The sequence below is a fragment of the Astyanax mexicanus genome, chromosome 19 (genome assembly GCF_023375975.1).
Source record: "Astyanax mexicanus isolate ESR-SI-001 chromosome 19, AstMex3_surface, whole genome shotgun sequence".
NCBI classification, from domain to species: Eukaryota; Metazoa; Chordata; class Actinopteri; order Characiformes; family Acestrorhamphidae; genus Astyanax; species Astyanax mexicanus.
Window position 1 is genome coordinate 8,390,410 of NC_064426.1, and position 263,960 is coordinate 8,654,369.

The 263,960-nt window shown below is 35.6% G+C and overlaps 3 protein-coding genes, 2 long non-coding RNA genes and 10 gene segments (V, D, J or C); all 15 read right to left on the bottom strand.

The window, feature by feature from the left end:
- gtf2f1 (general transcription factor IIF, polypeptide 1) overlaps positions 1-1,723 on the bottom strand; it is a 13,895-nt gene extending 12,172 nt beyond the window's left edge. Inside the window, exons 1-2 of the mRNA XM_007239176.4 lie at positions 1,528-1,723; positions 125-190 (exon numbers count right to left, since the gene is read on the bottom strand). Coding sequence (XP_007239238.2) covers positions 125-136 — 12 coding nt within the window. The 5' untranslated portion in view covers positions 137-190; positions 1,528-1,723. The remainder of the gene's footprint in view (positions 1-124; positions 191-1,527) is intronic.
- Positions 1,724-4,480: 2,757 nt separating this feature from the next.
- ighd (immunoglobulin heavy constant delta) lies at positions 4,481-105,369 on the bottom strand. 18 transcript variants are annotated; one of them, XM_049467694.1, is made up of 20 exons: positions 74,137-74,326; positions 71,662-71,961; positions 61,767-62,057; positions 60,863-61,174; positions 57,478-57,774; positions 56,379-56,648; positions 55,744-56,052; positions 55,267-55,563; positions 54,342-54,611; positions 53,520-53,669; positions 28,115-28,273; positions 27,623-27,931; positions 15,340-15,630; positions 14,536-14,847; positions 13,734-14,030; positions 8,860-9,138; positions 8,329-8,652; positions 6,883-7,200; positions 6,276-6,560; positions 4,481-4,915 (listed from the first exon to the last, which is right to left on the bottom strand). In XM_049467694.1, the coding sequence occupies exons 1-20, from the start codon at positions 74,153-74,155 to the stop codon at positions 4,716-4,718; spliced, it is 5,289 nt and encodes a 1,762-aa protein (XP_049323651.1). In that variant the 5' UTR covers positions 74,156-74,326; the 3' UTR covers positions 4,481-4,715. The 18 variants fall into 18 exon arrangements, with proteins under 18 accessions (XP_049323651.1, XP_049323653.1, XP_049323652.1 ...); XM_049467696.1 differs by lacking the exons at positions 53,520-53,669; positions 74,137-74,326 and adding an exon at positions 105,264-105,369 and having other exon boundaries at positions 28,115-28,423; XM_049467695.1 differs by lacking the exons at positions 53,520-53,669; positions 74,137-74,326 and adding an exon at positions 74,844-75,017 and having other exon boundaries at positions 28,115-28,423.
- Positions 11,700-12,696, bottom strand: LOC125784368 (uncharacterized). Its single transcript, XR_007427147.1, has 2 exons — positions 12,120-12,696; positions 11,700-12,089 (listed from the first exon to the last, which is right to left on the bottom strand). It is a non-coding gene; the product is annotated as an uncharacterized LOC125784368 (long non-coding RNA).
- Positions 96,302-104,743, bottom strand: LOC103025439 (immunoglobulin heavy constant gamma 2B-like). The segment is given in 7 exon segments: positions 96,302-96,540; positions 97,800-97,951; positions 99,880-100,179; positions 100,273-100,587; positions 100,839-101,105; positions 101,920-102,207; positions 104,538-104,743. Coding segments are annotated over 7 exon segments (1,350 nt in total).
- Positions 105,370-112,812: 7,443 nt separating the features above from the next.
- On the bottom strand, positions 112,813-189,367 carry LOC103038942 (Ig gamma-1 chain C region, membrane-bound form-like). The segment is given in 7 exon segments: positions 112,813-113,008; positions 183,040-183,191; positions 184,371-184,664; positions 184,764-185,078; positions 185,767-186,048; positions 186,169-186,444; positions 189,253-189,367. Coding segments are annotated over 7 exon segments (1,443 nt in total).
- Positions 162,016-165,722, bottom strand: LOC103039569 (Ig heavy chain Mem5-like). Its single transcript, XM_049467717.1, has 2 exons — positions 165,668-165,722; positions 162,016-162,358 (listed from the first exon to the last, which is right to left on the bottom strand). The coding sequence occupies exons 1-2, from the start codon at positions 165,684-165,686 to the stop codon at positions 162,045-162,047; spliced, it is 333 nt and encodes a 110-aa protein (XP_049323674.1). The 5' UTR covers positions 165,687-165,722; the 3' UTR covers positions 162,016-162,044.
- Positions 189,368-193,568: 4,201 nt separating the features above from the next.
- Positions 193,569-194,223, bottom strand: LOC125784490 (immunoglobulin heavy variable 4-61-like). The segment is given in 2 exon segments: positions 193,569-193,972; positions 194,076-194,223. Coding segments are annotated over 2 exon segments (444 nt in total).
- Positions 194,224-196,965: 2,742 nt separating this feature from the next.
- LOC111190825 (Ig heavy chain V region 914-like) lies at positions 196,966-201,034 on the bottom strand. The segment is given in 3 exon segments: positions 196,966-197,098; positions 200,580-200,830; positions 200,925-201,034. Coding segments are annotated over 3 exon segments (390 nt in total).
- Positions 201,035-203,737: 2,703 nt separating this feature from the next.
- LOC111190823 (Ig heavy chain V region 914-like) lies at positions 203,738-204,553 on the bottom strand. The segment is given in 2 exon segments: positions 203,738-204,242; positions 204,338-204,553. Coding segments are annotated over 2 exon segments (429 nt in total).
- Positions 204,554-210,513: 5,960 nt separating this feature from the next.
- LOC111190826 (immunoglobulin heavy variable 1-46-like) lies at positions 210,514-225,840 on the bottom strand. The segment is given in 2 exon segments: positions 210,514-210,836; positions 225,757-225,840. Coding segments are annotated over 2 exon segments (369 nt in total).
- Positions 214,284-214,861, bottom strand: LOC125784370 (uncharacterized). The gene is made up of 2 exons (XR_007427149.1): positions 214,569-214,861; positions 214,284-214,530 (listed from the first exon to the last, which is right to left on the bottom strand). It is a non-coding gene; the product is annotated as an uncharacterized LOC125784370 (long non-coding RNA).
- Positions 219,473-224,465, bottom strand: LOC111190827 (Ig heavy chain V region 914-like). The segment is given in 3 exon segments: positions 219,473-219,745; positions 223,957-224,207; positions 224,310-224,465. Coding segments are annotated over 3 exon segments (375 nt in total).
- Positions 225,841-234,888: 9,048 nt separating the features above from the next.
- Positions 234,889-235,376, bottom strand: LOC111190832 (immunoglobulin heavy variable 3-74-like). The segment is given in 2 exon segments: positions 234,889-235,193; positions 235,283-235,376. Coding segments are annotated over 2 exon segments (345 nt in total).
- A 4,030-nt stretch (positions 235,377-239,406) lies between these two features.
- On the bottom strand, positions 239,407-239,863 carry LOC125784491 (immunoglobulin heavy variable 3-30-3-like). The segment is given in 2 exon segments: positions 239,407-239,720; positions 239,812-239,863. Coding segments are annotated over 2 exon segments (366 nt in total).
- Positions 239,864-260,981: 21,118 nt separating this feature from the next.
- LOC125784360 (immunoglobulin heavy variable 3-7-like) lies at positions 260,982-261,599 on the bottom strand. The segment is given in 2 exon segments: positions 260,982-261,418; positions 261,512-261,599. Coding segments are annotated over 2 exon segments (366 nt in total).
- Positions 261,600-263,960: the final 2,361 nt, after the last annotated feature.

Genomic DNA, 263,960 nt, shown 5'->3' on the forward strand with positions numbered 1-263,960 from the left:
AGTTTACAAATATGCTGCCAGATAAAAGTATCATATACATTTCTGACAACAATATGTACCTAGCTTACAACTATTTTATCATTATCAAACACCATTTCATTCACATAAATAAATTACTCATTACCAGTGAAGTCATAGCGGCAGATCTCCTCTTGTCGTTCTCTCAGAAGCGAGTGCTGTCCGTCACCAACTGATGAGTATAGAAAAGACTTATTAGAATTTAAAAATTGTAGAATCACTGTTTAATCCTATGAAATACCCATTTTCAATACTTATGTTTTAAAAATGTAATTTACAGCTTGAAATGTTCTCAAATTCAGAGGTAAATACTGTTCCACAGCACTGTAAAGGTAAAACTCTTTGGATACTGCTATTGTATTTCTCAGTTTTTAGTCATTTGAAAAAAGCAGGTTGCTCAGTTTGACAAATTTCACACCATTCAGGCTGTCCATCTCCCTTCCCCAGTCACCTTGCTGTGTAGTGGTGGTGTAGACGAGAAACCTGGACTGCTTTAGACCTGAACCATATAATTTTAAGTGTGGAATCCAGGTTCTGTTAAGGATCTGACAATGTCAGGTTTGAATAGAGGCCTTGTGGTAAGCATGTTAAATACAGTAATTGCTCATATCAAACCTAGTAGTGATACAAAGGACACTAACAGTTCAAGAATATGTGCAGACCATCCTGGGATCACATGTTTTCTTTTATGGCAGGGCTTCCAACAGGCATTTTCAGCAGGATAATGCTCGTCCATGCATAGCAAGGCTTTCCCAGAAATGTCTTTGCCAGAGTGGCCGATGGAAGTTGTGAACATTTGTGGGCTGAAGCTGAAACCTGTATGCATCCTAACAGGGTACTTGAGCCCCCTTTTAATTGTACATGTTTGCTTTCTGTCAATAATTTAATTCTGTTTCACTAATATTGTCATTTTTACATACACTTACATGTACCATGTTTAATACCATATCTTATTTACTTATTTTTTTTAAATATACACATCTATATATAATATACATATCTACATCCAATAAAATGAGGCTTTTTATAGTCTTATTTTTTTAAGTTTTATGTATTATGTAGATTACCTTTTTAGAGTCATCATGACTGAAAAAGATCCCAAAGAAAAGATCTCCCAAACAGTGGTGTGATTTTTTTTTCCTCCCAAAAATATAATTCATGCCATAGAGGATTAAATAAAAATGTAAATGTCAGAATGACAAATAAACACTCAATCATTGGAGTTGTTTTTATGGTTTATGCTGTAGAGGCTTAACTTAACTAGCAAACTAATGTGTAGAAAAACAAAGCATATAAAATACTGAAATAATACAGCACAACCACTAACCCAGCAAACTTATTCCAAACATGAGCTGTATTTAGCTTAATGTGTGTACCGGTTTATTTAACTGATAAACGACATGTAAATAAAGAATAAAGCTGTACATATATATATACACCAAGAGACTCCGCAGCAGCACATTAAGGATTATTAAAACTCATCAGGTTAATAATCCGCTGAAAACTCACCGGACTCTCCAGCAGCCGCTACCCGGCGAAAAGCTCAACAATCCCGGCCTTCAGTTCCCGCAAAGCCGAGGCTGACCTCAACACCAGCAGCAGCAAAATTCTCCTAAAACAGAAGCAAAAAATCGTGTTAAAAGAAACGAAGCGACGCGAGAGAAACACAGAAAGAGACACGGAGCTGCTCACAGAACCGACCTGCAGCACAGCTCTGACCGGCCAGCAGCTCTTTCTCCCGGCTACAGCAGCGCGTGGAGCGGTGGGTTCGCACCGCCGCCTGGTGGTCTGGAGCAGCGGCCTGCACAATTAGGCCCAATCTCATTTCACCCCATGGCCCTACCACTTACCCCTACCCCTTCTTTTCTAGTGTAACACCTAGGGCTTGATTATTTTCCTTGTTAAAAAATATGATAATTACTATATTACCATAGTTTAATATGTAGTTTCAACATTTTGTGGCCATTTTCTTTATGACAAGCATTAAAAAAACGCTAGTGTAACAGTGTTAAAAATGCGTTTTTAATATTTAACAGATCTAATCAACTAAATAATGCATGTGCATGTGTTAGTTAAAAGCATTAAGTGTAATTAGTTAGTAATTAGTAACTCTGTTGCTAATGCTCGCTTATTCTGTCTAGGCTGGCTAGCTGACAAATTCAAAATTAGCACAAATTCTAATCCAGCAAGCTACCTATTGAGCCATCTACTACTTTCATCTACTGTTTTTTCCTTCAAACTGCAGACACACAGTCACTGTGCTAAAGGCACTCTCTCTCTCTTTATCTCACTCACACACATAAAATATAATATAAAACTCAGTTCAATTAAATAAACTTAAGATGAATAAGGACCTGTAAAGTTAATTAAAAATTGTCAAATATAAAAGATATTTTGAGGTTTTGGTGAGCTGTTTCCACAATTTGAAACTTAAACTAATGTCAGGTTTTCTGAATCAGAAAGCTTGTGAGTTTACATTTTTATTATTTTAAAATTTGAATTTGTTTTATTTCTTTATTTATCAAATAAGTTTTGTTTTATTGTGTTTTTTTTATTTCCATGTTCTTAGTTTAATATTATGCATTTTATCATTTATCATTCTTATCATTTTACGCATTTTTACGTATATATTTTATTCATCTACATTAAATATTGGCATAAAATATGTATTTATTTTATTTATTATGTTTTTTTTACTATTTGATTCCTTGTTATTTATAATTAAATATTTTCAATCCCTTTTATACTGTAAATGCTGAAGGTTACCCTCAATGTATTCCCAAGTGAAAATAAAGGTTGATTGATTGATTGATATTTATTGTTGCAAACCCAGCTTTTACATAAACAATAAACAGAATAAAGAATAAAATAGCACTGCTTTTCCCTTAAATGAGCTGTGTACCTTCACAGTGTGAAGGCGCAGTCAGTCCTCTCCGTCAAGACATAAAAAAGCTGCGCTCTTAAGATGCCAGTGAACAAAAGTCAGCATGCACCTGCCTCTTAAAGGGAATGAATACTGCAACACTGATTGGTTTATTTCACATTACGCCCAAAACACACTCATTTGAAACTGTGCAGGACACGCCCCTAAATCCAGCGGCGCAAAGCACAATTAACTAGTGCGCTATAGGCCGCTAAAATTGGGCCCAAGTTCTGTTCTCGCCAAAATAGGATAATTGTTTTATGTATTGTAATATACCGCATTGTCATTGGGGATATGGGCGTGGGCGTCTTGGCCTAACAGTCAGAAGCGTACCTTTATTAAATAATGTCCTCCACCACAACAAAATAAACTTACACAAACATGATAGCCTTTAGTCTCTGTAACTAGAGAACCATGGGTCAGTCCTCGCCTCAGCCTCCCTATGCCTGTGTTTTCTATTTTGTGAGGGCTGATATTGACACTTTAGCCACCTCTGTATTGGATTATATTAATCACCATGCAGAAACAGACATACCTAAATCAGAAGTTGGATCAATGCATGAATAGGGAGGTGCAGCTGCTAAAGGATTGTAACATCACCTTCAGAACAGGTGATGCACATGCCTACAGCATATCCAGGTCTAATCTGAGGAAGGGCATTAAAAAGGCCAAGCTCTGCTAAAAACTAAAGATAAAAGAAAACCTGACCAGATCATCACTGATTACCAGCACAACAACTCAACACCTGTAACTGCTCATATTTGTTTCCTAAACGAGCTAAACAACTTTCATGCTTGCTTTAAAAAATACATAAGTACATTTGAGGGTGAGCAGTAACATGACTAAAAAAGTGGGAGTGGGAAGGAGCAGGTTTTAAAAATCAGTCCTGTGCAGACCTCTAATAACATGTTTTAAACCCACCTCGGTTGTAAGCATAGGCGTCGCTAGTTCTTTTAAGAGGGGCTCAAGCCCCCCTAAAATGAGTCCCAGCACCCCTAAATGTGATAGCAGAAAGTTTCTGCTGTTTTTATCAGTGTCTCTGATAAGCTAAAAATATATTACAATCTTAGAAAGTAGATCATTAAACAAAAATTGCGGAATGAAAACACCCTAAAAAAGGCAAATGGTAATTCACTTTCTCTGCACTGAGTACTCTTTATGCTGTTGTTGTTTGATATGATGTCTCACCACTGATACGTCCTGTGTGTGTGTGTGTGTGTGTGTGTGTGTGTGTGTTTGTGTGTGGCCAGCCAGTCAGCCATGGTTATTGGGTTATTTTCTAAAGTAAAGAGCAGGTTCAGGTGAAATAATAAGTTTAAAAAAAAAGTTAAAAGATGGAACCTAATTGCTCAGCATGTTTGTTGGGTACTGATCACCCCTAAACCTCTGTTCCTAGAATCGCTCCTGATTGTACCTGTGCCAACCTACCTGTGCTTTTTTCTACAAATACAGGTAATTACAAATATACAAATATATGTATTATATAAAAAATTACAATACATCCATACATTTGTGTTTTAAGATAGTTTAATGGAAGAACAATTTTATTGATACTAAGCAAAAGTGGAGTGATTTAACACAGGCTAGGAAAGAAACATAAGCTAAGCAATGTTGTTTGATTTGCACACAGCATCATGCAGCAAGGTCATGTTTTATTTAATTATTTAATATTTTATCATATTTTTGTTTTCCACTCCTGAACTAATGCATGCAACAGTAAGTAATAATAAAAGTAATAATAATAATAATAATAAGTGAGGCTTTGTTTCTTTAATTATTTAAAATCCCGTGAGTGAAACGGACGTGCTGGACGCGCAGTGTTCACTTTAACCAGCGTCACTGAGCATCCGTAAATCAGAGAGAGGAGGAAGAGTACGATGAAGGCACACGCCATGTTCCACGTCTCCTCAGCCGTGTCCTCTATGATGGCATCAGACAGGTTCTCATTATAGTATATATTCTGCTCAATAATTTCTGAAAAAACAAAGAATATATTATTTATCATTTTGTTCCATTCAACCAACAAACACATCTTAAGGTATGAAACAATTTGGGGTCGAACTTTTAATTTTGAAACTCTCCACACATCCCAGTCCAGTACCCATACCCTCTTCTTCCACTGCCATGTCTTTGCAATGCGTGCAGCATGCATTTTGCATGGACTTGTTGAAAAAATGCACTGAAGATATTTTGTCTCAATGTATGTTTCTGCATTAATGTTGCATCACATGAGTGTACTAATAAAACCCTTTATCATGACAGAACCTGGCTTTTGGACATGGGCTTTTGCTGAGAGGAGTCTGGATTTTCCTTTTTGACTTTGGTACAGAGCACACAGCACCTGTTTCTTTCAAAAAATATCTGGAGTACTGATTCACCTGACCACAAAAGACATTCATTTACACTGTGTGACGATGGATCTATAAAATCCCCTTCACGTGCATGCTCATCAAGCCATGTGCAATGTGCAGTCACTAAACTGCAGTAGGAAAACACAACTAACCAGACCAAAAATATTAACCTTGACTCTGACTTGCTTTTACACTTTATAGCTGTAAAAACTACTTACCATGATCACCTGTTAACCTCACCTGATTGAAATAACATCATAATTTATTTTCCCTCATTACTATACTTAAATTGTCTCCACCCCAATTTTTCGTAATGTGACCAGGAAAAAAAACATGAAATATCTTGGATCGACTAAAAAAATTGACTAAAAGTCAATATAAATAAAAGTAAATTAAATATACATTAACATGCATTTTTTCATTCAGTTGAAAGTGTTTTCTTTCTTTGTATGATGTTTTACATTGTAATTTAATATTGAAGACAATAAGGCTAAACAGGAACAGGAATTAATTTGTAAAGAAAAAGTGTTAAGCAAACCAGAATATGTTTCTTACTTTTCTAATTTTTCTAAATAGCACATTTAGCATTAAGCACAGATCTGCACACTCTTGGTATTTTCTTGGTCACTTGGATAGTTTTCTCAGTGTTTTGAAGGAGTTCCTGCAAGTGCTGAACAGTAGTTGCTGCTTTTTCTTCATGCTGTGAAGCTCCAGCTTATCCCAAATCAAGATCTGAGTTGATCAGGTTAGGTAAGGTATTTTGGAGAACTAACACCTTTTTTACTATTTATTTTTACTTTGTAAATCTAGTTCATGTCCAGACTTTTGACTGGTACTGTACTTTTTTCATTTACCATATTTAGCTATTTTGATTTGTCGGTGTATCAACCTGAGGTACGATTCAAAAACACATACTGATATCTGAGGTTTCAGGGAGGTAGAATACTTTTTAAAGCGGACGATTACCTGATGCAAATAATTACCTTCTTTGGAAATGTTTTGAGTAGAAGAGCCAGTGACGTGTTGAACCAGACAGGTGTATTTAGATCCAGGTGCCCATTCGGAAGCCAGGACATGCAGCTGACTTTTAACACTGAATTTCCCGTCAGGCCCTTTGGCAGGTCTGGTGGTGTGTTTGTGCGGTACTTTCACACCATCCAGCAGCCAGGTAATGTTAATGACAGATGGGCTGTAGTCATACACCAAACAGACAAGCTCATCGCGGGCCTGCATTAACTCCACTGCTGGGACAGAGTTAATAACTGAGGCTAGAGGAAACACAAGGGAGTGAGAAATGAAAAAAGAAGTAATTGGAACACATCAGTAAACCTGTTCAATCAAATGATATCAAGCCGGATATGGATTCAAGGTTAGCTTTGTCCATGTCATTTACTGCCCCTATATATTTAACTGTTGCTAACACAATGCAATTGGAGGGCTGAACATGCTTGGACATTATATTTATAAAACAAACAGCTAATTGTGATGCGATTTTATTATGCATCAATTTGTTCCATAAATAATCTACATCAAATTCCTATAATGAGCGTGTTTTCACCTTTAACCTTTTTATAATAACATGACACCCACCATGTATGCTATCCACTGTGCTGATGATCGGGTTTGGGGATGACTGATGCTCGACTATGCAGGAAAACGTGCCATGCTCACGTTCTGATTCTGGTAAAGTCAGTGCACTGTGCATGGAGAATTCTCGACCAGAAGAATGACTTCCCAGTGGACTATTGTTCCAGCGAGACGCAGGCAGCTTCCTCCCATTCAGCCCCCAGTGGACAGAGATATCAGCAGGATAGAACCCAGTGATCAGACATAGAAGAGTCGAGTCATGAGAATCTGAAAAGTCACTGTCACTGGGTTTAAAGACTTGGACAGTGGGACGTTTGGGATCTGTGTGCACAAATCAAACAGAAGAGTATAGAATGAAAATTTTAAATATAGGTCCTTATGCTTTTTATTTAGTATCAAAACTATTAAATGATTTCTCTAGCATTTTTCAAACATGGATAATTATTTTGACCTTAAAAAACAATGCATGAATCTTATCTTGTTGACTTGAATCTTATATATATATATATAGAAAACATTACTTTAGCTATGTGTTTGGTATCAAACGCTTTTCAGAAAAAAATATGCGACTGGCAGTTGGTTCTTAGAGCCAATCAGTTCATATTCACAATTTATGAAGGTAACAGGGTTAGAAACTGCTAACTGGAACTACATAGCTGGTGGACAGCTGCAGATGCCCATTATTGTATTGAAACACTACTACATATGCTTGCTCTGTTCCAAAAGTTTTTAGGAGTTGTTTAGAAGAGCACTGCAAACAAAGGATATGTTGGCTGGCCGACAGGAAGGCACAAAATAGATTAAACTGATTATCCTGCTTCTCTCAGTCCAATTATATATTACGTTTGTCAGCTAAACAACTTGTCTTCGAGTGTATCATAGAGGCATGCTTATCAGTCTCTCAGATCTCTCACCAAGAAGAACACTACCCAAAAGTTGTTTCTTTTTTATATGGAAGTGGGAGAAGCAGTTTTATGTCCTCTAGTGACAAGAAACAATGACTAATCAGACTACACCTGTAACCATTTACACATCTGCCTGAGATGTAACTGTACGCAGAGTTTTGCAGCAATCTGGTGTGCATAGTTTTTGTTGTTAATGAGTGTATTTTAACATGCGCATAACTGCTGATATCCACAGCATTTTTTTAAAGATCTTTTTAACAATCAAAAAATGCAACATGCAAATGTTAGCCTCGTTTGACTAATCACTGTTACTTCTTCTCTTGCCATTGTGATGAACCATCAGCTGTGTTCTAGCAAATAACCACTAGAACTCACCAACTGTATACTGAGTTTTGTTATATCGCTAAAGTTTCAAGTTAACAGGTTTGTATAATGTATTACTACAATGAGGAAAGAATCAATCATATGCTTTAAAAGAGTCAGACAGATAATATCAAAAACCACTAGAGTTTTCTGTTAAGGTTGGTCTAATATGATCACTTACCTCTGATCTTGGAGATGTTCACATACTGTGCTTTCTTCATGCACCGGTGTTTAACCTCACAGGAGACATCATATTTATCCCATAATTGCTCTGATAACATTAGAACGCTCTGGACACTCTGGCTTCCATTGTTGTGGTTTCTAGGAAATTCCTGAATAACATCCTGAGAGGTGACACGATTTTCCACTCTCCAAGTGATTGTGAAGTCCTTGACCTTGTGGGCAATTACCAGACAGGTCACAGGTGCACGACCATCCGACTTCATAACAGTGAAGGAAGGACCCCACAGATATTGCTGTGGCGGCTGAGCCAAATGTTCACCAACTAGAGAAGAGAGAAAATTAGCATAAGTAAAAAAATATGTGCATGCTTTTAATTGTCTGTTCACACCAGAATACTTAGTATATAAGTATAAGATTTAGTTACAGTGAACTGCATTTTTAATAAAGTAAAAGTCAAATGTTCACACACATCCTAGCCACATCCATTTAAACTCACATTTAATCAGATCTGGTCCATATTTCTCCATACCTTTACAATCACTGATGCTCTTCCAGACTGTGGAAAAATCGTTGATCTTGCAGGTATATACTACCCCTTCCCTCCACTCATCCAGTGGCACTGTTACATAACTTGACACTTTCACACGTCCATCTGCTTGCATGGTGGTTTCTTGAGCAACAGCATTCTTTTCTGTAGAACCAGCGAGCCACGTGATCTTAGGGTTAAATCCAGTTCCATAACACTGAAGAGTCTGTGCTTCTGAGTCAGGGTTCCTGGGAACCACTGAGAGCTCTACAGAAGACTCACCTGGAGAGAAGTTCAAACTGTAAGCAAGAGACAAGGATCTGCAAACCTAAGCATGTGGTATTAGCATTTTAGTAGTCATAAGGCTTATTATTAAGTATCTACAATACTATAACGCAAACATAAACAAACAGTGATTAATAACAAAAGAAACAAACGAGGAACTGAAATAACACAGAACTAAACAGGGAAGGGATATAAACAAGGAATAAAATAGGACTTTAAACTAGAGCAAATAACTAGAAAACGTGGAATAACAAAACAACAGAGGAAGGTGCAAAGACCGACAAATAAACACAGACATAAGGGAACTATATATACACACAGGAACCACACAACTGGGGAAACAGGCAATGAGGGGCGAAGCTACAAATTACACACACGTGATGGAAAATTACTGGGGAACACACTGGGAAAAGCAGAAACACAGGGCAAACAAGGCAAGGGCATGACATTGTTTGAAAAGTCTACGTTGCATTTTGTCTGGCATTAGTTTGTGTTGTGCTTCACCCTGCCAAGATTTAGAAATTCCTCACCAAAAATATTTCCAGTAAAACCTGATGGCCAGTGTTTGGAAGGGCTTTGCTGAACTTTACATGTGAAGCTGTATTCTTTCTTCTGGTGTGATGCAGGAATAGTGAAGCGTGTGATCAAAGTGCTTTGGCCTCGGGGCAGATCCACATATGTAACTTCAGGGAATTGATGTCCGTTGTTTGTCAGGAAGGTGACAGAAACTTCACCAGAGGGAAGATCTCTAGCAGAGCATTCCAGAACAGCGTAGTCTCCCTTTAGTACATCAGCAAGAGACCTCCTAATCTGTACTGTAGGAGTTTTTACCGGAACATCTGAGGAACATAAAGACATTACATCACAATCTCTAAATTCACAACAAATTGCTATTACGTGTCTTTACAAAACTATTAAATGCTTTAATAAAACAAGAACAAGAAATGCAAACATGTACAGGGGTATCCAGCATCTGTAGTTAATTTTTTTTATATAATTTTGGATTTTTAAAAACGCTTACCTAGAATATTAACAGTCTCCTGATGTTCGCTGCTACATGGCTGTTTAACTCGACACTGCACATTCTGATGTTTTTCCCATTCTGATGCTTTCAGAGTCAGAGTGCTGGTAATGAGCTGGGTTTTGCTGCCGGGTTTATCAACTGGTTGGCTGGTGCTACCTTCCTTTACATTTCCATTTAAAACCCATGAAACTTTGGTGTTTGGTGCAGCTTCAACAGAACAAGTAGCTGTTATCTGTTCTGATCCCTGCTTTGCTGCTGCGAGACGAGGTTTCCTTAGATTGATCAGTGGTGTGATCGGTTCAGAAGCTGTCCAACAGTCAAAAAAGAAGAATTTATGCTCAATATTTATAGTTTCTCATTGGTTCTTAAAACATTTTCATGCATGCCTAAGTAATAAAATAACAATTTAACAAACAACAATATGGAAGTATTTAAATCAATATGATCTCACACAGAAACATCACTATAGACAGAGTGTTCCAGTCCAAAAATACAAATTCACGTTTTTTTTCTGAACACAACACTGAGTTATTTTACATGACAATAACAAAATATCAATGTGGATGTTTTCACCAAGACATCAGACTGATTTTATACAGTTACTGTAAAGATCAGTGGAAAGAGATAATCACCCATGTGTTTAAAGCTCACCTGTACAAACACTGATGCTCTTCTCTACTGACTTGCGTTGATCAGTGACCTGGCAGGTATATTCCTCCGCTTCATTCCACTTTAGTTGTCGGACAATAATCTGGCTGGACACTTTCACACGTCCATCTGCTGCTTGCATTACAGTTTTAGCAGTCTCCACAGACGTGGGTTTCCATGTGATCGTAGGGTTTAAACCAGTTCCATAACACACAAGTGTCTGGTCTGTTTTTCCTGTGTTGGGAACCATCAAGAGCTCCACAGAGGGTTCACCTGCAAAAAAAAAAAAAAACACATATAGCATTGTTCAGTAATTATGATTAAAAAGCATTGTAGATGGTTAATTATTATTCCACCGTTACAATGTAAAAAAAAAAACGACTACTGAGCCAGTAAACTTGAAAAAATGAGATTTTACCTAAAATGATCGTTTGTGAAATTTGCTCAATTAAAATAGCAAGTACAGCCTAATATTGTTTGTGCTTATTTTGTTTAGAATTTTGTAGAAACATTGTTTATAAATTGGAGTAAAAGGTAACGTGATTTGAGCCCAGCAGTCTTTGCTCATTATAGTGAGAATATTTTTTTACCTAAAATTATATCCTTTAAACTTTGCCTAAACTAAACTAAAATACATCCCAATATGTTATGTATGTTGTGTAGACTTTTGCAGAAACATGAGTATTTATTTTAAGTGTGTGTATTTTACGTTGGTCTTTATAGACACAAACTTAAATTGGTGGCTAGCTAGCTATGCTACAGGTAGTTAGCTAGGAAATACACAATACATGTTCCTGAATTTAGCCAATAAGCTAATGTTGGAAAAGCTTTCTGTTAGCTTTCCTGTTGAATGTTCGTTGATCCAGGGATTCAGACGACACGGAGATTGAGAATGAACAAGTATGATTTTATTTCAGAATTCTGGAGAAGAACAATTACAGGCATGCATTCTAAGACGTTACCCCAGTTCTTCTGAACCTCGGCCTTTCTGACTCCATCCTTATACCCTTGGGTGACGTATACCCTTCTGTGACGTACCTTGTTGCTAGGTGGCTTCTAATTTTTATGCTATCCTTCCAAATATGGTATATCATATTGTTTACTTCATTTTTCCAGACTTCTGAGGAACTTGAAAGTTGTCTTAACCTTTACTTCTGAGAAAACGTAGGTGTCCGTTACTTCCCTTGCCAAGGTGACAAGGCATGTCTTAAGGTCAGCAAGGCACAGTTCCTCTTTAGTTCATACTCTGTTTTATTGATAATAATTTTGCTACATTCTACAGTCAGATTAATTAGTTCTACTAGACCTACAGTAAGATTAATTAGTTAGTATATTTTAACATAGCTTGAAGCTGCATGTATAATTTTGTTAGACGCAATCTTTAACTGTAAGGCTAGAAAATGTATGTTTTTTACTGGTGTGTTAATCGTCTCTCCTGTTGCTGACCTTTCCTAGAACGTAGGCGGAAAAGAGGAACTCCTCTAGAGCCCAGGAGTAAAAGAGGAACTCTTTTAGTCTGCTAGCCTCTGTAACCTCAAGATGTTTACCAGTAAGACGAGGAAGCGTGCTTTCTCGGTTGAGCCATTCAAATGTCAGAGACACACACACAAGTCATTGCTTGTTTAATATGAGAGGCATTTAGTGATTCAATTAATCAAATATAAAAATATAAAATGTATACGTGTAAATTAGTGGCTAATTCTTGATTCAGTAATTTAATGATTAGTAGAGTATAGATTTGTAGCTTTCATAGATCTATTTGTGTAATATGTGTTTTAATCATAGTTAAGGCTTATATGTGTTTTAATCATTAGGTAAGCATTAGGTTAAGGTTTTAGCAAGCATGATTATCTTAAGCTAAGCTTGTTATTTTATAATCTTCCACACTAACAAGCTAGCTGAAAGCTTTTCACATGGTCAAATGGCTCATTCAATAAATTCTGGTCCAAGTTTGATTACTGGGGACATGAATGTCGCTAGCCAGACGCTAATTATGCTAGCATGCTGCTAATAGACCACTGCAGTTGTGTTGTGATTTTGTAGTCGGAGACATGTTGTTTATGCCAATATTTGGGATTCCGAGTCTAAGCGGCTTTTGTACATGGCCAAAATTAATGGCCTTTTCAAAAACTCCCCTCTATCACATTCTGTGTTAAATAAATATGTTCAGAACCCTGTACATTTTATTTTGTGTTAATTTTCCCCCTGAACATAACTGGATCCTCTGAATTACGAGATCGTTTAATAGTTGTAATAAGAAAAATGCTAGCTTATATCTAATGCTACAGCACAGTGAACAAACATCACAGCACAGCGGCACAGAACGTGAAGAGGCCAGCTGAGATATGACACCAGCTGTAGAGTTCTGGTTGGATCACGTTTTGGATTATTATCCTTCATCACAGAGGAGCATTAAAGCCTTCAGAGCGGTGAAAACACTTTTAGTCTCGTTGTGTTGAGCAGTGTAGCCTGTGTTAGAGCTTTAAAAGTAAAATAATAAGATAAAGTGAGCTTTAGCTGCTCAGTGGTTCTCAGTCCTGGCTCAGGAGTAACGCTTCCCCCACAGGGTTTATTATTTAATTACAATCATTGTTTTAGACTAAATACAGCACACCTGATTCAACTACTTAAATCCTTAAGCCATGTTAAGATTTCAGTGGAAATAAACCCACATTAAGCATTTTTACATTAAGTGTTTTAGACTCTTATTGGTGCTTCAGTTAGCAAAATACTTCAGTTGAAAATGAATGTATTTTAGCAAAAAGAAAATATGTAAAAAAATTGGGGAATTTTCGCTCAAGATCTCTGCACAGATCATCTTTATACTAGGCTACATACGTCTCCTATGTTCTTGCTGGAGTGTGGGCGTGACGTGTGCAGGTGTGATGGTCTCTGAACCACAATCATAGACATTCCTCACCAAAAATATTTCCAGTGGAAGTTGATTGCCAGACTCTGGAAGGGCTTTGCTGAACTTTACATTTGAAGCTGTATTCTTTCCTCCGGTGTGTTGTAGGAATAGTGAAGCGTGTGATCAAAGTGCTTTGGCCTCGGGGCAGATCCACATATGTAACTTCAGGGAATTGATGTCCGGTGTTTGTCAGGAAGGTGACAGAAACTTCACCAGAGGGAAGATCTCTAGCAGAGCATTCCAGAACAGCACTGTCTCCCTCTAGAGGTCTCCTAATCTCTACTGTAGGAATTTTTACCACAGGCTCTGAGGAACATAAAGACATTACATCAGAAATCCACTGAATAATTTATGAAACCATTTGCAAAAATTTAACACATCTGAATATAATAAAATAATACAAAAATACACATTTCTAGCATATCCAATGGCCACAAGCACCTGTACACTGTAACGTATCTTCTAGCTGGTTTTCACACCATTATTACTGCATACTGAAAAAGTTCTTAATGTAGAACATGTAAACATGTTACTGCAGACTTACAAAGCATTATGTTTGAAATTAAGTAAAAGGTAAATACTATAGTAAACATATTTCTCATGTAATTCACAGTACAGTAATTCACAGTTTTATTACAGCAGCTTATTACTGTCATAATAATATCTGTCCTGTGATTATTATTGTAATATAAATTACAGCTTTTATAGATGCTGTAAATAATTGTTCAATGCGCATACTCTAAAATTACAAGTTTATTTCACGTTATTTTCTACAGTGTAGTTAAATTGTTTTAATTTTTTTTATTCTTACCTAGAATAATAACAGTCTCCTCATGTATGTTGTTACATGGCTGTAAAACTCGACACTTGACTTTCAGATTTTTTTCCCAATCTGATGCTTTTAGAGTCAGAGTGCTGGTAGTGAGCTGGGTTTTGCTGCCACGATTGTCACTTGTCATTTTTATGTCACTTGTCATCTCTCTGTTATCAGTTGAAACCCATGAAACTTTGGTGTTGGGTTCAACTTCAACAGAACAAGTAGCTGATATTTGTTCTGATCCCTGCTTTGCTGCTGCCAGACGAGGTTTCTTCACATTTATCAGTGGCCTGAGCAATGGACGTGCTGAAATGTTCAAGAGATTGTAGAGTTCAGGTTAGTGATTGTAGAACTGTACTCAGATAAAAAAAGGTCACATTCGGCTGCACATAAATAAAATATAGGCTACACGGTAATCCTTCAAAAAAGAGGACATAAGCATGCCTTTGTAATGCCATTATAAAGCATAAATAAGTAAAGCATTATTATTTTTTATACCAGTAGCAATGTGACAATAAGCTGCATATCCGTGACACATTTTAGGGTAAATCTAATCTAAAAGTCACAATAAAAGTACAAACCCAAATCAGAAAAAGTTGGGACAGTATGGGAAATACCAAAACATTTATTTGTCGTTTCTAATATTTGTTTTTTATTTCATTACAGACAGTAAGCTTAATTTAATTAGTAGCCATTACCAACTAATGCAATTTTTAAGGACAGTATTATAATATGTAATTATAAATGTTTGCTTATGCTATAAAATGAGCAAATGTACCACATTATTTGCTGTCTTACCTTTGCAGCTGCTCCATGTTGAGCTGATGTCTTGGCTTGCCTGACAGGTGTATTCCGAGTAGTCATTTAACTGCTGTGCATCGATGTGTATTTCACTTATTTGAGTGAAAATTCTTTTCCCTGCAGCTTCTAGAGTTCTTGTCACTGGACTCCCACTGAATGGACTTTTGTTCTTTAACCACTTCACTTCTTGATGTTTCTTAGGAACAAAACCATCCAGCAAACAAAGTAACTTAACTGTGTTATCATCCACTTTAGCCAGCAGAGTGATGTTGGGATCCACTGCAGGCTCTGGTAGAAACAATGAGATATACTGTAATTAGATTCGCATAAAAGTCACATTAAATTCAGTGCTTAATGGAGCTTATTATTAAATAGAGGGAGTGGTATGTGTTACTGAACATTTACACACAGAACACACAATTTAACCCATTAGAGCCTAGACCCAGATCTGAATGTGATGCAAAATGTAAAACAGAATCAGTTTCATTAACTGAGCAGCTAATTCATATTTTCTTATTATTGTGATAAAGAGGGCAAATTACTGTACATATTTTATGGTTCAAATCCCTATGTCATGTAAGTAATTTAAATTGTTAAAATTGTTAAAACAGACCCCCGCTCATGCAGCCTTGCCATTAGCTGCGGCTGCTCAGAGGGAGCAAAATTGGCCCTAATTATATATATATTTTAACTAACTCACTCAGTTAGTTTACATTTTAATGCCAATTATTACATCTTGGCCTGTAATTCATAACAATAAGAAATGACTACAAAGATCTGACATAAAAATTATATTTGGAAAAGGATGAAAAACTGGTAGAAAATGCACCAGCAGGAGGCACTGCTTACCTTTCAGAAAGACAACTGTTTCTCTGTGTGTGTATACATAGTCTTATGCAAAGTTAGGGGATACATGATCAAACAGTTGCACAGTTTCCTGATTTTCTAAGTGTAAAATTGTGAGCTGAAGTTTGGGCACACCTCTTTTCATTCAATACGTTTCTTTTTTTTTTCGTTATAAATGTATTATTGAAGTGTCACGGTGGGGACGGAATACAGACACTCGCGACACCAGTTTTGAGATTTTATTAAAAGTTCACAGGGTACAGAGTTAGTCAAAAACAGAAAGCATATAACGCCAGCAAACAGGTACCTGGAGGCTAAGACCATACCAGAGTCGGGAGACAGTCCAGAGATCATACACGAAGTAGCCAGTATCAGAGATAATCCAAAAATCAGAAACGTGAACAGTCCAGGTAATACACGAGATAATCTACAGTGAAGGCAAAGGCAAAAATCGAAGTCGAGAACAAAAAGCAAGATATATATATTTTTTCTTCTTTTTTTTCAAAACACAAGGTATGTTTTTTCAGTTTGGAGCCGACTGTGACCTTTCATAAACATACAGGAGAGTCCAATAAAACAAAGGTTGTAATGAAATAACTAAAACTAAAGATGAGTCTATGTAGGATGCCAGGTGTTTTTACCAACTGCCAAAGAAGTTTTCCTCTTTTTTTTTTTTTAGATTTTGACTAAGCTTTGTTTAAATATATCCTATATTAAACAAATTATGACACTCCTTTTATTGCACAATTTATATATGTTGTATTCGGTTTTGTATTTTGCAACAGTAAACACAACAGCTACTTTTCAGACTACATAAAAAGATGTATAAAATAAAGAAAATTAAGAAATAACGAAAAACACTGAATGGAAGGTGTGTCCAAACTTTCGACTGGTACTCTATACTGGGTTCCCATACTTTTGCGTAATCCTTGTATATCCAAAATTGTATCTTATATTCATATCATTCCATTTAAATCAATCAGTCAATGTAAAAATGTATTCCTAGTTATTTTGGAGCAATAAATTGAATTTTTTTTGTGACAGATGTGTTTCAGAACGATGGCAAAATTTCTCAACCCTGTCAAAAATGCAAATGTGTCTATTGCTGTTGTTTCAGCATAACCGTTATTTTCATCTTTTAGGCTGTGGTGCAGAGAGGAAGGAGTGCCGGACAGGCTTCAGCGAGTGCAGCATACAGCAGGTGGAAGCGTTAAGCAACAGTCAGGCCCAAAATAACCCCCAAAAGTCTCCAAAAGCAGAAGTGAAAGACCATATGTGTCCGTGAGACACCTGCACAGGAAGGACCACTACATTTGCATGTATGTAACTGATTATGTAACCGCTGCTTTGCTTTCTTCACTGATGGATGCACTGGAATGGTTTTATACAGCTTAAAAAACAAAAATTCAGCATTACTCTTCAGAATCAACAATCATATAGAATAAATGAAAACATGGAATATCATATTGTTTCTCAAAACATATGTTTATTAACTTTTGTAAGAAACTTTTGTAAGGCTGTACTCATACAAACGCACAAAAATAACAAAAAACAAGACAGATTTTGGAAATATTTACAGATTAACGGAGTAAAGTGTTGAGGAACAGCAAAATAAGCTCAGTCTTAGAGCACAGTGATGAGAGACAGATCTGCATTTCCATTTTCAGTCTTCTACATGCTCATTTCACCTGAAATTTAAAATAATTTTACACTGGTTAGAACACAGTCCATATGCAATACATCCAGAAAATATATGAATGTGCTTTAAATACATAAACTAACCTCAAACTACATTTCACTAAATGCAGATCTGCATGCATTTAAATACATTTTTTTTTACATTCACTCAGTATCTGTCATGTATATACTGTTGATCCATCAACATTTTACATGCATTAATAAGATTAAAAAATACATATATTAATGCATTTCTCATAACCCACCAGAAGAATGACATCTGACTGCAGGTCATATGTTTTCAGTTAGCACTGTTTGCAGATTTTATGCAGTTTTGTAACAAGAACAAAGGAAAATACATATTTTAATTAATAAAATGACATTCTGCAGACAGTTGATATTCTATGATTGTATAACAGTTAATACTGTAAATTAGACTTAATTAGTTTATGTATAATTCACACTTTATGTATAAATCAGAAGGTGGGAGTCATTTAATTCAAATTTTATATAAATTCTTAAATATACATCAATAATTTTAGTGAAAATTAATTATATTATTTATTTTATTCAAAAATGTTAAGTATAATAATAATAATAATAATAATAATAATAATAATAATAATAATAATAATAATAATTATTATTATTATTATTATTATTATTACTATTAATATTATTATTATCATTATTATTATCATTGTTATTCAAAACTGAGTAAAAAAATAGGTTTGAAATTGAACACATGAAGTGTAACCAAAATAAATCAATGAATAAGTAAATATTCTTTTTACATTTTGACAGCATCTCACCTTGATAACAGTGACTCCGATGCAGTAGAACAGGGAGAAGATGAAGAGGAAGATAAAAGTTAAGGCCATATTACAATCATTTTCCTCTTTTGGGTTATACCGATCCAAATCATCACACAGGACACAACCTGAAAAACACATTAATTAACATTTCTGTTCATTCTGATCATTTACTATATTTCTAAAAAGAATAAATATGTTTTGTTCAAATGTAATGCCACATTACATACAGTGATGTGAAAAAAAATCCAATTTTAATATCAGACAAAGATAACCAAAAGCAGATTTTAGATGATGATTTCATTTGTTAAGGTAAAACAACTATGCAAACCAACCCGGTATATGTGTTTCATGAGTTAACTGTGATTAACCTTATGTATTGGAAAGCTGAGTTCAGTTTCATTAGCCATGACAAGGTTTGATTACTGCAAGCCCTGTAGGATCAAGAAGTAACTTAAACAAATCCTCTCTGACAACATAAAGCAGCTAAAAAAATCAAGAACAGATGAGGAAACAAAGGGCCCTATTTTAGTTAGTTAGTTAGTTTTTTAGTGCAGCTTAATTTAGGGAGTTTCAGTGTGTCTTTGCTATCATAAGGATGGGAAAAGTATGCCATGCATGGTTTGAAATGCATAAAAGGCATGTACTAATTATTTTGATTAATCAGGTGTGTTCTGGGCATAATGTAGGATAAACCAATTAGCGTGTCACTTGCCATTCCCTTTAAGATCCAGGTGAGCTCTGACTCTGGCTGTTTGTACAGTGCAAACAGTGTAACAGTGCAGCACTTCTGCGCTTTACAGCAGAGGAAACTGACCTGCTCATTCACAATATGGAGGTGCGTAAGCAGGTAATTTACAGGAACAGTACATCTTTTTGGAAGGTGTGTGTCTCTTAACATCGACTTGCTGTAATTGCTGGAACCATTAATTCTGTGCTCTACCAGAAAATCCTAAAGGAGAATGGCTGGCCATCAGCTTGTGACCTTAAGCTCAGGGGTACTTGGGTTCTGCAGCAGGACAATGATCCTAAGCACACCGAAGCAAGTCCTGAATGGTTAAAAACTAGAGGCCTTGGAGCCTGGTCAAAGTCCAAACCTAAATCGGACTGAGATGCTGTGGCATGATCTGAAACAGGCCAGTCATGCTTGAAAACCCTTGCTTGAAAAAGTATTTGCCCCCTAAACCTAATCACTGGTTGTGCCACCCTTGGTGGCAAAACGGCAACAAATCGTTTATATCACTGTGAAGGATGTGACAGATTTTTAAATGGAATTATTCATATTTAAAAACTTTAAAAGCTTTTTGTATTTACTCAGATTTTATCAGATCTTTGTCTGATATTAACATTTATTTGATCATCTGAAAAATGTAAATATGAGGCAAAAAATATGTAACATTCAGAATGGATAGAGGATGTCATTTATTTTCACTTAAAAAAATGTACAAATTATGTTATGTGTAAACAAGGTGCCTTTTATGTGCTTACTGAATACAGCACTGTACCAAAAGACTTTAAATGTGCATTTAAATGCTGTGGATCTAGGAAGTATTGCCTAATTATCTCAGCAGCACACAAGTGAATTTTATTTTATTTTATTTATTTAGCTTCATTTTAGTTTTTATTTTCTGACCATTTCTATGTCCAACACTGTGTAACCCAGTTTACATTTGAATGCATACTAATGTAAAATAAAATACAGCACCAATTTATAGTAAGAACATTCTCATAACAAGCTTAAATGTGTTTATTATTGAATATGAATTGTGTTAAAACACCTTTAAATCATTAGCTTTACTTTGTTGCTTTCTTTTTTGGAATTCTATGGCAGCGTATTGAGCAATTTATCAGTCAGTGTTTTATCTATGTCAGCTTTAGCAAATATCAGATTTTATTATTCACATTCACATTCTAAAATTTAAATAATATTTTTACCCTCATGTTCTCAGCATAGTTAATGTTAATGTTTGTGTTTATAAGTGTTAATAACTTGCATTACAATGTAAAAATTACCTGACCTGTACGATTTGAGCCTTAAGAGTGTAGATCAGTGCTATAATTGCTTGATTAACCTAACCTACTGACCTAAAAATGAAACAAATGCTAAACCATTTACAAAGCTTTTTAATATAGTTTTATTGGTGTATAGTACACAAATCTACAATATTTTATTTAACTGAATATAGTAACTGCAAAAGATATGATTATGCTTTGTCACAGAAATATTCTAAATTATTTGTCATTACTTTGTTTTTTTATTGCAGATGAATAAAACAGTATTATTTATGTGAACAGACTAGATTTGTTTAGTGAATAATTAAATTGTACTATTAAATAGTAAAGTAGCACCTTAATTATTTTTAAATAGATTTTCTCTTTACAGTAAAATTACCTTTATTAGAGTGTTAAAGCCTTATTACAATATACACACCATTTATTAAAAATCAAAACATGTATTTCTTTATGCTGCATGTCTTTGTGGCTATTTATAAGTATGAATGCCTATTGTATATTGTACTTTGTTGGCAGCTTTTCTCTTGTTGATGTTTTACTAACTGAGGATCTTAGAAGTAATGTTAACTATGCTCCTTCAAACAAAGAAATATTGTTTTATTGCAAATTGTTAAAAGTCTAATCAACATCTCAAACTATTCTAAACCTTTTAACTCCTAAACGTGGAGTCTCTAAACAGGAGCAAGGTGACCCTGAGTTGATATAGTTCTGTTAGACAAAGCTAGGGATCTATTACCAGCAGAGACCCAGATTATTACTGCCTTCTTAAAAACACAAAATAGACAGGAAATGTTGAGCTTAAGCAAAAATACTCACTAACACTTACAAAACACAAGCTTGACATGTGACATACAGACACATATAGGCACACAAACATTGTCAATGTGTGATAAAAGGATGTTTTTTTTAGATTTGCAACATCCTCACTTTCTGCTTCAGTTTTAGTGAACATGCTGTTTGCAATCTAAGGATGGATAGTTTATATATCTATTTGCTTTTCTGCATAAATCTGCAGCACATCAACTATAATATGATATATTCTGACCAAAACATATTATATTAGTTTACTATTAGTATAGTATTTGCTCGTACTTCACTTGTAAAGTGTGATCATTACTTGAAAGGATGATGAACTGTTTCCAAGAGTCATACCTTACAGTAATGGCAATGGGTTACGACATATAAAGGTAGTGTAATAAAATATTACCATACTCCACAAGTCATATGCTTTTGCTTTTTTATTTTACTTGTTTAAAATGTGTAATACTTCATCATATATTTTCAACAAAGCAACAACACACAAGCATCAAACACACTCAAAGACAAAGACATGGCACTGATTAAAGTAAAAAATAACGACAGAACAAGAAGACCAAATAAAACAGGCCTAGCACACACAACACACATTTTAAGCTCCGCAGGTTTGGACTGAGGGAACGTTCATGCTGAGGCTCACTAAGGTGGGTTTGTTGTTCTGATTGTCAATTGACCTGGCTATCATGCGGACAGTTGGATCAATGGCCTCATGGTACACTAAGCAGCTGAATGTGGTCCCGCTCAGCCATTCACCTGCGTCCACAACCAGCTGACTGTAAACGGAAAAGAGTTGCTCGTTCTCGACCTCAAGCACACTAGTGGTATTCTGCTGGTACTGTTCCGTATTGTTCAGCTTTTCATCATTAGCAAGCCAATACACAACCACGTCTTTAGGGTAGAAGCGTTTCACATAGCAAGTCAGGGTCACCAAGTTATCCTGGGTGTTCTCGGGTGGAGGGAGCAAGTAAACGGAGGGGCTGGTTGGATCACGTCCTAAGAACATCAAATCACAGTGAGGGTCAAAATACCAAAAGACTGAAACACAGTCCTTGTAATGAAGCACTATTGAGTCTGGATTGGTTTTCCCAGAGAAAGTTGTATAATGCAATGTTTGGAATTTAATTGTCCAGCTGTTCGGAGATCAGATTGCTCATATTGATTAAGGGTCATAAGATCTTATAGATCTTATAGATACAGACACTGTACTGACAAAAATATTGGGACACACCTCAAAATCACAGAATTCAAGTTTTTCATTTCAGTGTTCTAACACTATTAGAGCTGCATAGTCATTATTTGGACCAACTCCATAAAAAAGGCCCAATTCCATTTCACCCCTTGGCCCTACCCCTCTGTTTTGTGCACGTTGAGGGCTACGGGGAGTCCTGATTCTTGTTAGACTGGAGGGGTAGGGGGAAGGGATAGGGATTGTTAGCCCTTCACACAGAGATTTTAAGATGCACACTTCAAACAAAGGTATATGAGAATCACTGGTACAAAACTCACAAATGTAAGTATTTTCCTTATTAAAAGTGATGATTAGCAATATATTACCATAATTTTATGTGTGGTTTAAATGTTTTATGGCCAAAGTCTTCATAATAAGAATAAAAAGATTGCTAGTAGTTTGTCTTAGTAGCTAGCTACCTAACTTTCCCATTCCTGGTGCAACAGACGTCAGGGGCTGCAGCATTTTAGGGCGGAACGGAAAAATAAAATAAAATAAAAGCTAAGCAAAGATAACTCCTCTTCACAGAGCTAACTCCCCTTCACAGAGAAATTAAGAAATTGGCAATAATAATTAATTTCTGCACCATCTGCACCATTTTTGTAGATAGACAATAAAGCCCTAAAGTTTACTAATTAACAAGCAGCTAGTTTATTAACTTTGGAGCTCCTGATGAGATATCGGGTTGTCTCAATCCTTAGGCTGAAAGACTTATCCTTTTGTAACTCTGTTCCAAGGGGAAGGGTTACACTCAAAAACAAGGGGTAGGGGTGAGTAGTAATAAGTTCCCTTAGGTACAATGTAGGTGTCCCAATATTTCTGACAATACTTCTCAACAACAACAGCACAGAGAAAAGCTATATCTATTGTTACTGAGGGAGCTTCAGGTTTAGCAAATTCCGGGCCATTTTATTTACAGTCAGATACATTCAGACTGTTAGAAACTACACAATGAATATATAAACAGGATTAAAACAATAGAAATGTAACATATGTACAAGTAAAATCAATGCGGAATCAGTCTTTGTTCTAAGTGGCTAGATGCATAGATACAAACATTTGGTTCAAGTTAATTAGAAGTAAAAACATTTCCTACCGTTTTCTCTTTGGTAAGTGTAAGTCTTGGCCAGTTCAACGAAGCTACTGTGCTTCACCTCACAGATGTATTCTGTGCCATTGCTCCATTCAATGTAAGTGATTTTAGTTTTAGCTGACATGGAGGTACCCGCATCAGATTTCTTATCTGTGGACGGAAGTTCTTGTCCATTTCGGATCCATCGGATGCCATTGAAACCTTTAGGTCCAGTAGCTTTGCACTCAAGGTAACCTGCTCCCAAAACCAACATGTCCTCACTGGAGGGGGGGATTATATCTACCTGAATTTCATCAACTGCTAGTACTGCACAAAAAAAGAGACACAGGGGACTTGGCAAGAAGCACAGACGTAGGCATGTACAAAAGTAGGCACATTTTGAATGGCTTTTTTTTTTATTACATCTAGATGTAAAGGGATTTAACCCTTCAAGGTTCAAGCTTATTTTGACTTAAATATATATCAAAAACATTGTTATTAATGGAACCAAAGTGATTCACCTTTAACAAATTTATACAGAAAGCAACAGTATACATACCTTCATATTTGGCCTCTTTGATTTGGGGCGAACCAGAACTCTCGAACTCACACTTGACAGGGGAATAACTGTATATCCATTCATTGGCAGCGATTTCCAAAATGCTTACGGCAGTGAAGGTTTTAGTGCTTTTGTCCTCTGTTACAATTTCTTGTCTGTTCTTGCCAGAGAGCACATCATGACCGAGCTTCCAGGTAAACGTGAATTTATTGGGCGAAAATTGACTGGCTATGCAGATGAAAGTAGCGTTTCCTGTTTCCAACTCCGCATTGGTGGGAGTTGTTAGAAGCAGACTTGCAGGCTTAGGCTCAGCTGGAAAACAAACAAACAAACATAGAGATGTATGCAGCAGCTAGCACAGCAGATGAAACCAGGCCTAGATCATGTTGCCACAGCATTGGAGGGTCATTTTCTGACTCAGAACTGTTGCAGCTAATAGTTATGTGATTCGCTGTTGTAAACGGCAGTTGCATTTATTGATGCCACAGCACCATACTGATAAGAGCATACTGTGGCAACCAGCAAGCAAGAAACTGTAAGCAACAGGGAACAGATTGGCAGAGAAGGATCACAGCATGTGTATAGGCCTAGGATTGTGGTTACACAGTAACAATGCTCCAGTTATGAAGTCAACCGATGTAGACACTTTTGGGGTAAAAGGCCAAAGCAGCATATGTCTCAGTGATGACGGTCTGGTTCTGTAAAAATACTGACCCAATAGAACCCCAAAGACAGGGGACATAACATGTAAGAGAAATTATTTAAATGTAGGAAGTGGTTGCAAACCGTTACTGACTATCACCAAAATGGCTGGGGAAAAAAAAAATAACTTTCAATGGAAAAACTTTCATTTAATGCTCCAATCAGTCTAAATCTATTAACAACATGGCTTATTCAATTGATGTCCAAAACATATTTAATAACGTAAGTTCTGTCAAGAAAAAGTGCTATATAAATCAAATTGAATTGAATTAAGACTAACCAGTAGCTAAACGATTAATGATTTTTGCATTTAGGTTGGAAAAATTTAAGGATCACTTTCCTAATTAGCCTTATTTTAAATCTTTATTGAGTTCTATGTAAAACCCTTATTAAGCTAAAAAGAATATACCTGTCAGTAGACCTACACTTTTACTTTATTTTTTATTTTTCTAATTTATTTTAAATCCAGAGAGGCTGTGGAGTAAACAGGCTGGTTGAGTGGATCTTGAACAGCACAGATGTACTTTGAGTTTCATGGTGTAGCTGGTTTGTCAGTATAATCAGGGTAGTTGGTCAGTATGATTAGTGCTCATACCGATAGAGTAGCTCGTAGAACAGCGTAGACTCTGCTTCTCTAATTAAACACGCTAATACCACTCGTCTCAGATACATTGGTAAAACTACAGTGATTAAACCAAGTTCTGGAGTAACGATCTTGTAATTTAGAGGATCTGGTGATGAACATATAAAACATGTGACAGAGGTGAGTTTCATTTTGTCCATTTACAAAATCCGCTTACACACAGAACCCCAAATATAGGCATACGAGGACTACAGAATGATGCAACTGCAGTGGTCTATGGCGCTTTGTGCACAAATCCACAGCAGGTATTTTCTGGGTGCCACTGCAGTGATACTGGCTTAGTCTTGCATACTTAAAAAAATAAAATAAATGAAGTTAATTTGAAATTATCTAAGATTTATGTTCAGTACATGGACTTAATAATTGTAGCTTAATATAGCAGATATAGGCCTTCTGCTGTTTGAGAATTTTATCGGATGCTCATTCTCTCTCAAATCCTGCAGTTTCAGAAAAAAAAAATGAAAAGACAAAGGCACTTTGACTGAACAAATTTATATTAACTCACTATGCTATTATTTGAATGAAATTCAATTTTCTGTCTTTTATATTTGAAAAACATCAAAGCAATTTGCCACCGCACTCTGGCATCTGGTGCTGCCCCTCAATTATATAAACGTAAAAAAAGATGAAATACACAGATCTATAAAGCTATATGTTAGCGTTCGTTTCTTATCACCAGGTCAACTTTATTAAAAATAAAATATATTAATTCATTAATTAAAATCTCATCCAGCGCTCTAAAATGCTGCAGGCATGAATGGCGGAGCACGTCATTGCGCGTGATTGCCTCTGTTTTCCTAGAAAAAAATTGTTTTAATAAATAATGTTGGATCAAGTGTAGTTCAAACAGCAAAGCAATGGTATAAAACACACTATAACCTCCATCTTTACTGAAATGTTATTTAAAGACAAAATCAGGCAAAATGCACTGCTCCTCTCTCTTTTGCAGCCCACAGAGTTCAGAGTGAGGCTACAAAAATAAAAAAATAAATATATATATAGTTCAGATAAATAAAATGAAAATGACTAAGGACCTGTAAAGTTAAACAAATATAGTCTAATATTAAGGATAGGTTGCGGTTTTGGTGAACACCATCAGGAAGCCCGTGAATGTTTTAAATTAGTTTTTTAATGAGTTTATCTTTTTTATTAGTTTTATTTTCATTTATTTATTATTGGGTTTCTTTATTTTTATTAATGTATTTATATATATTTTCAATCCTTTTTAAACTGTAAATGCTCATCAGAATTGTAAATGAGGGTCACCCTCAATGTATTCTGGAGTAAAAATAAAGGTTGATTAATTGATTGATATTCAGTGTTGCAAACCAAGCTTTTAAATAAACAATAAACAAAATAAAGAAAAAAATAACATTGCTATTCCCTTAAAGGAGCTGCTGGAGCACCTTCACAGTGTGAACAGTATCTTCAGCTGAGACGCACAAAGCAGTGCTCTTAAGATAGGAACGCACAAAAATCAGTGTTATTTTTTTATCCATATTGCACAGCCATACTACAGAATTAGTTTTATGTCTGTAGTAGTCAGTTGAAGCAGTAATGTAAATTCTTACACTTATTCATCTTACAATAGAAACAGCTTGATTTTATTTACTGGAGAAACACATTTTTCTATTAAAGGCATGTAGAGAAACTTATCAGCACTCAGCTGATGCAATAGATAGCTATATCCAAAGGTGTCACCTAAGTATAGATAGTAGGGTTTAAAAATACTTCTGTAGAAGTTGAAGTATCAAGCTTTTTACTCAAGTAAAAGTGTAAAAGTACTGGTTTCTAAACTATTTAAGTATAAAAGTAAAAGTAATGTAAGGGGAAAAAAATGCCACTAAGGACAAAATCACAAGGTCCTTTAGAGCACAATCTATGAAAAGTATGAGATTTAGAAATTCCTCACCAAAAATGTATCCAGTGGAAGTTGATTGCCACAGTTTGGAAGGGCTTTGCTGAACTTTACATGTGAAGCTGTGTTCTTTCTTCCGGTGTGTTGTAGGAATAGTGAAGCGTGTGATCAAAGTGCTTTGGCCTCGGGGCAGATCCACATATGTAACTTCAGGGAATTGATGTCCGGTGTTTGTCAGGATGGTGACAGAAACTTCACCAGAGGGAAGATCTCTAGCAGAGCATTCCAGAACAGCGTAGTCTCCCTTTAGTACATCAGCAAGAGGCCTAATAATCTCTACTGTTGGAGTTTTTACCACAGGCTCTGAGGAACATAAATACATTACATCAGAATCTCTTAATTCAAAACAAATTGCTATTACGTGTCTTTACAAAACTATTGAATGCTCTAATAAAACAAGAACATGAAATGCAAACATGTACAGGGGTATCCAGCATCTGTAGTTAATTTTTTTTTGTATTATTTTGGATTTTTAAAAACGCTTACCTAGAATATTAACAGTCTCCTGCTGTTCGCTGCTACATGGCTGTTTAACTCGACACTGTACATTCTGATGTTTTTCCCATTCTGATGCTTTCAGAGTCAGAGTGCTGGTAATAATCTGGGTTTTGCTGCCGGGTTTATCAACTGGTGGCTTTGTGTTACCTTCCTTTACATTTCCATTTAAAACCCATGCTACTTTGGTGTTTGGTGCAGCTTCAACAGAACAAGTAGCTGTTATCTGTTCTGATCCCTGCTTTGCTGCTGCGAGACGAGGTTTCCTTAGATTGATCAGTGGTGTGATCGGTTCAGAAGCTGTCCAACAGTCAAAAAGAAGAATTTATACTCAATATTTATAGGTTCTCATTGGTTCTGAAAACATTTTAATGCATGCTTAATCAATAAATTAAGAATTGAACAAACAACAATTTGGAAGTATTTATATCAACATGATCAACACAGAAACATCACTATAGACAGAGTGTTCCAGTCCAAAAATACAAATAATTTAATTTAATTTTACCTGTTCACTGACAGATTAAGGTGTAGGCTAAGTGTAAATTAAGGCTAGGAATAGGTGTAGATTAAGGTGTATGGTTACATCAGGTTGGACTGCTGTAGCCATTTTAATTCTCTTTCATTTCGTACTGATCACTCCTTTAAGACGGGCTTTATGTGTAGATTAGGGTTAAAGTGTGGTTAAGATTATTAAGGAGTAGGTAAAGATTAGGTTTAGATGTAGATTATGGTGTAGGGTAATGTTAGGTTTAGATTGGCTTTATGTGAAGGTTAAGGTATATATTTGGAGTAAAGTTGTTGCCTGAAGTAATTTCTTTGTTTCTAGTAATGTTATTTTACATGAGAATAACACAAGATCAATGTGGATGTTTTCACCAAGACATCAGACTGATTTTATACAGTTACTGTAAAGATCAGCAGAAAGTGCTAATCACCCATGTGTTTAAAGCTCACCTGTACAAACACTGATGCTCTTCTCTACTGACTTGCGTTGATCAGTGACCTGGCAGGTATATACCTGCCCTTCATTCCACTTTGGTCGTGGGGCATTAATCTGGCTGGACACTTTCACACGTCCATCTGCTGCTTGCATTACAGTTTTAGTCTCCACAGACGTGGGTTTCCATGTGATCGTAGGGTTTAAACCAGTTCCATAACACACAAGTGTCTGGTCTGTTTTTCCTGTGTTGGGAACCATCAAGAGCTCCACAGAAGATTCACCTGCAAAAAAAATGCATATAGCATTGTTCAGTAAGTATGATTAGAAATCATTGTAGATGGTGTATTGTAAGTTGGTCTCTATAGACACAAACTTCAATTAGTGGCTATCTAGCGAGCTAGCTATGCTATAGGGATAGTTACTTAGGAAATGCACAATACACATTCCTGAATTTATCAGCCAATAAGCTAACAAGCTAGCTGAAAGGTTTTCACATGGTCAAATGGCTCATTTGTCCAAGTTAGCATACTGGCTTGTCGCCAAGAGCCTGATAAATGCATGTCCAAGTTAGATTGCTGAGGACATGAATGTCGCTAGCCAGGCACTAGGGGTGTGACGAGATCTCGTGGCATGAGATCTCGCGAGATTAAAACGTGACGATATTTCTGTTTTATCAATATATTTTCATATGAGATATAGGACTAGACAATAACGGTTAAATTGATATTGACTATGCTGCGTTCCAAAAAGCTCAGACACCTTTTCTCTCTCTCTCTCTCTCTCTCTCTCTCTCTCTCTCTCTCTCTATATATATATATATATATATATATATATATATACATAGAATATTTATTTTTTATTTATTATCGCACAGCCCTACTATAGAATTAGTTTTATGTCTGTGGTAGTCAGTTGAAGCAGTAATGCAAATTCTTACTCTTATTCATCTTGCAATAGAAACAGCTTAATTTTACTTAGTGGAGAAACATACTTTTATATTAAGGTATGTAGTGAAAGTGTAGTGTAGTGATCCAAAGTATAAGACTTAGAAATTCCTCACCAAAAATACTTCCAGTGGAAGCTGATTGCCACAGTTTGGAAGGGCTTTGCTGAACTTTACATTTGAAGCTGTGTTCTTTCTTCTGGTGTGTTGTAGGAATAGTGAAGCGTGTGATCAAAGTGCTTTGGCCTCGGGGCAGATCCACATGTAACTTCAGGGAATTGATGTCCGCTGGTTGTCAGGAAGGTGACAGAAACTTCACCAGAGGGAAGATCTCTAGCAGAGCATTCCAGAACAGCACTATCTCCCCCTAGAGGTCTCTTAATCTCCACTATAGGAGTTTTTACTACAGGCTCTGAGGAACATAAATACATTACATCAGAATCTCAGACTGTTCCACAAATCAATAATAGCTTTATACAGGTCTTTAGAAACACAATTCATGCATACTTCAATAAAATAATACATTTCTAGCATGTCCAATGGCCACAAGCACCTGTACACACATCATCTAGCTAGATTTCACACCATTATTACTGTATACTGAAAAAGTTCTTAATGTAGAACATGTAAACATGTTACTACAGATCTACAAGGCATTATGGTTGACATTAAGTAAAAGGTGAATAATACAGTAAACATATTTCTTAGGTAATTCACAGTACAGTAATTCACATTTTTTTCATTATGCATTATTTCCAACTTTAATTTGATTTGATTTTATTATCATGCAGAAAGAATGACATCTATATATCTTCCATAACATATATAAACACAGAGAACAGCTAACACATTTAGATAGTATATAGATGAAATGTGCAGGTAAAGGCAGCCAGTCTTTATGGCATATTTAGCTTATGCAGACATATGCTAGTGGTCAGTTAGCTATCTCAGTGTGCTAACAGTGAGTGAACAGTGAACAGTTAGTCTGTGTCTGTGAAGTTGTAGTAACTAAGTGTAAAAAGTAGATTTAAAAAATATTTCCTTTAGTTTATCAGTAAAGAATATAAATTTAACTTGACGTTTGTTGACTCCTTGCTACTGTTCTGTGGTACTGCTTTGCTACATAGCTAACGCTAGCTGGCTGAGGAAAAACTTTAAAGAGATGCACCTTCCTTAGGTAGTAAGCATATCGTTACCGAAATAAACAGGTCATGGAACAGGTCATTTGAATATATTTTGTTGTCTGGCAGATGTATTTAATAATGTCATCAGTTTGGTGTTGGAGTAGCACTACTGGATAAATGTTTCTGTGTGTGTCAGGGTAGGCCTATATTGCGTATATTGTGTGTCGGTGTAACCTTAACTAGCTAAGCTCCGTTTGGTGAGGATTATCCCAGAAAGATAATTTCAGGAAAGTCATTCTTAGACATTTTATAATTTAATTCACATTTAACTAAAATTTTTACTGCTTTCGCTACCAAAATGATTAAGTATTGATGTTAAAGAAATACTTACAAATCTATGGTCTGACAAAATATGTTGTTTGAAAAAAATGGGTCTTCAAGGTTGCTTTGAAAGGCAAATCATGGTTTTAAATGATTTCACATAAAACTTTTCTTATATTATTCTTATATTGAATGCCGATATGTTTACTTTTATGATTTTTTTATGTTTGGATTAACAGTGTTTTACGAAATATAAAAGGTTTCCAAAATAAAACCACAAACAAAGCTATTATGTACTTACTACATGTTTTCAAATGTTGTTAATGATGCAATAGATGAAGTTTGTGACAAAAAAGGACACTTTATTGTATATGATAATTTATACTATAAACTGTGATTATTATTGTAATAAAAATTACAGTTTTTATAGGTGCTGTGAACAATTATACAGTGTGCATACTGTAAAATTACAAGTTTATTTCACATTATTTTCTACAGTGTAGTTAATTTTTTTTATTTGTAAAAATTCTTACCTAGAATAATAACAGTCTCCTCATGTTTAATGTTACATGGCTGTATAACTCGACACTTGACTTTCGGATTTTTTTCCCATTCTGATGCTTTTAGAGTCAGAGTGCTGGTAGTGGTCTGGGTTTTGCTGCCACGATTTGTTTAAATTTTCATCTCTCTGTTATCAGTTAAAACCCATGAAACTTTGGTGTTGGGTTCAACTTCAACAGAACAAGTAGCTGATATTTGTTCTGATCCATCCTTTGCTGCTGCGAGACGAGGTTTCTTCACATTTATCAGTGGCTTGAGCAATGGACGTGCTGAAATGTTCAAGAGATTGGAGAGTTCGGGTTAGTGATTGTAAAACTGTACTCAGATAAAAAAAAAAGTCACATTCGGCTGCACATAAATAAAATATAGACTACAAGGTAATGCTTCAAAGAAAAGGGCATAATAATGCCTTTTTAATGCCATTATAAAGCATAAATAATAAGCGCAGAAAATTTGCCAGTGCAATAATTCTCATCTTGTCATGCCAGTTGTTGTTTTATTTTTTTATACCAGTAGCAATGTGACAATGAGCTGCATATCCATGACACATTTCAGGCTAAAGCTAATCTAAAAGTCACAATAAAAGTACAAACCCAAATCAGAAAAAGTTGGGACAGTATGGAAAATACCAAAAAAATTGAAATTGCCATTTATAATATATTATGTGTTCTTTATTTCATTACAGACAGTATGCACCCAAGAAATGTCTTGTCATCTCAGCTTCATTTAATTAGTAGCCATGACCAACTAATGTAATTGTTAATAATATGTAATTATAAATGTTTACTTATGCTATAAATGAGCAAATGTACCACATTATTTGCTGTCTTACCTTTGCAACTGCTCCATGTTGAGCTGATGTCTTGGCTTGCCTGACAGGTGTATTCCGAGTAATCATTTAACTGCTGTGCATCGATGTGTATTTCACTTATTTGAGTGAAAATTCTTTTCCCTGCAGCTTCTAGAGTTCTTGTCACTGGACTCCCACTGAATGGACTTTTGTTCTTTAACCACTTCACTTGATGTTTCTTAGAAACAAAACCATCCAGCAAACAAAGTAGCTTAACTGTGTTATCATCCACTTTAGCCAGCAGAGTGATGTTGGAATCCACTATAGGCACTGGTAGAAACAATGAGATATACTGTAATTAGATTCACATAAAAGTCACGTAAAATTCAGTGCTTAAAGCTTATTACCACACAGAACACACAATTTAACCCATTAGAGGCCAGACTCAGAATCAGTTTCATTAACTGAGCAGCTAATTCATATTTTTTTCTTATTGTGATAAAGAGAACAAATTACTGTCAATATTTTATGGTTAAAATTCCTATGTCATTTAAGTCATTTAAATTGTTAAAATTGTAGAAGCAAAAATTTAAACTGATTTTATGTGGTACCCATTATAGTTATTTCACTAGAACCGTCACATTGCCGCTGCTACTTCTCTTCTACCTTATTTGTCTTGGCCTGTAGGCCAAGAATATTATAATCAGGCAGATCTGGAACTGCACAGTGAGCACTGCACACAGCTCCTCCCTTGACCACATTACACGCTTGACTTGCAGGTGAGCTAACTTTGGCTCAATCCGAAGGAAAGTCAGAGGTATGGTGCTACTTCAAGTTGGTTGTTGATAACAACACTTTGTAGAGTGTGTAAATTCAGCATGCTCCTAGCATTCCACGCACATAACCAATATTGCTGTTTTTGTTTTTTTACATGTATGCTATATGCTTAATACACACTTAGTAAAGAAAAGTATTTTCTATTTTAAAACATTGTTAATTATATTAGAGTAGACAAAAAAATTACACATTATTGTTCTTGGTCTATATCTGTTTAATTATTGTGCAGTGCATAGCCTTATTGTTGTTTTTTTGTGTTGTCGTTTGTTAAGAAATTGTTTTATATTGCACAGTTTTATATTTTTTATTGCACATAAAAATAAAAAGAGAAAGCACCTTGACTAAACATGAATTTATTTTATTTCACTTTTCTATTATATAACTGCAATTCGCTTTTATATTTTTTTATATTTGAAAAACATCAAAGCGCTTTGTCACGGCTGCGCTGCTCATCAGTTTAATACAACTTCCGGTGAAAGCAGCGGTGAAATACTCTATATCAATCTATAAAGATATTTGTTAGTGCTTGTATTTCATCACCAGGTCAGATTAAAAAAAAAAAAAAAAAAAAATATATATATATATATATATATAATGAGCATGGCATTGTGCGGCAATGCACCTCATCTTTTTCACAGCGCTCGGAACTGAGCTCAGACAAAGATAACCATATAAAACATTATATAACATTAAAAAAATTTTAATATTATTTTAATGTTTTTCTACTGCTGTATTTAGTTTTTATCTACGTTTTTATGTTTGAAATTCATTAGATTATATTTTTGTTAGTTTTTTTTAGGTTTAGTTTAGTTGGGTATTTTCCAAGTCATTATTAAATTGTGTTATTAATCTTTCATATAATCCGGTGCGCCTATGTCCACATACAGTCTATGTATGAAAATAGACTGAAAATAGACCTGGCTTGAAAAATATGACTATCAACATGCTCACCCATTATGTTCTACTGACCCCCCCAAGCAAAGCAGTCTAGAACTGGGGCTGCTTATGATTATTGTGTGTTCTAAGTTGTCCAGTATGAGAGGTCTTTGCTTACATGGTGTGTATTGTATAGTTGTCTGCCGAAATCCTGCTTGATTTGTCGCCTTGCATGTGAACGACTTCTTCGCATCCCAGTCTGATTTCTTGACCTGCACTTGACTCACAGCCAAGTATGCTCCGTTGGACTGCATAGCTGGATAATCCACCTTTCCTGTCACAGCACCTGTCCAGGAAAACGTGAGAGACTCCGCGGGAGAGAAACCGCTGGTGACGCAGCCGAGAGTTTGGTAAGCACCTGAAGTGCCACATGAGGACACGGCAAAGATCGAGATTGGCGGAGTCTGACATCCTGTAAAACACACACACACATTTAGAACTAGAAGAGATACTAGAAATATATATATATATATATATATATATAGGAGATCGTACCAACAGCGATCACACTATTCAATACTTCTTCACCCTGTCGGGCAGCAGCAATAGACATTTAAGCATGAACACTTTAGTACTAACAGACTGTGCACCAGATGGCCTTACACTATATTTTCCCCTGCAGGCTAGGATTGGTCATCTATTTATTTATTTATCTATAATAATTTATAATATTCTCTTAAGATTATTTATACATTCAATATGCAATATGAGTATATTATTACTGTATGTTATTTATACTTAATGTTTCTGTGATTAGGTTGCTGCAATTTATGATTTTCCTTCTGGGATTAATAAAGTGATCTATCTATCTATCTATCTATCTATCTATCTATCTATCTATCTATCTATCTATCTATCTATCTATCTATCTATCTATCTATCTATCTATCTATCTATATATTACAGATTAATTATAGTGTAATTACTGCACGAATGAAGTGTATTTTTATGGTGTTATTTCTAGAATTATTAGGGTTCCAGTTACAATGTTTATATTATAGTAATTTAATATTCAAGTGTTTATTCATGAATTTATATGTAAGGTAATTTTTCATTTCCTTTTTTTTAAATATTAAAATATTATATTTCTTTAAATAATTTGCTATACCAATTTAAATGCATTTTCAAAATTTTAGATTATACTATAATTCCATCAATCATGTAACAACACATTACTGTATTTTTGACTGCATTAATATTTTAAAGCAAAAACTGAAAAAAAAGTTTAGAATATAATAAAATATTACAGCCAATATTTGAACTCCTTTAAGCAGTTCTCAATAAATTTAAGGAATTTTGCTATGACATTTTTCCTGTTGTTATACAAATGTGACAATATAGAATCTTAGTAATATAGCATCTTCAATTACACATTTAATGTCTCAATGAATATATTAGTGCTAATAAAGTAAAACATAAAAACATTCAGTCCTAATTAATCGTATATGTATATTTCATCCAGCAAGTAAAGAAAGATGGGCACTTAAAACATTTAAATAATTTTGTTTTGACAGACAGTATTTTGAAGATTACAAAATTGAATATGGCAATATAGAACGAGTTAAAGTAATATGATTGACATTGTAATCTAAATTATACATCATTAATTCTTCATTAAGTTCTTGCTAAGTGAAATTTAAAAGTGATTCATTGGTACATTTTTGCATTATTCTGTGTAATTTAAAGTCATTTTAAAATAGCAAAACATTTGTTAGTTTAACAATCATCAGCTGAGCGAATTGTTGAACAAAAATATTTTAGAACTTTTAGTAATTTAATTTAATAGAAATACCATACCAATATCATTGAGTCTCTTAATTATAATAACTGTAAAATGTGTTTCTTGATATTACTTCAATTACAACTGATCTCTCTGAATAAAATAAGTAATACGAATAAGCATTATTGCTAGATAAGAATATATTATGTAGTAATATTTAAGTAATGAAGAAGTAATAAATATGTAAATACACAGGCTACATAAATAGACATGTAGATGCACAGTTTGAGTAAAATATGGTCTATTAGTTTATATGACCTTTAAAAAAAATATTAGTAGTTTACATCTATATCTATAACATTTTAAGACAATCTGAACGATTCAGTGTGTAAAATCTTAATGTGAATGTTTTAGAAGAATTTAGTGCCATCTGAACTGCTACAGTTTGAACTAAATGTTTTCCTCACATCAGCCAATCTGAGTTTGACTTGTTTTAAAACAGCAAATGTTTTAATAGTATAACAACCAACAGTCTATATATATCATCCTTGTTACTCAAAACCAGTGTATTTTCTCCAGTCTTTTCTTTTTTACCATAAAGTGAATTTGGCAGTTGCTCTTTACAGTATGTCTAATCTTTTCACATAGACTTACAATTCCAAACATTACAGTTTTTTAGATGCAGGGTTTTTGCATTACAGTGGTAATAAGTACAAAAAATCCCCAGTCCAAGAAATCTGGGTATTTTGCCTTTTTGTTGTCACACACCAATCTACAGGGTTGATATAGTTTTTTTTACACAGACTCAAAATAAATAGATAAATTAAAAAATAAAACAATCTGAATTATTTTAGTAATCTTTAGTTTTTCATGATCAGAATGAATAAGATAGTTTGTCTTACCAGATGATACGGTGACCATTGTTCCTTTGCCCCAGTAGTCAAAAGCACCATCACAGTGACAGACTATAACTACTACATTGTACAAAAAGACTTGACTGGGTGTAAACTATCGTTCTGTAATAATGACTAAATTGGATCCACTTATGATATTTTAGAACGTATTAATGATTACCTTCTAATTTTCTTTATTAAATTAGTTAGAAGTAAATTTTGAATTAATATTTTCCAAATCTAGAGACTGTTTACATGCAATTCAGATCAGTACAGATAGTGCAGATAGTACAGATTGTACTATTATTTTGAGAATTCGATTTCCTTGGTGTTTCTATAGTTCTTCATTTCATCAACACTGAATACTGAATTATTAGTGTTGGATAGAATTTTGGTTTATTTCTTACCTGAAGACACGGTTACCATCGTTCCTTTCCCCCAGTAGTCAAAAGCGTTGTCACAGTGACAAACTATCCATCACTACCCGTACAATATTCTCACGCCAACCAAGAGTTCCTAACCTTTTCTTAATGTACCAAATTACTCTACATATACTGTAGGTAAAATGATGCAGTTTAAAACTTGTAGGTATAAAAGCATCTGTTTCTAATCACCACTACCCGTACAATATACTGACACCAAACAATTTCTAACATTTCTTAAATGAACTGAATTATTTTATATTTACTATGGGCAAAATAATATAAAACCAGCTGTTTCTAATAAATGTGTTCCTACTTGAAGACACGGTCACTGATGTTCCTTTCCCCCAGTAGTCAAAATAGTTATCACAGCGAATAAACGGACTAATACGCTGTACAAAAAATACCTAGTCCCAGGATCAGCCCAAGGTCTCACTTTAATGCTCTCTCTATTTATGCAGCTTTCCCTACCTCAGTTCTCTCTTCTTTGAGACTAGATGGCTTTTTCTACTGAAATGTTTAAAACAGAACTTGGAGAAAAACTAAAAGCACAACAACAGAGAGAAGAAAAGCTACTTACCAGAGGAAACAGTCACTTGGGTTCCTTTCCCCCAGTAGTCAAAGTAGCCATCACCGTGGTTGAAGGTGTGGAGCAACTTATCAAAAAACTGAGCTATACCTGTGTGGAAATTCACCTGACTGACTAAAACAGCTCTATCTATATCTGAAATTCTTCTAGGCTTCTGCAATTTGGATCAGACTAAACTTCTACAGTTATATACTAATAGTAACATCAGAGTTTTACTTGAATTTGAGTTTTTACAGAATTTTACTAAACATGTATTTATTTATTATATGTTATATATGGTATGTACTTTTAGCTTTAGTGTACACACACCTTTACTGACATTGCTATTCTGTTTTATCGTTTTTTTTTTTTTTTTCATTAGATTTTTGGTAACATTTTATAATACTGTTCCACAGGTAATAGGTAACTTAGCAGGAACTAAGCAGGAACTAATTAATAGTGCTGCATTAACACCTCTTCTAAATATCTTCTAATAACCACCAGTGAGTACTTAATAATTACTCAGTAGATAGTACTGAATTAATGCTTATAGTAGTTCACTAATAACTCCAAATTAATTACTGAGACTTCCATGTCTCCTGGAGAACTATACTTACTAATTATGTCTCCTTTATAGTAACTACTCATTAATTACTGCTCAAGTCAACATCTTACATGTCACCGGGGGAACTATTGATTTAAATCAATGTACTTAAAAAAAAATATTTGATCAGATGGTGATATTAAAGGCATATTTGAATGAAGCCAGCAACACCATTTGTAGTAATAGTAACAGTAATTACCTTATTATCCTCAGTATTTTCTAAATATTAGCAACACACTCTATTAGAGTAATTACAGTAATTTCAAAGCAGACGCAACTCTCCATCCTCAGTGTATATTCTCTGCTGTGCTGCTTATATATGTGTTAGTTAGCTAGCTGAGTTAGCTAGGTTATATGTGTGTTAGTTAGCTACATTATATGTGTGTTAGTTAGCTAGGTTATATGTGTGTTAGTTAGCTACATTATATGTGTGTTAGTTAGCTAGGTTATATGTGTGTTAGTTAGCTACATTATATGTGTGTTAGTTAGCTAGGTTATATGTGTGTTAGTTAGCTAGGTTATATGTGTGTTAGTTAGCTAGGTTATATGTGTGTTAGTTAGCTAGATTATATATGTGTTAGTTAGCTAGGTTATATGTGTGTTAGTTAGCTAGGTTATATGTGTGTTAGTTAGCTAGGTTATATGTGTGTTAGTTAGCTAGGTTATATGTGTGTTAGTTAGCTAGATTATATATGTGTTAGTTAGCTAGGTTATATGTGTGTTAGTTAGCTAGGTTATATGTGTGTTAGTTAGCTAGGTTATATGTGTGTTAGTTAGCTAGGTTATATGTGTGTTAGTTAGCTACATTATATGTGTGTTAGTTAGCTATGTTATATGTGTTAGTTAGCTAGGTTATATGTGTGTTAGTTAGCTAGGTTATATGTGTGTTAGTTAGCTAGGTTATATGTGTGTTAGTTAGCTAGGTTATATGTGTGTTAGTTAGCTAGATTATATATGTGTTAGTTAGCTAGGTTATATGTGTGTTAGTTAGCTAGGTTATATGTGTGTTAGTTAGCTAGGTTATATGTGTGTTAGTTAGCTAGGTTATATGTGTGTTAGTTAGCTACATTATATGTGTGTTAGTTAGCTATGTTATATGTGTTAGTTAGCTAGGTTATATGTGTGTTAGTTAGCTAGGTTATATGTGTGTTAGTTAGCTAGGTTATATGTGTGTTAGTTAGCTAGGTTATATGTGTGTTAGTTAGCTAGGTTATATGTGTGTTAGTTAGCTAGGTTATATGTGTGTTAGTTAGCTAGGTTATATGTGTGTTAGTTAGCTAGGTTATATGTGTGTTAGTTAGCTAGGTTATATGTGTGTTAGCTAGCTAGGTTATATGTGTGTTAGTTAGCTAGGTTATATGTGTGTTAGCTAGCTAGGTTATATGTCCAAACAGCACCATCAATAATCAATTCAAATTGGTAAACTCAGTTATCAGGGACTAATTCTATGCCACTAAAATTCCCACCAGGCCGGGAATTACTGGACAATACAATAGATTTCCATGCCACTGGGAATGTGTTGTAGGTGCCGAGGATGTGACACTTTTCCCTATACACACTTCCAGCCTTTAAATCCACCTACATGTATCGTAAAGGGTACTCTGTAGTGAATTTGCAGATAATATGAAATTATTAGAAGCTATTGACTGACATTGTGTCCGTTCATCTGGGCAAACTGTAGGGTGTCAACTTGGAAAAAAAATGTGTTAAGTATGTCCTGTTGTTATTTACATTTCATAATGTTTACAATACTATTGATTACAACACATAATAGTAATAGTTGTAATAGTAATTAAATACAGTATAATTTACTGAGCACTCTGTATCAGGGAGGAGTCCACAAAGACCTTCTTTAAACTACTGCATTTCATTAGTTCATCTTTGTGCAACACTTGCAGAACTGTCCATCTTTTCTCACGTCATGTGTTAGTTTGGTTGTTATTCACTTAGCTTGGTAGCCCTGCTTGCTAGTATCTTGTCCCTTTTGCTCATAACAACTGAATTAGGTAATTCAGTTCAGCCATCTGAACGATTGAGAACTCATTGCCGGTATTATTAGCCTTCTTCTTCTTCTCTGAACCCCAGCCATAAAGTCAGAATGCACAATTTACATCTGGGAGTGAGGGCGCAGTTGTTTCCAGTCACCAGTCATCCATGCTAACTGATAAGAGAATTGTTCTTGCTGTATACAAGCTGGACACTTGTCTGGGCTAGTATGGGAAGTGTAGTATATGGCGTATATAAAATATAACATAGGGTAGTAGGGTATTGGGGAAACATTTGACATAAGCATAACTTCTTGATACAAATCATTTATTAAAAAAAAAAAAATCTTCAAAAGTACTCTTTAACATTTCACTATTAGTGGTAGGCTAACTTTTTTACCTCATCCTAGCAACCTGGTCCTTTTGCAGAATTATGTTAGGTTTATGTGTATTGTCAAAAAACTTCTAATGACTTAATGATGTCAAGATTTAGAAAGAAATGTGAAACGTTTCTACCACATTTAAGATGCTAACACTGGAAGGTCACTGTACTCAATTAGTAATGTAATTTAAGTACCTTTTCTTGTCATATTTACACACTTGTGCATTGCACACATTAGTGTCACTGCATTTTCAGGCTTAAAAATTCAGTCAGAGCGCAGAGTCAGCCATACTATGCCACCCATATATCAGAGGTCAGCATAGCAAACCTAAAGATTGTAAAGACTATGGATCAAATTCTCCATGAGCTGAGGGAAATAGTAATTCTGGAGAAAACGATTTCAGTTAATTTTGAACTGCAGGCTGATGGTAAGTAAAGAGGCTCTAAAGTCTTAACAGGAAACACCTGTTTCAAAGAGGACAAGCTAAATTTCCGGCCAATTACCAAATATTACATAAACAAGCCACAGAGAATTCACCACTTTAGAATCAGTGTAGAAAATGAATAATAGGAATTGCAAGTGTATTGTATTGAATAAAATTCAATAAAATACACTTTGCTTTAAATTATTTTAAAACATTACTCTTGTAAAAAAAAGTGTCTATAAAGCTAATTGAAACAATGAATCAACCATAACATTTGTACCATTGACAGCGAAACTGAAAAATAAGGATAATCTTTAATTCTCAAATTTGCTGTGTTAAAAGTAAAACGGGCAAGCATAAATATCTGTGGTCATTATGACAAGGGTAATAATGTGATAGGTAGATGACTGAGTCATAACTTGGCAATAGCAAGCAGGGTGTTCCTGGTTGTGGAGCTGTGAATTTTTAAAAGCAAGTCACAAAGCTGACAGCGCCCCGTCATCTCCCATGCCAACCTGGGTGTTGTAGGCGCTTCGGTTTTTCCCCTACACCCAGCTCTACCTGCGTTTCGCCGTCACGCGAGTGCAACACCCAGGATGCACTGCTCAGTGATGCTGCACACGCTCACGCAACTGATACGTCACATGACTCTCTCCAGGAACTGACTGTGCCTGATTACTAGCCCCATTTAATGGGCTCATTTTGCCTTTGTTCTCTGCCGAGTATTGTTTGCTTCTTCCTCGTACAAAGTGGTTCTGAATCTCTTGTTTTCTGTTCCATGTATGACCTTGTTTTGTTTAACTGACCTCGCTTTTTGTCTTGCCTCTGATATTGCCCTGCCATGTATTAACCTGGATAGTACCGCCTCTCTGGTTATATCTGTTTGCCAGTATTGACCTTCTTCTGTCTGACTATCCCTCTGCCTACCGTTAATTGTAATAGATCATCCTTTTATCAGTATCTGCACGTGTCTAAATTTTGTGATATCATGACATCAGTATACACATTTGATAACATTTTATAAAATGCTTCTCAGGTCAGGAATATACTTTAAATCTCTCTCTCTCATTGTTTGAGGGATAAAACACTGTAGAGAAGCGTGCTCACCACATCTGCCCCAGAGATACAATGCAAATCTGCTGAAGAGGATTTTGTCACAGTTCCTATCACTGTGCGCTGCTATATGCACAGTGAATCACACCATGACAAATAGTCCTCTGCACAACACCTCTCCTCAATAAGACAATCCTCTGGATCAGTGCTTTACAGCTTTTATTGCTGTCCAAGGAGTAAAATCCATGTACTCTAATTCCATATCTAGGAAAAGTGAAGGATTAAATTGATTAACTGAGAATAACTAAACATAGTAAGTCTTAGATATAGAAAGCATACGTTGCTAAAATACACACCACAGTATAAAATAATAAAATAATCTTTTTTTTGAGAAATCAGTTTAGTAGGTCATCCCTTTAGAGAGATGATCATGACACGTCCCTCTCTTCTCCTCCAGTTCAACCTGTTTTGTTGTGGCATCTCCCAAACCCTGATTTCTTAGCCTGGAGGTTTTTGTCATCCTGTAAATCACAGTGGTCGTAGTTATCACATTCAAATACTGCTGTACAAAAACCCCAGTCTGTACAGCACAGTCTGCACAGTCTGTACATCCTCCGTCCACTGTTCTTATTCCATCTCATATTCTTAATTTACTGCAACAAATAAAACTCCAGTAATTTTCCAGTATCTCACTGTTAAAATCCAGATCATATATTGCAAATATTTGAGGTTCTTCACCTTGATCCTGTATTTTGGTCCATCATGTAGAAGAGTCTTCAGGAGAGATGTCAGTACTGGTCATGTTCACAGGAGAAAACTCTTTCTTTCTGATAAATATCTTCATCAGTAGAGAAAACAAATAGTACAGTTCCAGCTCACCGCTTCTCTGGCCTCTCTTCAGCGGACAGATGTTGCTCAACTCAGCCGGAAACGCTGGGCTTCTCAACACTGCAGTGTCTCCACTGCTGCTTTATAAATAAATAAATAATAAAATAAAACTAAAAGAAGACATGGCTGCTTAGAATGATGATTTTAACTCATTATATAAATAATATGAGATAATGACATCTCAATTATGATGTTTCTGTTAAACCCCTTATATTTGTTTTACAGAAGTGATATGAATACAATAGCACATTTTTATTTCACATTTCTTCAAATATAGATTTAGATTTCATTCAGAAATATTTTATTTAAAAAAGAATCAACAACAACAGCAAAAAATTGCAGCAGTATACTAATAACAGCAATAATTTATTGTTGGTATTTAAAATAAGCCCTAATAATAATAACAATAATAACAACAACAACAACAATAATAATAATAATAATAATAATAATAATAATAATAATAATAATAATAATAATAATAATAACTTTTAATTTACTAATTTGCCAGTGTTAAATTAACACTGCATGGGTTAATTTATTCATACTAAAAGCATTGATTTAAGTGTATAAGTATATAATATATTACATATTTTACAGTACATGATTATTTTATGTTAGCATTTAGCAATGTGTCTTAAATTTTCCTGACAAAGATTTTTTTTTTTTTGCAACATGACTTTATCTCTCAATGTTTTACACTTTCTGAAATCTTGATAACTGTCTTATTTATATTACAGGAATCTACTACAGGCAACTACTACTTGAAATGCTTTACTGTTTTCTTAAAAAAAAAAAAATCTGCTTTGTGCGTGTACATATTTATTTACACATTTGTTTGCATTGAATCTTTATATTTTACCTAAAATCCAAATCTCCAGTTTCCAGTAATACACATAAGTGTTCAGATATTAGCACACAGTGCTTTTCAACCCTTCAAGAAGTTTTTGTAAAGGCTTTAATCACTGTGGCCCCCACTATACACAGTCATATGACAAAAACCACCCTCCAGTTTACATTACCAGTTTATCTACTAAATCATAGAAGATAAATTCATTTATTATTAGGATTACCTGACAACTGTTGCTGTTTTATATTAAGCAGTATTTGTAAATGTTCATACAAGTCTTTATGCTTTTAAAATAATAGAAATAAAATCAAGCAAAGAATCTTTTTTTCTAGAATTGTTATCATTTTAGCTCACTCTACCTCTCAAAGACACAATTTACAGTGATTATGCTCACAAGTCTGAATTCTTTTTGACACAATATAATATATATTTTTATCTTTATTTTCTGATGTATTTCATACATATGGAAGGACCTGAATGTCCATATTGTTGTATTTGTTTTTAGACACATAATAAATACAACATCATAATGCTATTGTTTTTTCAATGTTGTTTTTTAGTTAATTGTTAATTAACTAGTTTAATATAAGCTCAAATTGATTGTGGTGCCTATGTTTCACTGTTACACTATGTCTCTTTCCTTTTTTTTTTTTTTTTGGCGACATGGGTTTCCAAATTGCAAATAAATATACAGTGCAGTGTCATTATTCTTGCCGAGAACAGCAGCGACCTCAGACAATAATAACTGTTTTACTTTGTTTGTCTAAAATTTGTTACAAATCTCCTGATTATTTTCTTACAGTAGGGATTGCTAAAGTTGTGAATTACTGCCATGCCCATATTAGGACCACCAGATCTCTATGACAAAAATAAATACGATTTTCTAAATTCACTGCTTTTAAGCTCTGTCATAAACCTATGTGTGTACTTTTCTTTTTCTGATTCTTCCATAGAGTTCTCGGGCATGAGGCTAACTACAGGATGACACCTCCAGCTGAATCAAGCAATTAACAAACAGACAGACTTGGCTATCAATGCACTTATTTTAAACTAAGCTTTAAGATGTTTTTCTTGCTTAATACTTATACATTACACTTATAAAATAAAGAACCATTTTTATAATAAAGATATATATATATATGTCCAGTTATGAAATTTCCTCACTACTGAATATTCCACAGTCAATCGTCAGTGATATTATAAAAAGTGGAAGAGACTGGGAAGGAAAGCTCATCCAACGTAAAATGACAGAGGTCACCAGCTTTCTGCAGACAGAGTCAATCACTACAGACCTCCAATCTTCATGTGACCTTCAGATTAGCTAAAGAACAGTAGAGCGTAGAGAGTGAGCAGATACTTATATAGTGTACTAGACTCTACAGCAGATTAAACACAAATCAGCCATAACATTAAAACCACTGACGCTGCAAGTGATTAACACTGATTATCTGTTTACTATGAAAACTGTCAAAGGGTGGGGTATCATGTACCTAATAGGCAGTGTCATAATCTGAGTCATTTTGATGAGACCCAATTTGCTTTGGCTGTTTAGATTAATCAGAACATCAACAAAACATTAGGCAGGTCTTGTGGGAAGTATCTGGTACAGAGTGGACAGTACCTACAGTGCAGTACAGAAAAAAGTTAATGAAGTCCAATCACAATGAGATAAAATATTTCCAATATTATGAGATCATGTGGTTTTAATGTTATGACTGATTGATGTACACACTCTACTTTATATATAGGCGATGCCAATACTGTAGATCGGTTTTGTCCAACTGAGGTGAGGTCTGCCCATAATTTTTACACTGTATTGTCTCTTACTGTCAGTGAGCAGCATTCCCATTGTGTTTTACTGAAAAATAGGTTTATGATTTAAGCATGTCATTGGTCACACATGAATGAAACAAGTCAGTCGAGGCTGTTGGGAGTTTACTTGGTTATTTACATTAGTTTACGTATTTTATTACAAACTCTGTCATTGTCGCACAGTTGATCAACCTCAGCATGGGTAGTGCATTTTCTTTAAATGGCGTTTGAGATTTCCCACAATAAAACACAACACAACAGTAAACAGCAGTAAATATACAATTGTGACACTAGAGGGTTTATGTATTTAATGCTGTTTAGTAGGAGGTGAGTTTTGTCACCAGAGGGAGCCAATGTATTGTTTTTGTGGAGGATGTCTGCTGATTCCCAGTTAAAAATTTTACAATTTAAAAGTCTTTCATTGTAGCAGCAAACCCTCGAAGGGAGTGCATATTTAAGGTACAGTAATAATGCTGATAAACTATATCTCTGTTACCATTTCACTCAGTAATAGCTGTTCTGTGGATATAGACCGTTTCAGAGGAATATTCATCAGCGTAGGAAGTGACGTAGCTGTCCCTAGGACACTTCCGTTTAGAGGTAAACAGCGTTCAAAACAGTGGACGTAACTTTTTAATTTAACATGAATGCAAACTTCACCTAATCTGAGAGTCACAAACATTGAAAATCAGGTCAAATTGTTCTTTAAACAAGTAAACTATGGAGGACCAAAAATTACATAAGTATAATAAATAAATATACATATAAATGTATAAATATATTAATAAATTAATAAATAAATTAATGTTGAAGTTAATAAATATATAAACAAATGCACATATAAATGAACAAATAAATGAATATATAAATAAATAAATACGTGCACAAATAATTGTATAGGCAAATAAATCAATTAATAAGTACATTTCTTATTTATATATTTATTTATTCGTGCATTTTTTATGTCGACATTTATTTATTTATTCATTTATTTATTTCAACATTTATTTATTTATACTTATGTAATTTTTGGTCCTCCATAGTAAACATGCCTGCTTTCGTTTTTCACACTGCTGACCTGCCATGCAGTTACAGTGTCCGCTCACAACTTCTCCCTCCTTCTTATCTATAAATCATGCAGAGTACGTGTTGGATAGCGTCTGACTTGCTCCAACCTCACCATACACTATAGTGATGCTTCTCTACTACAGGAACAAATATTCCCAACTTTTCCACTGAGAAAGTAATTATATCCGTCCAAACTGCGGTACGCTTTCACTGCCTCCGTTTCAACAAGATAGTGATGCACATCTGGGTAGGTCACCTCTGGAAGGTGGCATTAAAGGAAAAAACTTCCCCCTTAAATTCTTTATCAAAAGGATCAGGAGAAGAGTTTTGATCACTTTTTACTAATTTCTGACAATATGTTTGCTCTGTTTTCGGGACACTTGCGAAATATGTGCTCTCATTTTGACAGCTGTATACATGACATGCGCAGTAGCTTTGTTATTGTTTTCCTCATTGAAACGTTCTATAAAGGAAAAAACATTTTTTTTGTATATTTATTTTATTTATATATAGTTTCAAGATTTGTATAAAGGATTTCGTTTTTTATATAAAGAATTTGGCCTAAATGTTAATGTATCACTTGTTTGCAAAAATGCAATTTATAAAATGAAACAAAAAGGATATTCTAAGCTTGTGTTTTGTAGCTTGACGGGTTTTTATAGTTACGTGCTGTTGGCATTAAAGGTATAACTCCCCATTTAATACCGTGTATATAAAAAGGAAACATATTTTATTACAAACCTGAGGTAAATCTAGCCATGTTGTGACAAGTCTGAAAATAACGGACTTCAGTTAAATGTTGTCAGTGTAAAAGTGGTGCAGATAGCATTTAAGTTACTGAGTGAAATGGTAACAGATATATAGTTTATCAGCATCATTACTGTACCTTAAATCCACTTCAGCTTTATTAAACTATAGGGGAACCACTTTTCCCAGACTCTAGTTAAATATGTTCCCCCTGTGTTTTCAGAGTTAAAGTGGTGAAGATAGTGTTAAAATTAATGGGTGAAATGGTAACAGATATATCGTTTATCAGCATCATTAATGTAACTTTTTATCCTCTCCAGCTGAAATAACTTTTCTCAGGTTCTGGTATGTTCCCCCCATGTTCTCAGAGTAAAAGAGGTAGTAATTGACACAGTTTATCAGCATGATTACTGAACCCATAATCCTCTCCAGCAGGGGGGACCAACTTTCTTAGATTCTGATTAAAAATGATAATGATAATGATAATCAGCATGATTACTGTATCTGAATATTCCCACTAGCTTACCTAACCCATGTTCCCTTGATCTACTGAAAACAGCAGCATCGATTCAAATATAAAGTAAGAGGCAGGGTTTGTTGGGTACTCATCATATTTTAATGGAAGAACAATTTTATTGATGCTAACCAAAGGTTGAGAGATTAAACATAGGCTAAGCAATGTTGTTTGATTTGCAAACACAGCACCACGCAGCAAGGTCATGTTTTATTTAATTATTTAATATTTTATCATATTTTTTCCCACTCCAGAACTAATGCATAAAACAATATAATAAAACAAAAATAATAATAAAACAAAAATAATAATAAGTAAGGCTTTGTTTCCCTAGTTATCTAAAATCCCGTGAGTGAAACGGACGTGCTGGACGCGCAGTGTTCACTTTAACCAGCGTCACTGAGCATCCGTAAATCAGAGAGAGGAGGAAGAGTGCGATGAAGGCACACGCCATGTTCCACGTCTCCTCAGCCGTGTCCTCTACGATGGCATCAGACAGGTTCTCATTATAGTATATATTCTGCTCAATAATTTCTGAAAAAACAAAGAATATATTATTTATCATTTTGTTCCATTCAACCAACAAACATATCTTAACAGTGTGGGGTCGAACTTTTAATTTTCACATTCTCCACACATCCCAGTCAAGTACCCATACCCTCTTCTTCCACTGCCATGTCTTTGCAATGCGTGCAGCATGCATTTTGCATGGACTTGTTGAAAAAATGCACTGAAGATAGTTTGTCTCAATGTGTGTTTCTGCATTAATGTTGCATCACATGAGTGTACTAATAAAACCCTTTATCATGACAGAACCTGGCTTTTGGACATGGGCTTTTGCTGAGAGGAGTCTGGATTCTCCTTTTTGACTTTAGTACAGAGCACACAGCACCTGTTTCTTTCAAAACATATCTGGAGTACTGATTCACCTGACCACAATAGACATTCATTTACATTGTGTGACGATGGATCTATAAAATCCCCTTCACGTGCATGCTTATCAAGCCATGTGCAATGTGTACTCACTAAACTGCAGTAGGAAAACACAACTAACCAGACCAAAAATATTAACCTTGATTCTGACTTGCTTTTACACTTTATAGCTGTAAAAACTACTTACCATGATCACCTGTTAACCTCACCTGCTTGAAATAACATCATAATTTATTTTCCCTCATTACTATACTTAAATTGTCTCCATCCCAATTTTTCGTAATGTGACCAGGAAAAAAAACATGAAATATCTTGGATCGACTAAAAGTCAATATAAATAATAGTAAATGAAATATACATTAATATGCATTAACTAACTAAATAATTACCTTCTTTGGAAATGTTTTGAGTATAAGAGCCAGTGACGTGTTGAACCAGACAGGTGTATTTAGATCCAGGTGCCCATTCGGAAGCCAGGACATGCAGCTGACTTTTAACACTGAATTTCCCGTCAGGCCCTTTGGCAGGTCTGGTGGTGTGTTTGTGCGGTACTTTCACACCATCCAGCAGCCAGGTAATGTTAATGGCAGATGGGCTGTAGTCATACACCAAACAGACAAGCTCATCGCGGGCCTGCATTAACTCCACTGATGGGACAGAGTTAATAACTGAGGCTAGAGGAAACACAAGGGAGTGAGAAATGAAAAAAGAAGTAATTGGAACACATCAGTAAACCTGTTCAATCAAATGATATCAAGCCGGATATGGATTCAAGGTTAGCTTTGTCCATGTCATTTACTGCCCCTATATATTTTTTCAAACTGTTGCTAACACAATGCAATTGGAGGGCTGAACATGCTTGGACATTATATTTATAAAACAAACAGCTAATTGTGATGCGATTTTATTATGCATCAATTTGTTCCATAAATAATCTACATCAAATTCCTATAATGAGCGTGTTTTCACCTTTAACCTTTTTATAATTACATGACACCCACCATGTATGCTATCCACTGTGCTGATGATAGGGTTTGGGGATGACTGATGCTCGACTATGCAGGAAAACGCGCCATGCTCACGTTCTGATTCTGGTAAAGTCAGTGCACTGTGCATGGAGAATTCTCGACCAGAAGAATGACTTCCCAGTGGACTATTGTTCCAGCGAGACACAGGCAGCTTCCTCCCATTCAGCCCCCAGTGGACAGAGATATCAGCAGGATAGAACCCAGTGATCAGACATAGAAGAGTCGAGTCATGAGAATCTGAAAAGTCACTGTCACTGGGTTTAAAGACTTGGACAGTGGGACGTTTGGGATCTGTGTGCACAAATCAAACAGAAGAGTATAGAATGAAATTTTTAAATATAGTTCCTTATGCTTTTTATTTAGTATCAAAACTATTAAATGATTTCTCTAGCATTTTTCAACCATGGATAATTATTTTGACCTTAAAAACATTAATCTTATCTTGTTGACTTGAATCTTATTATAATAGAAAACATTACTTTAGCTATGTGTTTGGTTTCATAGGCTTTTCAGAAAAAAATCTGGTGTGCATAGTTTTTGTTGTTAATGAGTGTATTTTAACATGCGCATAACTGCTGATATCCATAGCATTTTTTAAAATATCTTTTTAACAATCAAAAAATGCAACATGCAAATGTTAGCCTCGTTTGACTAATCACTGTTACTTCTTCTCTTGCCATTGTGATGAACCATCAGCTGTGTTCTAGCAAATAACCACTAGAACTCACCAACTGTATACTGAGTTTTGTTATATAGCTAAAGTTTCAAGTTACCAGGTTTGTATAATGTATTTCTACACTGAGGAAAGAATCAATCATATGCTTTAAAATAGTCAGACAGATAATATCAAAAAACGCTAGAGTTTTCTGTTAAGGTTGGTCTAATATGATCCCTTACCTCTGATCTTGGAGATGTTCACATACTGTGCTTTGTTGATGCACCGGTGTTTAACCTCACAGGAGACATCATATTTATCCCATAATTGCTCTGATAACATTAGAACGCTCTGGACACTCTGGCTTCCATTGTTGTGGTTTCTAGGAGATTCCTGAATAACATCCTGAGAGGTGACACGATTTTCCACTCTCCAAGTGATTGTGAAGTCCCTGACCTTGTGGGCAATTACCAGACAGGTCACAGGTACATGACCATCCGACTTCATAACAGTGAAGGAAGGACCCCACAGATATTGCTGTGGCGGCTGAGCCAAATGTTCACCAACTAAAGAAGAGAGAAAATTAGCATAAGTAAAAAATATGTGCATGCTTTTAATTGTCTGTTCACACCAGAATACTTAGTATATAAGTATAAGATTTAGTTACAGTGAACTGCATTTTTAATAAAGTAGAAGTCAAATGTTCACACACATCCTAGCCACATCCATTTAAACTCACATTTAATCACTACTATAAGTAACTGCAGTGTATCTCAGTCACAGCACAGCCAAAAACTAGGAATATTTGGTTTCAGATCTAGTCCATATTCTCCATACCTTTACAATCACTGATGCTCTTCCAGACTGTGGAAAAATCGTTGATCTTGCAGGTATATACTACCCCTTCCCTCCACTCATCCAGTGGCACTGTTACATAACTTGACACTTTCACACGTCCATCTGCTTGCATGGTGGTTTCTTGAGCAACAGCATTCTTTTCTGTAGAACCAGCGAGCCACGTGATCTTAGGGTTAAATCCAGTTCCGTAACACTGAAGAGTCTGTGCTTCTGAGTCAGGGTTCCTGGGAACCACTGAGAGCTCTACAGAAGACTCACCTGGAGAGAAGTTCAAACTGTAAGCAATAGACAAGGATCTGCAAACCTAAGCATGTGGTATTAGCATTTTAGTAGTCATAAGGCTTATTATTCAGTATCTACAATTCTTCTGATTATCATATTTTTAAAACTTTCAGAAATCTGGCGGGTGTTTAAGGCCTCTGCATACTTCCTTTAGAATTAAAACTGCGAGCTCTGCATGAAGAAGAATCACAGCTACAAGCTACAAGAAACAAACGAGAGATAACGCAAACATAAACAAACAGGGAGGAATAACAAAAGAAACAAACGAGGAACTGAAATAACACAGAACTAAAATAGGACTTTAAACTAGAGCAAATAACTAGAAAATGTGGAATAACAAAACAACAGAGGAAGGTGCAAAGACCGACGAATAAACACAGACGTAAGGGGAATATATATACACACAACTGGGGAAACAGGCAACGAGGGGCGGAGCTACAAATTACACACACGTGATGGGAAATTACTGGGGAACACTGGGAAACGCAGAAACACAGGGCAAACAAGGCAAGGGCATGACATTGTTTGAAAAGTCTACGTTGCATTTTGTCTGGCATTAGTTTGTGTTGTGCTTCACCCTGCCAAGATTTAGAAATTCCTCACCAAAAATGTTTCCAGTAAAACCTGATTGCCAGTGTTTGGAAGGGCTTTGCTGAACTTTACATGTGAAGCTGTATTCTTTCTTCTGGTGTGATGCAGGAATAGTGAAGCGTGTGATCAAAGTGCTTTGGCCTCGGGGCAGATCCACATATGTAACTTCAGGGAATTGATGTCCGGTGTTTGTCAGGAAGGTGACAGAAACTTCACCAGAGGGAAGATCTCTAGCAGAGCATTCCAGAACAGTGTATTCTCCCTTTAGTACATCAGCAAGAGACCTCCTAATCTGTACTGTAGGTGTATTTACCGGAACATCTGAGGAACATAAAGACATTAAATTACAATCTCTAAATTCACAACAAATTGATATTACATGTCTTTACATAACTATTAAATGCTTTAATAAAACAAGAATAAGAAATGCAAACATGTACAGGGGTATCCAGCATCTGTAGTTACATTTTTTAAATATTATTTTGGATTTTTAAAAACGCTTACCTAGAATATTAACAGTCTCCTGATGTTCGCTGCTACATGGCTGTTTAACTCGACACTGTACGTTCTGATGTTTTTCCCATTCTGATGCTTTCAGAGTCAGAGTGCTGGTAATAATCTGGGTTTTGCTGCCGGGTTTATTAACTGGTGGGTTTGTGTTACCTTCCTTTCCATTTCCATTTAAAACCCATGAAACTTTGGTGTTTGGTGCAGCTTCAACAGAACAAGTAGCTGTTATCTGTTCTGATCCCTGCTTTGCTGCTGCGAGACGAGGTTTCCTTAGATTGATCAGTGGTGTGATCGGTTCAGAAGCTGTCCAACAGTCAAAAAAGAAGAATTTATGCTTAATATGTATAGTTTCTCATTGGTTCTTAAAACATTTTCATGCATGCCTAATTAATAAAATAACAATTTAACAAACAACAATATGGAAGTATTTAAATCAATATGATTTCACACAGAAACATCACTATAGACAGAGTGTTCCAGTCCAAAAATACAAATAATTTAATTTAATTTTATCTGTCCTCTGGTAGTGCAGCTGAGTGAAATAGACTGATTAAGGTGTAGGATAAGATTAGATTAAGGTTAAATTAAGATTAGAGGTTAACTTATCTGGTAAAAAAATACAATATTTCCGACAATTGGACAGGCAGCATGGCAGCACTCCAGCTAAGGAGTCAGGGCTCATTTCTATTCACTTAAATTCAATAAAATTTTATTTATATAGCCCTTTTTTACAACAAAGGTTGTCACAAAGCAATTTCTACAAATGTTATCTTATTTAAAATGTTAGTTTATTTTTTCTATTTGGGACAGTTTACGAACTATTTATATAACATATGAAGTAACATTGTTAAACAACTAACATAAAAAAAAAACGATAAAAAAATTATATTGGATTTTGTTTTTGTGTATTACTGTCTGAAAACAGCATTCCTATTATGTCTCATTAATGGAAAATAATTTTGGTCTGAAACTCACCTGTACAAACACTGATGCTCTTCTCTACTGACTTGCGTTGATCAGTGACCTGGCAGGTATATTCCTCCCCTTCATTCCACTTTAGTTGTCGGACAATAATCTGACTGGACACTTTCACACGTCCATCTGCTGCTTGCATTACAGTTTTAGCAGTCTCCACAGACGTGGGTTTCCATGTGATCGTAGGGTTTAAACCAGTTCCATAACACACAAGTGTCTGATCTGTTTTTCCTGTGTTGGGAACCATCAAGAGCTCCACAGAAGGTTCACCTGCAAAAAAAATTAGTTAAGTAATTATTATCAGTGTTATACTCGATTGAGAATAAATTGTAGTAGATGGTTATTATTTATATTGTACAATTGTTAGCTCCGACCCTACAATGCGATTCACTGAAAGACGTTCTGTGAGTGCCATTATTACACAAAAATGCAACTGTAACCGAAGCCAAAGTCTCCAACATTAAATCAGAACAAGTATATAACATCTGTGAAGAACTGAATTTGCTCTGTTTCAGAAGTGAAAGACAGCTTTAAGCTACACAATTTCAAGGAGGTGGAGGTTCTGCTACTGAAAAACCTTTATATTTTTATATAATACTTTTTAAAAATGTACAATTGGTGCCAATGGTTTAAAAAAGGGCAGAATAAATGCAATATTGCTTCGACTTGCCTATGGAAATAAATTACTATAATCTGAAAACTTGTGTCTGTCTCCAGTCTTTTTGGTGTAGCAGTGTGTTTGGCTGGGGTTATAGTTGCAAAGCTGAGTAAAAGTGTTTACAAACTGTTACATCTTTGCAGAGTTTGTTAGCACATTGCTTGGCAAATAATGCAAATAATGCAAGGTATTCATACCATTATTATGTGATGTATATGCCTATCTGACATTAGTATGTGAAAAGTGTAAGATTTAGAAATTCCTCACCAAAAATGTTTCCAGTAAAACTTGATTGCCAGTGTTTGGAAGGGCTTTGCTGAACTTTACATTTGAAGCTGTGTTCTTTCTTCTGGTGTGATGCAGGAATAGTGAAGTGTGTGATCAAAGTGCTTTGGCCTCGGGGCAGATCCACATATGTAACTTCAGGGAATTGATGTCCGGTGTTTGTCAGGAAGGTGACAGAAACTTCACCAGAGGGAAGATCTCTAGCAGAGCATTCCAGAACAGCATTATCTCCCTCTAGAGGTCTCCTAATCTCCACTGTAGGAGTTTTTACCGTAGACTCTGAGGAACATAAAGACATTACATCACAATCTCTAAATTCACAACAAATTGATATTACATGTCTTTACAAAACTATTAAATGCTTTAATAAAACAAGAACAAGAAATGCAAACATGTACAGGGGTATCCAGCATCTGTAGTTACATTTTTTATATAATTTGGATTTTTAAAAACGCTTACCTAGAATATTAACAGTCTCCTGATGTTCGCTGCTACATGGCTGTTTAACTCGACACTGTACATTCTGATGTTTTTCCCATTCTGATGCTTTCAGAGTCAGAGTGCCGGTAAAAACCTGGGTTTTGCTGCCGGGTTTATCAACTGGTTGGCTGGTGCTACCTTCCTTTACATTTCCATTTAAAACCCATGAAACTTTGGTGTTTGGTGCAGCTTCAACAGAACAAGTAGCTGTTATCTGTTCTGATCCCCGCTTTGCTGCTGCGAGACGAGGTTTCCTTAGATTGATCAGTGGTGTGATTGGTTCAGAAGCTGTCCAACAGTCAAAAAGAAGAATTTATACTCAATATTTATAGTTTCTTATTGGTTCTTAAAACATTTTCATGCATGCCTAATTAATAAAATAACAATTTAACAAACAACAATATGGAAGTATTTAAATCAACATGATCTCACACAGAAACATCACTATAGACTATAGAGTGTTCCAGTCCAAAAATACAAATTCACGTTTTTTTCTGAACACAACACAGTTATTTTACATGCCAGTAACAAAAGATTAATGTGGATGTTTTCACCAAGAGATCAGACAGATTTTATACAGTTACTGTAAAGATCATCCTGTGTTTAAAGCTCACCTGTACAAACACTGATGCTCTTCTGTACTGACTTGCGTAGATCAGTGACCTGGCAGGTATATTCCTCCCCTTCATTCCACTTTAGTTGTCGAACAATAATCTGACTGGACACTTTCACACGTCCATCTGCTGCTTGCATTACAGTTTTAGCAGTCCCCACAGACGTGGGTTTCCATGTGATCGTAGGGTTTAAACCAGTTCCATAACACACAAGTGTCTGGTCTGTTTTTCCTGTGTTGGGAACCATCAAGAGCTCCACAGAAGGTTCACCTGCAAAAAAAAAAACAAACAAAAAAAACAAAACACATATAGCATTCTTCAGTAATTATGATTAGAAAGCATAGTAGATGGTTATTTATTATTCCACAGTTACAATAAAAAAAAACAATTACTGAGCCCAGTAAACCTGAAAATAAAATGATCATTTGTGAAATGAGAGAATATCTTTACCTAAAATTATATTCTTTGCCTGAACTAAACTAAAATACATCCCAATATGTTATGTATGCTGTGTAGACTTTTGCAGAAACATTTTTACATTAAGTGTTTTAGACTCTTATTAGTGCTTCAGTTAGCAAAATACTTCAGTTGAAAATTTTCACTCAAGTTCTCAAGAGTCTCTAAATGGTAGTATATGTTTATACTTCTCATCCAACCACAATCAGATTCACTCTATCTGGATGGAGAGTTTATCTGGATAGGGTTTTTTTTAAGAATGAGAAGCCGGAATGAAAACAAGTTGAAATGAAACACCAGTAACGTGGCTATTCTTAAAATGTAAGGAGTAGAAAGTTCAGATAAATGTGTGAAAATGCAAGAAGTAGAATTAAACAGTCGGCTGAGAAATAATTACTCCAGTATAGTATAGATGAACAAAAGTTCTGCTTAAGAAGGGAAACAAAGTGTTTGTACTTTGTTACTTGACACCTCTGTCTACATCAAGTGAAACTATTATAAACCTTTAAACATTTGTAAGCATGGACTCACTGTATTTATTAAGATAGTTAAGAGTATTTGCTGTACAAGATTATGCAAGCAGATAGACAAAAACATATCTGACTTTATTCTGTGAAAAGTATAAGATTTAGGCATTCCTCACCAAAAATGTTTCCAGTAAAACCTGATTGCCAGTCTCTGGAAGGGCTTTGCTGAACTTTACATTTGAAGCTGTGTTCTTTCTTCTGGTGTGATGTAGGAATAGTGAAGCGTGTGATCAAAGTGCTTTGGCCTCGGGGCAGATCCACATATGTAACTTCAGGGAATTGATGTCCGGTGTTTGTCAGGAAGGTGACAGAAACTTCACCAGAGGGAAGATCTCTAGCAGAGCATTCCAGAACAGCATTATCTCCCTCTAGAGGTCTTCTAATCTCCACTGTAGGAGTTTTTACCGGAACATCTGAGGAACATAAAGACATTACATCACAATCTCAGACTGTTCCATGAATCAATAATATCTTTATACAGGTCTTTAGAAATTCACTAAATAATTTATAAAAAAAAAAACATTTGCAAAAATTTAACACATCTGAATATAATAAAATAATACAAAAATACACATTTCTAGCATATCCAACGGCCACAAGCACCTGTACACTGTAACGTATGGTCTAGCTGGTTTTCACACCATTATTACTGCATACTGATTTTTTTTTAAACGTAAAACATGTAAACATGTTACTACAGATCTACAAGGCATTGTGGCTGGAATTAAGTAAAAGGTAAATACTATAGTAAACATATTTTTCATATAATTCACAGTACAGTAATTCACAGTTTTTTCATTATGCATTATTTCCAACTTTAATAGTTTTTATTATCATGCAGAAATAATGACAAGTATAAATGCTCTATAATATATATATATATATATATATATATATATATATATATATATATATATATACACTACCGTTCAAAAGTTTAGGGTCACTCAAACAATTTTGTGTTTTCCATGAAAAGTCACACTTATTCACCACCATACGTTGTGAAATGAATAGAAAATAGAGTCAAGACATTCACAAGGTTAGAAATAATGATTTGTATTTGAAATAACATTGTTTTTACATCAAACTTTGCTTTCATCAAAGAATCCTCCATTTGCAGCAATTACAGCATTGCACACCTTTGGCATTCTAGCTGTTAATTTGTTGAGGTAAGCTGGAGAAATTGCACCCCACGCTTCTAGAAGGAGCTCCCACAAGTTGGATTGGTTGGATGGGCACTTTTGGCGTACCATACGGTCAAGCTGCTCCCACAACAGCTCAATGGGGTTCAGATCTGGTGACTGCGCTGGCCACTCCATTACCAACAGAATACCAGCTGCCTGCTTCTGCTGTAAATAGTTCTTGCACAATTTGGAGGTGTGTTTAGGGTCATTGTCCTGTTGTAGGACGAAATTGGCTCCGATCAGGCGCTGTCCACTGGGTATGGCATGGCGTTGCAAAATGGAGTGATAGCCTTCCTTATTCAGAATCCCTTTTACCCTGTACAAATCTCCCACCTTACCAGCACCAAAGCAACCCCAGACCATCACATTACCTCCACCATGCTTAACAGATGGCGTCAGGCATTCTTCCAGCATCTTTTCATTTGTTCTGCGTCTCACAAACGTTCTTCTTTGTGATCCAAACACCTCAAATTTGGATTCATCCGTCCACAACACTTTTTTCCAGTCTTCCTCTGTCCAATGTCTGTGTTCTTTTGCCCATCTTAATCTTTTTCTTTTATTAGCCAGTCTCAGATATGGCTTTTTCTTTGCCACTCTGCCCTGAAGCCCAAAATCCCGCAGCCGCCTCTTCACTGTAGATGTTGACACTGGTGTTTTGCGGGTACTCTGATGTACTTATCTTCTTGCTTAGTTGTGCAACGCGGCCTCCCACTTCTTTTTCTACTCTGGTTAGAGCCTGTTTGTGCTGTCCTCTGAAGGGAGTAGTACACACCGTTGTAGGAAATCTTCAATTTCTTAGCAATTTCTCGCATGGAATAGCCTTCATTTCTAAGAACAAGAATAGACTGTCGAGTTTCAGATGAAAGTTCTCTTTTTCTGGCCTTTTTGAGCGTTTAATTGACCCCACAAATGTGATGCTCCAGAAACTCAATCTGCTCAAAGGAAGGTCAGTTTTGTAGCTTCTGTAATGAGCTAGACTGTTTTCAGGTGTGTGAACATGATTGCACAAGGGTTTTCTAATCATCAATTAGCCTTCTGAGCCAATGAGCAAACACATTGTACCATTAGAACACTGGAGTGATAGTTGCTGGAAATGGGCCTCTATACACCTATGTAGATATTGCACCAAAACCAGACATTTGCAGCTAGAATAGTCATTTACCACATTAGCAATGTACAGAGTGTATTTGTTTAAAGTTAGGACTAGTTTAAAGTTATCTTCATTGAAAAGTACAGTGCTTTTCCTTCAAAAATAAGGACGTTTCAATGTGACCCCAAACTTTTGAACGGTAGTGTGTATATATATATATATATATATATATATATAAACACAGAGAACAGCTAACAAATTAAGATGGTATGTAGATGAAATGTGCAGGTAAAAGCAGCTAGTCCTTTTAGCTTATTTAGCTTATGCAGACATATGCTAGTGCTCAGTAAGCTATCTCAGTGTGCTAACATTTAGCAAGCCCTTTTATAGCTCATATCTTTTAGGTGGTAAACAGTCAGTCTGTGTCTGTGAAGATGTAGTAACTCATACCAAGTGTAAAAAGTAGATAAAAAAATGTATTTCCTTTAGTTTATCAGTTTATTGACTCCTTGCTACTGTTCTGTGGTACTGCTGTGCTACATAGCTAACGCTAGCTGCACTGGCTGAGGAAACACAATGAAGAGGTACCTTAGGTTTCCTTAGGTAGTAAGCATTTCATTCCCAAAATAAACAGGTCATATATGGAATTTGAATATATTTTGCTATCTGGCAGATGTATTTAATAATGTCATCAGTTTGGTGTTGGAGTAGCATTACTGGATAAATGTTTCTGTGTGTGTCAGGGTATATTGCGTATATAGTGTGTTGGTGTAACCTTAACTAGCTAAGCTAAGTTTGTTGTGGATTTGAACCCAAATAAGTCAATTTCAGGGAAAAAAAGGTAATTCTAAGACATTTTGTCGTTTTAATTCGTATTTCATTGGTGTGTTTCCATGTGTTTGTACATTTAACTAAAAACTTTATTGCTTCCGCTACCTAACGTTAAATTATTAAGTATTGACGGTAAAAAAAAATACTTGCAAATCTACAGACTGACTAAATATATTGTCTGAAAAAAAGGACATTTTATAGTATATGATTATTTTATTATGATAATAGTCTAATATTTGCTGTGTCCAGCAACTTATTACTGTCATAATAATATCTGTCCTGTGATTATTATTGTAATAAAAAATACAGCTTTTATAGGTGCTGTGAATAATTGTATAATGTGCATACTGTAAAATGTACTGTACAGTGTAGATAATGTTTTTTCTTTATGCTTACCTAGTATAATAACAGTCTCCTCATGTATATTGTTACATGGCTGTATAACTCGACACTTGACTTTAAGATTTTTTTCCCAATCTAAAGCATTTAGAGTCAGAGTGCTGGTAATGAGCTGGGTTTTGCTGCCACTATTGTCACTTGTCATTTTTGTGTCACTTTCCATCTCTCTGTTTTCAGTAGAAGCCCATGAAACTTTGGTGTTGGGTTCAGCTTCAACAGAACAAGTAGCTGTTATTTGTTCTAATCCATCCTTTGCTGCCGCCAAACGAGGTTTCTTCACATTTATCAGTGGCCTGAGCACTGGACGTGCTGAAATGTTCAAGAGATTGGAGAGTTGGGGTTAGTGATTGTAGAACTGTACTAAAAAAAAAAGTCACATTCGGCTGCACATAAATAAAATATAGGCTACACGAAATGCCTCAAAGAAAAAAGCATAATAATGCCTTTTTAAAGCCTTAATAAAGCATAAATAAGCTAAGTAAAGCAGTAAATAAAGCAAATTTTCCAGTTCACTCAGTCTCATCATGTCATATATATATATATATAGTGGCATTACAAAGGCATTATTATTTTTTATACCAGTAGCAATGTGACAATGAGCTGCATATCCGTGACACATTTCAGGCTAAATCTAATCTAAAAGTCAAACCCAAATTGGAAAAAGTTGAGACAGTATGGAAAATACAAAAAAAAATTAGTTGGTGTTTCTAATATATTATTTGTTTTTTATTTAATTACAGACACTATGAACCCAAGTGTCTGGTTTTGTCATCTTAGCTTCATTTAATTAGAAGCCATTACCAACTAATGCAATTTCTAAGGACAGTATCATAATATGTAATTATAAATGTTTGCTTATGCTTTAAAATAAGCAAATGTACCACATTATTTGCTGTCTTACCTTTGCAACTGCTCCATGTTGAGCTGATGTTTTGGCTTGCCTCACAGGTGTATTCCGAGTAATCATTTAACTGCTGTGCATCGATGTGTATTTCACTTATTTGAGTGAAAATTCTTTTCCCTTTAGCTTCTAGAGTCCTTGTCACTGGACTCCCACTGAATGGACTTTTGTTCTTTAACCACTTCACTTCTTGATGTTTCTTAGGAACAAAACCATCCACCAAACAAAGTAGCTGAATTGTGTTATCATCCACTTTAGCCAGCAGAGTGATGTTGGGATCCACTGCAGGCTCTGGTAGAAACAATGAGACATACTGAAATTAGATTCGCATAAATGTTGTGCTTGAGTCCACAAAGAACATCTAATTAAACCCATTAGAGCCCAGACCCAGATCTGTATGAGACGCAAAATGTAAAACAGAATCAGTTTCATTATTTGAGCAGCTAATTTATGTTTACTACTACTATTATTATTATTATTAATATTTTTATTGCGATAAAGAGCTAGTTTTATCTGCAGCACTAATCTAGCACTCCTACATTCTATATTTAAGGTAACACATTCACGCACTGTTCTGGGTTGTGCTCAGGATGTTCAGTATATTTTATCAAATATGGGCCCTATTTTAGCAATCTACAGTGCAGTTTGATTTAGGGTGTGTCAGTGTGTCTTTGCTGTAGTAATGACATGAAAAGTATGCCTTGCGCATCTTAAAATGTGTAAAAGACATGTACCGGCACTAATTATCTTTAATAATCATGGGTTTTATTTTGGGCATAAAGTAAAATAAACCAATCAGCGTGTCACTTCCCATTCACTTTAAAAGCTAGGTAGCAGATTTCATATTGCATATTTTTGTTCCACCATTCTGTTGATTTCTGTGTTTTTGGACTAAAGTAAGACACATTTATTCATATGTACTAAACAAATCTGACAATCTGAAGGGTTTTAGAGGCAAGTATTTAAACACGATGAATTGGTAATTAGTCCAGTTATATAGTTATATATATATATATATATATAATAAATGAAATTAATTATTCCAACTTCTAACTTCTCCCACTGGGTTAGTATTAGTTAACATGTTGTTGGCCTGTAATAGTCAGTGGACATAATGGTTTTTAAAATATTTTAACAAAAAGCAATGACTACAAAAGATCCGACATAAAAATGACATTTAAACAAAAATAAAATTCACCAGCAGGGGGCACTCCTTACCTTTCAGAAAGACAACTGTTTCTCTGTGTGTGTATACATAGTCTTATGCAAAGTTTGGGGATACATGATCAAACAGTTACACAGTTTTCTGATTTTCTATGTGTAAAATTGTGAGCTAAAGTTTGGACACACCTCTTTTCATTCAATACGTTTTCTTTCTTTTATGTTTTTTTACATTATACATTTAATATTTAAGACATTAAAGCTATACAGGAACATGTGGAATTATTGTGTGAACAAAAATGGTTAAACAAACCAGAATATATTTTACATTTTAGATTCTTTAGTACCACATTTATCTTTGAGGACAGATCTTCACACTCTTGATATTTTAATCTCAGTGTTGTGAAGCTCCAGCTCATCCCAAATCACCTCAAATCACTATCTCAGTTGGGTTTACAAACCCTTATCAAGTCCTGCACTTTATATATATATATTTTTTTTTCAAAACACAAGATATGTTTTTTTCAACCGACTGTGACCTTTCATAAACATACAGGAGAGTCCAATAAAACAAAGGTTTTATTATTATAATAACAATAACTAAAGATGAGACTATGCAGAATACCAGGTGTTTTTATCTACTGCCAAAGAACTTTTCCTTTTTTTTTTTAGATTTTGGCTAAGCTTTGTTTAAAAATATCCTATATTGAATAAATTATGAAACTCCTTTCATTGCACAAGCTATATATTTTCTATTCGGTTTTGCATTTTGCAACAGGAAAGACAAGAGCTACTTTTCAGACTAGATAAAAGTATATAAAAATAATCAATATGCTTTCATTTTTCAATTTTTTTGCTTTTCCTTAAAAATGTGCAGTTTAGCCCAAATCGCCCATCTCAGTTGAGTTTAGGCCAGGGGATTGTGGAAGACAAACTCTTTTTCTGTTTCCTACATAATACCATATGTGTCCCTTAATTGTTTTTTAGGTGTTTAATATAAATCTACAATGTATAAAATAAAGAAATAACGAAAAACACTAAACGGAAGGTGTGTCCAAACTTTTGACTGGTACTCTATACTGGGTTCCCATACTTTTGCGTAATCCTTGTATATCCAAAATTGTATCTTATATTCGTATCATTCCATTTAAATCAATCAGTCAATGTAAAAATGTATTCCTAGTTATTTTGGAGCAATAAATTGAATTTTTTTTGTGACAGATGTGTTTCAGAAAGATGGCTAAATTTCTCAACCCCGTCAAAAATGCAAATGGTGTCTATTGCTGTTGTTTCAGCATAACCGTTATTTTCATCTTTTAGGCTGTGGTGCAGAGAGGAAGGAGTGCAGGACAGGCTTCAGCGAGTGCAGCATACAGCAGGTGGAAGCGTTAAGCAACAGTCAGGCTCAAAATAACCCCCAAAAGTCTCCAAAAGCAGAAGTGAAAGACCATGTGTGTCCATGGGACACCTGCACAGGAAGGACCACTACATTTGCATGTATGTAACTGATTATGTAACCGCTGCTTTGCTTTCTTCACTGATGGATGCACTGGAATGGTTTTATACATCTTAAAAAACTTAAAAAATCAGCATTACTCTTCAGAATCAATCATATAGAATAAATACAAAATAGAATATCATATTGTTTCTCAAAACATATGTTTATTAACTTTTGTAAGAGGCTATACTCACACAAACGCACAAAAAGAACAAAAATAAGACAGATTTTGGAAATATGTACAGATTAAATGAGTAAAGTGTTGAGGAACAGCAAAATAAGCTCAGTCTTAGAGCACAGTGATGAGAGACAGATCTGCATTTCCATTTTCAGTCTTCTACATGCTCATTTAACCTGAAATTTTAAATAATTTTACACTGGTTAGAACACAGTCCATATGCAATACATCCAGAAAATACATGAATGTGCTTTAAATACATAAACTAACCTCAAACTACATTTCACTAAATGCAGATCTGCATGCATTTAAATACATTTCTTTTAGATTCACTCAGTATCTGTTATATATATACTGTTGATCCATCAACATTTTACATGCATTAATAAGATTAAAAAATACATATCTTATACATGCCTTTCAATTATCACTGTTTGCAGATTTTATGCAGTTTTGTAACAATAACAAAGAAAAATATATAAAATATGTATTTTTAATTAACAAAATGACATTCTGCAGACAAATGATATTCTATGATTGTATAACTGTGAATACTGTTAAATAGACTTAATTTTATTTTATGTATAATTCACACTTTATGTATAAATCAGGAGGTGGGAATCATTTAGTTTAAAGATTGTGTAAGTTGTGCCTTAAAATATATATTCTATTATATTTTTTTATAGTGAAAATCAATCATATAATGTAATATATCTAAAAACAATAAAAATAATCATTATTAATTAATTAATAAGTAAATATTTTAAAAATTTTGACAGCATCTCACCTTGATAACAGTGACTCCGATGCAGTAGAACAGGGAGAAGATGAAGAGGAAGATAAAAGTTAAGGCCATATTACAATCATTTTCCTCTTTTGGATTATTCCAAACCAACTCATCATACAGGACACAACCTGAAAAACACATTAATTAACATTTCTGTTCATTCAGATAATTTACTATATTTCTATAAAGAATAAATATGTTTTGTTTAAATGTAATGCCACATACAGTGATGTGACAAAAACTCCACCTTGCAAATTTTAATATCAGACAAAGAGAACCAAAAGCAGATTTTAGAGTTTTGTTTGTTAACTGTGATTAACCTTATGTATTGGAAAGCTGAGTTCAGTTTCATTAGCCATGACAAGGCTTGATTACTGCAAACCCTGTAGGATCAAGAAATAACTTAAACAAAATCTCTCTGACAAAATAAAGCAGCTAAAAAAATCAAGAACAGATGAGGAAACAAAGGGCCCTATTTTAGTGATCAAGTGCAGCTATATTTATGGAGTTTCAGTGTGTCTTTGCTATCGTAACGATGGGAAAATTATGCCATGCATGGCTCAAAATGCACAGAAGGCATGTACTAATACTTTTTAATGAATTAGGTGTGTTTTAGGCGTAATGTAGGATAAACCAATTAGCGTGTCACTTGCCATTCCCTTTAAAAGCCAGGTGAGCTCTGACTGGCTATTTGTACAGTGCAAACAGTGTAACAATGCAGCACTTCTGCGCTAGTGAACCTCATTGGGAGCTAATATTCACAAATGGAGAAAACACTGAACAGTGGTGATCCTTCCCAAAAGTGACCTGCCTACAGAATTTACTCCAAAAGGGCATAGACAAGTCATCCAAGAGACCACAAAAGAAACCAGAACATCATCTAAAGAACTGCAGGGTTCACTTTGGCTCAGTTAAGGTGTTATTCAATTACTAAAAAGAGACTGGGAGAAAATGGTTTCCATTGGAGAGTTCCAAGGCATAAAACACTGTTGACCAAAAAGATCACAAAGGCCTGTCTCACGTTTGCTAAAAAACATATTTATGATTCCTAAATTGTTTGGGAAAATATTATGTGCACCAATAAGACCCTGAGGGAAACTTTTTGGAAAGGGTGTGTCTCTTAACGTCGACTTGCTGTAATTGCTAGAACCATTAATTCTGCTCTCTACCAGAAAATCCTAACGGAGAATGTCTGGCCATCAGGTCTTAGAGCCTGGTCAAAGTCCAAACTTAAATTTGCCCCAAAAAGTATTTGCCCCCTAAACCTGGTTGTGCCACCCTTGGTGGCAAAAACTGCAACAAATTGTTGTGAGCTTTTTATACCCATTGAAGGATGTGACAGTTTTTAAATGGAATTATTAATATTTAAAAACTGCTTTTGTATTTACTCAGGTTATCTTTGTCTGATATTAACATCCATTTGAACATCTGAATCATGCAAATATGAGTCAAAAAAACTGTTACATTTAGAATGGACAGAGGATGTCATTTATTTTCATAAAACAAAAAATCAACAAATAATTTTATGTGTAAACAAGGTGCATTTTATGTGCTTACTGAATACAGCACTGTACCAAAAAACTTTAAATGTGCAGTTAAATGCTGTGGGTCTAGGCATTATTGCGTAATTTTCTCAGAAGCACACAAGTGAAGCTCTGAATAATGTAATTTAATTTTATTTTTGAATTATGTGTTATTAAATAAATATTATTATATTTTATTTATTTATCTTCATTTTAGTTTTTATTTACTGACCATTCTATGTCCAAAACTGTTTAACACAGTTTCCATTTGAATGTATATTAATGTAAAATAAAATACAGCACCACTTTATAGTAAGAACATGCTTAAAATGTGTTTATTATTGAATATGAATACACCTTTAAATCATTAGCATTACTCTGTTGTTTTGGCATCCTATGGCAGCGTAATGAGCAATTTATCAGTCAGTGTTCAATCTGTCAGCTTCAGCAAATATCAGATTTTATTATTTCGATTTTATTAGTCAAAATTTCAATTCACATTCTAAAATTTAAATAATATTGTTACCCTCATGTTTGTAACTGGCTTTCTTTTTTGTGTTTATGAGTGTCAATATCTTGCATTACAATGTAAAAGTGACCAGTACAATTTGGTGTAGATCTATCTGTAGTGCTATAACTGCTTGATTAACTTAAACTACTGATCTAATAATCAAACAATGCTTAACCATTTACAAAGCGTTTTAATATAGTTTTATTGGTGTATATTACACAAATCTACAATATTTTATTTAACTGAATATAGTAACTGCAAAAGATATGATTAGGCTTGTCACAAAACTATTCTAAATTATTTGTCATTACTTTGGTTATTTATTGCAGATGAATAAAAAAGTATTATTTATGTGAACAGAACTAGATTTGTTCAGTGAATAATAAAATAGTACTATTAACTAGTAAATTAGCACCTTAATGATTTTTAAATAGATTTTCAGTTTACAGTAAAATGACCTTTTAAGAGTGTTAATAGCTTATTACACTATACGCACCATTTATTAAAAACCAAGCACCAAAACATGTATTTCTTACTGCTGCATATTTTTTGGCTCTATATAAGTATGAATGCCTGTTGTATATTGTACTTTGTTGGCAGCTTTTCTCTTGTTGATGTTTTACTAAACTAAGATTTTAGAAGTAATGTTAACTATGCTCCTTCAACCAAAACTTTTTTTTATTGCAAATTGTTAAAAGTGTAATCAGCATCTCAAATGATTCTAAACCTTTAAACTCCTAAACGTGGAGTCTCTAAACAGGAGCAAGGTGACCCTGAGTTGATATAGTTCTGTTAGACAAAGCTAGGGATCTATTACCAGCAGAGACCCAGATTATTACTGCCTTCTTAAATAAACTAGTAATCACAAACGCAAAATAGACAGGACATTTTGAGCTTACAAAACACAAGCTTGACATGTGACATACAGACACATATAGGCACACAAACATTGTCAATGTGTGATAAAAGGATGTTTTTTTAGATTTGCAACATCCTCACTTTCTGCTTCAGTTTTAGTGAACATGCTGTTTGCAATCTAAGGATGGATAGTTTATATATCTATTTGCTTTTCTGCATAAATCTGCAGCTATAATATGATATATTCTGACCAAAACATATTATATTAGTTTACTATTAGTATAATATTTGCTCGTACTTCACTTGTAAAGTGTGATCATTTCTTGAAAGGATGATGTACTGTTTCCAAGAGTCATACCTTACAGTAATGGCAATGGGTTACGACATATAAAGGTAGTGTAATAAAATATTACCATACTCCACAAGTCATATGCTTTTGCTTTTTTATTTTACTTGTTTAAAATGTGTAATATTTCATCATATATTTTCAACAAAGCAACAACACACAAGCATCAAACACACTCAAAGACAAAGACATGGCACTGATTAAAGTAAAAAATAACGACAGAACAAGAAGACCAAATAAAACAGGCCTAGCACACACAACACACATTTTAAGCTCCGCAGGTTTGGACTGAGGGAACATTCATGCTGAGGCTCACTAAGGTGGGTTTGTTGTTCTGATTGTCAATTGACCTGGCTATCATGCGGACAGTTGGATCAATGGCCTCATGGTAAACTAAGCAGCTGAATGTTGTGCCATTCTTCCATTCACCTGCGTCCACAACCAGCTGACTGTAAACCGAATAGAGTTGCTCATTCTCGACCTCAAGCACACTAGTGGTATTCTGCTGGTACTGTTCCGTATTGTTCAGCTTTTCATCATTAGCAAGCCAATACACAACCACGTCTTTAGGGTAGAAGCGTTTCACATAGCAAGTCAGGGTCACCAAGTTATCCTGGGTGTTCTCGGGTGGAGGGAGCAAGTAAACAGAGGGGCTGGTTGGATCACGTCCTAAGAACATCAAACCACAGTGAGGGTCAAAATACCAAAAGACCGAAAAACAGTCCTTGTAATAAAGCACTATTGAGTCTGGATTGGTTTTTCCCAGAGAAATTGTATGATGCAATGTTTGGAATTTAATTGTCCAGCTGTTCAGAGATCAGACTGCTCATATTGATTAAGGGTCATAAGATCTTATAGATACACTCTATTGACAAAAATATTGGGACACACCTCACAATCACAGAATTCAAGTGTTTCATTCCATCCCATGTCACCAATGCTGTTCTAACACTATTAGAGCTGCATAGTCATTATTTGGACCATCTCCATAAAAAAGTGGTAATAAAAGTTCCCTTAGGTATAATGTAGGTGTCCCAATATTTCTGACAATACTTCTCAACAACAACAGCACAGAGAAAAGCTATATCTATTGTTACTGAGAGAGCTCCAGGTTTAGCCAATTTATTGCCATTTTATTTACAGACAGATACATTCAGACTGTTAAGAACTACACACTGAATATATAAACAGGATTAAAACAATAGAAATGTAGCATATGTACAAGTAAAATCAATCCAGAATCAGGTCTTTGTTCTAAGTGGCTAGTTGCATAGATACATACATTTGGTTCAATTTACTTCAAATAAATGAGAAATAAGAAGTAAAAAAAAGGCCTACCGTTTTCTCTTTGGTAAGGGTAAGTCTTGACCTCTTGTACAAAGGTACTGTGCTTCACCTCACAGATGTATTCTGTGCCACTGCTCCATTCAATGTAAGTGATTTTAGTTTTAGCTGACATGGAGGTACCCGCATCAGATTTCTCATCTGTGGACGGAAGTTCTTGTCCATTTCGGATCCATCGGATGCCATTGAAACCTTTAGGTCCAGTAGCTTTGCACTCAAGGTAACCTGCTCCCGAAACCAACATGTCCTCACTGGAGGGGGGGATTATATCTACCTGAATTTCATCAACTGCTAGTACTGCACAAAAAAAGAGACACAGGGGACTTGGCAAGAAGCACAGATGTAGGCATGTACAAAAGTAGGCACATTTTGAATGGCTTTTTTTTTATTACATCTAGATGTAAAGGGGTTTAACCCTTCAAGGTTCAAGCTTATTTTGACTTAAATATATATCAAAAACATTGTTATTAATGGAACCAAAGTGATTCACCTTTAACAAATTTATACAGAAAGCAACAGTATACATACCTTCATATTTGGCCTCTAAGCTTTCGATCGAACCCGAATGCTCGAACTCACACTTGACAGGGGAATAACTGTATATCCATTCATTGGCAGCGATTTCCAAAATGCTTACGGCAGTGAAGGTTTTAGTGCTTTTTTCCTCTGTTACAATTTCTTGTCTGTTCTTGCCAGAGAGCACACCATCACCGAGCTTCCAGGTAAACTTGAATTTATTGGGCGAAAATTGACTGGCTACGCAGATGAAAGTAGCGTTTCCTGTTTCCAACTCCGCATTGGTGGGAGTTGTTAGAAGCAGAGTTGCAGGCTTAGGCTCAGCTGGAAAACAAACAAACAAACATAGAGATGTATGCAGCAGCTAGCACAGCAGATGAAACCAGGCCTAGATCATGTTGCCACAGCATTGGAGGGTCTGACTAATAGTTATGTGATACGCTGTTGTAAACGGCAGTTGAATTTATTGATGCCACAGCACCATACTGATAAGAGCATACTGTGGCAACCAGCAAGCAAGAAACTGTAAGCAACAGGGAACAGATTGGCAGAGAAGGATCACAGCATGAGTATAGGCCTAGGATTGTGGTTACACAGTTACAATGCTCCAGTTATGTAGTCAACCGATGTAGACACTTTTGGGGTAAAAGGCCAAAGCAGCATATGTCTCAGTGATGACGGTCTGGTTCTGTAAAAATACTGACCCAATAGAACCCCAAAGACAGGGGACATAACATGTAAGAGAAATTATTTAAATGTAAGAAGTGGATGCAAACCGTCACTGACTATCATCACCAAAATGGCTGGGGAAAAAAAATGAAATCTTCAATTTTCAAAATTCATATATGACAAATTAATAATATATGTTTTAAATATTTCATAAAGTTTACAAGTTCTAGCAAGAACTGTGTAAGACTAATAAGACCAACCGGTAGCTAATCGATTTAGGATTTTTAAAATTAAGTTGGAAAGATTTAAGAATCACTGTCCTAATTAGCCTTATTTTTAACCCTTATTGAGTTCTATGTAAAACCCTTATTGAGCTAAAAAGAAGATACCTTTCATTAGACCTACACTTAAGTAGTTTGCTTTTACACCATGGTAAAATGACGTAAAATAATCTTTTAATTATTGTGTGTTCTAAGTTGTCCAGTATCAGTAGTCTTTGCTTACCTCGCAGGAATTGTATAGGCTTTGACTCCAGAGATCCTGCTTGATTTGTTGCCTTGCATGTGAACGACTTCTTCGCCTCCCAGTCTGAGTTCTTGACCTGCACTTGGCTCACAGCCGTGTATGCGTCGCTGGACTTCATAGCTGGATAATCCACCTTTCCCGTCACGTCACCTGTCCAGGAAAACGTGAGAGACTCTGCGGGAGAGAAACCGCTGGTGACGCAGCCGAGAGTTTGGAAACCATCTGAGGAAGCGCCACATGAGGACACGGCAAAGATCGAGGATGGCTTAGTTTGACCTCCTGTAAAAAAAACAAAAAAACAAACACACACACACACACACACACACACACACAAACACATTTAGACATAGAAAAAAAATATATATATATATATATATATATATATATATATTTATATATATATATATATATACACACACACTATTATATATATTGTTTAAGTACAGTGTAATTATATTTTAATGATGTTATTTCCTCATGAACTCCTTCTTACTGTCTTTTTTAAATATATCATGTATATTCAGTTTTTAAGCTGTTATTTGTAAATTGTGTGTTATAATGTGCATAAATAAAAATATCAGTAAAAGTTATTAATATGTGAAACATAAACTAAAATATTTCATCATTTCCGGTTAGAATTTGTACATTCAAGTAATTTAAACTCTGTGAGTGATAAATCATGAATTTATGTGCAAGGCAATTATTACAACACATATTCACTTCAACTTTCTACTTCTACTTTTTTTTGCCAAATAGTAAAATATATTATTGCCTTAGATCATTTGATATAGCAGTTTAAATGCACTTTTAAAATGTTAGATTATTCTATAATTTCAGCAATCATACAACAACAACAACAAATTACTTTATTTCTGACTGTATGAATATTTTATAGCAACTTGCAAGAAAAATATGACTAAAACAACTAAAACTGAAAGAATATGTTTAAAAAATATATGTTTCGAATTTCGTACCGGATAACGGCTAGTTTGAACTGGCTGAGTTTAAGCAGTTCTCAATAATTAGGAATTTTGCAATGACATTTATTTTTTTTTCCTGTTTCCTACAAATGCGACAATATAGAAAGAGAACAGTATAGAAACTCAGTAGTATAGCATTTCAATTACACATTTTTAATGTCTCACGGAATATATTAGTGCTAATAAACAAGTATATATTTACGTTAACCCGACATAATATAGCTGCTATATACATACTATTTATTCATTATTTTTATGATTATTGCCTTTAGCGTATGGAAGTTTCTTAATACATGAGGACTACATCTTGTATTTATATTTCATCCAGCTGCTATGCATATTCTTTATTCTGTATTTATATTCATATCAATGATAAATATTGCCCTTTTGAATTCATATATATATATGTATATATATTAAAATATTAATATAGTAATATTAAGTAAAGACAGATGGGCAAATTTAAACACCACATAATACATTTAAGGAATTTTGCATTGACAGATTGACAGAATATTTTTTATAGGAAAATTGAAAAAAATACAAAATTGAAAGAGGGCAATATAGAACAAGGTAAAGTAATATGATTGACATTGTAATCTAAATGACACATCATTAATGTCTTGCTGAATTAAATTAAAAAATGATTCATTAGTACATTTTTGCATTTTTCTTTGTAATTTAAGGTCATTTTTAAATCGCAAAACACTTGTTAGCTTAAAAATCATCAGCTAAGTGAATTGTTGAACAAAAATATTTTAGAAATTTCAGTAATTTAATGAAATAGAAATACCATACCAATATCAATGAGTATCTTAATCATAATAATTATAAAACATGTTTCTTAATATTACTTCAATTACGCCTGATCTCTCTGAATAAAATAAGTAATTTAAAAAAGTAGTAATAAGTAGGTAAAAACACAGGCTACATAAATAGACATGTAGATACACAGTTAGAGTAAACTTTATGTGAATGTTTTAGAAAAAAATAGTGCCATCTGAACTGCTACAGTTTGGACAAATTGCAATGTTTTCCTCACATCAGCCAATCTGAGTTTGACTTGTTTTAAAACAGCAAATGTTTTATTAGTATAACAACCAATAGTCTGTATATATCATCCTTGTTACTCAAAACCAGTGTATTTTCTCCAGTCTTTTCTTTTTACCATAAAGTGAATTTGGCAGTTGCTCTTTACATTATGTCTAATCTTTTCACATAGACTTACAATTCCAAACATTACAGTTTTTTAGATGCAGGGTTTTTGCATTACAGTGGTAATAAGTACAAAAAATCCCCAGTCCAAGAAATCTGGATATTTTGCCTTTTTGTTGTCACACACCAATCTACAGGGTTGATATAGTTTTTTACACAGACTCATAATAAATAGATCAATTAAAAAATAAAACAATCTGAATTATTTTAGTAATCTTTAGTTTTTCATGATCAGAATGAATAAGATAGTTTGTCTTACCAGATGATACGGTGACCATTGTTCCTTTGCCCCAATAGTCAAAAGCACCGTCACAGTGACAGACTATAACTATTACATTGTACAAAAAGACTTGACTGGGTGTAAACTATCGTTCTGTAATAATGACTAAATTGGATCCACTTATGATATTTTAGAACGTATTAATGATTACCTTCTAATTTTCTTTATTAAATTAGTTAGCAGTAAATTTTGAATGTATTTTTTCCAAATCTAGAGACTGTTTACATGCAATTGAGATCAGTTTTTTGTACTATTATTTTGAGAATTCGATTTCCTTGGTGTTTCTCTAGTTTTTCATTTCATTTAATGTTATTTTATGTATTGCTTCACTTGGTCATCACTAGGCTAAAGTTTAATCACTAGGATTAAGTTAAGACTGGACTTAAATATTTAAACTGCAATTTTTGCACAAAAAACATTAAATACTGAATTATTAGTGTTGGATAGAATTTTGTTTTATTTCTTACCTGAAGACACGGTTACCATCGTTCCTTTCCCCCAGTAGTCAAAAGCGTTGTCACAGTGACAAACTATCCATCACTACCCGTACAATATTCTCACGCCAACCAAGAGTTCCTAACCTTTTCTTAATGTACCAAATTACTCTACATATACTGTAGGTAAAATGATGCAGTTTAAAAGCTTGTAGATATAAAAGCATCTGTTTGTAATCAAATTGATCCTACCTGAAGAGACGGTCACCATCGTTCCTTTTCCCCAGTAGTCGAAAGCGTAGTCACAGTGAAATACTACCCACCACTACCCGTACAATATACTGACACCAAACAATTTCTAACATTTCTTAAATTAACTGAATTATTTTACATTTACTATGGGCAAAATAATATAAAACCAGCTGTTTTTAATAAATTTGTTCCTACCTGAAGACACGGTCACTGATGTTCCTTTCCCCCAGTAGTCAAAGTAGTTATCACAGCGAATAAACGGACTAATATGCTGTACAAAAAATACCTAGTCCCAGGATCAGCCCAAGGTCTCACTTTAATGCTCTCTCTATTTAGGCAGCTTTCCCTACCTCAGTTCTCTCTTCTTTGAGACTAGATGGCTTTTTCTACTGAAATGTTTAAAACAGAACTTGGAGAAAAACTAAAAGCACAACAACAGAGAGAAGAAAAGCTACTTACCAGAGGAAACTGTCACTTGGGTTCCTTTCCCCCAGTAGTCAAAGTAGCCATCACCGTGGTTGAAGGTGTGGAGCAACTTATCAAAAACTGAGCTATACCTGTGTGGAAATACAATTGACTGACTAAAACAGCTCTATCTATATCTGAAATTCTCCTAGGCTTCTGCAATTTGGAGTAGACTCAACTTTTAACAGTTAAATATTAATAGTAACATGAATATAAAATAGTAAAATTAATATATGTTATATACGGCATGAGCATGGACAAACCAAAGCAAACCATGCACTGTTTTTGAAAGCAACAAGTGCTGGAAAACTAACAAATGTTTCAACACAGGGGAAAAAATATGTTTTAATAGTTTCTGAATTAAGCTAATAATGCTACTAGACATTTTAGCCTTAGTGTACACACACCTTTACTGATTAATTATTAGATATTAGTAGCATGTTATAGATCTTCCTGCTAGTGGTCATTTTGTTTTCTTAGTTTTTTGATTAAGCTTCTGCTAATTTAGTTGTTTGTAAATTAATAATATTTGAATAGCAATGAAGAATATTTAGCTTGTGTATCACAGTGTGAGTTTAAAAAGGCCTTTGTTGCCAATGTAACCTAAACACCTTCAATAGGTTCAAACATTTGTTTTTTCTAACTCAAGATAACACTTTGAATGAACACAGTTTCCTTTAAGTCATTTCAACCTAATTATCTGATTGTTTTCAAGTTAACAGTTTGCATTAACGCAACTTAAATGTAATGCAAGCCAACTTACGGTAAATAATTTAAGTGTTAGTAACTTAGATGGTTTGAGCTTAAACAAGACTTAAGGACATTAAGTTAACTGTACTTATTTCATGTTAACATACTCAAAAACTATTTTACACCTGGACCTTTAATCCAAGATCCAGTCCTGGATTTGTAATATTTGGAAGGTTTGGTGCTGGCCAATCAAACACATGAACTGTTCCTTTAAATTTCAGCAAGAACAAAATCCAGGACTGGAATATGTATTAAAAGTTCTGATTTTAAAACATGACCAGAACTGGGAACACAGCTTAGCGAAATAAGACTTAAATATATCATGAAACAGGTATAGATATCATAATATTGCATAAATCACTGCTGTAAAATTCAGCAAACATAAGGTGACTGTCTGCAGCAGAGAAAAGGGTAACTTGCTCTTACAGCCTTTAACACTGAGACCAGGCAGCTGTACCATCTTATATACTAAAAGTACAAATATGCGAAGGTAGCCTGGGGGGGATAGCTGATCATGGATGTCAGAAAAGGTGGGGGGGGGGACCCAGTATGCAAATTAATGGGCGCAGGAGCCGATAGGAAATCTGTTTTACTCTGTTTTAATGCTGCACTACAATGCAAAACACACCCTAAAGTTTACCATATTTTACTGAAATGAATCACATCTGTTAGTGTAACGGAACTAAATTAATCCACCTTAAGTCAAACAATGTCAAAAAGTCAAACTTATACAAATGATCTGAGTGTGTATCTCAAATAATTATTTTTGAGTTAGTTTGATATATTCAGGACATACTGTAAGTGTTCCCAAATTTCTGTGGTATTAAAGTTACAATATATTTTTTTTTAATTCAGGCAGTAGTGCAGTTATATTTTACCTTGTTCTCATTTAAAATATTGCATTACGTTAACTACTACTCAAATACACTTTTTATAGTGTAATAATAATTGATTGCACATACCCCTTGTAGACATTGAGCAACAAGAACCTAACATGAATCGTATCAAACCTTTAATTTCATTGTTAGATATGTTGTGTGCACAGCCTGCCTCCATACGTTTGAAGGCAACATTAGCTTTCTTTTTCCTAAATATCTTGGTGGCTAAAACTCCCCTGACAGCAAAGGACATTAACATTAGAGAACATTAATATCTATAAATATGTCAATTATACTAGGTCACTGTAAATTAAGCTTGTGTTTCCAATAGTCCTATATAATTGTATTTTCTATTAAAGAGCCAGTTTGGCCCTGTTAAGTGAAGTTAGAGCCTCTTATAGATTGATGCCAGTTAAATGAGCTACAGTTGATAGGAGTTATGAGTTTTAAATAAACACATAGTAGTGAGCTAGTAGTTTTTAGTAGTAAGTTAAGGGTCATGTATATATGGCTGTTTTCTGTGATAAACAGGTTTATGTTATATGAGAAGTTGAAATTAGCTTCTTTGTGAATCTGTGTGAAGTGCAGATATCATGCAACATTATGATGTGAAACAGCAAAGAGTTCAATTGTAAGTGAAAATAGTAAATGTGACTTCAAGTTTTTATATAGTTGAATAAAGGAGAAAAAAAAAGATCAATCTGAGCGCTCAAACTGAACACCCTGTCTCATTGTGTTTTCACTATAGCATGATGCACATATCCGCACATGCTCAGAAATTTAACTATGCATTGTGAGGATTCTGACCACAACAATTGCTCTGGGCTGCGTTTCTCAAAAGCTTTGTAACGCTAAGTAATTAGCAAAATCGTACTTAAGATTAATAACAAATTAAACAGTGTTTGCCAAACCCTTACACACCAGAGGCCACCATTCCCAAAGGGACCAAACATCACAATCAATAATCATGTTTTTTTTTATGGAGGTTTCATATTATATTATACTATATATATTATAATATATTATACTATACTATAACAGTCCTAGTCTGTAGCTTGTAGTAAAATTGGTGAACTCAGTTATCAGGGACTACTTCTATGCTACTAAATTTCCCACCAGGCTGGGAATTTGGGGGTGTTGTAGGTGCCGACGATGAGACGCTTATCCCTATACACACTATCAGCGTTTTAATCCACCTACATGTATCGTAAAGGGCACTCTGTAGTGAATTTGCAGATAATATGAAATTATTAGAAGCTATTGACTGACATTGTGTCCGTTCATCTGGGCAAACTGTAGGGTGTCAACTAGGGGTGTGCGATCTGACAATATAAAATCGTCAATGGCGAGGACGAGTGGAGAATCGCAGGCGATCTACCAAATTAGAGAAATCGTATAGATCGCCTTTGCCAATCAGCGCAATTACTTTTTTTAATGCTGGTTCCCGCCGCAACCCAGTCTCATTTCCCATGCGTACGAAATGGTACGCAAAACTAAACACAGGCATGCGTACTAATACACACGCATAGTGCTGCGTGCACATGCTACGCTGCTATTAAATATATGTAAAGGGCGAGAGAGAGAGCATAGGACACAGCGGGCGAGAGAGAGAGAGAGAGAGAGAGAGAGAGAGAGAGAGAGAGAGAGAGAGAGCGAAAGAGCGCCTGTAACATAGCGAGAGAGAGATGAATTAAACAGTGATTGAACAGCTTCAACTTATGCAGGTTTCCACTCAGTTTTTTGTTTCCGGATCTGTCATAAAGCAAGGATGTAACAGATGTAGAGCCCTAGAAGAGAGGCATCCTAGAGCAGCTCTGTGATGCATTTTTTTTTACGGTCCGGTAAACATTTTTATTGTAATTAAATACAAAATTATTTGTCTGTTTTAATAAGCACAATTTTAAAATACCTAATACAAATAAGAGTGATTAATATACATAATAATAATATATATATATATATATATATATATATATATATATATATATATTTATGTATATATATATATATATATATATATATATATATATAGTATATTTATATATTTATTGTATATTAAATGTAATATATGCATTATTTATTCGCTCTTATCTGTATTAGGTATTTTAAATATGAGAATGAGTAAATAAAAAAAAATAAAAATATTAAATTTTATTTAAAATTGTGCTTATTAAAACAGACAAATAATATCTTGCATTTTGTATTTAATTACAATAAAAATGTTTACCGGACCGTAAAAAAAAAAATCATTTTTTTTGGATGGAAGATCGTGATAAAAAATCGAAATGGTGATTTTATGCAAAAAATCGTGATACAATTTTTTCCCATATCGCCCACCCCTAGTGTTAACTTAGAAAAAAAGTGTTTCACAATGCATAAGTATGTCCTGTTGTTACTTACATAATGTTTAAAATAATAATGATTAAAACACATTTCTATGTTTTTTGGTTTGTTGGTGTTAGTTTGTTTGTTATTTACCTAGATTGATCGCTTTTCAGAAACGCAGTTGTCCCTTTTGCAGCCACTTGAACAAACTGAATTATTTAATTTGGTTCAGCCATCTGAATGATTGATACTTCACTGCCGATGTTGTTAGCCTTCTTCTTCTTCTCTGAACCCCAGCCCTAAAATGTATATTTCAAAACAACAAGTCAGAAATGTGAAATCGTAGAGAAAATATATACGTTTCTACCACATTAAAAATGCTAACACTTGAAATCCACTGTATTTAACTAGTAAAGCAATTAAAGTAACTTTTCTTGTCATGATATTTATACACTTGTGCATTGCACACATTTGTTTCACTGCATTGTCAGGCTTAAAAATTCACAGTCAGAGCGCAGGGTCAGCCATACTATGCCACCCATATTTCAGAGAGAGTTCATCATAGCAAACCTAAAGATTGTAAAGACTATGGATCGAATTCTCCATGAGCTGAGGGAAATAGTAATTCTGGAGAAAACGATTTCAGTTAGTTTTGAACTGCAGACTGATGGTAAGTAGAGAGGCTCTAAAGTCTTAACAGGAAACACCTGTTTCAAAGAGGACAAGCTAAATTTCCGGCCAATTACCAAATATTACATAAACAAGCCACAGAGAATTCACCACTTTAGAATTTCTTTTTTATTAATCAGTGTAGAAAGTGAATAATAGGAATTGTAAGTGTTTTGTATTAAATGGAATTCAATAAAATACACTTTGCTTTTGTAACATTTCTCAGTGTCTATTAAGCTAACTGAAACAATGGTAATGTGAAAGATTAAATATAAATAAATAAATAAATAAATAAATACAAATCAACCATAACATTAGTACCACTGACAGCGAAACTGAAAAATAGGGAAAAATGTAATTCTCAAATTTGCTGTGTTAAAAGTAGTAAGTTGGGCAAGAATAAATATCTATGGTTACTATGACAAGGGTAATAATGTAATAGGTAGATGTCATAACATAGTATTAGCAAGCAGGGTGTTCCCGGTATGCAGCATGGCCAACATCTATTAAAAGTGATAGGTACTGATTAATTATGACAACTTTTCCAACAAATGCATGAACATGTATTCAAATGTTTCCAAACAGTTTTTGCAAAAGAAATATTTGCATATGCCCTTATATGCAACTTATATGCAACTTATATTCCTCCAGATTCCTTTAATGGTTTGATTATATTATGTATGTAGATAAAGACATATTTGCATATGTCTTTATCTACATACATAATATAATCAAACCATTAAAGGAATCTGGAGGAATATAAGTTTGTAAAGGGCAAGGGAATTAAACTAAGGTGAACTACAGCAAGAACCCTCATTCAACAATAGCTGATAGAACCACACAGACAATGGATTACTTTAATAAACATTTGGCAAGAATGGAGAGGAATTAGTGCCAAATTAAAAAGCAAAGACTACCATGGAAAAATGTAAATGCTTTTCCACAATACCATGCAGAATGTGTGCCAAAATAAAATGCAGAACCACTATTACATTACATTTTACTCTACTTGATCTCTTTACTGAAAAAACCATACACAACAAGAAATTTACATTTTCAAAACCAAATGCTAAATTCGTATCAGAATTGCACACACTCCCCTGTGTGAAGCTGTGAATTTTTAAAAGCAATCACAATGCACAGGATTACATTTCCTCTAGGAGCAACACTATATTTATGCCAAAATTAAATGTAATAACTGTCCAATCAGAACCCACTAATGAACTGGAGATGGAGCTGAGAAACCAGTCAGAAATGAGCTTTCATAGCTGTACTTTTGTACTATTGCGACAGGATATAAGAGAAAATAAACAGACGACTGTGTGCTTTTGTTAGAGTTGATCATATTTTAAAACAGGCTCGGTTCTTACGGTTGGGGTGTTTTTTACAATGGCCTTTTTCAGAGTGTAAATGTGCTTCCTCCACAGATTCAGTACGTTTGTTCCAGCATAAACATTGTTTATGACATTATTCTGTTGTGAAGCTGTGTTTTTCATGGGTTCATAGGGAAGAGCTTTCTGTTTGCAATCATTTTAGGATTTATTTGTCAATTATTTATCAATTATTTGCATATATATTTAACTGATACATGTTAGGGAATGGGGTCAACAAGACCTCGACTAAAAAACCTTATTAAAACACTAAAAAAAATCTTGTTCCTGTCATTGAAAAAACATATAGCCAGAATCATATCTGTACAGGTTCATTTATCATAACATTTTGAGACAGCATGAAATGGACAAATAGTCAAATTGAAATAGACAAAATGTGAAAAATAAAAATAGTAGGTTATTGTGTTACAGGGATTATAGTATTTTTTAAGGAGTGTGCAGTACTAAGCCATAATGGTATGTCTATTATGTTCCTGTAACAAAAAATATGAATGTTTAGTTATGAGTCTTCAGAGCAGAATACTTCAGCCACAGCAGAAGGTTTTTGTCATGGTTTAAATCACTGTGACCCCCCGTATACACAGTGATACACCCTATAACAAAAACATCTTCCTGAATGACTTTAAAGAACTAAAATGAGGATCCACTGTTCATATTTAATATATTTAATAATTCTAACCTCATTAAGGTCACCTAAGTCAGTCTATGCCAAACATGTTTTATAGAACTTCTCTTGATCTTATATAAAAAAAATATTTATTAAATTATTTACACTTAGCAAATAAGTAGACATTCTTAATGGATTTACAGGGCATTGTTAATCAATTAGAACAATAAGACCAGTTAAAGAAACATTTATTTTTTTTTTTTGTAAAAGTGTGTATTAACGTGGGTTTACATGAAAAAATATATACATCGGTTGCAACAAGGTTATGTTTTTATGCAATAAAAATGGATGTATTCATGCTGAAGACTTACATCTTTTAATTTGTTAAACCAAAATGATTTGTAACCTAAATTTAAAGCGATTCCTTCATGTAAAATATAGTCAATTCTAATTTGTTCAACCATTATGACTTTTATATGCTAATTGAAAGCTAAACTGAATAAAATAGTCTTAAATAAAATAAAATAGACTTATTCATCTAATATTATAGAATTTACACCTTCACAAGTGATAATTGCAGCACTTAAATATAGCCACTCTCAGCAGCAGAATAAGTGTTAATTTGTTCTTATAGCCTTCAACACAGAGGAACACCGAGGTATAAAGAATAAGCTTTATATGTATTAAATGTAAATGTTTAAATAGTCACCAATGCCCTGGTATGTACACTTACAGTTCGAAGTTTGAATTACATTTAATTGAACAATAGGCCTAAACAAAGGCTAAGTTGAGTCAGCAAGAAAATATTTGGGCATTTACTACCAATTTTTTGTTGCACGTAATACTTAATAATAATAAATTAAATAATAAAATTACAGTGTATGTAAACACTACAGTTCATGAATCGTAAAAATATAAAATATAAAAATACACAGTACATGTGCAAAAGTTTTAGGCACCTAAGCCAAATACACGAATCAATTTATCTCAGCAATACGAGTGTTTTTGCCTGAAAAAAGCACCACATATGATTTAAACCAGGGCTACAACTGCGCACTCTTGCCACATTTGGACTCTTTGACCCGTTTTCTGCACTAAAACTGTGCATTCTCGCCCCTTTTAGACTCTTTTGCCCGTTTTCTGCGCTAAAACTGTGCATCCCTGCCCCTTTTAGACTCTTTTGCCCGTTTTTCTGCGCTAAAACTGGGCACTCATGCCCCTTTTAGACTCTTTGGCCTGTTTTCTGCGCTAAAACTGTGCATTCTCGCCCCTTTTAGACTCTTTTGCCCGGTTTTCTGCGCTAAAACTGTGCATTCTCGCCCCTTTTAGACACTTTTGCCTGGATTTCTGCGCTAAAACTGTGCATTCTTGCCGCTTTTAGACTCTTTGGCCCGTTTTCTGCACTTAAATTGTGCATTCTCACCGCTTTTAGACTCTTTGGCCTGTTTTCTGCACTAAAACTGCGCATTCTTGTCCCTTTTAGACTCTTTGGCCCATTTTCTGTGCTAAAACTGTGCATTCTCGCCCCTTTTAGACACTTTTGCCCGGATTTCTGCGCTAAAACTGCGCATTCTTGCCGCTTTTAGACTCTTTGGCCTGTTTTCTGCGCTTAAACTGTGCATTCTTGCCGCTTTTTGACACTTTGGCCCGGTTTCTGCACTTAAACTGTGCATTCTCGCCGCTTTTAGACTCTTTTGCCTGTTTTCTGCACTAAAACTGCGTAATCTCGCCGCTTTTAGACTTATTGGCCTTATTTTTGATTATTAAACATAACAGTTTAATCACTGCAATCAAACATTATTTTGTGAAGCTAGAGTGCTGTGTTTTCCTTTTGAATTAATGGAGGACATCAGGTTCAACATGAGGACAGATAAACCTTCACCAACTAGCAAAATTAACTTTGTTATTTATTCATTTTAAATAAGCTACACTTTATTTATTTTTTATACTACACTACTTATCCTTACAGCCACAGTAATCATATGGTAACTGCCAAGTTAGGATTTACTGTATTTGTGTAAAATAACCAAGAACAGTTAATGCTAATGCCGGTAAACTAGACCAGAACCACAGAAAAATGTAAACACTTTAGTGCTGGTAAATTATCTGGCTTTTATTTATATGGCTGATATAAGTTTTTCTTTCAGTTTGGGGGATAATAAGACATGTTCTTGTCTATAATTGTGTTCTTGTGGTCTTGAAAAATGTCATTGGTTGTAGGCCAAGAACAGTTCCATTTAAAATTACGGTGCAAATACCCGGATGTGTTCTTGATCCTTCTGCGTTATAGGTGATGCATCAGGAGTTGATTTGTTTGAACTTCAGTCTGATATAAAAGAATTCACCAGTACTGTCTTAATGACGAAGGAGAAAGCTCACACCAAGCTCATGCACAACTGATATGTGTTAAAAACTGTAATGCTGTGGAACAAAATTAAGTTTTAAGTTATTTTTGGAAAGAATGTAGTTGTTTCAAATGTGCCTATGTGAAAACTTGATCCTTGAAAACTTTTGCATGACATAAATTATAAAATAAAATAAAGAGAACAGAAAACTGTATTTTATTGTATGACAAGTTCAATCAATAAATATTCATTCATTTAAAAGTAAATAAATAAATATAAAATCTAAATGATAAAAACACTGTAGATAAGCGTGCCCACCACGTCCGCCCCCGAGACACACCACAAATCTGCTGAAGAGGATTTTGTCACAGTTCCTATCACGGTGCGCTGTTATATGCACAGTGAATCACACCATGACAAATAGTCCGCTGCACAACACCTCCCCTCAATAAGACTGACTGTAGGAGCAGATCTGCATGAACAATCAACTTTTTAAAGTGATAAGAGTACAGTTCTCTGGATCAGTGCTTTAGAGCTTTTATTGCCTTTTCCTTACTTTTCTTTCTTTTTACAACCAACTATGAGAGGGATCAACTAGAGAAGGTAGTGCATACTGCTTCAAAAATCATTATCTCTGAATTTCCATCTGTTGCCTCCATATACCTTAGTAAAATTTAAAAATGTGTATCTAAGATTTACACAGATCAGACTTTTTATATAGAACATCAAGGGTTTGTAACAGAATTTACCCATCAGCTGTTTAAATGCTACACTCCTCTTTATTATCATAATGTTGTAAATTACTGTCTCTCTGTAATCTATTGTATTATTCAGCAATTAATTCACTTGTCGATAGCTTGTGGTCTAATTAGTCATATATGAACTAATCAATTAAACCCAATAATTCAGAAAATGATAAAGAAAAATACAAATATGGTCAATCTGGACTGAAATAAAATCACCCAAGGACCCAAGAGAGAGAATTATAATCCATGTCACAATAGTTTTATACTGTATTAAGTTAGCTAACGAGCTTCCAGAATTCTTAAGCAACAACTATTTAAATACTTAGATTGTCCTTTGTTTGAACTGATCTTTGTGGCTCTGCAACAATGGTTCTATACGCCATATAAATGTTTTCATCATGAAAACATCTCAAAACCTTTTTTTATACTGCATATAATCACGGTTTATCAGTGTGTAGAACACAATTACCCAATGTAGACTACATTCAGTATTTTCATCATTCCGGTAGCATTATATCAAATGATGTAAATAATGGTTCTATATTGTCCCATTGAGAATAACATATTAAAAGGCCTATTAATTTAATCCTGGGCTGTCCAAGGAGTACAATCCCTTTACTCTAATTCCATATCTAGGAAAAGTGAATGATTAAATTGATTAATTGAGAGTAACTAAACATAGCAAAAGAAAACATTGCTAACATACACACCACAGTATAAAATCATAAAAACATCTTTTTTTGTTTGTGATAGGTCACATGGGTGATTCCTTTAGAGATGATCATGACACGTCCCTCTCTTCTCCTCCATTTCAACCTGTTTTGCTGTGGCATCTCCCAAACCCTGATTTCTTAGCCTGGAGGTTTTTGTCATCCTGTAAATCACAGTGGTCGTAGTTATCACAGTCAAATACTGCTGTACAAAAACCCCAGTCTGTACAGCACAGTCTGCACAGTCTGTACGTCCTCCGTCCACTGTTCTTATTCCATCTCATATTCTTAATTTACTGCAACAAGTAAAACTCCACTTTTCCAGTATCTCACTGTTAAAATCCAGATCATATATTGCAAATATTTGAGGTTCTTCACCTTGATCCTGTATTTTGGTCCATCATGTAGAAGAGTCTTCAGGAGAGTTGTCCGTATTGGTCATGTTCACAGGAGAAAACTCTTTCTTTCTGATAAATATCTTCATCAGTAGAGAAAAGAAATACAGTACAGTTCCAGCTCACCGCTTCTCTGGCCTCTCTTCAGCGGACAGATGTTGCTCAACTCAGCCGGAAACGCTGGGCTTCTCAACACTGCAGTGTCTCCACTGCTGCTTTATGAATAAATAAAAACAAAAAACTAAAAGAAGACATTTGGCTGCTTAAAATAATGATCGTAGCTCTTTAATTACATAAATAATATAATATAATGACATCGCAATTATGATCGTTCTGTTAAAATCCTTATAATTTCTTTTACAGAGTAATATTGATTAAGATTTAATGTAAAAATATTTTATTAATCAGCCACAACAGCAAAAAAAAAATAAAATTACAACAGTACTAATAACAATAATTATTTATTCACCAAATTTATATAATATTAGAAATATTATATTGTATTATATTATTATTGGTATTTATAATAATCCTGACTAATAATAATAATAATAATAATAATAATAATAATAATAGTTTATAATAAAGGTTTTCGTAGTACTACTAGTACTAATACACAGCTAATCTGCCACTGTTAAATTAACACTGCATTGGTTGATTGTTACGATACTAAAATAATTGATTTAAGAGTATTAGTACGTAATAAATTACATACAATTTGAGTTATGTACCAAAAACTTTAAATAGTGTCTAATCTAATATTGCATCAGGTTTTTGTAATGGTTTAAATCACTGTGGCTCCCATCACACAGTCATACAACATATGACAAAAACCGCCCTCCAGTTCATTCCTCATTCCCAGCTTATCCACTGATCCAGCTTTAGACTGTTTAAGCTTCTAAATACAGAAAAGTGTGTTCCTGTTTCTGTTTTATTATTAGCAGTTTTGTAAATGTTCTTCTAAAAACAAGGATAATTTAAATATAATAAATATAATATAATAAAAGACTGGATATAAAGTTATAGTTATCATTTTAGCTCACTATGTCTTCAAATGATCTTTACTGTAATATTTATCACTGGATTAAATTTTTTCATTGTTTTTTTGGATAAAACATCATAATAAATACAGTATATTATTTATTAAATAGGTGGACAAATTATTATTAATGTTGTGATTGTGGTAATATATCTCTTTTAATAGAACTAATCAACACCAAAATGACTTATTACTTATACATTATATATAATTTATTTTTATAGTAAATAAGTATTTAATTTAATTTAATTTAATTTTATTTTAGTGGTGGTATTGTGTTATTATATTGTTTTTATTGCACTGCTTGTTCCTGTAATTGTGCATACAGTATTTGTAAAGGTGTGTATCACTGTGGCCACTCCAGTCACAGTGATACACATCATCACAAAAACAGAGACATTTCAAATGCACCATATTTACAGGAACTGTAAACTTGTATATATTTAAGCATATTATATATTTTTTACTGAACCAATCAAAAGTTTGTACACACATCTTCTCAGTCAGTGTGTTTTCTTTCTTTTTATGATTTTGTACATTGTAAATGTAATATTGAAGACTATATTAAAGCTATACAGGAACACAGGCAGAAATATACTGTAAACAAAAAGTGTTAAAAAAACAGAATCTGTTTTATTGTTTAGATTCATCTATGTACCACATCTGCACACTCTTGGTTTTAATTTTAATCTCAGTGTCTTCATGAGGAAGAATCACCTGGAATAGTTTTCTCAGCATCTTGAATGAAGGAGTTCCTGGAGGTGCTGAACAATAGCTGCTGCTTTTCCTTCACACTGTGAAGCTTCAGCTCATCCCAATTAATTCACCTCAAATCACCATCTCAGTTCATCAGATTTAGATCAGGAGATTAATGTGGAGGAATAACACTTTTTTTACTGTTTACTACGTAATAACATGTGTGAGAGAAATGTTAGAGAGGCACAATTTCCATAGCTAATAAGCATATAATTACCAAAATAAACTATTTGTAAATTATATTTTATAATTTTTTTTACCAGAGACATTTAATTGATAATGTAATCAGTTTGTTGTAGGCATAAGTGGATAAAGGCTTGTGTGTGTTCAGGTATATCGCTAGCTTGCTTGCTGTGTGTTGGTGCGCTAGCTCTAGATCTAGTTTAAACCACAGCAGCTCCGCGCACTTTTATTCTGTAATGGCACTTTATTCTAATTCATTTTATTAATTTTAATTATTTTAAATATATTATTTTAATCATGTTTGAATTATGTTTCATTTGTATGAAATGTTTTATTGTTATTCTTTTACATGTTTTTTTTTTTACAGTTTTTCTCAGTTGCTTTGGAGCATTTCTCATGTCAGAATTGAATCTTAAAACCAGTTCAATTTGCACATCATCTTGTCATTTGTGCTCATCACAGAAGCCATTTCTCATTTATTTTATACAAACCTGAAATTATTTTGTACAACTCTCTGCTGTTTTACAAACTATTAATTGCTTCTGTCATACAGATCACAATATATTATACATTATTCTGCTGGACTGGTTTACCCACCAGCAAAGTTCACTGGGAACATCCTTACATTTAATTCAGTTAAACTAGTTATTAGAGTCTGTAAAGCAGATTTTATACATTTCTATTAGAATTTCTTTCTGGTAAATATCCCCTGAACTGATGTCTTTGTGTTCTGTGGTAAAATGGCATGCTCTCTGAATAAATTACTGTATAAACAATAAGATCATAAAAGTGAATTCTGTCCAATTTCTTGTAGTCAGGTTCTCATAAACAGTAATTGGTATTTTTGTACAGCTGAAACTGATTTATGATTCACAGGAAAAAGTGCATAATTTTTTAATAATTCTCACTCAGACATCAAAACTTTTATTTTGTAAAGTCCTTATAGAGTTAACTGAAAGACGATCACATGACTAATCATTTTGACTGACTTGTTAATAATCAATGACTAAAGAACTGTTTATTCTGATGACTCGTTCACATTCACTGATATAAATATCTACCTTTGGGGAATGGATAAAGAATTTAGAGTGCAGTACAAGCATTTGCTGCTCATCTATTATGTGGTGCTGTTTATACAAACTGTTTGAGAAATGCTCACAGTGTGGTGCAAATATTAATTCTGATTTGAGAAATGCATCAAAGCGACTGAGAAAAGAACTAATTTGACTTCTCTTGGTATTTTCTAGTTTGTAAAGCACTTTGAATGACATGTTGTGTATGAAAGGTGCTATATACATAAACTTGCCTTGCTTTGCCTAGCTCCACTTAACGGTCATCTCTTATTTTGTATTTCTGCTTCCAGCAACAATACAATAATTTAAAAACAGTGTCTTCATTTTACAGAACATGATTATTTTATGTTAGCAATGTGTCTTACATTTTCCTGACAAAGATTTTCTTTGTTTTTTGTTGCAACATGAGTGTGTCTCTCAATGTTTTCCACTTTCTGAGATCTGAATCTGTCTTAATAATATTAAAACCTGAGGAATCTACTAACTAAAATGCTTTACTATTATCTTTTAACCTTATGTTTAACCTAAAATCCAGTCCTCCAGTTTCAAAATACCTACATTAGATTAGAACAATACACACAACTCTTCAGATATTAGCACACAGTGCTTTTCAACCCTAGAAGAAGTTTTTGTAAAGGCTTTAATCACTGTGGCCCCCGCTATATACACAGTCATACACCATATGACAAAAACCGCCCTCCAGTTTACATTACCAGTGTATCTACTAAATCAAAGAACATGAATTAATTTAATATTAGGATTACCTGAAAACTGTATGGCATATTGCTGTTTTATACTAAGCAGTATTTGTAAATGTTCATACAAGTCTTTATGACTGCTTTTTAAATAATATAAATAAAATCAAATACATCATTTACAGTGATTATTCTCACGGGTCTGGATTCTTTTTGACATGTTAAAATGCGTTTCTCGTATCTTGTCGTATCTCTATTTTCTGATTTATTTCATACATATGGAAAGACCCGAATGTCCATATTATTGTATTTGTTTTTAGACACATAATAAACACAACATAATAATACTATTACTTTTTTTTATTCTTCATTGTTAATGAACTAGTTTATCACCAGCACTGTAAAATAAAAACGTCTTCCACAATACCAGTATTTGGGAAATCACCTTTAAATGACAAGATTGTTTGTTCATTGTTTATTGTATTTTGTCAGGTGATTTAACTAAAACATTTGTAACATCTGTTTTCAAAAGCAGTGTTTAACTAAACGTTATAAAAAGGACAAAGTATACTTTAATTTTATTAAAAGCTTTTTAATAAAATTTTACACAAAATTAACTGTTATTATTATGTGGACGTATTTGTTTAATACAAGTTATAATGTTATTATATAGTGCAAGACAATATGCAATATGCAGAAAACATGTCAGTAGGTGTTTATATATATATATATATATATATATATATATATATATATATATATATATATATATATATATATATATATATATATATATATATATAATTTACTTTTTTCTGAAGTTATGAAGCATGGGATATCACTGTTAAACATAAGCATTTCTTTAATGCCATGTACTGCATGACATTTTTTATTGTTCAACAAAATCTGCAGAGACACAGTAACTAATACTCTTTACAACAGTTTAGTCTAATTGTTTTGCCAGTTAAACGTTGAAGTCCCTTGTGAAAGAAATGACGCATGGATTCATATCTGATGTTTTCGCTTTACAGTTCTTCCAGTTTTCCGGCTTTTCTTGAACTTTTCACTGCACTTGCTGGAGTCAGGATTCATTCTGACAAGAAACCAAACAGAAATGAAAATGAAGGTTAATATACACAATCACCAAACTGATTTATTAAGCACATCATGTTAATAAGAGGCTCCCAGGGCAAGTCAATTTTTTATAGAAAAATAAAACTCTTAATTGAAAAATATAGAACAAACACAGAAGATTTAAGAGCAAGTTTCAAAGTTAAACAGGCCAGGCTGGCAAACGTTAGATCTAATTAAAATTTAGCTTAGCTAAGTTTTATTTTTTGCTTTTTCATCTAGCAGCCTTATTCTGATTTCATTACTTTGACTACTGTGATATTAAAACATAATTAGATTTAGATTTTAGTTAGTCAAGAAACAGCATTGCGCTATATAATTTTTTAAAACTTTTCAAACTTCTTCTTCTTCTTTTTCTTCTTATTCTTCCAAATAACTACTGCCCCCTTTGACTGTCCATTAGTGGATTATTACAGTGTATTACTGTAATTTTCTACAGTAGTAAGATTATTACTGCGATTTTATCATTTTATTAGAATATAATACTGTAAAAGTATTTACAGTAGTTAATCGTGCAAGAACACAGTATACTACTGCGGATTTCACAGCATGTTTTATACAGTGCAGGTGTATTAAACCAAGCCTATAGTCATGCAGACTGCTCCAACAAACATTAGTGCAATGTTATGATTGATTGATGTACATTGATTTACACACTTTATGTATAGGGGAGGTTAATATTGTAAAGCTGATTTTGTCCAACTAAAGATCTGTCAATAATTTTGGGCAATAACCAATTTTTTGGTTATTTACATAAGTTTACGTATTTTATTACAAACTCTGCCATTGTCGCACTGTTTATCAAATGCAGTATTAATAGAGCATTTTCTTTAAATGGCGTTTGAGATTTCCCACGGTAAAACACAACACAGCAGTAAACAGCAGTAAATACACAATTGTGACACTAGAGGGCGCCAAACTCTTTTTTTTTTAGTTTATGTATTTAATGCTGTTTAGTAGGAAGTAAAAAACTTATAGCTCGGTTTCGTCACCAGAGGGCGCCAGTGTATTGTTTTTGTGGGGATATTTTTTTTTTTTTTTTTTTTTTTTTTTACAGCTGTTCACATTTTATTTCCTGTCATACATCCATCCACCAGGTTTTATTGAAGTATGGAGGCGCTGTGAGAAATATTATTAATGTAATATGTAAAATTAATAGAATTAATTGCACAATATGCAGAAAGGGCTTTTAGTTCTTTGAAAAATAAAACAGTGTGAAAGTTTATTTCACTGATGTAAAAGATTACTTTTGTAAAGGGGTGGGATTATCCCAAAAGGACAGAGTGGACAGGGAATTCTTGCTTCATGTTTAAATAGCCTTATTCCCCCCCCAATTTCCATATCCTACTAGACAGTGTTGCTGTTTTAAGGGAGTCAAACTGACACAGTATGAAGATATTTAGCAGAATATTTTGTACTAGGCTCTGCTAGAGTTGTTTTTTTATCCTAGAGCCCCCCCTCCCATTATTTATTAATTATTCCACATTTTTATACAGCTACTTCTCTTTCAGTATTCGAGATTTAAACCTCATTCCAACCCTGACAACCTGATCAGGAACAGTGTGCTTCTATCTTTATTATTAAACAAAAATTCAAACCTCTCAACAGGACACATTTTTCGAGCTGCAAGCACCAAACGCCAAATTTGGCACAATTGTTAATAATACCATGAATTTATGCTGATGGCAAAATTGTGCTTCTCTCCATTTAGTATCCCACATTTAGTATCCTTATGAACACAGTTTTATTACCCAAAGTTGTTTCCATGTTTTTTTAACTCCACCATTTGAACAAAAGTATTAGCTTACAACATTTGTATCCCGCTATTCTCCTCAATTTAGCTATACTGATTACCCCATCCACTCAGCTACACTCCCCCTATCACTAGCAATGCCCCAAACACTAGGAGGGTTAAGACTAGCACATGCCTCCTCCGATACATGTAAAGTCAGCCACCGCCTCTTTATATACTTCTGTTGATGTAACATTACTAAATAGCCAGCGTACTGAGAGGAAAGCGCAGCTACTCAGCTCTGATACATCAGCTAACAGACGTCTGTGCTGACCACCATCACCTTGGGAGTAATGTGGGAAGAGAGCTTCACCAACCCACCCATAGAAAGCAAGGCCAATCGTGCTCTCTCAGACTCCGGCTGCTGACAGCAAGCAGCATGACCGAGATTCAAACCGATGGTCCTCGCAGCACCCCCAGCATACAATATTTTACAATACGTGCAACATTTTAACAACCACCTAGCAAACACATTAACAACCATCTAAAAACTACGGAGCCCTTAAGGTGACATTGTGTAAAAAAAATAAATAAATAAAAAGCGTGGCCACGCCTTAGAAACGAGATAATTAAGGCGTGGGAACGAGATGGTTAAGGCGTGGGAATGAGATACTAATGCGTGGGAATGAGATAATTAAGGCGTGAGACCGAGTTAATTAAATCACGCTGGAGAATAATACAGCTTGCTTTTCTGTAAATTAAGACTTATGAAGAAACTGAATATTACATCAATGCTCCTTTAATCCAAGGATAATCTTTATTAAAAAAAAATTTAAAAAAAATTAATAAATAATATGGTGATGTTTTGGAGTCTCTTTCTGTGAGACATTGTGTAATTGTAAATAAAAGACTCTCAATTCTCATACTAAAAGCTGATTGGCTCAGATGCTCTTATCAACAGCCTAGCAACACCAAGCAAAAACCGATTAGCTTAGTCAACCCCTAGTAACACCACTTTAAAAAACACCTATACTATATCACAGCACCACTGCTGAGCTCCAATTTTCAGCAGGGAATTCAAATTCTAGTTGGGCTTTTTATATCTTTATCTCCAATTTATTATTATTATTATTATTATTATTATTATTATTATTATTATTATTATTATTATTATTATTATTATTATTATTATTATTATTGATGAAAGTTACATTTCAGATATACTCCCTAATAAAATGTGCAATAGGTCAGTACAGTTTAATTAGACCAAGGGCAACCATTTAGCAATTTTATCACTTTCATTGCGAATTCAGTTTGTTAAGACCAACAATAAGGCACAATAGTTTTCTGTGGAAAGCAAGGCAGCTAAATGTCTAATATTGATGCCCCAATGTTCAAATTCCCTACAATTAGTGGAAACAATTCATGTTTTCTCTCTGATTTTATTGGGATGATCATAGAAATATCTCTCAAAGTTACAGCAAATTACATGAATATATGTAAATAAGTAAATTAGCTAAATATAAACCTTTAAGTACAAAACAGTCAAAGGGTGCTGTCTCTGAAAGTCTTTGCCCAGATGCAAAATACTTGCTTTTTCTATTTCAATAACTCAACTTAACCTTTCAGTGCGTAACTGAAAGCAGGTGCAGAGATGGTTTTCAGGGTCCCCTGAGATTAAAGATTCAAATATATGAGAAAATCCCTTGAGACCGCATATTCAAATACACAACAGGATACAGACAGTAAGACAATACAGGGGAAAATTCTTGTTTAAACATCGCAAATAATAAGATAAAAAAATTAAACACATTTAAATGTATTTTGTCCGTTTCATTTTTCATATCTGCTGCACTCTGTAGTCTGCATCTGTGGAGCAATATCACATATAGCCATGCTTGGTTCTGTACAGAACCTTTTAAACGTTCTAGTTCTTTAGAAAAACATTGTGTTTTTTTTCACATTAAAATAACATCAGTATGCAGCTGAGTGAAGGTTTCAAACCAGTTATGTTTCTTATTTATCCAAGCCAAGAACATTTTCTCTAGCCAATATTACTTACACATACTCTTTTTTAAATACACTAATTTAATTATACTACTGTACTTTCTTAGTACTTTTATTTTAGAGAACACTCAAGTGTAAAATACCAATTTAATTATTTATTTACAAAACACAAGATCATAGCTTTTTAATTTTATATTGAACTTTAAATTCTTTGGACACAAATCACTGAATTATTGTCTTCTTGATTAAATATTGTATGTTCAGTAAACCTAAAAAGCTATATTTTATTTTCTAAAAAAATAAAATAAAACAATATATCTTTTTAGTTGCATAATAAATCTTAAGCATTAGGCTACTTTAATACTATTTTAGTGTTTATAGAGGGAGTGATTCTTGCAATCTGGCATATAACATACTATATCATGGTGTAGCAGCTTAGTTTTAAATGAAGTTCCTGGAAATATGGTTGATGCTTTGGAGGCAACACCTGTTTTTTTTTTCTTTTTTTTTTTTCAGCTCTTTCTGTTGATCAAAATTAGCATGTGAGAGCCCATTGCTTTTCAGGCTGTCTGTTTCACTTCCTGTTTGTGCTCACAACAGCAAAACAGGTGCTTCTATCAACTTTCTAGAAACATCTTTACCATCAGCACCTCGTTTCTGTGCTGCAGTGTTTTATTAGATACAGATATAAAAGTAGTTTACTAATAGATTACAGAAATGTAATATGCCTTATTTCTTATCATTACAGTACTGCAAATACCCTGTAAATAAAAAGAAATAGCTGCACTATTGTAGTAAAACATAACAAGGTGTGCAATCAAACATTTCTATTTTAAATTTGTTTTTGTTTTTTGCAGAGGTGCTTTTGTTTTCGTGTTACAAATCTAACCGACAAAAGCATTTTTATATTTGTGCACATTTGTGACATATTTAAGATATATTTTACAACATCACTTTTGTAAAAAAGAAAATTGGTTTTCATAGAACATAAAATACACAATATAAAAAAATTTAAACAAATATTACAAACTTTCATTCTAAACTTATTTACACAACTCATGATTCAAAATTGCTTCATTTTCTTATTAGTAGTTCAAAAAGTTCCATCCATTTGCAGTTATTTAACAAGAAAGTCAACTTAATTTAAAACTTTAATATCAAAATATGTTTTACTTCAATAAGGGTTACTGTTTTTAAGACAAATGAAATAAAAAATTGTATTGAATTTCAAATTAAACATACAGAATATTTGTTAATAGGTTTTCTGTGAACATTTTTTAAGCCGACTAAATAAATAATAATAATTATAATAATAAAAATTACTTTCCCAATAGTGTAGTAAATCCTTTACACATTTTATAGTAGGGGTGACTTTCAAAGTAGACCAGATGCCAATCATTAATACAAAATGAAAATTAATCATTTTATGAACTTAAACATAACAAATATCTATTTTTTTGAGAAATGTTCTTTCAAATTAAATAACATTAATTTGCTACACAAAGTGTCTACATTTAATACAACTCATTTCATTTAAAAATACAGACAACCATAGTGTAATCCATTACAATTTTATTGATTTACTAAGGCAACATCATTTTTCATCTTCATATATTTTAGTCTTGAATTAAAATAGTACATAAAAAATAATTATTGCTGACACACAAACAATACACACATGCATATACAGCACAGACCAGAAAACATACAGATTAAACAATACCAGAAAACAGTTTTAGAAGATTTAGGAAAATAGATACTGAATCTCTTCATTTGTTTTTCAGTTCAGCATTACTTCATCTGAAAAACACAAACAAGAAAAAGAGAAGTTACACACAGTTACACTCACGTCATTTATCAGACGTTCTAATACAACATGCGCTTAATAAATGTGAATTATGTGGTAGTTTGGGCATCCCTGATACTTTTTTATGATTTTCCTTTATAAATCATTGGTTGTTTGGATCAGCAATTTCAGTTCAGTTAAATATATCATATATGAGATGAACACAGTGATATTTGAGAAGTGAAATGAAGTTTATAGGATTTACAGTGTGCAATAATTCTTTACACCAAAATAGGCAGGTGCATACATTTTGGCACCTCAACTTAAAAATTACATCAATATTTAGTAGATCCTCCTTTTGCAGAAATAACAGCCTCTAAAAGCTTCCTATAGCTTCCAATGAAAGTCTGGCTTCTGGATCATTTTTCTTTAAAAAACCAGTTCAGTCAGGTTTGATGGTTTCTGATCATGAACAGCCTGCTTTAAATCACACCACAGATTTATAATAATATTCAGGTCTGGGGACTGAGATGATCTGAGATGATCATTTCAGAATGTTGAACTTGTTCCTCTGCATGAACTCTTTAGTAGATTTAAAGCAGTGTTTAGTGTTTAGGGTCGTCGTCTTGTTGAAGTATGCAGCCACCGGCGCTTTAACTTCAACTTTCTCACTGATTCTTCAATATTGTTCTGAAGAATCTGCTGATATTAACTGAAATCTATGCGAATGCGACCCTCAGCTTTAACAAGATTCCCAGTACCTGCACTGACCACACAGCCCCACAGCATGATGAACCATTTAAGAGTAGTTTTGAGGCTCTTGTGTTGCCACTATTCAGAGACGATGTAAAGAGTAGAAAAACTTACAATTGTCCACCTTAAACCTTTCTCATAATTGGATTCACCTGTGTATGTAGGTCAAGGGTCAATGAGCTTACCAAACACATTTTGTGTTCCAATAATTAGTGCTAAACATATTCAAATGAATAAAACGACAAGGGTGCCTAAATGTATGCACCTGCCTAATTCTGTTTCAAGAATTATTGCACACTTTCTGTACACTGTCCTATAAACTTCATTTCACTTCTCAAATATCACTGTGTTCATCTGCTATATGATATATTTAACTGAAACTGCTGATCTGAACAAGGAAAATCATAAAAATGATCAGAGGTGCCCAAACTTCTTTATACCACTGTATATTGGTGTACAGTGCTGTGTTTGCCTGCTATTATTATATATTTTTTTATTTTAACACTGCAAAGGTTTTTACCTTGGAGAGGCTGAGGACAGTGCTGTAGACAATGGTGAAGAGGAAGAGGAAGATGAAGGACGAGGCGGTGGACCACAAACTGTTGTAATCGTCTTCACCTGTAATGTCCTTAACACAATCCATATACAATCCTGGATCTGGTGCTGAAGGCTCTGTTGAAATGCAAAAATACAAAAAAGGGCAAATATGTATTGAAAATAATGGAAATAGAATAGAAAATAAAGAAAATAATTAACCAATTAAGCGTTTCATTTTAAAATGCCTTAAAATATTACACATGCATTTTAGAAAAAAACACCCCATTTTAGACTATGTATTATATAATAATGTTTTTTAACAGTAACCAGTAGGATTTGATGCATTTTGCAATCATAATAATATGTAATAATTATATTATATTTAGTTTGAACAGCCAAAAGTTTGGACACACCTTTATTGTTACAAGTTTTAAAACTCTAAAGCTACACAGCCAAGTCCCAGTATTAGTTATTACACAATCCCTGTCCACTTTATTAGACACTCCTACCTATAGCTGCTTCACCTTGTGGATGTGAAATCAGATAAACTGAAGCTCTGAATCTGTTGCTGCACAGTTTGTGTTGATCATCCTCTAGACATTCATCAGTGCTTAAATGGAGCTGCCCACAGGATACCTTTGGCTGGATAGTTTTGGTTGGTTTTATATTCTTATGGTTTGTTCTTAAGGTATTAAAAACTCCAGCAGCACTGCTGTGTCCTGACACACACTATCACACCACCACCATGTTAATGTCACTGCAGGGCTGAGAATAACCCACCCCCCAAATAATAGCTGCTCTGTGGTGGTTCTGACCAGAAACAGAAGGACTACAGTCTGTATTTACAGAACTACAAAGTGTCCTATATGTTCATTGGAGCTGATAAAATTATTTATTATATAGTAAAACAAAAAAAGTGTTGGGCCTTTACAATCACCTGACTTAAACCCAAAAAACATGGCGTAAGACTTAACTGGTTACTGATAAAACTAGTTTAACAATTATTGATTACTATATATTTACATATGTGTTCCTTCATAGTTCGGATGCCTTTAATATAAATCTATATAGTAGAAAATCATATAAATAAAGAAACAATATTGACTGATAAGGGGTGTATCCAAACTTTTGTCTGGTACTCTGTTGTCTGTGTATATAGTATATATTGCACATGTACACATACACACGAACAAAAAGATTTGAAACATATAGGCATGCACAGGCACAAACACATATTTTTAAAGGCCGCCTCACACTGGCAAAAAACATAAAGGACAATTTAATCTACACTATAAACTGTATGTGCTTACATATCTTTTCACAAAATACTGACACGTTATGACAATTATTAGTCAGCATTTCAGATAGACACAGACAGTATTCTTTAATTCCATTAAAATCGTATTATTTTATGCCACAATGTTGATGTGACAGATTGAATATGCAGATATATTCTATCTAGTTATTACTAGCAATATATATATATATAAATCAGTGACACCAAAAGAGAATGTAAGAAAGCTGATATCATATGCAGTTATGCTGATTTATTGCGTTAGACATTGCAAGACAAATAATAATATTGAAACATTCATTAATACAAAAATGCTAATATTTTTTAAACTGGGTACATTTCAGCTGCAGTGTTCCCATCAAATTTCGGGAATACGTACTGAAATTTAGTCTAATATAATCTAAAATAGCAAAGCACACAGAACATGAGTACATAATGAACAAGATTAGATACAGCATTAGAGAAAACAAAGCACAACCAGGACAAGAAACACACATGCAGAGGCCAGGATATAAATTATGTGGTTGGTTACAAATTCAATTTTTTTCACTGTTGTTAAGACCATGGCCAGTGCAATACCATAATAGAAACAATAAGCACACACAGTGATACAGAGCAGACAGATGCATCAGAGGCCTCTCAGATCTTTCAGGTGAACTGAAGGAAATATCTCAATCAGACAGATACAGCTACCAGAGATACTTCCTGATCACACAGATCTGAGAGGACTCTCAGTCTGCAGGACACGGAGGACAGGGAGGGAGTTTACTCGCAGATGTAGAGTTTATCCTCGGCGTGGTGTCATTCTCCTTGTTGGCGTCTTTGGCTGCACAAGTGAACTTATTGTTCTTATTTTTGTAATCTCTTCCAGGCATGGTTAAGTAGCTGAGGACAGTATTATCATTGACGCGAACTGTGCTGCTGCCTTCCATGTATGGATCATTATTCTTTTGCCACACGATGTACACATTCCCCAGATCAGAGCTGCTGACCTCACACAACAGAGAGACTTTATCAGCGTCAGAGACATGCTTCTCAGGTTTGTAGAAGAGAACAGAGGGGCGTTTACCTGCACAAGGAAATTACAATACATTACTACATTAGAACATCCACAACAGAAGATTCAGAACAAAGAACAGCACATTCAAACAGCTGATCTTACCTCCTTTCTTCACTTTAATTGTCTCTGAGAATGGTGTTTTATCTCTTAAAGTAGAGCACTTTACTTCTGACCCTGAAAACCATTCAGATTCATTGAGGGTTAAAGTACTGGTTTTAGTAAATGGTGGTGTCGTCTCTTTAACATTATCTGTTGCGGTACTTTCTGCTGCTGCTGGGTGTTTCCCAATTGTCCATGTCATGTTTGCTGCTTCCACTTCGTTTTTATTATCACCAGTTATGACACAGGTGATTACTGTTTTATTATGTACAAAAAGCTCCTTTACTGATGGTGGATTGATCTTTAGAGAGAACTTAGCTATATAAAAAAAGAAAAATAAATACATATTACTTAAATCAAACATTACTATTACATATTATAAGGCTAATTATATATATAGTCAGGTAGACCAAATCATTGCTTATTGATCCTCTCTAACAATAGAATGTGTAAATGCATGCAAGGAATCTGGTAGAGTTGGCTTTTTGGTAGAACACAATGAGCCAACAGAATTTTAGGCTGGTGGTTATTAGTACCTCACTGGTATATCAGTCGTGACACTACATTACCTTTAGATGAGAGTTGCTGTACATATGTGACATCTGCATTTGTGACTTCACAGCTGTATTTGGTTTCCTTGCTTGTTTTGTTGGCTTGAAGCAAACTAATAGCTTTGAAAGAGCCTGTAGGATTTTCAGTAGTTTTCCAGTCAATGCCTTTGACTTCCTGGTTGTCCTCTTTCCACTTAATACTTAGCTTTTCAGGGAGGAAGTCCTCAATCAAACACATAATTGATTGGCCAACTTCACCCACGTGGATGACTGGTGGAGAGTATCCTTTAACAAAAAAATAAATAAATAAATAAACTGCAGTTTTGACCCATATTGCATGTTAGTTATTCAGAACAATGTTTTCTTTGTGTTTTTTATCTTTGCTTTTTGATTGAAACAGTATAATAAACTGTGTGATTATAACATAGAAATGGCGCTTCCTCTCCCTGGAACAAAATGAATAGTATGAATAACACCTGCTCAGGTGATATACTAATAATAACTAACTAATTTGACCTATGAACTATGTTGACCTGTAGGTACAACATAAATAAATAAACTGTATTCTCTTAAAAATTAAGGCAATGACGGTAGTTCAAAGGGCTTTTGAGACAAATATTTTTTGTGTTCCATAAACAATAATTTTCATAAGCCCTTTGAACCACCGTCATTGCCTTAATTTTTAAGAGAATACAGTTTATTTATTTATGTTGTACCTACAGGTCAACATAGTTCATAGGTCAAATAAGTAATTATTAGTATATCACCTGAGCAGGTGTTATTCATGCTATTCATTTTGTTCCAGGGAGAGGAAGCGCCATTTCTATGTTATAATCACACATTAAGGCAATGACGTCATTAAGGCAATGACGGTAGTTCAAAGGGCTTTTGAGCCAAATATTTTTTTGTTCCATAAACAATAATTTTCATAAGCCAGATGTGTGAATGTGAAGAAGATTAAAATGGACTAAATACCAAGTTGATATCTATCTTTCTGTCTGTCTGTCTGTCTGTCTGTCTGTCAATAGATTGATTTACAACAACTATAATAATAATAATAATATCAACAACAGTGTGATCATATATAATTTTCTCCTACCCTTCACAGTTTCTGAGCCGGCAGGATGCTTCACAGTGCAGGTCAGGGAGTTCTTAGTCCAGTCTGTGGCACTGATCTGCAACTGACTCACCGCTGTGAACGAATTACTTTGCGACTTCACAGCCGGGAACTGCACCTCATTACTCTTACTGCCGGAAGCAAGAGTCCACTCCATCTCCAGCGATTCAGGAAAGAAACCACTAGTGATGCAGCCGAATGTCCGGAGACCGTCTGTTGGAGTTCCGCACTGGGATACAATGAAGGGAACTGAGGGCTTAGTCTGAGACTCTGAGAGAGAAAGAGAGAGAGAGAGAGAGAGGCTCAGAAATAAATTTATTTATTTATTTACTAACAAGAGTTACTGAAAAAGCAACGATACAAGTAATAGCAGGTCCTAAATGCACTGTTTAAATGCTGAGAATATAGACGGATACATGGATACCCTCAAACGTGCAAGTGTTGTGTAGTTGTAAAAACCTGAATGACGGTTCTAGTTCGGTTCTAGCCTATTTCTAGCCTAACAATGACTGACAGCTATCTATAGCAAATCACATACAACCTTTTAAACTCTTGTGCATTATATTAATTATCTGAACATTTTGTAATTATTTAGGATTGTAAACAGAAATACATTAATAAATAAAATAGCCAAAATAAATTTACAATGAGCTACATGTTTTTGAGTGGGCAGAGAACATTATATTCCCTCCATAAAATGTTTAATTACGTTTATTTCTGCATATTAATTGATATAATACCGAGCAGTAAACCCAGAGCATGATTTGGCGTGGTGCAGGTGAAGTGAGCATTACACAGTGCAAAAATTAAGTAATGAACCAATACAATTACATTGAAAATCAGCAAATGAGTGGAGAAACTGTCACGTGCCCAAATTCTTCCTGCTGTTTAAGATAAAGATTTTTTGCAGGAATTTTTTATATCGTGTACCGACAGTCTTTCAGAGCATGTGTTTAGTAATGGTTTAGAATATGGGGACATTAAGCATGTAGGCTCCTCTTTACTTCGCTGGTTGGACTATCACATAGTTCTTTAACTTTTATATCTACTTCATTGTTTCACACACATCATTTTGCATTTTTTTTATTTGGTCTCTTGGCCTTCGTTAAGCTTTAGGAGCATATATATATATATATATATATATATATATATATATATATATATATATATATATATATATATAAATTCTATGAGATATTTATATTATTTATATCATTTTAAACTCCTGTCTTTTTTGTGTAATTTGCTGTCACATCTTAACCGTTTCTATGTTCTTTCAGAATTACTGCTTTGCAAGGTCTCCAAGATTATTTTAGAACTGGACAGAAAAGCTTTTTTTTTAAGTTTTTTGTATGTTTTAATCTCAAGGGATTAATAAAGGTTAAATAAATGTTTAAAAAAATATTTACCGAACGATGCACATTTAACAAACACTTATTACATGAGTGTATTTGAGTGCAATGTCTTTAAAAATATAATGTCTTTAAAATGTTATATATATATATATATATATGTACATATATGTACTAATGAAAAAATGCTAGGAATTCACACTATTAACATGTCTTAATTACACATAAATCAATTGTCAAAGCAATCGATGTCCAAAGAAACAAATATAAAGACGTCACTGTCATGCAAAAAAATGTATCTTCTTTTTTTCAGTTGTCTCACAGTTGTTTAGAACGTGTTTTCCTTCTCTTGTACAATTGTAGAAATCTAGATAAGCAATATAATAGATAGCCAACATATAGCCAATTCATCTTGAAATTTACTTTTAGAATGGCTATTTTTTATTTTTAAAAATGGTGAAAAGTGCAAGGTATTATACTGGCTACATAAATGTAACAAATAGCTTGCTTTAAAAAAAAACATAAAATGTGAAACAAAATAATATTAAATATACCATATAAATGCCATAATAAAGCATTAAAATAAACATTAAACGGAAGCGTTATTAACACTTTAAATTACCACTGCAATGTTTCATTTCATTTACAATGTTAATTTAACAGAAATAGTGTTGATTTAATACTGGCAAATTTACTATGCGTTTGACCTTTCACAATTAATTAAGTGCATTAGATAAAACATTATGCCTGATTGTAAATATATTCAAAATTAGTTATGTCTCACTTAGGGACGACTATGACCAGATAAGATATGAAAACGTCCAACTAAATAAAAAAAACAAAACAAAACATGGCATTGTTATTTTAGGGGCTACAAAACTCCATAATGCTACATTAAAAAGAATTGAACGCTAGTGCATTATTGATTTTTTTTTTTTTTTTACAGTCATGGCATATAAAATCATATAAATTCTAAGAGCGTTTTTGTAGATTAATCAACAACTAATAATCCCAGTCCGCTCACAATTAGGAGCTTTTGTTTGTCTTTTCCATATTCTAAATTTATTTCTGTGCTACTTTAATCAAGTGCTTGCAGCAATTAATAAAATGTTACATACGAGTAGTTATGTTTGTTGCATTTTAAACATTTTAGTTAAATACATTAAAGTATTTTAGTTTTAGATCAATTATGCATTTATTTATAAAATAATTCATCAGGAACAGAGTGAGTAAGGTATTTTCTCTTACCAGATGACACGGTGACCATCGTTCCTTTTCCCCAGTAGTCAAAAGCAGCATCACAGTGATAGAGAACTACTTGTACATTGTGCAAAAATAGTCGACTATATCTGATCTATCATGATCTGAAATCGACTGACTATGCTACATTTAATCGACAGTAAGAGCCAAGATAAAAGCCTTCCTTCTCTAAAAAGTCTATTATGGGTTAACAGTACATGATGTTTGGAAACACTTTTCAATAAGCGTAAATTAATTAACAATACTTAGGACTGAATGCCTTAACTAATTGTTAATTGACATAAGTTAATACATTATTAATCATTACAGACATTTTAAGTTTAAAAATGTCCTAAGTAATGTTAACTAATAGTTAGTTGAGACATTTTTTACACATTTGACAGTGTTTATTTATGTTGTAGGCATTGCTATTACTGCTTTTAACCAGTATTGATCTAACCTAAATGTGAAATGAGCCTAAACATGGAGGAGTTAAGCACGGAAAAACAGTGCAGCATATAAATATCAACTAAAAAAATACCAAAAAAACTGTTTTCTAAAACGACTGTAACAAGATCTGGAGCTGACAGTCAATGCAGTTCAGTCGCTAAAATTCAGCAGGGTTTCATGAAACTGAATTTCATTTTCTTGCAATTAAACAAAATCCCCCGAACCTAGAAAGTCTTAGCAATAATCTGCACATGTTTGTTAGTGTTTATTGGAATTGTTTCTTACCTGAAGACACGGTCACCATCGTTCCTTTCCCCCAGTAGTCAAAAGCATTGTCACAGTGAGATACTACCCACTACTGCCCGTACAATATACTGACACCACCCAAGAGTTCCTAATGTCCCTAATGCACTGAAATACTGTACAATCATTGTGGCAATATAATGCCATTTTAAGGTTTGATGTTTGTTTCTAATAAATTGCACTGCATTCTATTCTTTAGAGCAAAATATTGTAATTTGAAGGTTATTCCTAATATTTTCTGGTGTCTATTTTAACTTGTTTTCTCAAACCCTCTCATTAATTAATTTATTTTCAGACATTTTAACAAACCAAAAAGCACAGAAAATAATAAGATGGAGCTACTTACCAGATGAAACAGTCACTTGAGTTCCTTTCCCCCAGTAGTCAAAGTAGCCATCACCATGGTTGAAGCTGTGGAGTAACCCATCAAAAACTGAGGACTGATGGGGTATTGATACTGCTGTAGTGTTGAAGTCATTTTCACAAAACAGAACAAAACAAAAAATTGTTGATTTTCGAGGGGAAATTAATTTTATTGTCTATAGACAAACACATCAACACACTTCTAAAGCATAATTGCTGCTAATTAGTTTAATTTGTCGTTGTTAAAAGGCAGTAAGTTGTGTAAGAGAAATAGCAGATTAAATACATTTTCCTAAATTAATTCCATTTAGAAAGTAAATAACAAAGTGCAGAAATGTTTCATATTTAAGTTTGCTCATGATATTTTGAAAATCAGTACAATCTGTAATTTGACCAGGATAGCCAAATCGTTTGCACAAGATATGAAAAGCAATGAAAGGCTTTACCATAGATCAGTCCCAGTAATATGATTGTGATCAAGGCTTGAAGATAAAACATTTATATTTTGGATGCAAGTTTTTGCAATGGATTTATTTACCTTCTTTTAATAAGAAAATTAGATTTGTTAATAATTTAATATATATATACATGATTTAACCCAAAAAATTAGTCAGAATTTATTTGATAAAAAATATTTAATTTATTGAAAAAACAAAACTTGACATTTTCCATTTGCTAAAAATTTTATTTTCAATTGTGTTCCACTGTGATGCAGAACAGAGGCAACATAAGTTCCATACCTCTTTTATAGCTTTCTGCAAAAAAGAAAAAATAATCAATTAAATTGTAGTGATGGTGTTGATAGTACTACTACTGCTACTAATACCACTGCTACGCCTTCTACTACTACTACTGCTACTACTACTACTACTAATAATAATAATAATGAAAAACATTAAAGTTATTTCTCTCTAAATAATTATCAGTGTCCGTTTATCATTATTTGATTTGGCCAAATCTTTATTAGTGGTGCCTAATACCATGAAAAACCCACAAAAACAAACTAATTAAGTGTGCAGATTTTGGTTTGTACCCCGGTAGGGTGGGAGGACCCAGTGGTATTTACCATGCACAAAGAGAGTCCCTAGCTGGAATGTTTGAGACTGCAGTTGTAAAATGCAGCCTAAAATTCCTTCCAGTTAGCTAGCTCGTTGCTAACGTTAGCCGGCTCACCAATAAAGTAAGTATGCAAGCTAGATTGCCACTAAAGTTAGCTAGCTCTCTGCTAACCTTAGTTCTGTTAGCTAACTTGCTGCTAAAGTTAATAGTTAGCTAACTGCCCGGTAACGTTAGTATGCTACTTAGTTAACATTAGTATGTTAGCTGCTAAAGTGAGTAGGTAAACCAACTCGCCGCTAAAGTTAGCATGTTAGCTAGCTCCCCGTTAACCATAGTTCTCTCCCTGGTAACATTAGCTAACTTGCCATTAAAGTTAGTATGGATTAGTTTACAGCCACTGTATTCCCACCAGCATTAAATTTAGAGTAAATTTAAGATAATTTAAGAGCTTACCTACCCAGATTTGAATTTAAGACATTTTCAGTCCTGCGGGAAACCTGACAGTACCTGTAGGTCCTGAGATGACATTTTAGGGTTGTTGGAGACTGTTAGCAACCAAGGCTCATGTGTAAGAGGGACCAATCCTCCTCTGGTCGGAGTACTTATAAATTACTGATAAAGAGTCACTGTACATTCACATAGGTCTTATATATTCAAATGAGTATCCACAACAGCAGTGGAAGCGATTAGAAAAGTGCTAGCTAGAGTTCATGTAAACATCAGTGTAGTTGGTATCGGAGAATAAACAACGAGTGCAAGGTGGCATAAATTGGATGTGGGCCAAGTGGTCCTTTGTAGGTGACAGAGTCAAATCAAATATCCATATGTTTAGATGTGTTAAAAACAATATTTTTTATTGGTTGTCTTTGTTTATTTGTTTATATGTCTGTGGTTTAATTAATGCATGTTATATAGACACTGCAGGGGGATCTTATTGGGCTTTAAGAGGCAATACTCAATACTGCCACACATTTCAATTCCCTTACAATGTTTGAGGTCAAAACACATTTCCTTCTTCTTTAAGGTGGGTTCAGCTGTTGTTGTTTTTACTGAAATAAAAGTACAAATTCAGCATTTATCATTAGTAAATCTGCAATAATTTTACATTCATTTTTGGAATCATCAACAACTTTTGCATTATAAATGCAAACATGGTAGTATATATATATATATATATATATATATATATATTTATGAACCTTGACATAGGCATGATCTAAGGACACTAATGAAACTGGCCAAGCTTGTATGCTTCAGTTACTTGTTGTGGTGGAGGAAGTGTGAAGACTCTAAAGTTTCACCAGGAAACACCTGCATTACTGTACATCACACCCTTACTGCTGAACACTTTATTAGAAACACTATCATTCTACTGGGTAGGGCCTTTGTTTACTCTTTTCTTAAATTATTCACTGTGTGGAAGCATTTCTTTCTAAAGATTCAGGTACATGTTGACATGATTCCTTTATAAAAATTCTGATGATGTAATGGAAATCTCATATTTTACCACTTTTAAGCGGTGATCTAATCAATAAGATTAAATGGTGAAATGTGGTCATGAAGTGATGCACATGGTCATCAACACTACTCAAATAGTCTGTGGCACTATGACTGATTGGTATTTATCAGTATTCCAATAAAATATTGCTCATACAGTGTTTCACAAAAGTGAGTGCACCCCTTACATTTCTGCAGATGTTTAAGTATATCTTTTCATGGGAAACACTGACAAAATGACACTCTGACACAACGAAAAGTAGTCTGTGTGCAGCTTATATAACAGTGTAAATTTATTCTTCCCTCAAAATAACTCAATATACAGCTATTAACGTCTAAACCACCAGCAACATAAGTGAGTACACCCCTAAGAGCACTGTTTCTTATTTTCCATTCAAAATGTCATGTGACTCATTAGTGTTACTAGGTCTCAGGTGTACATAAGTAGCTGTGTGTGTAATTTTGTAGTACAGTTCTCACACTCTCTCATACTGGTCACTAAAAGTTTCAACATGGCACCTCATGGCAAAGAACTCTCTGAGGATCCTAAAAGATGAATTGTTAAGCTACGTGAAGATGGCCAAGGCTACAAGAAGTTTGCCAACACCCTAAAACTGAGCTGCAGCACAGTGGCCAAGATCATCCAGTGTTTTAAAAGAACAGGGTTCACTCAGAACAGACCAACAGGGTTTAATCCTGAGAAATACATTGTATTCAGTGTCAACAGCAGGTTTTTGTAATGACTTAAATCATTGTGACCCCCCAGCCCACGTACACAATGATACAAGCAATGACAAAAAACAAACACACACTAACCCTCAAAAATGTGAATCTGTTTTGCTGGTTCTTTCATAGGCATACGCAATATAATGTTCATGCATTTTTTATATGAATTTTATTTTTTATTTTTCCCTTTGGGATCAATAAAATATCTACTAATATTCTAATCTTTAGATTGTATATTTTCATGTTATGGAATTTGGTATTGCAAAGTGGATATATTCCTATTTACTGTAGACTGCACTCTACCCATCTGCCTGGTAAATATGTTATGCAATACATTTAGATTAAATACTTTTTTAATATTAGTGTTTGATCATATGTAAAAATATTTTTTATTGTTGGCATTTAAACAATATTTTTTGCACTAATAATCTATAAACACTATTGACATTACCCATTTAGACTGCAACAAACAAACATTGACTAAACACCTAAAACACTGGAAAAGCAAATGCAGTTATTTGAGAGGTATTGAAACCAATGATAAATATAAACAGAAAAAAGAGAACTATGATAAATAATTTTTCCTATGGCTTTCCTCAAATAACAATTTACACCATTTATATTTCAGAGTTTACAGAGACACTGATGTGCATTGGAGTAAATGAACCATGCAGTGGTTTGCCTGAAATGTTGATCTTTATTTATTCATAAAATTAATATACAAATCCTCAGTAAAATAACATAATGTATGGAAGAAAGATGGAAGATGGAAGAAATGTAAGATGTTCATATAAATGTGTGTCATTATGTACAGTTTTATTTGTGTTATGGTGGTAAGGTAGTGTTTTTGTTACAGTTTGAATCACTGTGCCACCCCCACACAGTCATATATGCCATGCCAAAAACACAGAGACACAAACTAATGCAGTTCCTTTAATATGTTTGTCCTGTTTAAGTCTGCATATACAGCATACGAACTTCACACAAAACAGAAAAATACAAGCTAATAATATTTTCTGATGAACATCTCATTCTGCTATTGAATATTGAGTTCATTCCAACAATACGAGAAATTAATAAAACAACATGTACTGGGCTGTGTCTCCTTAGAGAAGTAATTAAACATTTTAGAGAAGTATAGCTTTTAAGAAATCATTTTCCAGACAAAAGCTTTAGAATCTGAAGTCATTTGATTTTGACATTTTTGTTCTTTTTCTGTTTGTCTCTTTACTTTTAGTACTTGTGTTGTTATGTAATATGAACTACCCTTCAAAAAAACACATTTTCATGCAATTCACAAACAATATTGTTCATTTCACAATTAATTTAGGTGTATCAGATAATTTTTAAAGAATAAAAGTGTTTGTATTCAGACACACCTCAAAACACAATATTTAAGAAATAAGGAATCAGCTATAGTTCTGACTGTAATGGAGAAGATCAGCACAGTCTCCGGATCTGAACCCTATTGAGCGGTTCTGGGATCAGCTCGACCATACAGTACGGAGGAAGACTGCATTTAGCCAATCAATGTTGTGGGAGATGAAGCTACAGGAAGCACGGAAGTGAAATCACATCAGATTACCTCCAAAAGTTGACAGCTAGAATGTCTAGAGTCTGCCAGGATGCAATTGCTGCAAAAGGTGGCTTCTTTGATGAAGGCAAAATTTAAAGTACAAAGTCATCATTTTAGGTAAAATCAATATTTCTTACTCTGACAATGGAGAATGTGCAAGAGCTTGGGTTGGGATGGATGTTTTGGGGCGATCCAAGCTCTCACAGGAAAAGGAAGCAACAAAGCTAATTGTTGTGCTGTTGTTGGTTATATATAAATTAAGTGATATATATATAAATTAAGTGATATATACAAATTAAGTGACCACTTCAAAATAATCAGTTTCTCTGATTTATATATTTATAGGTATATGTTTGGGTAAAATGAATCATTGCATCATTGTCTTATTGACTATTTTTTTTTCTAAAAGCAAAAATAAAATGATATATAATTTTAGTAGCATAATAAATCTTAAGCATTAGGCTATTTTAATACAATTTTAGTATTTATAGAGTCCTTAACACCACTGGCAGAGAGGAGAACCCTCAGCAAGCTGCTGAACATCATGTACAATGTTCCCCACCCTCTGCACAGCACCATCACCAGGCAGAGGAGCTCATTCAGCGGCAGACTGCTGTCCCAGTCCTGCTCCACCGACAGACTCCGAAAGTCTTTTGTCCCTCAGGCCATAAGACTGTTCAACTCCTCTCAGCACAGCAAACTGAAGACTCTGTGACACTTTTTTCACTCTGGCCACTCTGGTCACTACATGGACACACCCCTTATCTCAGCAGACACACTCTCAGAGATGCCCGTTTACATTACATTATTTTGCACTAGTAGTTTTTGCACAAGCTTGCACTGTAAATTTAAAAGATTACATAACTGTGTATTTGCACTTTTTGTATGGCTGGCATCAGATACCCTCATTATATGCACATCAACTGGTGTTCATTATCTACTGTGTTCAACTGCATCTACTGTTCAACCATTACACACTACTGATTGTACTTTTGTACTTTTATACTTTGTATATTTTATTGTATTTGTATTTTTTGTATTTGTTTACAAATTTTTGTATTTGTTTACAAATAAAAAATATACACATTTTTTGGTATTTGTATTTTTCTAAGCTCTGTTTTATCTTATCCTTCCTAGTTACTTTTGTGTACTGTGTATACGCGCTGCTGGATGTCCAAAATTTCTATCTATCTATCCATCCATCCATCCATCCATCCATCCACCCACCCACCCACCCATCCATCCATCCATCCATCGGTATTGATTCTTGGCATATAGTTTAGTTTTAAATGAAGTTCCTGGAAATGTGGTTGATGCTTTTGAGGAAACATCAGTTTTTTTGTTTCAGCTCTTTCTGTTTAATTAGAATGTGAGAGCCCTTTGCTTTTCAGGCTGTCTGTTTCACTTCCTGTTTGTGCTCCCAACAGCTTTTATCAACTTTCTAGAAACATCTTTACCATCAACACCTGCTTTTTATGCTGCAGTGTTTTACTAGATACAGATATAAAATATTGATAAAAATGAATATTGTTTCATGTGTTTTGCAAAGTTGCTTTTGTTTTTGTGTTACAAATCCACCAACAAAAACATTTATATGTATGTGCACATGATTTATGACATATTTGAAATTTTACTACATCGAGCAGCAGAAAAAAAACAATAATTAAAGTTTTAGAATAGAATACAATGGATTAAAAATAAAGAAAAGGAAAATAAAGTTGCCTATGGGACTCTGAAATATGTTTTGTTTTTTAAATAAATGAACAGAAGCTCTTGATTCCAACAAAACACAAAAATCTAAAATATCTTCATAAAATCATATATATTGTACTTCAAAATACCTGAATTGTTTAATTAAAGAAAGCATGTTCTGACTATAAATAAAGGGAAAATAGAGCAATGTAGAAAATAAAGCATACAAGTATAAACGTACACAAATACTATATTTATAAATTAACATTTTAAGCAAATTTAATTAAAATTTTATTGTTTATGTACACTTTAAAAAAATGGTTTCAATAGAGCAACTCTTATAAAGTACACAATATATAAAAAAATAAAAAATATTACGTATTAAAAATCAACTTAATTTAAAACATTTTTAATATCAAAATATGTTTTGTTAAAATATTTTTTTAAGAGTGAACTTAAACAAAACAAATATCTTATTTATCAATTTTCATTTACAATCAAATGAAATTAATATGTGTAGTCTTTTCCTACACAATGTGTCCACATTTAACAAAATACAGACAACCATAGTGTATTTCATTACAATTTTATTAATTTTTTAAGGCAACATCATTTTTCTTCTTCATAAATTCTAGTCTTGAGTAGTACATAAACATAATTATTGCTGACACACAAACAACATACACATATACATACATGTACAGCACAGACCAGAAAACATGCAGATTAAAGAATACCAGAGAACAGTTTTAGAAGATTTAGGAAAATAGATACTGAATCTCTTCATTTGTTTTTCAGTTCAGCATTACTTCATCTGAAAAACACAAACAAAAAAAAGAGAAGTTACACACATTCACACTCACTTCATTTATCAGACAGTTCTTATATAACATGTATTTGATTCATGTGAATCATGTGATAAGAGAACTGGTACAGCGGTATAAAAAATTTGGGCACCCTTGATCATTTTCATGATTTTCCTTTATAAATCATTAGTTGTTCAGATCAGCAGTTTCAGTAAAATATATCACATGAAAATAGATGAAAAGATGAAAATAGTTATATTTGAGAAGTGAAATGAATGTTATAGGATTTACAGAAAGTGTACAATAATTCTTTAAGCAAAAATAGGCAGGTGTCCAAACTTTTTCATACCACTGTATATTGGTGTACAGTGGTGTGTTTGCCCAGCCTGGAACATAAAGGGTTTTTACCTTGGAGAGGCTGAGGACAGTGCTGTAGACGATGGTGAAGAGGAAGAGGAAGATGAAGGACGAGGCGGTGGACCACAAACTGTTGTAATCGTCTTCACCTGTAATGTCCTTAACACAATCCATATACAATCCTGGATCTGGCGCTGAAGGCTCTTCTGAAATGCACAAACATAAACAAAGACGAACAATGTATTAAAATAATAGAAATAAAAAAAATAAAATTAATTTCAAAATGCCTTAAAATATTACACATATATATTTTTAGCAAAACACCATATTTTAGACTGTTTCTTGTATAATAATGTTTTTAACAGTAACCAATAGCATTTGACACATATGTTATAATTATATAATATTTAGTTTAAACAGCCAAAAGTTTGGACACACCTTTATTGTTACAAGTTTTAAAACTCTAAAGCTACACAGCCAAGTCCCAGTACTAGTTATTACACAATCACTGTCCACTTTATTAGACACTCCTACCTATAGCTGCTTCACCTTGTGGATGTGAAATCAGATAAACTGAAGCTCTAAATCTGTTGCTGCACAGTTTGTGTTGATCATCCTCTAGTCCTTCATCGGTGCTCACAGGGAGCTGCCCACATGATACCTTAGGCTGGATAGTTCTGGTTGATTGATTATTTTTATTCTTATTTTATATTCTTACACCACCACCATGCCAATGTCACTGCAGGGCTGAGAATAACCTACCCCCCAAATAATAGCTGCTCTGTGGTGGTTCTGACCAGAAACAGAAGGACTACAGTCTGTATTTACAGAACTACAAAGTGTCTGGAGCTGATCAAATGGTTAACTACATAATAAAACAAAAAAAAAAAGTGTTGGGCCTTTACAATCACCTGACTTAAACCCAAAAAACATGGCGTAAGACTTAACTGGTTACTGATAAAACTAGTATAACAATTATTGATTACTATATATTTACATATGTGTTCCTTCATAGTTCGGATGCCTTTAATATAAATCTATATAGTAGAAAATCATACAAATAAAGAAACAATATTGACTGATAAGGGGTGTATCCAAACTTTTGTCTGGTACTCTGTTGTCTGTGTATATAGTATATATTGCACATGTACACATACACACGAACAAAAATATTTGAAACATATAGGCATGCACAGGCACAAAAACATATTTTTAAAGGCCGGCTCGCACTGGCAAAAAACATAAAGGACAATTTAATCTAAACTATAAACTGTATGTGCTTACATATCTTTTCACAAATACTGACACGTTATGACAATTATTAGTCAGCATTTCAGATAGACACAGACAGTATTCTTTAATTCCATTAAAATCTTATTATTTTATGCCACAATGTTGATGTGACAGATTGAATATGCAGATATATTCTATCTAGTTATTACTAGCAATATATATCTATAAATCAGTGACACCAAAAGAGAATGTAAGAAAGCTGATATCATATGCAGTTATGCTGATTTATTGCGTTATTTATTTATTGCAAGACAAATAATAATATTGAAACATGCATTAATACAAAAATGCTAATATTTTTTAAACTGGGTACATTTCAGCTGCAGTGTTCCCATCAAATTTTGGGAATACATACTGAAACGTAGTCTAATGTAATCTACAATAGCAAAGCACACAGAACATAAGAACACAATGAACAATATTAGATACAAAGCACAACCAGGACAAGAAACACAAGTAACACACATGCAGAGGCCAGGATATAAATTATGTGGTTGGTTACAAATTCAATTTTTTTCACTGTTGTTAAGACCATGGCCAGTGCAATACCATAATAGAAACAATAAGCACACACACACAGTGAACACAGTGATACAGAGCAGACAGATGCATCAGAGGCCTCTCAGATCATTCAGGTGAACTGAAGGAAATATCTCAATCAGCCAGATACAGCTACCAGAGATACTTTCTAATCACACAGATCTGAGAGGACTCTCAATCTGCAGGACACGGAGGACTGGGAGGGAGTTTACTCGCAGATGTAGAGTTTATCCTCGGGGTGGTGTCATTCTTCATGTTGGCGTCTTTAGCTGCACAAGTGAACTTATTGTTCTTATTGTTGTACTCTTTTCCAGACATGGTTAAGTAGCTGAGGACAGTATTATCATTGACGCGAACTGTGCTGCTGCCTTCCATGTATTCACCACCATTCTTTTGCCACATGATGTACACATCCCCCAGATCAGAGCTGCTGACCTCACACAATAGAGAGACTTTGTCAGTGTCAGAGACATTCTTCTCAGGTCTGTAGAAGAGAACAGAGGGGCGTTCACCTGCACAAGGAAATTACCATACATTACTACATTAGAACAGCCACAACAGAAGATTCAGAACAAAAGAACAGCACATTCAAACAGCTGATCTTACCTCTTTTCTTCACGTTGATTGTCTCTGAGAATGGTGTTTTATCTCTTTCAGAAGAGCACTTTACTTCTTTCCCTGAAAACCATTCAGATTCACTGAGGGTCAACGTACTGTTTTTAGTAAATGGTGCTGTCGTCTCTTTAACGTTATCTGTTACGGTACTTCCTGCTGATGCTGGTTGTTCCCCAACTGTCCACGACACGTTTGCTGCTTTCACTTCATTTTCATTATCACCAGTTATGACACAGGTGATTATTGCTCTATTCTGTACAAAAAGATCCTTTGCTGATGGTGGGTTGATCTTTAGAGAGAACGTAGCTATGGATAAAAGAAAATGGAATAATGAGGTGAATTCATTGTGAATTGTGATATGTATCATAACCCAACATAATATACAATACAATATATACATGTATATTTCTTATGAAATCAAGGGTTTTCAAAAAGAGTTTATCCTGCATTTTGTTGGATCAACTGTAAATAATTAAGTGTCCAGATTTCATTCAGTGAAAAACGATTAGTGTTTGGCTGGTCAGGATGTAGGATGATCACCACCTCATCCTCTCTGAATCATTCCAGAATCATTGGATGGAGCACCATCATTCCAGAAACCACATTTGCACTGTTCCACAGTTCAGTGTTTTATACCCCTGTAGCCATGGTTGGAATTAGACATGGGGCCAAAGGTACATGAGTACCTGAGGTACTTACTGCAGTCTTATACTATTTAATACACACACACACACACACACACACACACACAATCTAGACCTTTAAGTTCAGGATTATGCATTTTCCATGTGATGTTGAGCTTGGGTGGGTAGAAATTCTCAATCAAACATATTATAGATTGGCCAAATTCCATCAGATGTACACACACACACACACACACACACACACCCACGCCCTTACTCCTCCCACTCTCCATATATAAACCGTCACTTCCTCTCTACCTGCGTGTCGAACAACCTCGCAACCCACCTCCTCCCCATCTTCCTCCTTTGTTCATTTTCTCCCTTTCTCTTCCCGTATCTTGTGTGGGGGGGCTTCAGCTTCACGCTTTTTCAGCGAAGCAGCCCCAAACTCCTGCCCAATCATCTGAGTTCGCCCCCCTCTCTCTTTTCCTTCTCTTTCAGTAAGGCCGTGGGGAAATACTAGCAAACTCACCTTTAAATGTGGATTCTTTGTTGTATTTTGTGCCTCCATGTGTGCCTCCATGTGTGCCTCCATGTGTGCCTCCATGTGTGCCTCCACGTGGTTCTGAGTCATCTATAAATACAAAAACATGATAATGTTATTTGAAAGTTAATAAATGTTTGTTTAATTGCTAACATCCTTTTTTCTTAACTATAGTTACATTTTCAGAACTCTAGATACACTTAAAACAACATCTGTGTGTTGGGGACTATGCTATTTACACAAATCAGTTGCATTCATACAGCATGTCTCTACAAAAACAAGATTACCCACTAACAAAATTATGGATCTTTCTTATCTTACAAATGTTTGCCTTCAGCATGCCAAAATTATATAATTATATATATACTCATGTTCCAAACTTTTATTAGACAACTGCCTATTTAAAGCTATGAAAACTGATACACAAAATTGAATGTACAGATTATTTATAATAAATAAAAGGCTTTGATAAGCTAACAACTGCTGGTCCGGTCAAAGCATGAGACACAGCCAGGTGCTGACAGAGGCATGGAAATATATAATAGGATTGTTTGGCCTGAGTGTGGCCAGTGTAGCTATAGGTGCAGATAGAGAGAAAGAGAAAAAAAAAATTAGGGAGAGTAATAGTTGGGTGAGGATAAGAGAGAGGAACAGTTGGGTCAAGATAAGGAAGAAGTATAGTTCAATCAGGATAAGGAAGAAGAATATTTGGGTCTGGATAAGGAAGAAGAATAGTTAAGTCAGGATAAGAAAGAGGGAGAGGAGTACAAATGTGTGGTGATGTTCAAAGAAGTATAGTAATTATTTTTGTATTTGGGTAGTTTAATTTTGCACATATGGGACTATATTTGTTAGTTTGGAAACAATTTCATGTTTTTTTTACTGAATGACTGCCACACACTCGTTTTTTTTCTGCTCTATAGTTCTATATAATAAATATCATTCAATCACTTGTAGACAATATTTGGACAAAATGGCAAACAATTGACACAAGTGAAAAAAAAATTGAAAAGTAATGAGTAATGCTGTTTTTATAATGTAAACAGCTTTAAGTTTTTGGAGAGTGGTTGCACTGTGATTGACTATAGTAGCTCTGGAACATAAAACACTGTTAGTGTTTTTAAAAATAGTTCATATTGATTAAGGTTTTGTGCTGTGGCAATAAAATTTACTTTTGTGCAGAAAAATTCTATTTGGTTAATTGTATGAGGTAAGTGTTGCTGGATTAAGAATTCAGAAAAAGACACTTCTTAGCAGTTGTAACGATCTGGTAAGGAAAATAAATTATACAACAAATACAACATACAAATAAGCAAAAAACTTCAGCTTATAAAAAATACACTCATATGTTTTTCTTAGCTTAGTTAAAACTATATTGTTTGGCTGTTATGACACAGGTGATTATTGCTCTATTCTGTACAAAAAGATCCTTTGCTGATGGTGGGTTGATCTTTAGAGAGAACGTAGCTATGGATAAAAGAAAATGGAATAATGAGGTGAATTCATTGTGAATTGTGATATGTATCATAACCCAACATAATATACAATACAATATATACATGTATATTTCTTGTGAAATCAAGGGTTTTCAAAAAGAGTTTATCCTGCATTTTGTTGGATCAACTGTAAATAATTAAGTGTCCAGATTTCATTCAGTGAAAAACGATTAGTGTTTGGCTGGTCAGGATGTAGGATGATCACCACCTCATCCTCTCTGAATCATTCCAGAATCATTGGATGGAGCACCATCATTCCAGAAACCACATTTGCACTGTTCCACAGTTCAGTGTTTTATACCCCTGTAGCCATGGTTGGAATTAGACATGGGGCCAAAGGTACATGAGTACCTGAGGTACTTACTGCAGTCTTATACTATTTAATACACACACACACACACACACACACACACAATCTAGACCTTTAAGTTCAGGATTATGCATTTTCCATGTGATGTTGAGCTTGGGTGGGTAGAAATTCTCAATCAAACATATTATAGATTGGCCAAATTCCATCAGATGTACACACACACACACACACACACACACACACCCACGCCCTTACTCCTCCCACTCTCCATATATAAACCGTCACTTCCTCTCTACCTGCGTGTCGAACAACCTCGCAACCCACCTCCTCCCCATCTTCCTCCTTTGTTCATTTTCTCCCTTTCTCTTCCCGTATCTTGTGTGGGGGGGCTTCAGCTTCACGCTTTTTCAGCGAAGCAGCCCCGAACTCCTGCCCAATCATCTGAGTTCGCCCCCCTCTCTCTTTTCCTTCTCTTTCAGTGAGGCCGTGGGGAAATACTAGCAAACTCACCTTTAAATGTGGATTCTTTGTTGTATTTTGTGCCTCCATGTGTGCCTCCATGTGTGCCTCCATGTGTGCCTCCATGTGTGCCTCCATGTGTGCCTCCATGTGGTTCTGAGTCATCTATAAATACAAAAACATGATAATGTTATTTGAAAGTTAATAAATGTTTGTTTAATTGCTAACATCCTTTTTTCTTAACTATAGTTACATTTTCAGAACTCTAGATACACTTAAAACAACATCTGTGTGTTGGGGACTATGCTATTTACACAAATCAGTTGCATTCATACAGCATGTCTCTACAAAAACAAGATTACCCACTAACAAAATTATGGATCTTTCTTATCTTACAAATGTTTGCCTTCAGCATGCCAAAATTATATAATTATATATATACTCATGTTCCAAACTTTTATTAGACAACTGCCTATTTAAAGCTATGAAAACTGATACACAAAATTGAATGTACAGATTATTTATAATAAATAAAAGGCTTTGATAAGCTAACAACTGCTGGTCCGGTCAAAGCATGAGACACAGCCAGGTGCTGACAGAGGCATGGAAATATATAATAGGATTGTTTGGCCTGAGTGTGGCCAGTGTAGCTATAGGTGCAGATAGAGAGAAAGAGAAAAAAAAAATTAGGGAGAGTAATAGTTGGGTGAGGATAAGAGAGAGGAACAGTTGGGTCAAGATAAGGAAGAAGTATAGTTCAATCAGGATAAGGAAGAAGAATATTTGGGTCTGGATAAGGAAGAAGAATAGTTAAGTCAGGATAAGAAAGAGGGAGAGGAGTACAAATGTGTGGTGATGTTCAAAGAAGTATAGTAATTATTTTTGTATTTGGGTAGTTTAATTTTGCACATATGGGACTATATTTGTTAGTTTGGAAACAATTTCATGTTTTTTTTTACTGAATGACTGCCACACACTCGTTTTTTTTCTGCTCTATAGTTCTATATAATAAATATCATTCAATCACTTGTAGACAATATTTGGACAAAATGGCAAACAATTGACACAAGTGAAAAAAAATTTGAAAAGTAATGAGTAATGCTGTTTTTATAATGTAAACAGCTTTAAGTTTTTGGAGAGTGGTTGCACTGTGATTGACTATAGTAGCTCTGGAACATAAAACACTGTTAGTGTTTTTAAAAATAGTTCATATTGATTAAGGTTTTGTGCTGTGGCAATAAAATTTACTTTTGTGCAGAAAAATTCTATTTGGTTAATTGTATGAGGTAAGTGTTGCTGGATTAAGAATTCAGAAAAAGACACTTCTTAGCAGTTGTAACGATCTGGTAAGGAAAATAAATTATACAACAAATACAACATACAAATAAGCAAAAAACTTCAGCTTATAAAAAATACACTCATATGTTTTTCTTAGCTTAGTTAAAACTATATTGTTTGGCTGTTATGACACAGGTGATTATTGCTCTATTCTGTACAAAAAGATCCTTTGCTGATGGTGGGTTGATCTTTAGAGAGAACGTAGCTATGGATAAAAGAAAATGGAATAATGAGGTGAATTCATTGTGAATTGTGATATGTATCATAACCCAACATAATATACAATACAATATATACATGTATATTTCTTGTGAAATCAAGGGTTTTCAAAAAGAGTTTATCCTGCATTTTGTTGGATCAACTGTAAATAATTAAGTGTCCAGATTTCATTCAGTGAAAAACGATTAGTGTTTGGCTGGTCAGGATGTAGGATGATCACCACCTCATCCTCTCTGAATCATTCCAGAATCATTGGATGGAGCACCATCATTCCAGAAACCACATTTGCACTGTTCCACAGTTCAGTGTTTTATACCCCTGTAGCCATGGTTGGAATTAGACATGGGGCCAAAGGTACATGAGTACCTGAGGTACTTACTGCAGTCTTATACTATTTAATACACACACACACACACACACACACACAATCTAGACCTTTAAGTTCAGGATTATGCATTTTCCATGTGATGTTGAGCTTGGGTGGGTAGAAATTCTCAATCAAACATATTATAGATTGGCCAAATTCCATCAGATGTACACACACACACACACACACACACACACCCACGCCCTTACTCCTCCCACTCTCCATATATAAACCGTCACTTCCTCTCTACCTGCGTGTCGAACAACCTCGCAACCCACCTCCTCCCCATCTTCCTCCTTTGTTCATTTTCTCCCTTTCTCTTCCCGTATCTTGTGTGGGGGGGCTTCAGCTTCACGCTTTTTCAGCGAAGCAGCCCCGAACTCCTGCCCAATCATCTGAGTTCGCCCCCCTCTCTCTTTTCCTTCTCTTTCAGTAAGGCCGTGGGGAAATACTAGCAAACTCACCTTTAAATGTGGATTCTTTGTTGTATTTTGTGCCTCCATGTGTGACTCCATGTGTGCCTCCATGTGTGCCTCCATGTGTGCCTCCATGTGGTTCTGAGTCATCTATAAATACAAAAACATGATAATGTTATTTGAAAGTTAATAAATGTTTGTTTAATTGCTAACATCCTTTTTTCTTAACTATAGTTACATTTTCAGAACTCTAGATACACTTAAAACAACATCTGTGTGTTGGGGACTATGCTATTTACACAAATCAGTTGCATTCATACAGCATGTCTCTACAAAAACAAGATTACCCACTAACAAAATTATGGATCTTTCTTATCTTACAAATGTTTGCCTTCAGCATGCCAAAATTATATAATTATATATATACTCATGTTCCAAACTTTTATTAGACAACTGCCTATTTAAAGCTATGAAAACTGATACACAAAATTGAATGTACAGATTATTTATAATAAATAAAAGGCTTTGATAAGCTAACAACTGCTGGTCCGGTCAAAGCATGAGACACAGCCAGGTGCTGACAGAGGCATGGAAATATATAATAGGATTGTTTGGCCTGAGTGTGGCCAGTGTAGCTATAGGTGCAGATAGAGAGAAAGAGAAAAAAAAATTAGGGAGAGTAATAGTTGGGTGAGGATAAGAGAGAGGAACAGTTGGGTCAAGATAAGGAAGAAGTATAGTTCAATCAGGATAAGGAAGAAGAATATTTGGGTCTGGATAAGGAAGAAGAATAGTTAAGTCAGGATAAGAAAGAGGGAGAGGAGTACAAATGTGTGGTGATGTTCAAAGAAGTATAGTAATTATTTTTGTATTTGGGTAGTTTAATTTTGCACATATGGGACTATATTTGTTAGTTTGGAAACAATTTCATGTTTTTTTTACTGAATGACTGCCACACACTCGTTTTTTTTCTGCTCTATAGTTCTATATAATAAATATCATTCAATCACTTGTAGACAATATTTGGACAAAATGGCAAACAATTGACACAAGTGAAAAAAAATTTGAAAAGTAATGAGTAATGCTGTTTTTATAATGTAAACAGCTTTAAGTTTTTGGAGAGTGGTTGCACTGTGATTGACTATAGTAGCTCTGGAACATAAAACACTGTTAGTGTTTTTAAAAATAGTTCATATTGATTAAGGTTTTGTGCTGTGGCAATAAAATTTACTTTTGTGCAGAAAAATTCTATTTGGTTAATTGTATGAGGTAAGTGTTGCTGGATTAAGAATTCAGAAAAAGACACTTCTTAGCAGTTGTAACGATCTGGTAAGGAAAATAAATTATACAACAAATACAACATACAAATAAGCAAAAAACTTCAGCTTATAAAAAATACACTCATATGTTTTTCTTAGCTTAGTTAAAACTATATTGTTTGGCTGTTATGACACAGGTGATTATTGCTCTATTCTGTACAAAAAGATCCTTTGCTGATGGTGGGTTGATCTTTAGAGAGAACGTAGCTATGGATAAAAGAAAATGGAATAATGAGGTGAATTCATTGTGAATTGTGATATGTATCATAACCCAACATAATATACAATACAATATATACATGTATATTTCTTGTGAAATCAAGGGTTTTCAAAAAGAGTTTATCCTGCATTTTGTTGGATCAACTGTAAATAATTAAGTGTCCAGATTTCATTCAGTGAAAAACGATTAGTGTTTGGCTGGTCAGGATGTAGGATGATCACCACCTCATCCTCTCTGAATCATTCCAGAATCATTGGATGGAGCACCATCATTCCAGAAACCACATTTGCACTGTTCCACAGTTCAGTGTTTTATACCCCTGTAGCCATGGTTGGAATTAGACATGGGGCCAAAGGTACATGAGTACCTGAGGTACTTACTGCAGTCTTATACTATTTAATACACACACACACACACACACACACACAATCTAGACCTTTAAGTTCAGGATTATGCATTTTCCATGTGATGTTGAGCTTGGGTGGGTAGAAATTCTCAATCAAACATATTATAGATTGGCCAAATTCCATCAGATGTACACACACACACACACACACACACACACCCACGCCCTTACTCCTCCCACTCTCCATATATAAACCGTCACTTCCTCTCTACCTGCGTGTCGAACAACCTCGCAACCCACCTCCTCCCCATCTTCCTCCTTTGTTCATTTTCTCCCTTTCTCTTCCCGTATCTTGTGTGGGGGGGCTTCAGCTTCACGCTTTTTCAGCGAAGCAGCCCCGAACTCCTGCCCAATCATCTGAGTTCGCCCCCCTCTCTCTTTTCCTTCTCTTTCAGTGAGGCCGTGGGGAAATACTAGCAAACTCACCTTTAAATGTGGATTCTTTGTTGTATTTTGTGCCTCCATGTGTGCCTCCATGTGTGCCTCCATGTGTGCCTCCATGTGTGCCTCCATGTGTGCCTCCATGTGGTTCTGAGTCATCTATAAATACAAAAACATGATAATGTTATTTGAAAGTTAATAAATGTTTGTTTAATTGCTAACATCCTTTTTTCTTAACTATAGTTACATTTTCAGAACTCTAGATACACTTAAAACAACATCTGTGTGTTGGGGACTATGCTATTTACACAAATCAGTTGCATTCATACAGCATGTCTCTACAAAAACAAGATTACCCACTAACAAAATTATGGATCTTTCTTATCTTACAAATGTTTGCCTTCAGCATGCCAAAATTATATAATTATATATATACTCATGTTCCAAACTTTTATTAGACAACTGCCTATTTAAAGCTATGAAAACTGATACACAAAATTGAATGTACAGATTATTTATAATAAATAAAAGGCTTTGATAAGCTAACAACTGCTGGTCTGGTCAAAGCATGAGACACAGCCAGGTGCTGACAGAGGCATGGAAATATATAATAGGATTGTTTGGCCTGAGTGTGGCCAGTGTAGCTATAGGTGCAGATAGAGAGAAAGAGAAAAAAAAAATTAGGGAGAGTAATAGTTGGGTGAGGATAAGAGAGAGGAACAGTTGGGTCAAGATAAGGAAGAAGTATAGTTCAATCAGGATAAGGAAGAAGAATATTTGGGTCTGGATAAGGAAGAAGAATAGTTAAGTCAGGATAAGAAAGAGGGAGAGGAGTACAAATGTGTGGTGATGTTCAAAGAAGTATAGTAATTATTTTTGTATTTGGGTAGTTTAATTTTGCACATATGGGACTATATTTGTTAGTTTGGAAACAATTTCATGTTTTTTTTACTGAATGACTGCCACACACTCGTTTTTTTTCTGCTCTATAGTTCTATATAATAAATATCATTCAATCACTTGTAGACAATATTTGGACAAAATGGCAAACAATTGACACAAGTGAAAAAAAATTTGAAAAGTAATGAGTAATGCTGTTTTTATAATGTAAACAGCTTTAAGTTTTTGGAGAGTGGTTGCACTGTGATTGACTATAGTAGCTCTGGAACATAAAACACTGTTAGTGTTTTTAAAAATAGTTCATATTGATTAAGGTTTTGTGCTGTGGCAATAAAATTTACTTTTGTGCAGAAAAATTCTATTTGGTTAATTGTATGAGGTAAGTGTTGCTGGATTAAGAATTCAGAAAAAGACACTTCTTAGCAGTTGTAACGATCTGGTAAGGAAAATAAATTATACAACAAATACAACATACAAATAAGCAAAAAACTTCAGCTTATAAAAAATACACTCATATGTTTTTCTTAGCTTAGTTAAAACTATATTGTTTGGCTGTTATGACACAGGTGATTATTGCTCTATTCTGTACAAAAAGATCCTTTGCTGATGGTGGGTTGATCTTTAGAGAGAACGTAGCTATGGATAAAAGAAAATGGAATAATGAGGTGAATTCATTGTGAATTGTGATATGTATCATAACCCAACATAATATACAATACAATATATACATGTATATTTCTTGTGAAATCAAGGGTTTTCAAAAAGAGTTTATCCTGCATTTTGTTGGATCAACTGTAAATAATTAAGTGTCCAGATTTCATTCAGTGAAAAACGATTAGTGTTTGGCTGGTCAGGATGTAGGATGATCACCACCTCATCCTCTCTGAATCATTCCAGAATCATTGGATGGAGCACCATCATTCCAGAAACCACATTTGCACTGTTCCACAGTTCAGTGTTTTATACCCCTGTAGCCATGGTTGGAATTAGACATGGGGCCAAAGGTACATGAGTACCTGAGGTACTTACTGCAGTCTTATACTATTTAATACACACACACACACACACACACACACACAATCTAGACCTTTAAGTTCAGGATTATGCATTTTCCATGTGATGTTGAGCTTGGGTGGGTAGAAATTCTCAATCAAACATATTATAGATTGGCCAAATTCCATCAGATGTACACACACACACACACACACACACACACCCACGCCCTTACTCCTCCCACTCTCCATATATAAACCGTCACTTCCTCTCTACCTGCGTGTCGAACAACCTCGCAACCCACCTCCTCCCCATCTTCCTCCTTTGTTCATTTTCTCCCTTTCTCTTCCCGTATCTTGTGTGGGGGGGCTTCAGCTTCACGCTTTTTCAGCGAAGCAGCCCCGAACTCCTGCCCAATCATCTGAGTTCGCCCCCCTCTCTCTTTTCCTTCTCTTTCAGTAAGGCCGTGGGGAAATACTAGCAAACTCACCTTTAAATGTGGATTCTTTGTTGTATTTTGTGCCTCCATGTGTGACTCCATGTGTGCCTCCATGTGTGCCTCCATGTGTGCCTCCATGTGGTTCTGAGTCATCTATAAATACAAAAACATGATAATGTTATTTGAAAGTTAATAAATGTTTGTTTAATTGCTAACATCCTTTTTTCTTAACTATAGTTACATTTTCAGAACTCTAGATACACTTAAAACAACATCTGTGTGTTGGGGACTATGCTATTTACACAAATCAGTTGCATTCATACAGCATGTCTCTACAAAAACAAGATTACCCACTAACAAAATTATGGATCTTTCTTATCTTACAAATGTTTGCCTTCAGCATGCCAAAATTATATAATTATATATATACTCATGTTCCAAACTTTTATTAGACAACTGCCTATTTAAAGCTATGAAAACTGATACACAAAATTGAATGTACAGATTATTTATAATAAATAAAAGGCTTTGATAAGCTAACAACTGCTGGTCCGGTCAAAGCATGAGACACAGCCAGGTGCTGACAGAGGCATGGAAATATATAATAGGATTGTTTGGCCTGAGTGTGGCCAGTGTAGCTATAGGTGCAGATAGAGAGAAAGAGAAAAAAAAATTAGGGAGAGTAATAGTTGGGTGAGGATAAGAGAGAGGAACAGTTGGGTCAAGATAAGGAAGAAGTATAGTTCAATCAGGATAAGGAAGAAGAATATTTGGGTCTGGATAAGGAAGAAGAATAGTTAAGTCAGGATAAGAAAGAGGGAGAGGAGTACAAATGTGTGGTGATGTTCAAAGAAGTATAGTAATTATTTTTGTATTTGGGTAGTTTAATTTTGCACATATGGGACTATATTTGTTAGTTTGGAAACAATTTCATGTTTTTTTTACTGAATGACTGCCACACACTCGTTTTTTTTCTGCTCTATAGTTCTATATAATAAATATCATTCAATCACTTGTAGACAATATTTGGACAAAATGGCAAACAATTGACACAAGTGAAAAAAAATTTGAAAAGTAATGAGTAATGCTGTTTTTATAATGTAAACAGCTTTAAGTTTTTGGAGAGTGGTTGCACTGTGATTGACTATAGTAGCTCTGGAACATAAAACACTGTTAGTGTTTTTAAAAATAGTTCATATTGATTAAGGTTTTGTGCTGTGGCAATAAAATTTACTTTTGTGCAGAAAAATTCTATTTGGTTAATTGTATGAGGTAAGTGTTGCTGGATTAAGAATTCAGAAAAAGACACTTCTTAGCAGTTGTAACGATCTGGTAAGGAAAATAAATTATACAACAAATACAACATACAAATAAGCAAAAAACTTCAGCTTATAAAAAATACACTCATATGTTTTTCTTAGCTTAGTTAAAACTATATTGTTTGGCTGTTATGACACAGGTGATTATTGCTCTATTCTGTACAAAAAGATCCTTTGCTGATGGTGGGTTGATCTTTAGAGAGAACGTAGCTATGGATAAAAGAAAATGGAATAATGAGGTGAATTCATTGTGAATTGTGATATGTATCATAACCCAACATAATATACAATACAATATATACATGTATATTTCTTGTGAAATCAAGGGTTTTCAAAAAGAGTTTATCCTGCATTTTGTTGGATCAACTGTAAATAATTAAGTGTCCAGATTTCATTCAGTGAAAAACGATTAGTGTTTGGCTGGTCAGGATGTAGGATGATCACCACCTCATCCTCTCTGAATCATTCCAGAATCATTGGATGGAGCACCATCATTCCAGAAACCACATTTGCACTGTTCCACAGTTCAGTGTTTTATACCCCTGTAGCCATGGTTGGAATTAGACATGGGGCCAAAGGTACATGAGTACCTGAGGTACTTACTGCAGTCTTATACTATTTAATACACACACACACACACACACACACACAATCTAGACCTTTAAGTTCAGGATTATGCATTTTCCATGTGATGTTGAGCTTGGGTGGGTAGAAATTCTCAATCAAACATATTATAGATTGGCCAAATTCCATCAGATGTACACACACACACACACACACACACACACCCACGCCCTTACTCCTCCCACTCTCCATATATAAACCGTTACTTCCTCTCTACCTGCGTGTCGAACAACCTCGCAACCCACCTCCTCCCCATCTTCCTCCTTTGTTCATTTTCTCCCTTTCTCTTCCCGTATCTTGTGTGGGGGGGCTTCAGCTTCACGCTTTTTCAGCGAAGCAGCCCCGAACTCCTGCCCAATCATCTGAGTTCGCCCCCCTCTCTCTTTTCCTTCTCTTTCAGTGAGGCCGTGGGGAAATACTAGCAAACTCACCTTTAAATGTGGATTCTTTGTTGTATTTTGTGCCTCCATGTGTGCCTCCATGTGTGCCTCCATGTGTGCCTCCATGTGTGCCTCCATGTGTGCCTCCATGTGGTTCTGAGTCATCTATAAATACAAAAACATGATAATGTTATTTGAAAGTTAATAAATGTTTGTTTAATTGCTAACATCCTTTTTTCTTAACTATAGTTACATTTTCAGAACTCTAGATACACTTAAAACAACATCTGTGTGTTGGGGACTATGCTATTTACACAAATCAGTTGCATTCATACAGCATGTCTCTACAAAAACAAGATTACCCACTAACAAAATTATGGATCTTTCTTATCTTACAAATGTTTGCCTTCAGCATGCCAAAATTATATAATTATATATATACTCATGTTCCAAACTTTTATTAGACAACTGCCTATTTAAAGCTATGAAAACTGATACACAAAATTGAATGTACAGATTATTTATAATAAATAAAAGGCTTTGATAAGCTAACAACTGCTGGTCCGGTCAAAGCATGAGACACAGCCAGGTGCTGACAGAGGCATGGAAATATATAATAGGATTGTTTGGCCTGAGTGTGGCCAGTGTAGCTATAGGTGCAGATAGAGAGAAAGAGAAAAAAAAATTAGGGAGAGTAATAGTTGGGTGAGGATAAGAGAGAGGAACAGTTGGGTCAAGATAAGGAAGAAGTATAGTTCAATCAGGATAAGGAAGAAGAATATTTGGGTCTGGATAAGGAAGAAGAATAGTTAAGTCAGGATAAGAAAGAGGGAGAGGAGTACAAATGTGTGGTGATGTTCAAAGAAGTATAGTAATTATTTTTGTATTTGGGTAGTTTAATTTTGCACATATGGGACTATATTTGTTAGTTTGGAAACAATTTCATGTTTTTTTTACTGAATGACTGCCACACACTCGTTTTTTTTCTGCTCTATAGTTCTATATAATAAATATCATTCAATCACTTGTAGACAATATTTGGACAAAATGGCAAACAATTGACACAAGTGAAAAAAAATATGAAAAGTAATGAGTAATGCTGTTTTTATAATGTAAACAGCTTTAAGTTTTTGGAGAGTGGTTGCACTGTGATTGACTATAGTAGCTCTGGAACATAAAACACTGTTAGTGTTTTTAAAAATAGTTCATATTGATTAAGGTTTTGTGCTGTGGCAATAAAATTTACTTTTGTGCAGAAAAATTCTATTTGGTTAATTGTATGAGGTAAGTGTTGCTGGATTAAGAATTCAGAAAAAGACACTTCTTAGCAGTTGTAACGATCTGGTAAGGAAAATAAATTATACAACAAATACAACATACAAATAAGCAAAAAACTTCAGCTTATAAAAAATACACTCATATGTTTTTCTTAGCTTAGTTAAAACTATATTGTTTGGCTGTTATGACACAGGTGATTATTGCTCTATTCTGTACAAAAAGATCCTTTGCTGATGGTGGGTTGATCTTTAGAGAGAACGTAGCTATGGATAAAAGAAAATGGAATAATGAGGTGAATTCATTGTGAATTGTGATATGTATCATAACCCAACATAATATACAATACAATATATACATGTATATTTCTTGTGAAATCAAGGGTTTTCAAAAAGAGTTTATCCTGCATTTTGTTGGATCAACTGTAAATAATTAAGTGTCCAGATTTCATTCAGTGAAAAACGATTAGTGTTTGGCTGGTCAGGATGTAGGATGATCACCACCTCATCCTCTCTGAATCATTCCAGAATCATTGGATGGAGCACCATCATTCCAGAAACCACATTTGCACTGTTCCACAGTTCAGTGTTTTATACCCCTGTAGCCATGGTTGGAATTAGACATGGGGCCAAAGGTACATGAGTACCTGAGGTACTTACTGCAGTCTTATACTATTTAATACACACACACACACACACACACACACACAATCTAGACCTTTAAGTTCAGGATTATGCATTTTCCATGTGATGTTGAGCTTGGGTGGGTAGAAATTCTCAATCAAACATATTATAGATTGGCCAAATTCCATCAGATGTACACACACACACACACACACACACACACACCCACGCCCTTACTCCTCCCACTCTCCATATATAAACCGTCACTTCCTCTCTACCTGCGTGTCGAACAACCTCGCAACCCACCTCCTCCCCATCTTCCTCCTTTGTTCATTTTCTCCCTTTCTCTTCCCGTATCTTGTGTGGGGGGGCTTCAGCTTCACGCTTTTTCAGCGAAGCAGCCCCGAACTCCTGCCCAATCATCTGAGTTCGCCCCCCTCTCTCTTTTCCTTCTCTTTCAGTGAGGCCGTGGGGAAATACTAGCAAACTCACCTTTAAATGTGGATTCTTTGTTGTATTTTGTGCCTCCATGTGTGCCTCCATGTGTGCCTCCATGTGTGCCTCCATGTGTGCCTCCATGTGGTTCTGAGTCATCTATAAATACAAAAACATGATAATGTTATTTGAAAGTTAATAAATGTTTGTTTAATTGCTAACATCCTTTTTTCTTAACTATAGTTACATTTTCAGAACTCTAGATACACTTAAAACAACATCTGTGTGTTGGGGACTATGCTATTTACACAAATCAGTTGCATTCATACAGCATGTCTCTACAAAAACAAGATTACCCACTAACAAAATTATGGATCTTTCTTATCTTACAAATGTTTGCCTTCAGCATGCCAAAATTATATAATTATATATATACTCATGTTCCAAACTTTTATTAGACAACTGCCTATTTAAAGCTATGAAAACTGATACACAAAATTGAATGTACAGATTATTTATAATAAATAAAAGGCTTTGATAAGCTAACAACTGCTGGTCCGGTCAAAGCATGAGACACAGCCAGGTGCTGACAGAGGCATGGAAATATATAATAGGATTGTTTGGCCTGAGTGTGGCCAGTGTAGCTATAGGTGCAGATAGAGAGAAAGAGAAAAAAAAATTAGGGAGAGTAATAGTTGGGTGAGGATAAGAGAGAGGAACAGTTGGGTCAAGATAAGGAAGAAGTATAGTTCAATCAGGATAAGGAAGAAGAATATTTGGGTCTGGATAAGGAAGAAGAATAGTTAAGTCAGGATAAGAAAGAGGGAGAGGAGTACAAATGTGTGGTGATGTTCAAAGAAGTATAGTAATTATTTTTGTATTTGGGTAGTTTAATTTTGCACATATGGGACTATATTTGTTAGTTTGGAAACAATTTCATGTTTTTTTTACTGAATGACTGCCACACACTCGTTTTTTTTCTGCTCTATAGTTCTATATAATAAATATCATTCAATCACTTGTAGACAATATTTGGACAAAATGGCAAACAATTGACACAAGTGAAAAAAAATATGAAAAGTAATGAGTAATGCTGTTTTTATAATGTAAACAGCTTTAAGTTTTTGGAGAGTGGTTGCACTGTGATTGACTATAGTAGCTCTGGAACATAAAACACTGTTAGTGTTTTTAAAAATAGTTCATATTGATTAAGGTTTTGTGCTGTGGCAATAAAATTTACTTTTGTGCAGAAAAATTCTATTTGCTTAATTGTATGAGGTAAGTGTTGCTGGATTAAGAATTCAGAAAAAGACACTTCTTAGCAGTTGTAACGATCTGGTAAGGAAAATAAATTATACAACAAATACAACATACAAATAAGCAAAAAACTTCAGCTTATAAAAAATACACTCATATGTTTTTCTTAGCTTAGTTAAAACTATATTGTTTGGCTGTTATGACACAGGTGATTATTGCTCTATTCTGTACAAAAAGATCCTTTGCTGATGGTGGGTTGATCTTTAGAGAGAACGTAGCTATGGATAAAAGAAAATGGAATAATGAGGTGAATTCATTGTGAATTGTGATATGTATCATAACCCAACATAATATACAATACAATATATACATGTATATTTCTTGTGAAATCAAGGGTTTTCAAAAAGAGTTTATCCTGCATTTTGTTGGATCAACTGTAAATAATTAAGTGTCCAGATTTCATTCAGTGAAAAACGATTAGTGTTTGGCTGGTCAGGATGTAGGATGATCACTACCTCATCCTCTCTGAATCATTCCAGAATCATTGGATGGAGCACCATCATTCCAGAAACCACATTTGCACTGTTCCACAGTTCAGTGTTTTATACCCCTGTAGCCATGGTTGGAATTAGACATGGGGCCAAAGGTACATGAGTACCTGAGGTACTTACTGCAGTCTTATACTATTTAATACACACACACACACACACACACAATCTAGACCTTTAAGTTCAGGATTATGCATTTTCCATGTGATGTTGAGCTTGGGTGGGTAGAAATTCTCAATCAAACATATTATAGATTGGCCAAATTCCATCAGATGTACACACACACACACACACACACACACACCCACGCCCTTACTCCTCCCACTCTCCATATATAAACCGTCACTTCCTCTCTACCTGCGTGTCGAACAACCTCGCAACCCACCTCCTCCCCATCTTCCTCCTTTGTTCATTTTCTCCCTTTCTCTTCCCGTATCTTGTGTGGGGGGGCTTCAGCTTCACGCTTTTTCAGCGAAGCAGCCCCGAACTCCTGCCCAATCATCTGAGTTCGCCCCCCCTCTCTCTTTTCCTTCTCTTTCAGTAAGGCCGTGGGGAAATACTAGCAAACTCACCTTTAAATGTGGATTCTTTGTTGTATTTTGTGCCTCCATGTGTGCCTCCATGTGTGCCTCCATGTGTGCCTCCATGTGTGCCTCCATGTGGTTCTGAGTCATCTATAAATACAAAAACATGATAATGTTATTTGAAAGTTAATAAATGTTTGTTTAATTGCTAACATCCTTTTTTCTTAACTATAGTTACATTTTCAGAACTCTAGATACACTTAAAACAACATCTGTGTGTTGGGGACTATGCTATTTACACAAATCAGTTGCATTCATACAGCATGTCTCTACAAAAACAAGATTACCCACTAACAAAATTATGGATCTTTCTTATCTTACAAATGTTTGCCTTCAGCATGCCAAAATTATATAATTATATATATACTCATGTTCCAAACTTTTATTAGACAACTGCCTATTTAAAGCTATGAAAACTGATACACAAAATTGAATGTACAGATTATTTATAATAAATAAAAGGCTTTGATAAGCTAAAACTGCTGGTCCGGTCAAAGCATGAGACACAGCCAGGTGCTGCCAGAGGCATGGAAATATATAATAGGATTGTTTGGCCTGAGTGTGGCCAGTGTAGCTATAGGTGCAGATAGAGAGAAAGAGAAAAAAAAAATTAGGGAGAGTAATAGTTGGGTGAGGATAAGAGAGAGGAACAGTTGGGTCAAGATAAGGAAGAAGTATAGTTCAATCAGGATAAGGAAGAAGAATATTTGGGTCTGGATAAGGAAGAAGAATAGTTAAGTCAGGATAAGAAAGAGGGAGAGGAGTACAAATGTGTGGTGATGTTCAAAGAAGTATAGTAATTATTTTTGTATTTGGGTAGTTTAATTTTGCACATATGGGACTATATTTGTTAGTTTGGAAACAATTTCATGTTTTTTTTACTGAATGACTGCCACACACTCGTTTTTTTTCTGCTCTATAGTTCTATATAATAAATATCATTCAATCACTTGTAGACAATATTTGGACAAAATGGCAAACAATTGACACAAGTGAAAAAAAATTTGAAAAGTAATGAGTAATGCTGTTTTTATAATGTAAACAGCTTTAAGTTTTTGGAGAGTGGTTGCACTGTGATTGACTATAGTAGCTCTGGAACATAAAACACTGTTAGTGTTTTTAAAAATAGTTCATATTGATTAAGGTTTTGTGCTGTGGCAATAAAATTTACTTTTGTGCAGAAAAATTCTATTTGGTTAATTGTATGAGGTAAGTGTTGCTGGATTAAGAATTCAGAAAAAGACACTTCTTAGCAGTTGTAACGATCTGGTAAGGAAAATAAATTATACAACAAATACAACATACAAATAAGCAAAAAACTTCAGCTTATAAAAAATACACTCATATGTTTTTCTTAGCTTAGTTAAAACTATATTGTTTGGCTGTTATGACACAGGTGATTATTGCTCTATTCTGTACAAAAAGATCCTTTGCTGATGGTGGGTTGATCTTTAGAGAGAACGTAGCTATGGATAAAAGAAAATGGAATAATGAGGTGAATTCATTGTGAATTGTGATATGTATCATAACCCAACATAATATACAATACAATATATACATGTATATTTCTTGTGAAATCAAGGGTTTTCAAAAAGAGTTTATCCTGCATTTTGTTGGATCAACTGTAAATAATTAAGTGTCCAGATTTCATTCAGTGAAAAACGATTAGTGTTTGGCTGGTCAGGATGTAGGATGATCACCACCTCATCCTCTCTGAATCATTCCAGAATCATTGGATGGAGCACCATCATTCCAGAAACCACATTTGCACTGTTCCACAGTTCAGTGTTTTATACCCCTGTAGCCATGGTTGGAATTAGACATGGGGCCAAAGGTACATGAGTACCTGAGGTACTTACTGCAGTCTTATACTATTTAATACACACACACACACACACACACACACAATCTAGACCTTTAAGTTCAGGATTATGCATTTTCCATGTGATGTTGAGCTTGGGTGGGTAGAAATTCTCAATCAAACATATTATAGATTGGCCAAATTCCATCAGATGTACACACACACACACACACACACACACACCCACGCCCTTACTCCTCCCACTCTCCATATATAAACCGTCACTTCCTCTCTACCTGCGTGTCGAACAACCTCGCAACCCACCTCCTCCCCATCTTCCTCCTTTGTTCATTTTCTCCCTTTCTCTTCCCGTATCTTGTGTGGGGGGGCTTCAGCTTCACGCTTTTTCAGCGAAGCAGCCCCGAACTCCTGCCCAATCATCTGAGTTCGCCCCCCTCTCTCTTTTCCTTCTCTTTCAGTGAGGCCGTGGGGAAATACTAGCAAACTCACCTTTAAATGTGGATTCTTTGTTGTATTTTGTGCCTCCATGTGTGCCTCCATGTGTGCCTCCATGTGTGCCTCCATGTGTGCCTCCATGTGTTCCTCCATGTGGTTCTGAGTCATCTATAAATACAAAAACATGATAATGTTATTTGAAAGTTAATAAATGTTTGTTTAATTGCTAACATCCTTTTTTCTTAACTATAGTTACATTTTCAGAACTCTAGATACACTTAAAACAACATCTGTGTGTTGGGGACTATGCTATTTACACAAATCAGTTGCATTCATACAGCATGTCTCTACAAAAACAAGATTACCCACTAACAAAATTATGGATCTTTCTTATCTTACAAATGTTTGCCTTCAGCATGCCAAAATTATATAATTATATATATACTCATGTTCCAAACTTTTATTAGACAACTGCCTATTTAAAGCTATGAAAACTGATACACAAAATTGAATGTACAGATTATTTATAATAAATAAAAGGCTTTGATAAGCTAACAACTGCTGGTCCGGTCAAAGCATGAGACACAGCCAGGTGCTGACAGAGGCATGGAAATATATAATAGGATTGTTTGGCCTGAGTGTGGCCAGTGTAGCTATAGGTGCAGATAGAGAGAAAGAGAAAAAAAAATTAGGGAGAGTAATAGTTGGGTGAGGATAAGAGAGAGGAACAGTTGGGTCAAGATAAGGAAGAAGTATAGTTCAATCAGGATAAGGAAGAAGAATATTTGGGTCTGGATAAGGAAGAAGAATAGTTAAGTCAGGATAAGAAAGAGGGAGAGGAGTACAAATGTGTGGTGATGTTCAAAGAAGTATAGTAATTATTTTTGTATTTGGGTAGTTTAATTTTGCACATATGGGACTATATTTGTTAGTTTGGAAACAATTTCATGTTTTTTTTACTGAATGACTGCCACACACTCGTTTTTTTTCTGCTCTATAGTTCTATATAATAAATATCATTCAATCACTTGTAGACAATATTTGGACAAAATGGCAAACAATTGACACAAGTGAAAAAAAATATGAAAAGTAATGAGTAATGCTGTTTTTATAATGTAAACAGCTTTAAGTTTTTGGAGAGTGGTTGCACTGTGATTGACTATAGTAGCTCTGGAACATAAAACACTGTTAGTGTTTTTAAAAATAGTTCATATTGATTAAGGTTTTGTGCTGTGGCAATAAAATTTACTTTTGTGCAGAAAAATTCTATTTGGTTAATTGTATGAGGTAAGTGTTGCTGGATTAAGAATTCAGAAAAAGACACTTCTTAGCAGTTGTAACGATCTGGTAAGGAAAATAAATTATACAACAAATACAACATACAAATAAGCAAAAAACTTCAGCTTATAAAAAATACACTCATATGTTTTTCTTAGCTTAGTTAAAACTATATTGTTTGGCTGTTATGACACAGGTGATTATTGCTCTATTCTGTACAAAAAGATCCTTTGCTGATGGTGGGTTGATCTTTAGAGAGAACGTAGCTATGGATAAAAGAAAATGGAATAATGAGGTGAATTCATTGTGAATTGTGATATGTATCATAACCCAACATAATATACAATACAATATATACATGTATATTTCTTGTGAAATCAAGGGTTTTCAAAAAGAGTTTATCCTGCATTTTGTTGGATCAACTGTAAATAATTAAGTGTCCAGATTTCATTCAGTGAAAAACGATTAGTGTTTGGCTGGTCAGGATGTAGGATGATCACCACCTCATCCTCTCTGAATCATTCCAGAATCATTGGATGGAGCACCATCATTCCAGAAACCACATTTGCACTGTTCCACAGTTCAGTGTTTTATACCCCTGTAGCCATGGTTGGAATTAGACATGGGGCCAAAGGTACATGAGTACCTGAGGTACTTACTGCAGTCTTATACTATTTAATACACACACACACACACACACACAATCTAGACCTTTAAGTTCAGGATTATGCATTTTCCATGTGATGTTGAGCTTGGGTGGGTAGAAATTCTCAATCAAACATATTATAGATTGGCCAAATTCCATCAGATGTACACACACACACACACACACACACACACACACCCACGCCCTTACTCCTCCCACTCTCCATATATAAACCGTCACTTCCTCTCTACCTGCGTGTCGAACAACCTCGCAACCCACCTCCTCCCCATCTTCCTCCTTTGTTCATTTTCTCCCTTTCTCTTCCCGTATCTTGTGTGGGGGGGCTTCAGCTTCACGCTTTTTCAGCGAAGCAGCCCCGAACTCCTGCCCAATCATCTGAGTTCGCCCCCCTCTCTCTTTTCCTTCTCTTTCAGTAAGGCCGTGGGGAAATACTAGCAAACTCACCTTTAAATGTGGATTCTTTGTTGTATTTTGTGCCTCCATGTGTGCCTCCATGTGTGCCTCCATGTGTGCCTCCATGTGTGCCTCCATGTGGTTCTGAGTCATCTATAAATACAAAAACATGATAATGTTATTTGAAAGTTAATAAATGTTTGTTTAATTGCTAACATCCTTTTTTCTTAACTATAGTTACATTTTCAGAACTCTAGATACACTTAAAACAACATCTGTGTGTTGGGGACTATGCTATTTACACAAATCAGTTGCATTCATACAGCATGTCTCTACAAAAACAAGATTACCCACTAACAAAATTATGGATCTTTCTTATCTTACAAATGTTTGCCTTCAGCATGCCAAAATTATATAATTATATATATACTCATGTTCCAAACTTTTATTAGACAACTGCCTATTTAAAGCTATGAAAACTGATACACAAAATTGAATGTACAGATTATTTATAATAAATAAAAGGCTTTGATAAGCTAACAACTGCTGGTCCGGTCAAAGCATGAGACACAGCCAGGTGCTGACAGAGGCATGGAAATATATAATAGGATTGTTTGGCCTGAGTGTGGCCAGTGTAGCTATAGGTGCAGATAGAGAGAAAGAGAAAAAAAAAATTAGGGAGAGTAATAGTTGGGTGAGGATAAGAGAGAGGAACAGTTGGGTCAAGATAAGGAAGAAGTATAGTTCAATCAGGATAAGGAAGAAGAATATTTGGGTCTGGATAAGGAAGAAGAATAGTTAAGTCAGGATAAGAAAGAGGGAGAGGAGTACAAATGTGTGGTGATGTTCAAAGAAGTATAGTAATTATTTTTGTATTTGGGTAGTTTAATTTTGCACATATGGGACTATATTTGTTAGTTTGGAAACAATTTCATGTTTTTTTTTACTGAATGACTGCCACACACTCGTTTTTTTTCTGCTCTATAGTTCTATATAATAAATATCATTCAATCACTTGTAGACAATATTTGGACAAAATGGCAAACAATTGACACAAGTGAAAAAAAATTTGAAAAGTAATGAGTAATGCTGTTTTTATAATGTAAACAGCTTTAAGTTTTTGGAGAGTGGTTGCACTGTGATTGACTATAGTAGCTCTGGAACATAAAACACTGTTAGTGTTTTTAAAAATAGTTCATATTGATTAAGGTTTTGTGCTGTGGCAATAAAATTTACTTTTGTGCAGAAAAATTCTATTTGGTTAATTGTATGAGGTAAGTGTTGCTGGATTAAGAATTCAGAAAAAGACACTTCTTAGCAGTTGTAACGATCTGGTAAGGAAAATAAATTATACAACAAATACAACATACAAATAAGCAAAAAACTTCAGCTTATAAAAAATACACTCATATGTTTTTCTTAGCTTAGTTAAAACTATATTGTTTGGCTGTTATGACACAGGTGATTATTGCTCTATTCTGTACAAAAAGATCCTTTGCTGATGGTGGGTTGATCTTTAGAGAGAACGTAGCTATGGATAAAAGAAAATGGAATAATGAGGTGAATTCATTGTGAATTGTGATATGTATCATAACCCAACATAATATACAATACAATATATACATGTATATTTCTTGTGAAATCAAGGGTTTTCAAAAAGAGTTTATCCTGCATTTTGTTGGATCAACTGTAAATAATTAAGTGTCCAGATTTCATTCAGTGAAAAACGATTAGTGTTTGGCTGGTCAGGATGTAGGATGATCACCACCTCATCCTCTCTGAATCATTCCAGAATCATTGGATGGAGCACCATCATTCCAGAAACCACATTTGCACTGTTCCACAGTTCAGTGTTTTATACCCCTGTAGCCATGGTTGGAATTAGACATGGGGCCAAAGGTACATGAGTACCTGAGGTACTTACTGCAGTCTTATACTATTTAATACACACACACACACACACACACACACAATCTAGACCTTTAAGTTCAGGATTATGCATTTTCCATGTGATGTTGAGCTTGGGTGGGTAGAAATTCTCAATCAAACATATTATAGATTGGCCAAATTCCATCAGATGTACACACACACACACACACACACACACACCCACGCCCTTACTCCTCCCACTCTCCATATATAAACCGTCACTTCCTCTCTACCTGCGTGTCGAACAACCTCGCAACCCACCTCCTCCCCATCTTCCTCCTTTGTTCATTTTCTCCCTTTCTCTTCCCGTATCTTGTGTGGGGGGGCTTCAGCTTCACGCTTTTTCAGCGAAGCAGCCCCGAACTCCTGCCCAATCATCTGAGTTCGCCCCCCTCTCTCTTTTCCTTCTCTTTCAGTAAGGCCGTGGGGAAATACTAGCAAACTCACCTTTAAATGTGGATTCTTTGTTGTATTTTGTGCCTCCATGTGTGACTCCATGTGTGCCTCCATGTGTGCCTCCATGTGTGCCTCCATGTGGTTCTGAGTCATCTATAAATACAAAAACATGATAATGTTATTTGAAAGTTAATAAATGTTTGTTTAATTGCTAACATCCTTTTTTCTTAACTATAGTTACATTTTCAGAACTCTAGATACACTTAAAACAACATCTGTGTGTTGGGGACTATGCTATTTACACAAATCAGTTGCATTCATACAGCATGTCTCTACAAAAACAAGATTACCCACTAACAAAATTATGGATCTTTCTTATCTTACAAATGTTTGCCTTCAGCATGCCAAAATTATATAATTATATATATACTCATGTTCCAAACTTTTATTAGACAACTGCCTATTTAAAGCTATGAAAACTGATACACAAAATTGAATGTACAGATTATTTATAATAAATAAAAGGCTTTGATAAGCTAACAACTGCTGGTCCGGTCAAAGCATGAGACACAGCCAGGTGCTGACAGAGGCATGGAAATATATAATAGGATTGTTTGGCCTGAGTGTGGCCAGTGTAGCTATAGGTGCAGATAGAGAGAAAGAGAAAAAAAAATTAGGGAGAGTAATAGTTGGGTGAGGATAAGAGAGAGGAACAGTTGGGTCAAGATAAGGAAGAAGTATAGTTCAATCAGGATAAGGAAGAAGAATATTTGGGTCTGGATAAGGAAGAAGAATAGTTAAGTCAGGATAAGAAAGAGGGAGAGGAGTACAAATGTGTGGTGATGTTCAAAGAAGTATAGTAATTATTTTTGTATTTGGGTAGTTTAATTTTGCACATATGGGACTATATTTGTTAGTTTGGAAACAATTTCATGTTTTTTTTACTGAATGACTGCCACACACTCGTTTTTTTTCTGCTCTATAGTTCTATATAATAAATATCATTCAATCACTTGTAGACAATATTTGGACAAAATGGCAAACAATTGACACAAGTGAAAAAAAATATGAAAAGTAATGAGTAATGCTGTTTTTATAATGTAAACAGCTTTAAGTTTTTGGAGAGTGGTTGCACTGTGATTGACTATAGTAGCTCTGGAACATAAAACACTGTTAGTGTTTTTAAAAATAGTTCATATTGATTAAGGTTTTGTGCTGTGGCAATAAAATTTACTTTTGTGCAGAAAAATTCTATTTGGTTAATTGTATGAGGTAAGTGTTGCTGGATTAAGAATTCAGAAAAAGACACTTCTTAGCAGTTGTAACGATCTGGTAAGGAAAATAAATTATACAACAAATACAACATACAAATAAGCAAAAAACTTCAGCTTATAAAAAATACACTCATATGTTTTTCTTAGCTTAGTTAAAACTATATTGTTTGGCTGTTATGACACAGGTGATTATTGCTCTATTCTGTACAAAAAGATCCTTTGCTGATGGTGGGTTGATCTTTAGAGAGAACGTAGCTATGGATAAAAGAAAATGGAATAATGAGGTGAATTCATTGTGAATTGTGATATGTATCATAACCCAACATAATATACAATACAATATATACATGTATATTTCTTGTGAAATCAAGGGTTTTCAAAAAGAGTTTATCCTGCATTTTGTTGGATCAACTGTAAATAATTAAGTGTCCAGATTTCATTCAGTGAAAAACGATTAGTGTTTGGCTGGTCAGGATGTAGGATGATCACTACCTCATCCTCTCTGAATCATTCCAGAATCATTGGATGGAGCACCATCATTCCAGAAACCACATTTGCACTGTTCCACAGTTCAGTGTTTTATACCCCTGTAGCCATGGTTGGAATTAGACATGGGGCCAAAGGTACATGAGTACCTGAGGTACTTACTGCAGTCTTATACTATTTAATACACACACACACACACACACACAATCTAGACCTTTAAGTTCAGGATTATGCATTTTCCATGTGATGTTGAGCTTGGGTGGGTAGAAATTCTCAATCAAACATATTATAGATTGGCCAAATTCCATCAGATGTACACACACACACACACACACACACACACCCACGCCCTTACTCCTCCCACTCTCCATATATAAACCGTCACTTCCTCTCTACCTGCGTGTCGAACAACCTCGCAACCCACCTCCTCCCCATCTTCCTCCTTTGTTCATTTTCTCCCTTTCTCTTCCCGTATCTTGTGTGGGGGGGCTTCAGCTTCACGCTTTTTCAGCGAAGCAGCCCCGAACTCCTGCCCAATCATCTGAGTTCGCCCCCCTCTCTCTTTTCCTTCTCTTTCAGTGAGGCCGTGGGGAAATACTAGCAAACTCACCTTTAAATGTGGATTCTTTGTTGTATTTTGTGCCTCCATGTGTGCCTCCATGTGTGCCTCCATGTGTGCCTCCATGTGTGCCTCCATGTGTGCCTCCATGTGGTTCTGAGTCATCTATAAATACAAAAACATGATAATGTTATTTGAAAGTTAATAAATGTTTGTTTAATTGCTAACATCCTTTTTTCTTAACTATAGTTACATTTTCAGAACTCTAGATACACTTAAAACAACATCTGTGTGTTGGGGACTATGCTATTTACACAAATCAGTTGCATTCATACAGCATGTCTCTACAAAAACAAGATTACCCACTAACAAAATTATGGATCTTTCTTATCTTACAAATGTTTGCCTTCAGCATGCCAAAATTATATAATTATATATATACTCATGTTCCAAACTTTTATTAGACAACTGCCTATTTAAAGCTATGAAAACTGATACACAAAATTGAATGTACAGATTATTTATAATAAATAAAAGGCTTTGATAAGCTAACAACTGCTGGTCCGGTCAAAGCATGAGACACAGCCAGGTGCTGACAGAGGCATGGAAATATATAATAGGATTGTTTGGCCTGAGTGTGGCCAGTGTAGCTATAGGTGCAGATAGAGAGAAAGAGAAAAAAAAATTAGGGAGAGTAATAGTTGGGTGAGGATAAGAGAGAGGAACAGTTGGGTCAAGATAAGGAAGAAGTATAGTTCAATCAGGATAAGGAAGAAGAATATTTGGGTCTGGATAAGGAAGAAGAATAGTTAAGTCAGGATAAGAAAGAGGGAGAGGAGTACAAATGTGTGGTGATGTTCAAAGAAGTATAGTAATTATTTTTGTATTTGGGTAGTTTAATTTTGCACATATGGGACTATATTTGTTAGTTTGGAAACAATTTCATGTTTTTTTTACTGAATGACTGCCACACACTCGTTTTTTTTCTGCTCTATAGTTCTATATAATAAATATCATTCAATCACTTGTAGACAATATTTGGACAAAATGGCAAACAATTGACACAAGTGAAAAAAAATATGAAAAGTAATGAGTAATGCTGTTTTTATAATGTAAACAGCTTTAAGTTTTTGGAGAGTGGTTGCACTGTGATTGACTATAGTAGCTCTGGAACATAAAACACTGTTAGTGTTTTTAAAAATAGTTCATATTGATTAAGGTTTTGTGCTGTGGCAATAAAATTTACTTTTGTGCAGAAAAATTCTATTTGGTTAATTGTATGAGGTAAGTGTTGCTGGATTAAGAATTCAGAAAAAGACACTTCTTAGCAGTTGTAACGATCTGGTAAGGAAAATAAATTATACAACAAATACAACATACAAATAAGCAAAAAACTTCAGCTTATAAAAAATACACTCATATGTTTTTCTTAGCTTAGTTAAAACTATATTGTTTGGCTGTTATGACACAGGTGATTATTGCTCTATTCTGTACAAAAAGATCCTTTGCTGATGGTGGGTTGATCTTTAGAGAGAACGTAGCTATGGATAAAAGAAAATGGAATAATGAGGTGAATTCATTGTGAATTGTGATATGTATCATAACCCAACATAATATACAATACAATATATACATGTATATTTCTTGTGAAATCAAGGGTTTTCAAAAAGAGTTTATCCTGCATTTTGTTGGATCAACTGTAAATAATTAAGTGTCCAGATTTCATTCAGTGAAAAACGATTAGTGTTTGGCTGGTCAGGATGTAGGATGATCACTACCTCATCCTCTCTGAATCATTCCAGAATCATTGGATGGAGCACCATCATTCCAGAAACCACATTTGCACTGTTCCACAGTTCAGTGTTTTATACCCCTGTAGCCATGGTTGGAATTAGACATGGGGCCAAAGGTACATGAGTACCTGAGGTACTTACTGCAGTCTTATACTATTTAATACACACACACACACACACACACAATCTAGACCTTTAAGTTCAGGATTATGCATTTTCCATGTGATGTTGAGCTTGGGTGGGTAGAAATTCTCAATCAAACATATTATAGATTGGCCAAATTCCATCAGATGTACACACACACACACACACACACACACACACCCACGCCCTTACTCCTCCCACTCTCCATATATAAACCGTCACTTCCTCTCTACCTGCGTGTCGAACAACCTCGCAACCCACCTCCTCCCCATCTTCCTCCTTTGTTCATTTTCTCCCTTTCTCTTCCCGTATCTTGTGTGGGGGGGCTTCAGCTTCACGCTTTTTCAGCGAAGCAGCCCCGAACTCCTGCCCAATCATCTGAGTTCGCCCCCCTCTCTCTTTTCCTTCTCTTTCAGTAAGGCCGTGGGGAAATACTAGCAAACTCACCTTTAAATGTGGATTCTTTGTTGTATTTTGTGCCTCCATGTGTGCCTCCATGTGTGCCTCCATGTGTGCCTCCATGTGTGCCTCCATGTGTGCCTCCATGTGGTTCTGAGTCATCTATAAATACAAAAACATGATAATGTTATTTGAAAGTTAATAAATGTTTGTTTAATTGCTAACATCCTTTTTTCTTAACTATAGTTACATTTTCAGAACTCTAGATACACTTAAAACAACATCTGTGTGTTGGGGACTATGCTATTTACACAAATCAGTTGCATTCATACAGCATGTCTCTACAAAAACAAGATTACCCACTAACAAAATTATGGATCTTTCTTATCTTACAAATGTTTGCCTTCAGCATGCCAAAATTATATAATTATATATATACTCATGTTCCAAACTTTTATTAGACAACTGCCTATTTAAAGCTATGAAAACTGATACACAAAATTGAATGTACAGATTATTTATAATAAATAAAAGGCTTTGATAAGCTAACAACTGCTGGTCCGGTCAAAGCATGAGACACAGCCAGGTGCTGACAGAGGCATGGAAATATATAATAGGATTGTTTGGCCTGAGTGTGGCCAGTGTAGCTATAGGTGCAGATAGAGAGAAAGAGAAAAAAAAATTAGGGAGAGTAATAGTTGGGTGAGGATAAGAGAGAGGAACAGTTGGGTCAAGATAAGGAAGAAGTATAGTTCAATCAGGATAAGGAAGAAGAATATTTGGGTCTGGATAAGGAAGAAGAATAGTTAAGTCAGGATAAGAAAGAGGGAGAGGAGTACAAATGTGTGGTGATGTTCAAAGAAGTATAGTAATTATTTTTGTATTTGGGTAGTTTAATTTTGCACATATGGGACTATATTTGTTAGTTTGGAAACAATTTCATGTTTTTTTTACTGAATGACTGCCACACACTCGTTTTTTTTCTGCTCTATAGTTCTATATAATAAATATCATTCAATCACTTGTAGACAATATTTGGACAAAATGGCAAACAATTGACACAAGTGAAAAAAAATATGAAAAGTAATGAGTAATGCTGTTTTTATAATGTAAACAGCTTTAAGTTTTTGGAGAGTGGTTGCACTGTGATTGACTATAGTAGCTCTGGAACATAAAACACTGTTAGTGTTTTTAAAAATAGTTCATATTGATTAAGGTTTTGTGCTGTGGCAATAAAATTTACTTTTGTGCAGAAAAATTCTATTTGGTTAATTGTATGAGGTAAGTGTTGCTGGATTAAGAATTCAGAAAAAGACACTTCTTAGCAGTTGTAACGATCTGGTAAGGAAAATAAATTATACAACAAATACAACATACAAATAAGCAAAAAACTTCAGCTTATAAAAAATACACTCATATGTTTTTCTTAGCTTAGTTAAAACTATATTGTTTGGCTGTTATGACACAGGTGATTATTGCTCTATTCTGTACAAAAAGATCCTTTGCTGATGGTGGGTTGATCTTTAGAGAGAACGTAGCTATGGATAAAAGAAAATGGAATAATGAGGTGAATTCATTGTGAATTGTGATATGTATCATAACCCAACATAATATACAATACAATATATACATGTATATTTCTTGTGAAATCAAGGGTTTTCAAAAAGAGTTTATCCTGCATTTTGTTGGATCAACTGTAAATAATTAAGTGTCCAGATTTCATTCAGTGAAAAACGATTAGTGTTTGGCTGGTCAGGATGTAGGATGATCACTACCTCATCCTCTCTGAATCATTCCAGAATCATTGGATGGAGCACCATCATTCCAGAAACCACATTTGCACTGTTCCACAGTTCAGTGTTTTATACCCCTGTAGCCATGGTTGGAATTAGACATGGGGCCAAAGGTACATGAGTACCTGAGGTACTTACTGCAGTCTTATACTATTTAATACACACACACACACACACACACAATCTAGACCTTTAAGTTCAGGATTATGCATTTTCCATGTGATGTTGAGCTTGGGTGGGTAGAAATTCTCAATCAAACATATTATAGATTGGCCAAATTCCATCAGATGTACACACACACACACACACACACACACACCCACGCCCTTACTCCTCCCACTCTCCATATATAAACCGTCACTTCCTCTCTACCTGCGTGTCGAACAACCTCGCAACCCACCTCCTCCCCATCTTCCTCCTTTGTTCATTTTCTCCCTTTCTCTTCCCGTATCTTGTGTGGGGGGGCTTCAGCTTCACGCTTTTTCAGCGAAGCAGCCCCGAACTCCTGCCCAATCATCTGAGTTCGCCCCCCTCTCTCTTTTCCTTCTCTTTCAGTGAGGCCGTGGGGAAATACTAGCAAACTCACCTTTAAATGTGGATTCTTTGTTGTATTTTGTGCCTCCATGTGTGCCTCCATGTGTGCCTCCATGTGTGCCTCCATGTGTGCCTCCATGTGGTTCTGAGTCATCTATAAATACAAAAACATGATAATGTTATTTGAAAGTTAATAAATGTTTGTTTAATTGCTAACATCCTTTTTTCTTAACTATAGTTACATTTTCAGAACTCTAGATACACTTAAAACAACATCTGTGTGTTGGGGACTATGCTATTTACACAAATCAGTTGCATTCATACAGCATGTCTCTACAAAAACAAGATTACCCACTAACAAAATTATGGATCTTTCTTATCTTACAAATGTTTGCCTTCAGCATGCCAAAATTATATAATTATATATATACTCATGTTCCAAACTTTTATTAGACAACTGCCTATTTAAAGCTATGAAAACTGATACACAAAATTGAATGTACAGATTATTTATAATAAATAAAAGGCTTTGATAAGCTAACAACTGCTGGTCCGGTCAAAGCATGAGACACAGCCAGGTGCTGACAGAGGCATGGAAATATATAATAGGATTGTTTGGCCTGAGTGTGGCCAGTGTAGCTATAGGTGCAGATAGAGAGAAAGAGAAAAAAAAAATTAGGGAGAGTAATAGTTGGGTGAGGATAAGAGAGAGGAACAGTTGGGTCAAGATAAGGAAGAAGTATAGTTCAATCAGGATAAGGAAGAAGAATATTTGGGTCTGGATAAGGAAGAAGAATAGTTAAGTCAGGATAAGAAAGAGGGAGAGGAGTACAAATGTGTGGTGATGTTCAAAGAAGTATAGTAATTATTTTTGTATTTGGGTAGTTTAATTTTGCACATATGGGACTATATTTGTTAGTTTGGAAACAATTTCATGTTTTTTTTTACTGAATGACTGCCACACACTCGTTTTTTTTCTGCTCTATAGTTCTATATAATAAATATCATTCAATCACTTGTAGACAATATTTGGACAAAATGGCAAACAATTGACACAAGTGAAAAAAAATTTGAAAAGTAATGAGTAATGCTGTTTTTATAATGTAAACAGCTTTAAGTTTTTGGAGAGTGGTTGCACTGTGATTGACTATAGTAGCTCTGGAACATAAAACACTGTTAGTGTTTTTAAAAATAGTTCATATTGATTAAGGTTTTGTGCTGTGGCAATAAAATTTACTTTTGTGCAGAAAAATTCTATTTGGTTAATTGTATGAGGTAAGTGTTGCTGGATTAAGAATTCAGAAAAAGACACTTCTTAGCAGTTGTAACGATCTGGTAAGGAAAATAAATTATACAACAAATACAACATACAAATAAGCAAAAAACTTCAGCTTATAAAAAATACACTCATATGTTTTTCTTAGCTTAGTTAAAACTATATTGTTTGGCTGTTATGACACAGGTGATTATTGCTCTATTCTGTACAAAAAGATCCTTTGCTGATGGTGGGTTGATCTTTAGAGAGAACGTAGCTATGGATAAAAGAAAATGGAATAATGAGGTGAATTCATTGTGAATTGTGATATGTATCATAACCCAACATAATATACAATACAATATATACATGTATATTTCTTGTGAAATCAAGGGTTTTCAAAAAGAGTTTATCCTGCATTTTGTTGGATCAACTGTAAATAATTAAGTGTCCAGATTTCATTCAGTGAAAAACGATTAGTGTTTGGCTGGTCAGGATGTAGGATGATCACCACCTCATCCTCTCTGAATCATTCCAGAATCATTGGATGGAGCACCATCATTCCAGAAACCACATTTGCACTGTTCCACAGTTCAGTGTTTTATACCCCTGTAGCCATGGTTGGAATTAGACATGGGGCCAAAGGTACATGAGTACCTGAGGTACTTACTGCAGTCTTATACTATTTAATACACACACACACACACACACACAATCTAGACCTTTAAGTTCAGGATTATGCATTTTCCATGTGATGTTGAGCTTGGGTGGGTAGAAATTCTCAATCAAACATATTATAGATTGGCCAAATTCCATCAGATGTACACACACACACACACACACACACACACCCACGCCCTTACTCCTCCCACTCTCCATATATAAACCGTCACTTCCTCTCTACCTGCGTGTCGAACAACCTCGCAACCCACCTCCTCCCCATCTTCCTCCTTTGTTCATTTTCTCCCTTTCTCTTCCCGTATCTTGTGTGGGGGGGCTTCAGCTTCACGCTTTTTCAGCGAAGCAGCCCCGAACTCCTGCCCAATCATCTGAGTTCGCCCCCCTCTCTCTTTTCCTTCTCTTTCAGTAAGGCCGTGGGGAAATACTAGCAAACTCACCTTTAAATGTGGATTCTTTGTTGTATTTTGTGCCTCCATGTGTGACTCCATGTGTGCCTCCATGTGTGCCTCCATGTGTGCCTCCATGTGGTTCTGAGTCATCTATAAATACAAAAACATGATAATGTTATTTGAAAGTTAATAAATGTTTGTTTAATTGCTAACATCCTTTTTTCTTAACTATAGTTACATTTTCAGAACTCTAGATACACTTAAAACAACATCTGTGTGTTGGGGACTATGCTATTTACACAAATCAGTTGCATTCATACAGCATGTCTCTACAAAAACAAGATTACCCACTAACAAAATTATGGATCTTTCTTATCTTACAAATGTTTGCCTTCAGCATGCCAAAATTATATAATTATATATATACTCATGTTCCAAACTTTTATTAGACAACTGCCTATTTAAAGCTATGAAAACTGATACACAAAATTGAATGTACAGATTATTTATAATAAATAAAAGGCTTTGATAAGCTAACAACTGCTGGTCCGGTCAAAGCATGAGACACAGCCAGGTGCTGACAGAGGCATGGAAATATATAATAGGATTGTTTGGCCTGAGTGTGGCCAGTGTAGCTATAGGTGCAGATAGAGAGAAAGAGAAAAAAAAATTAGGGAGAGTAATAGTTGGGTGAGGATAAGAGAGAGGAACAGTTGGGTCAAGATAAGGAAGAAGTATAGTTCAATCAGGATAAGGAAGAAGAATATTTGGGTCTGGATAAGGAAGAAGAATAGTTAAGTCAGGATAAGAAAGAGGGAGAGGAGTACAAATGTGTGGTGATGTTCAAAGAAGTATAGTAATTATTTTTGTATTTGGGTAGTTTAATTTTGCACATATGGGACTATATTTGTTAGTTTGGAAACAATTTCATGTTTTTTTTACTGAATGACTGCCACACACTCGTTTTTTTTCTGCTCTATAGTTCTATATAATAAATATCATTCAATCACTTGTAGACAATATTTGGACAAAATGGCAAACAATTGACACAAGTGAAAAAAAATATGAAAAGTAATGAGTAATGCTGTTTTTATAATGTAAACAGCTTTAAGTTTTTGGAGAGTGGTTGCACTGTGATTGACTATAGTAGCTCTGGAACATAAAACACTGTTAGTGTTTTTAAAAATAGTTCATATTGATTAAGGTTTTGTGCTGTGGCAATAAAATTTACTTTTGTGCAGAAAAATTCTATTTGGTTAATTGTATGAGGTAAGTGTTGCTGGATTAAGAATTCAGAAAAAGACACTTCTTAGCAGTTGTAACGATCTGGTAAGGAAAATAAATTATACAACAAATACAACATACAAATAAGCAAAAAACTTCAGCTTATAAAAAATACACTCATATGTTTTTCTTAGCTTAGTTAAAACTATATTGTTTGGCTGTTATGACACAGGTGATTATTGCTCTATTCTGTACAAAAAGATCCTTTGCTGATGGTGGGTTGATCTTTAGAGAGAACGTAGCTATGGATAAAAGAAAATGGAATAATGAGGTGAATTCATTGTGAATTGTGATATGTATCATAACCCAACATAATATACAATACAATATATACATGTATATTTCTTGTGAAATCAAGGGTTTTCAAAAAGAGTTTATCCTGCATTTTGTTGGATCAACTGTAAATAATTAAGTGTCCAGATTTCATTCAGTGAAAAACGATTAGTGTTTGGCTGGTCAGGATGTAGGATGATCACCACCTCATCCTCTCTGAATCATTCCAGAATCATTGGATGGAGCACCATCATTCCAGAAACCACATTTGCACTGTTCCACAGTTCAGTGTTTTATACCCCTGTAGCCATGGTTGGAATTAGACATGGGGCCAAAGGTACATGAGTACCTGAGGTACTTACTGCAGTCTTATACTATTTAATACACACACACACACACACACACAATCTAGACCTTTAAGTTCAGGATTATGCATTTTCCATGTGATGTTGAGCTTGGGTGGGTAGAAATTCTCAATCAAACATATTATAGATTGGCCAAATTCCATCAGATGTACACACACACACACACACACACACACACCCACGCCCTTACTCCTCCCACTCTCCATATATAAACCGTCACTTCCTCTCTACCTGCGTGTCGAACAACCTCGCAACCCACCTCCTCCCCATCTTCCTCCTTTGTTCATTTTCTCCCTTTCTCTTCCCGTATCTTGTGTGGGGGGGCTTCAGCTTCACGCTTTTTCAGCGAAGCAGCCCCGAACTCCTGCCCAATCATCTGAGTTCGCCCCCCTCTCTCTTTTCCTTCTCTTTCAGTGAGGCCGTGGGGAAATACTAGCAAACTCACCTTTAAATGTGGATTCTTTGTTGTATTTTGTGCCTCCATGTGTGCCTCCATGTGTGCCTCCATGTGTGCCTCCATGTGTGCCTCCATGTGTGCCTCCATGTGGTTCTGAGTCATCTATAAATACAAAAACATGATAATGTTATTTGAAAGTTAATAAATGTTTGTTTAATTGCTAACATCCTTTTTTCTTAACTATAGTTACATTTTCAGAACTCTAGATACACTTAAAACAACATCTGTGTGTTGGGGACTATGCTATTTACACAAATCAGTTGCATTCATACAGCATGTCTCTACAAAAACAAGATTACCCACTAACAAAATTATGGATCTTTCTTATCTTACAAATGTTTGCCTTCAGCATGCCAAAATTATATAATTATATATATACTCATGTTCCAAACTTTTATTAGACAACTGCCTATTTAAAGCTATGAAAACTGATACACAAAATTGAATGTACAGATTATTTATAATAAATAAAAGGCTTTGATAAGCTAACAACTGCTGGTCCGGTCAAAGCATGAGACACAGCCAGGTGCTGACAGAGGCATGGAAATATATAATAGGATTGTTTGGCCTGAGTGTGGCCAGTGTAGCTATAGGTGCAGATAGAGAGAAAGAGAAAAAAAAAATTAGGGAGAGTAATAGTTGGGTGAGGATAAGAGAGAGGAACAGTTGGGTCAAGATAAGGAAGAAGTATAGTTCAATCAGGATAAGGAAGAAGAATATTTGGGTCTGGATAAGGAAGAAGAATAGTTAAGTCAGGATAAGAAAGAGGGAGAGGAGTACAAATGTGTGGTGATGTTCAAAGAAGTATAGTAATTATTTTTGTATTTGGGTAGTTTAATTTTGCACATATGGGACTATATTTGTTAGTTTGGAAACAATTTCATGTTTTTTTTACTGAATGACTGCCACACACTCGTTTTTTTTCTGCTCTATAGTTCTATATAATAAATATCATTCAATCACTTGTAGACAATATTTGGACAAAATGGCAAACAATTGACACAAGTGAAAAAAAATTTGAAAAGTAATGAGTAATGCTGTTTTTATAATGTAAACAGCTTTAAGTTTTTGGAGAGTGGTTGCACTGTGATTGACTATAGTAGCTCTGGAACATAAAACACTGTTAGTGTTTTTAAAAATAGTTCATATTGATTAAGGTTTTGTGCTGTGGCAATAAAATTTACTTTTGTGCAGAAAAATTCTATTTGGTTAATTGTATGAGGTAAGTGTTGCTGGATTAAGAATTCAGAAAAAGACACTTCTTAGCAGTTGTAACGATCTGGTAAGGAAAATAAATTATACAACAAATACAACATACAAATAAGCAAAAAACTTCAGCTTATAAAAAATACACTCATATGTTTTTCTTAGCTTAGTTAAAACTATATTGTTTGGCTGTTATGACACAGGTGATTATTGCTCTATTCTGTACAAAAAGATCCTTTGCTGATGGTGGGTTGATCTTTAGAGAGAACGTAGCTATGGATAAAAGAAAATGGAATAATGAGGTGAATTCATTGTGAATTGTGATATGTATCATAACCCAACATAATATACAATACAATATATACATGTATATTTCTTGTGAAATCAAGGGTTTTCAAAAAGAGTTTATCCTGCATTTTGTTGGATCAACTGTAAATAATTAAGTGTCCAGATTTCATTCAGTGAAAAACGATTAGTGTTTGGCTGGTCAGGATGTAGGATGATCACCACCTCATCCTCTCTGAATCATTCCAGAATCATTGGATGGAGCACCATCATTCCAGAAACCACATTTGCACTGCTCCACAGTTCAGTGTTTTATACCCCTGTAGCCATGGTTGGAATTAGACATGGAGCCAAAGGTACATGAGTACCTGAGGTACTTACTGCAGTCTTATACTATTTAATACACACACACACACACACACACACACACACAATCTAGACCTTTAAGTTCAGGATTATGCATTTTCCATGTGATGTTGAGCTTGGGTGGGTAGAAATTCTCAATCAAACATATTATAGATTGGCCAAATTCCATCAGATGTACACACACACACACACACACACACACACCCACGCCCTTACTCCTCCCACTCTCCATATATAAACCGTCACTTCCTCTCTACCTGCGTGTCGAACAACCTCGCAACCCACCTCCTCCCCATCTTCCTCCTTTGTTCATTTTCTCCCTTTCTCTTCCCGTATCTTGTGTGGGGGGGAAGTGAAAAAAAATATGAAAAGTAATGAGTAATGCTGTTTTTATAATGTAAACAGCTTTAAGTTTTTGGAGAGTGGTTGCACTGTGATTGACTATAGTAGCTCTGGAACATAAAACACTGTTAGTGTTTTTAAAAATAGTTCATATTGATTAAGGTTTTGTGCTGTGGCAATAAAATTTACTTTTGTGCAGAAAAATTATATTTGGTTAATTGTATGAGGTAAGTGTTGCTGGATTAAGAATTCAGAAAAAGACATTGGTAACACTTCTTAGCAGTTGTAACGATCTGGTAAGGAAAATAAATTATACAACAAATACAACATACAAAATATAGCCGCAAGCGGCAATCATCGGGTTCAAGCACCAACTTGCACAATGGTGCCTACTGGAGCATTGAATGGTGATGTGTAAGAAGGTCTAATATGATTGGAGATGCCCTGTCACATTTAGAAATTATCAAGTTTTTCACCTGTTATTAATGTTGAGCAGAGGCCTTTCAACCTGATCAGTGATTAAATTCACATGTAAATCTAGTGAACTTTGTAGAATATTCATTAAGTGAGTTAGAACTAGTCAAAAGGTGTCTACATGTTATTGGTATTGATCAGGTGGCTTCAACCAGAATGTTCACAAAGTGGTATTCAGATTGACCTTTGAACCTTTGCAGAACAAGCTGAAATGTTTGACCAAACAAGTTTAAATTAACACAAAGGAGTGAATGTTCTGATATGACATGTAATTACGAAGTTATTATAAATCTAGTTCTGAATTAAATGGCGCTTCATCAAGCACCAACTAGCACAATGGTGCCTACTAGAGCATAGGATGGTGATGTGTAAGAAGGTCTAACACAATTGGAGACATTCTGTCACATTTAGAAATGATCAAAAGTCTTTCACCTGTTATTAATGTTGAGAAGAGGCACAAAGGAGTGAATGTTCTGATATGACATGTAATGACAAAGTTATTCTAAATCTAGTTCTGTATTAAATGGTGCTTCATCAGAGTGATATTGTACAGAGGTCTTTAACATTGTGAGATTACAGCAAATACTGCAGAGTTACAGCAATTTAGGTTAGAAATTCCAAGGACGCACAGATTGCTTGATGCCTGGAGAGTATTGTATGTGAAATTTTCACAAATGTTTTTAATGAACATTTACCTAGAGACTCTACAGTGTGCAGCAAGACTGAAATGGAGGTGATAGGCCAAATATCCAGAGAGTAGTTTCAATATAGCTATTTTCAAACAATTAGCAATTATGAATGAACAAACCACTTTTTAAACATAGTTGTATGAGAAATTTGTCAGAGCCACTGTACTAAATATGGCAAAAACAATTAGATGTCAAAATAGTACAGCATGATTGACATATACTCGTTTTTTTGGAACAGCGCCCCCCAGTGGGCGGATTGTTTCAGCACTTTGCAGGTCACTACAGTGTCTCCACCTGAACATAACTGCCAAATATCATCCACATTGGGCAACATTCAGCCTGCCAAAATGTCTGCTGAATGCTGATTGGCTGATGGTGTTCAGCCATGTTGATTGATTAAGTTGCCCTTTGAACATCCTTTAGAGGCTGTATGATAGATTCTGCATGCAAAGTTTCAACTTGCTAGGTTGCACGGTTGCTGAGAAACAGTGCTCCAAATTTACCTCTTGAAGTGAATGGGGCATATATCCGGAAGGACTAATTTGCATATGGCGGCCATATTGTTTACATATTTCAACTTTTTCTTAATGAATATTGAAGCGCATGCTCTCACGAGTGTTTTGATACCAAACATGCCAGGATTGGTCAAAATTCCTAGGACTAGTTTGCAAAAGTAGGTTTTGCATATTATGCAAATTAGCAAAAAATCTATATAGACGGAAGTGCATGGTCCAAATTGGAAAGTTGTTGGTATTGACCCAAGGAATCCATCAAAAAAAGAATTTTGAATGTAGGTCTTATGGTTTTTGAGTTATTGAGAAAATTGTGAAAAATGAATTTCCTTGTTTATAGCGCCACCACTTGACCAATCGGTGCCATTTTTGTTGTCCACCGAGATGCACTGATCCTACATCTACCTACCAAGTTTCATTTCTCTATGACTTACGGTTTAGGCTGCACAACTGTTTTTTCAGGAGAAAAAGAATAATAATAATAAGAAATATAGCCGCAAGCGGCAATCATCGGGTTCAAGCACCAACTTGCACAATGGTGCCTACTGGAGCATTGAATGGTGATGTGTAAGAAGGTCTAATCTGATTGGAGATGCCCTGTCACATTTAGAAATTATCAAGTTTTTCACCTGTTATTAATGTTGAGCAGAGGCCTTTCAACCTGATCAGTGCTTAAATTCACATGTAAATCTAGTGAACTTTGTAGGATATTCATTAAGTGAGTTAGAACTAGTCAAAAGGTGTCTACATGTTATTGGTATTGATCAGGTGGCTTCAACCAGAATGTTCACAAAGTGGTATTCAGATTGACCTTTGAACCTTTGCAGAACAAGCTGAAATGTTTGACCAAACAAGTTTAAATTAACACAAAGGAGTGAATGTTCTGATATGACATGTAATTACGAAGTTATTATAAATCTAGTTCTGAATTAAATGGCGCTTCATCAAGCACCAACTAGCACAATGGTGCCTACTAGAGCATAGGATGGTGATGTGTAAGAAGGTCTAACACAATTGGAGACATTCTGTCACATTTAGAAATGATCAAAATCTTTTACCTGTTATTAATGTTGAGAAGAGGCACAAAGGAGTGCATGTTCTGATATGACATGTAATGACAAAGTTATTCTAAATCTAGTTCTGAATTAAATGGCGCTTCATCAGAGTGATATTGTACAGAGGTCTTTAACATTGTGAGATTACAGCAAATACTGCAGAGTTACAGCAATTTAGGTTAGAAATTCCAAGGACGCACAGATTGCTTGATGCCTGGACACTATTGTATGTGAAATTTTCACAAATGTTTTTAATGAACATTTACCTAGAGACTCTACAGTGTGCAACAAGACTGAAATGGAGGTGATAGGCCAAATATCCAGAGACTAGTTTCAATATAGCTATTTTCAAACAATTAGCAATTATGAATAAACAAAGCACTTTTTAAACATAGTTGTAATGAGAAATTTGTCAGAGCCACTGTACTAAATATGGCAAAAACAATTTGATGTCAAAATAGTACAGTATGATTGACATATATTAGATTTTTTGGAACAGCGCCCCCAAGTGGTGGGATTGTTTCAGCACTTTGCAGGTCACCACAGTGTCTCCACCTGAACATAACTGCCAAGTGTCATCCAGATTGGGCAACATTCAGCCTGCCAAAATGTCTGCTGAATGCTGATTGGCTGATGGTGTTCAGCCATGTTGATAAATTAAGTTGCCCTTTGAAGACCCTTTAGAGGCTGTAGGATATATTCTGCATGCAAATTTTCAGCTTGCTAGGTTGCAATGTTGCTGAGAAATAGTGTTCCAAATTTAACTGTTGAAGTGAATGGGGCATATATCCAGAAGGACTAATTTGCATATGGCGGCCATATTTTTGACAAATTCCAACATTTTTTTGATGAATATTGAAGGACATGCTCTCACGAGTGTTTTGACACCAAACATGTCAGTATTGGTCAAAATACCTAGGACTAGTTCGCAAAAGTATGTTTTGCATATTATGCAAATTAGCAAAAAATCTATCCAGGCGGAAGTTCATGGTCCAAATTGGAAAGTTGTAGGTATTGACCCAAGGAATCCATCAAAAAAAGAATTTTGAATGTAGGTCTTATGGTTTTTGAGTTATTGAGAAAATTGTGAAAAATGAATTTCCTTGTTTATAGCGCCACCACTTGACCAATCGGTGCTATTTTTGTTGTCCACTGAGATGCACTGATCCTACATCTACCTACCAAGTTTCATGTCTCTAGGCCTTATGGCCTAGGCTGCAGATATGCTTTTTCAGGAGAAAAAGCATAATGAAAAGTAATGAAAGCAAATATAATTGCTATAATATAGCCGCAAGCGGCAATCATCGGGTTCAAGCACCAACTTGCACAATGGTGCCTACTGGAGCATTGAATGGTGATGTGTAAGAAGGTCTAATATGATTGGAGATGCCCTGTCACATTTAGAAATTATCAAGTTTTTCACCTGTTATTAATGTTGAGCAGAGGCCTTTCAACCTGATCAGTGCTTAAATTCACATGTAAATCTAGTGAACTTTGTAGGATATTCATTAAGTGAGTTAGAACTAGTCAAAAGGTGTCTACATGTTATTGGTATTGATCAGGTGGCTTCAACCAGAATGTTCACAAAGTGGTATTCAGATTGACCTTTGAACCTTTGCAGAACAAGCTGAAATGTTTGACCAAACAAGTTTAAATTAACACAAAGGAGTGAATGTTCTGATATGACATGTAATTACGAAGTTATTATAAATCTAGTTCTGAATTAAATGGCGCTTCATCAAGCACCAACTAGCACAATGGTGCCTACTAGAGCATAGGATGGTGATGTGTAAGAAGGTCTAACACAATTGGAGACATTCTGTCACATTTAAAATGATCAAAAGTCTTTCACCTGTTATTAATGTTGAGAAGAGGCACAAAGGAGTGAATGTTCTGATATGACATGTAATGTCAAGTTATTCTTAATCTAGTTCTGTATTAAATGGTGCTTCATCAGAGTGATATTGTACAGAGGTCTTTAACATTGTGAGATTACAGCAAATACTGCAGAGTTACAGCAATTTAGGTTAGAAATTCCAAGGACGCACAGATTGCTTGATGCCTGGAGAGTATTGTATGTGAAATTTTCACAAATGTTTTTAATGAACATTTACCTAGAGACTCTACAGTGTGCAGCAAGACTGAAATGGAGGTGATAGGCCAAATATCCAGAGAGTAGTTTCAATATAGCTATTTTCAAACAATTAGCAATTATGAATGAACAAAGCACTTTTTAAACATAGTTGTATTGAGAAATTTGTCAGAGCCACTGTACTAAATATGGCAAAAACAATTAGATGTCAAAATAGTACAGCATGATTGACATATACTCGTTTTTTTGGAACAGCGCCCCCCAGTGGGCGGATTGTTTCAGCACTTTGCAGGTCACTACAGTGTCTCCACCTGAACATAACTGCCAAATATCATCCAGATTGGGCAACGTTCAGCCTGCCAAAATGTCTGCTGAATGCTGATTGGCTGATGGTGTTCAGCCATGTTGATTGATTAAGTTGCCCTTTGAACATCCTTTAGAGGCTGTATGTTAGATTCTGCATGCAAAGTTTCAACTTGCTAGGTTGCACGGTTGCTGAGAAACAGTGCTCCAAATTTACCTCTTGAAGTGAATGGGGCATATATCCGGAAGGACTAATTTGCATATGGCGGCCATATTGTTTACATATTTCAACTTTTTCTTAATGAATATTGAAGCGCATGCTCTCACGAGTGTTTTGATACCAAACATGCCAGGATTGGTCAAAAATCCTAGGACTAGTTTGCAAAAGTAGGTTTTGCATATTATGCAAATTAGCACAAAATCTATATAGACGGAAGTGCATGGTCCAAATTGGAAAGTTGTTGGTATTGACCCAAGGAATCCAGCAAAAAAAGAATTTTGAATGTAGGTCTTATGGTTTTTGAGTTATTGAGAAAATTGTGAAAAATGAATTTCCTTGTTTATAGCGCCACCACTTGACCAATCGGTGCCATTTTTGTTATCCACCGAGATGCACTGATCCTACATCTACCTACCAAGTTTCATTTCTCTATGACTTACGGTTTAGGCTGCACAACTGTTTTTACAGGAGAAAAAGAATAATAATAATAATAATAATAATAATAATAATAAGAAAAATCTTAGCAAAAACAATAGGGTTCTACGCACCTTCGGTGCTTGAACCCTAAATATAGCCGCAAGCGGCAATCATCGGGTTCAAGCACCAACTTGCACAATGGTGCCTACTGGAGCATTGAATGGTGATGTGTAAGAAGGTCTAATATGATTGGAGATGCCCTGTCACATTTAGAAATTATCAAGTTTTTCACCTGTTATTAATGTTGAGCAGAGGCCTTTCAACCTGATCAGTGATTAAATTCACATGTAAATCTAGTGAACTTTGTAGGATATTCATTAAGTGAGTTAGAACTAGTCAAAAGGTGTCTACATGTTATTGGTATTGATCAGGTGGCTTCAACCAGAATGTTCACAAAGTGGTATTCAGATTGACCTTTGAACCTTTGCAGAACAAGCTGAAATGTTTGACCAAACAAGTTTAAATTAACACAAAGGAGTGAATGTTCTGATATGACATGTAATTACGAAGTTATTATAAATCTAGTTCTGAATTAAATGGCGCTTCATCAAGCACCAACTAGCACAATGGTGCCTACTAGAGCATAGGATGGTGATGTGTAAGAAGGTCTAACACAATTGGAGACATTCTGTCACATTTAGAAATGATCAAAAGTCTTTCACCTGTTATTAATGTTGAGAAGAGGCACAAAGGAGTGAATGTTCTGATATGACATGTAATGTCAAGTTATTCTTAATCTAGTTCTGTATTAAATGGTGCTTCATCAGAGTGATATTGTACAGAGGTCTTTAACATTGTGAGATTACAGCAAATACTGCAGAGTTACAGCAATTTAGGTTAGAAATTCCAAGGACGCACAGATTGCTTGATGCCTGGAGAGTATTGTATGTGAAATTTTCACAAATGTTTTTAATGAACATTTACCTAGAGACTCTACAGTGTGCAGCAAGACTGAAATGGAGGTGATAGGCCAAATATCCAGAGAGTAGTTTCAATATAGCTATTTTCAAACAATTAGCAATTATGAATGAACAAAGCACTTTTTAAACATAGTTGTATTGAGAAATTTGTCAGAGCCACTGTACTAAATATGGCAAAAACAATTAGATGTCAAAATAGTACAGCATGATTGACATATACTCGTTTTTTTGGAACAGCGCCCCCCAGTGGGCGGATTGTTTCAGCATTTTGCAGGTCACTACAGTGTCTCCACCTGAACATAACTGCCAAATATCATCCAGATTGGGCAACATTCAGCCTGCCAAAATGTCTGCTGAATGCTGATTGGCTGATGGTGTTCAGCCATGTTGATTGATTAAGTTGCCCTTTGAACATCCTTTAGAGGCTGTATGATAGATTCTGCATGCAAAGTTTCAACTTGCTAGGTTGCACGGTTGCTGAGAAACAGTGCTCCAAATTTACCTCTTGAAGTGAATGGGGCATATATCCGGAAGGACTAATTTGCATATGGCGGCCATATTGTTTACATATTTCAACTTTTTCTTAATGAATATTGAAGCGCATGCTCTCACGAGTGTTTTGATACCAAACATGCCAGGATTGGTCAAAATTCCTAGGACTAGTTTGCAAAAGTAGGTTTTGCATATTATGCAAATTAGCAAAAAATCTATATAGACGGAAGTGCATGGTCCAAATTGGAAAGTTGTTGGTATTGACCCAAGGAATCCATCAAAAAAAGAATTTTGAATGTAGGTCTTATGGTTTTTGAGTTATTGAGAAAATTGTGAAAAATGAATTTCCTTGTTTATAGCGCCACCACTTGACCAATCGGTGCCATTTTTGTTGTCCACCGAGATGCACTGATCCTACATCTACCTACCAAGTTTCATTTCTCTATGACTTACGGTTTAGGCTGCACAACTGTTTTTACAGGAGAAAAAGAATAATAATAATAATAATAAGAAAAATCTTAGCAAAAACAATAGGGTTCTACGCACCTTCGGTGCTTGAACCCTAATAATAAGAAGAAAAATCTTAGCAAAAACAATAGGGTTCTACGCACCTTCGGTGCTTGAACCCTAATAAGAAGAAAAATCTTAGCAAAAACAATAGGGTTCTACGCACCTTCGGTGCTTGAACCCTAATAATAATAATAATAATAATAATAACAGTGTGGTCATATATAATTTCTCCTACCCTTCAGTGTTGCTGTTTCTGAGCCGGCAGGATGCTTCACAGTACAGGTCAGGGAATTATTAGTCCAGGTTGTGGCATTGATCTGCACCTGGCTCACCGCTGTGAACGAATTACTTTGCGACTTCATAGCCGGGAACTGCACCTCACTACTCTTACTGCCGGAACCAAGAGTCCACTCCATCTCCAGCGATTCAGGAAAGAAACCACTAGTGACGCAGCCGAATGTCAGAAGCCCGTCTGTTGGAGGTCCGCACTGGGATACAATGAAGGGAACTGAGGGCTTAGTCTGAGACACTGAGAGAGAGAGAGAGAGAGAGAGAGAGAAGCTGCTCAGAAATAAATTTATGTGAAATGCTTTTGTACCAGATTTAAATTACGTCAACGAGAATTCTACTACACTACTACTACTACTACTAATAATAATAATATTAATAATAATTTAATGTCCTTTAAATGACAGAATAAACATAACTGCAGGAACTGCAAGTAAAATATTTAAGCCTAACACCTAAAGGGTTCACACTATAAAATATTTTAAAACACAACTATAGAAAATGTGCATAATGTTGGCCAGTTTGTTCTACAGTACAGATATTTACAATTCATTTACTAACAAGAGCAACTGAAAAAGCAACGATACAAGTAATAGCAGGTCCTTAGGGCACTGTTGAAATACTGAGAATATAGACGGATCCCCTTAAATGTGCAAGTGTTCTGTAGTTGTATTCCTGTTTAAAAACCTGGATGACGGTTCTAGCCTAGTTCCAGCTTAACAATGACTGACAGCTATCTATTGCAAATCACATACAACCTTTACACTCTTGTGCATTATATTCATTATCTGAACATTTTGTAATTAATTAGTATTGTTAACAGAAATACATTAATAAATAAAATAGTCAAATTAAATTTACCATGAGCTAAATGTTTTTGAGGGGGCAGAGAACATTATATTTCCTCCATAAAATGTTTAATTACGTCTATTTCTGCATATTAATTGCAATCATACTGAGCAGTAAACCCAGAGCATGCTTTGGCGCGGTGCAGGTGAAGTGCGTGTGCAGTGTAGAACACTTTACTGACTAATAAAAAGCAGGAATTACTGTATAAAATGCAAAAATGTGAAATATCTTACAGTTTATCCCTAAGCAATTAAACAGTACAATTACATTTAAAAAATCAGCAAATGAGTAGGGAAACTGTCTTGTACCCAAATTCTTCCTTCTGTTTAAGATAAAGATTTTTTTACAAGAATTTTTAATATTGTGATAGTACCTTCCTAAGTCTTTCAGAGCTTGTGTTTAGTAATGGTTTAGAATATGGGGACATTAAGCATGTAGGCTCTTCTTTACTTCACTGGTTAGACTATCACATCATTCTTTTATATCTAATTCATTGTTTCACAAACATCGTTTTGTATTTTATGATTTGGTCTCTTGGCCTTAGTTAAGCTTTAGGAGCACTGATATATTTTTATTTATATCACTTTTAACTCTTTTTTGTCTTTTTTGTGTAATTTGCTGTCACATCTTAACCGTTTCTTTGTTCTTTCAGACTATTGCTTTGCGAGGTCTCCAAGATTATTTTAGAACTGGACAGAAAAGCATTTTTTTTTTCAAAAAAGTTTTTTGTATGTTTTAATCTCAAAAAAAAGGTTTTAAAAAAAATTATTTACCGAACGATGCACATTTAACAAACACTTATTACATGAGTGTATTTGAGTGCAATGTCTTTGAAAATATCATTTCTTTTAAATTTTCGATGATGTTAATGGGATATATGTACTAATGAAAAAGTGCGAGGAATGTACGCTATTAACATGTCTTAATTATACATAAATCAATTGTCAAAGTAATCGATGTCCAAAGAAACAAGTATAAAGATATCACTGTCATGCAAAAAATGTATCTTCTTTTTTTTTCAGTTGCCTCAAAATTATTTTATGTTTAGAACGTGTTTTCCTTCTCTTGTACAATTGTAAAATCACTATCTACATAAGCAACATAATAGATAGCCAACATGTAGTAAAATTAATCATGACGTTACTTTTACAATAGCGATTTTATTTTTTTAAATGGTCAAAAGTGCAAGGTATTATACTGGCTACATATATGTAACAAACAGCTTGCTTTAAAAACATAAAATGCAAAACAAACAAATATTTAATATGCCATATAAATAATTATCATATTAAGGCATTAATAAACATTACACGGAAGCGTTATTAACACTTTAAATTGCCACTGCAATGTTTCATTTCATTTACAATGTTCATTTAACAGGAATAGTGTTCATTTAATACTGGCAAATTTACTATGCGTTTGACCTTTCACAATGAAGTTATTGCATTAGATAACACATTACGCCTGTTTGTAAATATGTTTAAAATTAGTTATATCTCATTTAGGGACGATTATGACAAGATAAGATATAAAAACATGCAAATAATTTCTAAGTAAAAAAAAATGGCATTGTTCTTGTAGAACGATGCATTATTGTTTAATTCATTTTACAGTCATGGTATATAAAATCATATAAATTCTAAGAGCGTTTTTGCAGTTTAATCAACAACCAATAAACCCAGTCCCCCAATTAGGAGCTTTTGTTTGTCTTTTCCATATTCTAAACCCTGTGCTACTTTAATCAAGTGCTTGCAGCAATTAATAAAATGTGTTACATAAGAGTAGTTATGTTTGTTGCACTTTAAACATTTTAGTTAAATACATTAAAGTATTTTAGTTTTAGACCAATCATGCATTTATTTTTTTAAATAATTAATCAGGAACAGAGTGAATAAGGTATTTTCTCTAGAGAACTACTTGTACATTGTGCAAAAATAGTCGACTATGTCTGATCTATCATGATCTGAAATCGACTGACTATGCTACATTTAATCGACAGTAAGAACCAAGATAAAAGCCTTCCTTCTCTGAAAAGTCTATTATGGGTTAACAGTAAATTAATGTTTGGTAACACTTTTCAATAAGCGTACATTAATTAACAATACTTAGGACAGACTTCATCGCTAAGGCATACTAAGTATAGCCTAGTTTATGCAACTGTCTTTTGTATTTAAGCAAAGGGGGAAAAAACTATTACAACAACCTATAATGATTTAAACACATATTTGGGTAAAGTAATTCAACAGTTCTGATCCAATTCTTTCTTACCTGAAGTGACAGTGACCAGCGTTCCTTTTCCCCAGTAGTCAAACCAACACAGTGAGTGAAATGACTTTTCCACAATACATAAAGGCGTAAAGTAAGTCGATTACATAACGTCCATCAGATTACCGCAGCCGTTATTGAGCAAACGGAAAATGACTAGCCAGTATTAATTAGTAAATGTCTATAGTAATATTGCATCTGAAAGCAATCTAAACATTACAAAAAGGTTTCTTCATTTGGACACCTTGCACTTTTCCCTTTTAAAATAAACACAAGATCTGGAGCTGACAGTTAATGCAGTTCAATCTCTAAAATTCATCAGGGTTTCATGAAACTGAATTTAATTTACTTGAATTTTAATAAAATCCCCTGAACCTAGAAAGTCTTAGCAATAATCTGCAGACGTTTGTTAGAGTTTATTGGAATTGTTTCTTACCTGAAGACACGGTCACCATCGTTCCTTTCCCCCAGTAGCCAAAAGCGTAGTCACAGTGACAAACTACCCATCACTACCCGTACAATATACTAACACCACCCAAGAGTTCCTAAAATGTTCTTAATGCACTGAAATACTGTACAATCATTGTGGGCAATATACTGTCCTTTTAAGGTTTGATGTTTGTTTCTAATAAACGTATTCTATTTTAAGTTAGAATCATTCATTTTTTGTGTTTTCTAATGCACTGTATTCTATACTCTTGGGCAAAATATCATAATTTAAAGGTTATGCCTAATATTGTCTGGTGTCTATTTTAACTTGTTTTCTCAAACCCTCTCATTAATCAATTTATTTTCAGACATTTCAACAAACCAAAAAGCACAGAAAATAATAAGATGGAGCTACTTACCTGATGAAACAGTCACTTGGGTTCCTTTCCCCCAGTAGTCAAAGTAGCCATCACCATGGTTGAAGCTGTGAAGCAACCTATCAAAAACTGAGGACTGATGGGGTATTGATACTGCTGTAGTGTTGAAGTCATTTTCACAAAAAAAAAATATAACAGAACAAAACAAACAAACAAACAAAAAATGTTTGATTTTTGAGGGGAAATTAATTTTATTGTCTATAGACAAACACTATAGATCAACGCACTTCTAAATCATAATTTCTGCTAATTTGTTTAGTTTGTCTTTGTTAAAAGGCAGTAAGTTGTGTAAGAGAAATAGCAGATTAAATAAATTTTCTAACATTCATTAAATTTAGAAAGTAAATAACAAAGTGCAGAAAGGTTTCATATTTTGATATTTTGAAAATCAGTACAAGCTGTAATTTGAATTTTGAATGCAAGTTTTTGCAAGGGATTTCTTTTTTTGAAATATACCTTCTATACCTTCTTTCAATCAGAAAATCTGATTTGTTTTAGTTTCTTTCTGATGGCAAATGCTGTACTTTGACACAGGGATGCTGCCTGGGTATGTAAACACCTGGGGCTCAGCCCAGTTAATTATATATATATATATATATATATATATATATATATATATATATTACAATAAGTATCCTGATATATAATGTTTAAGACTATAATGTGTAGTTTATTAGCTGATCAGTTGGATCCAGAGGAAAACATACAATTTTAGGGCAGAGACCAGGGTTAAGAAACTCATTTAAACTAAGTATAGTACTAAATTCTGGCTATTCACAACATCCAGCTTCTAGCTAACTGGTTAGCTAAATTATTTTTTGTTAATTATAGCTTACAGTAATCCTGCAATCCTAAATTAATAAAAACTATTTGAAAATGAAATAGTTATTGGCTGATTAGGTACAGTGGTGTGAAAAAGTGGTTGCTTTCTTCCTGATTTCCTACTTTTTGGCATGTTTGTCACACTTAAATGTTTCAGAACATCGAACCAATTTAAATATTAGTCAAAGGTAAACACAAAATGCTATTTTAAATGAAGATGTTTATTATTAAGGGAGAAAAAAATCCAAACCCACATGGCCCTGTGTGAGCATTTTGTGTTTTTGTGTTGTCTTTGACTAATATTTAAATTGGTTTGATGTTCCGAAACATTTAAGTGTGACAAACATGCAAAAAATCAGGAAGGGGGCAAAAACTTTTTCACATCACTGTACATCAGGGCAAGTTAAACATATATAGATTTATAATCTCAAACCTTGAATATCTATCCAAGCTAGCTCATTCTAAATCACATGCTGTACTTTATTAAACACACAGTGGGTTTGATCTGTGTGTTTTGATTCAGAGACAAGTTTTTTTAACCAGCTTTCATCTCATCACAATTTACATGGTTAGCTCTTGTAACGCTCCAGCCCGGATAGGGAGCCTTTGGGCGGGTGAAACACGAAGCACCCTGGATCAGATGAGAGACTCTGACTCACTCTGGCGGTACTCCACTCGTTTATTAGTTCATACATGAACTAAGTAGACACCAAAAGCACTTATTAGGCGTTACTACAAAAATAAAATAAACAAAATAAAGGAGCTTAGGTCCAGTGGGTCTAGTGGTACAGCACAACAACTCTCTGTGTCTAACATTATCAGCGTAGCTACCCATGTGCCCACACGCTTGGCGCGAGGGTCTCTTAAAGGGACAGTGTACACATAACTAAAATACTGGCCGTTACATATTTCCCCCGGCCCTTTTAAAGGCTGTCCCCAGCCGCAACAAAAGGAACATAACTGGTACTACCATAACTTTACATAGCAATAGTACACAGAGACAATAAAATAAAATGCAAATACTTGGCAAACATGACAGTACAGCATATAGCTGAATGAAACAAAAAAACAGCCCATTTAGTGCAAAATTACAATGAAAGAATACCTTTTTTTTTTCTTTTTACATAAGGTCCTAACAGCACCTAAACAAACCAACATCACTGCCTGTATTGAATAATCTTTGGAAACAGAACTGAGTGTACCAATTGTACTAACTGTACTAACTACACCATGAGTACCTTATTCAAAGCCTAGCCTCTGTGTGTGATAGGGATTGGTCCACTTTCTCTGAGACCACCCTGAAGTGATTCTGGGTACACGTCTCTGTCTCAGTGAGTAGCGTGTGTCTGCATGTTCAAAGTTGTGATCAGTGTTAGTCAGAGAGGTCTTGGACACACCTGCCATCATCAGAAGTACATTCCTGTTGGTCCAACTCAACCGTCTGCTTCTCCATATTCCTCTCCAGCTCTTGGTGAATACTGACTGTTCTTGGATGGGATGCCTGATTCCCATGTGTGGAATGGCTGAATGTTGACAACATGAAAAACACCTGCGTCATCGCCAGTGTCTACGCTTGTCAGTCTGTAATTTACATCTGAAAGCTTTTGTGAGATACGGAATGGGCCAGTAAATACAGGGGCTAATTTAGCAGTAAAATTAGCAAGTGCATCAGATCTGGGGTGTGTTTTTACTTTTACCAGATCATCCACCTGATAGGACACATCACGACGCCTCTGATCATAATAATGCTTTCGCCGCACATGACTGGCTTCCAGAGCTGCTTGGGCATGGTCGTGCGCCTCTCTGATTGAGGCCCTTAAGTTCTCTGGGTATGGGATGTCAGGCTCGTCTACCCCAACAGGCGAAGGTTTAGTGATTAGGTCCAGTGGGGTGTCAAGCTCACGACCGTACAACATCATTGATGGACTGTGCCCTGTGCTTTCATGGGGAGCTGTGCGTATCGCAAAGCAGATTTGAGGGATGTATCTGTCCCAAGATGTGTGCTTGTCACCCACATAAGAACGAATTGCAGTTTTTAGTGTCCGGTTGACACGCTGTGTGGCATTTGTTTGTGGGTGGTATGCTGTGGTCAGCCTGTGCTCGGTCCCGAGAGTAGACACCACGTGTTTAAAGAAGTCGCTAATGAATGGAGATCCTCTGTCAGATATCAGGTAGGTTGGGGCGCCATGACGTGCAAACACCTCGCTCATGAACTTGTTGCCTGCTGTCCGAGCAGTGGCTTCCTTAACAGCTGACACATCCACCCATTTAGAGAAATAATCAACGAAAACAAGAATGTATGCATTTCTGCAGGGAGTGCAGGGCAGCGGACCCACAAAGTCTACTCCTGTGTACTCCCATGGCTTACAGGGACGTATAGGAATCATAAAGCCAGCGGGTTTCCTCTGACTGGGTTTTGAGAGCTGACAGACCGTGCAAGAGGCGACGTATCTTTTGACATCCCCAGACATTTTGGGCCAGAAAAACCTAAGACGAAGCCGAGCCAAAGTCTTTGTAGCTCCTAAGTGTCCAGCTGTCTGGTGATCATGGTAGTACTTCAACAAAGCAGGTCTAAGTGACAAAGGAGCAAAGAACTTGAGCTGTTTCATTGGGTGCAGCACTCATGAGGCTTTTGGGTCACTGTAGTAAAGCAGTCCATCCTGAATAGTGTACTTGTGTGTCTCATTCTGAAGGTCTCGCAGCAACTTGCCAGTTGCAGGGTCGTCCAACTGCAGCTGTCGCAGGTGTTCCTTGTCTGTGGGCATGACAGGTGGCAGGGCACGGAGATCCAGGCTGCCAATTATTGCAAAGTCGGGCAGTACATCCAGAATGGCACCCTCCCCGGGCTGCGGGTTACGAGACAGAGCATCAGGCACTTTGTTCTTGGCTCCGGGCTTGTGGACCACACTAAAGTCAAAGTCTTGAAGCCGCAATGACCACCTAGCGAGTCTTCCATAAGGGTTGGGCCGAGACATCAGCCACCTTAGGCTGCTGTGGTCAGTAAAGATAGTCACATGAAGACCCTCCACATACGGCCTGAAGTATTCCAGAGCCCAAATGACAGCTAGACATTCTTTTTCAGGAGTGGAGTACGTTTTTTCCGCTTTATGGAGGGTACGGCTCGCATAGGCAACTGCCACATCACGGCCTTCGTCATCTTTCTGCATCAGAGCTGCACCAAGGCCTGCATCGGATGCATCAGTGTGGACAGAGAAAGGCCTGCCAAAGTCGGGGAACCTCAAGATGGGTGCTGAGGTCAGACAGCCTTTTAGAAAGTCCATAGCAGATTCACATTTTCCGTCCCAGACAAATGTAGAATCATGTTTTGTGAGTGCGAATAAAGGCTCCGCATGACGGGCATAGTTTTGAATGAATCGTCGATAGTAACTTGTGAGCCCTAGAAACTGTCTGACCTGCTTCACTGTGCTTGGAGTTTTAAAGCTGGTCACAGCCTCCACTTTATCTAGGTCTGGCAGAATACCTGAAGGGGTGACCCGGTACCCAAGGAAGGTAAGCTCCTTCAAGCAGAACTGGCATTTTTTCAGTTTCAAGGAGAGACCAGCGGAGTCAAGTCTCGAAAGGACTTCTCTTAAGTCAGCCAGATGTTGTTCAAATGTCGGCGAGGCTATGACTATGTCATCCAAGTAAACTGCACAACATTTATAAATGAGCCCGGACAGAACATTATTCATGAGCCTTTGAAACGTCGCAGGCGCGTTTGAAAGGCCAAACGGAAGAACCCGGAACTGGAATAGGCCACAATGAGAAATAAAAGCTGTTTTAGATCTTGACTGTTCTGCCACAGAAACCTGCCAGTAGCCACGAGCTAGGTCTAGTGTAGTGAGAAACTTGCCTCTTGCAAGGAAATCCAGAGATTCATCGACTCTAGGAAGAGGATATGAATCTTTGACTGTTAGCTGGTTCAGGCCAAGGTAGTCCACACAAAATCTGGGCTCAGAGCCTGGACGATTTACTATAACTACAGGTGATGCCCAAGGGCCAGATGCTGGCTCAATGATCCCATCCTGTAACATTTTTTGGATTTGTTCCTCAATGACTTTCTTTTTAGCAGGAGAGGAACGATATGGGGGCAGATTGACTGGCTTTGCTTCCGCTGTGTCAATAGCATGCTCTGTAAGTGAGGTGTGGCCTAGATGTCCATCAATCAAATGCTTAAAGTCCTGCAAAAGACTCAGTAGCTGGACTTTATTCTCTGCATCCAAGCGAGCACTATCCACCTTGTCACTGAGCATTAGCGGCAAAGCTTCAAGGCTCATCAAACTCTCCCTTTCAAAGTCACTCACTGTGTAATCATCAAGTTCAGTGTCATCAATTTCAGGAGGCCCCTCAGCAAAGACAACAGTTCAGGAAGGGACATGTATGCTAACTGAGACTCGTAACATGAAATCCATCCCTAATATTAAGGGTGCGGCGAGGGTGTGCAGTATAACAAAACAGTGATAAAAACGCTTGCCCATAAAGCCTACTGTCAGCCACACAATGCCAACAGGACTACATGAAGCGCCATCTGCAAATTGAATGGGTGGGGCTACCCAAGGCTGAGTCTTTTCTTTAGCTTGTTGTGTCAGGTCTGCTCTTACAGCTGAAAGTGAAGCGCCAGTGTCAAGTGTAGCATCTAGTGCTTGAGAATTTAGGTTGACTTTCACTCTAAAAGGTGTGTTCCAGAAAGCGGTAGAATGATTGTCTTCCACATGCCCAAGAACAGGAGGGTCATGTGTCAGATCAGCACTTAAGAGAGGCGAATTTACTCTCTGGAGGGAGGGTTGCCTCGGGGAAATGTCCTCCCTCCCCTGAAGTTTTCCAAATGTTTGCCAGTCTGTCTTCTTCCCTTCTCTTCAACACCATAATCAAGAAAGTGAGACTCGTCTTCCATTAGCTTTTGAGCATCACCTGTTGCTAAATCAGTGTCAGTGCGCTTTGATGTGCTTGGAACCGCCCTGCAATTTGGGCAGGTGCGGGATGTAAAACCAGGCAATGAACAGTTAAAGCAGAACTTCTCACTCCCAGATTTACCTTTTTTCTGCTCAGAGGGCTGCTCTAGATAGCATGGGCCGAGCACAGAGTGTAGTTCATGGGCACGCATTAGAAGATCCACCACAGAAGAAATGGTTGTGCCGTACAGTGCAACCCTGTACTTTTCAAGAGCTCGTCTGCAAATGATTGTGACTTGTTCTCGCTCTGGTGGTGGGCACCTAAGCTTATTGAATTCACCGAGCATATGAGCTACAAAGGTTGGAAGAGGCTCATTGGGTGATTGAAAACGATCCAGTATACCCCGTAGGATGCGTTCTTGAATGTCGGCAGAAAGGAAAACTTTCTTGAATAAGTCACAGAACTGATCCCAGGACACTACGTGATTTTTCAGGACATTGAACCATTTTCTGGGTTCTTTAGCAAGAAATATTGGGAGTTCAAGCAGTAGCTGATCATCACTCAGATCAAGAGATGTCTTGTATATACTTAACAACTGTAGCCATTCTTCAGGCTGAACATCACCTTCACCAGTGAATACAGGTGGTTCAAGTTTTGTTTGGTGAAGCACTGTTGTGAGGGCCTTGGCAGTGTGATTTAACTCCACTGAACACTGGGGGGAAAGGAAGCTTGAGCTATGGCGCAGCTTATCTTTGGGTGCCATTATTTGTTGTGGGGTAAGCCTGGCACAGTGTGGGGTGGAAGTGGCAACTGGAGCCTTGTAGGCTGAAGAAGTAGCATAAGGAACATCTAACGGGCTAACTGTCTGTTGCCAGTGACTGAAGAGAGTGTTTTGAATGTGCAGAGATTCCTCTAGACAGTCTTGTAACACAGAAATTTCAGCTAGCAACTGCTTTACTTGTGATTTAAGTTCTAACCTAGTCTGCTTTGGCATTTTATGCTTATTTTCAGGATCAAAGTGCACAAACAAACCAGCTGAGCTACAATGAGGTTCTGTGTAAGTTGTCATTTTGTGTGAAAAATATGGATTCACAAATTAGCATTCAGTTCAGTAATGAAAATTAAACACTTGTATATAAAAAAAAACTGCAGAAAAATTCACGAGATCAGTTCAGTTGTGCGCGCGGCAGTCCCTCCGCCATTTCGCGCTGCGCCGCGTGGAGTAAATACAGTTCAGCTCCCGCTCAGTGCAGCATGTAAGCTCGACTTTAGTTCCAAGAAGCAACACAAACAGTTCGTACTGACCAACGAGACCCGGTTTGACAGCACCTGGCTGTGACAAGTGCTACACTCAGGGTTCTTGTACCATTATAGAATACAATAGTCATTATAAGAGTTTAAGACCTCAACAAATATAGTTTATCCAAAAATTTAGTCAGAATTTCTTTCAATTGAATGTATTAAAAAAAATTAAAAAAATAAACTAAACTTTTTCCATTTGCTATAAATTTTCTTTTCAATTGTGATCCATTGCGATGCAGAACAGAGACAACATAGCATATGTAAGTTCCATGAGCTCTTTTATAGCTTCCTGCAAAAAAAGAGAAAATTATCAATTAAATTGTAGTGATAGTGTTGATAGTACTACTACTGCTACTAATACCACTGCTACACCTTCTACTACTACTACTTCTACTACTACTACTACTACTACTAATAATAATAATAATAATAATAATAATAATAATAATAATAATGAAAAACGTTAAGGAATTTTCTCTCTAAATAATAATCAGTGTCCATTTATCATTATTTGATTTGGCCATATCTTTAATAGTGGTGCCATAAAACCATAAAACCCCACAAAAACAAACTAATTAAGTGTGCAGATTTTGTTTTTTACCCCGGGTAGGGTGGGAGGACCCAGTGGCACTTACCATGCACAAACAGGGTCTCCAGCTGAAATGTTTGAGAACCGCAGCTGTAAAATGCAGCCTAAAAATATTTATTATTTTGACCTTCCAGTTAGCTAGCTCGCTGCTAACGTTAGCCGGCTCTTCACTAAAGTAAGTATGTAAGCTAGCTTGCCACTAAAGTTGCCACTAGAGCTGTCCGTTAACCATAGTTTTTCCCCCGGTAATGTTAGCTAATTTGTCGCTAAAGTAAGTAGGCTAGCTAGATCGCCACTAATGTTAGCTAGCTCTCCGTTACCCATAGTTCTCTCCCTGGTAATGTTAGCTAACTCGCAGCTAACATTAGTTTGTTAGCTAACTCGCTGCTAAAGTTAGTATGTTAGCTAACTCACGGCTAATGTTAGCTCTCCGCTAACCTTAAGTCTCTCCATGGATTAGTTTACAGCCACTTTGTTTTCCCACCAGCATTAAAAACATGGTCTAAAATGTAATACCTACAGGAAATTTACAGTAAATTTAAGAACATTTAAGACATTAACAACCTGGAGTTTAATTTAAGACATTTTAAGATTTTTTAAGGACCTTTGTTCCCAGAGTAAAAAAAAATGTAAATATTTCTTTAATCTATTTATTGTTACTTTATTTTTTCTATAAATGTCTGTTTAATATTTAGTGCAGTTTTCTCAAAACCCACAGAGTCCCAAGGTGGTTGTTTTTTAGGATATAAAATATTTTTATATTGAAAGTCTAATGTCTGGTCTTAATAAAAAAATGTAAGTTTAACTGTAAAATAATGTGATAGTATTATCCTAGTATTTTATTACTGTGGCACACTGTCTTAAAGCTCATTTGGGAGCCCAGAAGCACTTGAAAGGCAAGGCACTCATGCAGCTGTCCAAGCGTGGCATCTCAAACCATCCCTTACTGTGCTTGAGGTCAAAACGCATTCACTTCCTCTTTAAGGTGGGATCATCACAGCTGTTATTGTTCTTACTGAGGTAAAAGTACAAATTCAGCATTTATCAGGAATAAAGCTGCAGTACTTTTACATTGATTTTTGGAATCATACAACCAACAACTTTTGCATTATAAATGTGTACATGGTAGTATTATTTTTATGAACCCTGACATATGCATGATCTTAGGACACTAATGAAACTGGCCAAGCTTATTGTGGTGGAGGAAGTGTGAAGACTCTAAAGCTTCACCAGGAAACACCTGCATTACTAACTGTACATCACACCCTCACTGCTGAACACTTTATTAGAAACACTATCGTTCTACTGGGTATGGGGTTTGTTTACTATTTTCTTAAATTCTTCTCTGTGTGGAAGCATTTAATAAACCAGAAAATCCCAAATATAAACAAAGCAATAGGGTAAGGCAGAAACGTAGTTGAAAGAAAAAAACAAGGGTCATACACGGGAAACACAGAGAGAAAATAAACGCTCAATATGGCGCTGGAAAACAGAGAAAACACCTCGCAACAAACATGACAAACAAACGGGTATTTATATATTTTCAGTAAATTACAAACACCTGAACGCAATCTAGAATTCCGGTAATGTAGAACGCGTGAGTGAGCCAGTTGGCTGAGTTAGGACTTGTGGTGTTGTCAGGTGCATGCTGGGAGGTATAGTTCTGGACCAGGGATTGTCCATAGATGGCAATAGCAGAGTTAGACAGTAAGACAGTAAGAGACATATTAGCTTCACATTTACGCATACTTATATACAGTCTATGGTTTCTACTATTAAAGTCTAAACTATAAATTATATTGCCAAAAGTATTTTTTCACCCATCCAACTTATTGAACTCAGGTTTCCACCACTTCCATTGCCACAAGTATATAAAACCAAGAACACAGGCGTGCCGACTGCTTCTACAAACATTAGTAAAAGAATGAGCTCAGTGAATTCCAGCGTTGTGCCGTGATAGGCCGTGAAGTGAAATTTGTTCACTACTAAATGTTCCACAGTCAACTGTCGGTGGTCTGTGTTAGAACAAACATGATTAAGAGAACAATTACATAGTTTAAAAACAATAACTAACAGTGACACCATTTGTTGTTAACATTTAAAGTTAAATACATTTAGCGTATTTTGGACTGCCACTGTCTGCCTAACACATAAATAAATTAGAGTCAAATAATTAAGTAAAATATATTTCAGAATTCAAGATGATTGGACAAATAGGAATGCTCTAGTTTTATAAAATAGATTTTTCCTTCTACTCTAAAGTATTTGTTTTGGAAATATAGGGTTACGTACTGTATATACACTTATTTTTTTCTACATATTTTTCATTTAGAAATAAAACAGTTCAGTGCTGATTCAACAGTCAATAGTGCATCAGTGTCAACAGCAGGTTTTTGTAATGGCGTAAATCATTGTGACCCCCCAGCCCACGTACACAGTGATACAAGCAATGACAAAAAACAACACACATTACCCCCATTACACACATTATCTGTTCTGCTGGTTCTTTCAAAGGCATATACACTATAATGTCCATTAATGTTTCTATGAATTATTGTTATTTTTTTAATTTCCAATGGGATCAATAAAATATCTACTAATATATGTATCTATATTTAGATACACTGTAGACTGCATTTTTTAAATTTAGATTAAATACTTTTTTTAAATATTAGTATTAGATAATATGTAAAAATCTAATTCACATGCTTGTTATAAACACCCCTGCTTTTAAAACATGATTCAATTTTGAGCTGCTTTTAATAAGAATTTCTGGCATTTAAACAAAACATTGTGCACTACTTATCACTAATAAACACTATGAAAATGACTATTTAGACTGCAACAACCAAACATTGACTAAACACCTAAAACACTCATAAAACAAATGCCCAGTGTTCTTTTAGCAATTTCACATTTTGTCCTTAAACTAAAAATGTTGTACAGTCTTTTTGTAAAGGATAAACCAATGATCAGTATAAACAGAAAAAAGAGAACTATGATAAATAAGGAATACTATGGAGTAATATGGAATATGTTTTCTATGCCGTTACTCAAAGAACAATTTAAAACATGTATATGTCAGAGTTTACAGAGACACTGATGTGCACTGGAGTAAATGAAACATGCAGTGGCTTGCTTAAAATATTGTTCTTTATTTATTTATAAAATTAATATCCCCTCCCCATTCAGTTAAATAACAGAATGGATGGAAAGATGAAAGAAATGTAAGATGTTTATATAAATGTCTGTCATTATGTAGAGTTTTATTTGTGTTATGGTGGTAAAGTAGTGTTTTTGTCACAGTTTGAATCACTGTGCCACCCCCCCACACAGTCATACATGCCATGCCAAAAACACAGAGACACAAACTAATGCAGTTCCTTTAGGTATGTTTGTCCTGTTTAAGTCTGCATTAGCATATGAACTTCACACAAAACAGCAAAATACAAGCTAATAATATTTTCTGATGAAAATCTTATTCAGCTAATCGAGTTTATTCCAACAACATGAGAAAAGATGAAAACAACATTTACTTATTAAACATTTCAGAAAAGTAACTTTTAGCTGCTTTGTTCTGTAACAATTCAGCCTGTTCTCAAGAGAAATATGTACATGTATGCCATTTTAGATTTTTTACAATTTGTCAATTTTATGGATTGCAATAATTAAATAGGGATGAATTATTAACACACAGTTTCTTCATAGGTTTTTATCTTCTCATTCCTTTTTTACAAGCTTCATAATGAGGAACATAGCAGTAGCTGCCACGTTTTCTGAAATATATTCTTTAAATCATTGTAAGACAATGCTTGCGTGTATTTCTCCATCAATCATCAACCGTATCAGTTTGATATGTACAAAATATGTTTGTGGAAATGTTGGTAATTTATTGGGGTGTGCTTTAGTCATATATGTATGTATTAAATGAGCTATTTTTGCAAAAAATACTGTAGAGTTTTCCATAGATATGAATGTTAGAATAAAAGAGTTTTCTTTAAAATATAACACAAAAAATAAACACAGAAATAAACTGAACTACATACTTGTCCTAAAGTTTAACAGCAAAAGTTTTTGTTTTTGCTTTTATAGTGTTGCTATTAAAGATGCAATATACCAAACATTTTAATTAAGGTACTTCATACCATCTTTATTTTCTGATATACATGTTTTTTTTTCTATTTATAGATTTTGGTTTCACTATTTAGCAGTATTGCTCTGTAAACACTGTAGATTATGTTTTACAGTGTAGATTATGTATAATATGCCATGTAAAATTAAACTAATGTTCCCCAATTGTGACAGAAGCAAAATAAACAATTTAACAGACATTTGCAAGATCCCTTTCAGTATTAACAGAGTGTTTCAAGCTTTAGAAAAAAAATGACAGTTGAACACTGTGTGTAAAATCATTGTTTATTGAGTGGACGGAAACCTGAACATTGTGAAAGAGATTTAAGACTGGAAACCACCTCAGATCTTCTAATGTTAGGTCAGTGGGTTTCCAGTAGATATAAATGTGACCTGAGTGACCCTGCACCACCAGATTAATGCCTTGTGTGACTGGAGCCCTGTTATCTTGATGACTCCAGCCTGGAGGTTTTTGTCAGTGTATAAATCATTGTGGTCGTAGTAACCACAGCCAAATTTCTCTGCACAAAAACCAAAGTCGGTGCGGCATCCCTCCTCCACTCTCTTTCTGAATTATAATGCAGTTCGGTCCATATGCAAGAATTAAGACTTAAATCTAGATCAAATATTGTAGTAATATGAGATCTTACCTGACCTTGCTTATAAACAATTCACTGCTTTAACAAATATCTATTATACCTGTCTTGGTTCTTCAAGTTTACTGAAGAATGAACATCCTGTAGAAATATCGGTAACACTTTATAATACTGTTCCATATTTAATAGGTAACTAAGCAGGAACTAAGCAGTAACTAAGTAATAGTGTTGCATTAACACCTTAATATGTTCTATTAACTACCAGGGAGTACTGAATAATTACTCAGTAGATAGTACTGAACTAATATTTATAGTAGTTCACTATTAACTCCACATTAATTACTGAGACTTACATATCTCCTGGAAAACTACTTTCTAATTACGTCTTCTTCATAGTAACTTTTCATTAATTACTGCTCAAATCAACATTAACTACTGAAAACCCTTACATGCCACTATATATTTAAATCAATGTATACACACAATAATTTAATTAGTGATGATATTAAAGGCATATTTAAAGCCAGTGACACCGTTTGTAGTAGTAGTAACATTAATCACCTTATTATCCTCAGTATCTTCCAAATATTAGCAACATATAGTAAAATACTACAGTGTGTATTAGCCTGCTTAATGACATTTTTGAAAAACAAAAACATTGTAACGTAATATTTTTATATTTTAAGATACATTTTTACATAAGAATTAATTCTCCAGAAGGCATCTTAGACTCTAAGAATGAAGAATTTGTTTTAATAATCATTGCTTTAATATTAAGCACCAACCTTTTAAAATTTTTTCTTTAGCTTTGCAGTCTCACAGACACTTTTTTTAGTGTGCACTATTGGGGTAATTACGGTAATTTCACAGCGCTGGACCGCTGGCCTCTATTTATCTGCTGCTGCAGGTTATTTGATTAGTGGTGATATTAAAGCCAGATCCTCAATATCTTCTAAATAGTAGCAGTAGTCTGTTTAACCCCTTATTTTATAATGTTCTGTCAGTGTGTTACAGGTGTTTATTCTAAAACTGTGCACCACTTCAGTCCTCCTGGAGATGTGCTCAGTAGAAGTGATGGTTCACAAACAGCTTTACTGCAGGTTGTGTCCATCCTTATTCTGGGGGAAATCATGTTTAAATTAATAAATATTTGTGTTAGAAAACGGACTAGGCATCTGTGTGTTTTTTTTAGCTAATTAATTAAGGGTCCCTGTCTTCATTTTCGGGAGTTAACAGAAGCACATGGTAACCGTTACTAATGACTGAGGAGTTACTGTGTTCTTCTTTAGGAGTTACTGCAGATCATGTTACAGTATCAAAAGTGAGAAACATTGTAAATAATTACTATTTCTAACACACATTTAACCTAGCTAACTAACACACATTTAACTTAGCTAACTAACACACACACATTTAACCTAGCTAACTAACACACATACGCATTGAACCTAGCTAACTAACACACATATAATCCAGTTTACTAACACACAAATAATTTACCTAGCTAAAGCTAACTACACACACAACTTAGCTTACTTAGCTAGCTAAGTAACACACATCAACTAGCTAACTTAACTAACGCTAACTACACATCCTACAGCAGTTTAACAACACACAAAGTGTCCTCGTCCGATATGGGGGTAAAATAAGCTGGAAAAGATCTCAATATCTTGATTACTTGTTTATTTTCAGTCAAATACAGAAAAATGAAAGCAGCAGAGTTTCTCTTAATCCTCATCCAGCAGCAGCAGCAGCAGAGAATTTACACTGAGAACCAGGAGAGCGGCCTCTGCTGTGAAATTACCGTAATTATCCTAATAGTGCGCATAAAATGGTTTTCAGCTGAGTAGTTAATGTTGATTTGAGCAGTAATTAATTAAAAGTTACTATAAAGAAGACATAATTCGAAAAGTAGTTCTCCAGAAGCTATGTAAGTCTCAGTAATTATTGTGGAGTTAATAGTGAACTACTGTAATCATTAGTTCAGTACTATCTACTGAGTAATTATTCAGTACTCCCTGGTAGTTAATACAAAATATGTAGGTGTTAATGCAGCACTATTACTTAGTTACTGCTTAGTTCCTGCTTAGTTACCTATTAACTATGGAACAGAATTATAAAGTGTTACCGAAATATCTTTATCAGTGAAGAAATTATTTGACTCATTGTGACCACACACCACCTAATTAGTTAATCTAGTTAATTAATCTTCATTTTTTTTTATTTCTTATTTCCTCATGTGTGATAGTATACACAGGTTATTATAATGTGTGAGTAGAAATGGTGCAATTTATGATTTGATGATTGCCTATTTTCCAGTACTTTATTACATTACTTTGATTTTTGATGATGACTTTTTTTTTTGATGATTACTTTGATGATGATTTTAACGACACATTTACTAAAAAAAAAAAAAAAAAAACACTCCGTGTAAAAATGTTCTCAACACTTTACAGTTTTTGTGCTTGCTAAGACCCAAAAACTGGTACTGTATTTTTTGCACTTTTCCCAAAAATTTACAGTGTGTCCTATAATCCAGTGCGCCCTATATGAATTTCAACAGGAGCAGTGAAGCCACTCCGCTAAAGTTTTAAAGAATTATAGAGGAGTTTCAGTGAAGTTTTTGAAGTCTTTAGCACCAGCATTGGAGCAGCATTAGCATTAGCTGCTAACCGCAGCGTTAGCTTTTTCGCTGTTCAGAAATGAGTATATTGGACTGTAGTCTGCGCATTCTTGCACTATGTGGGATGAACTGCTAGCTGAGAAGGCTAACCCCACTAATCTAAGCTTACTGTAAATAAACTGAAGCACTTTACTCGTCCAAATAAACAGTTTTCAGGAGAGTTTTCTGTGTAAATGAAAAACTCTCATTTGACAGAATATGTTTGAAAGAATATGTTGATTTTTTTTAAGAATTACAATTTGTTGAACGATGATTTAAGGTATTTAACCCTGGATGCAGTGTCAGCTGCTCCTGCCTCCATATTCTGTACTTACTCCCAGAACTATGCACATTCTCAGGATGTGTGCTCCCAGACCAGCCCCAAGACCCCCTACTCTGACCCCAAGAACTGTACCCAGGCTGGCCTCTCAGACTTTACCCCAGACTTTTGCCAGTCTCAGGCACTTACCTATGTTTATGTCTGTACCTGTATCTGTTCCTGTTTTAGTTCCTTTTCTGTCTGCTTCCCTGTTCCCATTTCTATTTCCTGTCCCTGTCACTGTGTTTGTGCCAGACCCTGTCAATGTTTTTGCCCCAGTTCCTCTGTCCAGTCTTTGTTACAGGGGGATTTTCAAGAGTGGGTTTGGGAGTGTGTGGTATTTCTGCCATAAGCCTAATAATTCCCCCAATAACATAATACAATGCAAACTTGACCAGGAAGAAAAGGGAAACATTCCTTGATTGAAGATTAAATAGATGCTAATTTGGAGAATAGAAGACACCTGGAGTCTATGATGATTTAGGTCTACTGTATGTATGATCAGCAGATATATTGTAGTTTGTAGTTTAATTTTCCAAAAAAATTATGAAACTAATTGCAGGTACAAAAACACTAATTAACTTTATGCAAGCTATTATTATTTGCTGGTTGGTTTTGCCATCTGTTTGTGTGAGGCAGGGATACATGACTTGTGTTAACTTGTGTTAATTGTGTTAACAGCTTTTAGCTTTTTTTCTTTTCCTTGATAATCAATGTGTTACATTTGTTCTAGACCTTAAATAGCACATTACCCTAACACCTTCAGAACATTAACAAAGTGTGAAGGATCTTAAAAGTTTATTTTTACTGGAAAACATAAAATAAATTTATTTTCTGTTCTTTCAGTTGATAAAAATGTAACAGTGTGAAAGCTTTCCAGGCATTCTCACTTCATCTTTGTGCTCAGAAAGGCAAAACAGATCCATCTCTGAACTTCCTACACATATTTTTGACTAATGCAGATGTTTTTACTTTTTTACTGCTCTATTCATTGTTTTGTCTTTAGTTAGATTGTATAGAATTTCACCGTATTTTTATTGGTAGACTCTTTGAAATAAAGGTTCCCAAATGGTTCTTGGCTCTTATATTCAAAAATGAATATCTCATAATCTGTTTGTCTTGGTCAGAGTTGAAGGGTGCTGAGTTAAAAAAAAAAACTGTTTCTCACCATAATTTCACCATCTCACCATCTGTAAATGGTTAAAGGTTTTCCACAAAGTGAAATACTCAAAAGAGGTTTTAAAATTGTGAATTACTAAAGCACAGCAAAATTCCCTCTGTCATTTTATTTTTACACACTTAAATTGACCTTACAATGTATAGAGAAAAGGGTTCAGAGATAGTACATAGGAATGAAAAGGGGCACCATAGGAATAAATATCAATAGATAAAGATGAATGATACACACAAAATGAAAAACACATTGAATGAAAGTTGTGTCTAAATCTTTGACTGGTATTGTATTTCAAAAAACAATATTAATTTAATTCCAGGTGATCTTCATTTGCTTATTATTTCATCTGAAAAACAAACAAAAATCATCATATTTTAAATAAAAAGAATCAGGTAAGCTGCAAAGAATTTAAAAGACAACAACAAACAAGCAAAACAGTTTACTATGTTTTAACCTTGGAGAGGCTGAGGACAGTGCTGTAGACGATGGTGAAGAGGAAGAGGAAGATGAAGGACGAGGCGGTGGACCACAAACTGTTGTAGTCATCCTCCTCTGAAGAGTCTTTATCACAGTTTACATACAATCCGTCTGGTGCGGAAGGCTCTTCTAAAACACACACAAAAATATTACTTATTCATCTTTTTTTTGCATAATTTCTGGTTGGGGTTGTAAAATTATGAATGAATTAAATGGTATAACCCTTGATATTTAGATGTTTTTAAATTATATATTAAATATCCATGCTTACAATTAAAAATTATGCAAATAATAATATTGTTTAATTCCAGGATCTGCCTGCAGAGCCAACAAAAATAATGTTGATTGAACAGTTTGAAAACAGAGCTAAAACTATCAAATAATTATGTATGCCTAGGTCACTCACAAGAACAAGTAAAGCCCATACAGCACAGAACAAGGCACAATAATATGCAGCCCACGGAAACATGTAAGTTTGGCTTATGGTTATGTTTTAGCACTTTCCAAACTAAATTTAGACTGTACAAAATATTTAGTCAAGATAAAAATCAGTGAAGACATATTTTTCCAATTATCTGCATTCAGACATTGTTTTTTTTTCAATGGTTACATTTAAGGCAATGATGGACATTTAAAAATAGACAAAACAACACCAATATTCATGATTCAGGACTATATGAGGTCAAATGCAATCATGCTGATTTATTATTTAAAGAAATGCAGGAACAGAATAATGTAAATATGATACTAAGTGCATATAATTTCAATTAAAGTCTATAAAAGACCTGAAATGATCTTACATCATGCAAGCGTAAAAGCTAAACAAGAGCCGTTCATAAACAACAACAAAACAACAACAGCAAATGCATAAGACAGAGGAGAGCAACATCCATCCTACACAATAACACATAGTAACATGGCCAGACATGGACATATCAAGCAAAAGTATTGTTTGTTTTTTTATTTATTATTGAAGAAAAAAAAACTCTCTTTTTCAATGTCAATCACAGGGACATATTTTTTTGTTCAGCAGTAAGGAAGTTTAGGTTCTTTTGGACTGATATGGATTCTAGGCCATGGCCCATGCAACAATACAATGGCAAGAAAAAGCACAAATCAAGTGAACACAGAGATACACATGACACAGGACAAAAAGGAAGCATCAGGACAAAAATCATCCCAGACCATTTAGCTAAACTACAGGAAACATCTCAATCAGCCAGATACAGCTGCCAGAGACACTTCCTGGTCATCTAGGCTTGATCTAGCAATCTTCACACACAGGACATTTAGGACAGTTGTCTTTACTCTTAGATGCTGTTGCCATTTTTGGGGAGTTGAGATTCTTCATGTTGGCATGTTTGACTGCACAAGTAATGACGTTGTTGTACTCCTCACTGGTCACAGTTAAAAAGCTGAAAACGAATTTGCCTCCACTGTCGGCGGCTGTAATGGTCCCTTCTACAAATGAACCATCGCTCTTTTTCCACATGATATACACGTCGCCAAGACTGGAGCTGTTGACTTGACACACAAGAGGGATTTTCTCCACGCTTGGCACATTATCATTAGGTGTGTAGATCTGAACGGAGCAACTTTCATCTAGGAGAAGAACAATTATAAGTACAAACCCAATTTCAGTTAAGCAAATATGAATTAGTCATAGTTAATTAATCATTATTACGCATCCAAAACACTCACCTCCATGTTTTATGCTAGCTTTTTTAGAGATTGTGTCTTGATCCCTTTTGGTGAAGCACTCAACTTCTGCACCCGAAAACCAGTCGGATTCATCAAGGGTCAGGGTGCTAGTCTTGATATATAGTTCTTCTGTCTGTTTTACCTCATCACTGGTAATGTGTGTAGCATTTACAGGTTTGCCTTGAAACTTCCATGACAGTTGTGCCCCTTCCACTTCCATCTTGTTTCCACCAGTAATGTCACATTGTATTTTTGCTTTTTTGTATATAAACAGGTCCTTTGCAACAGGTCGGTGAATTGTCACAGTGAATGTACCTAGGAAATACATACAATAGAAGAATACAATTAGGAAATTAAAAATACAGTGTAAAAAATGTATATACACCCATTTAGATTAGTGTAGGTGGAGTTGTAGGCATTTTGCTAGTGTCTAGAAGACCTTAACTGTCACCCTCAACTGGGAGACTATTGGTATGAATGGTCAGGGACCAGCCAAGAACCAATAGGCCTGCCATTAACTAAAAGTCACTGTTTGTCTGCAGTGACCAAATGTTTATAAGAGCAAAAGTGAGGCATTGTACCTAAAGAATACTGTACCTACTGTTAAGAATGGTGGTGTTAGCAAAATAAAACAAACAAACAAAAAAAAACCAAAGATGTATGATGCCCCTTATTCTGCCTTAAAAAAGAACAGTAAAAGGAAAACACTGAAAGCCCAATAGTGCCATGACTTTCTTGCCCATGATTAATGTATGTTAATACAAGTGCTAATATCACAGCTCCAAGCAACATCTATCTTTGTAACATGTGGCTTGGCACTGGCTTACCAACAGTTTAATAAGCTGACCAGCATTTGAGGTATCCAGCTTGTCATGAATCACATTGACTAGTAAAGGCCATCTAGGATCATTTAAAACCAGCCATCAACAAAGGCTGGTTTTTAATGTATATTATTTTTTTGGTAATGCTTGTAACCATATAATCTTTATGAAATTGCATGTACCTGTGAAGGATCGTGTTTTAGTGATTACTTCAGTCCCATGCTTTATTTCACAGCTGTATTTGACGTTCTTGTCCCACAAAGTTTTATTGACTTTTAGAAGACTACCAGCTGAATAGTGCAATGCTGGGGATTTGCGAGTGGCTGGCCAGTCCTGACCAGGAACTACTTGGTCATTTTCTTTTAACTTTATAGTGAAGTCTTTTGGGAAGAAATCCTCAGCCACACACATGACGGATTCACCCTCAGATACTTTTACCAGATTAACGGTTGGTGTTTTTGTCTCTGTAAAACATCACACAGGTTACATTTTATCATCACTGCACATTCCAAAATCAACAGAAGAAAAACATTCTGAGAAATGTCATTGACACAAAAAATATAATAAATAATAATAATTTTTACCTGGTATGGTAGCTGAGCCATTGCCTACTTTGCATTTAAAATACTTGTCGTTGTTAAAGTCTTCCTTTTTCACTGTGATGAAACTCATTTTGGCATAAGCTTCGTCTCTTGGTGTAGCAGGAAACTCAACAACGCCAGATGTGATTTTGACATTATTGCTATCAAACCACTCGAAAGGCGAGTCCCTTTGAAGCCCAGTGGACATGCAGCCAATCTGGAACTGAATTCCACTAGGGCACTCCGTGACAGGAAAGATCGACAGGGGCATTTCCTTTCCTGAAATGGAACACAATTATACACTTAAACTGAAAACAGAACTGAAGTACTTTTTGGATAAACTCAATTTAGTTTAGTCTCCTACTAGATCTACTAAACCTCTTTTGCCTTTGCATCCCAGTTAAGTCAACAGTACATATTGAGTTGAGCCTAAAACCTTTTGTAATATGCTGTAAATGAGCAGGCAGTTAGACTGTTGTGCCACTTTACAATTGTAAAATTATACTATATATAAAAAAAGCTATTTCTTTTTTGGACACAGACATGTGTATATGTACAGGGTTTCACTGTTTTGTATGGTGGCCCAATCTTTAACATGACTGTTTGTCAAGATTCTGGAGCTAAGAAGTTTAAATTACATTAAAACCACAGCTGTCCATAGTCTGGAGTCAGACTTTTCAAATTTCAGCTTTAGCTTATACACTAACATTTCTGAGTTGGCCCAACTAAATATCTAACAAAAGCAGGATTAAAATGTAAGTTTTTAAGAACTTTTGTCTAAACTAAGCTTGATTAACTTATTAATGCTCTGAAATTATGTATTCTATTAAGTTGACCTGCTTTTATATTTGTTTAAAGTTCAGACACAGATTAAATCATAAACGCTCTGTTTAAAATCTTACAAATAGGTTGCTACAAAGGCTTCCTTGTTCAGTGACATAAGAAACACTTTAAAATGAACCATCTCTGTAAAAGTGATTTGTACAGTGTTGAAAATCTTTTTAAAACTTTATGTAAATGGTCTGAGGTGGGATTCCCGAAAGCTTCAACACCTTAAACCACATTAAACCTTTTTATTTCTGTGGTTAAATCAATTATATTATATTATATTATATTATATTATATTATAATGCCAACTTTGTCTGTGGCTTGTAGTCTAACTGGGCATATTGAAATTGACCAATCAAACCCACAAATAAATAATAAAAATCAAGATTAGCGATGGTAGAGCTTTTGACATTAATGCTGCAATGAATTCCTGCAGATGATGCTCACAGTCTAAGCAATCTGCTGTTTCCAAGTTTGCGTGTTCTGTAACCAGACTGTTACTGTGGCATGCACGCACCTATTGCACAATGTCCACCAGTCCTGGAATTACAACACAACACAATGTATTTCCACTTTAAACTTTAAACTTGTTTGTTATTTTTTGCTTTGTGAAGCTCTTTGGGAAACACTCACAGAACTGACTCGTTCTTTACTCACGTCATTCGTTAGTTTGTTCGTTATTCGTTAAGATTGATCGCTTTCTGGAAACCCATCCCTGTACTGTTTGAAATATTCTTCACACTTACACATCTCTTTTACAAACATGTGGTGCATTTGCCAAATCAAAACTCAAAGCAAGTGTAACTTTTCGTAACTCTAGGTATTTTGTAACACTTGAGAACATTTTTAAAATGACGTGTATTTCCGAAAACCTTCATAACTTCATAACATAGTAGTTAAAATCGCTCCTAACTTTGGAGACTAAAAAGGCTTTTGGTAAAACAGGTGTAAAAGTGCCAATTTTTAAAGTTACATCTAAGACATTTGGTTATCGGGGAATGCAGTCAATGTACCTTAAAGTGGTTCTTTTAATGGCTCAAAAAAATCATTACAATTTTTAAGAAAAAAAAAATGGCAGTGTTTTATAACCTCTGTATTAATCATGTTATGTTCTAATCTTCAAAAAAAAGTTTAATTATTATTATAATTATTATATATTATTTTTTGTTATTTATAATTTATTATTTATTGACTAGACTTATTATAATATATTGCCATTTTATACTTTATATTCCCAAAAGTTGTTCCAGGTGCAAAGCGATTAGTTGTAGTAAAGCTGCAGAATTATATATTTTTTCAAAAATGAAACAAATTATCTATGTATTTTATTATTTAAAAAATGTTTTATACATAAGATTTAAACAGTAAGCTGTAACATAATAATAATAATAATAATAATAATAATAATAATAATCAGCAGATAATTTACAACCTGTATTAGCATTAAAAGATAGTAAGTGAAAATATACAGTTGTAAACTAGAACAACTATTGATTTATTTTATGCATGTAATAATAATTTATAGACAGCAGGCATTTTTTTTTATCCTAAAAGTCTTCTTTTTGACTGTGGGAATGATACACGCTTAGTCTTTATTAAATTTGTTTTATAAAAATACATGGTCTCAGTATTCAGTTATTTTCGTTTATCATTAATGTTATTTCTAAATATATTCTATTTTGTTTTGAACATTACTCACAATTACTGATTAATTCTTGTCAAATAATACAATAATAATATTTTAATAATTTAATAGAAAATTTTAATAAAATACTTTATGGTCAGATTTCCTTTTTATTGTCTGTATCTTTTATTTGTAATATTTTAAAGACATATTATTTGTCTTTTATTGACTTTTTTACCATTTTTCTTTTTAGGTTTAAAGTATTAGTTCACTTAGTTTATTGTTTTGTATGTTTATTCATTTAAAACTTAAGAATTATACTTTACATTCTCTGTTTAACTTGTATATTTAAGTTTATATATACATTTTAGGTAATGACTAATTGTATAGTAAAAAACACCACACTTTTCCTACACTTTTTTTAAGTACAATTTTTCCATTTTGTAACATGTAATTTATTAAAAGCCTTTTGTATGGTTGATGTTTTGTGATTTAGCTAGCTTGCCTAGATCCATATTTTTCCAATATTGTGACTTACATCAAGAAAAAAAACTTAAAAGACTTAAAATTTCCCACTCAGGTTTAAAATAACCCGTGAGAATAATCGGATCAATAGTAACTGAATTTAAACTTACCTTCAACGGTGACTTGGGTCCCTTTCCCCCAGTAGTCAAAAGCATCACAAAAGATCAATTTTTTCCTATCAGCTGTACAAAAACCTCCTGAGGAGAGTTCACTGTCCAAGACCATCTGAAGCTTCTTACAAATTATTTATAGCAAAAAATTATGCAGTTGGATGAACACTGCGTTAAACACAGGCTGGATTCCTATAGAATGACATATTTGGCACAGCATAACATATTAATGCCTTTGAACTATGAGATTAACATTGTTTTACATGGATGCCAATGACTGACTGGGTTTTTGTTGGGGTTTGTATCTCTGTGTCCCACCCCATAGCCCACCACACAGTGATATAGTGAAGGACAAAAACTCAGACCTGCTGTTTTCACCTGGATTCCAGAAAAACTGTGGATAAACAAACATTGTGTCTTCATTGGTAAGATATATATATTTTTAGTCACAACTATTTCATTTTTATTATTGTTTTAATTATCAATATTTCACTGGTGTAATAGCATTTTTCAGTGCTTTGTTAGTGTGTTCATATACATTGTAAATATTTGCTATTCTTTAATATTTTCATAATTTAAAACGAGTACGTCTTTCTCATAGAATATATATATATATATATATATATATATATATATATATGCATTTTTTATTGAAACATTATGCAGCCACCCAAACAAAAAAAACTAATTATAATAAATAGGAGATAATTATCTTGAGATTATTAAGATTATTCTGCAGATAATTATACTGAGATTTTATTTGAGAAATGGACGAACAATAACAAGGGGATTGAAGAAGAAATGATGCCATCACATTACATTGTTGCCATCTACAGGGTATGGTGAGCAATGCGCTTAAGGTTTCCCTATATAATGTATCTTATTATATGATTATTATAGAACGTTATTCGTTTACGGGAAATTATCCTAAGAACTTTATTAAACTCTGTTTATTTATTTATTTATTACTAATTTCAAAAAATCCCATGTAATTACTTTCACCTCAAGACACCACACTTCTTTATAAAACAAGAGTTTGTTGTTTGAGTGATCAGGATGTAAAAAACACACTTTAGTTGGCTGTTAGATTGCACTGAGCCTGAGTTTTTGTACAGCGATTTTCCACTGTGCGACGTAGTCATACACCGTGTTGATCACTTGTGCAAAAACCTCTTGGTCTGGTTTAGCAGTGCTCTATGTTTCAAGTACCACTCCCTATTCATAATCCTATTAGACCTCTTGATTCACAATATTAAAACTTTTTCATGCATTCATTTATTTTCTCGGATTTAGTATAGAAATGCTTGATTTAGGGTTTAATTTACATGTTTTCTATTACAGAGGTGAGCCAATGTTAGGTGTTAGTGTTAGGAGTTTTTCCCAAGGACTCTTATTGGTGTAGTGCGGAATTGTGACACAGACAAAGAATTGAACCCTAGTCTCCCACACATTGTGTGGTAATTTACTGTTAAATAGTAGTCTTATGAAGGGCGCTTTATGAAGCCAAAAGTGAGTGTTAATGGAGCAAGATGATTTCTGACTGATAACTTGACTATGTGTTTGGGCTCTTATTAATTAATTATTCATTATGACTAATGTTTCAATGTAAGATTTGTTTTCATTATAGATCAGTCAACAAACATTGCAATTTCACATTAATTTTTTTCCCTTTCCTGTTTCGTCCTTCGGCCGAGTTTCCATCTGCCAATATCAGAGAAGCTAACGTGCTTGTGATGAGGCCAATATAACGGCTTATCACCATCAGTATATGTACTGTAATACTTACCTGATAAACTTACCTGTAATACTTACCAGTAGTACTTACCTGCTATACCTACCTGTAATACTTATCTGTAGTACTTACCTGATATACCTACCTGTAATACTTACTTGATATACCTACCTGTAATACGTACCTGATAAAGCTATCTGTAATACTTACCTGAAATACCTATCTGTAATACTTACCTAATAAACTTACGTGTAATACTTACCTGTAGTACCTACTTGATATTCCTACCTGTAATACATACCTGATAAAGCTATCTGTAATACTTACCTGATATACATATATTATATACCCATCTGTAGGGGAGTGGGGTGGATCGATTCGATCCTGAAGAGCAAAAAGCACACTATTTACAATATACACACAAAAGTTTTTTCAATGCATTTTCTTTATTTTCATGACTATTTACATTGTAGATTCTCACTAAAGGCATCAAAACTATGAATGAACACATGTGGAGTTTTATACTTAACAAAAAAATGTGGAATAACTGAAAACATGTTTTATATTCTAGTTTCTTCAAAATAGCCACCCTTTGCTCTGATTACTGCTTTGTCTCTTGTTATTCTCTCAATGAGCTTCAAGAGGTGGCCACCTGAAATGCTTTTCAGGTGTGCCTTATCAGGGTTAATTAGTGTAATTTCTTGCTTTATCAATGGGGTTGGGACGATCAGTTGTGTTGTGCAGAAGTCAGGTTACTACACAGCCGACAGCCTTATTAGATAACTGTTAAAATTCATATTATGGCAAGAATCAATCAGTTAACTAAAGAAAAATGAGTGGCCATCGTTACATTAAATGCACTCAGCCAAGAACTACACAGTGACTTTGTGTCTTTTTGCACAGGGGTTCAGTGAAGCATGGTCATTCAAATATTTTGCTCACCTTTATTGCCAAAATTCAGTGTTTTTATTTTGTATCATCTGCACAGTTAAAACTCACTTACTGTTCTTGTAGTTCTTGGGAATTAGATCAGATTTTACTTTATATTTGAAAAACCACACATGCTGTTCGAACATGCTTGCGGCAACCTTTACAAAAAGTAGTTCAAAGTAGTAGTTTTATTAAACACAACTTGCTAACATTCACAGTGCAGGGTGGACAAAATATGTGAACCCCTAGGCTAATGACAATTGGAAGCAGGATGTGATGAGATTGGATGTGCTGGGTAAAGCTACCCTGCCCTATAAAAACACACACCAGTTTTAAGTTTGCTGTTCCTAAGAAGCATTGCTTGATGTGAATTATGCCTCACACAAAAGATCAAGCTCTCAGAAGACCTACGTTCAAGAATTGTTGACTTGCATGAAGCTGGAAAGGATTCCAAAAGTATCTCTAAAAGCCATGATGTTCATGTGTCCACGGTAAGACAGACGGTCTACGAATACAGAAAGTTCAGCACTGTTGCTGCTGCTATCCCTAGGCATGGTAAAGTCCTGTAAAGATGACTGCAAGAGCACAGCACATGCAGAATGATCAATGAGGTGAGGACGAATCCTAGAGTGTCAGCTGAAGACTTACAGAAATCTTTGGGACATGCTAACATTTTTGTTGACAAATCTACAATAAGGAAAACATTAAACAAGAATGGAGTTCATGGGAGGACACCACGGAGGAAGCCACTGCTGTCCAAAAAAAATATTGCTGCACATTTGAAGTTTTCAAAAGAGCACCTGGATGTTCCACAGCACTACTTGCAAAATTTACTGTGGACAGATGAAAGAAAACTTTTTGTTGTTTAGGAAGAGACGCTATGTGTGGAGAAAAAAGGCACAACACACCATCATCAAAACCTCATCCCAACTGTGAAACATGGTGGAGGGGGTATCATGGTTTTGGGTCTGCTTTGCTGCCGCAGGGTCTGGACGGATTGCCGTCATCAACGGAAAAATGTATTCCCAAGTTTACCAAGACATTTTGCAGGAAAACTTAAGACCGTCTGTCTGCCCAGAAGCCCAACACAGGATGGATGATGCAACAGGACAACGACCCAAAACATAAAAGTAAATCGACAACCAAACAGCTTTAATAGAAGAAAATCCAGCTTGGAGATTCCTGACCTCCTCAACCCAATTGAGATGCTGTGGCATCATGACCTCAAGAGAGCAATTTACACCAGATATCCCAAGAATATTATAGCTGAACTGAAACAGTTTAGTGAAGAGGAATGATCCAAAATTCCTCCTGACTGTTGAGCAGGTCTGATCTGCAGGAAACGTTTGGTTGAGGTTTTTGCTGCCAAAGGAGGGTCAACCTGTATGCAAACATATCATTTTTGTTTGGTATTAGGTTAAGCAGACTGTGTTTGTCTATTATTGTGACTTAGAAGAAGATCAGAACACATTTTATGACCAATTTATGCAGAAATCCAAGTAATCCCAAAGGTTTAACATACTTGTTCTTGCAACTGTGTGTGTGTGTGTGTTTGTTTGCACTTGCACATCTGTGTCAGCAGTGGGTGCAAAATTATATTATGGTTAAACCTGCCCATTAAATAGCTATAGTTGATCCTGTTAACCTTAATGCTTTAGAATTGTCTATTGTTCAACAGAGCAGATGGCGCACAGTTACTCCGCCCATAGTCTGCATGTTTTTGTGGGAGGAGGATGCTGCATTGTCTAACTGTGTCTCTGTACCGGGCACAGTAGTATAACGCTGTGTCTTCAGTTTGCAGGTTTTGTGCCTGTAATGAGACTTTGTTTGTGTCTTCTTCTTTGGAGATGCTGAATTTACTTTTAAGTGAATCTTTTAAGCTTCCTGAGGAATCTCCAATCCACTCCATTGGTTTTCCTGGTGGATGTCGAATCCAGTCGGTGGTGTAGCTGCTGTCACTCACTGAGTATCCTGAGACTTCACAGGTAACGGTGAACGACTCACCGGGCTTCACATGCTTAAACGCATCCTGCTTCAGCTCAACTGCACTCGTAGCATCTGTGAAAGAAAATAACATAGAATAACATTAGAATAAGATATGACTTGTTTATGGACCAAGCTTTTGGTCAGAATTCTCTTTATAACTTCTACCGCTGCTTACATCCTGCAGTTGCAAGAGCCACCAGAAACTGAAGGAGCATGATTTATGCACATCAATAGACCCCTCTCTCTCTCACACACACATGAACTCTGCAGCTGATGCTCAGGGTAGGTCATTTTTATATTTATATAAGAAGGATGTTTGCTTAGGGAGGTGTTCAGTTTTGCATGGCAAATACTGTTTATTTAAAACACTGTAGAGATGATGAAGAAAATAAAAAAGTGCAAAGAAAGTGCAAATAGTACTGTGTACTGTGCAAATAGTAAAGTGAATGTACCATATATCGTATTTCAGTTTAAAAGCTTGCATTTATATGTATTGCCTAAAATTTCATAACTAATTAAACAAATGGCAAAGAGAAAATGGTAAACAAGGATTAGGTGAAGAATATGACAACGTGCTATTTATTGTGTATTATTTTTAGTTGTCCTGATTTTGTGTTTCTGCTGCTTGAAAAAGCTTTTAAAAAGGTTGTATCAGCATAAGCTCATTTGAACTCATAGTAAATTTATTTTATGACAAAATATATTAATAATAATTTATTTGTAAATAAAATAAAGGAAATAATTAAGTCATCCACCAAATAATTTTTTCCACTTGGTACTATTTTAATACAGTAAACTGTTTACTATGTACTGGTTGCCTGGTAATTTGTTCATCTCTACACACATTTCTAACAATTATTGCTGCCATGCTAATATTTCTGTTGTGCATTTTCAAGTGACTTGTTCATAAAACATGGCAGATAGCAGTGAACTACTATTACAGCAAATTGCCTTTTTTCATAAATGCCCTTCTTGCAACTATTTTTGGAAACGCTTTATAATACAGCCCGTGTTTTAGAGGGTAAGTTCCCTTTACTTATGGTGTAACTTCTTTGGATGAACCAGTACATTTAAAATACTTACCTACAAGTCCTACAGGTACTTTAATTGTACGTATAAATAAAGTACAACCAGGAACAAGAGTGTAACAACTAGGTAACTTTCTGAAACTTACCTTGTACTTTCCCAACACTTATAGTGTAACTGTTCTCTGGGAATCAGTATATACAAAATACTTATGGAGTCCTACTCGTGTAATAAAAATAAAGAACAGGAGAACCTGCAATTTCCCTAAACGTATGAGAAGATGAAGAATTGATTTAGGCTTTTAAAATGACAAGGGTGGAGCAGATAAACAGATAGACATGGGTGGAGTAAAGAAAATGTATTCATTAATACACAGAAACCACAAGACTTTATATTAACGGTTAATAAGCCCACACCTCACCTCATTTCTACTGTTCTTACTCTATAAGTACACAGTATTTACTCAACAAGTACTCAGAAACAACAGGGAGTGGTGGGCTTTATTATGTAGTGTACAGTGTTTTACCATTCTTCCTCTGTAAGTACTGATACTCACCCTCTAAAATGCGGGCTGTATTATAAAGTGTTACCCTATTTTTAATAGTTTTGCCTAAATCCAATAACAGTAATCATACATGGCTAACAGATGATGACTGATAATCAGCATCTGCTCTATAACTAAATAGATTCACAACATTTCTGCTGCAGTTACGTTTGTTTTTTTTTCCACTAAAATAACAACTGTAATAATAACTTATGAGTTAAAATTCTGGCTGTGCCACAGTTGTCTGCAGCACCATGTAGTGATCTTGAGAGTGTTTCTGAGCATGCTTTATGGTGACTGAAGTCTACAATGATGATCAGCAGTCGTGGCTGTCTATTGGCTTACATACTGAAAATAATCTGAGAGGTTATTGGCCTATAGTGGTCCAGTAATGTCTTGTAAATATAGAATGCGGTTTATTTATGGCCATATATATTGTTACTGCTATGTGTAAACATTGTCCATTTTATTTACTTTATGACATAAAATGATTCTGAGATTCTGACATGCATTCTTTGCACCTTTTAACTGATTTTGGACCAATGTTTGAAGTGCTTCAAAATTACCTGACATAAAACAAATACATTGACTTATATTGAAAGTCAAGAAGGACTTTTCTTCGGCTGTGAAGTTGCAATTGTGGAGATGAAAGGGTTTTGTCCAAAAGTGATGTTTTCAAATATCTTTAAATGACAATTACTTGTGGCCATTTTCAATCATATTTTCATGAGAATTGCATGGTTATTAAACCATGACTATTTATACTCTTTTTGTGTTTAATGTTGTAACATACAGTCATATGAAAACGTTTGGGCACCCCTATTAATCTTAATAAATTTTAGTTCTAAATATTTGGGTGTTTGCAACAGCCATTTCAGTTTGATATATCTAATAACTGATGGACACAGTAATATTTCAGGATTGAAATGAGGTTTATTGTACTAACAGAAAATGTGCAATATGCATTAAGCCAAAATTTGCAAAAGTATGGGCACCCTTATCATTTTATTGATTTGAATACTCCTAACTACTTTTTACTGACTTACCGAAGCACAAAAATGAGCTTTGAACTTCATAGCCAGGTGTATCCAATCATGAGAAAAGGTATTTAAGGTGGCCAATTGCAAGTTGTTCTCCTATTTGAATCTTCTCTGAAGAGTGGCATCATGGGCTCATCAAAACAACTCTCAAATGATCTAAAAACAAAGATTGTTCAACATAGTTGTTCAGGAGAAGGATACAAAAAGTTGTCTCAGAGATTTAACCTGTCAGTTTCCACTGTGAGGAACATAGTAAGGAAATGGAAGACCACAGGGATAGTAAAGATTAATAGGGGTGCCCAAACTTTTTCATATGACTGCATTGTTCTACTTACTATGTCTGTGTCATAGATCATAAAATGTCTTTACAAATTGTATTAAAATGGGTATAACATCAAAATAGTATTGCGATTTAAAGAGCATTTTGGAACAGTGTAGCATGTTTGACTTTTGGTTTATAAAGTGAGTTCAAAGCTTATGATTCCAGATTCCAGTTTCTGTTTTTGTTCAGCTTCATGGGTTCTTGCACCACAGTGAGTCTCGAGCACAGTAATAAACAGCCGTGTCCTCGACTTTCAGACTCTTCACCTGCAGCATCAGCATGTTGTTACTGGTGTATTTACTGATGGAGAACTGGCCCTGTAGAGACTGGGCAAAATATGTGCTAGTGCCGCCATCGATACATCCGATCCACTCCAGTCCTTTCCCGGGTTTCTGACGGATCCAGTGCATCCAGTAGCTGCCCATGGAGAAACCAGACACAGAACAGGAGAGAGTGACTGATCTCCCAGGTTCCTCCACTACTGACTCAGAGGAGGTCAGTGACTGTCCATTAGTATCTGAAAAAAATAGGACAAGATTATTAATAATATTATTAAATAAAATATCATTTACTGCAACCTCTTACAGAATGTCATCAAATGCGAAACGTACATGAAATTATCACAATTAAAATACTGTAACTAAAAATCATCTTCCTGCTGAAGCTCTGAATCATTCAGTGAGAATGTTCTAGACAGTGTGGGAGTCTTGTTGGAGAGGTTGCTGATAAATTCCAAATTCTAAGGCAATAATTTGCTTTATGTACTTCAGTATATTTGAATAGGGTGTGTCCACCACTTCTGAAAGGAGGCAGTTTTAAATTGAGACTATTTTTTATTGCAATGATGTTTTCTTCAAATGGATTCAAATATGAGCAAGAAGAAGTAAAACATAATGTGGCTTATTGAATAAAAAAAAGAATACATTTGTTTGCACAGTTACAGACAGATTAGTTATGATAGATTTATTTCCCAAGATATGTTTCTCAGGTTTTTTTTTAATGGTATTTTAAATGAGCATGTTTACTTTTGTTTACTTTGTTATACATTTATTTAATTTATTGTCATTAATAAGGATTTAAAAGATCCATGCCAAATCATATACAAAAGCACAATTCAATATTTAATTCAGAATTTTGGAAAAGCCCAAAGATTTTTTTAATGATATAACATATTTTATAACGTTGTTAATTTGGTATATTGCAAAGCAGATGTTACCAAACCCAATCCTGGAGATCTACTACTCTGCAGAGTTTAGAATCACAATGCCTAAAATGTCATAAGCAATTAAACAACAGGCAAAGAGAAAATGGTTCATAAGAATTAAGTGAAGAATAAGAAAAAAAGTGTTTACATATGTGATTAATTGCTACCATTTGTTAATTATAAATATATATTTTATTTGTCCTGATTTTGTGTTTTTGCTGCTTGTATTCATGTTTAACACACAGTATATAAACTAAGAAAAAAGCTACAAGGTCTTATTTTACAGTGTTTTATCACCGTTAGCTAATTTGAACTCATGGTTAAATAATTTTATGACATCTATCAATTATAATTTATTTGCTAATAAAATAAAGGAAATGATTAAACCATCCACCAAACAGTTTATTTCACTTGGTGCTAGTATAATAATAAATTATTTACTATTTACTATTTCATTCTTAAGTCTCATAGTTGCCTGGTAATTGTTTTCATCTATACACACACTTTTAACAGTTAGTGTTGCCATGCTAATATTTCTGTTCTATATTCTATGTGACTTGTTTTTAAAACATAGCAGTAAACTACTATTACAGCAAATTGCTTTATTTATAAATGCCCTTCTTGCAACATTTTTTTTAATAGTTTTGCCTAAAGATATTAACAATAATCATACATGGCTAACAGATGATGACTGATAATCAGCATCTTTTCTATAACTAAATAGATTATCATTAATTAAATGTTTCCTATAGTGTCAATTTATATTCTTAACATTTCTGCTGCAGTTGTTTGTTACTACCACTGAAATAACAACTTCTCCACAGATGAGGACATCAGATGCTTATGAGTTAAAATTCTGGCTTCGCTACAGCTGTCTGCAGCACCATCTAGTGATCTTGAGAGTGTTTCTGAGCAGGCTTTGTTGTGACTGGAGTCTACAATAATGATCAGCAGACGTGGATGTCTATTGGCTTACATACTGTAAAAAACCTGAGAGGTTATTGGCCTTTACTGGTTCAGTAATGTCTTGTAAATATAGAATGCAGTTTATTTGTGGTCATATGTCCATTTTTTCACTCTGTAAAATAATATAAATATGACATGCATTCTTCGCACCTTTCACTGATTTTGGACCAATTTTTAAAGTGTTCCAAAATTACACAACAGAAAACAATTACATTGGGTTCTATTGAAAGTAGAGAAATTATAGTTATATTTCAGCTTTAAAGCTGCAATTTTGGAGATAAAAGGGTTTTGTCTCCGTTTTTCTAAAATGCATTTGTGTTTAAAGTTGTAACCATTGGTGAAGAAACCATAGTGGATAGGAAAGACGAGTCCCATCCAATATCAGAAATAGGTGAAATTTGTAAGCCCCCATAATAATACATAATTATAATAATAATAATAATAATAATAATAATAATAATAATAATAATCATAAATAAATAAATAAATAAATAAATAAATAAATAAATAAATAACCAAATCTGTTGTTATATTATTTTAAATATTAGGTAATAACTGGACAATAACTCAGACATGGACTATAATTCAGTAATGTGGAGTAACATGTTTAGGTTGTAAAGAAACCTTTGGTTGGATTTAACTAATAATGAACAGAATTACAGAAAAATGTATTATTATTTTTTTTGATTAACCGCAATTTCACAAATGTTCTAAGTCACTATAGGGTGGGTTTTGATTCATTTTAGCAAATATGTGCTAAAATATTTGAAAAAAATATTGAAACAGCGTTGAATTAACATTTAATGTTTAAAGGTTGTGCTAACGGTTAAATTTTAATGTTGAATCAACATTTATTTTTCAATGGTTGTGCTAAGGTTGAAATTTTAACGTTGAATCAACATAATGTACTCAACCTTCTGCCTTTTGAATCAGCATTTTACATTTCATCACCATATAATTTATAAAAACGGTTGGGTGGAGGAATGAAAAAGTGCAGTAACTGATTTTTAATTTAACACCATGTTCATGTACTATTAGTTTTACTGTTTTAGTGTTTTAGAGATCAGATGTTGAATCAGATTGGTAGTGGTGGGTAACTTTCTTTATACTCAGATTTACTGCAGTGATGTTAACACTCTGTTAACCACAGGATTTTCAATTTTTAGTGAGCTATGGTTTATTAAAGGTTGAATGTATGATGTTGAAACAACGTTGATTTACTTTTAAAAATCAACAGTTGATCCAACGTTGATTCAACCATAACATCAACCATAACATTAACGTTATTCAACCTTTATTCAACGTTGAAATGCCAGCTGGGTGTTTGTGTAATAGACTAAATTAATCATTCACAAATTGTATTAAAATGGTTTATTGCAAATTATTGCAATTAAAAGAGCATTTTTGGAACAGTACAGGAAAATGTCTGATATGACTTTTGGTTTATAAAGTGAGTTCAAAGCTTATGATTCCAGATTCCAGTTTCTGTTTTTGTTCAGCTTCATGGGTTTTTTGCACCACAGTGAGCCTCGTGCACAGTAATAAACAGCCGTGTCCTCGACTTTCAGACTCTTCACCTGCAGCATCAGCATGTTGTTACTGGTGTCTTTACTGATGGAGAACTGGCCCTGTAGAGACTGGGCAAAATATGTGCTAGTGCCACCATCAATAAATCCGATCCACTCCAGTCCTTTCCCGGGTTTCTGACGGATCCAGTGCATCCAGTAGCTGCCCATGGAGAAACCAGACACAGAACAGGAGAGAGTGACTGACCTCCCAGGTTCCTCCACTACTGACTCAGAGGAGGTCAGTGACTGTCCATTAGTATCTGAAAAAATACAGAAAAGATTATTAATAGCATAATTAATTAAATTATCATTTACAGAATATCATCAGATGGGTTTAAGGAATGTGAAACGTACATGAAATTAGCACAATTAAAATACTGTAACTAATAATCATCTTCCTGCTGAAGCTCTGAATCATTCAGTGAGAATGTTATAGACAGTGTGGGAGTCTTGTTGGAGAGGTTGCTGATAAATTCCAAATTCTAAGGCAATAATTTGCTTTATGTACTTCAGTATATTTGAATAGGGTGTGTCCACCACTTCTGAAAGGAGGCAGTTTTAAATTGAGACTATTTTTATTGCAATTATGTTTTCCTCAAATGGATTCAAATATGAGCAAGAAGAAGTAAAACATAATGTGGCTTATTGAATTAAAAAAAAGAATACATTTGTTTGCACAGTTACAGACAGATTAGTTATGATAGATTTATTTCCCGAGATATGTTTCTCAGTTTTTTTTAATGGTATTTTAAATGAGCATGTTTACTTTTATTTACTTTGTTATACATTTATTTAATTTATTGTCATTAATAAGGATTTAAAAGATCCATGCCAAATCATATACAAAAGCACAATTCAATATTTAATTCAGCCTTTTGGAAAAGCCCAAAGATTTTTTAATGATATAACATATTTTATAACGTTGTTAATTTGGTATATTGCAAAGCAGATGTTACCAAACCCAATCCTGGAGATCTACTACTCTGCAGAGTTTAGAATCACAATGCCTAAAATGTCATAAGCAATTAAACAACAGGTAAAGAGAAAATGGTTCATAAGAATTAAGTGAAGAATAAGAAAAAAAGTGTTTACATATGTGATTAATTGCTACCATTTGTTAATTATAAATATATATTTTATTTGTCCGGATTTTGTGTTTTTGCTGCTTGTATTCATGTTTAACACACAGTATATAAACTAAGAAAAAAGCTACAAGGTCTTATTTTACAGTGTTTTATCACCGTTAGCTAATTTGAACTCATGGTTAAATAATTTTATGACATCTATCAATTATAATTTATTTGCTAATAAAATAAAGGAAATGATTAAACCATCCACCAAACAGTTTATTTCACTTGGTGCTAGTATAATAATAAATTATTTACTATTTGCTATTTCATTCTTAAGTCTCATAGTTGCCTGGTAATTGTTTTCATCTATACACACACTTTTAACAGTTACTGTTGCCATGCTAATATTTCTGTTCTATATTCTATGTGATTTGTTTTTAAAACATAGCAGTAAACTACTATTACAGCAAATTGCTTTATTTATAAATGCCCTTCTTGCAACATTTTTTTTAATAGTTTTGCCTAAAGATATTAACAATAATCATACATGGCTAACAGATGATGACTGATAATCAGCATCTTTTCTATAACTAAATAGATTATCATTAATTAAATGTTTCCTATAGTGTCAATTTATATTCTTAACATTTCTGCTGCAGTTGTTTGTTACTACCACTGAAATAACAACTTCTCCACAGATGAGGACATCAGATGCTTATGAGTTAAAATTCTGGCTTCGCTACAGCTGTCTGCAGCACCCTCTAGTGATCTTGAGAGTGTTTCTGAGCAGGCTTTGTTGTGACTGGCATGGGCGTGGTAGTGGGGGGAAAAGTGGACCTGACTACCCAGGGCCCGAGTAGGGAGAGGGGCCCATGAAAATCCTGATTTTTTTTTCGCTCACCTTCCTTTGTTTACTGGCATGGATAGGGGCCCATTAACATAGAGGGTGTACAGGGCCCAGAATTTGCTGCTACGCCCCTGGTGACTGGAGTCTACAATAATGATCAGCAGACGTGGCTGTCTATTGGCTCACATACTGTAAAAAACCTGAGAGGTTATTGGCCTTTATTGGTTCAGTAATGTCTTGTAAATATAGAATGCAGTTTATTTGTGGTCATATGTCCATTTTTTCACTCTGTAAAATAATAATATGATTCTGACATGCATAATAAATTTAAGCACAGAATTGACATGCCAATACATAATAATAATAATAATAATAATAATAATCAAATCTGTTATATTATTTTAAATATTAGGTGATAACTGGACTATAACTCAGACATGGACTATAATTCAGTAATGTGGAGTAACACGTTTAGGTTGTAAAGAAACCTTTGGTTGATTTTAAATAATAATAAACATAATTACAGAAAAAAAAAATAATAATAATATATATATATATATATATATATATATATATATATATATATATATATAATTATTATTATTTTTTTTTTATTAACTACAATTCCGCAAATGTTCTAAGTCACTATAGGGTGGGTTTTGATTCATTTTAGCAAATATGTGCTAAAATATTTGAAAAAAATATTGAAACAGCGTTGAATTAACATTTAATGTTTAAAGGTTGTGCTAATGGTGAAATTTTAATGTTGAATCAACATTTATTGTTCAATGGTATTTCTAAGGTTGAAATTTTAACGTTGAATCAACATAATGTACTCAACCTTCTGCCTTTTGAATCAGCATTTTACATTTCATCACCATATAATTTATAAAAACGGTTGGGTGGAGGAATGAAAAAGTGCAGTAACTGATTTTTAATTTAACACCATGTTCATGTACTATTAGTTTTACTGTTTTAGTGTTTTAGAGATCAGATGTTGAATCAGATTGGTAGTGGTGGGTAACTTTCTTTATACTCAGATTTACTGCAGTGATGTTAACACTTTGTTAACCACAGGATTTTCAATTTTTAGTGAGCTATGGTTTATTAAAGGTTGAATGTATGATGTTGAAACAACGTTGATTTACTTTTAAAAATCAACAGTTGATCCAACGTTGATTCAACCATAACATCAACCATTACATTAACGTTATTCAACCTTTATTCAACGTTGAAATGCCAGCTGGGTGTTTGTGTAATAGACTAAATTAATCATTCACAAATTGTATTAAAATGGTTTATTGCAAATTATTGCAATTAAAAGAGCATTTTTGGAACAGTACAGGAAAATGTCTGATATGACTTTTGGTTTATAAAGTGAGTTCACAGCTTATGATTCCAGATTCCAGTTTCTGTTTTTGTTCAGCTTCATGGGTTTTTTGCACCACAGTGAGCCTCGTGCACAGTAATAAACAGCCGTGTCCTCGACTTTCAGACTCTTCACCTGCAGCATCAGCATGTTGTTACTGGTGTCTTTACTGATGGAGAACTGGCCCTGTAGAGACTGGGCAAAATATGTGCTAGTGCCAGTATCAATAAATCCAATCCACTCCAGTCCTTTCCCGGGTTTCTGACGGATCCAGTGCATCCAGTAGCTGCCCATGGAGAAACCAGACACAGAACAGGAGAGAGTGACTGACCTCCCAGGTTCCTCCACTACTGACTCAGAGGAGGTCAGTGACTGTCCATTAGTATCTGAAAAAATATAGAAAAAGATTATTAATAGCATAATTAATTAAATTATCATTTACAGAATATCATCAGATGGGTTTAAGGAATGTGAAACGTACATGAAATTAGCACAATTAAAATACTGTAACTAATAATCATCTTCCTGCTGAAGCTCTGAATCATTCAGTGAGAATGTTATAGACAGTGTGGAAGTCTTGTTGGAGAGGTTGCTGATAAATTTCACAGCCAATAATTTTGCTTTATGTACTTCAGTATATTTGAATAGGGTGTGTCCACCACTTCTGAAAGGAGGCAGTTTTAAATTCAGACTATTTTTTATTGCAATGATGTTTTCCTCAAATGGATTCAAATATGAGCAAGAAGAAGTAAAACATAATGTGGCTTATTGAATTAAAAAAAAGAATACATTTGTTTGCACAGTTACAGACAGATTAGTTATGATAGATTTTTTGCCCGAGATATGTTTCTCAGTTTTTTTTAATGGTATTTTAAATGAGCATGTTTACTTTTATTTACTTTGTTATACATTTATTTAATTTATTGTCATTAATAAGGATTTAAAAGATCCATGCCAAAACATATACAAAAGCACAATTCAATATTTAATTCAGCCTTTTGGAAAAGCCCAAAGATTTTTTAATGATATAACATATTTTATAACGTTGTTAATTTGGTATATTGCAAAGCAGATGTTACCAAACCCAATCCTGGAGATCTACTACTCTGCAGAGTTTAGAATCACAATGCCTAAAATGTCATAAGCAATTAAACAACAGGTAAAGAGAAAATGGTTCATAAGAATTAAGTGAAGAATAAGAAAAAAAGTGTTTACATATGTGATTAATTGCTACCATTTGTTAATTATAAATATATATTTTATTTGTCCTGATTTTGTGTTTTTGCTGCTTGTATTCATGTTTAACACACAGTATATAAACTAAGAAAAAAGCTACAAGGTCTTATTTTACAGTGTTTTATCACCGCTAGCTAATTTGAACTCATGGTTAAATAATTTTATGACATCTATCAATTATAATTTATTTGCTAATAAAATAAAGAAAACGATTAAACCATCCACCCAACAGTTTATTCCACTTGGTGCTAGTATAATAATAAATTATTTACTATTTACTATTTCATTCTTAAGTCTCATAGTTGCCTGGTAATTGTTTTTATCTATACACACACTTTTAACAGTTACTGTTGCCATGCTAATATTTCTGTTCTATATTCTATGTGACTTGTTTTTAAAACATAGCAGTAAACTACTATTACAGCAAATTGCTTTTTTTCATACATTCCCTTCTTGCAACTATTTTTTAATAGTTTTGCCTAAAGATATTAACAATAATCATACATGGCTAACAGATGATGACTGATAATCAGCATCTTTTCTATAACTAAATAGATTATCATTAATTAAATGTTCCTTATAGTGTCAATTTATATTCTTAACATTTCTGCTGCAGTTGTTTGTTACTACCACTGAAATAACAACTTCTCTACAGATGAGGACATCAGATGCTTATGAGTTAAAATTCTGGCTTCGCTACAGCTGTCTGCAGCACCATCTAGTGATCTTGAGAGTGTTTCTGAGCAGGCTTTGTTGTGACTGGAGTCTACAATAATGATCAGCAGACGTGGATGTCTATTGGCTCACAAACTGTACAAAACCTGAGAGGTTTTTGGCCTTTATTGGTTCAGTAATGTCTTGTAAATATAGAATGCAGTTTATTTGTGGTCATATGTCCATTTTTTCACTCTGTAAAATAATATAAATATGACATGCATTCTTTGCACCTTTCACTGATTTTGGACCAATTTTTAAAGTGTTCCAAAATTACACAACAGAAAACAATTACATTGGGTTCTATTGAAAGTAGAGAAAGATTATATTTCGGCTTTAAAGCTGCAATTTTGGAGATAAAAGGGTTTTGTCTCTGTTTTAAAACCATAACTATCTAAAAATGGATTTGTGTTTAAAGTTGTAACCATTGGTGTAGAAACCATAGTGGATAGGAAAGACAAGTCCCATGCAATATCAGAAATAGGTGCATTTGTAAAGCATTTGTAATTTTGTAATTAAAATTTTAAAAATCAACAGTTGATTCAAGGTTGATTCAACCATAACATCAACGTTATTCAACATTTATTCAACGTTGAAATGCCAGCTGGGTGTTTGTGTAATAGACTAAATTAATCATTCACAAATTGTATTAAAATGGTTTATTGCAAATTATTGCAATGAAAAGAGCATTTTTTGAACAGTGTAGGAAAATGTTTGATATGACTTTTGGTTTATAAAGTGAGTTCAAAGCTTATGATTCCAGATTCCAGTTTCTGTTTTTGTTCAGCTTCATGGGTTCTTGCACCACAGTGAGTCTCGAGCACAGTAATAAACAGCCGTGTCCTCGACTTTCAGACTCTTCACCTGCAGCATCAGCATGTTGTTACTGGTGTCTTTACTGATGGAGAACTGGCCCTGTAGAGACTGGGCAAAATATGTGCTAGTGCCAGTATTAATATATCCAATCCACTCCAGTCCTTTCCCGGGTTTCTGACGAATCCAGTGCATCCAGTGGCTGCCCATGGAGAAACCAGACACAGAACAGGAGAGAGTGACTGACCTCCCAGGTTCCTCCACTACTGACTCAGAGGAGGTCAGTGACTGTCCATTAGTATCTGAAAAAATATAGAAAAAGATTATTAATAGCATAATTAATTAAATTATCATTTACAGAATGTCATCAGACGGGTTTAAGGAATGTGAAACGTACATGAAATTAGCACAATTAAAATACTGTAACTAAAAATCATCTTCCTGCTGAAGCTGTATATCATTCAGTGAGAATGTACTAGACAGTGTGGGAGTCTTGTTGGAGAGGTAGCTGATAAATTCCAAATTCTAAGCCAATCATTTTCTTTATATACGTCAGTATATTTGAATAGGGTGTGTCCACCACTTCTAAAAGGAGGCAGTCTTAAATTCAGACTATTTAATTTTGTAATGATGTTTTCTTCAGATGGATTCAAATATGAGCAAGAAGAAGAACAAGCACAAAAATATGATCTGACTAAAAAAAGAATACATTTGTATGCACAGTTAGAGAGCCAGTTTATTTTTGTAGATTTATTGCCCGAGATATGTTTCTTAGTTTTTATTTAAATTGTATTTGAAATGACCATTATTACTTTAATTTACTTTGTTATAAATGTATTTAAAATGTCAGTCTTTTTGCAAAGCGCAAAGTTTTTTTAACGATATAAAATATGTTTTAACATTGTAATAAAATCTGGTATATTGCAAAGCAGATGTGACCAAACCCAGCCCTGTAGAGTTTAGTATCAGAGTTTAGACACTAATAATCAATAACCAATGCTCATATTTAGATGGTAGCTGGTGTTATTAGGGAGAAATATCATTGGATTATTATTACCGTTTTAGGAGTATTTACACTTCATCCATTATTATGATCAGGCACTTGGTTTTTATTTGTTTTCTCTCTCCAGGGGCCTCATTTATTAAAACTATGCGTAGATCCGAATTGAAAGTGTATGTACAAACAAAAACCAAAACATGGCATGCATCCATAAAAAATTGGATATATATAAAACCATGCACAGATAAACCAGTCGTGTGTTTTCCCCTTTAAAACATAAATATATGATAAATATAACCTAATAAAATAATTTACTGCAAATGACATGGGAATCTACATTTGTAATACGATTCCTTCACTTCGTTTGAATGTGTTCTTGTGCTGATTCCCCATTGGAGAGTTTTATAGTCCATCCTAATAACACTGGGGCAGCCTTTAATTTGGCAGACACTTCGCATTAATGTGTAAACAGAGGCAGGGTGAGTAGTGAGCGGAGTGAGACTGGGGGTCAGTGTCAGGGATGTGTTTGTTTTTAGGTCATTTACACTTACTGTGGTTCCTGACTTTATAAGAGTATTTCAAACAGGTAAGAAGGCACCCATACATTCTACCAAGATCAAAGTTTGGTTGTCATGCATCACATGTCCAGTGGGCCTGGTGTCATGGTGTGGAGTGCAATATTGTACGATGTCCAACAAGATGATGCTCATCCATATACAGCTGCCATCTCAGCTGCTTGCTTTAAAGACAAAGCTGCTATGCCATGACCAGACCTTTACCTGATTGAAAACAAATTGTTGGTGCATGTCTTGCTGGCGCATCTGTGACCAAGACAGCAAGTCTTTGTGATGCCACGGTATCAAATCAAATCAAATTTATTTGTATAGCGCTTTTTACAACTGGTGTTGGCACAAAGCAGCTTTACAGAAACATGATTACAGGACAAAGAATCAGGCAAAACATTAAACATAGAATATACATAATACAGAACCCCCAGTGAGCGCGGAGGCAAGGAAAAACTCCCTCAGAGCTGCAGGAGGAGGAAGAAACCTTGGGAGGACCAAGACTCACATTAAAGGGGGGACCATCCTACCACTGGTCAAACGGCTTTTAAATTAATTTTAAAAAGTCTTTCATACATCCACATAGGTTTTATATATTCAGGTGTATAGCAGCACCACTAATGGCTTATAGAGTAAGATGGATGATGAGCAGCTGATCTGTGGTGGTGGATGGAGAAGAGCTGACTTCAGAAACTTCCAGTCTGGCCAGACAGAGGACATGAGAGCCTGAGGGTCCAACATCCCGCGGTATCGGGTCAGACAGGTGGGCAGTCAGTAACTTGGAGGAAGGCAGAGAGATGGAATTAGTTTTGACTGGATTTATGTAAAACAGAGAATATAAAACATTATCAGAGTGTGGCAAATGACTCCAGCAGATCTAAATAAAACAGCCTAACTAAAGGCAGAGAGCCAGAAGGTAACATAGACATGGAGGCTCCCTGAAACACTGGCATCCACCCACTCCACCGTCCACAAACCTGAGTGACCGTGTGCAGTGGGAGAACAACAGCACCAGCATCTCAGTTTACCACAATTTCCTCTGTCCATGAACCCCTGAATCTGCAGCCTTATCTAAAGGGAAAAACATTAATTACCAAAAGCTAAACTAAACAAGTAAGTTTTCAGTCTAGACTTAAAGATTGAGACTGTGTCTGAGTCCCGAACATATTCGGGGAGATTATTCCAGAGTTGAGGCGCTTTATAAGAGAAAGCTCTTCCTCCTGCAGAGCTCCTCTGAATTTTAGGGACTACTAAGAAACCAGCACAGTATCCAGGGTAATGTCAGCATACGACCAAGAAGGACCAACCACATCCAACAGGATTAACTGTGGACGCTGAAAGAGGAAGCTGTCTGAAAGGGATGTTCGGGTGCTAACCTGGATTGTATCCAAAAAACATAAAACCGATGTTTTTGGGATATAAAATGGTCTTTATCGAGTTATAAATCTTTGGTCAGATTGCACAGCCCTAGTTCCTGGTAACCTTTTTGTCTTCTTTCCAAATAACATTGCAATCCAACACTTCCTTCTGAGTACAACTATTTTTTTTTGAAGATTTATATATTTATTGCATGCTCTAAAAGCTAAATATATAATGAAGTAACAGTAACAGACAAACCAAGTCTCCCTGAAGCTGCGGGAGTCTCCCGCATTTCGGTAGTGGCTCCCTGATGCCCGCGAGTCACATATAATCTCCCGGAATTCAGAACGAGCACCTCAAACGCGCACACAGGTGACAGACTTTTTTTCTCTAATCGCGTGTGGGAAGGAGAGAGAGAAAACAGAGAGGGTTTTGATTGGCCTGTTCTCTGCAAAGAGTCTGTGAGACAGCCAATCAGCTTTTATTGTGGGCGGGCAGTGTTTTTCCACCCTCCCGGACGGGATTTGTTAAGAGAGTGAGAGAAAGCAGATCATGGCGGAGGCAATATTAATAATTATTGTAATATGATATGAAATGTTTTTGATGTTGTGCAATTTCTTGTGATATTTTTACTGTCAATTTTTGTCAAATAAAAAAAAAGCATAGGCAGGAAAGCAGAGGCAGGGTCTTCCAAAAAGAAAAAAGATAAAACTCGTTTCATTTCACCTCTGAATACTCAGGGGAAATCAGGGGACCTCCCTGAAATCAACTTTTGCAACTTGAGATGTCTGCAGTAATAGTTTACATAAAGTGAAACCTACAGTTAGAATGTATGCTGATAACTGAGAAAAGGCAGAGGTAAGGATGGAAGAGAATATATAATTAAATATGTGATTTGGGCTCTCTTTGTTTTATGATTAATATCTTTGTATTAGTCGGTCAGTTTATGTACAGCTGCTTCATCAGCTTCAGTCACTGTGGCTCTCGAGCGCAATAATAAACAGCAGTATCTTCTGCTCTCAGACTCTTGGCCTCTAAGAACTGTGTGCTTGAGGGAACGTCCTCAGTCAGAATGAAGTGATATTTCATGTAATTTGCATAGGTTGGCTCATAGCCTGAACCAGAGTTTATTCCCCCAATCCACTGCAGAGCTTCTCCTGGTTTCTGTCGGATCCAGTGCATGACGTACTCGGTCATGTCATATCCAGAAATCTTACAGGAAATCTTGACCCTTTCTCCAGGTTTCTTCACCTGAGCTGGAGACTGATCCATCCTGATCTCCTGACATGTGACACCTTAATAAAAAGATACAGAATAAACAAACCAGTTAGTAATTCTGATCATTCAAACTAAACAATTAAAATAAACAAGGATTAATCATCTCAACTCAATAATACACTCATTACACTGTAAATCAAATATTAACTCATTATATCACTATATAACATGTTCATAATAATTACTTTGTATGGATAATAAGATGAAGCAAATGATGCATGGAATCCCCATTATAAACATTAAGCTCTCACAGTAAAGTCTATCACAATAAAGTCTGCAGCTGTTTGTTTCATGGCTGATTATAAAAGTGATGATGGAATCTGAATTTACATATCCCTCCCTCTATAGGCTCAGTATTTTCCTATTCAAACTTGAGAAGCAGATTGATAAGACATACTGATTAATCTAATCTGATCTGATACTAAACACTGTGGAACTCATGCTTTAATTTCATACTTATTTAGGCATAAATAAGATGATATAAAATACATTTTTGTATCAAGATCCATTTCTACTGCATATGTTAAAACAGAAATGTTTGTTTTTGTTGTCAGTTTCTTAGCATATTCTGCCCTCTACAGGCTGCAACGTGTAAATGTCTGTCTTAATATTACATTTTTATTGAAAAACGTGGATTAAAATATAACAACCTATTTTCTAATTTACTATTAACTATATTTCAAGTTGATTCATTAAAAAAACTATTTATTAAAATTTATTTATTGACTTAACTATTGATAAATTATTGTTGTAAAAGTTATAACCCTTGTGAATTGATTTAAATGTTGAAATTTATAATTAATTCTAACTTTTATTTTGATGTTAAGCAGTTTCTGAATCCTTATTAATATCTTTTCATTCTAACCACATTAAATATACATCACAATTTGTTTTTTTTTTATCTCAGCGTCATATTATTAATTTAAAACAGGTCAAAATGTTCCAGAAAAATGAATAATATGTATTATACATCTATTTCTAATCAGATTTTATAGTTTTTAAGGCCCAGTTTGAGGATCTCTGCTTTTATCTAAACTTAACACACAGCTGCCCAAATCACATACACAACATGCTGAATGGGACATTCCAGGATTTTGGTACATTTCAGGGGTGGTCACTTCTAAAAATTTAAACTTCAATTTGATCATTTTTAGTCATATATTTATTAAATACAGGTAATAGACTATCAAAAAGTTTGATTTGTCAAGCTCAGCTATCAAAGCAGTTTTTTAAATTAGATTATGTAATATATTTGGTAACTTACAGTAACAGGGTTGCAAATCTAGGCTAAGTTGTGGTTTACCCCAGGAACAGATGCTAACTGTATAATCTAGCTATGTATACAAGATCAAGGGAAAACATGGTTATATAAGTATATAAAGTAAATTTTTACTCTACTCAATATTAGTCTTACAATATGAGTAACAGGGTTGCGTTCACTGAGTGACACACACAACTTGGACAAAATTGTTAAAGCATTTACTCTTGGTTTTGCCATGTGGGCAGAAAATGTCCTTGTGATGTAACTTCCTTTGTGCCAGTAGACAAATATTTTTAACTCTTTCTCTGCCAGGTAAAATTCCTTATGGTAACAGGGTTACCATACAAGAGGAAGTCATTTATTTAGAGCTTATTTTAATTGTTAAATTTGCCAAAGAAGTTGGTCACCCAATGTGTGGGACAAGAGAAAACAGCTATTTTTTGAGGTGGTCCAAAGGTATTCTGTCTTTTGAATAATACCTAAGGAGCTTATTTTTCCATCATATAACAAGTACATTTTTCACAAAAAATAGTCATTTAGATATTTTTGATATGAACATTTGAAATTTAAGTGGTGTGACAGGAAATGTACCAAAATCCTGGAATGTCCCGAAAATCTTACACTTCTGGATAAAGCGATCACTTCATCCACAGCTCTGTAAACTCTTGTTAATGTTAATTTTGCATCCAAACCTAATACACACCAATGTACTGCACAGCTTTAACTGCACACCAACTGCACACTAGGAAAAAATGTAAAACACATGTCCCTTTAGTTTCACTTCCCACTGAGGAAATGTTTATAGATCAGATATATTTAGCCACGCACTCTGTGGTTGAGCATGTTTTTATACGGGTCTGTAGCTTATTGTGTGATTGTGTGATTCTCGCGCACAGTAATAAACAGCCGTGTCTTCAGCTTTCATGCTCTTCACCTGCAGCATCAGCATGTTGTTACTGGTGTCTTTACTGATGGAGAACTGACCCTGTAGAGACTGGGCGAATATATTGTTTGTGTAGCCATCAATACGACCAATCCACTCCAGTCCTTTCACGGGTTTCTGACGGATCCAGTGCAAATAGTAGCTGTTCATGAAGAAACCAGACACAGAACAGGAGAGAGTGACTGATCTCCCAGGTTCCTCCACTACTGACTCAGAGGAGGTCAGTGACTGTCCATTAGTATCTGAAAAAATACAGAAAAGATTTTTAATAATATAATTAATTAAATTATAATTTACTGCAACCTCTTACAGAATGTCATCAGATATGTTAACTAAATTTCACAGCCAATAATTTGCTTTATATACCTCAGTCTATTTGAATAGGGTGTGTCCACCACTTCTAAAAGGAGGCAGTATTAAATTGAAATGATTTCATTTTATAATGACGTTTTCTTCTGATGGATTCAAATATGAGCAAGAAAAACTACAAAAAACATGTAACTCACTGTGCCAATTTTTCTTTTTTTTAACTCTTCACTTTAATTGAGTATTTTTGGTCTTATTTGTACTTTATTTATTTTTTTTTATATTAAAAAAATACATAAATAAGATTTAGAAGATCCATGCCCAAATTGTATACACAAGCACATCATGCTCTTGCATTTGGAAAAGAACAACTATTTTTATGTTATTAAATATTTTTTAAAGCAGATGTGACCAAACCCAATCCTGGAGATTTATTACCCTGCAGAGTTTAGTATCAGAGTTTAGACACTAATAATCAGATGCTCATATATAGATGGTAGATGGTGTTATTAGGGATGAATTTTGTTGCAGTTGTTATTATTGGTTGGGGAGTATATACACTTTTGCCATTATTATGATCAATGACTTTTTTGTAAGTTGTTTTCTCTATCCAGGGGCCTAGGAAATAGCACATGCATATTATAAAACTTTGAGTAATCTTCTTCAAAACATGCACAGATGAATCAGCCTCGTGTTTCAAACCGCCCACATTTACCCGAAAAAATATCTATGCAAATCACTCAGTAAATAATAAAATGTGGGCCTCCCTGTTCATTCTGGGGTGCAATAAAGGAGGAATGAAAAAAAAAAAGGAGAATGCGAGGGCTCCAAATATTATTTTTTATTATTGAGTTTAATTTGTTGTATCATGTTACGACCTGGTCTAGGTTAGCCCGTAACACACAAAAAAAAAGAGGCCCCGTGCCCTCCTGGTTCCCCAACCACACATACTCCTTTTAGTCAAAAGGTTTAGTTTATTTTACAAATTGTAAAAAAATATATAAGGCTTAAATCAAAGGGGAGACAACAGTTAGGGATGAAAGGGAAAATAATAAACAAAACAAAGCTTACTTAAAGATTAAGAAAACTAACTTACCTAAAAAATAAAAGAAAATGAAATACAAATCTCTAACCTAACTCCCTTATTAAACAAACCAAGAGAAAACATAGAGAAGTAAACTCTTTCTCCCCACTGAGAGAACTTGTAAGAATAAACTTATTTTCTCCCCACTGAGAGACCAGAAACAACAGTGTTCACACCGAAGAACAAGATTTTACCATCAGCTTAGTTCTAACAGTTTAACAGGCTACAAAGTGAGAAGTGATGTCTGAGAGGTGACTGATAACTTTGAGCATTTCATTGTATTATTTGTGCTTTTTGCTCAGAAAGTAAAGAGTAGAGGTAAGGATAGAAGAAAATATTTCTCACAGGAATATAATTCAGTATGTAATTTGGGCTCTCTTGATTTTATCTTTGATATCTTTGTAATAATCAGTCAGTTTTTGTTCAGCTGCTGCATGAGCTTCAGTCACTGTGGCTCTCGAGCGCAATAATAAACAGCAGTATCTTCTGCTCTCAGACTCTTGGTCTCTAAGAACTGTGTGCTTGAGGGAACGTCCTCAGTCAGAATGAAGTGATCTTTCATGGAATCTGCATATATAATAGGATTGCTTCTGCCAGAATCTATTCTCCCAATCCACTGCAGAGCTTCTCCTGGTTTCTGTCGGATCCAGTGCATGTAGTGCTTGGTCATGTCGTATCCAGAAATCTTACAGGAAATCTTGAAACTTTCTCCAGGTTTCTTCACCTGAGCTGGAGACTGATCCATCCTGATCTCCTGACATGTCACACCTTAATAAAAAGATACAGAATAAACAAACCAGTTAGTAAATCTGATTATTTAAACTAAATGGTTTAAATAAAATCAACAAGAAAAAACATTTCAACTCATGAATACACTCCTTACACTACAAATCGAATATTAACTCATTATATCACTATATAACATGTTAATAATAATTACTTTGTATGGATAATAAGATGAAGCAAATGATGCATGGAATCCCCATTATAAACATTAAGCTCTAACAGTAAATGCTATCACAATAAAGTCTGCAGCTGATTGTTTTGTGGCTGATTATAAAAGGATGATAGATTCTGAATTTACATATCCCTCCCTCTATAGGCTCTGTATTTTCCTATTTAAATGTATGATTTATATGAAATATAATGTATAATATATAATTGAATCTGATACTAAACACTGTGGAACTAATGCTTTAATTTAATACTTATTTAGGCACCAATAAGATAATATTAAATATTTATTGTATCAAGATCCATCTCTACTGCATATGTAAAATGGAAATGTTGTTGGTATTTTATGTGCATCATTTACTTAGCATATTCTGCCCTCTCCAGGCTGCAAAATGTAAATGTCAGTCTTAATATTACCTGATTGAAAGATGTGGGTTAAAAAACTATATTTTAGGTTGATTAAAAAAATGTAGGAATTCTGTGAAAAATTAGTTAATTGGTTTATAAATAATAGTTGTAAAGTTCTTACACTTCTGGATACAGCGAACATTTTGTCCACAGCTGTGTAAACTCTTGTTGTAATGTTATTTTTGCACCCAAACCTAATACACACCAATCTACTGCACAGCTTTTACTACACACCAACTGCACACTGAGGGAATAAACTAAAAAAAAAAAAACAGTCCCAGCTGGTGTTTTTGGAGTGTTCAGTGTGCTGGTATGTCATAATACTCATACATTCATATATTTTTACAAATATTCAGGCCCTTTGAAATATTTACAGTGAAGTAAAATGCAAATACAAGAGTAATGTTTATTTTTAATGCATGAAAAGCAGTGTAACACATATGCTGTATATACTTTAACACATAGATAACAAACATTTAAACATTTGATAAACATATATACAGTGGCGTGCACAGACATTTTGGGGGGCAAGTGTTCAGGGGGAAAAAGGGCACTTTTTTGCACACTTGGAACACCTCATTATAAAAAAAAAAATTACACGCACATGTTGAATGAAATTTGACTTTTATTTGTAACATTCTCTAAATGTGAGTTTTCAATAGAAAAATGTCACACCACCAACTGATAAAATACATAGTAGTTTGGTGCTGTATGAGACATTTTACTGCACAACAAAATGATTTCACGTTGGGCTTAGAGGGCAAACAGTAGGATTTAACTTGATGTGTATGTTACCTGGCTGGTGGGTCACGGGGGAGAAGAAGCCTGTCTGTTGCCGTGCGTGCTGTGCTGAAGACTCGCTGAACTGGACTGCTGCTGCAGCGCATCTAGTGTGTCTTGCACGTGACCGTGCAGGGTCACGTGACAGAGGAAGAGAGAGGTCAGGGGTGTGCGAGCAGATATCAGGGCATTCTGATTTCACTCGTTTTTAATCGCTCAGGTTTTCAAAAGATCATTTCAAACCGGCCTCAGTAAAATCATAATAATAAAAATATTTAAAAAAAAACAACAACAAAGTTTCAAAAGGGCACTTTGGTTGATAAAGGGCAGAGTTGGTGGTGCTTTAGCATGTCTATGTCTGCACACCTCTGCATATATATACATTTGCAGTCAAACCTTTTCCCTTTATTTTTGCCATTTACATTTTTTTTTTTTATTGTCTACACACAAATACTGGTACTTGGGATACCGTTACCACAACATGTAACTCATGTACCAACTCCTTGAAGCAATTCTGCAGAACTAAAAGCACAATTCCTGCTTTACTCTCAAATTTTAGTTCTAAAACAAACTAAAAAAAAAAAAACACTACACACAATTTTCGAGAATAAAATCTTTGTTTAATGTTATTCAACCAAAATAAACTATAACCCTACTATGGACAGCCAAAGACATAGAATAGGTAAGAAATGTACTCTCACTGTAAAACAGCAGTACTTTTTATCAATACAGTGCTCAATGAGTACAGTAGTACAGTAATGCCTGTGGACTGTTCTGTTGGACTGTAAAAATAAAGTATTTTCAATTATTTTGGAAATGTATTTCTATTTTGTATTTCTACACAGTATTTACAGTATTTTACTGTTTGTATTGGAGAACTGAAAGATTACCAACACAAGGTGGACGAGATCGTCTTCTGTCTCCTAAACAAGAAACTGAAAATTGTGAACATGGTCCTAGAAAATAATAACATTACATTGCATTTAAAACAAATACAACAAAAATGAATAGAAAACAATGAGCTATTTGATAGGGTAAGCTGTATTTATTTATAAGCTGTAATTATTTTAACTATTTATATTATTATATTAATATCTATCTATCTATCTATCTATCTATCTATCTATCTATCTATCTATCTATCTATCTATCTATCTATCTATCTATCTATCTATCTATCTATCTATCTATCTATCTATCTATCTAATTTTAAAACCATATTTTATATGATAGAAAATGTTTTAAATTAATTTAGAGTATTTTACCACAGTTGTGTCTAATTGCTAAAACATAAGCTAGGCTGGTTTAATCAACATGCTTAACACAATTCACAAAACTACAAACCCAAACTGCAAAAAAAAAAAAAATGTATCCTGCAAAATGACACACTGCAACCAAAACTACATATAGACTTATTAAAATCAAACATTTGCACCAAATAACACACACTTCATTCCTATCACCAAATTTCTACCAACTACACACTGTTGGGAATAATGAAAAACTCTCTCGTCTTTAGTAAGCGATAACATAATAAAGTAGTATTAAAAATATTAAAATAACAGAATAAATAATAGAAAATTCTTCAGATGCACAAAAATATATGTCACTCTTCCTCCCTCTTACTCTTTTTTCCTCTCACTTCTCCCTCCCTCTTACTCCTCCCCCTCTCACTCTTCCTTCCTCTCACTTCTCCCACTCTCAATCCTCCTTCCTCTCACTCTTTCTCCCTCTCACTTCTCCCTCCCTCTTACTCCTCCCCCTCTCACTCTTCCTTCCTCTCACTTCTCCCACTCTCAATCCTCCTTCCTCTCACTCTTTCTCCCTCTCACTTCTCCCTCCTTCTTACTCCTCCCCCTCTCACTCTTCCTTCTTCTCACTCTTTCTCCCTCTCACTTCTCCCTCCCTCTTACTCCTCCCCCTCACTGTTCCTTCCTCTCACTTCTCCCTTCCTCTTACTCCTCCCACTCTCAATCCTCCTTCCTCTCACTCTTTCTCCCTCTCACTTCTCCCTCCCTCTTACTCCTCCCCCTCTTACTCTTCCTTCCTCTCACTCTTTCTCCCTCTCACTTCTCCCTCCCTCTTACTCCTCCCCCTCACTCTTCCTTCCTCTCACTTCTCCCTTCCTCTTACTCCTCCCACTCTCAATCCTCCTTCCTCTCACTCTTTCTCCCTCTCACTTCTCCCTCCCTCTTACTCCTCCCCCTCTTCCTCTTCCTTCCTCTCACTCTTTCTCCCTCTCACTTCTCCCTCCCTCTTACTCCTCCCCCTCTTACTCTTCCTTCCTCTCACTCTTTCTCCCTCTCACATCTCCCTCCCTCTTACTCCTCACCCTCTCACTCTTCCTTCCTCTCACTCTTTCTCCCTCACACCTCTCCCTTCCTCTCACTGTTGCTTCCCCTCTCACTCTTGCTCCAGCTCTTCCACTCTTTATAGTCTTCCACTGTTGTTGTAAAAAGAGGCTTACCTGTGGTATTTTTTATAGTGCTTAATTCTGACTGAAGTGGTAACAATAATCATTGATATGTTTGGTCAGGTGGCACATATATTGGCCAGTTAGTTCAGGTTGTGTCAATTTGAATGGCAGAGTTTTTTGGCAACATGGGTCTCTATGTCAGATGCAGAGAACCGTGTTGTGCTGTTTTGAATTGCTTAGTGTGTGTAATGCATAAAATGTGTTTAGAGTTTTGGAGACTTGAGCAGAGGTTATATCCTCTGTGTGTCAGTGTAAATAATTGTGCTACACATGTCATTTTAGTGTGTTAGCAATTGGAAAAAACTGAAACAGTAGTGTATATACAGCTTTTAGATACTCCAGTAAAAATATTATATACTCCAGTAAAAAATACTATTTTCTAAATAAATATTTGTTTTAATGATAGAACTGTTAAATCTATATTTATTTTTGGTCCACATGTCAGACGTAGGTAAAATCAATAGAAATTGTCTGAGAAATGTGCAGTGTGACATTTGTTTCAAAATTAAACAAAACAGTGTGTAATGCTCAACTAATGAAAACACATGTCCCTTCAGTTTCACTTCCCACTGAGGAAATATTTATACATCAGACATATTTAGCCACACACTCTGTGGTTGAGCATGTTTTTATACGGGTCTGTAGCGTATTGTGTCAGTGTGAGTCTCGTGCACAGTAATAAACAGCCGTGTCTTCAGCTTTCAGGCTCTTCACCTGCAGCATCAGCATGTTGTTACTGGTGTCTTTACTGATGGAGAACTGGCCCTGTAGAGACTGGGCAAAGCCAGTGCCTGTGCCAGTATTAATATATCCAATCCACTCCAGTCCTTTCCCGGGTTTCTGACGGATCCAGTGCGTATAATAGCTGCTCATGGAAAAACCAGACACAGAACAGGAGAGAGTGACTGACCTCCCAGGTTCCTCCACTACTGACTCAGAGGAGGTCAGTGACTGTCCATTAGTATCTGAAAAAATAAAAAGATTATTAATAATATTAATAATAGCTGCCACATCTTCAGAGATTAATACCCATCAATACCCATTATAAGGAATTTGGAACTTACATGAAATTAGCACAATTAAAATGAAATAACTAAGATTCATCTTCCTGCAACGGCTCTGAACCACACACACAGAATATTCTACAGTAAAAGATGGCTGATAACGTGGACAACAAAGAATTAACTTTATATAGCAGAATATATTTGAATGGGGAGTGTCCACAACTTCCACAACAGTCCCACTCTTAAAAAAATGTATAATTTCAGCGTATAATGTCACATTACTACTTCCCTTTCTGTACAGTGATATATCTGATGTCATATGATGTACTTAGACTTTTTTTTTTTTTTTTCAAAATATTTTTATTTGGTCTTTGTGACGACCCCCCCATCGGCTCTGAGGATGGTTTGTCCCAGATGTTGGACCAAGGGAGGTTAGCATGGTGTGAGTCTTAATTGGTGGCAACTGATAGCACTTAGGGGGTGGCACGGTGGCGCAGTGGGTAGCACTTCTGCCTCACAGCAAGACGACCTGGGTTCAATTCCCAGCTGGGGCGACCCGGGTCTCTCTGTGTGGAGTTTGCACGTTCTCCCCGTGTCTGCGTGGGTTTCCTCCGGGTTCTCCGGTTTCCTCCCACAGTCCAAAGACTAATTGGATGTCGGATACAAATTGCCCCCTAGGTGAGAGTGTGTGAGTGAATGTGTCTGTCTGTGTGTGCCTGCGATGGATTGGCGGCCTGTCCAGGGTGTATCCTGCCTTCCGTCCGATGCTGGCTGGGATCCCCCCCGTGACCCTTAATGGATGAAGCGGTTGATAATGACTTGACTTGACTTGATAGCAATTAGTGAGAGTACTTAAGCTCTCTGGAGTTGAGCTCTGGCTCTCTCTTGTTTTTTCCCTTCACCACCATGCCTCACAAAATTGTTTTTGCTTTTGTCTCTCTTCTAGGAGTCCTGGATTCCCACGTTTAAACAGCTGACCAGTTCTTATTTTTAATACTTCTCCCCTAGACATTTTGACCTTTTTCTCATTTTGATAATAAATAAATAAAGTGTTTTATGTTTGCTACTAACTTGTTGTCCTCCCTTTCTTTATGTTGCGATCCTGGAACGAGCTGGGTCGTAACAGTCTTCCAAATACACCCAAAAGGCATCTAATGTTATAATTAAGCACAGATTGTGATACACGTAAAAAAAAAAAAAAAAAACAGTACCAAAATAATAAAAAACACAATAAAACATTGTAACAAACAGTTACAAGGGCATAGTACAAGCTTTCAACTAAAACTGACACATTCACAGCAACATTCTTTGCATACAATAGCAGTAAACTCAACACTTAAATAACATTTTTAGATTAGGGTTACACAGAACTATACAGTATTTATCTGTTTGCCAAGAGATCACCAAAAAAAATGATTGTTTTTTAAATTTGCATAGACCCAGATAAGAGTCTTTAATTCCCAATATAACTATTAATGGTTCTTGCACACAGATTCTGTCAAATGCTGAAGAAAAGAATCAAAACTTACTTCCAAAACTTGTGAAGTTTAAGGCATGTCCAAAATTGATGAAACAGTGTTCCCTCATATGTATTACATTTGCTTGATATAGAGAAATCTCAGGAAAATTTTATGTAATTTGGCCTTTGAGCCAAATTCACAAAAGCCCTGTTCTGAAGTCTATGAAGTTCCTATGATCACCTATGATCAGAATTTTTAAAGTACTAAAGATATTTTAGTTTTTTATATATGTACTGACTAGAGGCCTTATGTACTAACGCTGCAAACGTACAAAAACACTGCAAAGGCCACATTTTTACGCTCATGATCAAGTGTATTAAATGTGTGTTTCCCCATGCCAGTTTAATTTTGCACGTAATCTACATTTCTGTTGAGTTTTAGCGACACTTGCATTGAAATTGTAAATGAGAATGTTTTTTTTTGTGCGTATAAAGGTTTTTAGCTCTGAGCATTTGTAACATTTCAGTAGGAATTCTACGTAAGTCTTAGAACATGAGACCCCATGTTTTTCTTTTTTTTTTAATGCGGATCGAGTAGTGTTGAATTAAATATTGTATTTCAGAATATCTTTTTTTTACAGTGGGGTCGATTACTGCTGGTGGTGGTTAGTGACTGGTTGGGGGGGTTTGGGGGGTACTGATTCAATTTAGATACATGATCCATAAGTAAATGTTTCAAATGATTGATGTTGATGGTTGATGCTTTTTTTTTTTTGTAATTTCCAGTTCATTAAAATGTTTCTCTTGGCGTTGGTTAGGGCTGGGAGTAAAGCAGTGGTGTTTGCTTTGTTGTACTGATTGCTGATGTGTCTTCTAGCCGAAATATTCCTGAAGATAAAGAGATATTATTATTTAAGCATGTTGCTAATATAGAAATAATGTCTTGCCAGAAGAACTGAATTGGTGTTAATTGGCACATGGGGTAGATGTAATTATCTCTGGTGTTCTTGGTGCAGTGTGGAAAGATATCAAAGCTGGTGAATCCCATTTTATACATATTTTGTTCAATAAAGTGTGATCTGTAAATATACAGCTTTTTTATATACACTGTATATTAGTGATTGTGATAATGTGGACATTATCCTCATAAAATCTGTATCCACACATTGGCACCAGAAATGTTAAACACACACTTGCCTCTAAAGTTCAGATGTTCACACTCAAATACCACAGTTTAATTCTTATCCTTAAAGGAATAACTACATAGATCTTGTCACATTAGAAAATATATTCCCACAAGTTAAACTTCATTATCTATAACATATAAAATAACTGATTAGGTTACATCAACCATGATGTACGGTTCATTTTCCCACATGGCACAGTTGTTGGATTGCTCTTTTATATTTGTAGGACATGGCGTAGGTGTTTTACTCCCTCTAAAGTCTTTGCATCATCCTATTCAAATATGAGAAGGAGACTGATAATAAATACTGATAAGTCTAATTAAATCTTCAGCTCTAATTAATTTATTGACCTTCTTTAGCCATAACTAAAATGATAATCTATCAAATTGTATGAATATCCTTGTCTATAACAAGTGTTAAACTGATTTTTCAATGTACTTTATATGTGTGTTGGTTACTTTCCATAGTTTGACCTCTAGAGCTGTTAACATCGAAATGTCTTACTCTATTTTTGTAATCAAGTGTGGCATATTAACAATGTGGGTTAAAATATTACAACCTCTTCACCAAAGTTTATTTCTAGATCATTTATTGTAATGTTCAGGCACTTGTTATCTGAGATTTAGGTAAACCTAAAGATCTTACCAAATTATTAACAATAAAATGTAATCTACACCTTGTGACAAGTTGTCTACCTTATAATAAAAAAAAATCATATTTATGTATACATTTTTCAGACACAGATTTTAAAACGATCACTCTGATTGCAATTCTAGATTAATCTAAATGTTATCAAATTTCATTTACAGGTCCACTGCGTCATACTATTAATTTAATATATGAGGAAAATGTAATTCATTGAAAAAAACAGGGCCCAGTTTTCCAAGCAGCATCTTGGCATTAAGAACATCTTATCATTGAGGGTCAATGCACAGTGTGATGCTCTCTCAACCATGTGAGAATCATCTCAGGAAAAATAGGAGATGCTGGTAAATTTAGTATTAAATAGAATATTATTATAAATGTAAATATGTCAGACTTCATCAAAATCAGTTGAAATTAAGAAAATGTAGATTTTTTTCACAGTTAAAGAAAACAGTTATATCAATATCCCTAAAGTTTCACTTCCCTTTAAGGTTTACAACCCCACCACTTCAAACTGACGGACTTTTCTGTGGTTGAGCATGTTTTTATACGGGTCTGTAGCTTATTGTGTCAGTGTGAGTCTCGTGCACAGTAATAAACAGCCGTGTCCTCGACTTTCAGACTCTTCACCTGCAGCATCAGCATGTTTTTACTGGTGTCTTTAGTGATGGAGAACTGACCCTGCAGAGACTGGGCAAAGCCAGTGCCTGTGCCATAATTAACATATCCAATCCACTCCAGTCCTTTCCCGGGTTTCTGACGGATCCAGTGCATCCAGTGGTCGCTCATGGAGAAACCAGACACAGAACAGGAGAGAGTGACTGACCTCCCAGGTTCCTCCACTACTGACTCAGAGGAGGTCAGTGACTGTCCATTAGTATCTGAAAATAGAATAATAGAAAAGATTATTATTAATGTCACAATCCTGTTTTATCAGATTTTCGCAGAGATAACAGTACCCATTTAAATAATGTGGAACTTACATGAAATCAGCACAATTAAAATAAAATAACAAAGGTTCATCTTCCTGCAGAAGCTCTGAAACATTCAGCGAGAATGTTTTAGACAGTAGGTAAGTGATGTCTGAGTGACAGTGGATAACTTTGGCAGCTAAGCTCTGCTTTATATTAGAAGCTATGAATTTGAATAGGGAGTGTCCTCAGCTTCAGGAAGGATAATATTATTCATAAACATATTAACCTTCACCTGAAGATGATTTAGCCTTTTAAAGGTCTGTCTAAAACAAAAAAGTGTGTTTACAGAATAATATAATGCGTCTCTTTAGAAAATAGAGCTTAATCGTTTATTTTTGCAAACACTAATCTGTTGGAAATGTTGAATGCAGCATATAGTGAAATAATACAATTTACCTTTTAAAAAGCCATTTAAATGCCTAGTTAAAGGGTCGATTACCTTGTCTTGCTGTTTTCTTCAGGTATAGAGAGCTCGGCGCTGACTCAGCTCTTGATCGGCCTGGACACGAGACATTAAAGATGTGGCGGGGCTGGTGACGTTTAATATTGTGATATATATCGTCAAAAAAATTAACATTTGAAATGTAACATTTTTCCAATTTTGTGCGGCCCTAGCACCAAGACTATTATGTAACAGTTTTGGTGTTTTGGAACTGGCCTGTTTTTTTTTTTTATGGGCTGTTTTGGTCTTGTCCTTTTATGGTTATATCCTATACAATTTCAGACTTACATGGTGTTGTTTGAAATAAATATGTATTTATTGTGTGTTTTCCCTAGTATGGAAATATTTTCAGCTACATTACATAAAAAAAAAATCCAAGATTATTTCATGTATAAATTCTAATTTAGGTAAATCAACCATCATGTACATAAACCCTTTTTTTTAAAGTACCTTATATTTTTATGACCTGGTGCATGTGTTTTACTTCAGTATTTGTTCAGCTGCTCCATGAGTTACAGTCACTGTGGGGATCGAGCGCAATAATAAACAGCAGTATCTTCTGCTCTCAGACTCTTGGCCTCTAAGAACTGTGTGCTTGAGGGAACGTCCTCAGTCAGTATGAAGTGATCTTTCATGGAATCTGCATATATAGTATCAGAGCTACGGCCAGAGTTTACTCTCCCAATCCACTGCAGAGCTTCTCCTGGTTTCTGTCGGATCCAGTGCATGAGGTAGCTGGTCATGTCATATCCAGAAATCTTACAGGAAATCTTGACCCTTTCTCCAGGTTTCTTCACCTGGGCTGGAGACTGATCCATCCTGATCTCCTGACATGTCACACCTTAATAAAAAGATACAGAATAAACAAACCAGTTAGTGAAACTGATTATTTAAACTAAACTGTTTAAATAAAATCAACAAGGATAAACATCCCAACTCATTAATACACTCATTACACTGTAAATCTAATATTAACTCGTTATATCACTACATAACATGTTCATAATGAATTACTTTGTATGGATAATAAGATGAAGCAAATGATGCATGGAATCCCCATTATAAGCGTTAAGCTCTAACAATAAAGTCTATCACAGTAAACTCTGATATTTTAAGTGCAGCTGTTTGTTTTATGTCTGATTATAAAGGAATGAAGAGGGATGATGGAGTCCATATATTTACATATCCCTCCCTCTATAGAGGCTTTATATCACTCTATTCAAATATGAGAAGGCTTTTAGTGTGCTGCTAAAAATAATCGAACTCTAAACACTATCAAACACCCATTTTACCTTCTAGGACATATTTCTATTACTTAATTTACCTCCCTATATACATTAAAAAATGATAATATTTTATAATAATATTATATATTTTATTTTAGCCTCATCTCTACTGCATATGTTTTAGCTTGAAGCTGTGTGTGGGCATGAGTATTTGTTACTTTGCATCTTCTGCCCTCTAGAGGCTTTAAATGGTACACTACTTACTTTTCAGGACTGGGTGTCATAAACATCTCAGAACAAAAATGGTTCTTTAAATGTCAGCTAAGCACCACAATTAACTTTTTACTAATTTAGAACATCTTCAATTTATGATTTTTTTTTGTTGCTTTTGTTGTTTTTGACATCATCCTGACATTTCCTGCATCTGTTTCAGTGTAATCTGAAACTTTTACTGACAAAAATAAATAAATATTGTGTTTAAGTGTCTATTTACTGCTTAAATGTTGGTCACTGGTGTCTCATAAGATTCATTTGTGATCTAAGGTTTATTTTTATTTAAAGGTACATTTTGACATAATGTTTATTTTAAAAAATAAGCATTAGACACAAATCAGGCATGATATCTCTTTCTTGTCTTCATTTAATCTTTTTCAAAAATCCATATTTGTCTTTTAGAATGCACCAGAATTTATTTATTGAGATTTGTACCAAAATCCAATAGGAGACACATGAGATTACTGAGCTATTTATCTTATGAGAAACATCTGCTGAGCATCATTAGACTAACACTGAACACTATACAGTATCATTAGTCTTTCCATTTGATCTCATTGGTGTTTAGGAGCAATTACAGAGATATTAAACAGATCTTCTTTTGGTTGTAAGCAAAATAAGTCAACAAACAAACTATTACCGCACTGGATTATAAGGCACATCAATAAACGTCTGTTTTTGTATTATAAAGCGCACTAGTAAGGAACAGGGTTGTCGCCATGTTTCCCTTCTAATTCAGCAGGTCACCCGCTGGTTAACAAGACCTGTAAACGCTAGTTACGTATGTAACTGTGGTTATGTGAATAGTGGATGACCGCCAGGGCGGTGCTTAATGTGAATGTATTCCCTGCCGTGCCCACGGCGAACCGAGAGTTGTATACCAACGAAGTCACTACACGTGACACAGCGTGTGACGCAAGCGGGGTATAAATGCCCCCTGGCACTCGCTGCTCCTCCTCAAAACTTGGTTCTTCTCGCAATCCGAGTGACCAAGAACCCTGGCGGTCATCCACTATTCACATAACCACAGTTACATACGTAACTAGCGTTATGTTTCATAGTTACTGACCGCCAGGGCGGTGCTTAATGTGGATGATGCATACCAGCGATGTCACGAGGAGATTCCAGACAGAACCGCCGTAGATAAGCCCTCGGCGGCTGCCACGTTCACACTGTAGTAACGAGAGAAGGTGCATGGTGACGACCATGTGGCCGCTGCACAAATCTCTAGTAGAGACACTCCTTGAAGCGCAGCCCAAGATGTGGCGATGCCTTTGACAGAATGTCCTGTAGTCGGGGCAGGCAAAGGGCGATCTGCAGCCCTGTAGGCCCCCTGAATAACCTCCACCAGCCAGTGGGATAGCCGTTGCTTCGAAAGTGGTTTCCCCAACTTCGCAGCAGAAAAACATACAAACAGCTGGTCCGTTTGACGAACAGCCGTCGTAGCAGAAACATATGCCCGTAGAGCTCTTACAGGGCATAACTTTAGCCTCCTGGTATCAGAATCGTCCCCATAGGCTGGAAGATCAATGGTTTGGTTCACAAAAGCAGGATTCAACACCTTAGGCAGAAACGCAGCGTTCGGCCTCAGTTTCACACTGCAATCATCCAAGCCCCACTGTAAACACAGGGGGCTGATAGACAGCGCATGCAGCTCACAGCTCCGCTTTGCTGTGCAAACAGCCAACAGGAAAGCAGCCTTTAGAGAGATCCATTTCAGCTCTGCCTGCTCTAGCGGTTCAAAAGGAGCCTTGCAGAGAGCGTTCAAGACTAGCAGAAGATCCCAGGGGGGATACCGCGGCTTACGAGGGGGAGCCAGTCTCCTAGCTCCCTTCAAAAAAGCAGTCACAAGCTTATGAGAGCCCAAGGAAGTACCGTCCGCCGGCATCACGTGACAGGCTAAGGCCGCCACGTATACCCTGAGCGTCGAAGCGGCCCTTCCTTCCTCCAGTAGCGTCTGGAGAAAGGACAAGACAGTCTGTAGTGTGCAGAGGTGTGGTACCACACCTTGGTTAATACACCAAGCTTCAAAAGCCTTCCACCTGCCCTCGTATAGAGCCCGCGTAGAAGGAGCTCTAGCATTATCGATCGTGCGTCTGACCTGGGCCGTGCACGAGTCTAATGTGCTGGTGGGCCTAAGGGCCACAGCCATAGCCGGAGTTGCTCCGGACGTGGGTGCCACACCTGTCCGTTCAGCTGTGAAAGCAGGTCTGCTCGACACGGAAGTTCCCATGGAACCCCATGGAGTAATGACAGCAGCGTTGGAAACCATGTTTGATACGGCCACTTCGGGGCCACCAAGAGGACCCGATGCTGTTCCAGGCGTACTCTGTCCAATACAGCCGGAATCAGAGGCAAAGGGGGAAAGGCATAGAGCAGAGTTCTCGGCCAGCTGTGAGCCAGGGCATCCTGGCCCAATGGGCTGTATAGTGCCATCTCCGAAAACCAGAGAGGGCAGTGTGTCGTGTCTGGAGAGGCAAAGAGGTCTACTCGAGCCTCCCCGAACCGTTCCCACACCAGCTGTACCACACGCGGGTGTAGCTTCCATCGTCCTGGGTGAAGAGAACGGCGAGATAGCGCATCCGCCGTGACATTGGTGGCGCCTGTCACATGAGATGCTCTCAGAGATAACACTCTGGGGTGAGCCCACGTCCAGAGTTCTTGTGCCAGCATTAATAGCCTGCGGGACCGTGTTCCGCCGAAGTGGTTTACATGATAGACTGCTGACACATTGTCCGATCTCACCAAGACATGTCTGCCGCGGAGCACCGGGAGAAAATGTCTCAGAGCGAGCACTATGGCACGTAACTCCAGGATGTTGATGTGGTCTCGCGCCTGCCGCATGGACCAAACACCCTGCACTGCGCTGTGGTTCCAGACAGCCCCCCAGCCTGTGGCTGACGCGTCTGTAGTGATCACTTCTCTGCGAGAAGGAATCTGGCCCATCGTTACCCCTGACAGCAGGAAGGGTGCAGAGTTCCAGACATCGAGGGCAGCCAAGCACTCGCTGGTAATGCGAACGCGTGTGTGCCTGTGCCGTGCCGCATCCAGTTTCAGACTGATGAGCCACATCTGAAATGGTCGGATGTGGAGCTTCCCCAGTGCCACCACCTGCGCAGCGGCGGTGAGAAGACCTTGTAGTCGCAAAAGCCTCACATACTGCACCTTGGCGCCCCACCTGAGGCTGTGAATGGCCGATAGTATAGCCGCAGCGCGAGCTGAAGGCAGGGTGGCCAACATGCGACGTGAATCCAAGACCATGCCTAAAAAGGTTATGGACTGAGCAGGAATTAAAACACTCTTGTTCCAGTTCACCGCGAGCCCCAGCGCTTGCGTGTGCTGCAGTAATCTGAGTGTGTCTGTGTGAGCTCTCTGCTCCGAGGGGGCACACAGCAGCCAGTCGTCTAGATAGGGCAAGATTTTCAGCCCCTGAGCCATAAGGGGGGACAGGGCCGCCCGCATACATCTCGTGAACACCCTTGGTGCCAGTGAAAGGCCGAACGGTAGCACTCTGAACTGGTATACCCTGTCTCGGAAGGCGAACCTGAGAAACCGTCTGTGTTCTGGAACGATTGGAACGTGAAAGTAGGCGTCTTTGAGATCCACTAGGGTGAACCACTCCGCCTCGGAAACCGCGTGGAGAACAGCCGCGGTGTGTAACATCCGGAACGGAAGAACTTTCAAAAATTTGTTCAGGCGACGGAGATCTAAGATCGGTCTCAAACCGCCGTCTTTCTTCGGAACAACAAAATAAATTGAGTAGAACCCCTCGGGGTGAACTTGAGGGTCTACTAACTCTATGGCTCCTCTGGCCAGCAGGGAGCCTATCTCCTGGGAGAGACTTGCAGCCCGAACGGGATCCCGAACTTTGGTCACCGTAGGGCGAGAACATACTGGTGGCCGACGGCGAAACTGCAGTCTGTAACCCACTGTCATGGTGCTCAGAGCCCACGGGTCTGAGATCATCTTTGTCCAGTAGGCCAAATGTGATGGTGAGAGCAACAGCGTCACCGGCCGTAGCATGTCAGCGGCGGTCAGCAGCGGCAGCTGCACGCGGCTTGGAAGGGTGGGGGGGTCGCCTAGGCGCTCTCGGCGGGACCGTGGGGCCTGCGGGGCGCGGCGGCGGAGCTGCGGCTCCAAAGCGCCTCTCTCTATCGTGTCCTCGAGTCCGCTGTAGTGGGCGACGAAAACTCTGTGGCTGCCCGGTATTATGCAGCTTTCGAGCCTCCGTCAGGGAGGATCGTCGTTCCAGGGCTTCCTTGGCTGCTGGTCCGAAGAGAGACCCGGGTTTGAGAGGCACGGACCGCAGCGTAGCTCGGCAAGGTTCGGGCAGAGAGGATTGGGCCAGCCACACCTGGCGCCGAGCATGCAGGCTCGTAGCGACGAGCCGACCAGTATCGTGGGTCATGTAACCCGCGGTCAAGAGGGCTAGATTCAGAAGCTCCTCCGAGCTATTTGAGTCCTCCGTGGATGCGGGGGAATTCTGCAGCGCAATAAGCAGGATGCAGAGGGAATTCAGCAGTCTCCCCATCCGCGTCGCTGAGTTGTGCATTTTAACAACCAGCTCGTCCGTGCGCCTACACTCCGCGCTCGGGCAGCGAGGTTCCGGCCGTAGCGCTTCGTCTGGCGAAACCACCGTGGAAGCCACACAGGGGTCGATCGCAGGCATGGAGGCCAGTCCATAGTCAGCCGCTCCGGCCATGGATGCTAGCAAGCGCGCCGTCTCCGTCGGCCGACCTGCTTTTTCGCTCTGAAAGGCAGCCGAGAATTCAGACACGAAGTCCTGACAAGGCGGCACCGCGAAAGCACCCGCTTCCAGGCGTTTAAACAGCGCGTTAGAGCGTACGCTCCCTGCTGCTGGTGTATCCAGGCCTAGCCTAGCTAAGGCTAACTTAAGCGTCTCTTCCACTGAAGCCCTGCGAGAGGCTGCGGGGTGTGTGTCCTCACTTCCCTTGGCTCCATCCGAAGACAGGGAGTGTGGGGGTGCAGGAGAGCTATCGGTCGGAAAAGATCCGAACCCCATCTCGTGCTCGAGAGCCGACCCTTGTGTAAAGTTCGCGTTGGAGGCAGCCGTTGAGAGAACGTCAAACTCAGCCTCCCGCCTTGGCGAAACAGACTCCTTAAACTCGACCGAGGGGCTCTCACCTGCTCGGTCCTGTGTCTGGCTGTTCATAGCTAAGATCAGGTTCTTTAGCTGGTGTAACTCCGATACAACCGAGTCCACACGGTTAGAGAGAGCTCCATAGCCTTTCTTTTTTCGCGGTGGCTCTAACGAGCTATCCGCGCTCCGTTTTCCCCGAGCCTTGGGCGTTGTCGCGGGGAGGGATGCCTCGCTTCGTGCTTCCAGGCCCGCTAGCCGCTCGTGGCGGATAGCCATGGGAATCATCGCGCAGTCGATGCATGGGTCTGTGAGCGCTTCGCGCAGATGGTCCAAGCCCAGGCACGACGGGCACAGTCGGTGTCCGTCGTCGGGCTCCAGGACGGCCTGGCAGTGCATGCAGCTAATCGAGGCTAGCATAGCAGCGCTAGGTAGGCCGCGGCTCCGGGAGGGGGTCTGACAGCCGCTCGCGGTGGCCGCTGGCTCGCTTCGGGCGTCGAGCGCCTCGCTGCCCGCTAAGTCACTCGGTGTACCGAGCACCAGCTAGCTGAAGCAGATAGCTCACGAGGAGTTTGCGCTAGTTAGAGCTACGGTTGAGAGTACTCACCGTGTCAGGCTCCGGCGAAAAGGCACAGCAGTGCTGACAGCCGCTCGGCTGATAGCTACTCGTGGGGCCGCTAGCCTCTGGTTAACCCCGGCGTCGAGCGATTCGTAGCCGGCTAAATGAACTCGGTGTACCGAGCACTAGCTAGCTAGGTCAGATAGCTCGCGAGGCGTAACGCTAGTAGAGCTAAGGAGAGAGTACTCACCGTGTCGGCTCCGGCGAAGACACCACAGTGTAGATAGCCGCTCGTGGGGGCGTTAGCTGAGGCTAATCCCGGCGCCGAGCGCTTCGCTGCGGTCAAAGTGAACTCGGTGTACCGAGCGCACGATAAACTGAGGCAGCGGACGAGTACTGAAGCTAGGTTAGAACTACGGTGGGAGTCCTCACTGGTTTCGAGCTTCGACGGGAAATGCACAGTAACCCGAAGCTTGGAGCCCCAAGCTTCGTGTGGGTACTGGCGACGAGTAATCCAAATAGGAGAAGAAAAAGATGATGAAAAAACAGCTCTAGAGGTCGGAATCCGAGCTCTGAAGCGAGCTGCACTCAATCGGTTCTGGGCGAGAAGAAAAAGAGGAGGAGCAGCGAGTGCCAGGGGGCATTTATACCCCGCTTGCGTCACACGCTGTGTCACGTGTAGTGACTTCGTTGGTATACAACTCTCGGTTCGCCGTGGGCACGGCAGGGAATACATTCACATTAAGCACCGCCCTGGCGGTCAGTAACTATGAAACATAACCTGAGCTAAGTTAAGTAAACAAACCTGTCATTCTAAAAAAAAAAGAGTTTTTTAAGTCAAACGAGCACTGGATTTTATTCTACACCGTTTTCTCACCTGAAAACAGTTTATTTGGGTGAGTAAAGTGCTACTGTTTATTTACAGTAAGATTCTCTGCAGCAGCATTAGCACTAGCGCTAGCCGCAGTTAGCAGCTAATGCCACCCAACTGCGCTACACTAAGTGCTACACTGAGGCTACACTGGGTGGTTAGTCCCACATTGCTTGTTTTATTAGGGTAACACAGCTTATTTTATTTTGGTAAACACACAGGCTGTCCGATATACTCGCCTCTGAACAGCGGAAGAGCTAGCTAGCTAGCTAGCACGGTTAGTGGCTAATGCTAATGCTGTTGGAGAACTAAACTGAAACTCCTGTATATCTCTGTACTTCAGTGGAGTGGCTTTGCTGCTCCTTAATACCTGACTGGTAAAATTCATACATAAGGGAAAATTTAAGGATTTTAAGTGTGCCTTATAGTGCAAAAAATATGGTCCAAACTATTCTAAATTAGGGTAATTAAAGATAATTTATAAAGTTGTTGAAAAATATGAAAAAAAAAAACTTTTATTATAACAATTTTTGTTAATGATGCTGTACATCCTTCTGAGTCACCATACTGAATACAAAAACTAAAATTCATCCTCCTGCAGAAACTTTTAAAGTGGATGGGTTGTTTGAGAAACAGGGGATAACTTTGGCATCCAATAAATTTGAATTTACATAGAATGTCCTCAACTACTATTTTTAAATTCTATTTAATGTAGATTTGGTACCAAATGTCTTACATGCTTATGTTAGCTAGTTACATTAAGCCTAAACATGAATATTTACTTTTGTGTAAAACCTTTTGCACAAATTTAACTCTATAAGCTTCATGAACTTGTTGGTCTTAAATTGGAGCAGTTTTGTTTATTTGTTATTTTAAGATTATTTATTGACATATAAAAAAAATATGAGTCCAAAAATGATGAGTCTTTTAAACAAAGATGTGACATTAAAGCTTCCTAGAAAAAAAAAATGGGTCTTCTATTTGAATACTTAATAATGTTGTGAAACATTAGAAATGATGGTTTTAAAAATATTAAACAGACTTAATATGAATTGCAGGTGTTGACAATGAATCTCCCTGTAGGGTTCTGTTTTCTACTAATAATGATGTTATTACAGCTCACTTATTTTTAACCAACTGCACTGTGTGTGTATGTTTTTGTAGGGGTCTGTACTAAAATGCTGAGTTGCTCAGAGGTGTCAGGGGTGGACCCACACACAGTGGAAATAAGTAATGTGGTCAGGAAGAAATGGATAAAGGACCTTCTAAAATTATCAGCAACAAATCTAGAAGCCAGGATATCTCGTTGTATGGAGTTAGGTCAATACATTTCTGTGATGCTCCATTAATTACAATGTACATTAATACATTGAGATCTAAGAGCAACATATGCTGCCTTCAAGACAACATCTTTTATGGAGGTCCAATTAGCACAATTAGCCTCTGTGCTCCAGCTAAATAACAGCTGCTGCTATATTTATCAGGATACAAGACAGCAAGCTAGCTTGGACAAATGAGAAACTTTCAATGTGGATGGGTTGTTTGAGAAACAGGGGTAACTTTGGCATCCACGGGCAGCTTCATAAGCAGACTTTTCAGTTAAAATAGAATTCACATAGAACTTCTATTTAATGTAGATTTGGTACCAAATGTCTTACATGCTGATGTTAACTAGCTACATTAAGCCTGAACATGAATGCTTCCTTTTGTTTAAAACCTTTGGCACAAATTTAACTCTGTAAGCTTCACGAACATCTTGACTTAAATTGGAGCAGTTTTGTTTATTTATTTTATGACTATTTATTGACATATTAAACGTCTCCCAAAAATTATGCGTCTTTTAACCGAAGATGTGACATTAAAGCTTCCCAGAAAAAATAAGTAATGAGTCTTCTATTTGAATACTTAATAATGTTCTGAAACTCTTCTGAAACATTAGGAATTATGGTTTTAAAAATATTAAATAGAGATAACTTAATATGAATTGCAGGTGTTGACAATGAATCTCCCTGTAGGGTTCTGTTTTCTACTAATAATGATGTTTACAGCTCACTTATATTTAACCGACTGCACTGTGTGTGTGTATGTATGTTTTTGTAGAGGTCTGTAGCTTATTGTGTCAGTGTGATTCTCGTGCACAGTAATAAACAGCCGTGTCTTCAGCTTTCAGGCTCTTCACCTGCAGGTACACCATGTTTTTACTGGTGTCTTTAGTGATGGAGAACTGGCCCTGTAGAGACTGGGCGAATATAGTGCCTGTGCCGCTGTCAATACGACCAATCCACTCTAGACCCTTCCCGGGTTTCTGACGGATCCAGTGCAGCCAGCTAAGAGGAAGTCCAGATACAGAACAGGACAGGGTGACTGAAGCCCCGGGTTTCTCCACCACCGGCTCTGAGGAGGTCAATGACTGTCCACGAGTATCTGGAAAATAAACCAAACTCACATGACTATCAAATATCCCACCTATACAATAAAAAATAGCAATAAAATAGCAAAACAAAATAGCTTACACTGAATTAACGCAATCAATATACAGTAACTTAGAATCATCTTGCTTCTGAAGCTCTGCACCACGCAGTGAGAATTACAGACTGTGTGGAAGTGTTGTCTGAGGCATGTCTGGATCATGCATCATATATACTGGGCTTTATTTGAATAAGGAGTGTCCACAGCTTTGGACAGATAAAGGTCTTAGGTTTATCTGCAGCATTTTAACCCCACTAGTGTTTCATTGACTGCCTGAGAAGAAGAAAAAGAAAAGACATTTTATATATATATATATATATATATATATATATATATATATAATGATAATTTATATTTATATAATAATAAAAAAGAACAACACTTTTCAAAAACAGTTGTGTTAGTTTTACTTAAACATGTAGAGTCACATTTTTGCAACCTTATTTTTAAGTATAATTCACCAAGCTTTTTATTCAATTACATACCTTTGAGATTCACTACATGCCTTTAATTAGAAAAATATGTTTTTTTTTCCAGTAAATAAAATGAAGCTGTTTTGATTAAAAGATTTTTAAAGAAATTTACATCACTGCTACAACTGACCACTACTGCTAAAAAATAGTTGTTGTACATTATATATGTTTACAAAAACACAAATAGATCATTTCAAATAAACTTCATTTTTTTTCTTAAAGCATGAAAACCATGTCAGTGTGGCTGCAGTGCTGAGACCCACCACTCAAATAATACCTGCTGTGTGCTGTTTGGCGATTTCATCACTTAAAGTGTAGCTTGGACAAATGAGCTGTTTGACCTTGTGAAAACCTACAGTTTCAGCTAGCTAGTTGCCTGATAAATTCAGCAACATGTATTGTGTCCCACCAGTTTAAGGAGGTATTATATTAGCAGTTTAATACTTGCCTACTTCCAATGGCTGTAAATTGTTTTGTAACTAGACACTGCAGCACTGTGTCTAAAACCAACTCAAACTACAAAGATGCCTGCCTTACACACAATTATAAACAATTATAAACAATTATAACTGATTATAGTGCTTGTATAAATGTTGTTAAATGATGTACAGGCCTCCTTTTTGAATGTGCAGAAAAAGGTGTGCATTAGAAAAACAAATTTAGTTGAAAGATGAATTTCCCATCTTCTGAATTTCCTCCATGTTCTTTGAATAAATGAGTTTATAAATAATTGTATTCACTAGATGGCACTGTTCCACTTCATAAATGTATCTGGAAGCAGAGATGGCTTAGATACTTGCCTTACTTCTCCCTTTGAGGGTTTCCATAACGCAACATCAAAAAAAGACTCTAGTCTGCCAGACCTAAACCACACCACACTAATATTACTGTCTCCTCTCACAAATATACAGCAAACTACTGATTTTTCTTTATTTTTAAATGATTGACGCCACTAATATAAATCTTATTTAATTTTGACACTTAATTGCAAGATACAGTATAAGATGTTTACAAACACATTTTTAGATAATGTAAAATATTGTTTATTATATTATAGAAATGATTGTAAAATAATATCTGGCATTGGGGTGTCAGATAATACCATCAGTTAGGAATAAAACATATATGCTTTTATTTCTTAAAAATAATTCTTAAAAACAGAACTTCCTCCAACAATATACTTAAGCAAAAGATATTTAGTTTAAGCTCAAGTATGCTGTCATTCTTGTTCTTAATAAAGTTGCAAATTGAAGCAGAAGTACCACAGCATGTACAGCAAACTGCCTTTAAATCAGCAATATTTTTTTATTATGTCAAACCTTTGTTTGCATGATGTAAGGAATTGCAAAAAGGAGAACAGGATGTTTGCTTTAATGATCTAGTTTTTGTACAGCCCTGTAAACTCTTGCACCACTGTGTGTCTCGGGCACAGTAATACACAGCCGTGTCTTCAGTCTTCACACTGCTCATGTGCAGATACACCTGATCTTTACTGTTGTCTCTGGTGGTGGTGAATCTTCCATTTACTGCACTAGAATAATACTTTCTATTACTGTTATCCTCGATAGTTGAAACAAATTCCAGCCCTTTTCCAGGAGCCTGTCTGATCCAGGCCATCCAGGAGCCATCAAAATTAAATCCAGACCCTGTACAGGTCAGTTTATGAGATTCTCCAGGTCTGATTACCACGGATTCAGATTCAGTCAGTGTCTGACTGCAGGAATCTGAAATAGAGGAAAATCAATTACATACATTTAGAACTTTAAAAAAAAAAAAACATTAAGACTGAATTAATTCTAAACAGAAGTGAACGAACATTGAACGAGTAGAGAAACAGCAACATAGCTCAAGAAGCTGCTCAGATCCATCCCAAAGAGCTAGAATAATCTTGCTGCTATGATTTCCGGCTGCTGGTAAACATTTCAGCAGAATCTATTGTCTTATAGGCTGAATCATGTGTTAAATTTGCATAGTTTAACCTTGTGACATAACACACTACTAGTATAAATAGATGTGCTGATGAGACATCACCAGTAGTCTGTAGATTAGTGTAGAAATGCTCCAAACTAGTATTCCTCACTCCAAACTAGTTAAAAACTAGTTAGATTCTACCCATCAGGTAAATCCAGTCACTTTATTCAAAATATTATGATTAACATCTCGGATGTGCACTGTTAGCCTGGATTTTAAATCTAATTAAACTATTTAGTTACAAATCACATACATTATTTGGGTTTCTGGCATTTCTAGGTCCTCAGTGAAGTGAAATTTGAGCACATATTTAAATGTGTGAATATTTTTTAACTAGAAAATCCAAATCTCTTATGCTGTGATGCAAAATTTGATATTGCAAAATATTAGGGGTGTCACGATTTCGATATTTCATCGAAATCGATCGAAATTATGTCATGGTCTCGAGCATGGAAGTCAAAAGAGGATCGATGATCCCTCCCACAAATGGCGCAGAGCGCTACGCAAATGGGGCAGTGCACTGTAGCTCAAGGAGCAGCCCTTTCACCAGAGAATGTGAACATTCTCATCTTCTTAAAGAAAAACTTGAAAATATAAAAATATCAGTTGTTTTGTCTAGCCTCAAATATGTTAACAGTTTTGGTACCTTAATGAGCATCTTTCTCTCAGATAAAGTTAATAATATATCTTTATTAAATAAAAAAAACTTGTCATTCTCAGGGACCTTTTTTATTTTATTTTGTTATGTGCAAACTGCTGCTACCAAAAACAGCCACTAGATGGCATTACAAATATATCTTAATTAAATTATTTAAATTTGACCATTAGTGCCTAATGTGGTGTATTACAGATCACTTGTATCACTTTGCATCACTTATATCAAGCCCACCTTTTGAAATAAGATATTGTAAATTTGATGAATCAAACCAATGAATGACTATTGACTAATCTAAAACTGGCATAGGCCTCCCTGCTGTAAAAAAAAGAAAAAAGAAAATCGAGAATCGAATCAAATCGTGACCCTAAAATCGGAAATAAAATCGAATCGAGGATTTACAGAATCGTGACACCCCTAGTAATTAAATACTAAACCCTTCGGTGAAGGGTTATTATCTGCCTTTTAAAGCTCTAACACAGACTACACTGCTCAACATTACTGAAAGAGTTTTCACCTGTTTAAATGCTTTAATGATCCTCTGCTGTGCTGTGACGTCAGTTAAGCATTAGCTTAACGTTTTATATAAAGCATTTTTCTGATTACTACCCTTAAACGATTACAAAATGACGACACAACTTCAGTGGTCTATTGGTCTCCTATTGGGCACCATCTATTTGCATAATGGGTGTGTCCCCCAGTTTCTGACATTCACCATCAGTGTGTAGTCATTCCCCCTTAAGCTTGTAGATAATGTATTATGAGCATGATCAAAAAAAAAAACTAAATAAACATTACTACAAATTTTAAGGCAAAAAAAAATCCTTAAATACTTTAGTATATGTTGCTTTGAATAAAATTTAAAATAGTTTAAGCAAATTTGTATGATAACAGTATTCTTTCATCATATGTTTTACAATGTACTAAAATGTAGATATTTATATTTATTTATTTTAAAGCATTAATGCTTTTCTGAACATATGTTTGGTTGAGTAAAAACTGTAAAGGGAAAAAGACGTTTGCTTAAAGTACCAGATGGTGTTTTTGTACAGCACTGGGAACCCTTTTGTCACCGTGGCTCTCGGGCACAGTAATACACAGCCGTGTCTTCAGTCTTCACACTGCTCATGTGCAGATACACCTGATCCTTACTGTTATCTCTGGTGGTGGTGAATCTTCCATTAACTGCACTAGAATAATACTTCCTATCACTGTCATACTCAATAGTTGAAACAAATTCCAGCCCTTTTCCCGGAGCCTGTCTGATCCAGGCCATCCAGTAGCCATCAAAGTCCAATCCAGAGGCTGTACAGGTCAGTTTATGAGATTCTCCAGGTCTGATTACCACTGATTCAGATTCAGTAAGTGTCTGACTGCAGGAATCTGAAATAGAGGAAAATATATTTTAGACATTTCAAAAATATTTTAAAATAAAGTTTAAAAAACATTAAAACTGAATCAAAAGTGGACGAACATTGAATGAGTAGAAAAACAGCAAAGAAGCTCAAGATGCTGCTCAGCTCCATCCCGAAGAGTTTGAATAGCTGATCTTGCTGTAATATTTTCAAACTCCTAATAAATGGTTCAACTGAATCAACTGACTTAAAAACTAAACCACAAGTTTAATTTGCATAATCCAATGATGCATAAATACAGAAAAAAACATCCCATACAACCATCATCACTGTTTCAGCTGTTTCAGATGGTGGGTGTAATCAACAGTAGACCTATTCACCAGTTTGCATTGGCTAATTTCCTATTAACCAGAAATGAATATAAACATGCAAATAGAGTTCACAGTCTAATATATCATCCATAAAAGTGTGGTATTTGGTGCTTGTGAATGATATTTTGAAAGACTTTGCTTAGAGTGCCCTCTAGTGGTATATATGTGTAGTAAAATGTCATGTGTTGTAGAGTTCTTGTTAAGTGATGCCTCAATTAAATAGCTCTTATTGAATCCCCTTTAATTTTTACCATACTAAACATGCATTATAATGCCCTGTGTTTGGGGTCCACATGTTGTTGGAAAAGCCAGTAGTGTCCAAGTTTCAACCATCTAGCTGATGGGTTGAGGTTTTACTAATGAACTAGCATGATTGTACACAATGCACATTTAGTATTGTAAATATCAGAGGGAGTCTTCAAGAGTGATTTTTTAGGACATCACACCTTATTATGTCCATTTTACAACCAAACAAAGTGTTACCTGAACTAAAGAAACTAGGGTGGGTTTCCCGAAAACGATCACTATTAGCGAATGGCGAATGAACTAACGAATGACGTGAGTAAAGAACGAGCCAGTTCTGCAAGTGTTGCCCAAAAAGCTTTGCAACGTGAAAATTTACTAACAAGGTCAAAGAATGTCTTTGTTGACTCCTCCCCCGACACAGTGCGCTCAATCTATCCACAAATATCGATTCAACGCTGACAATATGCAGCATTTATTCACTATTACACCCTAAAAAGCTAGAATTTTGTTGTAATCCACATCATTATACATATTCTGATATTTAAATCACAAAAGGATGTACTTTGGTACCGATAAAATACTCCTAAAGATACGTATGACTAAATAAATAATCAAAAATCTAATCTATTTTAAAACATTAAACTTTTTTAAATAGATTGTTTATTTTTTGTAGCATTAATATAGTTACTTTTGTTTATTAATTTAGAATTTAGTCATATGTGTTATTACGTATGTTCCTTCATGTATATATATATATTATTATTTTTTTATATATATATATATATATATTTATTTATTTACTTACTTACTTACTTACTTACTTACAGGAACACATGATTTTATAAACTAAAAATTTTAACCAACCAGAATATGTTGTATACTTTGTATATTTATCTTTGAGGACTCTTCATGAGGGTACAGTCATCTGGAATAGTTTTCTAAGCGTCTTGAAGGATTTTCTGGAGGTGCTGAACAATAGTTGCTGTTTTTAGCTTTGAAGTTCCAGCTCATCCCAAATCACCATCTCAGTTGGGTTTAGGTGAGGGTATTGTGAAGGCCATGCATCTTTTTGTTTACTAGATAATTCCATATGCGTCAATTAATAGTTTTCATGGTTTAAATATTAATTCACAATGTAGAAAATAAATTATATAATAAAATAAAGAAAATCATTGAACATTGAAGTTTTTGAGTTTGCGAGCTGATACACCCCAGAATTTGAACAGAAGAACGGCAACAATTTGGGTTAGAAGCACCTGATTATTAAATATTATTAAATATTACCTGCACATTCACCGCAGAGTACCCTTTACAATACGTGTAGGTACCACAGATGTCCCCTGCACTGGACCTACAATACCAGGGATTTCCTAATAGTATGGAAATATATTATGTTGTGCTGTAAATCCAAGCCTGTGTATAGGTGCGTGTATGGAACAGTAACTTTATAATAATTTTTTAACATGATTTTTAAATATTATTTTATAGCATAATATAATATAATATAATATATATTCAACCACAGAAATAATATTTTTTCCCTGGTGTTTAAGGTGGTGAACTGCATGCAAAATCCCCTTTAAGTAATACTTAAGTAATAACGACTGGCTCAGGGCACTCGTTAATCTGCGAGCGAGTTTATGTAGTACTTTAGTTACGCACTGGGTTGGGAAACACTCTTTAATTAACGATCAATCTTAAGTACGAGATAACGAAGTTCTTAGCGTTACGAAGCTTTCGGGAAACCCACCCCTGAACAGTAGCTTCTCCTTGAGAAAACATTTACCAATTCATTATGAATTTAACCATTAGAGGGTTTTCTCAATTAAAACAAATATTCCGCCGCTTTAAATAAACACTGTCAGAATTAAACCCTTCTCAGTAGTTTATAAGTTTGGGTCCGCATTGGACAAAGTCTGGGTCTGGACCCGGACCGCAGTCCGCCTATTAGTGACCCCTGCTCTAGAGTACCATTTATAAACCTGCCTATTTCCATGCAAGTAAATGGAGCAAAAAGAAAACTTTTATTTAAAATACCATGTTGAGCATCTTTTTTTTGTCAGCTGTTTCTGTCAGTTCTGTAAGCTCTAATGTTGATATACCATCGGTGTTTTTCTAGAAATGTAACATGTTTTATTAAAGTTATGTGATCAAGGGGTGTGGCAATTAGACAATTGCCAGCTGGGGGCAAGTTGATAGACAGCTTTTATTTAATTGAATTGTTTCGAAACAATTGTTTTGAAACAATTTATAGCATATTGATGTGTTTAAAGATTAAAGATTAAAGACCATCATTGTGTGGTTACTGAAAAAGCGAGAGATATATACAGGGCCATCTCAAAAAAATTTGAATATCTAAAAGTTAGTTTATTTCAGTAATTCAGTTGAAAATGTGAATCTCATATATTATCATATAGATGTCTTTCACACAGAGTGATCTATTTTAAAAGTTCATTGATTTTATTGATGATGATTATGGCTTACATCCAATGAACCCCAAAAATCAGTGTATCAGAAAATTAGAATATTATATAAGACCAATTGATACTTTCTGCCGTGTGGGCAGTGTGCCAAGTCCTGCTGGAAAATAAAATCTGCATCTCCATAAAAGCTGTCAGCAGAGGGAAGCATGAAGTGCTGTAAGATTTTGTGGGAAAACAAAACTGCACTGACCTTAGACTTGATAATAAAACACAGTGGATCAACACCAACAGATGATAAACATGTCTCTCCAAACCATCACTGATCATCAGTAACTTTTACATTTCATTTGTAAATCAAGGAATCAAAGTCTGGAGGAAGAGTGGAGAGACACACAGTCCAAACTGTTTGAGGTCTAGTGTGAAGTTTCCACCAATCAGTGATGGTTTGGAGAGACATGTCATCTGCTGGTGTAGCTCCACTGTGTTTTATTATCAAGTCTAAAGTCAGTGCAGTTTTGTTTTCCCACAAAATCTTACAGCACTTCATGCTACCCTCTGCTACTGACAACTTTTATGGAGATGCTGGATTTCATTTTTCAGCAGGACTTATCAAACTGCACACACTGCCAAACGTATCAATTGATTGTGAATCTCAGGCATGCAGTTCATACAGGCATGCAGTTCAAACAACAGAAAAATTTACTCCAAACAATCTGCAGTCCAGCTCATAATAGAGTTGGTTTAATTTGATGCACAGGCAAATACACAGACCAAAATTAGTGAAAGCCTAACAAGCTGCACTTAAGCAATCACCAATATATAGTATTTACTGGAGAATTTCTTTTAGCAGTTAAAACACTGGATGCTGTAAGATTTACCCTTTACTGAATTAGTTTATTATACAGTGTTAATTCTGTGAAAACTGAAGACTTTTATTACAGTTGTTTATTAGGTTAAATATATAGCTGATAATAACATTTAAAGCATTGTTGTGTAACAACACTGAACACTCTTTTACCACATGTACATTTTCATGCATATGAATATTAAAGCCATCAGATGAATGATTTATTGACTTTAAATGCAGCATGTACATCTGATTCATAACATCTGTCAAGTCTGTGTTTGCCTGACTAGAAGATAGAAGGACGTTTGGTGTTTTTGTACAGCACTACAACTTCTCGTGTCACTGTGTGTCTCGGGCACAGTAATACACAGCCGTGTCTTCAGTCTTCACACTGCTCATGTGCAGATACACCTGATCCTTACTGTTGTCTCTGGTGGTGGTGAACCTGCCGTTAACCGCACTGGAGTAACGCTTCCTATCACTGTCACCCTCAATAGTTGAAACAAATTCCAGCCCTTTTCCAGGAGCCTGTCTGATCCAGGCCATCCAGGAGCTATCAAAGTCAAATCCAGAGGCTGTACAGGTCAGTTTATGAGATCCTCCAGGTCTGATTACCACTGATTCAGATTCAGTAAGTGTCTGACTGCAGGAATCTGAAACAGAGGAAAATACATTTTAGACATTTCAAAAACATTTAAAAATACAGTTTAAAAAACATTAAAACTGAATCAAAAGTGGACGAACATTGAATGAGTAGAAAAAAAGCAAAGAAGCTCAAGAAGCTGCTCAGCTCCATCCCAAAGAGTTTGAATAGCTGATCTTGCTGTAATATTTTCAAACTCCTAATAATTGGTTCAGCTGAATCTACTGACTTAAAAACTAAACCACAAGTTTAATTTGCATAATCCAATGATGCATAAATACAGAAAAAACATCCCATACAACCATCATCACTGTTTCAGCTGTTTCAGATGGTGGGTGTAATCAACAGTAGACCTATTCACCAGTTTGCATTGGCTAATTTCCTATTAACCAGAAATGAATATAAACATGCAAATAGAGTTCACAGTCTAATATATCATCCATAAAAGTGTGGTATTTGGAGCTTGCAAATGATATTTTGAAAGACTTTGCTTAGAGTGCCCTCTAGTGGAATATATGTGTAGTAAATTGTCAGATGAGTTCATGAGAAGAACACAAGAAGCTTACATTTTGTCCAGATTTTCTTCTACTTGAAGTGAACTTAATTGATGCCTCAAGTAATAGCTCTTATTGAATGCACTTTCATTTTTACCATACTAAACGTGCACGATAATACCCTGTGTTTGGCCAAGCATGATGGTACACTATGCACATTAAGTACTGTAAATGTCAGATGAAGTCTTCAATAGTGATTTTTTTTTAGGACATCACACTTTATTATGTCCATTTTACAACTGGACACAGTTTAAGCTGAACTGAAAAGAACTGAGCAGTTCCTTCTCCTTGTGAAAACACCCACCAATTCACTATGAATTTAACCACTAGAGGGTAGTTTCAATTAAAACATCAATCAAACCAAACATTATACACTTATCACATCTCAAGGACTTCCTACTGGACTGAGATCTGTATTTGTATAATAATATTTACAGTTTGCTTTTATGGTATTTAGCAGATGCCCTTATACAAAGAAACTTAACAAAAGTTAACTTAAAAAAAGCTAGTTTATAGAAATTAGAATCAGAAAGATAAATCAAGCATTAACAATGTTGAGACACCTAGAAGAAAAGAGTTAGTTTTGCAGTTCTAACAACACATTTTCCAGAAGCCTATCCGTTACATTACATCCAGTAGGTTCTCAAATCCTGGCCGGACATGGTATAAGAAAAAGTTGTAGACTCTTTTAATTTAATGCCAAAATTCTCAGATTCAGATTATATCTATCTATAGTGCACATAAGAGTGGACTGCATGACAGCAGTTAAAAAGTAAAGCTAAAAAGTCTCTTACACCCTCTAGAGTACAATTTCTAACCCTGCCTATTTCCATGCAAGTAAATGGAGCAAAAAGAAAACTTTCATTTAAAATACCATGTCGAGCATCTTTCTTTTTGTCAGCTGTTTTTGTAAATTCTGTAAGCTCCCATGTTGATACCCCATTAGTGTTTTTCTGCAAATTTAACATTTCATTGAAGCTATGTGACAGTGGTGTGCAGTAAGGCCATTCTAACTCTTTAGAGAAGGGGTGACAATGGTGCATTTAAATCATTACATAATATTTAATTAGGAAATATATATTATAGTTACTGTAAACTATAAGCATATATTTTATAAATTAACTAAAATTAAAAACAGTAATTAATTTAAAGCATTATTCTGCGTTTTTCAGTTGCTACAGGACACATATCTGACTGACAGTGGTACTAACCAATCAATGCTTTTTAAAGCGGCTTTTTCCCAGCTTTAAAACTGATTTACTGATTTTTTTTGAAGGGTGTAGTAATGAGGCAATTAGCGAAGTTGTAGGACAGTCAGATTCATGATTTTTGCTACAGGGGCGGGGCGATGGCTGTCTAACCCCTTCTCAGAGTTCTGATGAAGGGGCTATGCATTGGTTAGTCGTAAAACGGAGCACATGCTGGCTTAGTTTAATAGTTACCTGACTATCATGGAATTACATCTGCAAATGATAAGATATTGTGTCGTATATATTTAAAAACCCTTTTTCAGGGTTGTCCCTCAATGTGAAACTAATTCACAATAACAGGCCGCCTGGCTGCTGAGTTTTTGTGTGTACTTAATGGTTTTGGCTGACCTGGCGTAACGTTACTGTAGGCATACAAATGCGTGATCTTAGTTGAACAGCTGTACTTTCAGGAAAATTAAGCATTGAAAACCCTGATGTGGTCTGTTGTACATACTTTTGTCATTTGTAGCTGTATTTGTGGGCTGTTAATGTGTATTAAGTTCATATACCTAAGACAGATTATATGTAGTTATTGTAATATTTATCTATGTGTAGGTCGGCAGGGGTGGGTGTTGCAGAAGGGGTACCCACTATTTTGCTATAATGAACCCCGCCTACGCGATGCGGGGAGGGGAACTGTGATGATGTTGCTTGGGGTACAGTTCAGAACAGCTTGAGACGGTTCTCAAGCCAGGTCCCCCCCGCAGCTAGGAGTAATGAAGATGAGTGATGAAGATGAGAGTGAAGATGAAAGTGAAGATTAGGGTGGTGATGGGGTGGAGGTGGGTGCGAGGTCGAAAGTCGCGTAGGTGAGCACCTGGAAGGTATATATAGGACCAGGGGGAGGAGCACGGGAAATTGAGGCGTGGTTCATATCCCAAAATTTTGTTAATTCTTAACAACACTTTGCTATAATGAACCCCGCCTACGCGATGCGGGGAGGGGAACTGTGATGATGTTGCTTGGGGTACAGTTCAGAACAGCTTGAGACGGTTCTCAAGCCAGGTCCCCCCAAAAAGAGGAAAGTGGGAGGACCAGCAGCCGAATCTGAACTGAAAGGAGGTAAGCCGTGGTGAGAGACTGAAGTCTTCAGCAGAATTTCATAAGATCTTTAACAGCGTTTCAGGGGTGGTATGAGTGAAAATGACTTAATAGTAGATGGTATACAGAGTTAGCAACATCCTCGTGATAAAATTTGCAGACCAGTATAAGCTTGACTGAATGGGGAGTTCGACAGGTTTCGTGACCAGGTGAGTTTTGTTCTCGACAAAGGAATGTGACGACCATGTAAATTTAAATCGACAACTAGGTTATGACACCTGCTCCCATCTGAGTTCAAAGTTTCTGGTCATTCAGCTGCGTACAGGGGTTGAACTCATGAAGTCTTTGGTGGTCTGACTGTTCCTTTCGGCCTGACGTGTTCATATGTTCCATAAATCAAGGAAGAGAAGCCTGAAGAGAGTCCTGCGTAGTCCCCCCCAAAAATAAAAAAAAAAATTGAGCAACAGGCAGGACCAAAGTTAGTCTCGGCAGTAGGGGTGGCGCCCAGACGAAGAACACGGACACCAGATGGGATGCAAACGGCAGGCGGAGAGAAGCATTGACTGAAGAATGCATCACGGTCCGTCCACATATAGGACATTTTGGGGCCCCCTCCTGGAGGCGCAAAATGGTTTAGTCCGCCCGATAGCTACCGGCTTCAGGTGTACCATCAGTGAGCCCAGATTTAAAGACCTGGGGGCTAGAGGCATCCTGCTGCCCAAAGCAAGAAATCAGGTTATCGAAAGAAAGGAAGGAAAAAGAAAGAAGGCAGAAAGAGGGCAAGCAGCTGATGGTGGCTTTCTTTCCCGAAGGTAAACAGAGTTTGCTTGTTAAGCAAAAGTCCAATTAAAGTAAATGTAGTTCACTCCGGACATTTGCTGCTGATATTTTATGCTCACATTAGCTTAGCTAGTTGCCAAACAGGTAAAGACATTGAGCCTCCTAACGTAAGATATCAACATTAACCAGTTTATAAACAAACAGTGGATAACTTAATTGTTAAATAACTGATCTCGATTTTAATCAAAAGGGCCCAGAATTTGCTGCTACGCCCCTGGGTCCGCCTCGCCTGCAGTGATCGAGGTAACAGAGAAAAGAATCGAGGGAACAGAAAGGAGCCATAGCGGCCCTTAACAGAAAATATACATTAGTAAAGCCGAGCGTAGGGATCCGCCTCGTCGGCAGTGATGGAGGTAACAGGGAAAAGAATAGAGGTAAGAGAAAGAATAGAGGGCAGAAAAGAGAGCCGTCGCGTTCCTTTAAAAATAAATGTACGTTAGTAAAGCCGAGCGTAGGGGTCCGCCTCGCTGGCAGTGATAGAGGTAACAGAGAAAAGAAATAAATGTACATGGTAAAGCCGAGCGTAGGGGTCCGCCTCGCTGGCATTGAAAGAGATAACAGAGAAAAGAAATAAATGTACATAGTAAAGCCGAGCGTAGGGATCCGCCTCGCTGGCATTGATAGAGGTAACAGAGAAAAGAAATAAATGTACATAGTAAAGCCGAGCGTAGGGGTCCGCCTCGCTGGCATAGATAGAGGTAACAGAGAAAAGAAATAAATGTACATAGTAAAGCCGAGCGTAGGGGTCCGCCTCGCTGGCATTGAAAGAGGTAACAGAGAAAAGAAATAAATGTACATAGTAAAGCCGAGCGTAGGGGTCCGCCTCGCTGGCATTGAAAGAGGTAACAGAGAAAAGAAATAAATGTACATAGTAAAGCCGAGCGTAGGGGTCCGCCTCGCTGGCATTGAAAGAGGTAACGGAGAAAAGAAATAAATGTACATAGTAAAGCCGAGCGTAGGGGTCCGCCTCGCTGGCATTGAAAGAGGTAACAGAGAAAAGAAATAAATGTACATAGTAAAGCCGAGCGTAGGGGTCCGCCTCGCTGGCATTGATAGAGGTAACAGAGAAAAGAAATAAATGTACATAGTAAAGCCGAGCGTAGGGGTCCGCCTCGCTGGCATTGAAAGAGGTAACGGAGAAAAGAAATAAATGTACATAGTAAAGCCGAGCGTAGGGGTCCGCCTCGCTGGCATTGATAGAGGTAACAGAGAAAAGAATCGATGTAACGGAAAGAATAGAGGGCAGAAAAGAGAGCCATCGCCTTCCTTCATGGTAAAAGTAGTAGTAAAGCCGGGCGTAGGGTTCTGCCTCGCCGGCTGGAATCGAGGAAACAATTAATCAAATTGAGGGAACAATAACTTAAAATCTGTGAAACAATGAAATAAGATTAAGGGAACAATGAAATAAATTGAGGGAACAACAAAAATAAAGGAAACAATGAATACAAATGAGGAATCGAATTAAAGGAAACAATAAAGTAAATAGAGGGAAACGACAAATTAAATCTAAATGTGGATTAGAATGACGGAACGATGAGTAAATCGAGGGAACAATAAATTAGAGGGAACGATAAATAAATCGAACAGAGAAATAGACAGAGGAAACTGAGAAATAGATCTAGTTAACAATGAGCAGATGGAAACAATTAAATAGAGGGAACAATTAAATCGCACTGAGAAAAAGGTCGAGGGAACTGAGAAATAGACCGAGGTAACGATGAGCAGAGGAAAACAATTAAATAGAGGGAATAATAAATTAAATCGAACAGAGGAATAGATCGAAGGAACTGAGAAATTGCCCGAGTTAACTATGAGCAGAGGGAAACAAATAAATAGAGGGAACAATAAATTCAAACGAACAAGAAATAAATCGAGGGAACTGAGAAATAGACCTAGGTAACAATTAAATAGAGGGAACGATAAATTAAATCGAACGAAGGAACTGAGAAATAGACCGAGCCAACACTGAGAAGAAACTATTAAATCGAACAGAGAAATAGATCGAGGGAACTGAGAAAAAGACCGAGCTAACAATGAGCAGAGGGAAACAATTAAATAGGGGAACTATGAATTAAATCAAACGGAGACATAGATCGAGGAAACAGTGAAAGATTGAGAACGTGAAATAAATTAAGGGAAAATTAATAAAGGGAACAATTAAATAAATAGAGGGAACAAAAAATTAAATAGAGGAAACCATAAATTACATGGAGGGAACAATAAATAAAGTTGAACAGTGAAACAGATCCAGGGAAGGATGAATAAATCAAGTAAATAATACATTAAATAGAGGGAGCAATAAAATAAATCAAGGGAAGAATACATTTAATAGAGGAAATTATAAATTAAACCGAGGGAACCATGTATTAATTTGATATTAGATCGGTCTCACCGGCAGGGAGGGAGGGTGGCCGCGCTGTCTAAGAGCCAAGCAATCGCGCTGGGAGACGCCTGCGCTGAACCAGGGATCCGACGAGACGTGCAGCGGCGCCGGCAAAGAGCCGGGCAGCGATGCCGGCGATGAGCCAGGGATCCGACGCGCCGAACCGAATAGCTGGCTGCGCCGAGTAGTTTAAGCTGGCGGTGAGCCAAATATTCGTAGAGTCGAAACGGGTAGCTGGCTGGCTGCGTCGAGTGGTTCAGCTTGTGCTGAATCAAAGATCCGAAGAGTCGGACCCGGTAGCTGGCTGGCAGCGCCGAGTAGATTAGCTTGCGCTGAATCAAAGATCCGAAGAGTCGGACCCGGTAGCTGGCTGGCAGCGTCGAGTAGATTAGCTTGCGCTGAATCAAAGATCCGAAGAGTCGGACCCGGTAGCTGGCTGGCAGCGTTGAGTAGATTAGCTTGCGCTGAATCAAAGATCCGAAGAGTCGGACCCGGAAGCTGGCTGGCAGCGTTGAGTAGATTAGCTTGCGCTGAATCAAAGATCCGAAGAGTCGGACCCGGTAGCTGGCTGGCAGCGTCGAGTAGATTAGCTTGCGCTGAATCAAAGATCCGAAGAGTCGGACCGGGCAGCTGACGCGCTTAATCGAGTTGCTTTAGCTGGTGCCGGTGCTGAAGCGTGGAATCAGCGAGTAGAGTCCGGCAGGTAACGTGCTGGGCCGGGGAGACCACGGAGCGCAGCCTGGAGTGCGATGAGAGCGGCAGAGGATAAGCGGATAGAGAAAAGCTCGAAATCCGAGGCAACCAGATCAAGGCCCAGGGCGGCAGGATCGTCCCGTGCGAGGTCGGAAGTCACGTGCGAGGTCGAAAGTCGCGTAGGTGAGCACCTGGAAGGTATATATATAGGACCAGGGGGAGGAGCACGGGAAATTGAGGCGTGGTTCATATCCCAAAATTTTGTTAATTCTTAACAACACATCAACTGCACGCCACTGTATGTGATCATATTTAAAAGGGGTGTGGCAATGAGGTGATTGCCAGCTGTGGGCAAGTTGATACAGCTCTTATTGACTTTCTATTATGATTAACATTTTGGATGTGCACTGTTAGCTTGGATTTTTAAATCTAATTAAACTATGTAGTTACAAAGCACACACATTATTTGGGTATTATGGCATTACTATATGTCTTCAGTGAAGTGTGCCATTTGAGCACATATTTAAATGTGTAAATATTTTTGGACTAGAAAAAACAAATCTCTTATACTGTAAATCCACTCCAATAAATTAATTATGCAAAATTGGATATTGAAAAATATTACTCAAATAACTTAACTACGAACTGATCATTTTTTGACCACATCTACATTCCAATGGTATCTTTGATTTGAATTAACTTATAATAGTTTAGCTTAGGCTGTTGCCATTGGCAGCTTGTTTCCTATTGGTCTCCTATTGGGCACCATCTATTTGCAAAATGGGTGTGTCCCCCAGTTTCTGACATCCACCATCAGTATGTAGTCATTCCCCTGAGACTACCTTAGTTATTCTTGTAGATAATGTATTTATGAGCATGATAAATAATACTACAAAAACAATTTTTAAGATAACATATTTCCTTAAATACTGTAGATGTTGTAGATGTAAATGTTGCTTTAAATAAAATATAACATATTTTAAGCAAATTTGTATGATTACAGTGTTCTTTCATCATATGTTTACAATGTACTAAAATGTAGATATTTATATTTATTTATTTTAAAGAATTAATGCTTTTCTGAACATATGTTTGGTTGAGTAAAAACTGTAAAGGGAAAAAGACGTTTGCTTAAAGTACCAGATGGTGTTTTTGTACAGCACTGGGAACTCTTGTGTCACTGTGGCTCTCCGTGCACAGTAATACACAGCCGTGTCTTCAGTCTTCACACTGCTCATGTGCAGATACACCTGATCTTTACTGTTGTCTCTGGTGGTGGTGAATCTTCCATTAACTGCACTAGAATAATACTTCCTATCACTGTCATACTCAATAATTGAAACAAATTCCAGCCCTTTTCCAGGAGCCTGTCTGATCCAGGCCATCCAGGAGCTATCAAAGTCCAATCCAGAGGCTGTACAGGTCAGTTTATGAGATCCTCCAGGTCTGATTACCACTGATTCAGATTCAGTAAGTGTCTGACTGCAGGAATCTGAAATAGAGGAAAATATATTTTAGACATTTCAAAAATATTTTAAAATACAGTTTAAAGAACATTAAAACTGAATCAAAAGTGGACGAACATTGAATGAGGAGAGAAACAGCAAAGAAGCTCAAGAAGCTGCTCAGCTCCATCCCGAAGAGTTTGAATAGCTGATCTTGCTGTAATATTTTCAAACTCCTAATAAATGGTTCAGCTGAATCTACTGACTTAAAAACTAAACCACAAGTTTAATTTGCATAATCCAGTGATGCACAAATACAGAAAAAAACATCCCATACAACCATCATCACTGTTTCAGCTGTTTCAGATGATGGGTGTAATCAACAGTAAGGACCTATTGACCAGTTTGCATTGGCTAATTTCCTATTAACCAGAAATTATTATAAACATGCAAATAGAGTTCACAGTCTAATATATCATCCATGAAAGTGTGGTGATTGGTGCTTGTGAATGATATTTTGAAAGACTTTGCTTAGAGTGCCCTCTAGTGGTATATATGTGTAGTAAAATGTCATGTTTTGTAGAGTTGTTGTTAAGTGATGCCTCAATTAAATAGCTCTTATTGAATCCCCTTTAATTTTTACCATACTAAACATGCATTATAATGCCCTGTGTTTGGGGTCCACATGTTGTTGGAAAAGCCAGTAGTGTCCAAGTTTCAACCATCTAGCTGATGGGTTGAGGTTTTACTAATGAACTAGCATGATTGAACACTATGCACATTTAGTATTGTAAATGTCAGAGGGAGTCTTCAAGAGTGATTTTTTAGGACATCACACCTTATTATGTCCATTTTACAACCAAACAAAGTGTTACCTGAACTAAAGAAACTAGGGTGGGTTTCCCAAAAACGATCACTATTTGCGAATGGCGAATGAACTAACGAATGACGTGAGTAAAGAACGAGCCAGTTCTGCAAGTGTTGCCCAAAAAGCTTTGCAACGTGAAAATTAACTAACAAGGTCAAAGAATGTCTTTGTTGACTCCTCCCCCGACACAGTGCGCTCAATCTATCCACAAATATCGATTCAACGCTGACAATATGCAGCATTTATTCACTATTACACCCTAAAAAGCTAGAATTTTGTTGTAATCCACAACATTATACATATTCTGATATTTAAATCACAAAAGGATGTACTTTGGTACCGATAAAATACTCCTAAAGATACATATGACTAAATAAACAATCAAAAATCTAATCTATTTTAAAACATTAAACTTTTTTACATAGATTGTTTATTTTTTTGTAGCATTAATAAAGTTAATTTTGTTTATTAATTTAGTTCCTTCATGTCTATATATATATATATAAAAATATATATTTTTTTTATTTATTTATTTATTTATTTATTTATTTACTTACTTACTTACTTACAGGAACACATGATTTTATAAACAAACAATTTAAACCAACCAGAATATGTTGTATACTTTATTAATTTATCTTTGAGGACTCTTCATGAGGGTACAGTCATCTGGAATAGTTTTCTAAGCGTCTTGAAGGATTTTCTGGAGGTGCTGAACAATAGTTGCTGTTTTTAGCTTTGAAGTTCCAGCTCATCCCAAATCACCATCTCAGTTGGGTTTAGGTGAGGGTATTGTGAAGGCCATGCATCTTTTTGTTTACTAGATAATTCCATATGCGTCAATTAATAGTTTTCATGGTTTAAATATTAATCCACAATGTAGAAAATAAATTATATAATAAAATAAAGAAAATCATTGAACATTGAAGTTTTTGAGTTTGCGAGCTGATACACCCCAGAATTTGAACAGAAGAACGGCAACAATTTGGGTTAGAAGCACCTGATTATTAAATATTATTAAATATTACCTGCACATTCACCGCAGAGTACCCTTTACAATACGTGTAGGTACCACAGATGTCCCCTGCACTGGACCTACAATACCAGGGATTTCCTAATAGTATGGAAATATACTATGTTGTGCTGTAAATCCCAGCCTGTGTATAGGTGCGTGTATGGAACAGTAACTTTATAATAATTTTTTAACATGATTTTTAAATATTATTTTATAGTATAATATAATATAATATAATATATATTCAACCACGGAAATAATATTTTTTCCCTGGTGTTTAAGGTGGTGAACTGCATGCAAAATCCCCTTTAAGTAATACTTAAGTAATAACGACTGGCTCAGGGCACTCGTTAATCTGCGAGCGAGTTTATGTAGTACATTAGTTACGCACGGGGTTGGGAAACACTCTTTAATTAACGATCAATCTCAAGTACGAGATAACGAAGTTCTTAGCGTTACGAAGCTTTCGGGAAACCCACCCCTGAACAGTAGCTTCTCCTTGAGAAAACATTTACCAATTCATTATGAATTTAACCATTAGAGGGTATTCTCAATTAAAACAAATATTCCACCGCTTTAAATAAACACTGTCAGAATTAAACCCTTCTCAGTAGTTTATAAGTTTGGGTCCGCATTGGACAAAGTCTGGGTCCGGAACCGGACCGCAGTCCGCCTATTAGTGACCCCTGCTCTAGAGTACCATTTATAAACCTGCCTATTTCCATGCAAGTAAATGGAGCAAAAAGAAAACTTTTATTTAAAATACCATGTCGAGCATCTTTTTTTTGTCAGCTGTTTCTGTCAGTTCTGTAAGCTCTAATGTTGATATACCATCGGTGTTTTTCTAGAAATGTAACATGTTTTATTAAAGTTATGTGATCAAGGGGTGTGGCAATTAGACAATTGCCAGCTGGGGGCAAGTTGATAGACAGCTTTTATTTAATTGAATTGTTTCGAAACAATTTATAGCATATTGATGTGTTTAAAGATTTAGCAGATGATTAAACCATCATTGTGTGGTTACTGAAAAAGTGAGAGATATATATACAGGGCCATCTAAAAAAAATTAGAATATCTAAAAGTTAGTTTATTTCAGTAATTCAGTTGAAAATGTGAATCTCATATATTATCATATAGATGTCTTTCACACAGAGTGATCTATTTTAAGAGTTCATTGATTTTATTGATGATGATTATGGCTTACATCCAATGAACCCCAAAAATCAGTGTATCAGAAAATTAGAATATTATATAAGACCAATTGATACTTTCTGCAGTGTGGGCAGTGTGCCAAGTCCTGCTGGAAAATAAAATCTGCATCTCCATAAAAGCTGTCAGCAGAGGGAAGCATGAAGTGCTGTAAGATTTTGTGGGAAAACAAAACTGCACTGACTTTAGATTTGATAATAAAATACAGTGGATCAACAGCAGCAGATGACATGTCTCTCCAAACCATCACTGATCATCAGTAAATTTTACATTTCATTTGTAAATCAAGGAATCAAAGTCTAGAGGAAGAGAGACACACAGTCCAAACTGTTTGAGGTCTAGTGTGAAGTTTCCACCAATCAGTGATGGTTTGGGGAGACATGTCATCTGCTGGTGTAGCTCCACTGTGTTTTATTATCAAGTCTAAAGTCAGTGCAGTTTTGTTTTCCCACAAAATCTTACAGCACTTCATGCTACCCTCTGCTACTGACAACTTTTATGGAGATGCTGGATTTCATTTTTCAGCAGGACTTATCAAACTGCACACTGCCAAACGTATCAATTGATTGTGAATCTCAGGCATGCAGTTCATACAGGCATGCAGTTCAAACAACAGAAAAATTTACTCCAAACAATCTGCAGTCCAGCTCATAATAGAGTTGGTTTAATTTAATGCACAGGCAAATACACAGACCAAAATTAGTGAAAGCCCAACAAGCTGCACTTAAGCAATCACCAATATATAGAATTTACTGGAGAATTTCTTTTAGCAGTTAAAACACTGGATGCTGTAAGATTTACCCTTTACTGAATTAGTTTATTATACAGTGTTAATTCTGTGAAAGCTGAAGACTTTTATTACAGTTGTTTATTAGGTTAAATATATAGCTGATAACATTTAAAGCATTGTTGTATAACAACACTGAACACTCTTTTATACATGTACATTTTCATGCATATAAATATTAAAGCCATCAGATGAATGATTTATTGACTTTAAATGCAGCATGTACATCTGATTCATAACATCTGTCAAGTCTGTGTTTGCCTGACTAGAAGATAGAAGGACGTTTCAGGTGGTGTTTTTGTACAGCACTGCAGCTTCTCGTGTCACTGTGTGTCTCGGGCACAGTAATACACAGCCGTGTCTTCAGTCTTCACACTGCTCATGTGCAGATACACCTGATCCTTACTGTTGTCTCTGGTGGTGGTGAATCTTCCATTTACTGCACTAGAATAATACTTGCTATAACTGTCATACTCAATAGTTGAAACAAATTCCAGCCCTTTTCCAGGAGCCTGTCTGATCCAGGCCATCCAGAAGCTATCAAAGTCCAATCCAGAGGCTGTACAGGTCAGTTTATGAGATCCTCCAGGTCTGATTACCACGGATTCAGATTCAGTAAGTGTCTGACTGCAGGAATCTGAAATAGAGGAAAATATATTTTAGACATTTCAAAAATATTTTAAAATACAGTTTAAAAAACATTAAAACTGAATCAAAAGTGGACGAACATTGAATGAGTAGAAAAACAGCAAAGAAGCTCAAGAAGCTGCTCAGCTCCATCCCGAAGAGTTTGAATAGCTGATCTTGCTGTAATATTTTCAAACTCCTAATAAATGGTTCAGCTGAATCTACTGACTTAAAAACTAAACCACAAGTTTAATTTGCATAATCCAATGATGCATAAATACAGAAAAAAACATCCCATACAACCATCATTACTGTTTCAGCTGTTTCAGATGATGGGTGTAATCAACAGTAGACCTATTCACCAGTTTGCATTGGCTAATTTCCTATTAACCAGAAATGAATATAAACATGCAAATAGAGTTCACAGTCTAATATATCATCCATAAAAGTGTGGTATTTGGTGCTTGCGAATGATATTTTGAAAGACTTTGCTTAGAGTGCCCTCTAGTGGTATATATATAGTAAAATTTCATGTTTTGTAGAGGTGTTGTTAAGTTATGCCTCAATTAAATAGCTCTTATTGAATCCCCTTTAATTTTTACCATACTAAACATGCATTATAATGCCCTGTGTTTGGGGTCCACATGTTGTTGGAAAAGCCAGTAGTGTCCAAGTTTCAACCATCTAGCTGATGGGTTGAGGTTTTACTAATGAACTAGCAGGATAGTACACTATGCACATTTAGTATTGTAAATGACAGAGGGAGTCTTCAAGAGTGATTTTTTAGGACATCACACCTTATTATGTCCATTTTACAACCAAACAAAGTGTTACCTGAACTAAAGAAACTAGGGTGGGTTTCCCGAAAACGATCACTATTAGCGAATGGCGAATGAACTAACGAATGACGTGAGTAAAGAACGAGCCAGTTCTGCAAGTGTTGCCCAAAAAGCTTTGCAACGTGAAAATGAACTAACAAGGTCAAAGAATGTCTTTGTTGACTCCTCCCCCGACACAGTGCGCTCAATCTATCCACAAATATCGATTCAACGCTGACAATATGCAGCATTTATTCACTATTACACCCTAAAAAGCTAGAATTTTGTTGTAATCCACAACATTATACATATTCTGATATTTAAATCACAAAAGGATGTACTTTGGTACCGATAAAATACTCCTAAAGATACGTATGACTAAATAAATAATCAAAAATCTAATCTATTTTAAAACATTAAACTTTTTTAAATAGATTGTTTATTTTTTGTAGCATTAATATAGTTACTTTTGTTTATTAATTTAGAATTTAGTCATATGTGTTATTACGTATGTTCCTTCATGTATATATATATATTATTATTTTTTTATATATATATTTATTTATTTACTTACTTACTTACTTACTTACTTACTTACAGGAACACATGATTTTATAAACTAAAAATTTTAACCAACCAGAATATGTTGTATACTTTGTATATTTATCTTTGAGGACTCTTCATGAGGGTACAGTCATCTGGAATAGTTTTCTAAGCGTCTTGAAGGATTTTCTGGAGGTGCTGAACAATAGTTGCTGTTTTTAGCTTTGAAGTTCCAGCTCATCCCAAATCACCATCTCAGTTGGGTTTAGGTGAGGGTATTGTGAAGGCCATGCATCTTTTTGTTTACTAGATAATTCCATATGCGTCAATTAATAGTTTTCATGGTTTAAATATTAATCCACAATGTAGAAAATAAATTATATAATAAAATAAAGAAAATCATTGAACATTGAAGTTTTTGAGTTTGCGAGCTGATACACCCCAGAATTTGAACAGAAGAACGGCAACAATTTGGGTTAGAAGCACCTGATTATTAAATATTATTAAATATTACCTGCACATTCACCGCAGAGTACCCTTTACAATACGTGTAGGTACCACAGATGTCCCCTGCACTGGACCTACAATACCAGGGATTTCCTAATAGGATGGAAATATATTATGTTGTGCTGTAAATCCCAGCCTGTGTATAGGTGCGTGTATGGAACAGTAACTTTATAATTTTTTAACATGATTTTTAAATATTATTTTATAGTATAATATAATATAATATAATATATATTCAACCACGGAAATAATATTTTTTCCCTTGTGTTTAAGGTGGTGAACTGCATGCAAAATCCCCTTTAAGTAATACTTAAGTAATAACGACTGGCTCAGGGCACTCGTTAATCTGCGAGCGAGTTTATGTAGTACTTTAGTTACGCACGGGGTTGGGAAACACTCTTTAATTAACGATCAATCTCAAGTACGAGATAACGAAGTTCTTAGCGTTACGAAGCTTTCGGGAAACCCACCCCTGAACAGTAGCTTCTCCTTGTGAAAACATTTACCAATTCATTATGAATTTAACCATTAGAGGGTATTCTCAATTAAAACAAATATTCCGCCGCTTTAAATAAACACTGTCAGAATTAAACCCTTCTCAGTAGTTTATAAGTTTGGGTCCGCATTGGACAAAGTCTGGGTCCGGAACCGGACCGCAGTCTGCCTATTAGTGACCCCTGCTCTAGAGTACCATTTATAAACCTGCCTATTTCCATGCAAGTAAATGGAGCAAAAAGAAAACTTTTATTTAAAATACCATGTCGAGCATCTTTTTTTTGTCAGCTGTTTCTGTCAGTTCTGTAAGCTCTAATGTTGATATACCATCGGTGTTTTTCTAGAAATGTAACATGTTTTATTAAAGTTATGTGATCAAGGGGTGTGGCAATTAGACAATTGCCAGCTGGGGGCAAGTTGATAGACAGCTTTTATTTAATTGAATTGTTTCGAAACAATTTATAGCATATTGATGTGTTTAAAGATTTAGCAGATGATTAAACCATCATTGTGTGGTTACTGAAAAAGTGAGAGATATATATACAGGGCCATCTAAAAAAAATTAGAATATCTAAAAGTTAGTTTATTTCAGTAATTCGGTTGAAAATGTGAATCTCATATATTATCATATAGATGTCTTTCACACAGAGTGATCTATTTTAAGAGTTCATTGATTTTATTGATGATGATTATGGCTTACATCCAATGAACCCCAAAAATCAGTGTATCAGAAAATTAGAATATTATATAAGACCAATTGATACTTTCTGCAGTGTGGGCAGTGTGCCAAGTCCTGCTGGAAAATAAAATCTGCATCTCCGTAAAAGCTGTCAGCAGAGGGAAGCATGAAGTGCTGTAAGATTTTGTGGGAAAACAAAACTGCACTGACTTTAGATTTGATAATAAAACACAGTGGATCAACACCAGCAGATGACAGACATTTCTCTCCAAACCATCACTGATCATCAGTAAATTTCACATTTCATTTGTAAATCAAGGAATCAAAGTCTGGAGGAAGAGCGGAGAGACACACAGTCCAAACTGTTTGAGGTCTAATGTGAAGTTTCCACCAATCAGTGATGGTTTGGAGAGACATGTCATCTGCTGGTGTTGATCCACTGTGTTTTATTATCAAGTCTAAAGTCAGTGCAGTTTTGTTTTCCCACAAAATCTTACAGCACTTCATGCTACCCTCTGCTACTGACAACTTTTATTGAGATGCTGGATTTCTTTTTTCAGCAGGACTTATCAAACTGCGCACACTGCCAAACGTATCAATTGATTGTGAATCTCAGGCATGCAGTTCATACAGGCATGCAGTTCAAACAACAGAAAAATTTACTCCAAACAATCTGCAGTCCAGCTCATAATAGAGTTGGTTTAATTTGATGCACAGGCAAATACACAGACCAAAATTAGTGAAAGCCCAACAAGCTGCACTTAAGCAATCACCAATATATAGAATTTACTGGAGAATTTCTTTTAGCAGTTAAAACACTGGATGCTGTAAGATTTACCCTTTACTGAATTAGTTTATTATACAGTGTTAATTCTGTGAAAGCTGAAGACTTTTATTACAGTTGTTTATTAGGTTAAATATATAGCTGATAACATTTAAAAGCAACACTCTTTTCCACATGTACATTTTCATGCATATAAATATTAAAGCCATCAGATGAATGATTTATTGACTTTAAATGCAGCATGTACATCTGATTCATAACATCTGTCAAGTCTGTGTTTGCCTGACTAGAAGATAGAAGGACGTTTCAGGTGGTGTTTTTGTACAGCACTTCAACTTCTCGTGTCACTGTGTGTCTCGGGCACAGTAATACACAGCCGTGTCTTCAGTCTTCACACTGCTCATGTGCAGATACACCTGATCCTTACTGTTGTCTCTGGTGGTGGTGAACCTGCCATTAACCGCACTGGAGTAACGCTTCCTATCACTGTCATGCTCAATAGTTGAAACAAATTCCAGCCCTTTTCCAGGAGCCTGTCTGATCCAGGCCATCCAGGAGCTATCAAAGTCCAATCCAGAGGCTGTACAGGTCAGTTTATGAGATCCTCCAGGTCTGATTACCACTGATTCAGATTCAGTCAGTGTTTGACTGCAGGAATCTGAAACAGAGGAAAATCATTTACAGACATTTAGAACTTTTAAAGAACATTAAGACTGAATTAATTCTAAACATCAAACAGAAGTGAACGAACATTGAATGAGTAGAGAAACAGCAACATAGATCAAGAAGCTGCTCAGATCCATCCCAAAGAGCTAGAATGATCTTTCCACTATGATTTCAGGCTGCAGAATCTATGTATCAGCAGAATCTATTGTCTTATAGGCTGAATCATGTGTTTAATTTGCATACTCCAACCATGTGACATAACACACTACTAGTATAAATAGATGTGCTGATTAGACATCACCAGTAGTATGTAGATTAGTGTAGAAATGCTTAAGTGTTTCTCAATCTCTAGTCAAAAAGTGGTTAAATTCTACCCATCAAGTAAATTCAGTTACTTTATTCAAAATATTATGATTAACAGCACTGTTAGCCTGGATTCTAAATCTAATTAAACTATTAAGTTAAAAAGCACAAACATTATTTGGGTTTCTGGCATTACTATATGTCTTCAGTGAAGTTTGCTATTTGAGCATATATTTAAATGTGTGAATATGTTTTAACTGAAAAAATAAAACCCTTTACGCTGTAAATCCACTCAAATAAATGTATTATGCAAAATTTATAATAACTTAATTATGAATTGAAATTTTTTTGGCCACATCTACATTCAAATTAAATCTTTGTTTTGGTGAGGAAAGCTGGTTCTGTGCTGGGATTAGAGCTGGAGTCCTTAACACCACTGGCAGAGAGGAGAGCCCTCAGTAAGCTGCTGAACATCATGTACAATGTTCACCACCCTCTGCACAGCACCATCACCAGGCAGAGGAGCTCATTCAGCGGCAGACTGCTGTCCCAGTCCTGCTCCACAGACAGACTCCGAAAGTCTTTTGTCCCTCAGGCCATAAGACTGTTCAACTCCTCTCAGCACAGCAAACTGAAGACTCTGTGACACTTTTTCATTCCGGCCACTCTGGTCACACCATGGACACACCCTCAGCTATGGACACACTCTCAGTCTTGCTGATGCCTATATCACTATTTTTATAGTTCTACCCTATTTTGCACTAGTAGTTCATTCACTAGTTCATTCATCTACTGTTTACGGATCTTTTGCACTGCTAAATTTTAATTTTAATTAAATTTTAATTTAACTGTATTTGCACTTTCTGTATGGCTGACATCAGTTATCCTCACCTTATGCACATCAACTGGTGTTCACTGTCTATTGTGTTCAACTGCACTACTTACATTACACACACACACACACACACACACTAAAGACTGTACTTTTATACTTTTAATTTTATTTGTATCAACTTATAATAATTTACTTTAGGCTGTTGCCATTGGCAGCTTCTTTTCTATTGGTCTCTGGCACCATTTATTTCATTACTACAAATTTTAAGGCAACAAATTTCCTCAGATACTGTAATACATGTTGCTTTAAATAAACTTTAAATATTTTAAGCAAATTTGTATGATAACAGTATTCTTTCATCATATGTTATACAATGTACAATCATTTACATGATATGTATTTTAAAGCATTTATGCTCTGTCAGACAGGGTGTGGTTCAGTAAAAACTGTAAAGGGAAAAAGATGTTTGCTTTAAGTGGCAGACGGTGTTTTTGTACAGCACTGGAAACTCTTGTGTCACTGTGGCTCTCGGGCACAGTAATACACAGCCGTGTCTTCAGTCTTCACACTGCTCATGTGCAGATACACCTGATCCTTACTGTTGTCTCTGGTGGTGGTGAATCTTCCATTTACTGCACTAGAATAAAACTTATTGTCACTGTCAAACTCAATAGTTGAAACAAATTCCAGCCCTTTTCCAGGAGCCTGTCTGATCCAGGCCATCCAGTAGCTATCAAAGTCCAATCCAGAGGCTGTACAGGTCAGTTTATGAGATCCTCCAGGTCTGATTACCACTGATTCAGATTCAGTAAGTGTCTGACTGCAGGAATCTGAAATAGAGGAAAATATATTTTAGACATTTCAAAAATATTTTAAAATACAGTTTAAAAAACATTAAAACTGAATCAAAAGTGGACGAACATTGAATGAGGAGAGAAACAGCAAAGAAGCTCAAGAAGCTGCTCAGCTCCATCTTTTTTGAATAGCTGATCTTGCTGTAATATTTTCAAACTCCTAATAAATGGTTCAGCTGAATCTACTGACTTAAAAACTAAACCACAAGTTTAATTTGCATAATCCAATGATGCATAAATACAGAAAAAAACATCCCATACAACCATCATCACTGTTTCAGCTGTTTCAGATGGTGGGTGTAATCAACAGTAGACCTATTCACCAGTTTGCATTGGCTAATTTCCTATTAACCAGAAATGAATATAAACATGCAAATAGAGTTCACAGTCTAATATATCATCCATAAAAGTGTGGTATTTGGTGCTTGCGAATGATATTTTGAAAGACTTTGCTTAGAGTGCCCTCTAGTGGTATATATGTGTAGTAAATTGTCAGATGAGTTAATGAGAAGAAACACAAGAAGCTTACATTTTGTCCAGAT

Excerpts from the sequence above, each read along its gene's own strand:
- ighd (XM_049467696.1), bottom strand. Across the intron at positions 57,775-60,862 it reads GGAGACTGTTATTATACTAG|ATGTTCCGGTAAAAACTCCT; the intron begins GTAAGCATAAAG and ends TATGTTCCTCAG. Across the intron at positions 4,916-6,275 it reads TCAAAACATTTCCAAAGAAG|AAATTATTGAGCAGAATATA; the intron begins GTAATTATTTGC and ends TTGTTTTTTCAG.